The sequence below is a fragment of the Pieris rapae genome, chromosome 2, assembly GCF_905147795.1.
Source record: "Pieris rapae chromosome 2, ilPieRapa1.1, whole genome shotgun sequence".
Lineage (NCBI taxonomy): Eukaryota > Metazoa > Arthropoda > Insecta > Lepidoptera > Pieridae > Pieris > Pieris rapae.
Window position 1 is genome coordinate 7,105,814 of NC_059510.1, and position 271,047 is coordinate 7,376,860.

A 271,047-nucleotide genomic window follows, 5' to 3' on the forward strand; every position below is an offset into this window, starting at 1 on the left:
CTGGTTCCACCATCTTTAATGATCCTGGCGACCTAAGCTATATAGAGATATCTATCAAGCAAAAGTCCTTACGCAGTCGTTCTCCGTCACTCTCACAGTCTGATCAGATGGAAGGACAGCAAGGCAGACATGTTTGAGTGGCTAACCGAGGTACGATGCCGCGATGGTGGGAAATACCGCCAAAGTACCACGATTTTTTTTTCTCAGAATCTAACGCCTTAACCCGTGAGGAATAATTATGTATAATAACCACCTCTTCTGAGTACTTGGTTACCCAATGCATTTAGTGTTGGACGGGATTGACGGAGATTTTTTTACAGTAGGTACAGGGAGCAAACGGGCAGGAGGCTCATGTTAATGATGTTAGGAATGTTAAGTGACCGCCGTTCATGGACAATCAAGGCCTAAGGGCTCGCTAGGTTGTTACTTGTTACCGACCGTTTGTCCACCGGGACTGATGTCCCTCTCGGTGATCCGAGAACGAGATGACTGCGGAAAATTGATTGCCAGTTCTTTTATTCCGTTCTACACCGTTGATTTGAGAATTGGCAGTAAATGTAAAATTAAATGAATAAATGTTTTTTGACCCTAGAACTGAGCCACTGATAATATATCGGCGTGGTGGACACACGATGTCATTTTGTCAGACCGAAATAATCTCGTTCTCGGAGACGGCGGCGGTGGACAAACGGCCTAAGTCTAATTTGTTCGATGTTTGGTACCCTTGACACAACTGTATGTAAAATTAATGAGTTATTTAATTACAAAATAGAAAATTCTTGCTTAAAAAACTAGTAATATTTGGAACTAAAAGGGACCAATAATAAGAATGTTTGTGTGGTCCATTTTATCAATTCGTTCTTCCAAAAACTGATATTTTTGGCTTAACTTACTTAGCTTATATACAAAAACATTAACAACGGGATCAGTGTTTTTTTATTCGTAAAAATAAGTTAAAGTGAATAAACAACGATCAGATGTTTATATTGATAAAACATAAAGCGAAGTTTCAATATTCAAACCGAGAGGCTCTCAAGTTGTCGATAAAAGATCAAAGTTGTGCTCATGCATGAAACTTACTCAATTTTAGTAGCAAATAACATCTTGGAGCTGTGTCAGGAGTTTAAAAACTTGTTAATGGATTTGTATTAAATTTGCATGTACTTTATTTAATGAGATTATGCGTATTGTTTACTTATTATATATATTAGCTTTTACTTATGATATTATAGGTATAGTAGTGATAGATAGATATCAAATGCTTACGATATCTATGGCTTTAAAACCGATTTATTTTAATTTTATATCTATATTTTTTTTGGCGACTCTATTTTGCTTCGTTCGGGCGTCATAACAGCTCGTACTACACAACATTAATGAATTACATCACAGGCCTAATGGGATATTTTTTCTGCTACTCTTTAATACATATTTTATAAGGCACTGATGTAAGTCACATGATGTGCTTACAAAATCTAAACAACTCTATTTTCACTGCAAATCGAACCAAGAACCATAGCGTAAGTAATGTGCGTTAACCGCATTGCCATGTAAGCGACTAATTTATAATACCAAATACCAATAGGTAAGTGAAACGTCAAATTATTCAGCATTTCGCGCCAATTGGAATGTCAGTCAACATTGAAAGTTCTATAGTCACTGGAGAGTGCTACAGACTAAAGGCTTTTATGCTAATTGTTGATTCTGTCCATGATTAAATTCTCTTATTATTATTTTTATTTTGTGCCCTACTTCTTTATCGACATAGATAATCCAATTTGCACATATTAGTAAATAGTGAGTTATATCGTTGTACAAAAAGTAAATAAAGCAAAGCTAAAAGTATTTGTGTACCTATATAATACTGTATTACCTGTACTATATACAATTAAATAAAAACTTATAGGAGTCTAGGAGAGACTTGTCAAGTGTGTATCTTTTTTTAGTATTTGAAGAAAAATGCAATTATCCAAAATCACCTGCACATCTTACACCTCATTGTTTTTTTATATTATATTTTATTAACCCCAATCTATAACTAAAAGTTCGACGTGATTTTTTTCAGACATCTCCCAATAAATTTAATTGATATTGATTTTGTGCCAGATAGATGCCGAAATAAGCTGCAATGTATCCGAATATCGTTTCGCAAAATTGAGCAGCTAATGAACGCGAATGGAAGCAAAAGCCCTACACATTTAGTAGGAAAGCGTATTCAAATGACATAGCGATCAAAACATCTCTGTCGTCCGCATAACATTTGGCTTTGATATAAGGGTGATATCCTATATCCAGATTTAGGACATCCTAATTATCGAAACTATTATAAATGTTTAGTCGCTTTGTAAGTGCGTTAACTTGCATTGTGTAGGTATAGAAAAGGTATAAAATACTCTTTGTTAAGTTAAGACAATAATTTCGATATGATGTTTTAGAGGGACCGATTTAAATAAAATGTGTACATGTAACATTGTCAAATTCAGGATGAATTTATCTATGTTTTACGATTTTAGTCCTTATGTACAAAAAATCATGTTATGTGTCATGTTATATCTATTAATTAATCTCACAAATTTGAATAATGAACATAGAAACGATTATTTTATGAGGATTAAACGCATCGAAAAAATAATCTTATAATATTTATTAAGAAAATAGACAAAACTCAATTTGATAAAATTTGTAGGTGCTTAAATTGTATAATAGTAATTCTATACTGAGGCATATTTTTACATTTATTAAAATATTAACTATTATTATGTATTACGAATTACGTTTATATGTTATCTTTTGACTCTTATGTGTTAGGAAAATTATTTCCTTTCCTCTTGGTTATATTTTATAGATTTAGCTTTAACTGTAATAGAAGCTTTAACAAGGCAAATGCTGACGTCGACATGCACTTTGCACTGCATACTGGCCATTGCACATGTCAATGTTTGGAACATAATTCGAATATCTCAATGGTAACTCTAGCTTCTAATATTTTTATTTTTAAATGTGTGAATCCAAAATGTAAACCTAAAATAATATTATTTATGTAAATATATGTGTCGTTTTCAGAATTTTAGTTTAGGAGTTCCATCTAGGAATTACTCACATTATTGAAAGTATATTTACCTTATTTTACATTCATTTGTATCATTTAAAGTTTATTTTTACCTAAGTAGGTAACTGATTCGGCCAAAAATTTAAGTTATCCATCCAAAAACAATTCCTTTATTAAAACACGCACTTAAACTTACTTTAAATTACATAATTTTTGCGAAATGTTTAATGTCATAAATGTACCATTATAACATATTTAACTGACCACAAACACAAATTCAATTTATTTCCACGACACAAAATGGCGATCATATCTGGTGGACTTAAACCGCATATATGTAATTAGCTCGTACTTGATAATTAATTTTAATTCTATAATATATATAAATTCGAGTGTCCGATCCAGTTAATATTTTATAGATTGAAGTTAAGGCTTTTAGGACTTTTAAATAATAATAATATTATCAGTGGACATTCACATAAGTGCTCGTAGTTGATAGAAACTGATTCCATAGACAATTTCCAGTTTGAATTCCACGAAAAGCCTCCAAATTTTATCCCAGGGATTTTTTTGTGGTACGTAGGCACAGAAGAGTACTTGTACTTGCTTCAATAATGATAATGAAACATTGTATTTACCATCAAGTTTATCGTGAACAAATATTCTTTAAATGAATCGAATATAAAAGTCAAGCTCGATAAAAATATTTGCTCAGCAGAACCAATTATTTTAATTAATTTTAATGCCTACTGAGTCGCTAAATATAGGAAGGTAGGTACACAACAATAAAAACAATTCCTCCAAAGACACTTGACGCTTTTATAGGACCTAAGCTCGCATAAGCACTTTTTTATCCACTTACGCTGACGAATAAACGCAAAAAATTGCGACAATAATAGTTTATAAAAAAACTAATAATAGTTAATTCATTGTTTATCAAATTATCGTCAACAAAGTGCCTAAGTTTTCATGAGCAATTTACGTTTCTGTCACACACAAGAATAAATTGAAATATTAAGCCTGAGGCCATTAACTCTAGACAACTTGGAAACAATGTTTCTTCAAATGTTTCAGCCCCTGTATTTTACAAAGCGTCGCAATGCGTAAGTTGTATCTTAGCTAGTGATTTATAAAAATTGGCTCAGCGTTTAAGCAGTAATATAAAATATAGATTATAAGGGTATAATTTTCGATACATTTATTTATTTGAACAAACAAACATATGTCGATCCTTTACCTATGATTACCAACATTGGTGTTTGTATGATTTTGGCTTTATTGTAGGAATTGCCCCCTGACACTTCGAAGCGGCTGCCCTAGCCAGGATCTATTGGCATAGGGCAGATAGTAGGAGTAGGGCGTTTGATCACCTATTAGGATTGTAGGAGACGGGTGGCCCAAGTTGCCGCCATTCAGAAATGGATGTATGAGTAACAATTACATCTATACAGAATGTGGAGAGGGTTCGGGTAACCCAGAAGGCGATACTTAACGCAAAAAAGGCCTAGAAGACGACGACGCGATTACGCACGTATTCCACTGTGACCGTCGCACCGGAAGGAACTCGGAAATTGGTAAAAGATTAAGGGAAACTGTTATCACGCTTCTCGTCCATACCGAGCAGATGGGGCTGTTGGGTTTTAGTAGGGAGGGTGCATTTCACCACACCGATCGACCCCACACTCCTCGCGTCACTTTTGAACGTTGCCCTGGAGCGGGGGTCGATACAGTGTTTCCCAAAAAAGGTATTGTGACTACTCTAGAGTGGCCACGACCCACCGAATGACTACGTGTTTAACCTACCTTAACATAAATCGGACATTATAAATAGATGTTATAGCTTATAATATTCAAAATATATATATTCAAACAAAGGTAAGAAAAGTCTAGTTTGTATTGAAATATGATAGGAAATTCTGTAATAATTTGAAATAACTTGTTATCTAAAATGCCTAAGAATTAACTTAGCGCAGTCTTACTATAGTCAGTAGGCAATGTCGAAATGACGGTAACACTATTTAAAGTTAAAAGTTGGCGTACTGCAGCGGAGAGGCGTATCTTAATGTCACATAATTGAATAGATTATGGAAATAGTTGAGATGCATAATTAAAGTTCAGGACAGTTTGAAATTAGTTCACTTTACCAACTACGTATAAGAGAGGAGTTAAAAGTTTTGTGAGGAAAATTAAGAATGTTCGGTATTGTGTAACCTTAAAATAGTTTAAGAAAAATCCACATCTACCAGTCTGGGTATGTATCTATTTAGCTGGTTGGTACCTGTTTTGGTATTTTAGTTGAAGAGAGCATTACATAATATGAATATTATTAATTATTTGTTAGTTATTGACGTTACTGCGTATTCTCATTGTCAATGAAATTTGAATATGGGAACAAATATACTTTTGTGTTGAGGCAGTCGTTGGACGTAATAAATTTTAAAATATATTTTCCAGAAAAACACTAACCGCTTTGCAAGTTTAATATTGATGACGATAAGGTACTTTGGTGTGATAAGTTTTATTCTGATATTGTCACAGAGACATGGATGTAACTTTTTTAATCTTAATCTTTCAAGGACTTACTTGTCGACAATCTTGACGATTATTTGATGTTGTCTATGGTTTTTGATAAAATTGATTTTTTTTCAGTTTTATTACAACATGGGGTTATTCTTTAGTTTCTTAGTCGACAGTAGTCGTAGTTACTGCGAGCAACATGGGTAAAAGAAATATTAACACTCAAAACCTTCATTTGTGTTCAAATTTTTTAAATTGGTTAATGTATATAAATGGTCATTCGTATATAAATCGGACACATAGATTAAGACTTACTGTCAGTTTATTGTTACAGAAAATCCCAAATTTCACCACTCCCAGGCAGAAACTAAAAACAATGTAGGAAAAGTAATGAAACGGATCAAGAAAGAAATGACTCCAGCACATTAACTCGTCATCATTGTTACTTTTAATGCTGCAATATATCTTGACTTAACTATTAATTTAAATATACTATTTAAATAATAAATAATAAATATTTTAAATTTATCCTTAAGCAGCTGAAATTGTGAACAACATACTCTAAACACTTGAAGCTTTAAGTCGAATTGAAAGTTCGCCACTTAAATACAGAGATGTTTTGACGAAAGTGACCTCGCGAGCTTTTTGACAATCTTGAGAAGGAATTTACGTAATTTGACAGTAATTAGCTTAAATTATTATTTAATTAGAAATCTTATTAATTGCAAGGCGTTTTTGATGTTCTTTTCTATTGAGGTCAAAGTTGTTAATTTTTAATTAAGATTACGGTAGGAGTATTGAACAGTATCCTTTATTCATACCTTCATATTTTTACCTTAAAAAGTGAGATATGAGTTTTGTTTGCAAAGTCAGATTTCGTGACTTCAAACAATATAGCGATTTAGTTATTGGCTTATTTGTAGGCTACAAAATATGTACGTATGAATTCTTTAAGTGCGCGGAACGATTATTATAATAACATTAATTGATGATAATTCTTCTTAAACGAAGACTTGGAGGCGAATTTCAATTCAGTAATAGTTATTACGTTAGAATTAAATGGTCTCGCTTATTTAATTTATTATTCACGCTACGGACTGGATTTCTTTAGTACTTTCAAAGAAGTGAATTAAGAATATTACATTTCGTAGTCTAGTGAACTATGATTAATGGTTAGTTCAAGTCAAAATTTATGAACGTTATTAGGATTATGAGGATTAAATAATAACTTCGTAATATTATAGTGTTCAATATATATTGTGTTTTACGCGGTGCAGATTAGTTCTAACGACGTCGATGTATAATTTATTCTAGATGTAAGTAATATTAACGACATATCTTTCACAGCTAAAATTATATAACAAAACTAAATTCAACGTTTATATAGACTATAGTCAATACAGATTCTTTGTTGCAACCGAATTTTTACGACTACTGACTATACGGTTTTAAGAACCTCATTGGAGTTTGTTGAAGTAATCCAAACCGAGCCATCACTGTAGTAAAGTAATATATAATGTATTACCAATATTGTAGTATTCACACGTCCTGTTATTTATCGTTGACAAAGGTCGGCTTCCATCAAGTTCAGGGACAAACTGTTCATTTTATGAGCTATAAATCAGCCATTCAGTCCAGCGATAATATAGTACACAGAGTAACTTAAAAAAAAACAAAGATAGGTATATTGTAAATACAGTAATGCATTTATGGAACAATACAGTACTTCGAATGAAATTTAAAAAAGTATGTAAATTTAAAATATATTTAAAAAAGTTAAATATTATTTAAAAAAAAGCATGTATAATAGAAACATGGGCTATTTACATGTACGGCATATGTGTACGTGCTAATAAGCACGTGACGTTTGTAATATGAAACCAAAATATAATGTTCCGTAAAAGCAAAGTAGCGAAATGTAGTGTAAGCAGTAAGACATATTGCAAATGCACCATCTATCAATGTGTTTGTATACAGCTAAATGGTTGCACAAATATAGTCTCTGTTTACGAAAACAGCGTGTAATTTACAATATTTTTCAAACAAACAAACAAAAATATATTTTTTCATATAGGTAAACAAGTACAATTATGAACGTCAAAAAAATTAAATGAATTGTGAATTTACATTTGCTGCCAGTTCTCAAATCAAGGGCGTAGAACGGAAGAGAAGAACTGGCAATAAACTCTCCGCCACTCTTTTTAATCGCCAAGTTTCACACGTTTGTAAAGAGCTACAACCATTACACCATGTTCCATATGATATCTTGAGTAATCAAGAATAATAAAATAATGTTCTCATGGGCATTCATAATAAGAAGAAGTCTTCCTAAGTAATTTATAAAGGTTGATTAGAAATACACGAATCACTATTTAATTACAAATAATTTAGCTTCATAGTCACAATTCAAAGCCATTATCGAGTGTTGATAAAGTAAGGCATAACGACCTATGATAAAATCATATTTATATTTCTTTTATTCTAGTATTTAAAATAATTCCCGCTATCGCTACCCTTGTGAGTGTGTGCATACCGGAAGTAGTCGCGCGATGTCAACCGGATGTCCGTTTCGCACGACGCGCCGCCATTACTTGTGCCAACTTCTGTTTAGCATTATTTTAATTTTAAATTTATCATAAACTTTTACTTGCGGTAAATTTTATAATTTTTAATTGCATAATTCATCCGATAATATGCGTTAAAAATATGTTATATTTATTAAACCAGCATTATTAGCGTCAAAATTATTAATTAGGATTACATACAATTATATTTTAAGATCTGATTGAATTCGTAATCTTGATTTAATCAGGATTAATTTGACTCAATTTACTTCTCTTTTTTTTTCAACAGAGCAATGTCAAAGATCTGCAATCTACTATATAAAAATAAGTCGGGTTTTCCTTCCTGACAATATAACTTCAGGACGCACTAACTGTGTCTAACTAACTAGTTGTCAAACTAACTAATTGTCTTATTAACTAATTAACTATTTATCTATTTATCTAATTACTATCGACCCGCCCCGGCTTCGCACGGGTGCAATGCTGATACTAAACTGACACTACAGAAAATCTGTGAACGTTGTATTTAAAAATGTGGGTTATCCATAAGAGATAGACATATATACCATCCCGGACTTAGTACATTATTTTGATAAAACTCGTAGGGTTGAGCCTGCGTTTGCAATGTAAGCGGAAAAAATGTAATTATTTACGCATCACATTAGAAACCTCAAAAATACTTCTCTACTATTTAATGGATGTTATTATACATATAAACATTCCTCTTGAATCACTCTATCTATTAAAAACCGCATCAAAATCCGTGGCGTAGTTTCAAAGATTTAAGCACACAACGGGACATAGGAAAGCGACTTTGTTTTATGTAGTGATTAGTGAAACCTATTGTGGATACATCTAATGTGTTTATTTTATGCTTTATTTTTATTGAATAAATAAATCACTTCAAGAGGATTAAACGAAGGTAAACGAAGATACTCGAAAGTAATCGAAAAATAAAGAAGTGCCGGGGCAGGTCGCTAGTTTTATATAAAAAGAGAACTTGTAGAAAATAAACCCACACGTATTCAGTTAAGCAAAGGAAATAGTTTTATTTCAGTCGTTATAAAAGTCAACGGATCCTAATGTTTGCAGAGTGAAAAACTGTAACACTCTATTTTTAAAAGCCTTTGTATCGTATTGTAACAAAAAGTCGAGCTTTGTCGTCCGTGCCTTAGTTTATGCTCTCGTTGTTAGCTTTAGCTCTCACGGGAATATTTTCATCTTGACTAGACATTGTTGACCTATAACGTATTAACTTTATCTTCAAATCGTGGCCATATAATCATGTCGTTATAATCGTTCGATTTAGGCTTTTCAAATTTACACTTGCTCACAATGACTTATTTACGCTAGTGGCGAGTGGAATCAGTACAATGAAATAATGGCTTAAAAGCCTTGTTAAAAATAATACATATAACAAACGCAGATAATTGTTTGCCTCGTTGCCCCGCCATTACAAAACGACAATTGAATATAAATAATGTATAAAAATATATTTATTATGTAAGTCTCTTTGCCGAAAGTAGTAGTTAAATATAGTATAGTATCTATCATACAATTTATTTTTGATTATCTATAGCCTAGATTCTTTGTTTATGAGTATTGTAAGTATCGTCGCGCCAAAATATTTCGACTTTGTGGGACCCTGCAGTCAGTGAGTTGATGGATTCTGTCACTCCTATCAAAGGCCGGATCTTCAGCCAACTCCTGTAGTGTTGTTAACGCCATTTCCGTGGTGAATGGTGTTTCAAGGGACTCTGTCACTCGGGAAAGCCAGCGCGCTTCTATGCAGCTGTAAAATGAATATTATTTTGCTTAAAACTCTCTATTGATATTATTATTATATATTCTAAGGCACGTTTTGTGACCAGTATTTTACACATAATCAAGAATGTGCTTTTCTTGTAAATATGCTTGGACTTGGAGACAACTCTTGTAATAATTCGTCTCTAGTAATACACGTCCATACTTTTAATGTGACACTAGTAATACACGTCCATACTTACGCCGGGCAAGGATCGGCTGGTACCAAAATGTTTATTGGGAGTCCTGGACAGAAGCTTGGTGGCTGAGGGTGGATGGTGTAGGTTTTGAGGCGGGATGCACTCTTATCACCTTTTTTGATCATGTATCTCTCCTAAAATAATTATTAATCTGTATTATCACTTAACATCAGGTGAGCCTCCTGCCCGTTTGCCCCCTGTTTTATAAAATAATTACGAAAATATTTTTAACTGATTTTAGACAATGGTACGAACTGCTCTGCAAATTCCCCTAAGATCTTAATTATGTAGAATTTAGTAGACGTTCGTTTCTTATTTTAAAAACTAACCTCAAATAAAAGTCGAACCTAAGACGGTATATATTTTGAACATAAGAAAACTTACATAATAATACGTAATTTGTATTTTCTCCTTAATTTTCTCGGCTATTAGACGAAAGGTCAAATCCAATCTGTGTAGTGAAGGCTCCTTGTCGCCAAGTAGATTGACAAATGGCTCCAGGCTGCATTCTAGCATACTGGAAACAATTAAATTTTTCAAATTATTCAATATTTTAAATACAAGTCAGTTTTGTTCCATAAAGAAAAAGAAAACGCTTTCTATAGAAAATATTTTCGTAATTTGTAATTAGAATCAACTATGAATAAGGACAAAGAATGAAATTCTTCACTCCATTGTAAAATAAATTATTTATCGAAACGATAAAGGTTTTAGAAGTCAATTAAAAATGAAAGAGTTAGTCGGAAATATTTGACGTTATATATGTTAAGGAATGTTCGGATTATCAGGAAGAGTTATGATCGAGTCAATTGACCGATTGAATTTCTATTGTTGCTTTGGTTTGGTTAACCATTGAGATTTCTTCTATTACTTTTACGAATCAGAATTTATTTTGATTCGATTTGTTTTGTTAGTACGAATATTGTTACCGCCAATCAGAGCAGAGCAAATGCCTAGTGTGCCTATGCGAGTCGAGGCATTTGCTATATAAAATAAATAAATAAAAATAAAACAGCCTTTTAATTCTTACAGCTTATAAAACCAGAAGTTGGATTAAGTGAGTTTACTTACATACATTTGTTAGTTTGTTAGTAATTTAATTTGTATCCTAAATTTAATTGTGTTAGTTTTTCCTTAACCCTACTTTCAAACTATTATTCTTCACTCTGTAAGAACTCCTCTATAGATGAAGGCCTCATCCAAAGATAGCCAAACCTCTCTTGATTACTTGAATCCAGTTGGAACCAGCTGCTTTTTTGATGTCGTGTTCCCGGCTATCCACAGATCTACGTCTTTTTCTTTTTCCCAGTGGACCCGCCTATGTGGTCACCGTTTTTGTCCATCTCTTGTCACGTAGCCGCGCCACATATCCAGCCCATCTCCATCTCAGTGACTGAGCGTATTCTGATCCATCTCTTACCTTGGTTATATTTCTAATTTTGGTGTGCCTTATATTTTGAATCCTTCTAATATTCAGCATACTACGTTCTATACCCCGCTGACATGCAATTATTTTCTCTTTCGTTTTTTTGTTAAATTTCCATGTTTGGCAGGCACATAAGGCACGGTATTAGTTTAAGTTTAGTACTTTAATTTTAACTTTGGTCGGCATGCTGATTTTAAAGATGTCCTTCATTGCCCAGTATTTGTTCCAGGTAAGCTATCCTGCTTTCTTTTTCTAGATCGTTATTATTGTGGTGTAAGCTAATTTGTTTGCCCAGGTGTATGTAGCTGTTTGTATACATGAGAGGCTCGCACGAAACGAACGTAGGCACGTTTAATATTCTCTTTTCACTCCTAGTCATCAACATTGTTTAAGTTCATTTCTAAACCTTCTATGTAAGCCTACTAAACTATATATGAATATAAAGTAAATTAAATATTGTACGATTATTATTCGAGTTTTTGTACTCGCACCTACATGAGCTCGCAAATTCTGATTAACATAGTAACATATTAACATGTACTCTTCGACAAAATCTTTTAAGCATCATCGAAATAGTGTCCAATGAAGAGTAGGTACTGAATACTACTAATAAATCAAATAATCAGGCAAGTATAGTGTAAGTGTGTGTAAAGACAACACGAGTGAACATTATTTTTAAACCTCCAGTGGAATTAAGAAGACCGTCTAGGTGAAAGCTGAAAATAAAGTAAATGCAGCTATAGACGCAGCGAACGTAATTTAGCCAAGTTAATCCCATAAATCTAAGGAAACTCTTTTAACTCAAACTTACTGCGGACATAATGGATCTGTTTACTGTTTAAAAGTAGAGGGTTAAAAGATTAATAACAAATATTAAATTATACTATATTCTAGCTTTCCAATACTATATCCAATCAAAATTTACTTAATCATATTTATTAACGTCAATATAATATAAAAACGAAGATGTAAATTTGCTACCAGTTCCCAAATCCAGGGCGTAGAAGCTAAAACAACTGACAAAGAACTCTTCGTAACTCTTTTAAATCGCTTAGTTTAGGTGAACAAGGAAATTCTAAGGAACTGCAACAATTACGCCATTACTTTGTGTTTACTTTGACAAATTGAAACAAAACAAATAATAAATTAACAAACGTTTACTGTCAGCAGGAAAATATGTTTTAAATGCTGTTAGCTAAGAAGCTCAACGAATAAATGAGTTAAAAATAAATTTCATTTATATTTATACTTGGATAGCATACACGCATATATTATCATAGTAAACCTCCTATTTGCAATCGGTTATCAATGACATAGGTTCCGACACCCAAAACATTTCCTTACATCTTCCAGAAGCCAAATTAATCCAGTTACAATTGGATTCAATTAATGAGACGAGAATAATTAATTTATATATATAGTGACGTCACTAATGGGCTCTTAATGCGATCATGCATAATGCTGACGCCACGTTTACCTACTATGATTTGTTGATGATATTGTTAATGTGGAGTGCTTGGCAAGCTGTTTGTTTACCATCAATAATACAGGCAATTATTGCACGTATAAAAAATTTAATGCCTTGCGTGACTCAACAACAAACAAGTGTTATTTGTAGAAGATCTAGTTTTGTTTTTACTATTTTCAGAATATTTTATTATACTGCCATCACGACTACGTTGCATCAGATCTGCGCTATGGTATCCTTTTATGGAGAAAATCTAGGTAGATGTGAATAAAGTTTTTATTACTCAGAAAAAATCTATTACACTTTGGATCTCTTGTAAGCTGTAGACCAAAGTGTTACAAACTCGGTATTTTGACAGTACAAAGATAACTGGCCTGGATATACCGAGGGATCCAACACGGCTGGATGGATCCCTGCATGCTTCACCACAATGTATCAAAAAATTGTTACACCATGAGTTTATAACTATTTAATCTCCTTCCAAGAAGTTATGGATCACTGCCGTGTAATTCGTTCAAGGGGAAGGTGATTTAATTTTTAAAGCTGCCTTTATAACGTGGGCGAGTATTAAGACCATAAGTTTGACATTAATTATAAAAAACATAAGTTATTATTATGACATATTATATGACATTGTAAAATTAATATGACATTTGCACGTCTATTTAAATAATTCTAATTGTACGGATTTTTGTTGATTTGATCTTTGACGGTAACACAATGGCAAATAAATGATTTATTATTATTATTATCGTTAATCGTATCTCTTAGTGACTTTTTCTCGATGAAAATAAAAATTCCAACTGCATAGATAGGGTTCGTTTTGATGACCCAAAGAATAGCACGATTAAAAAACGTACTGTTAATATTACCTTCGCGATACAAACAAAATGTAAAATGTTTAGGAATTAGTAAAATTACAATTACTTACTTAAATATCTCCCGTACACTTTCCATGGTGTTCTTTACAAGGTCTTCCTTTTCTTTGTTTATATTTCTCTTTTCTTCTGTTTTAAGTTTCTGCTCTGCCAACTTTTTTCTTAGTATATCTAGTTTGTGTTGTCTTTTTTCTTCCATCATTTCGTTCCAATCTCTTCTGTCCTCTGTTTAATATGTTTAGTTGAATATTTGATTTTCTTTTTAAAATGATTCAGACGTTAATGTAATTATCAATATCTTCTTATGTAAAAAATGGTAAAAGTAGACATATAAAAAAAATCGTACCAATATCCCTTTGTATGTTCTTAAGATCTCGACTTAGTACTTCATTCTCAGCGCAAAAGTCAGTAAGAAGTTTGTATATCGAAAAATTTTCTTGTTCTACTCTATTGAATTCATCTATTATTTTGTTTATGTCTTCCTGTTTCGTATAATCCTAAAAAATTATAACGTTACGTTAGTTCAAGTAGCGATAAATATTTATTAGAAAAATCTTGTAACTTTATTTTTGTACATATCATTGATTTCCAGCTAGAAATATGGATTTTTCTTCTTTACAGTGCTTTGGAATTCTATGGAACATGGTGTAATGGTTGCAGCTTCTTACAAACGTTGTGTTAAAGAAAAAACTATGCGATTAAAAAGAGTGGCGGAGAGTTTATTGCCAGTTCTTCTCTTCCGTTCTACGCCCTTTATTTGAGAACTGGCAGTATACGTTTGTAAAGTAAAATAAAAACAAAAAAGAAATATGTATTCTTTTTTGACGTTCTTAAGTGTACATTATGTTACCTACATGAATAAATGACTTTTGTGTTTTATAGAAAAAATAAAACTTTACCGTTATTTCATCAATAAATTTAACGTGTTCATCGAATTCTTTTTTCAAATCTGCCTCTTCCTTTTCTTTCATTCTTTCTTCTCTCTCCTCTTGCTTCCGATTAATCCGCATCACTCCTTTTCGCGCCAAAAAATTATAGAGCTTCATCTCATGATCAAAAGCTTTTTGTAGGTCACGCATTTCCTGAAACATAGGTAGGTACAAACATAAAGGTAGTTTTCTTCAATTTAATAAAAAAAACATATACTATAGTAAAATTTAATGTGAGTATCGCTGCAATTTCTGAATTTCTTTACTAAAAGTTGTAAGTGTGCCATGATAAGCAACTAATGTTGATGACTCATATCGGTTGTCATCAGACATGATTAATGATATACAGGAAATAATTTAAATATTCAAAAACAAAATACGTGAGGCACGCTATAGTATGTAATTGCATTAGATTGAAGTTTTAAATTGAGCTATCTACTAACTTTTTGTCGAAGCAGTTGGCAGAACTGCAATTATAAATGCGTTGTACCAGATTGTTTGCTGTTTTCAAATGTTAATGGTTCACCTATTTCGTGGTATAAATGCCACTTTAAACTTCGTTAATTAAGTAACAAAGATTCAGTTGTCATTGTTACATGAGGATAAATAAATCATTTTCATCATCACCTTTAAATTTATTTATTAATTATCAATATTAATTTATCACATTGTTTCATGATCAATTTTTAAATCTAATAGGCAAGTAGGCGATCAGCCTCCAGTGCCTGACACACGTCGTCGACTTTTTGGGTCTAAGACATGTCGGTTTCCTCACGATGTTTTCCTTCACCGTTCGAGAAAATGTTAAATGCGCACTTAGAAAGAAAGTCCATTGGTACACAGCCGGGGATCAAACCTACGACCTCAGGTATGAGAGTCGCACGCTGGAGCCACTAGGCCATCACTGCTTTTTTTAAATTTATCACATTATCCAAATGTATGAGATGAGAACTTGCTTTTTAAATAAAATATCGTATTCATCAGTCAGAACAATCATATTGAGATTTTTTGGGTTTAATTGTATATTTATATTTTACCTTGATGTATAAGTTTCATGAAGTCTATAAAAATGTGGAACTTCATTCGATAATAAAGCCTTCACATACCTGAACTTGAACCATTTGATCTAGATTCCCCTTCTCCTGCACAGAGCGTAGCTTCGCGCACCACTCATCTCTTTGGTCGTACGCAAGAGTTGAGGACTCGAAAAGATCAGTGAGGAATTTCTTGCCTCGTTTAAGAGCATTTAACATTTTTGTCCATGCTTCATTGAATATTGCTCTGCAAATAATTTATTTGGAGTAAAATAAGATAATCAATTTTGTATGAATACCCCATCCTTGGTTGAAAATGGAGTTCTTCACTCTAAAGTGGTTTATTAAATCAACTGTTAATGTTTGATGGTATCGAACACTAGGCATTATTTGAGAAAATTATAAACACTGATATATATTTTTATGAGGAAATTGATGTTTTAGTAAAAATACTTTATGAATATAATTACCGGTCTTTAAGCATGTGCTCGATCTCTTCTCGAATCTTCTTATTCTCACTCTGGATGGCGTTAAACCTTAATGTAGCTGCTTCTAGTCTATTCTCAGTCGATGCCAGTCGGTTCTCGCAAAGAAGACGACGTTCTTTCATCTGTAAAAGTATTCAAAAAATCCTGTTTCAGTTAAAATACCACGCCTACCTATGTGATATAGTGGCTAGAACCGCAATACTCTTCTTCATATTAAAGTTTTGTGGCACATACAATTTCGTAACTCTCTTCCCGATATTGAAACAGATACTTTCTGAGCGTCGTAGCATTTTTGTTTCGTTATTACTTTGAACTATACTGACAAGTTCTTAGATAAAATCAAACACAAATTACGAATTTCTGATTATAATGAATGATTATCAACCAATGTTGATGTTCATAGACCACTATACAGGCTAGTTTTATGATGACACGATATTACGGGAACTAGTAAAACCAGGTTTTATATCCAATATATCCGTTACTGTTACTAGTCGTTCCGTATTTTAAGACGTAGCGTTATGGTTAGAAAGTTATCCGAAGAATTGATAGTGTATGAATAATTCAAAGTATAGCCTTTATGGTGTCTGTCTTGCCACACCAGGCTTCGAAATTATTTCACGTAAATAAGAAAAAAAGTAAGAAACCAAAAGAAAAAAACCAAAAAAAAGAAAGAAAAAAGCTTAACCCCTTAATTGCACTAAAACTTCACTGAAACATGTGTAACCATTAGATGGACCAAATACATAGTAATAAAATAGATTTTACGATATTATAATAAGCTATATTAAATTCGATTAAACGTATACAGTGGTTAGCGCAGTAGGTAATTAACGTGTTTATGTATTGTGTCTAAACCAAACTAGCAGTCAGTTACAGTTGTTAAATACGTGATTTATCTTAATTTGACCATGAGTTGGAATAGGCTTTCTAGGTATTTTGCTATTGGATATCCATATTTCACTTCAGTTTACTATTAACGTAAAAGTTACTTCTATTTTAGCAACACATTACACTCATCTGTATTAATCATTCGAAATATGGATTCTGGATTTAATATTATTAATAAATATATTTACTAATATTAATACTAAATTAGTTCAAACAAGATTTCAATTACATAACGTCATATTTAAAATAGCTTCCTTGGTAAAAATAAGCAATTAATAGATATTAATCCAAACTTTCATATTTTATAAGTAAACTTACTTGTCCATTATTGGCGTTAACTATTTTCTTGAATCGTAGCAGTTGTTTCTTTTTACGAAGCAACAATTCGTTGACTTGCGTCATAAGAAATATTCCTTCTGAAAGTTTAGAAGAAATATTATAACGATATAACCCCCAAGCATTTTCATGTTTTAACTATTAACTACCTATTTGTCAAAGGATAAATTACCAAAATCGTGAGAGCTAATTAAAATGTACTCATTAATTGGAAGAAAAAACCTAAAAAATGTTTTTCATTTTTAACACCTTTTTTTAAGTTACCTAAACAAAATAAGGTGTAAATAATTGACTCAAAAATGTTGTAATAAACCCGACTAATTTTTACGCATTCTCTCGTGAATGTCTGGCCTTCACCTAAAAGTGCTTTAATGAACGCTATTCCTCAGGGATAAGTTCTGGGCTAGTGGGCTAATGGAAATGCAGACGTGCATCCAAATAAACGCTTATATTTGTTGGTAGCCTATTCCGGATTCATTTGGAATTTTTAATGGCACCTGAAGGGCAGATATCCTTACTACCACAAACTTTATAGCGAAAAAGAAAATGTTCTAGTTAATAAATATGCCAGCATAGTTTTCAAACCCGTTAGGCGGAAAATTCTAGTCTAATTCACGGTTTTTTTGTGTGCTATTGCTTGCGCAAATCCATGACGTATGTCCGGGACAAAAGGGCTTTAAAAAATCTTTTAAAAAAATGGAATGAACTAATCGGGCTATACATACCATCACATTTTTGCTGGGTTTCTGTGTGAAGTAAGATTGCCCTTTCTAAGTTGTTCTTCATTCTTTTATCATTCTTTTTATGGGCGCCAGATTTTGCAATCTGAAATGTATTACGTATCTTATATGGCTTTTTATAACCCATTTATAAACTATCAAGACAAATTAAGAGTGATCTTTTAAATAATTCAGATAACTTTAAAGTAATTGATTCTTTGAATTAAAACTTAAAAGTATTACAGAATGTAGGATACTATTCAATAGTATCCTACATTTAAGATGATTTTGTGATGTGTGACATGATTAGTCCTGTGTGTGGGTAACAAATACTATCTTAAGTCACGACAATATATATGACGAATCAAATATAAACAGATTCAGTAGAAGGGTATTTCATTTTAGAGTATCGATTTGTGTTTAATCTATATTTAATATTAGTTCTTTATAAAATGTTTAATGTCGCCAGATATACCTTTAAGTCCGTACGTAAGTTATTATAGTCTTTTTTTAGGATCCGTAGTAACTGATCTTGTCTTCGGAACTTCGGGTGAACACCCATGATTCGGTGTTGTCTGTCCACTTGAATCATCCGCACCTGAATAATAATAATTTGTACACCTAATCGTATGAATTTACATAGTATCAGATTTTAATCTTTTCAGACAAACTTTATGAGATTACTATAACAATTTAATAAAAAGAAAAAAATAACCAGGTATTTTTTCTATAACATTATTCGAAATTTATGTGAAATAATTTTTAATTAATCAATTTTTCACATATCATTGATTCACCCAAGAGCAACTCAATTACAATACTTACCTTTCCGTTTGTCATTAATATTACGTAACACACAAAGTAATCTATTTACTTAAATATAGAATACTACCAGAAAAATTTAACCTGTCTTTGTAAGCGCAAGTGTTCGTCTTCCATTTTCTTTATTACTTCTAAATCGTTACTATGTTCAAATATTACTTCCATTTTGATTAGTGTAAAATATAAAAATTGGGTTGTCGGTATGAACCTACTCGATTTAACGTCTGGTCAGTAAAATCCTAATATCGAATACTAAGTTGAACTGAGTCCAGTTGGTCGCGTATTTTAGTTATTCAATCGAATTGTACTATTTCTAGCAAATCAACGATACTCTTTATGTAAGTACAGAAGATTGTCTTTAATGGTAATATTAGTCGCTGATGCAAATCTATATAAGGCTTTGATTTTAATCAATTATGTATTTCCTACCACGAACTATTTCATGGTTCAATTTCCATAAACTTCCTCTCTTTAATAACAAGAGTTCTGTATAAAAGAAATGAACCAAATCGTCAATGATAGCTAAATAGCTAAGAAATAAATGTCTTATAAAAACATATATACACAATTTTGTGTTTTTAATGTCAATGAAATATTATGATAATTGATAATGTGATGTGAATAATTTTAAAAAGCGTTTCTGGCAATTGTATTTTACAGTTATAAATAGAGGATTAAGGTTTTCATTGTGACTACTGAAAACTGTTCCAATAAAAAACATTTGAAAACATTGAGCATTAATTATAAAAATCAGAAAATAAAACGGATATAAAATGTAAATATTTAACTAAAAATTAACTAAGAATTTAAATTAATTAGCAGTCATAATTGCTAATGAAAAGTTTATTCTCATTATGCTTTTTATAACTTAAAAGTCTGGCGTAAAATTAAATGCTTGAAGCGGACAATGGCAGGTTATTGCACCAAAAATTATTGTTACGGGTTGATAGGTGAAACCTTAGAGATTTATGATGATGATGCACATAGTCTTATGCCCCATATTTACTAGCCTATGAACTAAGTTATGTCACAACATAACCTGTAATTGTAACAGTATTTAAATTTAATTTAGTAGTAATAATATTAATATAATAATAATAATATAGCCTTTATGAAATAATATTATTTTATATTTTATGCAAATAATTTATTGAAATCTCTAATGACGAATTGTAAATTAAAATGCTACGTGTTTTTATTATCGATGAAATAAATTTAAAAAAAAATTATAATTTGTAAAAACATACATATTATTTGTATTTAACGATAGTTTAATTACTAATATAGCTTCCTTTCCCTCCCTCTAAGTATCGGAAATCTAAAGTTTCAGATTTGTATAGATGAATAAAACTTAAAAATTAGTTTACCAAAGAAGTTTCACTTCTGACATGTGTACTTTGTAAGCACGAACTTTTTTTGACGACATACGGCTTCTATAACACATAGGGAGTCTAAGTAAGAAATGGTACCCCTTCAAATGTCTATCAATTTAAGTGCATTCAGATATGCAAAGAAGGCAATTCACTCCATTCAAAGCATGAAACGTCATTAGGATTCACTACACAGTTTGTTAATACACCGAAATGTAATTAGTAATATGAATAAAAACACTGATATTGTTTATATTTTTTTTTATTTAAAGTAAAAAATATAACCAACAAACGATTATTATTTTAATCTATTTACCGTTGAGAAATTTACATAGTATGGATTAGTTTATTAATGTGTGTCGTGAATGTTTGGACACCATTGAGTTGAATCCAATGACGGAAGTGCCGCAGATTGAATGAGAGTACGTTTCAGTTTTCGTTGTGCAGGCTAATAAATATATGCAAGTTCTATAAGAACAACTCTATATTTCTACAAATATTAATAAAAAAATCAATAGTCTAAAATAAATTATCTAATTCAAAACAAGACAACACATAATATCTAGTTGTTAAATAAATTTGACAACCACCATCTGTATTTTTCGCTATTAAAAATTAACATTGTATTTGAGCCATAAAATAACTCACTAACCTAATTCAGGCTGTATAATTACGAATAAAAGCAACGATTTGACGTAATAATTGTGCCTTATCACGATAAATTTACACAGCTAATTACTTATAGAAGTACGCTCAAGAAAATTACGTTTATTTTTAGTATTATTTATGCTTTGTGACTATTTATGTCCTTTCAACTGATGTATTTGCTAATTAGTCGTAAACAACCCAGTTATTTTCGCTCTTAAATACTAAAACGACCTTGTTACCGAAATATTCGTCTTAAAAATTGTAACTCTGTATAATAAAGACTTACTTACATACGTAGTTGTTATAATTGTATACGTGTTTTATGTGAAACTTAAATGAGTGTTAATAAATAATCAATGATTAAATTGTCTTTTTTAATATTTAATATTATTATTATTATGTTTTTACATTATTGTAGTAGACTTCCGCCCAAACCTAATAACTTATCTCAATCCATTTTTGACCATCCGAGATAGACAACTGAATCCCAAATTTGTTTTAAATGTGCCAATCGACGGATTATTATAGCCATCGTCGATACAAGATATCGATGGTAGGTAGGATCGCTGTATGTGGATAAACCTTTGTATGAAAATGACAGTTCAATTGTGCCAATAACCTATCTTAAGATTTTGAATTACACCCGTTTTTTAAATAATTAAAAAGCTATTTGATTTGTTTTAAGCATAGACGTGTATATTTTAACATTATTTCTGCGGTTTTATTTACTTTATTTGGTTTATATTGATTATCAAATATGTGTGTAAAGTGCGAAGTGATTGCATTCTATCCGTCACCAAAATGGATTTTCTTCGTAGGGTTTGGTTATTGGGATGCAGATAGGAGATCGATCGACTGTCACGGTCTGATCTCAGATTATTTTCTATCTGAGATTGGGGATTGATTATTGGGTTCGAGCGTTAAACAGTCAGGTATCGATCTATTCGGTCAACTAGCATTAATAACATCTTTTATACCTGGGTAATAATTTCTGGATTCGATAAAAATACTAATATATTGATCATTGTTGTTTGGTAAACACTAATGGTTTTTCAAGATTCCAGCCTTTGATCGCGGTGGAATTTTATACACTTGTAATGTATGTGATAAGAACTTTTATAAAAGCTTATTTTTAAAATAGTAAGTATTATTACGTCCCGGTGTAATAGTCAGCCGCTTTTTTCTTTCCAATCCTCTCAATATTTTCCCGCCATTCCTTTGAACAAGTTGTGTCGCTACAAATTTTATTTTGCTCTACATAGAGCAACTTAAAGTGAATTTGTTCGAAGTGTTGTAAGTTTTTGTTTTCTGCATACTTTATTCCGTTTGGCTTTGTTCTTATTAATGTGATTTGTAAAAATGAGAAAGCTCTCTTCTTATATAATTTTCCTTTGTGACTTCATCTAAAATAAAGTTTACATAGGGTTAAAAATAAAGAATAATTTTTTTTTTTTATTATGATAGAGAAATACACAAGATAGACAGGTATCACTTATTCCACTTCATTAATTGTTTTCCTATTTCTATTATGATGATCTATTAATAACTACTCTGAAGTTTTAAATAACTCGAAAATATTACCTCAGACGAAAATTACAGACAAATTAAATATTTATGGAACCAGTAAAACGCTGAGGGAACGGATTGTCCAGACTGATTCATTCACACAAATACAATATTAGCATATAATGTATTTCTCAACAGTCAGAGACATTTATATCTCTATTGCGTGACTTTTAAATGTAAAGGTGACGCTGTCAAAGTTTTATTTGCCTAATTATTAGCTCATGGCACTGTTACAAAAGCTGCGAAGCAATCTTACCGGTCGGGAAAGACTAATCGGTTTTCCTGTACAATTGTGGCAAAAGCAATGCCACCATATAATGTCCTGACTTTAGGAATATTTATATAAAAAAAAGGCAAAAGTAAATTTATTTTGTCATTATGAAGGTAAAGAAAAAATAAATCCAAAACTTATCTTCATAAAACTTTTAAAACTCGATTTAAATATAGTTGACCGTCTGAGTTGGTGTAATTGTTCAAGTTGCAAAGTTAGACTCAAAGTGTAAGTTGCCAACTGACACTAAGATAACGACGGGGCGTTGTTCGTTTGACACTGAGCTGGGAGCAGTGTTGCTACGCTAAACAACTTTGATATCGCATACTAACTTATTAACGGTCTCCGTAGCCGATTGGTCCAGAACTGGTTTATTTAATTCACAGAGGATGTCCTGAAGCTACCCAGAAGGGCAACGAAATATCTATTTTTATACCCACTGGTTAAGTTTATTCATATTGGGTAAGGTTAAAAGAAGTACTAAATTGAAATCTCAAATAGTGCTTGATTTACCACCTTGTTTGGACGTATAGTTAAAAAAGAGGTAACTTCTAGAATATTAAAAACAAAGTATAGAGGTTTTTTAATTAAGCTTTAAAAAATCTACTTTCCTAGGAAGCGCTTGCATGCAGCGTATTATCATATTTAAATTAAAATTATAATCAAAAGGAATATTATAATTTAGATTAATCAACTTCAAAGAAAATTTTCTGTGAAAGGGATAATTAATAGTATATTAGCAACTCGCCTCAGATTCACAAGCAAAATATACATAATATAAACTTATCACATTTGTATTCACAAAATGAAAAAGTTTGTTACATTATTATCCTTCGTACTAACTTCATACGAATTTATAATTTATTTATCACATTTTAAATGAATACAATTAAAATATATATTGTGTCAAGGCCTCGAATTGGTTAGTAAAGTACTAAATATAACCAGGGTTCCCAGCAAAACAATAATTAAAGTAGTTACATACAAATATTATCTAAAACGACGAAAAAAATATGCAGAAGCATATCTATGTCCTTATTGGGGTGATATGAAACATCCTTTGTTAACTTAACTATGAGAATAATAGACCATAGACTAACTATAAAATCTGTTCGCGTCAAGTTTTTGTTCAATATTTTTCTCTAAGTCAAAAAAGTTCACGAAATACGTGCTCGCTGGAAACAATTTCGGCTGGCGGAGGTTTCGTACAGTCAGCAAAAAAACCACACATAACCATTGTTTCGTTTTGATGTTACCGTGACCGCACAGCCCAGTGTATCGTTAGCAAAATAATTAACTTAGTGACTTAACACTGATTTGCTTCATTGCAATAATTTGCCACTGCAGTTTTTTTACGATGTAATTATTTGCAGACTGCTTCTCTATCAAATAATAAGAGTATAAAGATACATGTTTAAAAAAACGCAATAACGACTTCTATTCTAACTCGTTCAAAACGAAAAGATTCAATAATTAATATAAATTCACAAACTATTATACTAATTTATAAACAATATACGAGAAACCAGAATAGTAATATAAATATTTCTTATTTATTACCTATACACGTAAAATTTATCACTTAATATTTAAGTACACTACTGCATTGCAAACCCTACTTGTTTTCGCCTCATAAGTTTGACGGATGTTTATTTTATATTATTTACGGTAGCAAAAACGCACTAATAACACTTTTTACCCAGTATACTCAAAAATAAGAATTGTATAGAAATAAAATGGAAATATTTTTAAACAGCCTATATAAGTTCTCGTTACGCACGATAACGATGCTACGATGCGTCTACGGGGAAAATATGTGCTACGGATAGGCTACAGTAGGCTCTACGGTTCGGTAAGTGCTACGGTAGACGCGTAGCTAATATTACTAGTAGAATAATATTACTAGACGGATCACTACATCGCAACGGCTTTCAAATATTTATAGTATTATTAGGCGTAGTAGTATGGAAGTAAGTGATCTGAAAAGACTACTAAGATTTAAGTACATGGAAACGTTAAAAAAATCAAATGTTATTGAAGCGATTTACATATTTTTATCTATCCTTTTTAAGGTAAACATATATAATTATGTATCAATTTATATAAAAAATTGATATGAAAAAATTTTGAAGTTTAAGTTGTTTTACGGAGTTGCAACTAATAGAGTCGAAATAGAGGCAATACAAAGTGAATGCAGCCTGCAAGCCTAATTCGTCACGTCGATTGGCGGTAAGTTTTCGTCACCGGAGGGAGGGACGGGTCCACGCAGGCGCCATTTCCCGCCATTTTCTCATTATTGGGTTGCCACCCTTAAGAATTTGCCTTTGTTATCTATCTTTTATTTATTTTTTATTTTACCTTTCGCATAATTTTAAAAAGTTTCAAAGGATTTCCAACACTGTATATTAAATTTAAATTTCGATTTTAGATGTAAAACCATCGTGTATAGACCGACATAACATAAAAATACCATGAATTCGTTGTTAAAAATTGGCGAAGAGTTTCTTGCCAGTTTTTGTTGCCCGCTCTACACCCTTAACTTGCGAACTGGTAGTAAATGTAAATATATAATCAATTAAAGTCTTCTCTGTTAGTACACTGATCATCTAATTTCCCTAAAAATATCTATGAATGGTTCCCGACTATATGACTACCATGGACAGTTGTGGTGAAATGATATGACGTCGGGTGAGGTAAGTCCTTGCTATATTTACACTAATGAAAGAGCAGAGGTATTATAATGAGTAAGAAAACATATTAAGATCCTCATAAATACTAAAGGCAGGCGAATTCATTTTACGAATAGGGTGTCCCAATTTTCGCGATAGCAACCTAGACGTCCCGTCTCCCAATCCACTGATCCCGTACTTTCAGTAGTAAACGTGCTACCGTCGCGAGATCACGGCTTTACCACGCTCCATACGTTATTAAAATCAAAATAAATTAAAAAATACGTGATTGTGGCCATGCTTGTGTTGTTTTGTGTGTGTATTCGAACACTAACACTGCAAAAACATGTGAGTATTTGATAGATTAAAAAAATATAACACACATTTTAGAAGAATTTAAATTGATTTCCGTATATATTAAAAATGCATTACTTTTTACTGGGTATTTGGAATCCGAATTTTAGTGTGGACTTTAAGTGTATATATGATTTTGTTTAATGAGTATACACAATACAATTCCAGTATGAAGGATTCATAACCTCCAATCTGGTAGACACATTTTGTAAGTAAGTTATCCAATTAGAAAAAAATTCAATAACGATTCTTGTTGAAGTAATGGCTACAGACAGGGTAATTCTATTAAAAATTATCTTCTATAGGAACTTGATAATTTAGTTGAAGAATGGGCAGTTTAATATTTAACAACATAATTATAAAAACTATATCGGTTATGAGTTTTACTTCTGTAGTTTTAAGTGTGTAATGATATTTTAATTTTTTTTGTTCTATCTTTTATTTATTGCAATATATTATTTGTGTTTACGATTACAATAAAAAGCATCAATATTATAATACGCAAAAGCGATACAAAAAATGTCTCACTATAAGTTATCAGGTTGAAAATCTTAATAAAACCCCTATGAGTGACATTCCTTTTCGTATGGAAATTAGAGCATGAAAGTACGTTGTGTATTCCCAATCCATAAATATTTAATCGTTAATATCATTAAAAACAAATGCCTAAGTGGATTAGAACCTTAAATGTTTACTACTAGACGAAATCGACTTTTTATATAATACATAATTTCGTTTGAGCGGATCTCAACTTCAAATGTCGACAGTTGTTTATAGCAAAATATTTCGGTAACAATTTCACTATTTAAAATCTGATCTTACATCTTTAAACGAGCAATCCTTGTATATATATAATTAGAATATCGGAATAGGCTCCAACGATTTTCATGAAATTTAGTATATGGGTTTCGGGGGCGATTAATCGATCTAGCTGGGAATCATTTCTAGAAAATGTCATTTTATTCTGTCGGTAAGATCGAAATAAAAATTACAGTAAAACACAATTTATAAAAAAAATACCGAGGAAAGCTCGGTCATCCAGGTACTGTACTTTATTAGAAATAGCAACAACAATGAAATTTATAGTATTTACAATTTAAATAAATTTGCTGTGTACGATTGACGCCGGCAGTATTTCCTCGCTGTGTTGCGATACTTATTCGTTGAGCGAGGAAAGCAAGAGGTCTGTCACCAGTACTATCTACCAGGCGCCAACTTAAATCTTTAATTAGAGCCTGCGCCCAAAACTCTTCAAAAGGGATAAAATCGAAGTTGGAAAGAAGACACTTATATTTGACCCGTTAATTATTTTCCGCTCTTGCGCTATTGCTCTGCGGATGCCTCAACTTTTTTGCTTGTCCGAGGGATGTGAGATGGGGCAAACGTGTCCACACAAGTACCAAATCCATACCAAAGCCCGTCTCATCTTCCAAGGGATCAACGAAAATTAAATTAAAAATAAATAAAATCTTCTTAATTCCAAATTTAAATCTCTTAGGTATGTTTAAAATGCTAACAACCTGGTACGAGGGAACATACTACCAATACAATTGGGTTAAATGGTTTAAAGTGACTCTTACTGTCAGTCTGAATAGCCGATCTGAGAGTAATAATTTCCGATAATCATAATATCGTTACGTTTAATATACACATAAAAACCTTCGGCCTTCTGCAAGTAGAATAATACTACTTGCACTGGGTTTTAGCGTCGTATAAGTGGATAGAAATTTTAATTTGGTAATAAGCAATTATACTCAACATTCGGTTAGTTTTATTAATAATATTGCTTTATGCTATATGGGTAATGATTCTTTCATTAGTTGTTAATTTTAAATGTAGCTCCTATCGAAATTCGTATTAGTAATTCAGACACCGATACTTTTTTTATTTTATCCTCGTAAGACACCGATATATTGACATATTTATATGAAAAATAGTACTCAACTAAAGAAAGACAGTATGCTTACAGTAGTAGTAGTAATAATCTAAAAATAACTGTTTTATACTATATTACATATATTTGTTTAAGTTATTGGAAAGGCTTGTTAGATTGAACGCGCTTATCTCAAGAATTACTAGTTTGAATTGATTCAATTTAGTTTTTTTGTGCTATATCACGTCAAGATCAAATTAACGCGGGTTATAACTTGTTTATAATCTATGATTATTGTTCCTAATGCTCAAATTAATAGACAAGATCTTCGGTAGTAGAGTTATTACTTACGAAGTTTTTATATTTGTTTCATAACTATGAGAAAACTAATTATCAGTTGTATATGTAATAAATGATAATAATTAATAATTATAAAATAAATACTATAGGTAACAATTTTTGTTTTTATTTTAACATAAAAATTGATTGATATTTTTAATTAAGAGCTAATGGAATAATTTCATCATGCAAATTTTAATGATAGCGACGAAACATTCATTAGAATTAAATCCATTACCGGATAGCAAATTATACTTGACCTTTCGTGAGCTATCTTTAACTAAATTGATTTTAATATAGTAGCTGCCGCCAGCAGTTCTGTCAATGTATTGTTACAGATGTGATTATTTTAAATAAACTATCGTCTGAAAGGCTTAATCGGTCAATATATAAATACTGTTGGTTACGAATCAAAGAAAGAATTGTCACTCCTAAATAGACGCAAATGTGCGTCTTTCCACTTATAAAAATAATATTATTATTTTTGTTTCGGTACGACACCAAGTTTTTTTTATTATTACATATTTTAGTAAATATGTGGTATTAATAATAATTGCATTATCGTACAACTATTAATGCAATTGCAATCTTACGTAGGAGAAAGGAAGTTGATTCGTCGTGTTTCGTGCTGGTCAAAAGGGCAGACCCGTTGCTTTACAATCCGGAATCAAACGTAGAAACTCTTTAATGTGATGCTGTGTAGAAATTTTATTTATTTCGAGTTACGTTCGCTTGTGGTGAATAGTGATATTGTTGATTGAGCTATTACACTCGGTATGTTTGCAAGAGCAAATTGCATGTGAAAGCATGATTGTACTAATTCCTACAAGCTCTTAGTATTAATAATATCCCGTCGGCGTTGACACGGAATATACATATGCAAATTCTGTGTACATCTCTGGTGTTCAAAAATGACGTTTTGCCAATTGTAAGCTTTGCGCTCTAGTAAAGTAAATAAATGGTTTTGCAATCCAAAGGTTTTGCCTAAACAAAAAGGAGGTGATTGCAAGGGCCAGTAGGTGTTTACTTTACTTTTTACATATTTCTATTTTTTATTATTAAAGCAGTGTTGGCCTAGTGGCTTCAGCATGCGACTCTCATACCTGAGGTCGTAGGTTCTATCCCCGGCTGTGCACAAATGGACTTTCTTTCTATATGCGCATGTAACATTTGCTTGAACGGTGAAGGATAACATCGTGAGGAAACCGACATGTCTTAGACCCGAAAAGTTGACGACGTGTGTCAGGCACTGGAGGCTGATCACCTTCTATATATTTATTTGTATCACCACGCCTTTTTACTGTAGGGGTAGGTAGAGGTCACTGATCTCCACGTGCTACGATCCTGACTTAGCTCCCTCGCTTTATCCTCATGACATTCACCAGGTATACTCGAAGGTTCTAGGTACTTCTAATAAGTCTAGACTTTCTAAATTTGATCCAGATCCAGTAGGAAAAGGCCTACCCTAACCGATTCCACCATTCACTGTTGCCTTGTACACAACTCCTCATTCATCAGTTCTACATGGCAAAACCAACTAAGCATTCACTTTCGTATCCTTGTCATTATGTCCGCGTTTAACCCACACTGCCTGTGTATAATATGCCACCGTTAAATATCACTACATAACAATGTATTTTGTACAATTATAAATTGTCGAATAATTGAAAACAAGTGTCGACAGTTGGTACCAACTAGCTGTTATTTTCATACAAATTTAGTTTTCGACTTTCTACATACACTACTGTTAAGCTGTCTAGACCCCCAGCTGTGCTATTTGACAAAATTAAAAATATTTCAGATTATTTATAACTTACTATGGAAGCTATACTATTGTTTTTTTATTCTGTTAAGTAAGTCTTGACTACAAAAAATTAAAAGTAAGAATTCATTCGTCGCACCAGTTCATGGCTTTGTCATCGTCAATTTGACTAATCTACGTATATGACTGACTGTATTATGTCGTATGGCCGACGTATAAAAATCAATATTTTTAATTTTGGATATTTTTTGTGAAATAACATAATAATATAGAAGTTGTTTACTCTTTTATGATTTTTAAAGGTATGTTTAATAAGGCTTAATAATAAATAATAATATTATTTTATTTTTATATTGTCTTATAGCCATCTGTTAAATAACTTATTTAACGTCAGAAACTTTAGAATCTATCGAAAACCAACTGTCAGACTGTTTTAAAATATCGCGGGATAAATTATAATATAACGGCATATGAATGTCTATAAGATTAAAAGTGACATAAACATATACATAGCGCATAAGGTTTAACACAAACTATTATAAATATATATCAAAAAGTAAACAAATGAGTGTGTCACCAAGTTCAAGTTAGTAATTTTTTTATGATTTCTACTTAATACGTTATTGTCAGAAAAAATGTCCTTACATTTTATAATAACTCTACGTAGACAAAAATTTCTCTTAGCGACGACTTATTTAATATTACCAAATAATTTGATATGGATAGTGTATATTGTATAAATATGTCGTAACTTATGCTTAAAGGAGTTTAGATTACGATGGTTTACATTTAAGCTTGTATAGCTTCTTCTAAAGCATATACAAGCGAACGATTAATAATTTAAAGCAATTTATTAATAAACATTGTCTGGTTTAAATGCTTACAACATGCTGTTCCTCAATAAGCCTCAAATCAATATGTAACACGTGTGTAATACAGCCATGTAGTGAAGTGTACACAAGTGTAAATTGGACGGGCTCCGTCTGGATTCTAGAACTATTCATTCGTCAGTATCTGTAGATAAAGGAATTCCAGAGAACTAGCAGGTATTTGTTATATAATTATATAGGATATGCATTTGTTGTATATTGTAGCAAGCATGTTTAATAGCAAAAGCTAAGATGTTACATCCATCATTGTCAGCATCTATTCTGATTTTATTTTTAAACCATAATAATTCCATAAATTTTAACCAGAAATAAAGTTTATTAAGGTCCTTAAAGAAAAGATCGTACCAATTCTTAAAAGGCCGGCAACGCACTCGCGAGCCCTCTGGCATTGATAGTGTTCATGGGCGGCGGTATCACTTAACATCACAAGCCTCCTGCCCGTTTGCCGCCTGTTCTATAAAAAAAAGGTTTAATGTTTTAATAAGTTTACTTGCACTTACGGCCACGGTGAAATTTTCTAGGTTTCTTAAAGCTATGTCTTAGAAATCTCAATATAAATTTTGTTGCTGCTTTGCTATCGCTAACAGTGTGTATATAAATAAATTTCAATTTAAATTCTGTTAACTTGTCTTTGGTGGTGATGGATTCCTGTTTCCTTCGAGTGCACTTGATCCCGATCATTCTCTTCTATGGGAAGTAAAGAATATGTGAAAATGCAATTGTGGGTTATATTAAACCTAGCTGAACTGGCAATCGTCGTTTTGCCATGTATATCATTTATGGTTATTGTACCGGAATTTTTTGTAGATATTTATAAGATATACAATTACTTAGAACATTTTATGGTTCTATCTTTAATAGTTTAGGCAGGGTACGCAAAATAGTAACTTTTTTGGTTGATTTTTTACACCTTGTGTCCAAAAAACCCTCATATCTTACGGAACCCTATTTTTGTTATGTATATATAAGTATAATGTAGCTTTCGAATGGTGAAAGAATTTTTAAAATCGGTTCAGTAGTTTATGAGCCTATTCATTACAAACACAAACAAACAAACAAACAAAGTTTTCCTCTTTATAATATTAGTGTAGAAAAACAACTACGAAATCGGTACGCATTTTGCGCGCTTAAACTCATTCCATAGATAACTAATTCCATGCGCTATCACGTCACGCCAGCCACCTGTACATGTCAAAAGCAAACTGACAATCCTCACCCCTTTTCACTGTCAGCGATCACAACTAACATACAAATAATTACCAGTCTAAACTGAAACGATTAACTATCCCTCCGATATGGATATAAATAGAAATGTTTCGACATCTGTACCACATTAATTAACTGTTCTTATAAACTTGCTAATTGCTTAATTATGTAGCATATTATGTAAATATCAGACTAAAAAGTAAATCCTGATAATGTTCTGCCCACATACATTTCCTCCTTTATTCGTATTTCGTGCCTAAATAAGATAAATCTGATGAGACCTTGTAAATATAATGAGTGGTATACGACCGGCGGATAAGACGGTTTCGCGATAGCAATAAATAATTACCGCGTCACGGCAAACTTACCTTTACGTGCGTAATTTACGAACGTGTGAATACTCTTATCTGTGTAATGAAACGTGAGCTTGCTACCACAGAGTAAGAAAACTTCATGGTGTGAACTATGGTAATGTAATAAAGGATTGCTCGAACGATAATATTGTCTATTTGCGCCCTCGCTCGTTCGGTAAGGAAACATCGTGAGGAAACCACATATCTCAAATCCAAAATTTGTCGACATGTGTCAAGCAGAAAGCTGATAACCTACTTGTCTTTGAATTGAGAATGATCAAATATAAAAGTCTATGGCCAAGGACCATATAGGGATGTAGCGTCTCTGAATTATTTATTATTATATCTGTTTAGTGAAAAATCTATTTTCGAGTTTGCGAATATGAACAAGATTTTAATGATTGCTTGGTAACTACATTATGACATCAGTGTCGATTTCAAAAGAACCTAAATCATTTATTTAAATAATTGAGACTATATTATTATGCATATCATATAATTAATTTTAAGACGTAGAAATTAAAATACGTACGTACAATGCTGATGAATAGTTTAATAATTAAATTAATTATTGTATAATCAACAAGAATAATTGTACCTATCTTTGCAAATTGATAGGATGTTCTAGGCAAATGATGACTATAATTTGTATTACATTCAGGTTCATTACGGGACATTGGCAATTATGCCTTGGCTGAATCGGCAATTATTTAGATTTGTCTTTGACTTATTATTGAAATAAAATTATTTTTACAAAACATATTTTTGTATTCTCCTATATTTCTCTAATCTGTATGTAGTGTTATTGGCCGTTAAATATCCTTAAAAAAGTTATTATAAATTTACAGTACTTATTAGTCTTAAGATAGATCGCAATGTAAAATTTTGTCTTTGTGCACAAACCATTGGTAAAATTATTAAAAGCAGGTTTGCGTGTTGATATGATTTTTATCAAACTTACGGGGTCAAAGTCGAAAACTTCTTTGGTTTCAAACTTTTAGCAGATTCGTGTAACTATAAACTGTTGATTGCAGTTTTGTAAGTTTTACTACTGCGTAAAAAAAGTATTAAACTTAAGATATTCATGAAATTTTAACGATCCTTAACGTTTTTATTTCGTAATTTATGTTCAGTTAATTAAGAATTACAATAAAAAAGTTAATTACTATAGAGCAATGTTGGCCTAATGGCTTCAGCGTGCGACTCTCGACCTGAGGTCGTAGGTTCGATCCCCGGCCGGCCCAATGGACTTTCTTTCTATGTGCGCATTTAACATTTGCTCGTATGGTGAAGGAAAACATCGTGAGGAAACCGACATGTCTTAGACCCAAAAAGTCGACGATATGAGTCAGGCACTGGAGGCTGATCACCTACTTGCCTTTTAGATTTAAAAATGATCATGAAACGGATTCAAAAATCTGAGGCCAAGACCTGAAGAGGTGGTAGCGCCACTGAGTTTTTTTAAATTAAAATTGTGTTTGTCTTTCTTAGTTTAATATAACTATAAATCTAACCCATATGTTGCTCTTCCAGTAAAATATATCTTCTATCGTTCTAGTAAGTGTAGCTAAAGTCTCTTAGGTCGTATTACTAACAAAATGAGGTCTATAAAGTCATACAAAGTAAGGGTATAATAAGCCTTAAGTATGAGATCAAAGATGAGGTTCCTAAACAAATAAACTTATATGACTATGACGTAACTTGAGATAAATTATCAAAATTTAACCATTTTTTGTTTAAGAACCTTACAAAGTTCGACCCTTGTAACACTCAACTTGTTAAACTTTTGGGATATGTGGAGAATGCTAGTGCAGCACCCAGATATCGATATTTTAGATCAAACAAGAGAAATTATTCCAAGCGATTTAAGTTCAAAGAGGCGAGGTTAAAAGTTTACAACTCACAAAGTTTTTTGCAGAATTGAAAAATTCACGATGTTCGTCTTAGAATTTTAATGATTTACTTCATTTCAGAGATAAAGACTTCGGACTTTGTTCTATATTTTATTCCTTTCAACTTTCAACTTTCGTTTTTACGTTTACAAGAATTTTGTTAAAAAATAATTTCCAATTTGGGTTGATGGACATTAATATGCATATAACAATTAAATATTTATTTAACGTACACAATATAATACTTAAATAATATAATGTTAAAAGAACTTTATTTCTCATTACAAAAAAAATATATTTTATTTACATGAGAAACTTAATAATAATGGGTATATACAAGCGAGATACACGTCGCCATGAGCCGTCTTAATTTTAGTCCACTGCGTTCATTCTAACACGCATCTTTACTGCCTTTTTGAATTTGTAAAACACTCTATTTACTCTTTCATTAAATATTATAAAAATTTTGTTTATGGCATGAAATTATGTTTTGCATAGTCAAAAAAAGGTGAGCAGTGTTAGCCTGTAGTATCTTCAGCGTGCACTCTCATCTCTAAGGCCGTAGGTTTGATTCCCGGCTCAGCACAAATGCACTTTCTATGTGCATATTTAATATTCGAAGGACAGTGATGGAAAACATCGTGAGGAAATAAGTACTTACTAGAATAACAAATCAAATAGATACAGACATCTGAGGCCTAGGTAGGTTGTAGCACCACTGATTTAAAAAAAAAAGGAAAATACCAAAACATTATGTAATCTGAGAGGGTTGTGTTTATCGATGTCAATTGAACATCACTAAACACCGGTACCCGTACCTAGTACTTACTCCCAATTACCTGTAATAACTTTGATGTTTCAACTTGGGTAATATACCTAATCTAATGTGCTATAATTTACCCAGGTTTAATATCCTCACATCATATTAATTTGGACAAAACATTTTATGGTTATGTTTCTTTATGTTTGTTCTGTATCTTTGTTTTTATAGCGAATCCTAAGTGAGATTTATTCCTTCTTTTTTACACTTGTACTTAGTATAATTTTACAGGGTTATAGCTAGCAATTGGGGTTATACGAGGCTTTTTAAGTATTCTATATAATTTATAAGGCTTAGAGTGCATTGTTTTTATGTTAAAATCTATAAACATTGCAAGTATACAATTTACAATAATTATTTATAGACACGATTTAGAATCACTATATTTATAAAATAGTCTTGTTATTTGGTAGAAAACTTGGTAGAAAGGTAGCTTAGAACCTAGAATCGTAATATGATACTGTCTCTGTGGGACGTGACGTGAACAAAAAATCTAAAAATTGTAGCCTGATAATAAAACAAAAAAAGTCGTTTATCACAAGGTGCTTCACTAAGGAGTGTATCGCATACACCAATTTAACTAGCTAATAAAGGATCATTAAAATGTTTACAATTTACAATTTTATATAATAATAAAATACAAAATCTGCTCATTTACTGTCCAAGGTGGAACCAAGTTCGCCGGGTCAGCTAGTTTTATATAAAGTATAATTACACAGGAGATTATTCGAGTATTTCTTAGATTTATGAGCGCCGCCTTCGACAAAATTCTATAATAAAGACTCATTGACATTTAGATATCAACATTTATTTATTAATATTGGTAACTATGGTCAGTTATAGATGACAATATTAAAACAAAATGTATAACAAGAAAGTAACGAACGCTCAGCATCAAAAGGCAAAACAACATCACACAAAATTATAGTAAAAACAAAACACTATTGTTATATACTAATCACATAATTTTAATACATCACATCGATCTTGAAAATATAAGCTACATATATATCCCATAATATATGTAGCTTATATTTTCAAGATCGATGTGAAGTGAAGTGATTAGTAACGATAGCAGCAGTATCTCATGCACTTAGACTAATCCAGATTTATTCACCCTGGACCGCGGTCATCCATTTTAGGCTGCTCCCTAAGGGATGAGCGCCACACTCAAGCTATGGCCGAGATACAAATAAATCACAGAATCATAATATTTCCATTCAAATATCACACACATGCACTTGAAACAGGTTGTACATGAACAGTTGGTACATGAGATCAGTATGCAACGTCAATTAATAATCAAAATATAAATTGTTCTGAATTGATATTTTTAAGATACCTAAACAGAAACATGTAGAACTTACTTTATAACTTATGTAAAGAGTCAGTGTGTATGAGTATGAATTGCATTTAGATTCGGTTAATTCAAATTATCTATAGCTTATCTTGTAATACACGACGATCTTTATGACCACTGACCCGGTCGCTCAGGTCATTATTTTGTATCTTTATATTTAAGCCCGGTCCGTCCCGGATAAACCAATCCGTTTTTTTTTGCTATAATTCGAAACATTGATCTTTTGACGGATCCCCAGATTAAAAATAACGATATACGATCAAAGATATAAGATCAAAGATATAATATATATATAAGCTATATATGTTCTTTTTTACATATACCTGTTGACCCAGACAGTTTCTTCGACACATCATTTAAAATTAACAAAACAAGTTAAGCGTGAGCAAAACTCGAAACTTATTTATTAAATGGCCCCAAAGTTTTCACTTTGAAAAAGTTTCACAAAAACGGGCACAAACAAAGTTGGCGTATATGAAACATTCCTACTTTAACGGTTTTAAACAGAGCGGCTGTTTACATTTTTTTGTTCTTGTTTATTCCGTTTCAAATTGTGAACTGTGCGCGCTGAAAGAATTTGCTTTTATATTAATGTTCAGTGTTTTATACGTACTGAGAAATGCCGAGGAATTTTTCATGCAATCAACTTATTCGCGGCTATTGTCTTGCTTTTGCTTGATCCTTCTGTAATGGCATTTAAAACGCAAATACACTTCGATTGAATATATATGGAATTCAAAAGTAATTTAACTTTAGAATACAACATTTATTTTTCCGATCAACTTTTAAGATTATTAACATTACACCACTTACAATCTTATAAAAATAGTACCAACATTCTATTTCTTGAGGCAAAATAGTTTACCTTTATCTCTTCTTGTCAGAAGGAGGCTTATTTTAAAATAAAGGGGAGTTTTAGACTGTTTGTAAGTAATAAAGTGTATTTCTTTTAACGAAGTATTAAAGGCTTTATGTTATATTGAGAGATTGGATTATTTTGGATATATTTACTTTATTTCCACTATTATTTCGTGTGCTTTACGGTTCCCTCGACTAAAGATGTCATATGAATGATTGCACCAATTGTAGGCAGCTTAGTTCCAAATATATTTCCTAAAGCTCCTACCTAGTGACTTGTATTTCAAGTACGTTGCAAGATTACCAAAACATTTCTACGTATATTCACAAACTTGCCTTTTATACCATAAAGTTTAGACGAGTAAACGTTCTTAAATCTATTAAAATATTCATAACTTACCTACACCTTATATACGAGGATATATATATGAGGATGCAAAACTTCGTGTTTTTTTTAATATACTCGTATTTAGACATAGACATTTTATTTATTACAAACAAAACACACACACATAAATACACAACACAGCAGTAATCAAAGAGAAAAACTTAAATAAAAGATATAAAGAGAGGTATATTATTTTTTCCCTTTCCCCTTCGGTCCGTCTCAAGCATATATTGCGTGTGTGCTGTGGCTGTAAATGGCCCTGGCTCAGCATTATGCTGAGGAGCAGAGTGTTCCACAGCGCTGGTCATTCTGCCAGAGACCACATCAGCTAGTTTGCGCCTCAGTCGTATTTCAACTATCGCTTTCGATGAATCTTAAACTATATTAAAACCGATTCCTCTGTTTCTATAAACAATTGTATAAATACCATGTATTAGGGACGCCTTCCTCCACAATTAAAAAAGAACTACATTAAAAATAACAAGTGTTAAAAAAAAGTTTACATTTATTTAGCTTATTGCAAATCCGAGGGGCGCAGTGTTGATGTCAACAGTACCCCGTCTCTCGGGAATTCAGTGATCAGTCGCTATGGAACGTTTCTTGGAAGCAAACCGCGCATTGCAAGAATTTTACAAAAATAGTAATTCTGCGTCTGTAGCGCGTAGAAATACAGTATTATAAGTATAGTTTTCGCCACTTAAATTATGCGCCACACATTCTTCATATTCGAAAATGGGTCAGGAGTTTGAAGAGACCGGTACCAATGATCTAAAGCTGCATCCCTACAAAATTTAATTGTGTAAAAGTGCAAGAATTAAAGCCCCAATATGACAGTCAGGCTTGACATCGTTAATCAGGTTTGTTTACCAACATGTTGTTTTCGAATGAAGTTCATATTCATCTTAATAGACACCTAAATAAGCAGAATTGCCAATAGACTAGAGTGAGTGTGTGGGCTACGATGTCAGCGCGAAGAATTATCGGCCATTACTTTTTTGAAGACGAAAGGGATTGCACAGTTAAAGTCAATTCAGAGCGTTATGTGAAAATGTTAGACTAGTCCTTGGTGTCTAAACTTCAAAGGTTTCCTGTTTATAACCAAAGAACATGGGCCCAGGAGGACGGAGCAACGTCACACACATCCTATACGTCTCTGCCACGAGTTCGTAAATCTCAGGCTCATTGATCTCCAGAAGAGTTGATAAAAATTAGCCTCCACGCAGTCCTGATTGACCTATTGAGTTTTTCTAATGGGGTTATCATAAATCTAAAGTCTACGCATATATGACTTCTCTGGCGCAATTGATAAAAAATATCCGTCACGAATAGCAGCCATCATTGAGTTCACCTGCCATAAGTATAGTTATTGTTCGATTAAATGAGATGCCACGAACGCGAGGGTCTAAATTTGGCTGTATTAATTAAGAAATAAAATACCAAAATATGTTCTTAAAAACAACTGTGTTCGTAGTATTTCAGAGAATATATAATAAGTATAATAGAAATATGTAGAAGCCTCTGAAGATCTGGATAGGATTTGGATATTTCAGAACCATTATTATTTCAAGTTTCCCTTCACCTTTTGTTTTAAAAAAGTATGAATGGAACTGATATAAATGAGGCCCATTGGGTGCTTGACGTTTTTACGAGTTCAATACATCTTTCTAATATAAAACTAGCCAGCCAAGTTTACTAGATAACAACAGTTGTTGTAACAACAGTGTTCCAGAAAGAAACAAAACAGAACATTTTAAGGGCAGTAGGCTAGAAAGAAGCAATAAATCAAAGTCTTGTCGTAGAGGGCGATCGTTTTTTTTAATTATAAAACTGTGGGGAAAGTTTTAATAATGTCCCCAACGAAGACTAAAACTTCTACGTACCGACTGTACTTTTCTAATTAAAATTGTTTCATAGCACTGAAAATAATTAAAAATATCACTAAACGAGAATATTTTTATGAGTCTTATGAGTATTTAGTGCTTTATGAAAATAGAGTTTTTTTTAAAGCTCGTAAAAGTAGTGCCAATTATTGTAAGAAAGTTTGAAGATTACTTACAATTATAGAAATTGTTGCTTATGAGTTAAACCAAGAAATCCTTGAAATGTAAATAGCTGTAATGTTCTAGTGAATTTAGCCTGCGAATCTCATCTTTAAGGTCGTGCTCGCTTATTAAATTTATTAGAAATATATTTATTCACACTTCGTTGCAAAGAAACACAAATAACACAATACATAAAAATTACAGGGGATGCAACGGGCGGCCTTATCGCTAACAAGCGATCTCTTCCAGGCAACTCTAGTTGCTAGTTGCCTAGCTAAAATAATCAATAACCACGATACAGATACAGAAATATAAAGCGCAGACCTTAAGGGTTGTATCGCCACCGTAAGAAACTTTGAATTAGTAAGCTTCAACGTGACCAATTCGCCACACCATACAATTTTAAGAAATACGTAGTCTTAATATCCGCATCCCTGAATAATTTCAAAGGCTCGGCAACATGGTGTCGTTCATGTGTTTATATAGGTATATCACCGTATTATATACTAGTTTATCGCTAACCTGAATGTTTTGTTTCTTTGTTTTTCAGCTAAATGTTATACTAAAATACCACAGTAAAAATACTTAGACATGAAGCGGGCGCCATGGCTATTTTCTCTTTGTAAAATAGTTGTGAATTATCTACATAGGCCACTCGGGCATCTCGTCAAATTTGAAGCACGCTCGTCTGTTTACAACAAAGCTCCCATTCAAATATAAAACAGAAATAGACCGCAACACTAAATGTTATTCGGGCTATTTTCAGTACTCGATGGCCTCAACTTTTTTAGCTCTGCAATTACGTAAATGGTATATTATGCATTTCCATGGACTTGGGGTAGCCTTGTCTGCGTAAAATATTTGTTTAAGATCTCTCATAGCTGCAGATGGTAAGTTTTAAGAAACCCATCTTAAATAGAAGACGTTACTCCAACATTCATTTGAAAACACCCAAATATACAATATTCTCAACATGTAAGTGAGGTAATAATAAAATTGATTAAAAACGAATAACAGCAATCGATTTTTATGCTTGAAAAAAAAGCAATTCTACTATCAGAAAACTAATACATATTGAAAATGTTTTTATATTTCCTTGCAGTATCATGGTGCTATTACAGCAGTAATATCAGTTAGTATAGGAAATTAAATTATAGTTAATTATGACAAAATAAATAATTAACTATAACTTATAAACGACCCTTTAGTAAAAACACAAATATTAATTTTTAACGATATTTAAAGAGTTTGCCCCTTTAACGTTGAAAGAAATACATACATTTTAATAAATCTCAATTGATGTCGGTATTCTACATATGAAATTGAATAGAATCTAGTACTTAGTAATTTATGACAAAAAAAAGTTAATAATATATAAAAAAGTTAGTAAGTCAAAATTAAAGTTCGTTTTTTAAAGTTTGTCTTTGGCTGTAATATACAAAAGCCAAAGCATGATTAATTAAAAATATGGCTATAGTTCGCTTCGACAGTTATAGTTTTATCTTAGATACTTTCATTACACTAATTAAATTATATGGAGGAGTTGTTTACTAATTGGAATTGCTTTAATCAGTTGATAGTCGGTTTAAATCTATTTGCCAACTTTAACTGGGAAGTGTAAAAAAGAAATAAAATCTTACAGATACGGATTCAACAGTTGACGTAAACTAAAAATGTTATAATTTCTATATTATTCACTACATTACTTTTTAAAGAACAACGTATTGTGTCATATTTAACATTAAAAATTATTTATTACTTGTTTGATAAGTTTTTTAATAAAAGATTATTCATAATGATTCTACTTATTTTTACCTAATTATTACGTAGTATCTTACTCCTATGATACTAAAAAAAGATTCCCTGTGCTTCCTTTTTATATCGACGTTAAAAAGGTTTTCACAGTTTTAAGGACGTCATTAGTTAGTATTGTGACATAATTTTTATTATATAGCAACCGCAAAAAATGCTGATTCTACTATTAAAATATTATAAATAAAAGAGGTTTAAGTATAGTATGAAGCGAATCCAACCCTGTTCAAATAAACTTGGAAGCCATTCTTTCTTAGAGTGAATTTCAATAGAAGTCAGTACAGTGTCGGCCGCGGTAATTAATAAGGAAGTTTGGACTAGTTTCAGCTTGGGAATTCTAGATATTTGCATTGGGATTTCAAGTGGTTAGTATTGTGAGAATTGTAAGAATACTTAAGGATATATTGTATGAGGCGTCTGATAATATTGGTTTAAAGAATTTCAGGTACAATATTAATAAAACTAACAGACTTTTACGGTTTCTGACGTGGAATTAAAAGAAATCGAATACGTTATCTATTATTATTATATATATTTGTAAATGTGTAATGTATTGCAGATAAAGTTTAAACAGGTAATTGTTTACCTTGAAACTAACGCGACTCCAGGTTTAATCTGTGAGGATATTGTTTGTACCAAGGATTTTTGATTTAGAACATTTATTTTACTCTTTCTCTTTCCACCTATATTAATGCTATAAGAAATAACTAGGACATATTAAGGTACGAGGACGATTCTTTAGTAAGCCAGTCAGGTTAATGTTTTATTTTCTAAGGTGAATATATTGGCGGCGGTTTTATGCCCTTTATTTATTAGTTCTGAAATAAAAGCAACTTAATTAAATTAGAAGCACAAACAAAAATATAAACGGCATAAATTAATGTCTCATTTTCAAATAAAAATATAACAATCCATCCACATGACTATTTAATGTTAAGACTAGTTTTTATTGTATAAATTTCTTTTTTCGTAACATGTTAATTATCTTCCACGCTGGTAATTGCGCATATTTTCTAGTAAAACATTTTTTCAACAGCTGTCAACTGTCATTTCGCCGCGGATACGGCGGGAGCAGAGAACCACTAAATGTCAGAGTTTATTTTTATTTCCATTATTTATGGATGCATTATGAAAGAGTTTTTATGGACTTTGATTAACTGGTTATTGCTCTATGCCTTTATGAACTAAGCCTATTGACATTTAACTAAGTAAGTTTTAAACTTAGAATTCGAATATTTGGAAGGCTAAGCGACATGTTTATAATATATAAATAATTTAATATATAATAAATTTATTGATTATAATAATAAAATAAATTTATTGATTATTGATTTAGGTGAACTTTTCAAAAAAGTTAACCTTTCTTATCATCTTTTAAATTTTCTTTAGTTCATATGTTGTTGTATACTTGTCTATGCACGACCTATATATGTACTAACATAAGATGAAACATAACTTGTAAATAAAGTCCTTTTTCTTCCATCTATTAAAAAAAATTCGTACATTGATTATGCTGTAAGTATGTAACAACTTGCCATTTTTGGTATATTTACGATTAATAATGTATGAACATTTATTAAATCAAGCACATAAAATGTGTAGTATTCACAGGGATTTCGAAAATCCATCATCTTTTCAACGCGCGACATATTTTTTTTGATTATTCCATTTATAAGAATAATATTGTGTTTGAGGAAATTCATTGCTTAAGAATTTTGGGGAAATCTCGCGGTAGCTTTGAAATTTGAGTTATCCTATTAAATATTTGTATTATCTGCTCAGCTCTCATATTTTATTTATTACGCCGAGTTTTTCTGTAACTTTAAGAGTGTATCTAACTTTGTTTTTAGTACTACTTTTTGTTGTTTGATTTCAATTTATCTTCCCAATAACTATCATAGTGATAAAGAATATTATAATAGGCTTCTCATATTATCCGTTGTTTTGAAACATTATTAGTAGATAACTTGTCTACAGTGAAATTCAAACATTGTTTAAGCTGTTATTTTAAAAGTTATAAAGTATTAATAACCTAAATTAACCACGAATATCTGCGTAAATTCTTTGTATGAAAAATATTAGTTTAGCTCGTAGACCGTTGAGTGCTTAAAGAGTTTTCATACAAAATTATCACATAGACTTTGCATTTGAATTAAAAATACGAAACCAACATAAAGCAATACTTGAAAGTATTGAACGAAACATTTTGTGTATGTCTACAAATAAAGATTAGGGTGATACACCCAGAAGAATAATTAAAATATTATGAGGTATATTCCTGGTACATAGGTGAATGAAGAATGAGGAATGAATGAACGTTGAACGACCACAGGTTACGATTGACTGACTCGAGTTAATTGACTTTCGTTTCAACTGCGCTGTAATCTATTTTGTAATAATTTTGCTTAAATTTTGTTTGGTTTAAGTTACATAATCGAACTTCCAAAGTTTTTAGTAGGTGGTAATTTTAAGATACTTGTATCACAATTTTTATGCACCATGGTGGGTGAGTATTAAAATAAAAGTCCTATATAAATACTTGGTACATATATTTAAAACAAAAATAAGGTGGCTTATACCTAACTAATATTTTATAACAAAATAACTAAATTCTGACAAAGTTAACAATATCGGGAGAATTATTTTACGATCTGCGAGGGAAACCGCCGGCAGAAATTAGCAATATTTTTATCTTGCATACAGCATAAAGGTTGCCATATAAAGGGCTTATGTGAGTACGGTTAGCGACAAAAGAACGTAAGTGGTATTTGTTGTACCATTCCCCATTGTTGCCAGCTTTTTATTTAACGCATCGGGGTTTTTCTGCTGATTTTCCCCCTTTTATATTGCGAATGTTTTTAGATTATCGTGAAATGAGACTTATGATGTGAAAAGGTATTATATTATTTGTTAAAGCTTCAAATGTTTACAATATAAATAGACAAGATAATTGATTAGGAAGTTCTGTAAAATTAATTGATTTACAGGGTCTCATTTTATGACTGAGTTCTTGTATAATCAAATAGTTTTTCTGGAGATTAAAAACTATGTAGTGAGTTTTTTGCCAGTTCTTCTCATCCTTTCTACGACCTTGGTTTGAGTACTGGCAGTCAATTATGTAAATTTAACTTTTTATTATTTTAGTATATTTATATCATTTAGTAGCTTATTGTATACATAAGTGTACGTCAGTAATATTGTAACTTTAAATATATATAATAGAAGGCTTAAGGTTAAAAATATATTTCAAAAATGAAAAGCGACTAAGTTCAGAAAGTTTTCTGCACTTTTCCTAGAACATTTATAGTTCGAGAGCACAGATTATATTTGAAGGGTTGTGACGTCACCGATAAGGGCGGAACATTAATTCGTCTCCGAAATAAACGCCAGCCCATTACTCTTTCCCGCCATTTATCTGTGTCCGCTTTTGTCGTTCTGCTTGAAAAATGTCCACTTTAAAGTTCAAGTTTGTAATAAAACTATTTGAATTGTGACAGAAGGGTTAAGTTTTATGTTCGCGATTAGTCCGCGATACCATTTTGACATCTTTGATAACAATTTATTTTCAATTATTGTGACTATATTTATATACATCCTATATACAAAAGACCCGCTATTGCTAAATTATGAGGAAGATTCAATTTTTATGAATGCTCGCCCACATGCAAGAAGTTGGGTTCGTTTAGATTTGCCAGCTTGAAGTCCTGACTTCAACACAAATTGATCATTCTGTTGAAAATGACAGTTCGTGTCGAAAAATTGTCAAACAAATTTAGTTTAACATACACCACTCAAGGCATCAGGCTTCAGGCAGCTAAAAATAGTCATTATAGTCAGAGTATATAGGAATTTCTCACAACGTTATTAAGAACAAAGATGTGATTTTCAAACTTTATTTAATTAATCAAAGAAATTGTTGTCTTAATTATCGACCACTTTTTATTGTTTTTAGATTTAAGAAATGAATAAAGAAATTATAAAAGTATTCCCAGAATACACTTTACACGTATTAATTTACACGATTAGTATACAGACTGTGTAAGACAATTATATTTTATTTAATAACTGAAATCGAACTTTGAACGTAAATTTTCTTAAGTACCCATTATTTTGTTCAACAGTTTATATATTGTATTAATTATTAATAAGATTACTTTTGAACTATAATGACACAACAGTGTTGTCAGCATACAACACTGTTGCGTCATTATATCGTCATGTCAAAAAGGTAATTTTGGCTTAGTTCTCTTTCCACACATTTTCTAAAAGCGCGACGGTCAAACAGCTGTACTTAGCCGTACTAGTCGTTGATTACATTATCTCTAATGGTACAACGTAATGCATCATTTAAGGTACTATACAACTGATCTACCAAATGCCTATTTGTTAACAACTGTTTCAGAGTATAAGAGAGTGACATATCTTTTTTTTATCTCTCAGGATCTGATATATGTTAGGAATTCAAAGAAACCGTAAGGTCTGTTTCGTAATCATTTCATACATCAATCCTCTTTGCCCGTAACACGCAGTTGACTTTTTTGGCTCTTATGTAAACCGGTTTCCAATGAATGAGAGGAGTGTTAAATCACATAGACCGTCGGTTGGTACACAGCCGGGGTTCCAACCCGGACCCGGACGCGGACCTCAGAGATGAGGGTCAGATGCTCAAGCTACTTTTAAAGAAGGTGTGGTTAACATCCCTTATTTTGGACGCATAGACCGCTGCTTCCCGCATGGATACTTTTAAGGTGGCGAGGATTTAATGGGCGACGCACCCATTAAATTCTCGCCAGCTTAATACACCATCTCGCATCTTCTTTGATTTTTATGACTGCCTCGCAGAAATTGTAAAAAAAAACCAGGCCAACACTCTTCTTAAAATTTAATAATCAAAGTACCACATCACTTTCGTAGGTTTAGAACAGCTTTTGTCTCGCCCCTTCTCTTCACTCACTTTTCGTCTCGTTTCTGAATTTCTATATCAAAAAAATCTATTTACTTGACAAAGCATATAACATATGTTAATCACTGATAATATCTTCAAAACTATTATAGTTGAATAGTTTTGAGTTTATCCATCTCAAACATTGAATGAGCAGTGTTAGCATAAGGGGAGGGATAATTCGAGACTCTATTACTGAGTATTACTCCCATATGTCAAAACCGTATTGGATTTCGACGTGTTTGTGTTTCGCCTCTGTCAAATTTCGTTTCCGCTGAAACATATTAGAATTTTAGTTACGACTGTACATTTTTTTTATAAGTAAACATTTAGTGTGCGATTCTTATATGGGCTGTACATGAATAAATTTGTTGTAATTAATAAAAAATAAAAAATAAATAAATAGCAGGCCTCTCTTTATGACGTACTTACGTACACACTTTCGATTACATGTGTCAAGCACTGAAGGCTGAGTACTGAAAGTATTATGAATGAGACCTAATAAAGTACCTTCCCCATGCCAAAGGTTACACAACTTAATATATATTTGTCTTTCTTTTGTTATAATAGTGTACACATCTCAATACAATGTGAAGCACCCTGTTTAAGCATTATGAATAGTAAATAGGCGTTAGCTTGCCACACGCGCGTTATTTAAACACTGCTAAGTTGCCAGGTGTATACAGGCTGTGTCATTAAATATTATTATTAAAAAAAGGATAATTTAAATCCAGTCTTAATTCATCAAACAATTTTTTGATTCATTTAAAAATCTGAGGGATCGTGTGATTTTTATGACAGAGATTTGTCTTACTGCCCAAATTAATTAATGAGTCATAAATTTCAATAAGTTCAATTATATCTGTAACCGCTATAGGCCACTAGTAGATGAGTAGGTGAAATAAAGAAGATAATTCAATGTTTAAATTATATTGAACTTTGAAAGGTCCAGAGGTCGGCAACCAGGTTGGGTGAAGTGAAAACGGTCGTCGACTCTCCGACTCTCCGTCGACTGGCCGAAGCACTAAGAATTCATTAAAAACGTTTCATCTAAATTTAGATGAAATTCTGTGAGCATTTATGGCAAATGATGAGTTTTACCTATAGTTTCAAATTGTTTGCCGAATGCTCAAGTGTTATTGAGCGTAGCGTCACGATTCCCCTTGGAGATTTAGACAATTCACTCAGGTAACTCCCCCTATATAATATTTCTCATACAAACACAAGTGCTCGTATTTACCTCGCATACATTAGAATATATTATCAGAACAAACTTACACGTTAACTACTGTCACAAGTAAACACTAACTTAATTCTAGTGCCAAAGATCGGTAGGAGAGTGAATATTTAAGTTTTAATAAATTGGAAAATGTAATTTAATTTTATATTGCTTTAGGCTAATGAGCCTACGGGTCTATTTAACGCCCGAACCCAATAATTAATTTACAATCTCAGATTGAATACATTTTGAGATCAGACCGAGACAGTCGATTGATCTCCTATCTGCATCCCAATAACGAAACCGTACGAAGACAATCCATTTTTGGCGACAGATGTGCTTGTAACATTAAATTTTTCAAATTATCGTTCTTTTAACAATATATCCGTGTGCCGAGCTGCCAATGCAAATAAATAAACATTATTCTTTAACAATTATGCTTCTGAAGCCAGAGGCATATTATATATTTTTACAGATATGTCATCCTAAAACTACTACTTAGTGCTACGTGTATTATGACAATCTTAATTAAGGTGAATGTAATATCCCAATTCAATTTAGATCTTCTGATAGTACCTATATATCAATTGTCTGAATGATGGGCTGCTATAGATCTATATAATTATGTAATACGATTAGTTCATCAGACGTACATTAATTATAATAGTGTTAATTAATTTAATTTAGTACCTGCTAACGGCGAGTTGGTTGCTATGTGATTGAAAGTTGATATTATTAACTTTATACAAATGTTGAAAGTTTTATTTTGTTATACAAATAAAAATAAAAAAAATAAAGTACGCATTTTATAATACGAACACTAACCAGACTATTCTATTCTAATAACTAATTTGTTAACTTAGTTGTTTAGCTTCATCAGTCCAAATCCAGTCGTTGCCAAGGGTTACCGCAGATCTCTGCGTCAGTTTATATGACCTTTTGTCAGGCGTCACCCCCCTATTCTTTACCAGATTATCGTTTGACTACGCTACGACTTTAATGAAACAATAATCAAGGTGCAATGGGTCTAGCCTTGACAATCAAGAACCAGCAGATCCAACAAATCAAACTCGATGAAAATTATATAACTAATTAACGTATAATACTTTCTCCATAATCGCGGAAAGTACATAATAACTTCCCAATAAGGGACAATGATAAAGTTTAAACTCGAGCCATTCATGTAACATAAATCTGGCACACGACCAACTTTTGTGAATACACTGTTTTTGAAACTGCTAATTATAACGAGAACTGAAGGGCGTTTGTTATAAATTTTACTAACATTGTGAATACTAAGTCTTAATAGGGCATTATATTTTTATAATTTACTTCAAACGTTTAATATTTGGCTTAACAGACTATAGATATTTGTTATAGTTATGTTTGTTTTATAATGTTTAGGATATTTAAACATTAACGAATAATAAAGGCCTATGATATAATTAGATAAACATATATCGTGTTGCATCTGTTATACTTGAAATGTCGTAGACCAATGATCATAGAACAAAACACGGCATCGTCTAAACTCTAAACTACTGTTTTACATTACTACTTCTGGAAGTGAAATGGAGGGAATGATCAAAGCAGCAATAGTGTTTCTAGTACAGGAATTCTTTTCAATAATAATATAATTCAAACATAAGTCTAGGTAAAATTTTAAAATAGGACAGACAGAAATGGCAGATTTTTTGTAGATTTTTCTATATTATTTAAATAAAGTTTAAGGCTTCACATGGAATTACAATTCAGTAAATTGCTAGACGTCATAATAGTTTTAAGTGTTTGTTGTCAAATGATTAACCACTTTTCTATTTCATTTATTTACGATAAACAAGTTATAAAGTAATTTCGTGAAAATCATCGTGAAAAATTTAGTGAAAAGCTCAAATTCTAAAATAAAAATGTGCTTTGATACAGTTTATTTATTTATTTAATTATAAGTATCATATACTTAAACCACTACGCTCAGAGTTAGAACGGTGAACCAAATTGTGGTCGAAGTGGAATTGAAGCTACCCTTTTTGTCTTTAGTAAAACTAACGAAAAAACCCCGCAAGGTCGACTAAGCCTTCAATTCGACGAAATAAAAAACTCGTTACCCAAAATTATTTTACGCATCGCTTGACGAAAACATTTCGATGAAAAATTGCCTCCAATAGAGGTGCCTTACCAAAATTACGTAATAACATACAAACATGATACAAAATATAATATAAACACTAAAATAGGTCGGTTTAAGTGCAGTAAAAATGTTAATGGTTTTTATAACACCATTTGAACAAAAAAAAATTATTAGCTTTAATGTATTCGAATTACACAAAAGTACTCAATGGATTTCGTCTCTTATTTCTATTTAGATTATATTATGGAGTAAATTTAGGTCTATAATGTGTCTGTTAGTCTGTCGGTGCAAAGAAAGGCAGTATGTCAGTGTAATATCAGGTGACACGCGATGCAATGCGAAAATCGGCTAATTAGGCCATTATGGTCTGTTCATACTAATCCTATCTATTGTAATGCGTACAATAAACCTTAACTTATGCTTGTCACGAAATTGTCCACGTTATCAACAATAAATAAATTATTATTTTGCGTTAACCTATGTTTTGGGTTTGTCGTTCTGCATTAAAAACATTTGTTATTATTTTGATTCTAGACAGTTTATTTTCGTAGGAAGCTCTTCGAGAATGTAATACAAGGGACATTTAAAATTCTATGTGTTATAAAATTCTATATAGTATTGTAGTTCGCATACAATATTCAAGTCGAGGCAGGCGGATAAGCAAACAATGTCATATTTCATAATCCGTCTTGATACGTGCTCTCTACATGAGGAATGTCTTCAATGCTCGAGTTGCCATTTTTAAATAATTACCCGTGACTTAGGGCCGTAACAGCAGCGAGTATATTTTTTTTTACAAAAATAATTTTTCAGTCTTTTTAGTTTATGGACATGTAATTTATGATTTTAACGCTATTTAACTGTTTTAATTACCAGAATCCTATAAACTGCATTGATTGTAAATACAGTACAATATGTTTGTAGAGACGAAAACAACTATTTTTGAAGTGTCACACCACTGTTCTACGAGGAAAGTCTTAGAAAATTCCATCTTTAATCCTTTGTTCTCGTTTATCGAAGACAATATTTTTCCGATAAAGGTCAATAGTTAACGGTTACTGACAGTCCCATTTTTATTTGCACAACATTTGTTTCACACAATATATTTATGGGAGTGAGATTCACCTAACATTGTAAACATAATATTTGTCTTTGTAAAATTGTGGAGGACTTAATAATTTTAAAAAGATAAGATCTTTATCCAGTTTTAAGCCTTAAGAATCTCATTAACGTAGTTTTGATACATAAATATTTGTTTTTAGTTTGGCAAGTAACAACGGCTTAAAAACATATATCACACGATTGAAATACTGATAAACTTTAGAAATTCCAAAACAAATTCGTCAGATTTTAGTACATACATTTCACCGTGTAAAATTGTGGTAACACTTAACTCCAGATAAATATTGACTTAAAAAAACTATTTGATTTAGTTATTTAACCTTTAAATAAAAAAAATATATCTACCAACAGTAAATTTCACGAAAATAACTTCATGATAAGATTTTACATTTCATGACGTAAGTCACGTAATAGCTAATAAAAATTCAGATTCTTCCCCCTCATTTAAAAGGTTTTATGGCGAAATATGATATACCATATCTGGCAACCCTACATAATTCCAACCCACAGATGTGGAGAAAATTGGACGGATTAGTGTGTGTGATGAATGTGTGTTGTATGTGTTGCTTTTCATTACTTGCTTATGAAAGTTTTTGCAAGAACTAATACTTAAATGACAGCTTTAGCTGGAGAAATATTGCAAACGATGATTTTTGATTATTATGAAAATTGTGACTATATTTGTTATAGACATTAAAACTACTCGGCTCATATTTTTAATGCCAAAGGCATGTTATTGTAGCGCAATGTACCTATAAATGTTCTGTTAGTCGTTATAATATATTAAATATATATAAAAAAACTTCTTTGTAACTCAGAATATAAAGACCAAAAAGTCGTGGGTTAAACGCAACTACAGGTTAGATAGGGTCATCAGCTGCAAAAAAATATTCTACGGGATGTCTTTCAGCTGAATCCGTGCAGAGTTATTATTAATTAAATTCCACTAGATTCGTACTAACAACTTAGTTGTTTGTTTATTCGTTCTAGTAAGATATAAGAGAGAGACTCATGGCCATGTGTAATAAAATTCAGTGCGCCAAAATTTGTCCAGTTTTCGGCAGAGTATTTTTTTTCACAGCGGGGTCCGAGTAAACAAAAACTTACGATTTAAGAACATTTTATATAGTAAAACTCAATAATATCTTCAATACACCCAATAAACAACTATAAATAGCATGTCTAACGCAAGGACTCGTAAATTTTCTTATAAAAACGCAAAATAAATTATAACTCTGCAGGGGTTGAGCTGAAGGACCTCCCGCAAAACAATTTTTTGCAGGTGGTGACCCTATCTAACCTCTGGTTGCATTAGATCCAGGACTTTTTGGTCATCCTGTATACCTACTTATTACCTGTGTATTAAGATGCCAAAGAGGTTTCGTGTCATTACTCATAAGTCATTTCTTCTCTGGATGAATAATTAATATGTCAACATTGAGATGATTAACAGCTGATTGAAAAGGAGAACGCTAAGATCTGATTGGCAGGTAACCAACATCTCTCGTGCGCATGGATTGAAATAGAAATTTTCTGATATTTAAAGAGGAGTGCGTGTTTCAGACTAGATAAAATGCGGTTCAAAATCTTTGATAATATTAAAAAGTACATTACACCAATAAATTAATTAGACTGCGTGACTTTTTTTACTTACACAACGTCCACGTTATAAACGGTATTTGTGTTTTTATATTTATGAGGATTCTAGAATAGTACATATTACCTATGGCGTTCTAACACTAATTGGAATCAATCATGAGTTGATTAAGTTTAAGTGATGTTTATTTTTTATTTAACAAGTCAGTAATAAAGATGTTTTTTTACTAATCAGTGACGCTAAAACTTTTTAGGTTTAAGCCTCAAATTTCTGTATCTCTTTCGTGATCATTCGCCGTGGTTTCCTTCACCGTACAAGTGCCCTGTACGACAAAAAGTCCTTGGTTCAGAGCCGGGAATTGAGACTATGACCTCAAAAATGAAAATTGCACGCTTCAGGCTTTAGGTCAAAACAATAGAGTAGAGCCTCTAACCCATGCGCAAAATGTAAATATTCGAAAATAGAATACACACGTATTATTATTTTCAAATCGATATTTATAGATTTTTTTTAAATTTCTATGTGTCACTTTACATTACTGAACATTGTAGTAAAGATAAAATTCAAGTTGTTTTAAGCAATACGATTCTTGAATTTGAACGGAAATTCATTTAAAAGCAGAACGGAATATAATATAACCATATCCACGCATACGCTGCATGGTAGAAAAAATAATTAATCTATGGGTCTTTGTGCTAGGTAAGGGGTTATACTCATTGTGTGCCTCCGAGCAGTAATTAACAGCAGGTCTCAATTGACATTAATATCACTATTGTCTCCCCCTACTTCTGTTTGTCATAGGTTTTTCATAATTCACATGCTTAGTCAATAAGAAAATAGTCGGGATTTGTCATTTGAAACTAATCAGTTACTAGAGTATTCTACAGTACTTTTTAATGCTGCAATGCCATTTTTTCAGTAAAAAAATATTTGCATTTTATTTAAGCTAATTGTACCAACCGGTAAAAAATATAACCATATTGTAGTTCTTTAACAATAATGATAGTTTCTTGGGTATCGTCAGTTGTTTTTGTAACCACCGGAATCTACACTCGTAGATTCCGGTATATCGTGACTTAGTAGTTAATAAGTTTAAGCCTTTGGTGTGGCAATGAAATTTGATTAGCTTGCCCTTGACTTTACTTATCCTTAAATTTGAATTAAAATGACGCAGAAGTATATCCGCATCATTCATAGGACCGGGGCAAGGCCAATGTTACGGGACATCCAATGATATTAGACAATAATTTAATTTTATTATTGAAGTTTATATATATTTATGATTAAATAATGTGATTTTTACTTACATGGAATGCTTGTCGTATAATTTGAATGTGCCATATATAATACGATTGACACTTAAGACTGTTTCTTTTTTTAATTTTTTTGTACTGGCCAGTTGTAATTTTAACATGCCATAGATAATCCATCTCCTTTCCTGAAATAACACAGATGTTTGAGCATTAAAATATACATTAACATACACAGCATTCCATACAATCCGTCGTAACCTTAAAAACAAAACAATGTAGATTTCTGGAAATGTAAGCAATTAATTACGTCAAGATTCCCCCGGGAGTAATTTATAAGGGGTTAAATATTTGATTCTCCCGAATAACAGGTAAGGTTGCAATTAGACAATCCACCTGGAGGCCTACGGTAATTCTCTAATCCTTTGAGTTATTGTAGCATAACTCCTTTGTTTTTTTTTTAAATAAATGATGGTTAAATAACATTTAAACAAGAATAGTGTAAATTTAGATGGGGATAAATTAAATTACTTATGTTTTTGTATACTATAAAATACTACTTTTAATTGCAGTACAAATGTTGAATTTCCGTAATGTATTTATTTAGGATTAGGATATTATTATTATGCTAAGGTATCCTCCTTTGTTTTTAAAAATAAGTGATGGTTAAATAACACATTTAAACAAGAATAGAGTAAATTTAGGTAGGGCTAAATTAAATTACTTATGTTTCTGTATACTATAAAATGCCTACTTTTAATTACAGTACAAATGTTGATATGCCGTAATGTATTTATTTAGGATTAGAATCTTGTTATTATTATGCTAAGGTATCCTCCTTTGTTTCTAAAAATAAATTATGGTTAAATAACACATTTAAACAAGAACAAAGTAGATTTAGGTAGGGGTAAATAAAATTACTGATGTTTTTGTATATGTACTATAAAACGCCTACTTTTAATTACAGTACAAATGTTGAATTTCCGTAATGTATTTATTTAGGATTAGGATCTTGTTAGTATTTTGCATTCGCTAAATAAGATAAAGAAGAAACCGGCCTGCCTCAAACGGGAAACCGTGAGCTGTAAAACTTTTAAAAACGACCTAACATACCTATATATCGATATTAGTGAAAAAGCGTTATTATTAGCACTGGCCTTTATGTAATATAAAAGTTGGACATTTACTGTCGCTGACTTTTTTGTAGGCATTATCTAGATCAACTTTTCTTTAGGAGTCTAGTCTTATCGTTAGGGCAGCGTTCTTATGAAACGGTTTCGTTCGAACGTTTCTTCTCCGTCTTAATTTGCAAATACCACGTATTTGCAAATTAATTTTAATTAATAAAATAAAATTGATTTCGTAGTATTTTCATTTTCCAGGTAATATCTAATTGTTAGATTAAAAATTATCTAAATATTAAATTAATGTTATTTATTTATTAATTAATTGAAGGTAAACCTTTGACAGTTACAAAACACTCGAAACACGTTACCTATTGGTAAAAGAAAAAATAGTTTCTGTAGACCAAAGATTACCTGCAGCAACCTCACAAACTTTACTTATATGATATGATTTATTTAATTTCCTTTGTAAAATATTGTCTTTATTGATGGTCCGAGAGTATACGAACCATTAATAGAAGATAAATTGGTCAATATTTATAATAACAGTATATCAATTCACCTTCAATATAGGCTAATAATGTGAATAGTTCAGTATCAAAAGCATTGATTAAGCTGTTTAGTAGTTAAGAGTAATTTTGTGGCCTACGAAACCCATTTTGGCCAGCTGAGCTATTTTGAAGTGTGTTGAAAGGACTAGTGCCAAACCATAATAAAGCACTCCATATTTAATGTTTAAAAACTTTGATAAATAAGTTTTGTTGATAATGTTAAATTTACACAAGCATATATTTAGTATATACTAAATATATTTGTGTTAGATTAGTTTAATACATTATGTTTTATAAATAATTCTAATATAATAACTACCCTTAAAATGTAAGAACTAAAATATATTATTAAAGGAGTCTCTTTAGGCAAGGTTCTGATGATGAGCTGCCAGCTCATCGGTCTCCAGTGATGTCGACTAAGCTTTTTGATACTTCATATTATGACATGACATGACATGGACATATTATAATTTATTACAAACAAAACACAAACACATAAATACACAAAATAACAATAATCTAAGAGAAAAAAAAAATGAATAAAAGATATAATGAGAGGTATATTTTTTTTCCTTTTCCCATGAAAATGAAAATGAAAAATGAAATGTTCCACAGCGCTGGTCATTCTGGCCAACCAGCTACTTTGCGCTTCAGCCGCAAAAAAAGTTAATGTTTAATTAATAATTAAAAATATGAATATGCAAGTTCAATAAGTACAGGACATTCGTATTCCTACATTTGCAGCAAAAACTAAAATAGTTCTCGTTATTAAAAAGAAAAAGCTAAAACCTAGTACGTAATAAAAGCTGTAAATGTGTATATTCCGAGCGAATAGTCCGGCCGCAATATATTGCATAGTGCGATCATTGTTCAGATTCCAATATTTATCGAATTCTCGTAGAACTCCACGAACTTCGTTATTAACACTGTGTCAACCTTTAATGTAAAAAGCACTTATCGTATTACACCTACTCGAGAAAGAATTACTATGAGGATTTATTTGCTTTTTATATGTATAATGTACACGAAATTTATGTATAAAAGCATTCTCGGGGCGTTTCCAAGTCTTAGCTGAGTTTTCGTTCTTCTGAGAAACGGTTTCTTTTTCCTCATAAAATACCAGTTTACCGTTCGAGCGAAAGTTAAATGCGTTCTTCTAGCTGAAGAAAGGTGCGTTAAGACTGAAATGAATGAGTGATAATTTTAGTTACTGTACTATAAAAATACCACCACTTTGTTCCATATCTCTGAAAGTGGAAGATAAAGTTTTACAACATAACATATTATATATGGCTAGCTCGTAGCCCGGGCTAAAGACAGAATGAGGTCTGACAAACTTGATCATGACCTCTCGAAGAACTTGGCTGTTGGCTTCAACCCAACAGACATTCCTGTACCTCACCACTTAGTTCGCAACCGATACAGACTCTTATGATAATGCTTAACATAAGTCACTTAACGTTCAGAGTATATAAATGTAAATCCGTACGATGCTACGCCGATTAAATAAATATATGCTTTACTTTTTATCAACAGTTGAGAAAATTGTACAATCACTACAACCTTTTATAGGCCTCAGATTTATGTATCTGTTTCATGATAATTTGTCAATCTAATAGGCAAGTAGGTGATCAGCCACCTGTGCCTGACAAACGTTACCTTTTTGGGTCTAAGCCAAGACAGGTTTCTCATGATCAGTTCCGTTCGAATGAATGTTAAATCCGCATATAGAAATGAAGTCATTGGTATACAGCCGGGGATCGAACCTACGACCTCTTGGATGAGAGTCACATGCTGAAGCCACTAGGCCAACACTGCTCTCAAATATAAGTTTATTATTCTTTATATACCAAACATAATATGTGTAGGTGTTGGAATGTATAATAGATATATTCAATCGAGGCCGGTCTAAGCTGTGGTCAAAGGCTATGTGTTTATTAGTTTATGTTGTTTCGGTTATATAGTTTATTAATAGAAAATTATTGTATTTAATAATTATTTAAGAATGAATTATGTTTTTTTTTCTTTAAGTTGGTTTTGTTAAAGTATGTTATTGGTTTATTATATATATATATATATATTTAAAGGTGTTATATTAAGTATATCAGAAAGTACATGTTTTAATTTTCAGTTATTTAAAAATAACGTTCAGGTAAAATTTATGTTTTCTATTAAAATTTACCATCTACAGTGTGGTATTAAATAAGTTGACATTATTGTAATGGCGCACTAACCGGCCGCTTATAAATGACTTAACAGAAATAAGTTTAAAACAAAACGGAACGAGTGAGTTATCTCTTAAAATGTAATTAATAATCGGGAATCGCTCGAGGCCGAGTTGAACGATAGTGATCCGTCAATTTGATCGTTTCGTTCATTCGTTCACTCCCTTTATTCGACTAACTTTGATTGCTTTATTGAAGATTCAATGTTTTTTGATGTCAATCTGCTGCTGAAAGCGGTATTTTTACTTATCGTCGCTTATGTCTACATTTTAGATCTTTTAAACAAACTTAGCTTACAACTTTAAAAAGGCCGCAGGCCTTCGCGCAGTATGAATAGTATGCAAACAGTGCGAGTGGCAGTGACAACGGTTGTTTTGAAAGTTTGCCTATTTCTAACAGAATAATTAAAAAAATATAGGACAATTAACAGAATAGCCAGTAACCTACATTTTATATACAATACAAAAAGCGTTTTATCTAAAGAATCCCATAAATTAAACTAAATTCGAGATAATGTGAACTAAATGTGAGATAAATCGGTATGGTTGAAGTTATTATGGCCACACTCATATGCACATTATCATACTAATTGCGTCTAACTATAAGTGCACTTCTGTAGGGTGGCGTACAGTTCCGATAAAACAGTAGGACATCAATATAGATAACAGGCAATGGCGATCACACTGATCTTGTCAAAAACAGTAAGTATAGAAATAAGCAGTGGACATGTTACAGGAATATTTACAGCACTTTATTGCATTAACACATTTGCTACTGTGTACCATCATAGAGAAGTAATAATATAGATAATCGCGTTTTTTAAAGGATGGACAGTTTTTTAGGTTTTAGTCTATCACTGTTAATATTGCAACATTCAGATGAAAATAGTATATATAACGACATTTTGTTCCTATACCATACTTTTAATGTTAGCTTTGTGTTTGTTTAGTAAATCTAAATACGTCGTAAAAATGGCATTACTTAAACATTGTATCTCACAGAACCCTTTCTGGAATGCGTTACTGTTTATATCTAATCTGTGCTTACAGCAGGAAGCTTGCTATCTCGGGGTTAGCAATAATCTTCTACATAATACTAGCTTATTCTCTACCCAGATATTATTTATAGAAAGCTTTATTACAATCGTGTACATACGTGTATAGTGTATTGTAGAATAGTTTTATTCATAAGGTATTTTCTGGTTTTAAATAGCTAACAATAATTAAACAATGTAACACTATTTTTTGCAAATCGAATCTTAAAATTAACACAAATGTTTGAAAAACGCTGGCAATATACAAAAGAACATCATACTTATCCGTGTACAGAAAAATTTGGTCAAGTATCTGTCACAAATAGCTTTAGTATGTGTAAGAGTGTATTGTGACCACCGGCAAAATGAAATCATGCTAAAATATATATTGCTTTTGACTTGTATCTATATATGTTGTGGAGTTTAACGGTTATCTAGTGTACATGTAAGGGTTAACAATTTCACCGGCGGATTTTTAGCTCTATGGGACGCCGGTTTCCTCGCGATATATTCTATGGGTAGTCTATGGGTACACAGCCGGGTTTTGAACCTGTGCCTCCAGTGACGAGGGGCTGACGCCACTAGGCCAACACACTTTTGATATATAACTTCTAATGGCTTTTGTAAGATAACTATATCCATGTAAGAATACAGAAAAGAACATTTTACTGGGGTAATAGATTACCAGATCAAAATAAAAATTGACAAGTCTGTTTTGCCTTTTTGGCGGGAAATTGACGACAGCACGCAATGTCAAGTTATCGAACCAAAATGTACCTCATAAATCGACCGTTAGTGATGAGTCTATTCTAGTTTTATTAAAATGTGCTGGAGCGGAAAATACTGACTATTTATTATACTTTTAAGTAGCCGAGAAGCAACCTGCAGTTAAAATAATGTTCATTTCTCGTTACATACAATGTATAATATATTATGAAATAACATTATCCTAAGACACATAGATATTGAAATACATAGCTAACACAATATTACTGAGAACTCGTATTGGCTTCACCATAAACAATATATGCTTACAAATGATAAAATGCGTGGCAACTGATAAATCTATTTCAAAATGTATTTCAAGATTCAATTTAAATAATACCAGTGACATTTGCGCATTTCATTTTTATATAGTATTGAAAAAAAACAACTAACAAATGCACTTCTTCAAGTTAATGCTTCAAGAGACGTTACTTTTGATAAAGTGAAAATTTCGTTGAGTTTTAGCCATTAGAGCGTCTTTTATTCAACTTATTGACAGTTTTGAGCTTGTTAAACCCTTAATAAACGATGTGAAAGATGACAGGCTCGCACTTTAAGAGCTATTTCCATTTTGCTAAGACATTTCAAAAGAAACGATTTAAAGATTTATTAATAGAGTAATAAAGTTAATGTATCTACAATTTTCTTACGTAGAATAACGACTTAGTAAGTTTATATTATTGACCTGCGGTAGTACTTATTTAAGTATTTCAATGGTACTCTTTATATACCTAAACGTTAACGCACTAACACTGTATCATTCTTCTTAATTCTTCTTTTTCATTCAAAAAAATTATGATTTTTTTAAAATTATTTACGGCTGCATTAGGAAACCCATGACTTTATAATGAGGCAAGGCAGTATATAGAACCTATTCAGAGCAATTATCGACACGTCTATTTTAGTTTTCATGGGTCTTTAGGCAAATAAAAGGCGAGGGTTTATTTGTATGCTAAACTTTGTCACGGATGGTTTGACACGATTTAGCGCCCGACGTGATGGATTTAAATTTGTGTCACTGAATTAAAATGGAGGACGGAAAAGGATATTAAAATATTGGATTTGCAAATTTATTTTGAGCTTCTTTTTTTTAATTATGTTTGAAACGTATAAAAAACCTTGACAAAACAGCAAGAAACATGCAAAAAGATCACATGGCGTTTTCTACTGAGGAGGAAATGCATATTACCCACAAGTATAAGGTTGTAAGGGACTTATCTCACAAATGACCATCTCCGAAAGCCGTATGAGCAATATCCACAGAAATGTCCTCTGAAGAATGTCTGTCTTCGAATTCTGTTCCAAAGAGTGGTCAAAGTCAAAACTTCTACAAAGCGTTTAAATGCGCTGTGGAGCTTACAGGAGATGATCTAAAGCTTAAAGTTAAGTTAAAGCTGAGAATTCTGAATATATACAATATACATACATTAAAATAAATGGCGTATGTTTTACACTGGATCGGAGATTTTAATATACATGTACTGATAGCATTTCTATTAATTTTTTTGTATTAATTTGTGTTCAAAAACATAGTTATATAGTGATTACAAAAAATCAGCGTTATACCAAACTAAAACTTGAGAAAATTATAAATAAACCAGTTACATCAAAAACATCCCAACATATAATTATTGCATCTATCGCAGATAAGCCGACATTAAATAAGATTTCGCAGGATCCCTCCCAAATAGGGTATATTCTGCAGAGTCATTAAGGGAGCCATGGGAGTGTATGGGTAATCGTAACATTAGTTTGGATCGATGACAAGGATCTTGAGGATTTAAGAAAATTAAATCTTATTTTATGGATCAGTGTGTTGTTTTTTTATACAATAGGGGCAAACGGCCAGGAGGATCACCTGATGTTAAGTGATACCGCCGCGGCCGCCCATGGAAACTATCAATGCCAGAGGGCTCGCGAGTGCGTTGCCGTTTATTTTGATTATATAATGTTTATTGTAATTTCTTAACTCTTTATGTTTTTGTGTAAAATAAATAAAACTGCTTTATAATCTCGTAATCGACAACAAGTCCGTAAAAACAGGTCACCATAAAGGTGAATAATTCTTGTTGGGATCTCGTAATTCGTATAACCCGGATTTGTTCGGACACAAATGTCCATATTAAGTTTATACTATCTCTCACTTGATCGTCTTTAATGTCTGTCTTATAGAATAGTAGGAGCTGTGTTAGTTAAGTGACTATATCTTTGAGCGTAGGATACATTCGATTCATGGCATTCCACTAACAGTGTTTTGTTTCTGTGTGCTTTTACAGTTGCTCGGTGAATGATATTTCCGACGGATTACATTTTTCTCTATAAAACTATAAAAACATCAGGAGAAATCTGAGGTCAAAACCCATATAGTTGTAGAACTACTAGGATGTTATTATTATAAATTAGTTCCTGACACCCTATTTTCTAAAATATTTAATTGTGAACCTTGTAAACATTAGTATAGTCTTTCTATTTAAAAATAAATATTCCTTATGTGTTATTTTAATATAGGTTTTCTATAATTATGAGTTTTGGTTACATTTGTTCTACTAACTGAATATCTGATTTTTAGCGTAACTGAATAATATTTTCTGTTTTACAATAATTGTAAAAGTATGCAAACCACATCAGTTGCATTCTCACTTTGTTTACTTTTAGTTTTTACCCTTCTACACACGATAAAATTCAAGCGGTTTAGAAAAATATTACTACCGCAAATTATAGGTACGAAATAATAGCCCAGAGATTCCCTAATAAAATAATAATCCATTAAAACTAAAGTATCCATCTCGTGAAAAACGTAAAATCTATTATGAGCTTGTTATAAGAATCAGTATGCATCCCTCGCACCCCTAACACTGTGTGCTGGGTACATAATACCACATCGTTCTCGGTACTGGGCCACATTAATATCTGTCGATAAAATAATAGTTGAACCAACTGCAGTGTATTTTCTCAACTTCCTTGTCAGTGAAAAACGGCTTTGATTTGTAACCAACTGCTTCTGACTATACGTATAAAACCTTTATATTGAACAGGATTCTTTTTAATACTGCTTCTTTTTACAATTTATCTCACATTTAAACAGAATTATCCACACGTATAGGTCATTAAATTAAAGCATCTAACAATCACAGCCTTGACGCGGGGACTGCCTACATCAGATATTTCTGCTATTAAAAGGCATAGGTTGCACAACTGCCTCTGGCGCTCAACTCAGGGGACTGATGACCTGAGCTTTTTAATGATCGGAATGTCAGTAATAATAATCTAATGGCACCACCCTCTAGGCCAACACGCCTTCGATTCGAGTGTTGGGTTAATTGATTATATCACTTTGTGTCCGTCGTGATAGACTTGCATTGCTTGCAAAAATTGTTGCTCAACGTGGCACAAAATCACAATAACTATATCCAAAAACTGCATACTTAAACAATACAGTATTTTAAAACAACAATAAAAATAGCCACGCATAATTAATACAAATCTTGCAAATCACAATTTTCCTCTAATTCCTATAATCCTGAATCTCCTATATCAATCAGCTATCAAGATCAAACCAAATAAGTGAAACGTAAACGAAAAAATCCCATCAGTATGTATGTAACATCGCGGTCGGTGAGACCCACTCGCATTAATAAATGTCAGTGTGTGAGTCGGGAAAACAATATAGTTTTTGTTCGCACCCGCGCCCAATAAAATAATATTGGTCGGCGTTTTATGGGTCAAAATACTCGAAAATCGATTTAGCATAGAATACAATATTCGATATTATATGAATTCTATGTTTTATATTGAATTGTAGACGGATTAGATCAGATGTGCGTTACCAACAAATACCTGGAATATATTCGATTGAAATATGTATATGCTTATAAAACTTTGTATAACAACATATACCTTAAATTTTATACCATATATTTTAACCTACTGTGCTAAAAAAAGAAAACAGATTGAGGAATATGTTTTTAACAGAAATCTAAATAATTCATATTTTTACTTTTAAGCTATTATTTACAAAAAAAAATCTTAAACCACCATCACCAAACAAAACATACATTAATAAGGAATAATAATAAAATAAAATTATCATGAATGAATGAAATTCGAATTTAGAACTGAAAAAACTATCAGCTAAATAAATCTCTTTGGCGCAGTCAACTGGCCAATATATTTAGTTTAAATTTATATTCTCAATTCTAGGTTATATATTAAATAAATTTTTCAAATGTGCTATGTCAAATACATTAAATTATACATATATAGCTAGATACGAATATGATTTACGAGAGCCCTTCATTATGAGAATAATGGTATTGTGAAACTATTTATATGAAAAATATTGACTCGCGTATTTTACACTACGCGAATTTTGTCGTAATTAAAACCCACATTCCATTGTGAATTTTATAAATTTAATTGGATTGCATTTAACAATCACTTTTCACACAATCATATTCACTCACGAGAATAGTTGAATTCCTAAAAAAATATAACCGATTTTAAAATGTTGTAAATAATATAATCACGTGATACGCAAAGATATATGTTGTCAGTGTTAATTTATTTAGGGTTTAAACATGGGGTACGAAGATTAGAATTTTTTTTTTAAGGTCATTTCACTTTAACCGCCGTAGTAAACCTTCTGTATCTAAGACGCAACAAGCTTCAAAATGTTTTCCATTAAAGTTAAGTATATGGTGAAACATTGCGGCACATGGACTCGAACGCATGATCTCAAGGTTGACAGTCGCGTGCTGTACCAGGCTAATCCTATTTTCTTTTGTTTCTGAGATAAAAGTATTTATTACAATATGGAAGAATACATTGATTGCAGTGCTATATTCATATTATCCCTTATATTCCTTTTATCGTGGTATAAAAGTTATTTTTAAAATTTACCATGGAGAGTGTTCAGAGGAGTTGTTCGGATTAATACCTGCAGCTGAGTTTCATTATCAGACGTCGATGCAGAATACGAAATTCTTCCTGTATCACCTGGACGTCCACTGCGCGTTTATCAAGGCAGTTTTTCCGCGCACCACCACTTTGTGGAACCAGCTGCCCACTGAAGTATTTACGAACTAATTCGATTTAGGGTCCTTCAAGAAAAGAGCGTACCAATTTTTAAAAGGCCGGCAACGCACTCGCGAGCCCTCTGGCATTGAGAGTTTAGTTGAGCGGTATTTTTTTTTTAACTTGGGTAAATGCATTGCGCATACCCTTCCGCGGCGCGACTGCTTTGTGCGGAAGGGTTATGTGGGACTTGTTACTGTGCATACCCACAAAAACCCCAAGGCACCACCAACAATCGCCTTATGCGGGATGCGGTAACAGCAGAGCCTTATCCGCTTTTATATGGGCGGCGGTATCACTTAACATCAGGTGAGCCTCCTGCCCGTTTGCCCCCTGTTCTATAAAAAAAATGTGAGAATAAAATTAGTGTCTAACTACTACGAAGAAAGGTTGCAAAATTAAATCTCGATTTAATTTAATGCTTTCCTCCGCGTTATAACACATTTTGTGAAATCTAAAACAACATTAATGGGCCCCTTCACAAGCCCCAGTTACTGTTAATAAATATTATTACATTTATATAGGACTTCCTTATAATATTATATTCATGGACCACATTATGATTTAAATGGACGTTTCTCGGGCATTGCCTAACAAAGGTCCTATTATATACGTTAATTGCAACCCTTACATAATCATGGGCTAATTTGGGGCCCCATAAGTCGAATTGTGTTTAACATTCTGAGTTGGCATTTAATCCAATATTAAGGGGTGTTGTACATATTTTAAAAAAACATATTTAAATATACAAATATCAAAAATAAACGTTCTACATTTAGAGATTTTTGAAGTTTTACGTCGTTTGGGGCGCTAGGGAAAAATTATGAGAGTAAATTTTTACGATGTGCGCGCACACCATCACAAAAAAACGACACCCTGAAGTTAGCTATATTTCAAGAAAAATACTATATAATAAACTAAAATGTTGACAAAATTTTCATCTTGTCAATATTATAGTTTTTTCTATTCTTAGTGTGTTAGTACTACAAACTTAGAATAATACGAAAGATAAGAATTTTGAAAATATTTCTATCTTTTTACGCCAAAAAAGTATAACTTCAAATGATTGTACACAAAAAATTTGTGTGTAGTTTTTTTTAATGGAATACAAAGTATCCAGTATAGTTTGTCTTTAAGTAATAACTATTAAACGGTACTGATATTACTTAAGTAATTCTAGTAATTCACTAAAACTATAGAATTATTTAAATCAACATTTTGATTTATCACTAAGAAACACTCCTTCACTCTATCTTCGATTAAGAATACTCGTCATCAATGTATTTACAAAGCACTTAAAACTCAATAGTTACTGGATGTAACATAAGAGCCCCACACAATCTCAAACCATCCCTTATTTTATGCCTTTTTACGTCATTATATCCTTTTCCCCGTTTGCGGATGTTACAGGCGAAAATTGAAATGTTCGTGCCTTTAATACAAATTAGGCTAAATAGCAAAGGAATATTTAATTTTCTTTATTCTCGAAACGGGAAACTTATAATTAGTCTATTCAAATTAAAATGGCCACGTTTTTCCGTGAAAGAGTTAAAAGAATCACTAATTAATGAATAAAAGTTTACGTTTTTGTTGGGTATATTTATACGTATCTTTTTTATAATTTCGCCGCATATAACTTCTTGTAAACGATCTTCTTAATACTATGTAATCCATATACACATAAAATACAAAATCTATATACATATAATTATTTTAACCTTTATTTATAGTCTTTTGTTATTTTAAATAACAAAAAAAAGAATTTATTCGTTAATGTACTGACAAGGAAGTTAATCATTAATAAATGAATGAATATAAAAAAATAATATAGATTGCTTAGTTAAGTTACGTACTCCTTAGGGATAGGTACGTGATGATTGGCCAAAAAATTTTAATACCTAGGCCGCTTTTGCCATCAATAAATGTTACATAAAATTTTGTCACATTCTGAGTATAAATCTATGAAGTTGCATATAATGTACACTTTTATACCCTATCTTATATAATTAAATGCATTTGTACGCCCACCGTATGTAATCTGAGTTAATGATAAGCAACAAACCAAATCAATATGCAACCTGTTAATGAAAGTAATTTATGAATACTTTGTTAATACTTTAAAATATTGATTACCAGACAATGAAGCCACGTTTGGAAATATTTGAAAGTATACACAATTGTTATGGAAATACGGTTCTCATATTTTAATTTTTATACCGAAACCATCTTCTGAATAAATAATTTTAAATTGAGCTATGAGAAGTGTGCCGCAATTTAAAAATTTATCCCGAGCTTTTTATGAAGTCATAAACTTTTGTGGGACAATAGGGATGTTACCATACAGACAAACGTCGATATTTAAGACAATTCGACAGTAACAATATATTTTTTTTATAGAACAGGGTGCAAACGGGCATGATACATGTTAAGTGATACCGCCGTCCATGGACACTCTCGTTGCCTGATTAATTTAATGTAATTATAAGGGCCTGTTTCACAATGTATGGATAAAGTACCAAATAGCTATGCAACACATAAATTATTCGAAAGATAAAAGTTCCGAATAAGATACTTCGCATTTCATGACGAATAGCGCTATCTGACAGTCGTGAAACACAAAAATACTATTTATCCTACTAATAAGTAATAAATAGCTTATTTGGAACTTATCCGGACATTCTGAAACAGACCCTAAGAGTATTCAAAATATTAAGTTACTCATGCACATACATCGTAGTTCTAATTAAAATTGTGAATCAATCAAATTTAATATCAATTGAAAACAAAGTGTAATAATCGCATAAATAGAATATTAAGCTTTATACTGTTTTGTTTTAGCGACGTTTAACTTCTGTCAGCGTAAACAAAATAATTGAGCAACGAATGATAACACTCAACGCTCAAGTATTCATTTCGTTAGCCAAACATCATAATAGGCTCGTTATTTTCGGCAATTAAAAGGCGTTAACGATCTTCAACATTTGTAAAGGTGAGAAGCGTGTGAAGTGGAAGAACCGCTCTCTACTTGAGAGAGTCGGTGTTCTGCGTTGCAAGTAAATTAGGCTTATAATTTAGATAAAACGTAGGCTTTTCGAGTAAATTTTTGAGTAGATATAAAAATTAGGTTATTTAACGTTTATTTTTTAAGTTAGAAAAATAGTGCGTGCGTACAAAGTACACATGTCACAAGTTAAACGTCTTTGTAAATTAATTATTACTAAGGTAAAAGATCCAATAGAGGATCATTTACCTGTATATGATCACTCCATATATTAGTATATCTATATTCACACTGTATACGTGCTATTGATAATTTAAATAAATAAAAATAGGAAAATTTCACTACATGTATAAAGGACAGTGTCAAATGCTAAAAGAAAACACACTCTTTAAACTAACCCAAAAAGACCATATACTATATCTATATATTGTTTCATATTGCTTACTCTACCTTGCTGTATCATATCGATAAACATGTCGCCTCACTTACCGCAACTTTGTAAATAATATGGAAGTGGCTCCTCGGGAAATTCAAGGCTAGAAACTTTTTAACAACATGTGCACATAAACATTCCTAACACAATATTATCTATTCCATTTTGTAGTAAACTATATTCGGTGTTCAAGATATTCAAATTATTTCATAGTGTTTTGAATTATACCAATAATCCATTTTCACCTTTGGCTACTCAATAGAATTTACATACAATCTAAATAATTATATCCAATAACGCTCCGAATAAAATGCATATAAATGAATTCATAATGGTTTAATCTCTCACTAGGAATCCACCCATAGAATCTTATAGAAAATGCACATGAGATGACTCTGATAATTTAAACTTTAATCTCCCAGGTCAAAGATTCGTCTGAAACCAATGGAACTTTGTCTATGTGCATTTAACAATTTCTCGTTCGGTGAAAGCAAACATCGTGAGGAAACCGAGCCCTTATACCCAAAAAGTCAAAGGCGTGTGACAGAAGACTGATCACCTACTTGCCTATTAAACAAATGATCACAAAACACTTACAGAAAGGCCAACATCTCAATCTTATTTGATCTACGAAATAGAACGTTTTTCACATAAGACAAAGTATTCAAAATAATCCCAATGTTTGTGTGTGTAAAGGTTTTTATGTTATTTAATAACATCGATTAAATCATCCACTTCTGTGTAACAAGTTTTGCAGCCATTGGTATAATTTATTGCTTTAAATTATGCAGACTGATCGAGTATTAATGATTCTGTTATTTTTATTGTGCAATATAACAAATTGCATTTCGAATTGTTTTTTAGCAAAGGTAGCTTTAATAGAAAAATTATCAACTATATTTTTTCTGCTTTTTGCTAGAAAGAATTCTAGTGAATGGAAGACTACTTATATCATTGTTCAATACTGGAATTTCAATACATTTTGTTTAAATACATTTTTCATATTTTTAGTTTTTATTTTAAAATCAAATGACACTAAGCCGTGCCAAAGTATACGAGAGAAAAATGTGTCTAGAAGTGAATACAACCGTATTTAGTTGCGAAGAAAGCGAGGGCTTACAAGAATATCTTATTACAAAGTGCATAGTTCATTGATAATGCGTGTGACATAATAAAGACGGGTTACCTCCGAAAGCGAACATTGCTAAAATATTACACAATTGTTATTGTTCGCTTGGGTGAGTCGACCAAAACAAACAATTGGGCCTTTTTAGCACTTTGCCCAGTTCCACACACTGGTGGAATCGTACCTTAAGTATTGTCAAGCACAACTTTTCTCTAGAACCCAATTATAAATCTCTCATATTAAGGCAGCATCCGTAAGAAACGTTTTCGTTTGATTTTCGTTTTCGTCGTCTTACTTTGCAAATCCTTCCATGAAAAGTCTTTAAAGTTTTCAAGTTAATATAAATTACGCGATTTTATCTATATCTTTATATTTACAAAATCTGTCTAGTAGATCCAGAGCCATACTATCTAATAACGTCACAAACTTTACCTCTTATTATTATATTTAAAGAAGCGTTTTGGAAGGACATTTCCAATGAAATTCAGGACAAACGCAAGGAAGATGATTTGTCTGAACATTCGTCTAAAGTAGAACAACAGAATTTATAATAGCTTTTCGTGATTATAACGCGTGTTCCGATCTGAAATAGCACTGTGAATGCTTTGATTGACATGTTCATTGAAAATACACACCTTATTTATAACTTTTCAGTTCGCGATGTTATGACGTAGGCGTTGTAAAACGACCACTAAGCGACCAGCCAGCGAGTATTTTTACTCAGTTGCAGTTAAAATATAATAAAAAACACAATGGCGCTACAGCCCCTGATCTTGCTCTCAGATTTCTGTATCTATTTTGTCTTAATATACAAGACAACAGCCGGTGTTTTTTAGCTGCCGAAATACATAAAATATTATAAGTAGGCTTAATTTCTATCTCGAATAGTGGTTTTGCCCAAAAGAAAAAAAATACAAGAAGCTCTGAAAAAATTTGACATTGACATTACTTTGCATTAGCAATATCGATCAGTCTAACTGAAACCCGAATCACAGCCCAAAGGCCCTAGTGGCTTAGGTCGAGAAGTTGCTATCCTTAGCGGGCGGAATAAATTTCTTAGCCTGTTTCAGGGTAAGCATCGGAGGCACCAAATGTAACGAGACAGATCGTAGATGTTAAATATTAAGTAATTAATATAAAGTTAAAGCGAAATACCAGTTGGTATATCAGACGAATAAAAAACGAATTTGCTATATATGCAATATTTTAGCAGCAGGTGTGTGTGGTGTAACGACAGTATTATATCTACCTCAATGTTTCAAGCGAAGAATAAAACGTACTTTGGCTGAAACTGCGTAGACACAGCTGTTTTGTACTATCAAAATATTGGTCTAGATATGTTGCGGAGTAAGGGACCTTATATTATATTTTGTAATGTGTAAGTGAACAATGATCTTAATTTTTGTACCATTTAGTTTTTACAAGTTTTATAAAATCGAGAAAAATCCCTTGGAAAATGGGACGGGATGTATGGGACAGTATGGGATTCTTGATTTAAGTTGGTGCCTGGTAGATAGTACCGTTAACCCCAAAGATGGTGCTTTCCTGGCTTAACGGATACGTATCGTAATGCAGCAAGGAAATGCTGCCAGTGTTAATGGTAAACTGCCACAGGGACCAAAATTTTTAAATTTGTTCAGATTTTCTTTATAATAATTTTTATTATTACTTCGTCGATTAAGAAAATTGTAAATATAGTATATAAAATGATTATCAAATATAATAAAAATAGTGAACTACAACATAAAATATAAATTTTCACTAGTGTTCACAGATAAAAGATTTAGTATCAACTCTTATATTTTAAGATACATTTCATACGTAAAAAAATAGTTCACCGAAACCTAGTTAAAAACCGTTAGGAGTGTACCTAGGGACCTAAGAAAGACAGGTTTACTATCAACAAGGGTATGGGCAATATTTGGCCTTTGACCTAACAGGAATTTTAAGGATCTAGCCGGTCGGGTCCTCATTACCCACCAGAAGGGATTTTATTGAAAATGAAAAATGAAAAATTATTACACAATATACCTTATACTTTAGAAGAAAAGTTTCAAACATGAATTCAACTAAAACTTAGCTGTAATTTCAGAGGCCAACTTGTTTTAATCAAATAAAACGTTTTCACGTAACATTTCAATGAATTCCATACAATAAAAAAATTCTTCTTGGTAATTAGACAAAATTTGTCGAAAGTTTTCCTAATCATTGAATTTTATTAGATTTAAGTCTATTCGGTGAATTAGCAAGTATAATGAGACAGATCGAAGTCTCCTTGATCAATTGTATCCTAATTCCCCGGATTACATTGATGGGTTTTGAGAGAATTGTGAATTTAATCTATTTAGCCACAGAGTAATGTATGGGTATAAAAAGGAATGAATGAAATTATTGTTAATGGGCTTTTAGTTATTTTCGGGATACTCGAGACTTAAATGATAAATTATTTTAATGCATTCATAAAAAAAACAACTAATAGTGATTAAATTTAAACCATGTATGGTTTAGACGGATGTTTATTGATTCGAAAATGATGAATTCTTTTTTAATTATAAATTTATAACATTCGTTTGTAGGCAATAAATAAATACCAATTTGTATTAATATGAACTGCCATGATTATTCTGTGGCGTATTGATGCTCGAAATGTCACTCGACGGTTTTTGTGTTAATTTCGAAGATTTCGTTGTACTTAGACTGATTAATAGAAACCAAAGTATTTCCTCCAAATCAAATTTAACTTCAATTCGGAAGTTTTTTAAGGATTCCAAAATTAAATTTCTGTATTTATTAATTGAACGGGCATTTTTGTTAGCGAACGAATCTTAATTATTTTGATATATATAAGTATATAAATACTAGTTTCGCTAGTTTGCAAAAGAACATGCCTTGTGAAATGGACTGTGGAAGATATTCAACCATCAAGGTGTTAACATCAGTCCTGTTCTGTATAAGAAATGAAATATGTATAATGCAACTGTCAATACCAATAGCTACATTCTACTGCTTAGTACTTAAAAGTAGATAAATTTTAGTTAAAACCATTTGCCGTTGTTTAATACACAGAGATATTTTTAAATTTCTTTTATCATGTACAAAAAATTACTTTCCACAGTATAAAGTAAAGGCAGTGGTTATTTATAACGTTATTGGGAGCCATTTATCGGCTGACCAACACTCGGCACTGTCAACCGCAGAGTAAAGACAAATGATGCTGTGCCATAGATTTAATGCCGACTCTACGTTCCTTGGTTTATTGCTTTCGAACCGTATGTTGTGGGTAACAACTATCAGAGGAAATCTATCTATGGTCTATACCATAGATATATTTTTTATCAGCGTTGAATCGACGTCTTTATAATATATATACAACACATAATAAATAAACAACGCAACTAATACTTGCTAGTACGCTGAAGGAAAATATCGTGAGGAAGAAAACGTATATATTCTGAAGTCTCGACCCTAATTTCAGACAACGTATTAATTAACTTTCATTAAAAAAATCATTACGGGCGTTGTCAGGTGGAGACATAGTATGTGGTCATAATGCGTGTCTTTAGAGATAACCTGCCATTGCCTTAAGCTGTGTCGGACATCAGATTTCGGCTGTCAGCTGTCACCGATTCCGCCAATATCCCTGCTTGATTGCAAGTAGTCTGGTTGAGCGATATTGGTCCAAATATATATTTGTCTATATAAACTGTTGTGATTGATTGTTATATAATAATAATAATTATATCAATTTGAATAAATTGATTTTGAATACACCTTCTTACGAGTGTCAACACCCAACTGGTTTTAACTCAAATTATGCGTTTATTTAGAACAAGAGTAAAATCATTGTTTTTGTAGTTTTTCCAGTCTATGTCTGGCATATCAGACATAGTATTTATGAAGCACTAAATTAATGTAAACATGTAGGCAAGAATTGGCAAGCTTAAGTGATATCTTAGCATAAGCAGAATGAATGGCGTAGGGTATCTCTGTTTATAAATGACACTGTAACTAGGATAATAACAATACAACCTAAATCTAAAAAAACACCAAAATCAAATTTTATACGTTTGAAAATGTTCTTTATTTAATTAAATATATAATTAGTAGATGATATTCAGAAACTGTTATATGATGTTACTAGAACATATAAATTGATAAGCGGTATTTAGCGAGGTTGACCACAGCGACAATTCATCTCGTTAAAATTCCGCAGACATTAAAATACCCGCAATACTGTTTAATTTAACGGCCAGGGTTGCCACAAATCGGTTTCCGAATTATTATCCTTCGTTCACATGCGCGTGGCTCAGTAGATCTACATGGTCAGCCGACGAAGCCTTTATGGATAGCATTTCTATTATATATTATATTTTGAGGCGAGGGATATACTGTTGTATTGTTTTAAAATATATCGTTTCCTACTCTATATAAATTAATTTCACAGAAAGAGATGAGAAAGATAATTTTAGTCAAAGCGTGTTTACACTTCCACAATCGTTTTATCGATATTGGCACCCGGTTGTACATCTACTATACTAGTCGTTAATGCTACGAGTGGTTCTTTTCAGTGACGTCTGTCATAATATACTATACTTATCTGAGCAATCTAGCAAAATTTATGATTTCACCCGCTCATATCACTCCGCTTTCCGCAAACTTACATACTTGCAGGCATTTTGAACGGTGCGTAGTATATGAAATACAATTAGACCGAATATTTACCAAGTGGAAAGAGTAGCCCCATACCAAAAGGAGCAACGTGTATGCCAACCTACTCACCAGGGTCTTTTTGTAAACGTTTTTGACATTCATAAGCATTCCTTAAGTCGCATCTAAATTGAATAAATAAATTTTGATTTGATTTGATTTAAGTACTTTTAGTCTATTATTTTTAATCATGTTGGTATTTGATTTGTTTTACACCTACACCTAACCTTATTTGTTACAGATTAAAGTGGAAAATAAAATTATATAGTTCTCACGCAAAATAAATCATGTAGCTATCATTTTCAGTAATATCATAGAGTAGCAAGTATAGCATAGCTATTCGAAAGTTAGTTAAATTTAGCTCTTGGGAATGGTTTTTATTTTGAACATGGTAATTATAATATTATATCGAGCGCGCGCGCTAAGAAGCGTAATGGTCTCGACTCAAGGAAGCCAAACGACTAAGTAAGGCAACAAACGTATGCTTGAAGTTCGAGTGACATAAGAGGGATAATACAATGTATCGCGGAACCAAAATGAAGTATAAGTATACTTTTTGCTCAAATGCTTTATATTTAAATATATAAAATCACTATTAACAGCTCTCGGCCGAACTAATGTGCTGTAATCGTAACGATTGATTATTTGTTTTATTTCTATAGAGCAATTTATATTGTATTGTGTTTTTAATCATAGCTAAACATTGAAATTATAGTGAGATACACACAGCTTTATTGTTTTTAATTCAATCATCACATAATCAGATAAAATAAATTTACGATTAGTGATTTTGGTTATAGTCCGCTCTTCACTGCGCGAAAACTTGAAATTTATAAAACAAGCGATTTCTACAATGATTAGCTTTTGTCGGATAAACTTATTTAATAGTATATAAAAACTATTTGTTTTTAATAAAAATCCTACACTTCACAAAAATGTAAAGCATGCAAAAAATTTAATATAATAGAATAATATTTAAACTCCTCTAAAACATATTAAAATGTGTGTGAAAGGCTATATACCGTTAAAAATATAATTGAGCCTGGTGGTACATAGGTAATGCACTTGACATTGAGAGTGGCCACGGGCGGCGGTATTTACGAGATGATCTTCCAGCCTTTTTGGCCCCTATTCTATATTAAAAAAAAAATTTATTTCTACTACATTTATATAATTTTGTACACATAAATATGTATACATTAAACAACACAAAAAATAAAACAAAATAAAAATTACTAATTATATCCCTTATATCCTAAATCTAGCAGAATCTTTTCAATTAAGAACATCCATAAAATTCGTAATTTGACTGAAGAGCTTCAATCTGCGCCAATCGCTCTATATTAAGCTTCCACGGAATACTTATCATTTTTAATAATGCCCTTTATAAGGGACTTCTCAATAGGGTTGTCCAATTTTTGATGAGTAAATTTTTTATATATAATTAAATGCTTCAAATCAAATCTTATATAAAAAAATCTGAACAAATGTAAGAAGTTTTATATCATCTATTCTTTATTACATAAATCTATTAAAAACGATTCGTGGATGCTTCATTTTAATAAAATATGTGGTATTAATAAACATTATTTTTATATGGAAATAGTATAGGTTACCTTTATTAAATGTTTCCCGGTAATTTCCTACGTTTGATTTCCAAAATATAATGTTTTAAATATGTAAATGTTCATACACAATTAACCTTATATATGTATATCATCTTTACATACATATAAATAAAAATTGCTGTTCGTATGCCTCGCTAAAACTCAAGAATGGTTGGACGGTTGGCTAATTATGATATGGAATATTTGTGGAAGTTCAATGAAGGTTTATATGGCGGGAAACATCAATACTTAAGACAATAATTGTAATTTCCAAAAAAAAACTTTTCCTAGTTTGATGAATATTTGATTGTAAAAAAATTGAAAAATTTATGATTACCAAGTGGCAATTGAAAAATTTCCACTTGGTAATCATTTTCTAATTGTTGCCTCATCAGAAACTTGTGTTTCATAGTAGAAGTATTAACTAGTAGTAGTAAGAGGTCAAATCTCTTTGGTCTGTTTGAAAAATATTGAATTAAATTATGACATGAATGTGTGATGATACGAATTTCACCAGTACTTATTAATAAAACATATGAATAGCGCCAAAGCTGCTTGGAGCATAATTTAAACTTGAAATATGTCATTAACTATAGAAGTGGCGCACATCAAAGCGCATTATACCTCTTATTACACAACTTATTTTTTAGTTATACAAAGAGCATGATAGGAACATAACCTGTATCATAATAAACCAAAAAAACATGGCTCTTGTGAAAGTTAGTTAAAAACGATGTAGTACTACCGTTTTTCACGCAAATGTTTAATTATTTCTTGCAAATAAAAAATTTAGTTTTATACTATTTATTATTTATATATATTTTTCTTTAAGAAAAAATAAACTTTTTTTTCTATTTTTTTTGTGTTTATTTCCCAATTATTTTACAAGAACCCTTCCACAGGTGAAGGCCTCCTCCACGCAACTCCAAGTATATCAACAACCCAAGGTTTTGGGTGAGTTGCAACCAGCTCGAGCCAGCCGGTTTTGCAAAGTCCTTCGCCCATCTCGTGGTCTTCCTCTGTTTCGTTTCCAAATAGGGCCACCCTACCGGGTCACCCTTATGGTTCATCGACCGTCAGAGAGTCCTGCTACATGCCCTTTTTATTTATTACTCGTAATTTAATCATAAAAAAATTCTACATGCCCTCTTCATGTATTACTCATAATTTGATCGTGAAAAAAGACGATCTGAAGCGAAAAACACAATAAATTATATAAATCAGACATCGGTTTTTGACCGTGTCTGGGCTTAATCCCCAAAGACTAAACATGAAAACCACGCTTGAAATTTCGGCTGCCTGTCAACGCTGGCTTTTTCAACATTTTCTTTGTAGTCATACCTTTTGGAGATCTATTTTAAAACATGTTTGTGCCATACATATAAATAAACTTTAACTAGCAGGCGTACTTAGAAAAATATAGTAAGTATCTATCTATCGCTATCTCCCATCATTATCTATCCACTAAGGCAAGTTTATATTAGATCGTAGAGGCCTTAGCCTTTTATATTTTCTGAGAATTGAACTTGAATTTACAGTGTGTTATAATGAAGGGGTAATATGGTACCGGTAGGTAGAAGACGTTCTGGAAATTCATAAAAGTAAGTTAAAATTTTTCGGTTTCGAGATAAACGATTTTTTACAAAATTCAAACAAAAATGCTCTGCCACTCTTTATCGTGCCAAGACTAAAAATGAAGGACTCTTTTTCAGTCTGTTTTTGGATAGTATTCCTGGATAGATGTGAAAACAAAGTGTAATTAGTTTTAATCAATAAAAGGATATTTCTATAGTGTGAAATTGTATAGTGTTGAATAAATAAAATAGTTCTGATTTTGCTTAATATAAATAGAACAATTGTCGAGTTAAAAACTTCCACTTATCGATCGAAGTCGATTTAATAATATTTCATACACTTATTTATTGTCTATGCATCGATAGCGCCTGCTGCTGTCCCAGTAAAACATCATTAGTTGTCAATCATTATCCAAATTCTCGTTGCTAGTAAATAAATGTTATCTACACTATTATTATAAAAGCAATATTTAATTATATATTTTTTGTTTGCATTTGCTTCAAAACTACAGGACTTTTTGCAAAAACATTTTTTACCCTACGGTATTCCTTATGAACGTAGACAATGGAATATATAAAAAGTTAGGGTTTAACTAAATTAAATTATTCCTAAATCACATACGCTGCGAAAACCATTGGCCATACTAAAGATTTAGAGAAATCGATATCTACAAATAATGCCGCTACACCATATTAGACCAGTGTCGATAATTTTTGAAACCAAAAAAAATTACAGTAGGATGAAACCCATTAGAAATGCAGGGGAATATGATCAAAATGAAAGGAAAAATAAATTACGGTCGATCCGAGTTCGGGAAGTGGGAGGGGGGTGACTTTTAAGGGGGAAAAATTGTTTATCTTGATTTCTGGCGAAACTACCAGTCCTATGGAAAAAAGTTAAATGGCAAAGTTGTAGGTCATAAAAAGATCTACAACTTTGGTATTTACAATTTTTTCACATAACCTCAAAATTTAGGTGAAAAATTCAAAAAACCAAGTTTTTAGTTTTTTATTTATATCTTTTTTAAAAAGTTTTTTTTTTCTACGAAATTTGGTGAAAACTCACCTTATTATGTCCCAAATATACTGTAATTTATTTGATTAAAAATATTTATTTTTTCGCCTCATTTTAACTTAATATCAAAAAAGCACCCTAATTTTCAATCGAAAATTCTGACGTCAAAATTTCAGCTTTTTTCAAAAAGTTTGGGGGCTTTTTGTTCGTTGAAATATCTACTTTCTGATGGTGTAAAAAAAAATATACATTACTGTAGGAAATATTATTAGAAAATGCAAAAAATTGAAAAAACCTCAAATTCGCAAATTTTCTTTTAATTATGTACAATTTTGAGGTATTTATTAAAATTTACACTTTAATTACTCAGAAAACGTAAGATTTCATGCTTCATTGATAAACGAAAAAATTGCAAATTAAAATATACTTCTATAATTAACAAACAAATAAGTTAATAAAGTTAATATTTAATAAGACATATACAATATTTTGAAAAAGTTGTAGAATCTTCTGTAAATAATATTTGTAGATGCCTATTTATTGCTGTTTTAAGATAATTTATATACCTGAGTGACCTTCGGTGAATTTTAGCCCAGTGTAAGTTATTTCATTGAGAAGTGGGGCTGGACCTAGGAGGGTCTGGGCCTTACTACATACCTGCTATTTCGTAGCAGCTGTAAAAACCGTTAGCCAGTATTCGAGATACAGAGTAGTGTACAACATCGTTTTTAAAAATACACCTGCAGGCTGAGTTACTCTAAGTGATTTGTGAGAAATTTACTTTATTCAAAGAAAAATTCAAAATTCACCGAAGGTCACTCAGGTATATAAATTATCTTAAAACAGCAATAAATAGGCATCTACAAATATTATTTACAGAAGATTCTACAACTTTTTCAAAATATTGTATATGTCTTATTAAATATTAACTTTATTAACTTATTTGTTTGTTAATTATAGAAGTATATTTTAATTTGCAATTTTTTCGTTTATCAATGAAGCATGAAATCTTACGTTTTCTGAGTAATTAAAGTGTAAATTTTAATAAATACCTCAAAATTGTACATAATTAAAAGAAAATTTGCGAATTTGAGGTTTTTTCAATTTTTTGCATTTTCTAATAATATTTCCTATAGTAATGTATATTTTTTTTACACCATCAGAAAGTAGATATTTCAACGAACAAAAAGCCCCCAAACTTTTTGAAAAAAGCTGAAATTTTGACGTCAGAATTTTCGATTGAAAATTAGGGTGCTTTTTTGATATTAAGTTAAAATGAGGCGAAAAAATAAATATTTTTAATCAAATAAATTACAGTATATTTGGGACATAATAAGGTAAGTTTTCACCAAATTTCGTAGAAAAAAAAAACTTTTTAAAAAAGATATAAATAAAAAACTAAAAACTTGGTTTTTTGAATTTTTCACCTAAATTTTGAGGTTATGTAAAAAAATTGTAAATACCAAAGTTGTAGATCTTTTTATGACCTACAACTTTGCCATTTAACTTTTTTCCATAGGACTGGTAGTTTCGCCAGAAATCAAGATAAACAATTTTTCCCCCTTAAAAGTCACCCCCCTCCCACTTCCCGAACTCGGATCGACCGTAATTTATTTTTCCTTTCATTTTGATCATATTCCCCTGCATTTCTAATGGGTTTCATCCTACTGTAATTTTTTTTCGTTTTTTACTATTTTTGAAGGCTTCGGCACTGGTCTATATGTCTAACAAACAGAATGGCATAAACTTCTTAACGTGGGAAATCCCAATATAAAGACGTCTACATTCAAAAAGGGTTTCTCGTGATAAAAGGTATATATAAAATTCAAGGATGGCGTCAGGCCTCACTTTTTCGATACTAATAACTGACAGCCCTATCTCCAACACAGTCTGACAGTTGGCTTAAGACACGTGCGCTAAGCGATTTATCATTTTTATTACGTGACTAAGCTTTCTGGACCTAACGAGGTTAAGTTTTATATCTCAGAAGTATTATATTAGACGCCTCGTGGAATATTTACTGCGCTAGTGTGAATAGAACGATTCAATATCACTTTTATTACACTAATAACGAAATGAGTATCCGTATAATAGGTGTACTTTCAAAAAATCAGTTCACGATAAAATAATTATATATTCCACAATATTCATTTTTTTTAACATTAAACTTTTATTTAGTTTCGGTTAAAAAAAATGAGATGAATTATATGAAGACACATAATGTAAATTAGCGGTCTTACTGCTAAAAGTTTCTTCCAGACCACCCAAACAAATGAAAATTAAAACATTAGTAAAGTACTCAATATAAAAATATCAAAGGTATAGTACAATGTCGTCTTCTTGAATGTAAATTTGGTCTGCAGGGCATTCCACAATTGTTAGTATGTAAATTATGGGCTTAACTTATAGATAAACCTTAAATAAACAGCATACCCCTCGTACTCCTCCCCCCACTTTACACCATACATCTGAATAAAGTATTGCTTAGTTAAATGTATTGGTAAATAGTAATGGATTTTTTAATTTCGTAAATTTTTGAACCTTTTTTTATTATGTAGTCCATTAGCTCTGGTATTAATATTTTTAGTATAATTCGTTTTCGTTGTGTAAATTATACATGTTATGTTAAAAATTCTACTTTACTTACGAAATCGGTTATTATTTGTCATTTCCTCGTCAAACTGTTTGGAGCCCATAATACAGAAAATAAATATGATGAATAGTTAGTCCACTGGGTGAGTATTTCGTCAAAGTGTTACACGATATTTCCATTAGAGAAAAACAAAAGAATGTATGGAAAGTATAGGAAATTGTTAAGATTGGCTCTTATGAAGGAATTCCTTCCGATTAGTCAGTCAATTTGTTACGGCCGACCGACTCTGCCTGCGTACTGATGTGTGGTACAAGTTAAAAACTTTATGTATTGTCTTGCCAGAATCTTATGCATCCAAATAAAATATTTTTTGACGCGATAAGGTCTTATATATCGAAACGACATGACAGAATGTCACATACCGTTCGAGCCGAGCATAACATGTCTCATTGATTTGGCATGTGATACATTTATCTTAAGTTGTCAATCGCACATTGTTACTTTTAACTCGAAATGACAAGTTCAAATATATGTTAATCGAAAAACAATAAAGTTCAATTAAGTCCCTTTTTATTATACAAAATAATGATATTGTGGTGATAATGATTCAAATCGATAGATAAAAGTGTGTTTTTTTTGATGTTATTATATTTAGTCAGAAAGCCGACTTTACAGAGAACCAAACATTTTTTATTATGTGACTGGGAGCAAAAGATACCATTCCAAATCGAATCTACTTTCTTTTACGCAATACAATAAATTTTGTAAAATGATAAGTAGAAATGAGGGTTTTTAATTTTCGCTAGAAGCCTATACATTGGAGCACCCGAACAGAAATATAATTTCGATTGTAGTTGCTGGGTCAAATCAAGGTCGAGTATCATTACAGTTAACTGTCAAAGTCAGTAACAACACTCGACTAAGTTTCCTTTATGCTGGGATATGGGGCAAACTCGGAATGTCGATTTTACTCAGAATAATTCAGGTTTCGTGCAAATAATACGTGAAGATTGTGTCCAAAATGAAACGGCTCTTGTCTTGTTATACAGCTTATGTATTACGATAAAACTATACTTTTATTATAAGGATTGTATTTTGTTTTTCTCATTCTTTGTAATGTACCCATAACAAGATAAATATATTACTTCAAAACAGTGATATGTGACGAAATATTATATTATTAATAAGCCTATTTCAATTCTATGATTATACTAATGTCTATATACTTAGTGTGTATTGATATTTAAATAGTTAATCGGTTCCCCAGTGAACTGGAATAATTATATTCCAGTTTCAATCGAAGCGGGCGATAATCTAAATTAAATACGATTAATGTTTCAAGCTCTATTTGTTGTTCTGTTAGATAAATTAGAATATTATGTTATGTTATATGTAAAAAGGAAGACAAATTACTGTTAGGACCAATAAATAATAAAATTTAAAACTTTATTCTACGTTTAATTCAAAAATCCAAATGAATATAATGAATTATTGAATATCAGTGTTTGTACTCGCTACGCACCTATTAACTCGCTTAGATTTTAGATAATAGCGTATTATCTATGTTATAAAATATTATATTCTTTGTTTATAATTAAATTAAAAATAGAAGAAAAAATAAAAGTGTCTATACTAGAAATTTCGGGATTGGGCGCTAATAAAAAACGAGAAAAACATACTTTAACAGATTACTTTTGATCAAGATAGTAAGAGATAACAGTCTATGTAACTTTATTTAAATAGAATTTTACTTTCAAGTGTCTTATAACTCTATCCGACGAAGACGAGTGAGTGAGAGAACAGTTTTTTGTTTGTTCTTTTATTTACTGTAAGAGTGAGACAGAAACACGAACTTTCCTTCTCTATGACATATCTAATATTAAAATCCAATACATTTTGAACAGTGTATAAATACTTATTTTATTTATATGTTTTTGTGGTGCCCAATATATTTCTTTGAAAGTTTCTTCTGGCCCAAAACAAAATTCGTAGTAAGAATCTTTAAGGTACCATTCCTAATTAGCTAACTATTAGAGGCGAAGCGCGTGATTGGTTCGGTAAATGCTTATCAGCGGCCACCCTAATCTAATTATAGATTCGCCTGATGCTCTCTAATCTAGGTGTAATACCTTGTAACCTGTAATAGCTATATAATATGGCGTGTATTAGTAAAATAACTTTTAGTTTATTTTACAAAAGACACTTGAACTGGGGAAATTCGTGCCCTATGTATTTATTACACAGTGTAAATATCACGTCATCAAGATAATTTGACAAACATAATATGCAGTAATTTTAAGAGCTACATTATATTGTTTTTACATTTGTATAATATATATCGGCTACAGCTATAGCAAAGTGGGACTGTGAGAATAAAATTTAAGTATTGGTATATATTATAAAAAGTTTCTATGTAAAACATTTTATCGTAGAAGTGGAAAGGATCGTTACTCTTCACTTAGGGCATTATTGAGATAATATTTGATTGAATTATCTTGCTGATCGATAGTATGACCTAAACTGTTAAGAAAAAAGTACGTAAATGTTACTAATCAAGATTTAGATGTCCATGCTATATTTTGTCTAGAAGTGGATTACGGCTTTAATTTCGACTGAAGTTCCAAGTTTAGCAATCAGTTGGCAATTTGTCTTCTGGCGAATACGTCCTCATGTATATCCTTCGATACATTACACTTAATTTATGTTACTTTGCGGCTTACACAATGTATAACTTACAATATTCTTGTACGATAAAAAAATATTATTAACATGTCTGTGATACATTTGTTTTTCGTTCTACGTATAACGAATAATTCTTAGTTTGTGATTTAAAAAAATGTTTTTATCCTTGTTCCCAATCTACGGAATACGCTGGCCAAGTTTCCACAGGTTTGCGCTAAACCGAAGATCTCTTCTTCTTATTCGGTACACTCTTGACAGAGCGATCGTTGATGGTAATAGAAGGGGCAGATGTGATGCGCTTCACGACGTTCCGCCATCGTCGACGGAAGATCTAAAATAACTTATTTAGCATTTTTATAAGCTAATATAGCAACAAAACCTCACGGGAAAAACGGGGAAATAAAAGCTGCAAAGCGAATATACAGAAACTCGTGAAGATTTGAATTCCTTGGTGACTTGATAGAAAATAGATTTCGACTCGTGAGTTTTGACAAGTTGCGAGCGGGAAATGTTGAAAATTCAATCCGGTAAACTTCCATTGTGCCGTGATGATATGAAAAGCGAGGATAACATCGAGTTATATGCAAAACGGTAATGCTGTATATTATATAATAAGCATAATATACATTTTGAACGTAATGTGTAGCAAAATTTGTTATAGCAGCCCTTAGTTACTCTCGTATTTCTATTAGTATAATCTTAGATTGGTACTAACAAAATATATACTATTATTATAATATTATAACCGAAGAGTCTCGGCAAAAATAGATAGACGTAACAAGTATTAAAGATATTTTAGATTAAATATTAGTTTCAGTGATTTTAATTTAACTCTAATAATCGTTTCGCAATAATCGATTTTGTTCTAATTTCCGCGTATCTCTGCCCAGTGTAGAGTAATTTTCGACACGAGTAAAGATGAAATGTTGCGCCGTTTCGACATGATTAGATTCCAAGAATTTAACGATGTTTGAATGATGGATGGGGTATTTGAAATTAAGCTTTTCGTCGCTTAAAACTTTAAGATTATCGACAGCTTTTGTACAGGCTTTACTCTGTTTTGGTACCATTCCTCCGGTGAATGAGTCGTAATAGCGGGGGAAACTAATTTATTATTTAATACATATTTATAATCACGATCTGTTCTTGATTAGATACTTTATGAAAATCTTTTATTAGATTTAATATAATAATTTTATAATACATATTAATTATTGTCATGATTCTTAATTACTCACGAGCTGAAGAGGTAAGTAAGTAAGTAACACTCGTAAGCATTTGCCATAAAAGGCGATCGTTGAAGGCTGTACGTGCATCAATTTTTTAATAAAGGCGAATATTTTTTTAGTATCATTTTTATAACAGATGCTAGTTTATCAACTCTAAACGCTAAATTATCATGAAGCGAAATTCATATAAGAGAATCAAATTTAGGATCGCATTTAAACAGCCCATAATTTTATAATTTCTTAAATAAGTTAGTTTAAATTTGCCAATTGTATTTTTTTCAGTTGAAACTTTATTTTTGTTGATTTCAAAATCGAAAAATGTTGCATCCCTACTAATTTATGCTACTTGATTTAATTTATAATGTTTCGAAGTTTAATTAAATAAATAACAACATTTAAAGGATCTAGTTTATATTTTATGTCATGCAAGAAAATATAAAGAAATGATTACCACATCCATTGGTTTGTATGGTCGGTTAGATATTGGAACAAGGCCGGTTCATCTTCTATCGGTTAATAACGGAATGTCGTGTTTATTAACGGCCCAATAGCTTACGATATTTACTGCTTAGCTAACCACTTTATACTAAAGTAAGAGAGTTAGCTGATTTAAATAATTCTAATAATTTTAACTACCGTTGTAAATTGGTTAGATTATGTTTTGTCACGTTTAATTATTTTCAAAGTAACTCAGAAGTAACGTTGAAGACGAAACATTTGATTGATTCGATTGAATCATCGTAAAATATTTGTTTACGTGTAAAAATACCGTCAGAATAATTACTGTCACTTTTAATAAATCATGAAATGCTGCTATCACAAATAAGGAATACAAAAAAATGGTTTTATGTATAAAACATCAGTTCTGTAGATCAAAATATCGATTTCAGTTCTGTTAGACAACAATGTAAACACCATCACGTACATACCCACACTTTTACATCATCACACAACACAACTAATTTAGGCTTAGTTAAATTAATTAAATCACAATCTGTCAAATGTATTAAATAATTTTTGTTTGTTCCCTTTTATAAATCTTTTTGTTGTTAAATGTATCATGTATTCCATCTTTGGCTATATTCTCAGTGTATTTGTTTGTAATTATATATAATTTTTTGTTAGCTGTAGGAGTACTAAATAAATAAATAAATCCTTTGCATCAAGCGTGAACTGCTGTCGTTACATATAATGGTAAAGGATATAAGACATAAATGACATAAGCTTTCTATTGGGCACATGATCATATTGATCCATACAAATTTGATTTGTTTTAGTAGATCATGGTGTAATTTTGAGAATCACTCACTACAAAATACGACTTCCAGTTGGCTCCCTGACTCCGCTGGGTCTGCCCAAAAAGTGACTGAGCCTCCGAAATAAGGTTTCAACGCCACACTTTTTTATTATCTTGTGCCACCTCCTACCAATTGTTGGCGTTCAGCTGCAGAAGGGGAACTCTCTTCCAATAGTTCTAGACTCTAAAAAAAACCCCGTTGTTCTCAAGTCTAAGTAGCGCACATTCGCTCATGGCCCTAAAAGTATCTCAATAGAATTAGTCTCTAAATATAAACTGTAGTTAGAAAAAGTCTATGAATTATATTTAATTATCTATAATAATTAATTTTCTTACATTTCAACTGCGTGATGTATATATGATAAGAATCGTAGTTTATGAAAAGTGATCTCTATTTACTTTCAAGTACTTTGATCTTTTGATGTAAAAAGTACAGTAAGCATTCTTGCAAAAAATTCATACGAGGGATACATAATTCGTCAAAGGCTGGCCCAGACTTTCGGGTACAAAGAGAAATATTTAGATAGTTGAAACATCGCGAATTTTGCAAAACTGATATTACATATGAGCAGTGTTGGTCTAGTGGCTTCAACGTGTAAATCACATCCCTGAGGATCGATCGATCGAGATTCGATCCCCGGCTGTTCACATTTTTTTCTTTATATGGGCGCATTAAACATTCTCTCACACACGTGAAAGAAAATATCGTGTTGACTTGTATGGGTCTTAGACCCAAAAAGTCGTCGGCGTGTGTGAAGAGAAATCTGAAGCCCAACCTAAAGAGGTTGTTGCACCACTGATTTTTTTTAATATCACACGTACATATGACATAGTATTGTTACAGGAATAATTATAATTTTTTTCAATATATATTTATATTATTTTTAGAACAAATACTAAATCGATTCAAGTTTTACATTCTTAACCTAGGTTTTATAAATGCAGTCACTATTTGCAGCCAAAGTGACATCTGATACGAGGTGTATCTTCGCAGAGTTTTAGTAGGGTAGACCAGCCTAGACTTTATTTCTATATCAGTAGGCGGATATAAAAAAAAAACAGTATAAATCGTGGTCGTTTTAACTGGTACAAAAGAAAACGTTGTATTTACAAAATAATACTTAGTAAGATAATTAACTAATCATATATTAAATACAAAGCAGTTAATTAAGTTTCTGTACGAAGTGTCATGCACAGGTTTCACTACAGTGTAATCACTTGCAAGAACACTACAGCTTAAGACATTATTAATTTATGTTATCTTGTGATTTTTACTTTGTAAACGACTTTATCTAGGAAAATTTTGGAAGAGAAATAATAAAGGTAGGTAGGATAAATTACAGGGAAAAAATATAAGTTGATATACTGTAAGAGATAAGAGTTAAAAGATAGGATTGAAATATAAAACATTTAAATTTTACACTAAGTTCAATTACCTTCAGAGGTAATTGCAACAACAAATAGGTATTAGGTAATTTGTAATAATTGTATAATGTTCCATACGTAATGGGATTTTCTCTAATGAAAACTCGGAAATACGTAAATATTTCTAGCCCAAAGGTAGCTCTAAATATAGCTGCCAACATTAAGTGAAAAACTCTAATTAACAAATAGCTCTGCGGTGAAGGTGGATGTGGAAATTCCTAAAACTGTATCAGAACGGAATGCCGATTTGCTTTTTACATCATGACTTTGAATTTAATTTATTTACATTAGTTTAGTGAGAACACCTACAACTAATAACATTGCAAGAAAATAGTTACTCATTATATTTCCGAATCAATCGACATCAAGAGCTTACCAATTCTAAAAAGGGTAGGGCTATCCATGTGAGCTTCCTGCGCGTACACACCTTATTACATATAATTTAAACTTTTTTCTGCGGCGTAAAAGGGACGACGAAACGAACGAAACGCCAACTTCCACCTAGTGGTCAAATCCTATCAACGTTAAAAAAGATACCTAGATACATTAATAAGATTAATGGACTCGAGATCCATATTGGTTGTAATGCCACTGAATCAATATCATTGTTCTACTAAAGAAGGTTTATTTACGATAAAAGTTAATGTAACTGTTTCATAATGACGTTAAGAAACAATAATGTTAAAATAGTTTACTAGATTTGTTTTAATACCTGATTATGCATGTGTAGAGACTAAAATGACTTGCATATTATTGAGTCTGATTTATTTATGTAGGTGGAAGGCTGTACTGGCTCTGAGCAATGCCTGCGAACATCAAGCCACGGAGGCGTTAAAATTTCGCGCAGTTTTTAAAGGCTAACCTAAACGAGTGTATGCGTTTCGGGTCGAGGAAATAAGAACATTTTACCATCATCGCATTTTGCTTATCATACTGCTACTATCATTTGGAATATATTATATCGTTACTACAACTTTATAAGTACTGTGTACATGTGTCTGCCCGGCCAGTAGTGAGATCCCTGACTTACTGCGATTGATTTTCTTATTAAAATAACCATATTATCTTGTCTTAATCAAAGAGAAAAGAGAAAAAGTACACGAATCAATGGGTAAATCTGCAAAGGGAACCCGTTGGCCCGTTGACTAATTAATTGCTCGAGTGAATGACAGCCCTCGGATAGTGATGGGACAATTTAACGATAGTTTTTAGAGTTTCGAAAATTTAAGACAAAATTTAAATTGAATCTTTTAAAGATTTAATTTTCTTGCATATGAACGATTCATAAGCAATTTCATTAAACAGTTAGTAAAACCGATAATACATTCGCCTTCTAGTAGTATGGGCGCCCCTTTCATTAAGATCAGGTGAACCTCCGTTCCGTATGCCCCATTATCTATAAATAACTGTTAAATATATAGTTGGTTACATAGTAATGAGTATATAGTCATTTCTTAAATAAAAGATTATAGGCTTTTATTTGCTTTTAATATTGTCAATTTTAGAAAAAAGTATTCATTATTTTATCAAAAACTGTGAATTAAGTTTTTTAGTACTTGTCTAATAGAACTGACTTGATAATATATTAATCCAGAAAATATAAAGTACCAACCGAATAGAACTTCTTTAATCTATGCTTGTGTTGTTTTGTTCAGCAACAGTATAAATATTTTTTTTTATTTTTATTATTAACACTTCGATACACTATAGTTTCGAGCGATCTGTTTCCCTCAGATAGGATTTAGTAAAACATAATATATGTCTAAGTGGTTGACTTACTAAATTTGACTCATAGAATAAAACATAATACTAAATCAAGAAACCTAATAAAATTTTACTTCCGCAAATGTTTCATTTTGATGGTGTCTCAGTTGGCTTTAATTCGAGCTGTGAGAACGGTCACCTGATATTGAAAGTTTAAACCACCTGTGCCATTTGGCAGGTCGACTTGTTTTGTTTAAGCTATGTAGTTTTGTAACTTTCCAATTGTTTCTAAGTTCCAGCGATAATTGTTTGTGCTGGGTTAAATCCACAATGTTAGTTTTGTTTTTACATATCATTAAAAAATTGTTTGGTGAAACTTTTTAATATTGATTATGATTTGTATTTTATTGATGAACAAAGCATACACAAATGATTTCGTTAATCAAACGCATTCTTTTCAGTTATTATAGTTATAAATTAATAAGTCAAATTTATTGTTATGAATCTAGGACTGCAGCTACGTGAAATTAAGTAGCATTATTAGGAAATACTCAGTAAATCATGTTCATTTCCATCATTCAAAAAGCGGTGTGGACCCCGAGTGGAGTGCTAACTTGTCTACTAAAAAAATTTTTTTGCCGCGCACCACCACTATGTAAATTCAGCTGCCTACAAACGAGCGTAAAAATTCTTAAAAGGCCGGCCAACAAACCGAGCTTTTGATGTGAAACATCTATAGCCGCACGTAAAACCGATTTCTGGCGTGGCGACGCATGCCGTGGCGACGCGTCGCCACGCTGTATTATATACAGTCTAAATGCAGTAGTAAATTTCATATTAAAAATATTTAATAAAAATAATGTTTATTTAACAAATAGTCATCGTTATCTAGAAAAAGAATCGTAATATTTTATTTTATCATTATGATATCTATACATATTTAGTTCCTATCACAGTCTGTTCTTTTCTGCATATTACTTTTACAAAATAATGTCGATGTTTCACATCAGCCAGGCGTCCAGTGACGGCTCACATTTTTTTGGTAATATCAGTGTTCATGGGCAGTGGTATATACTAGTAAAAACAAAAAAAAACGTAATACATACAGAATTCTGTGCTACGGCGAAAGGTAAGCACCACGCAATAACAAAAACTCCAACGAATTTCCATATGAAGACAAAGTTAATTATTTGAACATAAATATCTATGCGGATAAAAATTATGGTTTAAAAGCTATATAAGTGATCTTGAGATATTGCAAAAGTGTTACTTGGCAAGAAACACAATCACTAAATGTTGTAGCAACGAAATGCGCTACGTGTCAAGTGTATAGTGATCGATAAAGATGGGATCTCTAGTGTGCCGAGACAGCCTTTGTTAGTGCGTCTACGTTTCAGAAAATATTTACTTTAAGTTTGCTCAAACTGTTTTTGTTTCTGTAGAATATGGGTTATTTATTTTAGTTAACTTTAAATTAAATTGAGAACTTTATAATCCTTTCAATATTATAAATAATACAAAACAGTGGATTGTGAAAGAGTTTTCACAATGAATTTGTATAAAAATACTACTCAACCTCGTCCAAAAAAAGAAATTCAGTCAGAAATTAGAGTGAACATTTTCAATAACTATCGATAGTTGTAAACCAACCCAGCACATCACTAGTGAGCAGGTGGCCGACTTTCTTTTAATTGGACTGAATGCCAGCACGTGGCGAACAAGTAGTGTTTACACCGTTTTACCGAAACGTCCGAATGATTGACGCTTCGTTTCTGCTGGAAAATGGATGGCCTGAGAAAATAGTCCTGTCGTCTAATAGCTTGTCTTTTAGGGTGCTTATAAAGTAACAATGAAAGAAAATGTTTGGGTCTTGTTGAAATAGTTATCAATTAATATAATTCTTTAAAATGAAACCCGTACATTTGTTACAATAAATATCTTATTTATTGAAGAAATTGATTCGTTCATGTAACGAGTCACTGACGTGGTTTATTAGTTAAAATAGCCAGGCTCCGGCGAAACAAACATTGTTTCGAGAATGTTCGAGTTCTAGCTGGAAAAGAATACAACGTGCTTATTAAATAGCCAATGAAATTTATTATAATCAGCAAAAGTTTAAATATTTACATGGGATATTATTTATATAGTTTAAAAAGAAACTTGCTTTAATAAATTAATCGTATATTTTCTAGACATTCCGTATCTATGAATAAAATACTTTACCCGTCTTCATAGGAATATGAAAAGAATATCTTTTCAGTGAATATACTACATAGAAATAAACTATGTCTTTGAAAGGTATTTCCACGATGTATTATAGTATAGTTTATATGTACATTTGTGATATATATTCTATAGTAAACTTATATATTCTCTATATATAAGTTTACCGGATTAAAGTGTTGATTATTATTTTAAAATATTACAAACATTAAAAATCAACGGGAATAAAATGCGTCTTTTAGTTCGCGAATTCAATATTAATGGTTTTTGAAATTATTTGTTGCATATTTATTAATATAAGTATCTATTTTAAAACTCTGAGCTGAGCCTGATGTGAACTAAGGTTCAATAGTGATAAAAACAATCACGCATTATTTTAATAATAAAATAAAAGTTATACTTCTTATCAAGATAAAAATCTTTACTTCTTTCGTCTTGTTCGACGTTTTAAAAAAAACGACACTAGCAATAGAAAAAACTAAAATGTTGACTAAATAGCTAACGTAAGAGTGTCGGTTTTCTTGTAACAGTGTTTGCGCGAATCGTAAAAATTTACTCACATACTTTTTCCCTAACACGCCAAAAGAAGTATAACTTCAAATAATCGTTTTTGATCCACACGCCAGCGATACATGGTAGTCTGTGAAACAACATTCAAATTCTTGTAACATCCAGAATGTGAAATTCCATTCGTACCTCAAAGTCCGTACTTTGCAGTTTTTGCCGCTCACCGCTGTATTGAACCAGGTTAAAGAAAAACTTACCGATTCTGAAAAGGCCAGCACACACTCGCCTAGCTGGCCCTGTGGGTGTCCATGGGCGGTGGTTTTTACTCAACTCTTGATGAAAAGGTTATATAGATATAAAAACATCGCGGTTGAACGCGCGTGTACTTTGTAAAACAATCGTTGATAAAGTTTAACTTAGACTATTATAGAAAATCCACATATATAAGAATTATTACCGAACTCTGAATCCGTCACCCAATTCATGTTCACTATGCAGCCAGTGAATGCGCAGTTATTTAATTAGAAGCTTTTCGAGCAACTGAAAATCCTTTTATTTCTTTTCAAGTGCCGTGTCAAGGCTGCGTGACAGCTGACGGCTCGTTTCATGAATATGAGAGAATAATTAAGATTCTCAAAAAGCATGTTACTGCTAAGCAACATAGGGCATTACGTAATTTGCCTGTGAGGATGTGAGAGAACAAAATATAGATTTATTTTATTATAATTCTAACATTATTCTATATTATTTCTGAGCACATTTTATTCATTAATTAATCTGTAGCATTAATTAGGATCAGGTAACATGCATTATTGTTATATTATTCTGTAATTTGTTGTTTTAACGTTACTGATAAGGAATTAAATGATCTTGTTGATGTAATATAATACATAATCGTAAGTTGTGATCATGTAATTTTAGAAATTATGAATATTTCATAGTATTGTATAGAAGTAATTGCGATATAAAGTTATATAATCTTTATAATCTATGCTTTAATCACGTCAAAGTGGTATTTTGATCAAATAGTTTATATAAAAGCTTTTCTATTTTCTCGTTTAACTGTAACATACTTGAGCCTCATTTGAATGAAATTGAAAATATACGACTCTAGAAACATGCTCTTCATAAAGGCTTAGAAAAACTTTAATACTATATCTCCTAGAATAATTTTTATTAAACAAGTATTTCTATACCAGATATAAGTTTGTTTTATTGACATATTTGTGTCAAAATTAATGATAAATAAAGTTATACTAAAAATAAAAAGATAATTTTATTTAAATTTTTACGCGCTAATAGAAAAATTAATAAGCTTTGAAACAAAACACACAAAACAATACGACCGCTGTCAAACATAAATTCAGAGAATAACGACAGTAACAAAATATAATGTTTGAATAAAAAAGTTTATTGGAATACGTGTAACATTTACCATTGATAAGTGATATAAAATATTCTTCACGCGTAAATTTTATTTTATTTTTGCACCGTTTTTTTGTCGGTTCATTATATCCAGAACATATTAGTTCTTCATTAGTTGTATTGGTTGTATAAAAAGTGGCAATAATGAAAGGCTAATATATTTAATATAGTAATTATAGATTGTGGTCTAGAAAACTTCAGTCACGATCGATGTGCGTTATAATTTCATCATATTTAATAATACATTAATAAAATCATCATTACCTTAAAGCTTCGTAATACACAAGACAAAAATAACATCATCCTCCAGAAAAACCCAACATTTTAAAGTTCTCAATTTTTTATATCGTAATCAATTGTTTTCTATTCTTAGGTGTCTGACACACGCTGTCGACTTTTTGGGACTATGGCATGCCGGTTCTCTCACAATGTTTCTCCCTCACCATACGATCGAGTGTTAAACACCCACAGAGACAGAAATCCATTGGTATACATCCGGGGTTCGAATCTACTACACCAGAGATGAGTGTTGGACGCCTAACACTGCTAATAATGTTATTTATATAATAACAAATTAAATTGCTAAGCACGAGATATAAACTAGTCGTAAAAATAAATAAATTGTTACATTATTCATCCATCATAATAGCAATAAGCAAATAGAGATTCGAATCTGATTTGTAATTGTTTCAAAACGTACAACAGTTCTCAGACTCATACTTGATATCACTCATCTTTTATTTGTCAATCTCAACGTGATTTTTGCGAGCTTTATATATACTGACGCAATTTTCTGATATCGTATTGTGAGATTACCGAAGTGTTCGTTTGCGATTGGGCTGACGGGGCAACACTGATGCATGTTTACGCGTATTGACCTACAGATGACCAATCACAATTGAAAGGAGCGCATAGTCGCCTCGTTCTGTCATGCTGCAAATTAGACTTATAGTCAGTGCCGGATTAGCCACGTAGCAAGAGTAGCAAATGCTAGGGGCCCGCGGATTTAGGGGCCCCGCGCTCACTTCCAGTTAAAAATCAAAAACTATTTGTCACGTTAAATCATAAAAATAAGTAGGTATTTTACAAACTTTTTACCGTAATGTTCTATAATTTAATTATAATTGATATATTTAGTCTAGTATCTATAACACGTCTACCGGCCAGATTTTATTTTTTTATAAGAATGTCTAAAATCACCTCACTTTGTGGATTACAGATCATGATCTGATTAAGTCTAATTGAAAGTATTACTATTTCCATATTTACCGATATTAAATCCAAAAATATTTATTTGTTTTATTTAATACCCAAAACTTGATCAAATTTGCTAGGCCCCGCGTTGGCTTAATCCGGCACTGCTTATAGTTCGTAATATAAAATGTGAGAAACAAAAGTATAAGATGTAAAATTACAAGAAATATCTAGTCTTTAATCACGACTTAAAATCACTGAAGTATATTTAGGAATGATTCCTTATCAAGCCGGCGTTGATTAAAAGTCTATTTGATACGCTGTTTCTGCGTCTTTTGTAATTTTTGATCTGTAGCTGTAATTATTAAAAGGGGATCTAAAAACGAGCAACAATATTTACTTCTCGACGATTGTTTGACGTGACGAAGAAAATTCTTTCATAAAGTGTTTCTGTTATCATATTTTTTTTATTCATTACCGACAGCTATATGTGAGGGTGACAAATAACAGTACCTGGATGGCCGATAGCCGACTTTGCTCGGCATTTTTATTTTTTTAAATTGTGTTTTTTGGAAATTATATTTTAGTACCTTAAGTACTAGTAGTTATCTATCAAACAGAACCCAGATAGTCAAAATAGGTAATGCTCAAAGCTCAGAAATACCAGTAACATGCGGCGTCCCACAAGGGTCTATACTAGGTCCACTGTTATTTTTAATATATATTAATAACATTCACGAGCTCGGTTTACATGGCCAAATCACTCTCTACGCTGATGACACCTGCTTATTTTATTTCGGTATAAATATCCAGACTATGGTTGCTCGAGCTCAGTCAGACCTAAATTCTCTATATTCTTGGTTTCAACAAAATCTGCTAACCATAAATATCTCAAAAACATCTTATGTAATATTCAGAGCAGAAAATAAAATCATTCCTATGTTTCAACCGTTAAAAGTTCAAGACGTTGAAATCACTAACAAAAAATGGGAAAAATATCTGGGTCTTAGAATAGATACATATTTAAAGTGGAACTTTCATATATCACACATAATTACCAAACTTATTATGCCACCTGTTCAGACACACTGGCCCCTTCCAATCTTCATGGAACTAACAAGAGAGCTGGTGCGGCTTGTGATGCGGCTGAAAAAGCTAAAGTCTGCAAATACAGGGGTCTAGGCTCTGAATATGATTTTGTCCCATTCGGTGTCGAGACCCTTGGTCCGTGGGGTCCTAGCGCATTAAAGCTTTTTAGGGAATTATCAAAAAGGTTAGTCGACCACAGGAGAACGAAGAGCTGGCAGCTACCTCGCACAAAGAATTAGTCTAGCTATTCAAAGAGGGAACGCTGCTAGTTTCTTCGGAACCTTGCCTAAAGGGACTCCTTTTAATAATATTTTTTAATAATTAAATTTTAAGGTTAGTTATTAGATATATTTTTAGTTTGTAATTGTATATTAATATAAGTTATAATTATTTAGACATAATTACCAAACTAAAATCACTTATAGGCAGATTTTGGTCAATATCAAAATGTATTCCTCAATCCGTACGTCATTTAATTTATAATTGTTTAGTCAAGCCACATTTCATATATCTAATTGAAATATGGGGTACGGCATGTAAAAACATAATTTCTAACTTACAAACACTACAAAATAAATTAATAAAATCATTATGTAGATACAATTTTTTAACACCGACTAATAAAATCTACCAAGAAACCAAAATTATGACAATTAAACAACTGTATGTATATAGCACCTGTATCTTAATAAAAATTTTTTTAAATAACTCAATCCATAGTTGCTTGTCGTTTAAAAAAATCAAACACACAACGACACGCAATACTCGTCGAGCGAGTTTGCTTATCTTACCGAAGCCGCGTAAAAATTATTTGAAGAAATCTATTAGGTATGAAGGTGTGCAATTATTTAACCAATTACCATCTCAAATTCGTAATATTGGAGTGTTTGACAAATTCAAAAAGGCATTAAAGATGCATGTTAGAATGAACATAGCTGACTAAAATTGTTACGGCTAATGGCGACGTGTATCTCGCTCGTATATAATATATACATATTAATATTAAGTTTCTCATGTAAATAAAATATTTCTGTTTTGTAATGAGAAATAAAGTTCTTTAAACATTAAGTACGAATTACATACTAATACATGAAAATCGTTGGAGCCGATCCCGAGATTCCAATAATATATATATATATATACTAGCGGATCCGAACGACGTTGTCCTGTCTATACGTCTTTAATTTGAAAATTTCAAACTTTTTTTTATAAGCTAATACATTCTGGACCATTTTGATGAAAATTATTATTCAAATGTTATGACAATATCTAACGATCCAGCACATGGTCTACAATAACACAATGATAACAAAACTTTTTTTTAATTTGATCGCAGCGCTAACTGTCGGGACAGACTAAAATTAAAATTCGAATATTATTTAAGATTTGACAGTGCGATGGTAGCGCCGTCTGTCGGATCCAATGTTAAACATTCCAAAATCAACAACTACTAATTAATTTAAAAAAAACATTGTCCAGCGGACAAAATTGTGAATCTTAACCATTCTCGAATCTCCACGAACGCACACAAAAAATTTCATCAAAATTGGTCCAGTCGTTTAGGAGGAGTTCAGTCACATACACACGCACACAAGAAATATATATATTAAGATATATATATATATATACAAGAATTGCTCGATTTTGATAACTTAACTTTAATCGTCTGAATTTCAAAATAACAAAAAAAAACATTTTTTTTATGATTTTACTATATGATATGTACAATACATTACTAATATATTTTTTCTCATTGCAGGTAATAATTTAAACCGTCAATCAAGAAAATAACCGTATTTCACTACCGGAAACGCGTATACATGACGATGCATTAAGCGACCAGCTACGGTCGTGGCGACACGAAAATGACTAGAAATTAAAAATGTGATTAAAAAATAAACAAACATGTTCGCGAAAACGGATCGATTCTGGGATCGGAGAAAGTTTAGAAATTCACGATGATGCCGCGTTATCGATTTTTCGATTCGATAAAATAAATCGATTCCTCTCGACTTATCGCTTAGTTATTGTGTTGCAATTATGTTAAATTCTAAAGCAATATTAGGTTAATTTGTAAATAAGTGTAAATATTTCGGACACCATTCCGTTCCTAGGCATAACGGGGCCAAAATCACGTAGCTAGAATCAAAATGCTACCAAATATAACGTTTGGTAGAACGATGAGTTGGAATGAAACGAACTCAACACATTTAATACCAAGTTACTTGAGCCAAGAGGAGTTCTTTGCGTTGCAAAACGGATCGGATCTAAATTCGACGATAAACGACACGCATTTTGTGCTGAAGACTTGGTATCCGAGTGGATATTCACCGGCGCATATAATAATCGCGTCGGTGGTTGTAACGGTTCTTATGATTATGGTGGTAGTAGGGAACATGTTGGTGATTATTGCAATAGTGACTGAAAAGGCGCTGAAGAACATACAAAACTGGTTCATAGCGTCACTGGCTGTGTCAGACTTCTTTCTGGGTTTAGTGATAATGCCATTTTCGCTCGCGAATGAGCTTATGGGTTACTGGATTTTTGGGTTTTGGTGGTGCGAGATACATTCCGCGATGGATGTGTTGTTGTGCACCGCGTCTATTATGAATTTGTGCCTCATATCATTGGACCGCTACTGGAGTATAACACAGGTGAGTTTTGTGTATATTGATACTAGCATAAAACATATTTTAAGATAAAAAATCTATTAGCGTTCACGTCCAAGGAAAGTCAATTGGTACACTGCCGCGGATCGAACCTATGACCTCAGGGATGTGAGTCGCTCGCTGAAGCTACTAGGCCAATTTTCCTCTTTTTTATTTTGTATAATGAAAGCAAAATCCAGTCAGGCTGGGATTTGAACACACGAAATTAGAGATGGGAGTCGCTCACACAATAGTGTTATTTTTTTATAGAACAGGGGGCAAACGGGCAGGAGGCTCACCTGATGTTAAGTGATACCGCCGCCCATGAACACTCTCAATGCCAGAGGGTTCGCGAGTGCGTTGCCGGCCTTTTAAGAATGCATATTTATTGTGTATTTATGTACAATAAATATACATAGTGCGATACAAATAATTATGTAATTGGTTGGTAACTGATCAAATTATCAAAAGCAATACATAAACAACTCTCACATTCGATAACCAATCATTATCCGAAATGCAACCGAAATTTTAAATTACTAAAGTCTACGTGAGGCCGATGAATAATGGACGAAAACTTTGAAGCAATTTCCGCGATACCTGTACAACAGTGTACTCAATCACAGTTGAGATATATCTTCATAAATTTATTCTCTTTTATGAGGAAAGTTTTTAGTACGTACATAGGCTTGTATAAGTTTCGATTTAATTATGGACTTTTATAGGCATCTAGCCTAGCGATATGACATCAGAAAAAAGCAATGTAAATTAAATACATCAATAATAAAGTTTATGGTTTTGATCGATGTGACATATTTACAGTGTGTTTTTGTGTAAAGAAAAAGGTGCATATTTAATTACATTTCCTCACTGTACCATCGCGTTAAGACTGTGGTAATCACGTCTATGCCAGTAAAATACGTATCCACCACACCCGTTTACGCAGGAATGACTTTTACTTCGGAATTATCATTGATTTATAGAGACGGTATAATAAATAGGCTTATGGTTCAGTCGCTAACTTATAAATCATACAACATAATGTTTTTATTTTGAAACCCTAAACCCTTCGAATGGGGCAAGAGATAGACACACTTTTGCGTCTGCTTTTTTTTTGTATACAACCACTTACTACTTTCATTATTTATATAAATTAACTAAAGAACTGTCATAATGTACAATTTTTATATATTGTACCCTCCAGCGGTGCAACATTCCTGGTCCTCACAAATCTATATCTATTTTAGTTTATCTCTTCCTGTATCTAACAGATGCCTTCATGTCTGTCAAGCATGAATTATTTCTTGATGAGTTTGTTCTGTAATATTTTTGACTAAGTTAAATTTATATTTATGCACTTATGGTTTAAATACTTCATTACTCTTGAAGTTATACGGTATTGTAACATTCCATACATATGGTGCTACAACCTTTTAGGTGTGAACTTTTCTATATCTGATAGGCAATTTCACCTACTTGATAACCATCAACCCTCTGTGCCAACAAACCGTAAAATTTTTGGGTCTAACGCATGCCGGTATCCTCACGTTTTCTTTTACCGCACGAGAGACTGTTTAGAACTCATGGGTAGAGACTTCATTGGGGCACAACCAGCGATCAATCCCCAGACATGAGAGTCGCACTTTAAAACCACTAGGCCGAATGTATTGCATCAAAAATACATAAAATGATTTTTGTGAAAGGGTAAAAATGACTTATGTTTCTTGAATGTTGACCTACTGCCAGTACAATAGACTGTGCGCAGCTACCGAGGCGAGCTGAACCTGATTGAAAGCGATGTTCTTTGATTTGTTTTTCTTTGAATTGTAAGGCAATCCCAGTTTTATCAGACTTTAATACGGAAGATGTAACATTTGAATAACACCGTTTCATCAATACAGTCAGTTAAATTTGACAACTTACAATAGGAATATATTGTATAAGAAAAAACTAAATAAACATTTTTAGCTGAACCCGCAAATTAATTCTGGTAGTTGTAGAAGTACGTTTTAATATTGTAAAGGCCAAACATTTTCGTTACCCAGTTCATTTTATATTAACAAAAGTTCATTTTATATTAAAGATCTAACGATTTCGAAACTGTGTAATAAATATTTAACAGTGTTAGTTCAAGAACATCATTGGATTGGACTAGCATATATACACTACGGAGTGTAACATGCGTTTTTACCGCATTATTATTTTATTCGAAGGATTCAATTACAAGTGGAAAGGAAAACAATCCGGCAGTGTTCCAGTGCCTGGTTAGTTGTGAGGGTTTGATGGACTAATGCTGGGGTCGTTCACTATAACTATCTCAAATCTGGCTAGACGATTACGGCAGATGTCTATTTGACAATAGACAGCTGCCGTCGCCGTAAACCATGATGGAAAAGCTAGCTGCTAAACATTCAAGGCTGACCAACCGCTCTAGGCCACTGCTTCTTCACGACATCTCTATACCACTTGCTTGAATATATTACCAATTTTTGACGTACATACACATACTTCGATCGAGCCAGCTGCACTCACGAAAAAACATGACTCATGCAGCGTTACCCCTCGGCGCGTCGTTACCTCTGATGCGTTACCATTTAAAGCTTGAAGTGCAAGCGTATTTATGCGTACAAATAAATGTTACTTGATCATTGAAATTGTGAATTCCTGCTTCTCTGTATCGATACAAAATATCTATAAAACAAATTAAAAAAAAATTCTTTTGAAAAATGCAACCATTATATCAGTATTTTCTTATGATGTCACGTTCAACTATCGTCAGTAAACCGACTTTACAGACAAGCGGTTTTTTTGACAGTTCATGTTTCTGGTTAATACAAAAAGAAATATTTAGAGTTTATGTTAATATTTTAATCTATTATTATTATGTTGTGTTTTTCTATGTGTATGTATTGTTTGTATGTGATAAAAATGTAAATAATAGCTACATTAGAGTAATCAATAATGGTAACTTATAAACATTGAACTGAAGTAGTTTTTCATCTCCTCTAAATTGTTTATTTCTAGATACTTTCGAAAAGTCTTTCGGAACAAATCGATCATCTTTAAAATTGCTCTGAAAGTTCCATACACTGACAAGTAAAGGGACTTAACAAATAATATAACGAACATTAGGTGTGAAAATTATTGTAGAACATTAGCTGTGAAGATTGGATGAGGGAGTCGTAATTAAGAAATGGCTGTGTAATTACGCAATAGAGTCGAATTATTGAGTAAAACGATTCCTCTTCTTCAAAGGTGACGTCTAAAGAAAAGAGGATCTTATTAAGACCTCGTAGTCTTGCGTTTATAGTATATCTACTTTTGGTTTCAAATCAACTCATTGGTGACTTGCAACTCCCACTCTCTGCTCACTCTTTGAGTGATAACACCCCAATCATTTAAGACGTCTCTTGGTCTAGTTTCATAGTCTATCTCAAACTCTTACATAGACGCTGATACATTCCCAGATAGAGGATATCTGATATGAGAGATTGATTGGAAGCTAAGTGACAAAATCAGATTTTTATTATTAATATATTTTGATAGACTATTTGATCGGTGGGTAGACTCATTCATTGATATTTCAATAGTCCTCTATCGCAAGCTAAAAAGCATTTTATTTAGATAAATTGATAACACCTAAGCTAAATAGGTCAGTTAGTAGAGCCCAGATTCCATTACGGAGGATCGCATTCAGAATATTAATTTAATTTATATCGGCGCCCGGGGGTTTTATTAATGATCGGTGTTTAGCCAGTTTTACATTATTAATCATCCCCTTTACAAACATTTTCTCCTTTCGATAGTTTAATAGACCCGTTGTAAGCAAAACAACAAAGTGGACGTTATAATTAAAACTTTAAAAAATTTAGTTTTAATTTATTAAAATTTGAAAATAATATTTAAAATGTTAATTTAAAATATTTTGATCATCTTGATCGTCGAGTTAGGTAGAATATTAAAAAAGTTCAAATTATTTTCATTAGATTACGATGAGTCTCGGTTATATATTAAAACTTTGTGACTGTTATTAACTTTTACTTGTACTTATAATTCTAAACTAAGCACCTCTGTAAATACTTCATCGACCTACACGTTGTGAAATATTTAATATTATATAAAAACTCAAAAAAGTATTTTACAAAGAAAAAAAGAATATAAAAGTTACTTAGTCTTCCAACACTGTTTAAGCAGAAGTTATTTTAAGATTATTATTATTACACATTTCTATGCTATGAATGGTCTTGTTTATTATTAACTTCTAAAGGTCCATATCTACTCACCTGGAGTTACAATCTACTACTAAAATTTAGTTTTAGGTGAAACCTAGTAAAACTGCTAACGATTTGACAGTTTAAAAACTAATGTATCGATGTTTATAATCCCAAATCAGATTATCGATGTTATATATGTAATTAATAAATAGATTTAAAACTGTTGTAGACCAATTAAATTGTTAGTAAGTAGATTGTATTATGTACTCGCGAGCCCTCTGGCATTGAGAGTGTCCATGGGCGGCGGTATCACTTAACATCAGGTGAGCCTCCTGCCCGTTTGCCCCCTGTTCTATAAAAAAAATTTAAACTTCAAAAATATCCAATGAAAAGGCAATATCTGTAAAATAATAGATTGATAGCATCAACTGTATATCGCGCCTATGACTATCAATCTTTATATGAAAACGTTTTATTAACTTAAGGCGAGTTCAATCCTTGTGATAGATGGTTTACGCAGGTGTTCTTAACTGAACCTTATAAAGGGAAAATTTTATGAAAAAGAAAAATAATTTCGGAGACAAAATTATATTAAACTTTTGTTTACATCTTAAGTTTAATTATTTTGGATATCTGTTGTAAACTTAGAGGCACTATAAAATCCTTGGAGATTTCAATTGAATAAATAAATTATTATCCAATTGAACTATTTGTAGGAAGACGATCTCAGGGTTCAATGACTGACATCATACCTAGAAATCCGCTATCAAAGTTATTGAGAACGTTTATGTATAAACTTACTTGTTTATATATACAAGTGCTTGACCTTAGCCACTGGTGCCTTCGGGATAGGAAGCGGTTAGACTGATTGAAGAACCTCTATTTAGGTCCATGAAAGAGCAGCACCTGCCTTCCTCCTAAGTTTAAACAATCATTCTAAATCTAATTAGTATTATATGAGTAAAAATAAATAATATTTAATCTCAAATGGGAGGAGGTGAATATAAGGGAAATAGTCTGTGTCATATATTTTTCTATTGACACATGTTTTAAATTTGTTTTTAAACACAGTTAAGAAAAAGTTAATTCGTAAAAAATCTATTGAATATTTATGTTAACGAATCGATGGCAAATACTAGCCTTTACACATAATACAAATATGTGTTTTATTACAAGTGAAATAAATTGAATTTAGGTCACACTTAATAATTCCCTTCTGCGTCCATTCAGTTGTCATTTACTCACATTTGATAGGTAATTTTGGATTTTAATGCATTACAATCCAAGCCAAACAATCATTTTATTAAAAATACTAAGTTACTTAAACTACTAATAAATTCTATAGCTATTATAGCTAATCTATAAAAAAAACATTCGTCTTTCAGTCTTCCCAAACTAATCACTATAGCCAGTTCTGGTGGAGAACTAAGGGAACAATCAAGTAGCGAAGTCATAAGCGGAATTGGTGACTACTGGCGATAGTCACCAACAGACAGCAGGGCTGCGGATTTTTTTTTTAATAGAACCGGGGCAAACGGGCAGGAGGCTCACCTGTTAAGTGATACCGCCGCCCATGGACACTCTCAATGCCATATATATATATAAATAAAAATATAAATACTTTGCAAGCCCATACAGCCTAAGCAACGCCGAAAGCAGGCTCTCGCAGTATGTTCTATTAAAGATTATTTACACAGTAGTTCCGTATTATAAATACAAACATTTTGTAGCCGCTTGCATACTAAAATAAATTTTGTATGTAACGGGTGTAAGATGACTTATAATATTAGCGTCTTTAAATGTTTGTATAGTTAATGTTAAAAGCGTTTTTAAGGTTAACAATGTTCTAAGTCAACAAAGTACGTAGAGAAATGCCCAGGAAAATTCTGTCTTGGGCATTTCGCTAATTCTGCTTTTAAGGTAGGCTTTTCCATATTTGGTATACACAAAAAAGTTTTACAGTCTCAGGTAAATATATATTAGTAGCCTAAATATTAATGTTTGTGTATACGTCCTATAATACTGTACAACATTTTTGTTGTGTAATATAAATATTTTTTTTCACACCTCGGGTTATGTATTATTGCATATTTATTAGAGATCTAATATAACTCTGGTCAGTTAATAAAGATGAAGCTTGCAAATGGTAAAATAAGTTTTGAAATCGGTCCATTAGTTTTTGTATGAAACGTTACAAATACCTACATAAAAAAGACAAATAAGTGTAAAAGAGACAAATTTGATAAGATAGACAAAATTGGTTTTTATCATTAAACCAATAAGATTGTATCTTTAATGCGCAGATAACCGCTAAAGAGCCTACGTTGCAAGTGATACATTTTCGTGTTAGTGACGTGCCGCAAATGAATGAAATTCAGTTGTAAATGTCGAAACTATATATTCAAACCACTGTGGTGGTTTTAGTTACTACTTGTTTCATTTATTGTTAATATCCAAAATTCATAAGTGATTTGTCCTTACTGCAAAGGTTTTGTCAATGAAAAACTAATTTTTACAAGTTCTTAAGAATAGATTACAGCCACGGAGATAACATGAACCGATATTTTGTATTTCCGCCATCGGAAAGCAAAAATTTAAAATATCTCGTTAAAGTAAGGAATGCCTTTAAAGGCGGACTTCGTTTGTTCGTCTTCAATTTTTAATTATAAAATCCAATTAAAACCTAAGGAATTATCATTTTACAATTACTTATATGAGTTATAAGTATGTTTTAGCTGTATATTTAAAATCAATTTTGCCATATCTTTTAAAAATCGAATACCAATGGTAACACTCCGAGGGCGTGTGCGAAAACCAAAATCCGCATATACGCATTGTTCAAATGCAATGTGAAATTAATGAAATGTTCAAATACGAATGTAACGATCGGTTGGATAAGCGTTCCAAATTCAAACTAGCTAATATTGAAAATAATTGAAATGGCTAGTATTTGTTGATAAACTGAATGAATGATTGAACGAATGAATGGAAGTGTGATTCCGGAATTCGAATGTGTGTGAACATAATCGATCACTTGTATAAGTTTCAATGTTGTAAATACCACAACTAATTTAAAATAAAATAGAATTAAGGTAATGAGATCAAGGCTTATTGATAAAAGGCGGATAAGCTCTTCCAATAAATGACAGTATTTACGAAGAAAAAACTTATTTATTATAACTTTATCTCAAATAATTAGATAAGGCATTAATCACCATCAATAATTATTCGGACACCTTTAGACAGGTTATCTTACAATGATTTATGGCAAGGCCTTTATGTTCAATATAATCTTTGTAATGTTGAATAGACTGGACCCATGAAATTTTCGTAAAGCGAACAATCGATTTTGTACTATCAATAGAAAAATACTATTTATTGGGTGACACATTACCCGGATTAACTTTACTATATAATACATTTCATTATATATAATATTTAATCAAAGTATTTTATGTATGATTGTTTAAATGGACATTTTTAATAATAATATTTGCCACATGCGACTTCTCAACTGTAGTAATATATCACAATGTGACGATTATTCAAAATATTACAGAATTTTAATCAGTGACATTTACAAATATATTTACAGCAATAAACACCGGTAAAAGGAGATTGTCATCGCCCCTTGTATAGTTAGTGACCGGAAATGGCCGGCCTCGATACAAGCAGAAATAATGCAAATCACTATACAACCATAAAGAAACGAACGAACGAACGAATGAACGTTGCATTTTTATAAAAGTAAATACGCGTTTATTTGTAGTTTAAGATAAGTTCTATTATATCAGAAATACCATGTATTTCTGCTGTATAACGCCATACAGGGGCAAACGGGCAGAGTGCTACATGATGTTATGTTAAATCACAAATCGCATTTCCAGTAGGCTAATAATTGCCGGTCTTTTGTGAGTTGATTTTTTAAGACTCCTCAGTATCGAGTCGGTTCGAAAATACTTCAACAAAACAACGGAACAAGCTAAATATGATACATATTATTTTGAAAGATACCAGCTCAATCTAGGTATCTTACCTACTCTTATATTCTTAAGAGTACATGATATAATAATCAAATATTTTAAGTACACTTGTAGAGTAATAAATTATCGTTGCCTGGTATAAAGAGCGAAGCCACCAAAGATCTGAAAGCGAAAGAAGCATTTTATGAAATTAAAATTAATCAGTAGCGTAACAGCCTTTTTAGGTCATCATTATTTGTCAATCTAACAAACGAGTAGGTGATCAGACTTCAGAGCTTGACACAATATGTTCGTTTTTTGGAACTAAAGCCAGCCGGTTTCCTCACGATGTTTTCCTGCACCGTTAGAGCGAATGATAAATACGCACTTAGAAAGAAATTTCATTGTGCACACCCAAAGTCGAACCTACGACCTCAGGACTGAGAATCGCATGTATTTTATCGCCGAATGAAAATAAGGTTCCTCCATAGTAACTTATTTCATCAATGCGTCGTAGTTGCTAATGTATGGCACGGGCAGGTTTTCTATTTTTGTTCGACATTCTAGTTCATAATATTTCTTTAAATTCAATATTGTCAAAAGTCAAAAGTCAAAATTTATTTATTCATATTATACGTAACATAATGTACACTTATGAACGTCAAAAAAAAGAAATATTAAATGAATCTAATTTTACATTTACTGCCAGTTCTCAAATCAAGGGCGTAGAACGGAAGAGAAGAACTGGAAAAAATCTCTCCGCCACTCTTTTTAATCGCCAAGTTTTATTTTACACAATGTTTGTAATTAGCTGCAACCAGTACACCATGTTCCATATGACATATTGAGTAATAAAGAATAAAAAAATTAATTAAAAACAAAGATTTGTCCTATGTCAGCAGGAGGCATGGTGAAATAGGATCACGCACTTACATACTCGTGAGAACAACACGCAAATACGTATATTGAAACCGACATTCTAGCATTTTTAACCAGGCTTAATGGTTTTACGTATAAGGTGCGAATGGAGGCGTTGAGGTCTTTACGCTCACTACACTAGTTAGCTCTGCGCTTGAGTAACTAACAAAGGGCAATCACTATAGGAATAGTGCTCTTATTACGTCACACTTTCGACACGAACGAACATGGAGGCCGGTGAATTTGCAGCAACGCGTTGTAATATTACAATGTACACAATTTATGTAATTTACTTCAATGAAACTTTCTTGTCTTTTGTTTTTAATTAATAGAACAGGTCTCAATTATTTTTAGTAACAGTTAGATAAAGAAAAAAGGCTGAAGGAATATATTTTCTTCTTTTTATAAAATTGCTTCAAATCACGATTATATATGTAATTTCAATCAAACTTAATTTCCTATAACCTCTAGATGGGGCAAAGGGCATTCATAGTAAGTCTTCGTCGCTATCAGTCTTGAGTCTCGTACTTCACCTCGCTCCAAGTCTTTCTCTGCTTGGGACAGGGACGCCCAAAGAAAGGGGACTTTGCAGGCCCTAATTAAGCGCCTGCTTGAGAATATAATTGGAATGTCATCGTAGTGTATGGCCCGCCCATTCACTTGATCTGTCTCTCGTTAGATATCTTTCTGGTCCACTAGATTCCTAGAACATGGCGAAGACAGACAGACTTAGGGCCGTTAGCGACCTTCCACGTTTCACACCCATAGAGTACAGATTTGAAGTTAGATCCGAATATTTTAATTTTATATATTATATAGATGATGAATGTAAGCAAAAGTTGCTTGGGCCTAGATCTTCTATATTTTATTTGAATCCAAAGGATACACTAATATATACTTTCAATAATATTTATGTTGATATATGATACGTTTTACAAATAACCTTACAATATAACCAATGGGCTAGGCAACTACATAAATGGTTCAAATTACTGTTTTCAGCTATAAACATTTAATAATAGCTGTAAACGTGCCTACACATATTAATTATCGAAAACAATATGCGATGATTAAAATGTAATAACAGATTGTGTGGATATCAAATTTTATTACAGGTTTCGAATGGCTAGGGTCATTTGAAGTACGATCAAATATCAGTTACATACCGAAAATGTTCTTATAGATACTCACAATGCCAAAAGTAAGGGTGTTCCAACATTTAAAAAATTACGCTGTTATCTTGAAGGACAATAAGTCGAATTGGTTTGAATTACTTCAATGGGTAGCTGGTTCACCGCTACTTAGAGCACAGTCGATAAACACCCTGAGTTTTCGAACTATGGACGTCAAGTCATGCTGGTGGAATTTCATATTAATTTTTACGATACAGCGGGAATATTTCTATTTTACATGTCTAAAAATATCTTGAAACATGTGCTTCATAGTCTTAAAATATTGCATTAAACACAAATTGGATACTTAAAAGCTTAATTACTTTTAAACTTTACGTTCCTACGGGAGGTGTAAAAAGTGTGCTGTTTCTGGCTTCGTAACCCTTTAAAACTAATAACCAAAAATCCAGGGATAAATGTTTTGGGTAGCAGGTTCACGTACTTTTCTTAAAATGTAAAAATGTTGCTTCAATGTGTACGAGTCACCATGAGTACCAATAAGAATAATACTATTTTACGTTTGTAAATGCACGAATAGAATAAGAAAATATTTTTATTTGACATAGACTGATATCATCCACAATGTAATGGAACATTTTATATTATTTTTAAACTTTGCTCAACTACATTCTTTGTGTACACTATAGTTGCTCGGGCAAATGTTTGCTTTTTATAGTAGCAGATTATCGTGTAAACAAATCCGCATCTAATCCTTTTTATCTATTTTCGAAATCACTGACTATTTTGTTGTTAGAGGTGCATAATACTATTAGTAAATCATGTTTTTTTTATTTTTATAAATATACAACCGATGTACAGCTTGCTAGTCAGTTGAATGTGAAATGTGTGTTTAAAATGTATTCGTATTGAATCTCAGGAGTAACTGTATGGTACATGTAATGTATGTTAGAGCATGCTGCACTAGGTGACTAAATATTTGAGAGGTAAGTAGCTAACAACCCTACGTACGGATCCCTACAGACGTATTCTAACACATAAATAGTGAATATATAAATGTATAGATAAGTACGGGATGCCCGCATCAAGAGACCATAGTTAACAGACGGAGCCCTACATGTAGGACCAAAGGTTCGAGAAAGTGGGATTATCTCAAAGCTACCAGGCAGGCTCACCACGATAATTAAGGGCTTGAAGGAGTCTTCGCCGTCGTCCACTGAGAAGAATCGAGAAATGGATAAGATAAATAACCTACCTGATACCTATACCCAAAGAATAAATTTACGTGTTCCAGAATGTAACATACATATTGCCTCGTGTGAAGTCTAGACGCGCGAAATCCCACCAATCCTACTTGGATCCATTATGCCTGGCCGAGATCCCTCAATCTGCTCAATCCGAATGTAAATGTATTTAAATCACCCATTATGATTACATTCAGATACGGAATTAGATGTGGAAATGGAATAAGGAATCGATCTGAAACCACATTTACTGTATACATCCGGTTTTATGTATAAGCCAGTTATTGGGGTGCGTGGAGGTATTTTGTAAAGAATAGAATCTAATTGTCTCTTTCTGTCAAACGATGTTTACTCTGTGATGAAAAGAGAAATATATAATTATGCAATTAGACTGTTTTGTTTCTTATTTAATGAGTATGTAAGTTTTCACGTTGTTACGAAGGTTTAGTTTATTATCGAGTTTTTATCTGTATCTGTATTATATAAAATATTAAATGAATAAATAAATCAGTGGCGCTATAACCTCTTTAGGTCTTGGCCTCAGATTTCTGAATCTGTTTCATGATGTTTTTTAAATGTAATAGGCATGTAGGTGATCAGTGCCTGACACACGTCGTCGACTTTTGGGTCAGACATGTCGGTATTCTCACGATGTTTTCTGCACCGTTCGAGCAAATGTTAAATGTGCACATAGAAAGTTCATTGGTGAATAGCCGGGGATCGAACTTAGGACTTCAGGTATGAGAGTCGCAAGCTGAAGCCACTAGGCCAACACTGCTCTATATAAAATAATAAGTTGTATATTTCCAACGAGTCACAGGAAATATATTTAATAATACCTAGGTTACACTGAAAATGTTTAGCGACTGAAAAACGGCTTTATGTAGAAAGTTGCAAATACCTTTATTGTTTTTCTGTCGCATTCGATGGAACCACTGAGAAAGTATCAAGAGTTTTAGATTTGCCGCTCATCATATAACAATTGACAAATGAATGCAATATACTAATTAGGTTGCCAAAGAGTTCTAACATTGAAATTTAAAAAAAGTTTTCATTAGCAATGTTTCTTACTGGCCAGTGCTAAAAATTTTCTGTGTTACACGCGTAATAGTTATTAACAGTGACTGCGTTCTTATTGGTAACAAGATAGAGCTTTTTAAAAGATGTAAGTTTTTGATAGTAAGATAGGCTGAAACGACAAATTAATATATTAACACGGTATCGAAAAAACTTAAAAAATTACGTAATTAGTCTTGAAACTTCCATAGGGAGGTATCAACTTTAAATTATATTTCATATTTCACGATTTAACATTCAAATCACGTCACCTAAGTTACAAGAACATAGAATGTGCTCTTAAAATAAGCCTTACATAATTTTATGCGAAAGAAAATATATGTGGCGTGCGCGAGAAATATTAAGGAGGCACTCTGTCAACGTACTTTCCGAATGAGATAATTATGTATTCTGTAGATCTGTTTGTGTTACTTAGCTCGGGGAACAATCTCTAAAGGAGAAGGCACACCAAGAGTAAAGATTTGAAATGGAATCGAAAATACAAAAGCAGTAAATTCGTATTGGGAATATATTAAGAATTAAATATAAATTTAGAAATAAAGTTAGTAAGTTATTTGTATTATTATGTAGTTTAATATTGTGTTTACTATATTCCTAGCCTACACAACCCACAAATGTGTATGAAATAAGATTATCCAAAAGATCGCCTCATCGTATCTTTAAGATGAGACAGTCTTTTGGATGTTGGTACCACCACAGCTAACTTATAACACACACACATAGAACAGTGTTAATAAACTGTGTTCGTTTTTGCTGCATACCACCCCTATATGAAACCACCCTCTGAAGTATTTTATTTTCGGACCAATTCGATTCAGATTCCTAAAAGAGCGAACCAATTCTTAATCGCACTTTTGAGTCTTTTGTTTGGGTATGGGTCCATTGCACTTAACATCATTTGAACCTCGTTCCCGCTTGCCATTTGTTCCTTAAAAGCTTGAAACAGCTAAATGGTAAAGTTTATTTTAATTCTTATACTCAATAATTAATCCATATGTACACAAACACAAATCGTCCGCTTGATAACTTTACAGCTAGGAACTCAATCATTCAAGTTGGCAAACGTCAACATTCGTCCACAAATCATTTATTCAGTGCAACCGCATGGCTCGGTCGCTTTGATAATTTCCACTAGTTATTACGGCCAGTCTAGTATACGATGATTGTATTTGAATAAAATACTAGTAAACTAAAAACGTGATTTTTTCATATCTATCGAAGCAGCCATACTACTGATAACTATGACACATGCATAATACCTCCACAGATTTTAATAACATTTTACTATAGTGTTTAAATAACATATTAATTTTTATTTATTTTAAAATCTAATACAAATCTTGTAACGTTATTATAAAATATTTAGCAAAACTACGGTTTATAATATCCAGGCCCGAAATATTTATATTAATAATAATAATAATGGCATGGTTTGTATGAGTTTATACGCAACATATAAATTTACTATTTGTACAAGGATAAGGATAATTAGTCGATTAATAATTAAATCGACTTTCTTATCATTATGTAGAACAGAAAGTAAAAGAAGTGAATCTAGTAATTTTAAATTGGAGATAAATGTAAATATAAATAAATATGTGCAATTTATTATATAATTATTTATTGAAATATTCTTAATTATAATATAAGAAAAAAAATATATTATCCTATTGTGACATCAGCTTTATTTTCATACTGAAAGCATTACGAGTCGCGTTAAGAATAATAATTAGTCTGATTTTAATTCATTTAAAATATTGATAAGAAGTTTTTGGCAAGATTAATTTAACGTAGACATTTAAGTACCCTACTTATCAGACATGACTTTTTCCAAACAGTTTGAAATTCCTCGATAATAACACATGATAAAGTATAAATAAAATCTAAGATTAGACACAATAGTTGAATTAAATATTTAGGTCTGAGCTTCATGTTTCAGATCAGTCTTCTGTATCTGATACACGCTGTGACAGACAACATCGTGCCTTAAGGTGTGTACTGACCAACGTTACCTTTAGAAACAAAAATTCGATGGCGTGTTTCAGGTACAGAAGGCTGATCACCTACTGGCAATCAGATTAACAAATGATCATAAACAGATATAGAAGAAACAGATATAGAAACCTGAGGCCCAGAACTAAAAAACTGCTTCTTTTAAACATAAATAACTAAAGCACAGTACAAAAACAAGAATTAAGGACTAAATAACTGTAGAAAAATGACTAAAGGACTAATAAAATGTAGCTTCATAGCATATTAAATGGATAAAACTTAAGGCTTGATAACTTAACAATTGAAATAATGGTTTCCAAGTTGTGTGCAGCAAGAAAAGAGTGTCTTTAAGATATAAACACGGCGTCAAATAACATAGAAATACTCCGATGGGAGGGAGTCTTGCATATCTCTCTCTCTTTAGCAAATTTTGATTATCAAACGCCCGAATGACAATGGTGTTTTAGTAAAACAACCATGGTCTAAGAAAGTCAGAACAGAGGACAAACGGGCAGGAGGCTCACCTGATGTTAAGTGATACCGCCGCCCATGGACACTCACGATGCTAGAAGGCTCTGCGTTGACGGCCTTTGTATTTCTAGTATTCGTGTACACTACGGTAATATCAGATTAAAATATAATCCTTGTAATTCAATCTACCTTTGGAAGTAGCGATCTAAATTAATTCAAAGACACAAAGCTCCACTCAAGCAAAGACCTCACGGCACAAGCCACTGGGCTTTGGCTTACTAAGATTACGATCGTGTACATACGGATATATCGTTCAAAACTATTTTCAAACTAGAATCTAGATATAATCCAATATCTATCTCCGAATTGATTTCATATACTATGAATGGAAAAGATTTGAGAGCTGTTTCTGTCTAGGATAGAGTATATCAACAATATATTTAATGTTATGTGAATGCGTTGTTTACTTATTTGTTAGTGACTTTGATTGATAAACGGTCACTCTAACTTGCCTATAATAGACCCCATTTACTTTATTGTAGGAAATAATAAATGATATCGTCAATAGTTTTCGCAGCGCATGTCCAATGGGCATTTTTACATGTTCGTAATAACAGGAATATTTGAAATTCAATGGATAATTTACAATACAGCTGAAGTTATATTAAGAAACTAGTGTTGCTTTTATATTGTTCCTGGAAATAAAATGCTACATTCGACGTGACTACAAAAATTACACTTTGTTTGTACAATAATATGTTTATACATTAACAAAAACTACGGGTGCTAATTAATTTTATAAAACTACTCTTTATAGTTCTCAATTGTATAAACTTTATAAATTTAAATACATTAAAACTTTGATAGCAATGTAATTGAGTAAAATGATCCGTCTGTCAAAACCTAAGCATGTACATTGTAATTTGCAAATAATTATTCAGAGTTAATTGAATTGTTTGTAAGGGCCATCGCAGACAGTCGTAAAGTATTATCTGATATACCGAACTTGATAGATTTTAAAGCTTTTATAGAGATGCTTTATGTAATCAAATACAATGTTCTGCAGAAGGAGAAATAATGTACGAAAAAGCCATAAGTGTCATATATTATACAAACGGTTCTATTTTTTTTTAAATCTGCTGTCTATACTAATTATGTGTTTAGAAAACATTTTCCAACGAATAACTCACGTCATTATAAGTTAAGTAAAAATAAACGATAATTTAAGTGTTGAGCTGGTTATATTGTGCAACCACTTTTATAAATATTACATGAAATTTGAAATTTTGTTTATCGGTTCTCAGCGGCCTTATGAAACTTGTGTTCGGCGAGCATTAATCAGCATTTCTATCAAACATTTGGAACTGTCAAAAACTCATCGCATTTAATCAGTACAAGTTTGAGACTCGAAATTAAACTTATTGTTATTTCACTCTGTTCGATATTCAATTGTTTCTGATAACTCAGTTACGGAGTGATATAATCTGGCGACTTGGTTCATAAGCTGGTTGAATACCGAGTACCAATTAATATCCTGAAATAGTTCTTATTACTAAAGAAAAAGCCATGTTAATAATTGGCATCCATATCCATATTATATCTATTTACAACACCTTACATATACAACTTTAAGAGATTTTTAAAAGGAGCATGATGTAAGGTTGCAAGTGACAAGGGTTATAAAAAAAGAGTGACAGAGATTTCTTTGCCCGTTCTTGTCGCCTTTTCTACACTCTTGATTGCAGAAGGAGATGTATATGAAGTATTAATTATTTTACTGATGTTCATAAAAGCAGTGTATGCCTAATGGCTACAGCGTGTGACTCTCATACATAAGGCCGTATGTACTTTCTTTCTGTGTGCATTTAAAATTCGCTCGAACGGTGAAGGAAAACGTCGTGAAGAAGACAAAATGTCTTAGACACAGTTAAAAGTTAAAGTGTTAACCGTGTGAGGCTAACACTTTAACCTACTTGCCTTTTAGATTGAAAAATGATCAAGAAACAGATTCAGAAATCTGCGGCCCAGACCTAAGGAGGTTAAAACCTCAAGTACAAGTAGCACCACTGATTTATATTATAAGTGTATATATTAATACGTTCTTCGTGTCTGTATGACACGCATTATTACACAACTGCACACAGTATGCCCCACTGGGAAAACTTGCAGTGTAGTCTATTGAAGACTTCAGTAGTTGAGATTAACTCTTACTACTTTCGAAATTCGGATTTCCCTTTAATATCTTTTACGTGGGTTTAGATTTTGTAGATTTGCCTCAATGAAGCTAAATAACGTGCTTTGGGCTATCATTTAACTTAATCTTAAATAACAGGGGCAGGTAAACGGCCTAGAGGCTTACATGATATTTAGTGGTACGTCACCCATAGACAATCACATTACTACAAGACTCGCAAGCACCACTTATTCATTCATATTGAAAAGCTTTCTTATCTACCAATAAAATGATAATTATAGAACTTGCAAAAATACATTGACGTTTTTAAAACTTTTCATCAGTTATTTTTAGCAACGTACAACACACTGGTTCATATGGAAACATCCGACATTTTTAGGATAAAAGCTAATCTCCATGCAAAGGTATATTGACTTGTTTATCAAATAGCGTACGGTTTAAATAAATATGAGTACATATAGAAGTATTAAAATGTTACATTTGTAGTTTAGAAGTTTTGTAAGTTTTTGTGAGAAATAAATAAATATATTTTATTATTATATTATATATTGTACTGTTTTGTCGCGAAGAAAAGTCTTAGTTTTTGTTTTGATAGCATAGTTTTTGTTGGAATAGATCCCTTTTTACACTTTCTGGTCATATTATTTTATGCATTTTTATAAGACAAGAACGGTAAAAGCTTTCGTAACATCGATTTTGTAGTTTCTTGTTTTGTTTTGTTTTTTGTTTCACAATATACAATTTAGATTTATTATATTTATATTTTTCGATTACTCGTTGCCGTAGCTTCCTTTAGTAGGTACCATTGAGCATTTCAAAACCTCTAAATACAGAACTTAAACTTAAACATAAAGCATGGTGCCATCTACATATTCCCTTTGGTCCTTTCCATACAGTTGTCTTTAAAGTCCTACTTTTCGTCTTGCTTTAATATTAAGGATTCATTTACTGCTTAGTTATATATAAACATAATTGTTGAAGCTGTATATGCTCTCTAGATGCGTTGCCAGTGGCTACAACAGTGGTTATTAAAACAATAATAGTTCAGAAATTAACGTAAAACGCAGAAACCACGTCGAAATTAATATTACGGTAAGAACGGAAAGCAAGCTAATACTGTTTCGTTGATTGCAACAGTTTATCATCGAAATTAATGCGATTAAGCGGAATGCTAATGAACGAATGAACGAACAATGGAACGGAAGGAACTGAATGATTGTGAACTAAGTTTTAGAATGCTGAACTGCTGATTGAGTTATGATGGTACCATTGAATCAGAGTTCCAAAATTTGTAACAATTGATACAGGTATGTAAGTCGAACTGACATGCTAAGAATAACCTATTCTACTAACATTTCATAAGCAATCGGTATACATAGGAAAAATATTTTTATAAATATTTTGCTAAATTTTATTAAATTATTTCATTTGACTGACTTTTAGTAACTTATATGTTAAAACGCCGAGACGTCTAGTTTTCTATTAAAATATAATTAAATAAGACACAAATTGTGTAATAGGGTGGTGGTGCTTAGGCGGTGGATTGTAGTAGTACATATGTAAGAAAGATCGTTACGCGAAAAAACAAAATTGCCCATATAATATTTAATACAGACGTAATATATAGTAGCTATTGACTAAACAGAATACAAAATACCATCCGTATCACCTTGACGTCCGTTGTTCCTCAACTAAGCGATTCTTAAGGCAATTTCTGCCACGCACCACCACGATCCGACCATCTGCCCACTGAAGTATTTCCGAACCAATTCGTCTTAGTGTCCTTCAAGAAAAAAGCGTACCGATTCTAAAAACGCCGGCAGCGCGCTTGCGAGCCTTCTGGCAGTGCGCGTGTCCATGGGCGGCGGCGTCACCTAGCATCAGGTGAACCTCCTGCTCGTCTGTCTCCTGTAACATAAAAAAAATCTTATGGTGGAACTTATTAATATTGGTATTGGTAATCTTCTACAATAGGCCTGGTGGCTTTTACGTGTAACTCTGATCCCTGTCGTAGCTTCGTTCTCCTGCTGTGGACTTTCTATATACGCATTTAAATCACGCTTGTCTCAAAATCAGCATGCTTTTGACACAAAAGTCGGCGGCGTGCGTCTGATCACCTTGATTAGAAAAAACAAATGACATCGAAACCGAGAAGGCTTTAGAGCCTGTTTTTCTATGTTAATGATAATTTCGTACGCACTATAGGGGATTCATTTGCATAGAGTATATAAGATAACGAGAAAGATAACAATCCCAATTGGATTTATAATAAATTATACTGTATGACACTTAAATCTTGCAGAATAATATTAAACTTGGGATAAGATCTAGAGAAGTCTACGCGGGATTAGAATGGAATTTAATACTCTAAAGTGACCGTGTTGCAATACCATCATTCCTACATAAATAGTAGCTTCATTGCAAAGTAATATAATACATTTCTAATAATTTAGTACAAGTTTTTTTCTAAATAGTTTTTCCGATTTATACAAAATTTAAACGAAAAAGTAAGAGTATACACCACCAATTTACAGAATATTCATTATATTATAGTGATAGTTAGCGTATATATACGTTATATGAACAATAATATTATTTTCAATGACATTAATATTTCAGCATGATTTTGACATTCATATATATAACTATGTCTTGTTATCACGACAAAATTACATTTTAACTATAACAATTTTAGACAACGTATAAACATAAAGTTGGCGAAAGGCCCCTTCGACCAGTTCTGATTGTTATTTTTAACATATCGGTATATTTAACTGCTTAGTCTTAGGTATTATTTTCCCAAATGTCAACAGAAATCTCGAAACACAAGCGCCTTTTAGTATCAGTCTAAAAATGCATCAATAAAAGACGTTTCAATTTACGCTTTTAATTTCATCAAAGAGGAAGATCACTTGACACAAAGCAGGTAGGAGTCGAGTGTAACACGAGATACTGGAGGAAAAGCATTGCAAATTGAAACATTATCGTAGCAAGATACGGTTCACAATTGAATGATTATTGACACTGTACATTACACCGCAGTGTGCTTCTTATTAATTTCTAAGTTTCTGTATAGTATTTATAATATTTACGAAAATTCTTAGACAAATTATTTACAGTATTCAGTCAACGCCATATCTCTCACGAGCCCGTATAATGTGTATTTTTCATACTTCTGTATACATACCCGGTAATTAAAGAAAAGTTATTAAATTGTTTTTTAGTTGCTTTACATACATGCACTGCCCAACTAAAATATGAAAACTGCCTAAAAAGAAACTAAACCAAGGAAAATACAGTTAATGTCAATCAAAAAAATATGTAATCATATTGACGTAAAATGCCAGTTGACAATGTTTCGGCCAATAGCTTCCTAAATGCTAATCGGTGTACCTTTTTTTTAACTAATTAATCAATTTCCATTTGCGTCGCTTGATCTGCTGGCTAATCAGGGTTCCTAGGCAGCGCTCCCAAAGTTGCTCGTTAGAGATCTTCTCGGGTCTATAGATGCCGAGAATACGGCAAAGACAGCGGTTGACGAAGACCTGGAGACGGAACGGGATCTCTTTAGTGACCTGGACTTGATCCGAATATTTTAACCTTGATTCGACGTGTACACAACGTCAGTTATAAAATATGGCACTGGCAATATAGGGCTTCCAATTACGCGTCGGTGTAATGGGCAGCTTGTTTGGGGTAGAATATAATAGAGGTACATGTTTTAGCAAATCAAATTTTGTCGCTTACCGAATACAGCACACGACTTTGATTTATTTTTTATCTGATTGGGAAAATGAAAGTGGTTTCTCTGTTATTCCTTACATTTGCGAAATTAGATGATTTTTATGTAATATGTAATGTTTTGAAAAGAAACACTCATTTTGTTCTGTAATGTAACTGTTTTTACCTATAGCGAATTTATTAGTAATTTTGCTCGTTGTTCTAGGATGTTACAAATAATATGTTATTATTATTATTTTACATTTTTATAGAACGGGCTCACCTGATGTTAAGTGATATCGCCGCCTATGGACACTCTCAATGCCAGAGGGTTCGCGAGTGCGTTGCCGGCCCTTTAAGAATTAAAAGTTAAAAACAATACTTGCACAATTTTACTAAAGGATCGTAGTATGTAGCAGCAAGTGAATTATGAACAGTAACAGTTACCGTATAAACACCAAATAAAACTATAAACACGACTTTGGTTTCTGAGTAACATAATTTGAAGTTTAAAAGATAGACCCTTATAATATGACCTATAAAAATGACGCTCTAATCTTTATCATAGACCATTATGATGAAGATTCATTACTTTACAGAAAGTTCCTATAGTAAGACAATTAATTGAAAACATTTTAATATCTATCAAGTTAAATTATCTGTTAAGAAATAATGACAAATATTCGAATTTTCAAGAAAAATATTTTCCACGTATACGTTGGTATTAAAGTGAGTCGACAACAAAATAAAGTTCTGTTCACAGCGAATTTTCAAAGTTAAATTCAATATGACGTATCAGCGAACTCTTGGGATAAGGTAGTGTGAAATCAGCTTTTGGTACTACTATTTGTTCGAGAAAGCTCAATATTAGTAGTTTTTCCTTTTATCATATATGAACAATTATTGTGAGGGAAGTTGGCCTAGTGTTATCAAAGTGCGACTCTCACCCTTGGGGTCGAAGGTTTGATTCCTGGCTTTGTATCAAAATATTTTATGTCCATGTACACTCACTTGTACGGCGAAGGAAAACATCGTGAAGAAACCGGGCACGCCTTAGACTCAAAAATTCAACATTGAAACAACACAGGAGACCCACTGGCCCATTAGAATTGATCATGGAACAGATACATAATATTGAGACCCAGAACTGAAAAAATGTTCCATAGGCATTAAAAAGTATTTATATAGTTGGTACTATGTCTTCCTAATTGATGATAGGTTTGAGGTTTATCCATAAATTTTATAAATGCACTTGATGTGCGATAGCTTCAATTCTTCTGCTTTCTTGTATCGCTTGGTTTGATACGGTCTTGTTGTAAATATTTCCAAAATCCCAATAAAATGTTATTTCGTGAATGCTGTGAACCTTTTAAATTAAGAATATATTAACGACCACCGAATCATAATTATTATTAAACATTAATATCAATAGACAATTAAATCAAAAATGTATATTTACAAAATATTCCAAATCCGTGTTATTTGCGTTTTATTAGACCATGATTTGAAACGGCTGATTGTCATGGTTGTTAAACACACTCGCGTGATATTTCCAATAAATCTATTTAAAAATTTGCGTATTCAAATTTTATCTTTATTTATCTTCCTTATTGCCCGTTCTTCTGATCCGTTCTACGCCCTTGATTTGAGAACTGGCAGATAATGTAAAATTAGAAGCATTTAATGTCTATTTCTTTATTTTTTATTCATAAGTGTACATTATGTTACCTATATGACTAAATGATTTTTGACTTTGGACTATATAAGTTTTATTGTTTTGTTAAAAAATACATTAACAAAAATTTTCTATGATATGTCGGTCGGTCGAACAGATCTTTGTCAAATCAGATCGTAATTTATAAGGACACATAGAAAATCATATTTGATGTTCTTATATTATTTTGACATGTGTTCCATATTTGAAAATTTACCTGTAATCGAATTGGTTTCGAGGTGTAAAAGTAGGGACTGTTCTAGGTAACATGCATGGAAGCATAAATTGCAGTGTGCCCGCTTATACTCTCGGCACAAACTGTTCAGAAATTCAATAACTCACTCAAGAATTATGCAGATGCATTGTAAACTGGCGGATGTTATTAAAAAATAATAATGTTCTGTTCCTTCCTGACAACTACACGGGTAAATAAAACTGAAACATAATCCTACAATTGCGAAACTGAATTTTCTCTTGGTACTGTGTATTTATTTAAAACGTGGATCGGATTTTAGGGATAGATATAGAAATATTTTTAAATTTATGAGTATTTTTAAAAATATATTTCTTTGTATGAGGAACATTTATTGTTTTAATGCACTTACTGAGTTAGGGTATATCAAAATCGGTTTTTTGTTAACGAATTCCTACTTAAGACTCTAATGTTACTAATACATTATATCTAGGTCCATATTTTAATTCGATTCTTGTCGTACCCGTGAAATATGTCAAACTGACAAATAAAAAGCTTTTGACAGTTCTAGCAAGAAGATTAACTTTGATTGACGTTTTTTATAAATAGCCCCAAAGTTGTACTTTTCTATTATATTCAAAGAAAATAATACTTCAATCGCTCCACTCCATAGTTGGCCTTATTTAAAATTATAATTTTAATTATTGTTACGTATTCATGAAATGTGTTCAAGATTTTTATTTACTCAAATTAAATGGTAAAAAGTTTATGTCTCAAATAAGAAATATTGCTTTTTTACGTGCCTACAAATTCCTATCGCCATAATTTTTAATTACAATTCTGTCAGGAACTTCATTTCTAAATTGCTTCATGAACTGGACTTATTATGAAACGGCTGGTTACATCATCATCATTAGATTAATCTATAATTATTTACATTAATTTTGTTATATTTAAAATAATTTCTTGTTCACACATTTTACTAAAATGTCTTATGTCAAAACAAATATTTTAACGCGAATTTATAAGCACGAAATTTTTTTAAAAGTATATTACTATCTTCCTAGCGTTGAATAACTATGTTTTCTTTATATAGTATTTTTTCAAAAATACGTTATTATTGTAGAAGTAAATATAACAGTTAATTTTAAACGTCTAAAAAAAATATTTTAGTAATTCTGTATTTTATCTAAAATTTTCTCTTAAAAAAATTGTTTGTTTTAAGTAATCTGTTAAAGATTTTATAACCAGCTAGCAAAATACTTTAATTAAATATTAACAATACTTTTATCGTATATAACTACGTATATCTTTTTTAATAATCTATTCAAAATATTATTTAAGCTATCTTTGCACTACTCCTCAAAGTTATTAATAAAAAGAATCAGAGTTACATAGTTGTTATTTCGATAGATAAAAAAATATGACTACTATATAAGCTGTTTTTTGAACGTTATGGTTATAATTGCCTTTATTACCCAAATCCTTGATATCTTAAAGAATTGCTTATTGGCGACGAATGTCTCCTGTGTCCTCCAGAGGTTACATATTATTATTCAATAACACGAGACAAGGTCATTCAGCAATTACTTACCTTACATATACCTAAAATATATTTCACCTACTCTGATTTAATTAATATTAATCTAAACAAACAGTTGTTAAGGTATTAGGGTAGGTGGACTCAATTTCCGCAACTAGACTCAAATTTGGTCCATTTTGCGTAAAGCCTTGGGTACTTTAGCCAGCCTAGCTCCTTCCAGAAGCACAGATGTCTCCTGGACACTTCACAGGCTTCACAGAGTGACCACACTGTTCCGAGTATTGACCAAACTGTGGTTATAGTTATAAAAAATCCGTTCATAATAAATTTTAATTTATTTTTATAAAAATTACATTATACCTTTGCAAAATCAGACTTTTTTCATACTTCAAAAATAAATATAGGGAGTAATAAAAATGGCGTTATAATTCTATATGGATGAGACTACATCCGTTTCTTCGATCATTTAATTTTATTGACAAGTTTTCTGTGTCTGACAGCTGTCATCGATTTTTGGCTTTGAGATATTAGCTCACTATATTTGCTTTCACCATAGAAACAGGTGCTTTTTGCCCACATAGGAAGAAAACTTCCATTGGTGCACAGTCGTGTTTCAAACGCACTTCAGGGATGAGCGTTGCATATTTAAGCCACTAGGCAGATACTGCTCTAACTATAGGCGATATTATTTTAACGGTGAAAGAATGTGTCAAATGGTTCTTGTAGTTTCTGAGTAAATGCATTAGATACAAGATATGTAGCATTGTCTTTTATTAACATAGCTTTTACAAATTTAAAGAAAACACTTTGCCTCTTTTTCGTAAATAATTATAAGTTTACAAATAAGACATAGCTTCAATCCGGTAAAAACGTGTTGTCTTTACAAGATGTGTTTTCCTCTTTACCATAATAGTATAGATAAAACAAACTCGCATGCCATAAGATTTATTTAGGTCATTGGTTCATAAATTCCCGTGAAGCAGGTGTTATAATATCATTCAGGAAAGTTTTAAACTACATTTTATCTCAGTTTCAACTGAAAGATAACTTTGAAATAGTGGAATAACATGTCTATTCTTGCGTTAGATGTTATCAGTTTAGATCTACAACGGCGTAACCGCAACGAAAAATGTATGTCAATGATTATTTCATCAATTTTTATTTATTATTTAACAGAGGGTCTCATAGCATAGTAGTTTTGTTAAGGGGGTAAATCCGGGGAAAAGTGCTGACGATAATTTAAATAGATTTTTTGAAACAAGACAAATATTAGGTTGAACGGGTTGGGGACTGAGTTGAAAGAAAAAAAAATTTAAGCAGAAAAAAAAAATTGTACCCGTACAACGCATTGACTTATGTATTTTTATTGTTTTATTAATGAAAAAGATAGTAAATGAGCAGGTTCATGCGATGCTTGTGATACTGCCCAGTCGGCCATGGTTATTCAGAAGGCCAGAAGGTTCTTGAAGAAAATTTTATTCATTTGTGTCTCTACATAATTAAATGAAACTTACATACACAATTCGTTCTATTTTCAAAAAGATTCAACCAATTAAAGCAGAATAAATAAAGGTAAGCACATAAGAGCGGGAGCTGTTTAATAAAGATTCAAACAAAGCTTTTAAAAAATAAGTAAAGCTGTGTGCTCACGAGAGAACACCGTGTGCAAATAACAATTAATAAAAGCTGTGTTCACAATATCTTTTTCAAATACGTCCTCGAATTGGTAAGGAACGTTGGTAAATATCGCATCAATGGGATGGATTCAAAAATAAAGGCCCTGTACAAGCTGTAATTATATATTTTAAAGGTTTATTTTCATATCAAATCACAAATCATTTATTCATATAGGTAGCATAATGTACACTTATGAACGTAAAAAAAAAGAAATAATCATTAAATGCTTCTAATTTTACATTTACTGCCAGTTCTCAGATCAAGGGCGTAGAACGGAAGAGAAGAACTGGCAATAAACTCTCCGCCCCTCTTTTTAATCGCCAAGTTTTTTCTGTTGTGTATGTTCCATATGACATCTTGAGTGATAAAGAATAATAAAATAAATTAAAGACAAAGATTTGTAACATATTAGCAGGAGGCACGGTGAAATAGAAGCACGCACTTACATACTCGTGAGAACAACACGCAGATACGTAGTAGAAACAACTAATATCACCGCATACACGAATTCAAGTACGACCAGTCATTAGTTTTTTTCAGTTTTTCCAACTCAGTGGCGCAAGTGGTTTAACCAGGCTAGAGGAAAAAGAATCAAATTATAAAGATTTTTTTTAATAATAAATTTTGCATCTTTTTAATTTCATATAGAGATATCAGTTACAAAACGAAGAAATAGTTGTACAATTTGGGCCCCGACTTATTCACGTCCAGGGCCCTGACTTAGCTCAATACGTGACGTCATATCCCACACTGGAAACGCTTGGGAAATCTTCACACGAGCTGCGGTGTATCTTTTACTCCTTTTCTATAGCATTCTTCACTTATTTATTGGAATGCAAGTGAATTTCCAATTGATTCTGGAATCGGTTCCGCGTTCCAATTTAAATTCTGTTTGTTTTCCGAATAGTGGTTGATTTAAATATATAGATTTTTATATTTCGCTGATGTGTCTCTGACGGCTTTTACAATAGCTGATGAATCGTTGATAAATCGTTTATAACGATAATACATATCATCATAAAAGAAAAAATACGGGAATTTAATTCTAAAGTAAAATCATTCTTATACTTGTATGTGCTCTAAATTAATGTCATGTTTTCCTTTAAGTGCTTGTCACATTAAAAATTGTATTTGGGTTTGTTTTTAACAATGTATCAGTGCCGAGCGTTGGCAATATTATCAATAAAAAAATGCTTTTTGAAATACTATTACGATTGAGTCAAAACTACTTCATTTAAATAGTATAATTTACAATGTATATTAAATTAGATTAATTATAAATTACTTTAATGTACAATACCAAGGAGACGACGAAAATACTATTCACATAATTATAGCTCAACGAAGACGCAAGACAGATAAAACTTTAATACCCAAATGGTAGTCGCACGCCATAACTCAAATTTAACAACAATCTTGATACTGGAATGGGCCGTAACATTAAACGTAAACATCTTACATTGTAACAAGATTTAATATTAGCATTCAACTTTTAGAATCTAATAAGGTTATAAATATTCATAATTATTTTTTTTATTTTTCTTAGTAAAATTGATTACCCGTCAAGATTTTGCATGATGATTGTTCGAAGTACATAATTTTTGTTTTATGAAATTTGATGAGAGTGATCCAAAATATTTTTACTCGGCCGATCGTTACATTTCTTTAGTAAGTCACTGCTGAGATTTACTTGGGGTAGGTTAGACGTATTTTATTTATGTCAGAGAGTTAATTGAATCTCTAGACAGTTAATTAAATATTGATATTCAATGAAAGGTATGTACCAATTCTTAAAACGTGAGCCTCTTTGTAAACTTCCTTTTAAACTAAATATCCTTTTTATTGTATATGATAAACTTTATAAACTAAATAAACATTTAGTTCTATAAAAAGTCTTTAATTTAAATTGTATGTCTATTTCTAATAGATAACTTACATACTTAATTATGTTTCGTTGTGTACCAATTACCAGGCACCTGCATCCCGTCCTTAATTCATATTATACATTTTCTATTATAAATTATAACTTACATACATTATTATGTATAGCTTCAGTCTAGATCCCAAAATACACATGGAATGCACTCTCGCGTGTCATGAGCCCGATACATTATATTGCCCATAAAACTAAGAACACGATATTTATTGCATAAACTTTATTGTGAATATAAATTGTTGGTTTGTGACTTTAAGCGATGCCGTTTTAGAAATATCTGTTATTATGCAATTCGGAACATACGAAAACATTAAAACAATAAAGGTGAAATTGAATAAATGAATTTTGATTTGTTTGATTAAAATATTTTGAAAATTAGCTTAGAGAAAATGTGGACCTTTGGTTGAATTGGTTTAGCAAACTTCAGGTTAATTTTAGTTCCCTCGTCAATTTCGACATTCAATAACGAACATATAGGCCCATTTTAACCCAACCTCGTATATAAAAGATAGTGTGGTTTAATTAGTTTTTAAGATTGTTACGCAAATGCTTTATATTGGAAGGACATCACTGAATTCATTTATTCTAAGGTATTTTCTTCCGAGTAAGAAAAACAACAATGTTATTTTTACAAGCCCTAGCTATTGAGTAAGCAAAAATGTCGTTATTTACAGGCGGTAGATTACCTGAAAAAGCGGACACCTGCGCGTGCGGCGCTCATGATCGCAGCAGTATGGCTCATGAGCGCCCTTGTGTGTATACCGCCATTACTGGGGTGGAGAGTTAGCAGACCTCCTGAGCAGTTTCCACAGTGCAAGGTAAGATAGCTTGTGATTATATTATATAACTTTTATAATAATTTACAAACTTTCGTAATCGATAGTTGACGCGAACTATGTATTATTATTTGTTTGCCTTATACGAGTAACTAGTGTATATTTCTACGTTCTACAGATATAAGGGTCCCAAAGGGCCGTAGTTTGAACATTGCTACGTAATACGTAATAGAATTTGATATGTGAATCAGATTTATTATTCGACTTATAAATTCTATCGACAATAACTTTTTTCGCCTGTATGTGCAATCATCTTACACCAGCACATCGATCAACTAAACGAATGTCCCAGTTTCGTTTAGGTTGAGGTAATAAAGTCCACAGATCCATTAAAAATTACGTCATACATACAAGTCCCGAATTGGATGACCTGAAACTAAACCAAAGTAGCAGTAATACCAAAAGTCCTAACAATGCCAGAAAACTCAGTTTTTTCCCAAGCTAAACAATAAAAATTACCGCAAAGTACATTTCTCAGTTTCTTAACTGGAGCATGACCATACGTTCATAAATTTAAGTGAAATAAATTGTTTTCGGGAAATTTTTGAGTTGAGGAAATGGTAACATAAATTATTTTCAAGTTGACCGTTGACCTGTATTTCAGTGGATATAATTTTGAAGGTTGTATGAATATTTTTGCAAATCATTAAAGTTCAAAAAGTTTTTTAATAGTGCACTCATTAAACAACATTTGCAAGATTGTTCTTATATGTATAAATTCGCAAAAAATGTTTGCAAATTTATATAGTCTTTCCAACATATTATATTATAAACAAATTAAATTAAAATAAATTAGACTCTATTATAACTTTAATAATTAAACTAAATGTTTTGTTGGACTTCTATAAAATATATCTGTTGTTTAATAAACTTTATTTCTCATTACAAAAAAATATTTTATTTACATGAGAATCCTCATATTAATATATATATATACGAGCGAGATACACGTCGCCATTAGCCGACTCAATTTTAGTCAACTGTGTTCACTCTAATATTCATCTTTACTGCCTTTTCGAATTTGTCAAACACACCAATATTGCGAATTTTAGATGGTAATTGATTAAATAATTGCACACACTCATACCTAATAGAAATAATTTGTACGCTGCTTCGGCAATATAAGCAAACTCGCTCGACGTGTATTGTGTGTAGTTGTGTATGTATTTGATTTTTTTACTTCAAATATATTTTTAGTTAGGCAAACCTAAAGAATACAACTATACCAGAAGACAAAGCATGCCTGTGAAACAAATAAGAATAAAGGAGAAACAATTATTATTCATAATTAATATTAACAATTTATTTTATGAAGTAAAATATTTTCCTGGTTTGATAGACATTATGATGGTGTCGGCATAATCTGCTAATAATAGGTAGCAAAATCTCGAAACTTGAAGACATAGGAACTATCGTATCGATCTATTGTTTACCAGTCAAATGTAGTATATTTATACTATATACGCAATAAATGTGAATATGGTATAGGATTATATTAACGTTATAAAATGTCAATTTATTATAATACCTAATGTAATATGTACGCCATTTTCATTACACAATCTTACCTGAAAATCAAAATATAAAGTACTTTTTTACTGTACGGCCGCATTTACTTCTTTACAATTTTGAAGAAAAATGTGTTAGGTAATAGAAGCCTGCCTTATTTTACATTCGTGTGTACTTCTGAGTTCTCACGTACTAAGTCCCCAGACACCATAATAAAGTTAGGACTTAACTGAAATAAATAAATAGACTACACAACCTCACCTCATATTCGTTGATTATTTTTAAATTCACATGGAGCTTGTTTCCGAAATCAATGATTCCCGAAATCGGCCTACGACGTGTGACTTACACTACTTACTACGCTTTGTGCCAACGAAGCCAGAGCAGTTCTTATTAATATTCCCATACTGGTGTTATATAAATCTAAACAATATTGTACAATTGAGGCGTACAATTGCGTCGCTCGCGCAACGATCAATCAAAGCAATGCGCTCATTTATCAAGTCTTGTCAAATTACGACGCCGCAAAAAATAGACCGGTTCAATATCTTGTTATATCGGCCTGATGTCGAAATGATACATGTGTTTTCTCTGTTTTATACGAAGGGTTTTGTTTGAAATATATATGGGGAAATGTATATAGCAGCTACTTTCATTTCAGTGAGTAATGACAAAAAGATCCATTCAATAAATTAATGTTAAATAAATGTGGTACCCATGTGAACCTCCTTCGATGTTATGCATCTTGATTTGTGTCTATTAAATTGGCGGAGTTTGAATGGTTAAAATTCCCAATTATAGTATTTATTTGATTTTGTCATAGATATCCAACAATAATTATAACTTGTATACTAACTTACATGCTACCTTGAACTACTAACAAATTTTATTACCATTTAAACTTGACTATGTTAGTGCAAACTTGACAATAATGCGTATATTAGAACAATAATGTCAATTTCAGGTACATTTACATATTTGTATAAACATTTGGAGATAATATACATACATATTTTACAATTACTTACAAATATTTTTGTACGCAGTCTGTGCGTAGTTCTCTCTATACTAAAATATTTTCTATACAAACATATATTTTTCCTATTCTTGACTATGTCTGACTCTCAAGGATAAGTATCCTCCTTAAAAATTATTTATGAATTTTTGGGTAATAAATCAAACCAATTTTGATACACAAACGTACCTAAAAAATAAAAATATATCTATTAATATTTTAATTTCGTTCAGCTTTTAGGCAAAATGCGCATCACTTAAATCCAAAAAGCGAAAAATGGATAATCTGTAGTGAGCATTAAATTTATTATTCACTAGTGTTGACTTGCGAGTTTCATTTAAAAACCTTATAATTTTGGCGCCAGCTAGATACTACCTTCTGTCTACCATCCCGGAAATATTATTGTTTCCCCGATAATAAATCAAGAACCTTTAATCACGCTATGACCCTTAACCCGACTGATAAAGAGACGTTACATTGCCACATTTGCACCGAATAATTCATACACTAATTATAAATTGAAGGATTACACACAGTATGTGTATCTTTACAAATACATTACATACAAACCCACTAACTACGTCTTTTTATTAGTGTGGAAATAAAAGGCGAATTTTTGCACAATTCCGTTGAGGTGGATTTGGTGACGTCACTCTCCCTTATCCCTGGGCGGCGCATACCGCCCGCATTCCACATTTTATTACACTACGGTACAAGGCATAGACGCTTAGGTCCTTCAACCAAGAGCCACTATATCGGGGAGTCTTAAACTTATCCAAATGTTTTATACTGATAAAAAGATTTAAGCAAATCAAGAGATGTTTTATAAACGTCTTCGGCATGGCTACGCTGTTTCTAGGTCGGCTCCAACGCGGCGTTTAATTTTTGGTCAATTGCATGACAGTACGTGTCGCGCCTCTATGATCGGACTATAGGTTCTGTTGATCAATCAGAATGATGCGATACATATAATGGCTTTTTTAACATTTCATCTACAGTATTGGTTATATGATATGCTCCACAAGTTGACTAATACAATACAAACGGGAATAATTGTTACTTAGGTAAAGAAAAATTGATTATAATTTTTAAGAAGTTTTCATAACCAGCCGTGAGCGGTAAAAGCGGTAGTTAAGAATAAAATCGCTACCACGTATACCTTAATGTATCAAAATACTTAACTATAAGGAGTATTCCCGTGGCGTGGTGTAATATTGAGCGAGGCGGTTGTTGCACCCGGTCGCCGGTTCCATTCCCGATTCACACATTTGCATATTATAATGTAGTGCAATGAAGCTTTTCGTTCACTATTCTCGCGGAAATCTTAAGCTCAATCTTTTATTAGCATAGATATCAAATAGTAATTGTCAGACCGAGATTTCTTCTATTCTTCTTTTGTTCTAGACTGTACGTGTCTTAATTTTATTTATTTATAATTATTTCCTCGCATTCTCTTTATAACAATTAAAAAAGCTAAGGTATAATAATTGAATTTTGTAGTGTGTGATCGATTTTAGTATTTTAATATAATAATAATAAGTTTCGGTGTTGAAACAATTCCGATGTCTACGGCAACTGGAAATCAATGAAATGAAGAAAGTTAAACCATACTTGTCTTGTTCTACTGTCTCCTTAGTAAATATTTCTTTGTCCTTGGCGCGACAGACAGTCCCTTGTTCAGAACCTGTTTAAGCGCAGTGAATTCAGTCACTCATGTAGTTGTGGAATGCCTGGCTATGACTTCCCAACGAGTAGTAATCCTCGCAGTAGTAAAGCCGCATCGAGAAGCCTGCGAAGGGCCCAGGAAACTTCGGAACTTCTGAAAGGAGCTAGGCTAGTATAAGAAGCAGGACTTGGAATTTAAGTTAATTAAAACCAATGCTTATAATATGTTCCAATTTTAAAAACGTCATTAAATTGACCAACAACAATGAATTCATTCAAATACTTCTGCAATTAGAAAGATTCCAGAAATCCATAAGAATCTCCAATACAAGAGACTAAAATACAAAGTCACATTGTATAAGCTTTCCGACAAAATTACGATAATTACAATAAAATTCGCCGAGTAAGCATTATCCTTAGATTAGGGAGTAATTAATGTTGTTTTGATTTGGCTGGTGCTTATGAAATATTTTTGTTTTGGTTTTTTAATTTTTTCATTACGCTAACTTCTGTTTCAGTCATAGTTAGGCTAAGAATTGGGTCATTTAAGTTTTCGTTAGCCTGCAAATAATTACCCGAGGAAATGGAAAATTAATTTAAAAAATTGGCGCTGCAATCCTTGGCCTAAGAATCCCGTATCTGTCTAAACTTTTTGAATATAAGGCGCGGCGGTTTGCCCACGATGCTCCGACATATTTACGAGTGTTGAATATACATATATCGAAAATTCAATTGTTTAGTAATGAACAAAAGAGAATAATTGTGAAATATATTTGTTCTCAATTATTTTTTCATTAATAATTGAAATAATTTAAAAGAATAAACCATCATTTTGATAATTCGTAATTTTAATTAGTCGACATCACAGGAGAACGAAGAGCTGGCAGCTACCTCGCACAAAGAATTAGTCTAGCTATTCAAAGGGGGAACGCTGCCAGTATCTTCGGAACTAAAGGGACTCCTGTTAATTATATTTTTTAATAATTAAATTTTAAGGTTAGTTATTAGATATATTTTTATGTATTATGTTATTTGTTTTGAATTGTATGTAAATAAATTATTGTTAACTATTCGTAATAAAAGCCTTTCAGATTATATTTCTATGATCTTATTCTTGATTGATATGTGTGTGCCCTTTTTGGGCCAAGGGCTCCTCCAAAAGTGTACCGTCATTTCAGTCGATATTGTGGCTAATCTGGCATGTACCACCGGCTGTTTCCTAAATTTGGTCAATCCACTTTCTTAATTGCCTTCCTTTTTACGTTAATTGTACCTAAGACACCAATTATACTAATATTAATACTGGCTCTACGTTTCTATATTTTGACAAATATGGACTCTTAAAAATAATATTCATGAAGAAGGTAAAATAATATTTATCTATCTTCTATCTATCTAGCTAAAGTTTTTATGAATATATTCTCTGAAATACATACTAAATTTCTCACCAATTAAAGTTAATAGTACAGGTCATAATCAAATAAAAGTTTCGTCAAGTAATCAATAATTCTAAATTACTACACAACACTACTAACAATACAACTTACCCATTATTATGATATTATGTTAATGTTTGTATGATATGACATTATAAAATTAATATAACATTTGCATGCCTATTTATACGTAGCGGATTGTGCGTATTTTTATAATTAATGTTAAAAAATTTAAAAAATCTGATGTACCACTATCATAGCAACTAAAGAATTTCATTTCATTAAGTCATATTTAATTTTTTTGTTAAGATTGCAACCTATTGGAATAATAATTGTTTATTATCTCTAAATTTGTCTCTACTGTTTAAGATCTTTTGTCCGTGGTAATGGAGGCCTAAGGCCTGTAACACAGGTACTTTTACCTTTAGCAGGCATCTCTCTCACACCAACAAGCATTGCCCTCAATAGAAGAAAGACAATGATTTATTATTTATATATTGTTTAACGAGTATCCTACTTCATTTTGTACGGGTTTGAAATTATTATAAAGTTTAAGTTTTGTTGTAGGATTTAATTATAGATAATTTTACGAAGCGAGCGTTGATAAAGTTGAACTTATCGTATTCCACATCCTACATTTATTAAGAATCTTCATGGGCCATGTTTGGCTTATAGTGCGTTGATATTTGGGTCACTATGTTCTATATAAGAGACAACAAATTGGCAAGTATTAGCAATGAATAATTCAATTACTATCAATGTCATTCATCAAGGCTTCCTTTTTTCCTGTCCAGTTTTCCTTATGGCACGTGTATGATACGATTTTACGGCTTTACGCGCAGTTAGGGGAAAATCACCTTTATCTCCCATGTATCTTATTATTCTGTGACTAATTAACTAATTAGGGTCCTTCAAGAAAAGAGCGTACCAATTCTTAAAAGGCCGGCAACGCACTCGCGAGCCCTCTGGCATTGAGAGTGTCCATGGGCGGGCGGTATCACTTAACATCAGGTGAGCCTACTGCCCGTTTGCCCCCTGTTCTATATATAAAAAAAAATAGTTCACTTTTATAAATTGTTTCCTTTTTGTAAACTAGGTTAGGTTAAATTAATTAATAGTTAAGACTATATGATAGGCTAGATGATAGTTCTATGATGTCTTAGTGAAGGCACATGAATAAAAAAAGACTTTTATAAATTTTTCTTAAACAGTACTAAATACACAATTGCGTAATAGTAACGGTAAAGAACACAGAGTTATCTATTGTAAAATTAATTTGAAAGATTTTTGAAAGTAAGAGAGATTCCTAGATTCGTTCTTTCGAAATATTTGCAATACGGAAGAATAATAGTTTTTTTATAGAACAAGGGGAAAACGGGCAGGAGGCTCACCTGATGTTAAGTAATACCGCCGCCCATGGACACTCTCAATGCCAGAGGGCTCGCGAGTGCGTTGCCGGCCTAAATCTAAGTTACTAAATCTCTGTTATAAATAATATCTGTTATTAAAGGTTTGTTTAGCTACAAATGGCTGTTAAATCTCCTTATCACTCTTATGTCACTTTACGCATAAGCATACGTGACAAAACCCATTTCGCCTAATTATAGAATTTTCTCAGCTTCCTCTTAAGAGAACAAACTGCCTTGTTAGTGTCGGCATTTTATACTTAAGTCAAACTTGAAATCATAGTTTTATATCCGTTTTTTATTACAAACACACGCTTCAGCAGTAAATCTGAAGACAAAAGAATAGCATTATCGCGATTCGAAACTCTTCAAGTTAACTCTTATCTTGTCTCGTGATAAAGTTCGGTGATTTATTTTACTGTCATTTCGTGGATATAGCCACAGAACAGTTGAAACAGTGGGATAGTTTGAACTGTTAAAATAGTGATCAATGATCTTTTATACAGAGAGGTTTACTTTCTTAAATACATCTTTTTTAAGTAACATCGATTTTTTTATTATCCGTATAATTGTATGTATTAACATTTTGGCTTATGGCTTCTTGATCTTTCATCTCACAGCCTTAAGATTGTGGATTCAAATCACTAAGAGAATGTCCAATAGACTTTTCTTCCTATGCGTGTAATTAACGCTCGCTTATACGGTAAAGAAAACATTGACAGGAAATGACTTAGATCTGAAAATCGACGGTGTGTATGAGGCATCTAAGGCCGATCACCAAATAATTTGTTTAGAATATTTATTACGAAACAGTTGCAGAAATCTAAGGCCAAGACTTACAGGTTGTAATGCCACTGTATCTACGGATATTTTAAAGCTAGATAAGGAAGATTAAATACAATCTTGGTTAAGTTTAATATAGTCCTTATATTAACTAACCCTTCTATCAAAAACTGTATGATGAAAAGCCAAAATAGCAATATGATAATTTACACTGTTCCATGAACCCTGTGTGCTATCACAAATAAAAATTTTGTGATCCAAACCCTACTAAATAGAGCCATTCCTGAAATGTAACTATTTCATTGTAATGGCTATAATCTTTTTTTTTTAAACACATGCGTGAACCCTTTTTATGTAGAAGAGGGTGTTGCAGATTTTCAACAAATATGAAGTCATAGTTCCAAGTATGACCTGGAGCAACGACCGACTGGAGACCGTAACAGTATATAGGACATGTTAACAAAGCAACACCTGGTACGGTTCTGCGAAAAAAAAATATCTAAAGGAGGCTAACAAAAAAAAGGGTCTCGCAAGCAATTGCGCCCCGGCTCGCCCATGAATATTGTTAATAATAAGAGCCATGTATCTCGCGAGACGCGTAACACGTCATTCGTTAATAAATTTATTGTAACTTTTGAGTAAAAATGTCAGAGAGAGAAAAGGCCATGGCCTTAACGGCAGGGGAGTAGACAGTATTATTATTAAAAAATACGTAAATAGCTAACAGGGAAAAACTGGATATGTTGATCAAGAATTAGAGGATTGGAAAAATATGAAGGGTTCTACCCTAAAAGGAGTTTACCTTAATTTTTAAAACTAAAATATGGATTAATTAACCTTTAATGTATGTCAATATTACAAAAAAAGATTTAATAATGTTTACTACCAATTTCCAAATCAAGGGCGTAGAGAGGCGAGAAGAATAATAGAAGAAAATACAATAGAAGGAATTATCACTTATTGAGTTTATGGCGGGTAACTTTACAAAAGTCTATATTCATGAGGTTAGTCTCTCTTTCTCCGGTTGTTACCCCTCTCTTATTACAGTGTATAATTTCGCCGACGATGTATCTTTCACTTGACGGTCTTTTGCCTTCTCTGTTACCAACCACGATTAGTTTCTCCATGTTCTCATGTCCTCTGTCCATAATATAAAATATGAGATAATTCGTATTTGGCATATGTTAGATATATAAGTCCCTAGTTTCCAGTACAGTTTAGTTATTTACCATTCAATAACGATATCCTAAAAACACGTGTTTCGTATACAAATGTTAGATTTGCATATTTCATAATTACTTTCTGTAAAAAGATAAACTGCAGCTACTCGACCACGAAAGAAGATTTAATGAATTACGCCTACTAATTTTTAAGATCATTGTGAAAAGAGCCGAAGATTGTTAGGTTAAGTAAAAATCAACATAATGTATTAGAACGCGTTACAAATCAACAAGACAGGTATCTACTTAAGTCGATACTCAAAACATTGCGGAATCTGGGCCATCTTAGTGATGGGTGTGTTTCGATAAATCTTATAAGAGTCGGAAGAAATATCTCTCTCAATGTTGTAAATTATTTTCTATAACTTTTGGAGTACAATATATCACTATATCAAAGCTACTTGTTTTGCTAAAATTATTTGACGTAATTTCTAGGCAGACTTCTAAAGTAGGTTTCCATTTTAAACATTTACGAGATTGTGTTCGCTAACTGTATCGGTGCCTTTCAGTGTTTGTTTAACAAACAACAATATTATCTACGCTTTTATAAAGAGGTTAAGTTTGAGAGGTTATGTTATAGATAGTTAGCTTTAATTATCTCTGATTATTAAATGTTTTTACTTTTATTGTCTCTAGTTATTTCGCATCACTAGCTGGTTATTTATAAATCCGTCGAAATTGCGCCTCGGCTTACGGAATCGAGGAATTATTTAATGGGCTCGTCTGATCTGTCTTCGATACTGGGCCATTTCACTTCACGTGTCTTTTACACAAAGCTTGGGCCAAATGATTCGTGTGTAATGCGAATTTGGTAAATTAAATCTTATCCTCTCTTATAAGGAAGTTTTTAAGCACAGAGCAGATTTATGGTCAGTCTTTACCATAATATTGGGTAATGGATAAGTACTTTCGTCTCTAACTTTTAATTATTTTATCTAGCTTCAGTTTAATTTTGTCGACTTTTGTTTTCTTATAAAGTGCACAGTCAAAACTTATAAGTCATCCATTTGTAAATTTATAAGTATTCCATCTAAAACCCGGCACAAATTTGAAATGGTTAGATAAACACCGCCTCGAAACCTGCTGCTATACCAAATTATTGAAAGAAGCAGTAAAAAGTGTAATATTAAATAAAACCACATAATGAAAATTATGCAGCTGGTTGTGAAACAAAAAAGTAAATTGGTTGTGGGTATACAAATAACATCAAATCAAAGTCATCTCAAACTCTACCTTTTATTCTCCTTTAAGAAGCAACATATCGCTGGTATGTTAAAACAGTAACATGCCTAGACAACATGCAGAAATAATTAACCAATGATCTTCATACATATATTAGAAATACAGTAATACTGATTAGAGAAATTCTTCAATTGACATTTGTCTTACAGGCAAGTTACTTATTACCCTAACACTATTAGTGCCAACATATGTTGATTAGTGTGTCAAAGTCACTATTTATATTTTCTATTTGCTAGTGCTAATTCGAATAGTAAAGGTATTCGAATTAGCACTAGCAAATAGCTGAGCAAACAAAAATACGAACGCAAAGGATTTGTCTGGTTAAATATATATGTTTAATATGGAAATGTAGCATACATTACATAATCTTCATGAACTATCTATCTATCTTACATGCGCATACCCCGCACTAAAAGCAACAGGGGTATGGTTGACTCATCCCAGTCACTCAGCTACAGAGAATAGGTGAGCTGTCCTAACCCATTACCATTATTACCACCTTGGGTAGAACCAACACGACCGCATAAAAGAGGCGTTCGCTCCTGCATTTAACTCAGCAAATAGTGGACTAAATAGCTTACAGGAATCCATTTCCGCCATCCCGTCTCTTATAAGCGTTCTTATACTGCGCCCTCTTTTTCTGGATACTCCTCTAGCATTATTTGTTCACAGAAGAAAACCATTCTATGTATTTTCACCTAAGCTTATAAAAATATCGTAATATTTTCTTTCACTAAACTTTCCGTCGTACTTTAATACGAAACTCCTTTACTCAAGACATTTTATAGACAGGTAATCTTAAATTAATAAGGATAGCAGCAAAATCGCTAGAAAGCTGTAGATTGCCTATCTTTAGGGCATAAAGACTGATATTATACATGTAATGATAAAGGAAAATAAACTGCGCCCGCTTTTTAATTTAATAAAAAAATATATTGTACTGTTTTATTATTGAAAAAATTCAAATACAATTTTTAAAATCACAAATTGTTTACTTAACATTTCACAAATGTAGTAGTTGGATTTATAATCAGGTTTATGCGTTTAATAATACATACAGATTTAACGAATTTTATGTTGATCATGTATTGTGTTCTAATACATTATCTAGTAACATATATATATAATACAAATTTGGTAGTGTAATCAGCTGTAATGTATGTTAACAAATAATTTTATTATTGTTTAACATAATCATAAAAGCATAGTTGTAGTCTTAGCATAATCCAAATACGTAATTCGGCGAATATTCTTCGATGATAGATCATGTTGTAATCCAATGCACTAATCCTCTTATAATAGTGTTATTAGATGAGTGAAGCGTAAATCCATGGTAAGAAAACATAGACGGCTTTGAACACGTATGGCATTAACCTAATAATATTTCATAAACATAGGCTTAATCATAATTTAATCAAACATGTAACAAGTAACGAATATTATGATAGTATCTATATATATGGGCATATGATGTAATTAAAGAATAGACCTCGGAAACGATCATCATTTTTTAGCTAAATATACAACCTGTGCAAAAAAAAATTATAAAAACAGATGCAATCATAAAATTAATATTTTCATATAAACGTTAAAGGATTTTATATATTTTTCCATTTAGTACAAATCTAAAAATAGCTTTAGGATGCTTTTAAAAGTTTGAAAACTCGTAACTTCGTCAATTAGAGAATAAATTATAAAACAACTCTTATTGGACTTCTAGTTTCAGCTCCTTTAGTCGTTTTTAGATAAATAATTAACTTTATATTCTCACTAATTATGAAGGTAAATAAAATACATTTTCTCGAGAATTACTTAGTTCAGAAGAAGAATTTCTCTTAAGCTAATAAGCTTTATCCTCCTAGATATTTTAAAACACTGTAACATTCTTACGTAATATGGACGAGTTTTATTCATATTTACTAAGAAACTAAGCTAAAGCCACTATCATATACTGAAATAAGAGTCTACGTCGTAGAAGTCAGCTCGTAGATAAAGCTACAAAATAATTTGCTACGATATAATAATGGTTTTGAATAGTTAATGTATAAGGATCGGTAAATAAATAAAAATCTTTCATTTTAAATCTGCTAAATAATGCTTGTAAACTCTATAAAAACCTAATGATGCTATTTGCTGTAAGTGTTACTATTAATTAGGAAGAGATTGTTAACGTCACCTATAAAATTAAACGTCATAAAATTGGGATGCTAGGGAACGGGCAGGTATTACAACATAATGAGGCAGAATCGAACAATGGGCCGACGTAACGTCTAATGCTGTTAGGAAATTAAATCTTACGCCTTCGCGGGACTTAACATTTTAATTTTCCTCAATTACACCGAAATGTAAAAAATAACCTAAGGAGTAACGACTGAAATGCCTAAGCCTATTGCAAGAGCGATTAATTATTTGGTATTAATTCGAGAGTCCTTTTTTTAAAGGCATATTGAAATTATATAATTCTGTCTTACTCTAAAGCGTACCGCCACTAAGACGGTGTCTTGACGGTTGCAGCCTTATCAGAGAGATATGAATACGCAGTATGCGTTCTGTCCTACTCTAACCCACCTGCGCTACGGCACCGATCACGCCAGACTGATGTGAGACGCAGTATGGGTTCTGTCCCGCTCTAATGCGTATTGGCCGCACCTATATTCATCATCATCGATTATTAGGTTTATTTTCGTTGCGGAATTCTTTCTGAAATCTCTGCAATATTAAAAAAAAAAATTAATTATAATACACTTAATGATACAAATTGTAAGTGAATATTAATTTTCGTTGAAACCCAGTTTAAGCATGAGCTACCTGTATGTTTTGTTGTACTTAGTGACAAAGGTCTTATTACACATAATTTAATTAAGTATGTTACATAATCAAATTTGTACAAGACCTAACATTTAGTTTATTTAAACACACTCACTCATGCACACATGCGTCACGTATGCTCTTAAAAATAAAAATAAATAATTGCTTCTTGTTGTCATAGAAGAGCTGGGAACCCTGACACAGGTATTTTTTACTTAAAAGAGAATCTAAATGTTACATGTTATAATTTACTGTGCATAAACCCACTTTTTTGTAACAGCGTATTACAGTAAGAATATTACAAGGGCATTAGAAAAACGGAATCTTTAGTCACCTTCGAAACGTTTGCTTTATTTAAAGAGGTTTTTACATCCATACCTAAAATTTCGCGATTGTTTAAACAATCCCTCTGTGTAACAAGCAGCCGTTTTAAATGTATTCTCATAAGAAGCGAGTGGTTCTTTTATTAAATGATCTGAGAAAAAGTGCTACGTCTCTCTTCTGCTTGCGGGGTTTTCATATAGCTGTCTTATTTGCTCTGTGTACTTTATAGGTTTCTGGACGAGGTCGTCTAGGTTTTTGTCTCGGATTGCAACTAGGCTTGAAATATGAGTATTAACACTAATGACTGAGTATTGCTAGACTGCTAGATGCTACAATCAATTCACCAGGGTTTGAGGTAATGCGCTCAAAAACTGGTAAATAAACTTCCTTTTCTAAGGGTTTAAGAGAACCACCCTTTAGCCAAGGGTAATCTATCATATCGAAACCGAAATCTAATGAAACGTGAATGCACGGGAAAAATTAAATATTCAAATTGTGAAAACAGTGTCGATATTAATTACCTTTGTTGAATCATGCAAGTTTTATATTTGTTTATGCATATGAAATAATTGTAAATATATGACTTAAATGCATTGTAAAATTAGAAAAATGTGCTACTTAAAACTTTTACATATACATATATCTATCCGTCGATGCCATTATTACGTTATACAATGCTATCATATGACAGCAACCAGATAAAAAAAAGAATTACACGAAATATATATGATTCCCAAAATATTTAATAATGTGCAGATTAGGAAGAAATTTTTGCTGTTTAGTTTCAATCTACTTATTGTTTCTTAATTAGTTTTTGCCGCGCACCACCACTGTGGAACCAGGTGCCCACAGAAGTATTTCAGAACCAATTCGACTTAGGGTCCTTCAAGAAAAGGGCGTAAAAATTCCGACAATGCACTCGCGAGCCCTCTGGCATTGAGAGTGTCCATGGGGGTGGTATCACATAACATCAGGTGAGCCCAGAACAGGGGGCATAAAAAAAACTTAATTTTAAAAAGATGTATACCAAAAATATAATTCCACTTTCTACGAGTATTAACAACAAAGGCGTTACGACTCCCACGTGCTATCCAGGGAATATAAATTGTCAAAGTGTGACATATGTCACTTTTTGTACAGGAAAAAGCAAAGTCAATCTGCCGGCATAGAAATTACCATTTTTATCGAAATTCAAATAAAAACAAAGGAATGATGGAATTTTTAACAAGTCACGGTGACTATTTGAATAAACGCGTATATTGATGAAGTATCAAAACATATATTTTTAGGCAATTTAGATGTGAATTTTTTTTTTTGTAAAATAAATATGTAATTCAACTCCTTTAACGGATATAAGCCCTCGTTTATGTAAATAACATATATTATTGCTAAACGATTTGTAGAACGCGCGTAAACAACATTATAATGTAATAATACATGCCACAAGCTAATACTTAAAACCCTATATATAATTAGATATAATTTATTATATGGCTTAACTGTCAGCTGCCACTGTCATTATGTGTCCTAAGAGATCACAAATTAACCACGTCAAAGTCAAATCAGTTTAAAATCTATCTAATATCTGTTCTTTAATATTCCATTTGCCATTGTGGCTAAATCAATAAATTAGGGACTATTTAATGGTATGCTGAGTGAAATAGTAATAATTTACAGAGTTTATAAAAAACAGTTTATATTAGTGTTCTTGGTCAATGTTTTACAAGTCATTGTAAAACATTGATTCAAAACTGATGCCGATGAAAAAATAATAATAATCTATACGGAAAAGCAATTTATATTTTGTATTCAGGCTTTTTCTTATTTATTACTTGACATCTGAGAAAAGTTCTTAGGAGGAGAAAATATGGAGATAGGCTAAGTAAAAAAATTAGTAAGGCGAAACAAAGTTCGTAGGGGTAGCTAGTTTGAAATAAAAATTATGCAGAAAAATTATGATTAGCTTGCAATGGCAACTTTCCTGGCCTTTTTGCCTTTTCAATTAATTGTATCGATACAAATTTCAGCTTAGATTTCAAGATCGCTCTCTCTCTATCATTGGAGTTTTACTCATGTGTGTGTGTTAGAGAGATTTAATTCTGATTTTTTTTTTATTTAAATATAAGCCTCAGATGAAAATGAAAATTACAAGCACCTGTAACCAACTTAAAGGAAAAATCCAAAAGAAATATAAAATTAGTATAACTTTTACACACAAACCCAAACAATTTGGTTAAATAATAATAATAATAATATATTTATTTTATTTCTCACAAAAACATATACAATAATTGTCATTCTTCTTTGGAGCACTGCTATTGCTTAAGTGAGACTGATGCCTGTTAAAGGTTGTGCACCTGTGTTACAGGTCATCAGGCCTCCACCACTTCGGATCGATAAAATGATAATATGTAAAGAATAGACAATTACATTAATTATAAGGAAACCACATGGAGTATGAAATTTTTGAAAATCAAATCCTTCTGTAACGTAAAAAGGATTTTTTTTTGCCTTGGAATATTTTTTCTACCATATTATTACACTTTTAAGTTAAGTTTGATTTATGTAAAACCATGGGTGTAAATCTAAGTATGCACAAACGTAACTCTTCAAGCCTTAACATAAATGTCCGGACATATTATCACGATGGAAATGTCATGTTCGACCGGAAATGCGGCCGCAGCTATATCCGGTCCGCTTCCGTTTTTCATGCAATTATGCAAAATAGCTTCCTTTTGTTTCGTAACTAAATTTAACGGATTTAACAGTCATTTGGGCAAATTCATTTCATGCTATGTGTATGGGTAAAGATAAAATTAAGTCTATATATTTTATGCATTATAATTAACCGTTAAGATAAATAAGAAAAATAAGCCATAAAATTTTAGAAACAGTTAGTTACAATATTTTGTTACATTCTAACGGAATATAATTCAATAATTTAGTTCCGAAAGTATGACCGACGTTCTATTATAAATGGCTTCATTTCGGGAAGCTTAAGAAGACTCAAACTTCAAAAGATTTTGTCGTCAAAACGACACATTTTGATCTCAAAAGAATACAAAAGAGTTCGGAAATACCTTTATTTCATATTGAAGCGTCGCCTACATTATTTAAAATAACATTTCAAAATATGTAGCGAAGTAAAGTATAGTTTATGTGTCTATTTTATGTTTAAAATGTTTTCAATCTCTGCTCGTTCAAAAGGGAGGTGTATGGGCTAAGGTACACGATTGCTTAACATTGTTTATTTATCAGGCACCAAAGTAGATTTATTATTTTTTAAATGATGTGTCTATTATCACTAATAAAAACTAAAATAAAAATAATTAAAACTTAATTCATATTTAAACTTCACCAATGTTTTATTTATAGTTCAATTTAATTAATAGATTTATGTCCGAACCCTTTTATAAATAACAGATAAAATGACATTAGATGTGCTTGTAACAGGTAGCTATATAGCTGGCAATTATATATGTTGAACAGGAAAATAATATTTCCACCCTTTAGAATTTTTTATCGTTTTTATTTGACTTCCACCTTGATCCCATTACTATTAAGCTTTGAAGACTCGAATATGGATTATTGAAAACTAATATTTTCTCTCCTTAAGTACTTAACTTGAGCCATACACCGCACTCTATTATTCTACCCTTCGATATTGTATTAATATATATCGGCGCCATCTGTGAGCGGCCCGACAACGCCGCTTTAACCCAAGGTTGGTTCAAATTATTCACTTATTTTATTACATTTAGTGCTTATATTTTTTCATGGCTTGAAAAGGTTCAAAGGCTCTTTGATTAAGGTAAATATATTCCAAAAATAGATAACAAGTTTAAGTATTAGAAAATACAGAGAGCATTTTCGGTTTGATATAGAATTTAAAAAGATATTTGTATTATTAAATATACGAAATACGAATATAAATAGACGAAAAGCGATGCATAGACAAAACCACATCATATTTTTGTTTTTTAATAATTGTGTTATTATGTCTTAAAAGTATTTTTGTTTATTGTAGAAGAAAACGATTTTGACTTTTGTGAAAAAATAAATATTCTGTTGCGTTCCTTGTATCTGTCACTTAAATTAAAAAAATTGTTTGTTTTAAATCATTATATGTAAATCTTTAATTATTGTTTAATTATATATTCTATAGTATACATGTATATTTCTTCCATTCCATTCTTTTATCTATGTATTATTATAAAAAACTAGAAATATTATAATTATGGAAATATCATAATCGGGTGTTCCCCCGATATGTAATAGTGTGTATAACTAATTAGTAGACAGTTTATTAAAATATAATAATATAATGTTAGTTAATTACACCCACACTTCAGTCAAATCAAGTCTAGATTTTAAAACAAGTCACGTAGCTTTAAAACATTGTCATACTTTGATGTAACACTTGTTACTTTGTATATAATTTGAGTGATCAGCGTTCGGGGTTGCCAGAAATTGTGGTGTAAGTTTAAGTATTTGTTACAATGTTGGTCTGTCGTGTAGTTTCGAAACAGTTTTAAGTCGTTTATTTACCAAGAGAGTTTTAGTAAACTAGATGAAGATTGTATAATAATTACTAGTTGCATGGAATTGTAGATATACTTATAGGTAATATATAGAAAAATAAATTAAATATTTCTCAAGAAGTCCAATGGTTTTGGGTAAATTCACTTATACAGAAATACAAGGAAACTCTTTAAGTTTAAATTATTATAAGCGTACAGTTGAATCATGCGTATGTGTTTTATTTATCTAATAGAAATTTACACTTTTTCTTACGAATACGAACAAATGAGGATAATCACGTAAACATAGTTTTTTATGGAATTAATAAAAGTTGTAAACCTAAATTGAATTCGCTAGACCCTTGACACACTAAAATATCTATGTCCGAACAGTGTCTCTATCGCTTTTTATGTAAAAGAGTAATGTATTGTTTTTGTCGTAAATCTGAGTGACGTGGCATCCAGCCAAAATCGTGTTGAGGTAAACACACACAAATTTTATGTTAGCCTTGCTTTAAAGGAGAATAAAAGTCCTCCGGAGCTTTAAGCTCAATAAAAAGTGAATAGGTCTGCATAAAGCTTTCTTTTCAGTATTCTAAAATTTATAGTTTCTTGGCGAAGCTTTATGTAAAGCAGAGTCGATTGTTAACAATAATAAAACATTTATTTTTTTATCGATATATGTTATGAAGAAGTAAAGTTTGTTAGTTGGGAATAGGGTGGATCTGATTTTGAAGATTTTTTTTACCAATAAAAAGCCTCTTTATTTGTGAGTGTTATAAAGTTTACTGAAACTTTATAGAGCTGTCTGTTTGTTTTGTATAAAAATTAGTCCAAACTCGAAAACTACTTCACAGAATTTGTTGCGGTTTTCACCAATATGTAGAATCAGTCATGGGGAAGGTTTCAATGTATATTTTTTTATGGTTTACCAAGTACAATTTCCCATGCGAGTAGCTCAGTTGGGACGTATAAATAAAATATGAAGGAAATATAAATGAAGCTACTTTTGATAAAAAAAATTGTAAAAATATATAATAAGCGTATCGACACAATGAGTTTACATATAATCTTAATATATATATTTCTTGTGTGCGTGTGTATGTGACTGAACTTCTCCTAAACGACTGGACCGATTTAGACGAAATTTTTTGTGTGTGTTCAAGGGGATCTGGGAATGGTTTAGATTCACAATTTTGTCCGCTGGACAATGTTTTTTTAATTAATTTTCAATTTATTAGTTGTTGTTGATTTTGGAATGTTTTACATTGGATCCGACAGACGGCGCTACCATCGCAGTGTCAAATTTTAAATAATATTCGAATATTAATTTTAGTCTGTCCGAAATTTAAAAAAAGTTTTGTTATCATTGTGTTATATCGTGTGTGACCATGTGCTGGTTAGATATTGTCATAACATTTGAATAATAATTTTCATCAAAATGGCTTATTAAAAATTGAAATTTTGAAATTAAAGACGTGTAGACAGGACAACGTCTGTCGGATCCGCTAGTATTATATAATATCATATTGTGTGACTTCCCGGTGAAATATATATATGTCTTTATTACGGAAACGGAACTATGATTGACTTCAAACGAGTCTCATTCAATATGGAAAACAAATATACCACCAATATGTGAACTTGTATAATATTCAAGAGGGCGCCATTGCAGGCTTGACATTTCCGGTTCGCGCCGGAAACTGTCATATCGGATTAATTACTAATGCATACACGTCGCCTTGATTCCCTGGGCTTTGTATCATTTTTTTTCATACACATTTTGCGCTTCTATAAAAGAGATACGTTTGATTACGTCGTTACATATGAAATTGACGTTTGTCGTATTTGCCACTTGAAACTTAAACATCTCTTTTTTGTTTCCAAATTCAGTCCCCAAGCAAAAAACGTGGAATGTCTAACCAACTCTAACATTACTGATTAAATTTTATCGAAATTTGAGTAACTTAAGGTAAAAAAATAAAATCTGTTGAGGTTTTAGTAAAGGGATCAATTAACTACCTATAATGTAGAAAAAGTGCATAGATAGCAATGGTAAATAAAAAAATATTATAAGTAAGTATTGAATATTTAAGTATAAGTAGGTATTTATTATTATTTTACATATTTTTAAAAATACTTTTTGTTACTCCCATACAAATGCCAATTTCATATGTAAGGACCTAATACATATTTCATTGAAATATTTTGTAGTTTTGTATCATTACAAGTAATTGTATGCTAAAATAAAGTCTGAGCAGTTTTGGAATAGTGGGTTCAGCGACTCTTATCCTCGAGATCGTAGGTTTGAACCCTGGCTGCGCACTTACGGACTCTTTATCTATGTGTGCGTAAAACGCTTGCACTGTGAAGGAAAAAATCGTAAGGAAACCTCACATGTCAAACCTTGACGGTGTGTGTTATATTCATACATCACATATTGCCTATTAAATAAAGGAATCTGAGATCAAAGCCCAAATATAATCTACTCTAATAAATATCCCAATACATTAAGTTTTATCATTTGAGAATTATTTTCAGACATTTGTGTGCCTCACAGTATGGGTGGGACCTCATTGAGTACTCTAAATTAAAAAAAACAAGTAGGAACAACTATTACACTCTGTAGAACTCTGTACTCTTGTAAAAAAAAACACAAATTCATACAACCAAATTAGATTAAAATACTTTTTATTTTGTACTGTAACTCTGTATTTGAGTTTACTTGATTTCCCAATTGGGGGCATCAAAGTTGGAATAAGCAGTCAGTTATTATAAAAATGAATATATAATAATAACAAAGTGCCAAAAATGCCAGTCGGTGCATAGTTTTAACGAGGTGCAAAGTTGTTAGCCTGCGGATAGGTTTAAACTACATTCAAATGATGCCTTGGAAACAATTACTTGGCACGCTCTAATGTATACGAGTGCTTGTGTGAAAAGCGGAAGCGGAAACGACAGTCAATGATTTAATTTTTGGTTAACCACGGGTTCATTTTTAAGTTTTATGTTCCAGTAGTATAGTAAATTGTATAAACTCACGTTTTTCCTATTAACTTATTTTAATTTTTAAAATACAGTAATTGTATAACTATTTATCACATTAACCTGAAATATATTTCCTACTAATAAACTTAAAACAAGTATTATAACTTTTAAATTATCTTTTTTATTTTTGTTTACCAACGCTCTGAACACTGATACATCGGTACCTACTAGTAAAATAAAATACAAATTTTAATATGACAAACATAGCGTACAAGAGATAATAAAAATAAGTTTAACAAAACAATAAGATAATTTTATTGATTTTAAAGTATGAGGACAGCAACTCAATCTGGACATCGACGAGTTTAGGTTTCGTTCTCGGGCGCGTTCTCCGGAAAGGAGGGACAAATGGAATGATGGGATGCCCGGGACATCTATAGGGTACACAAAATTTAAGTTTTGTTAAAAGTTTTTTTTTTACTTGGGGAAATTGTTAAAAGTTTGGGGCAAGCATAGGTTGTTAAGTATCTTAATTGCGAACGATACATCAATTAATTTTCTGCGATTCTCTACAAACAAATCCTAATGGTTGGCCTGGTTTCGTACGTTTTAACTACATCTGTAATTTTATTTTTTTTAATGTATTATGCTTTTGCACTTTACACTTAGTATTTATTTTTCTCTAGAGGTCGTTAGGCCGCCCGTTGCCTACTTAATTTAACTTAATACCGAGTATGTCATGAAACAAAGTGTTAATTATTAAATATCATATGACAATCATAAAGTGCGCTAGCCTGGTTTCGTATGTTGCCAACTTTTTTTTCAAGATGCCACTGGAGTAGATAATTAAATGTTACTTTGCCTGAATAAAAAGTGTATTCGATGTTTTTAATCAAATTCTTAATACCAAATAAGTATTGATTTCCCTTGTACCACACAGCACCTAATACAGATAGTTACGTCGCTTCATTCGTTGGAATAGACTCAGTCGTAACAAACACCTTGCTCTAATGATTATGCACAACTTATTTTATCCAGAAAATACTCTTATGTATTATGATATGAACGATGTCTTAATAAGGTATTTATGAAGTGCTACTGGTTTATATGAAGGTATGATTCTGAAGGAAACGTTCTCTAGTCTTTCTATGTACAGTCAACTCAACTTCAAGTCAACTTGTGAGATTTGACCAATCGGCAAAACAATGGCTAGGCAAAAAATTTCCACTTTACCTGAAAATACAAATAAACAATATTATTGTTGTGTGCCAATTCTGAAAACCAGAGCATAACTAACTGAACAGCGGTGTCGAAGCTATTTATATTTTCCATAAGAAAAACTTATAAAAGGCCAGAAGAAAAACCGATCGGTCTCATGCGTTTAATATCGCAATTTTCCCCTGACGTCTCATTACGGCGCGTGTGATGAAATGGCGGAGTTTTGACAAACTTTTACGTAATACAAAAACTTAGGAAATAGAATTATGGCTCGCCAGACCAATAACGCTGAAGTGTAACTGAATTTATGAAGCTTCGGGGCTGAGTCACGTATTAGTTCGTTTAATTTGTTTAGCCTGCAGATTTTAGGCTTGATTGCCGGAACAAAATCAGTTTGTACGGGGCGGAAAGTGTCTTGATTACAAAAAAAATAACATCATTAAAAACATACATAATTAGCAGTATAATTATTGCAATAAGAAATTCAGAAATTTTAGATTAGAACCATTGACATTTGTATGTTTGTCTTGCTGTAACTCGACAACGGCTAGACCGATTTGGGTAATTATGATGTTGAAATTTTTATTGAAGTTCGGGGAAGGTCTAATGGCGTTTCAATTTTCCCATGAAAACTGTTCCTGGAAAGAATAAGATGTCTTTGTTGTGTTGAAATAAATAAAATGTTTTGTTTTATTAAATAAATTATTTTATAACCGTTGTTTTATTCTTTCAACCAAGAAATAAATTAAAGCCACTCATAGTTATGTACTTTTTAGAATGTTTCTAACGGAATGTCTCTTCAGTACTAATCTAATAAGAAGACAGGTTTTGACACGAATATATGTTTTTTTTATTCTCTTTTCGTGAAGGACCCTGAGTCGAATTGGTTTTGGAAATACTTAATACGTAATATGAAGTCCACCGGTTTAGAGTATAAATAAAAAATTAACTGAAATATTTTCTGGTAAATATTTTATGTAATCAAAAAAAATATACTTTGAACTGTATATAACTTTCATTCATAAAAGATTTTCGACTTTGAACTCACAAAAGTTAAAAGAAAATCAGCCCATTGAATTGAGAAATGAATGCGGGGAAATTAATTTGGTGAAAATAAAACGTAGAGTTGACGTCTTGTGCCTTTGTGTGTGGATCGGTGATACGGACTTTTTAATCATGAAAGAACGTATTTTTAGGTAAATGTTAAAGTGATTTTGTAAAAAAATATCCTCAGTAATTTGTCTCTTCATAATCTAGGCTTAAGAGGACTCTAATATCTAAAAAAACGCTGAATTAATTATTCAAGATAAGTTAATTATTAATTGTCTATCTAGACGTTTTTGCACTCTTCATTTGTTTTTTCATCTGATAGTAAAACTGTAAATGTCTGAATTATAATATATAGCTGCCTCTGTGATCTTAATTTTACCTTAGTATTATTGATGTGAAACATCTATAGCCGCACGTAAAACCGATTTCTGGCGTGGCGACGCATGCCGTGGCGACGCGTCACCACGCTATATGATATACAACAGTCTAAATGCAGTAGAAATTTTACATTAAAAATATTTATTGAATAAACATGATGAAAATAATGTTTATTCAACAAATAGTCATCGTTATCTGGATAAATATCGTAATATTATATTTTATCATTATGACTTATGTCTGTTCTTTTCTGCATATTACTTTTACAAAATAATGTCGATGTTTCACATCTGCCAGGCGTGCCGTGACGGCTCACATTTTTTTATTATTATTACTACGCCTACCTTTCACTTCAATCCAACATACGGAAAAAACCTAAGTACATAAACAAGAAAAACTTTTTTTGAATCGTACTTTAAAGGCCTTAAAGAAATAAATCAAAATTACTAGAATTGGTTGAGCCGTCTTACCAAACACTTTTATTTATATAGATTTGTACTTTCAATATTTATATATTTTGATAAGATTCGCAGGCACATTTATCTGATTTTGACATTAAAAAAAATGTAAAAAATGTAAGAATGCGTCCATGGACAATTTTCTAAATTACGTAATTCATTCTTCCTAATTTCTCCTCATAAAAAGACAATATTAAGAAAGATTTCTATTTCCTATAAGAAGTGTGAATGGGATGTTAACCCAAAAGCGAAACTTTATACAAGTGTTTCTCATAGCGAACTTGTCAAGAGCAAGTATCCAAACGTTTGGTAAGGAGTAAGAGCATTATAATGTAACAGTTGGAAGGTTTTGATAGCCCTAAGCAAGTGGGTGCCTCAAGAGATAGGATGCCGCGAAATGTGGTTTAACTTGGAAGTTTATCTTCAGTAATATAAAAGTAAATGATATATATCTAAATAATATATAAATATAATAATATGTAAATGATATAGTATGCGGTGATATTAGTTGTTTATACTACGTATTGCGTGTTGTTCTCACGAGTATGTAAGGGCGTGCTCCTATTTTACAATGCCTCCTGCTGATAGAGGACAAAGCTTTGTTTTTAATTTATTTTATTATTTTTTATTACTCAAGATGTCATATGGAACATGTAGTAATGGTTGCAGCTCCTTACAAACATTGTATAAAAAAAACTTGGTGAATAAAAAGCGTGGCGGAGAGTTTATTGCCAGTTCTTCTCTTCCGTTCTACGCTCTTGATATTTTGAGAACGTAAAATTAGTATCATTTAGACATAGACATAGACATATCATTTATTACAAACAAAACACACACACACATAAATACACAACACAGCAGTAATCAAAGAGAAAATATTAAATAAAAGATATAAAGAGAGGTAAATTATTTTTTCCTTTTCCCCATTTAATGTATTTTTCTTTTTATGATGTTCATAAGTGTATATTATGTTACCTTTATGAATAAATGATTTTTGATTCTTTAAGATTTATTTTTATTTAGCAATGTCGGGTTGGGTTTTATTTATTTGAATAGCAAGAAGTTTTTGCTAATTGTATAATAATTATTTTTATTCTTAAAAGATTAGCGATTGCACCTTAAAACAGCTGTAAAGAAAATATATCGTTCTTTAGTACATTTCTGAAGTACCGCAAGTAAAATTAATGAGGCACATTTGCCTTTGATTTTTTTTAAGTGATTTCTTGAATGAAGTAAATTAGGTTCGATTTTTTAAATGTTTTTGATGAATTTCTATAGGGTTAAAGAGGTAGGTACTACCACACATTATCACGAAAGAGAGATTTTAATTACAATTCACAAAAGATTTATTTATATATATATATAAATTGTATTTAAATATTCATTATTTAAGTGATCGTTAAGAATGAAATTATGTAAGCTACATATTAAACCTTGTGGTACACCCAATATTTAAAAATTTAATGATAATATGCTATTAATGTCAGAGTCTTTAAGGTCAAAATTAACGACCCGTTAACTGCATCACACTTTATGACTGTCAGGAGTCATTAATTGTGGTTTAATAGGGGTATTAAAATTAGAACTCGCGTAGTTACATTTTATATAAGACTTTCGGGGTAAGAATTTTATTGTTGAAAAGCAGGGTTCAGAGTTGTGAGTGAGTTTCCTTTATATTATAGCGTTTTTTTTTCAATTATTGAACAATGTGGCATTTTGTTATACTATATTTTTCTTTATATAATAGGAGACAAACGGGCAGGAGTCTCACGTGATGTTAAGTGATACTTGCAAGTGCGTTGCCGGCCTTTTAATTTGTTTTTTAAATTCAATAGCTATGTAATACAATGTAACCTAGGCTCTCTTTAAGTAAATACATATTACTCGAACTGGGGACCCAGCGGGTATAAATTGAGATGTAAGCTGTCCTATCTTTTAAGTTAGATCAAACTGCACACGGTGTGCAAATTTGATTGATATAAATTCAAACAACGTGACACGTAATTTATATATATTTAAATCAAATTTTCAAGGTCTACATAGCTCTCTAGAACCCAATCATATTTCTCATATCGTTCAGCGTTCGTAAGAAACTTTTTCGTTGGACAATTTTTCTCCAACGAAAAAGTCTTTTCATACGTCGTGTTAATATATGACACTCACAAATTACTTGGCTTTAATTCGTTAAAATAATTTTCAAAACCGCTTCAATAGACCAGGCACGTCCGTAGGAAGGGAATTTACTTATAATGTTTTTTTTTTTAATTTATTGCGGTTAAATTCGGCATGTAGACTAAAACATTTGAGCAAAATATATTTCATCTATGACATTAAAAAAGTAGTATCTATTCATGTATGAAACATTAATCAATCAAAAAAAACATACTATCATTTAAAATCTATACAGAAACAGCCTTATTAAATATTATATCACTACATGTTATGTTATAACAATAGCGTATACCAGTTTTGTTTTCAATAACCGTTCGGAACAAATAAAATTATTCATAAACTATACAATGCGGGGCCTCGCTCAAAACAATCAATCATATATATTTAGCTTAACTTACGCACTGTGCTTGTAAGAGCAATTGTTTTACGATTCGTAACTACTTATAAATAATTATTCTGACGCAAATTAAGTTCGGTGATGCTTGGGATGTTCAAATAGGTATATGTTAAATGAAACACTTGTTTTAAGCTGGGTGTCTACTAGCTTTAATCGTTTGAAAAATAAGTTTATCATCATAAAATTTAAGAGCCGGACTCTTGTCTGAGGATTATCGCCACTCAGTGCGGTTCCGAGTCTTCAACTCCTGGTACGTCACGACCTCAGCTTCCTCAATCTGATCTATGTAAGCCAATTGGTCTTCCTCGTCCTCTCCTTCTATCTTCCCCTCCAAGACAGTCCTAAAGAAGTTGTCGTGTCACACCAGGTGTGTCCAATCATCTTCCCTCAACTAACTTAAAATTTGGTCTTGTGGGGCTGCGACGCTAACAAAAAACTAACTTGGCTTATTTAAGGGTTCTTAAATCTAAGTGACTCTTCAATACGAGTGTAGTAGACCTCTTTGGGCAATATCGGAAACAAGAATGTTATATTACAACTTATGTGTGTTGGAAAAAGTTATGGGCTCATTTTGGCTTAAAGTGCGGTGATAGCTGACAATTGGTTTACGCTTCTAATTATTTACTTATATATGTGACTTAACTAATGTTGTGTTGATATGAAGATTTTCATCAATAATGGTTCAATAATAATTCCTATATATATTCAATGAGAAACATCTAAAACTGTTGCAACCATGCCGTGGAGACCAGCGGGTAAACCGTCTATATGCAGTCTGAGGCAACGATTACTGAAGTCATGGACTAAAATAATTTCCGCAATTTGAAATATATTTTTAAAATATTTCATCATTTTCTGTGTGAAATTCGCCGCGTATGCCGTGTTGTAATCTGTTCTTTTATGCATATTACTTGCACCAAGTAATTTTAATGTTCCAAATCTGTCAGGCGTCCTATGACGACGCTCAATTATTGTTTGTGGAGTAGTATACATTTTTGTAACCGCGTAAAAGTTTCCAATAAATTAATAAAAACATAACTTAACTTAACTTAAAAAACATTTTTGATCAAATGATGACCAAAACAACGATCGTATACACAATATATTCATATGCACACAGATTATATCTGCATAGGCTTAAATTCTATATTTAAAAAAATGAATTAATATACAAACTTTTTAAGGTATTGTAATAATATTTACTTCAATAACAAATACATAACCAATTTGTACAGTGAGTAAGCTACTTCGCAATTCTATTTGGAAACAAATTCTTTTCGCAAACACTCTAGTCACTCAACATATTGCCCTCGCTAACTTTCTCATGCGAGTTTGCTTGGATGTCAGGCATGAGTGATAAGGTTATGGAATAAAGCTCATGTGATACAAATGATAATTCCATTACACATACGTAATGTTTTTTTTATTTCTTTAACGGAATCACAGATGGTAACAACATCGATGACTAATCAAAATAAAAATTAATTTATTTATGTAGATAACATAATGTACACTTGTGAACAAAAATAATATAAATATACATTGAATGCTTCTAATTTTACATTTGCACAGTTCTCAAATCAAGGATGTAGAACGGAAGAGAAGAAATGGCAATAAACTCTCAGCCACTCTTTTTAATCGTCAAGCTTTTTTTTCTTTTACACAACGTTAGTAAGGAGCTGCAACCAAAGATTTGTCCTCTATCAGCAGGAGGCATGGAGAAATAGGAGCACGCACTTATATTCTCGTGGGAACAACACGCACAATCAGTATTACTAATAACGCATATAAGGGACCATAAATACTATAGACTACTATTTAAAAATCGTCAAATCTGCTCCCCTTATTTCTCTTCTAACCGTGTTTCTCATGTCTTTAATGTCCCATTCTCATGCTCAAGAGAAATAGGTCACATGTTTGTGTTTATTTTATAGAAATAACAAAAGATTTCGTTTGAAGTTTATGCTCAAGTCGTGTACAAGTTGTATCTCAATTTACTATATTATAACAATTTATAGAATCATGCTCGATAAAAGTCAATGCGTGATAACTTAGCAATGTCGATACAATAGCCTATATCTACAAGCTATGAAAAAGAAAACGCGGCTAGAATATAAACCCGGCTAAGGTGGAGTCAATATCTTGGCTAAATAGGTGTCACGTGATCGTTTCCAACAAATCGTTTCGCTCTATACTACCTGATGCTCCGTTTGCTCTCGCTTCTACTGTCAAAGGACAGTAACGCGACTGTTTTATAGCTAAGACAGTATTAAGCTTGATAGTATTGCAATCTAAAAACTACTTTGGTGAAAAAATTCAAAATCATTTATTCATTTTGGTAACATAATGTACACTTATAAACGTCAAAAAAAGATCATGTTGCAAACCCTAAGTATATATAACTATGTGATAAACAGATATATAATTTATAACATCGTATAACTCTCATTGAAAATGTAAGTTTCGCAGTTTTTATTTAGCCTTGTCATAAAAATTATGTTCATTTTGTCTAGTCTAGTCAACTAGATCGTGTAAATACGGCAAAATTTTAGCTATAACTTATACCCCAAGGGTCGTACTGGACCCCCGTTGTGAATACTGAATACTTAATTCTTATAACATTTTCACATATAGCTTTTTTCAATAAGTAGGAAAACGTGATATTATCGTCTATAACGCGCTATTTTTATCTCTATCGATTCTGTAGTATCTGAAGCAAATAATGATTTGGGTTATGAACCTTAAACGATATCTTTTATATCAATTTTGTTCACAGTGTATATGTTTGCTACGGTTTTTCGCAGAGAATATGAATGTACCATTGAGTCGTAGTCTGGGAAATATCAAAAAAGGTTTTATTTAAACTTAAGCTCACCCTTCCCTCGGAGCAATAACATGAAATACTAAATTCTCATTTCGTAAAAAGATGTCCTTACGGAATTTAATGTTGTTTTCGTATAATTCATAGGCTCAAGAGACTATACTTTATTGTTAGTAGATTTCATTGAAACGATAATACTTTTAAGATTTCTCAAACTCATTCACCGGCATATTTATCGCAAAATTGAGATGCTATTGTTACCAAAACATCTGCCCCTGTATGTTCAAGAGGTCATTAGTACGAGGGTAATCAATAATACGGTAAGAATATAAAGCAAAAGACGAAACGTTCAATTGTGATTGGTTAACAGCATCTGTAGTCCAATGCGCGGCATGCGGCATAATATTAAGCCAGTACCACAATCGAATGCAACATTTCGTCTTGCGTTTTACATTATACCAAGAGTGAAAAAGTTTACGATTAAAACTTCTGCTACAAATGCATAAAAAGTTAAGTAATTTGCTTTAGATAATAAAAGACGTATTAGGAGTTGCAGCTTCTGCCATTGCTATAATAAGGACGCGATTATATAATAAGTCTTTGTAAACCTCGACTCTCTGACCAGTATTACCTTTAAGCTTAGCAAAGAGGCGCTCTAAATTTCCATACAATATTTGAAACAAATGTAAGTGCAACACATTAAGGGCCCTTTTCTCGGATCCGAGTGGAGCAGGGCCATTGTAGCGGTGCCGCCTACTCGGCTCCCTGCGAGCGTCCCGTTCATTTTTTTAAAACCATTACCATCCCTAGCACTTGAATCCGAGTATTCGCCACCTGACGTGCCGTATACCAACCACTCGGATCCGAAGTGCAACAAATTAAGTACCATAAATTTTTGGTTTTCGGTTTGTATCCATTGTGTAAGCAATCAATGTGTTAATACTTTATAAAAATCATGGGTTACAGGGTAATGCTGGTAGTCGAAGTGTACGTAAACCGACCTCGACCGCTTATATAGCCAATGGCCCAAGCCCCATTAATACGTTGCTGACAGTGTATTCCAGTAAAACTGTATATAGAGTAAATAAATGTAAATACTTGTGGCCATCGTAAAAGGATTGTTATGAAACGTACGCATTGCGGGGGGTAGGTACTATTTGGGAACACGCCAATACCTACTTTTATCTCGGCCATATATAAGCTTTATCTATGGAAATAATGTGATTTGTGGTGGAATTAAATTAAATTCTCTACTTGATTCGTACTTAGAAGATTGAATCAAATATATGCAGCACACATTTTAACACAGAATATTTTACTCATATTATGGTTATTATGCAGCAACCTTCTTTGATATTTATGTAATTGCTTAAGCAGTATTCGATTAGATTTAGTTCACATAGTTTATTCCAAAACAAAGTTCTCATATGCTCCCTGGTACATTAGCTATAATGACCCCCATCGGGACCTTAATATAGAGGACGTCTAATATACGTATATCTACAATACTTAAAACGACTGTTGGAGCCCACGAACATGGTCTCCACCATCACGTGATCGTCGAAGCCTCTTCTCTGACGCCACGGGCCTAGTGAAAAGGTCAATAGCATTTGAACTAGTGAATTAGTGTTAGTGAGCTAGTGAGTTAGAATTAAATCTCTAGTCTCTTGTCTCAATCGCTCTCTCCCTTTTCTTCGACAAAAACACTACATATTCGTGACGATCCATAAAATTTAAAGTTTCACTTTAAAAATTCCTGGAAATCAACACCAATGGCTTGGGGTTTAGCGTACCCGCAGACTACAGACTTTTTATCGGCCGATAGTTTAGTCGAGTTGGCCTGTTCGTGCGCACACTGTACCAACAAAACAGTTCGGTTGGTCGCGAGTGCGCAGACTAGCCAACAAATGGTTTGGCTGATTGATTAATTTACTAGAGTTGGTGAAGAGACCAGTCGAAAAAAATATTATAATTGCCTTATACTTGATACAAATGAGAAAAAAAATAAAGAAGCGGAATCGAGAGTATTGGGTACATCCCATCTACAATAACAGATTATTTTAAGGGAAGTTTTACACAATTCATTCTAAATTACTAGACTTCCCGGAAAAGTTTTTCTCCTTTTATCGAATGAGCATAACCAGTTTCAATGAACTCATTAAATTAATTGGACCTTCAATATCAAAGCAGTCGAGTCGGCCGATGAAACAATCGCCAAGTATGCGGGCGGGGAAGAGCGTCATACTGATCAAGCGGTCGGGCGATAGTTCGCCGATGGTTTAGTTTGAAGGCAGTCGTGAAGCCCATCAAACTTTTTTATCGGCCGATACTGAATCACTGTAATGTGCGCATCTGCATACATATTCATACTGATTAAGAAGCCGACCAAACTATCGGCCGATAAAAAGTCTGTAGACTGCGGGGACTCTTAATAAACAAATGCAATTGTTGATAGCATTGTGAAGCCACTTTAAAAAAATCTGTATAATACACATGCAAAACAAATTATTCAAGGCGTGTTATTTTATCAAGTAATACAGAATTTAAATTTTACTACGTAAGAAAAATAATTGCTAACATTTTATTATGTATGTTAAACTCATGTATTTGGGATGGCCTTTCCTATGACGTCACAAGCACAAGCCATTTGGATAAGTAAAATAAACAAACAGGGGAAATGTTTTTCGGTCCAACAACGCAAAATGTCGATTTCCACCTGTCAACGGCCTCACAATTTGCATAGCTTTACATATGGATTATACAAATTTTTGTAACCATTTCATATAAATCAACACAGAATGTGAACGTTTTTATGGTTTGTTGTTAGTGGTTTTCAACCCTGATGTCGTGGATTCTAATGCAGACGATGGATGAATGGATTGTACTGTCTACGTTTAATATGGTCGTATAGAAAATACATATCATATTATACAATATGTTGTGATTCGATGTCTCTGGAGTCTGTCTGATAACGATATATTTTCAATATTAAGAGGCTGAAATCCATACACATAAGCCCATTTATTTCCAATACAACAATGTTAACAATATACAGGGCGTCCCACGGCTATGCCACACGGAGGGAAAGTACCTTAAATATTAATGTTAGGATATTTTACTGAAAGAAGACATCGTTTAATTTTTAATAATAAGTAGAACTGCATTCACAGATTTTTTTAAAATCGCCTACCTCAACCGGGAATCGAACCCGCCAAATGTGACAGTAAAATTACATGTATTTTATAATAGCGTTTGAAAGGGCTTCTCACAAGCATTATTTTTTCCTTAATAACCTAGCATATTAAATGAAACTAAAAACATAAAATTTTACATTTTATTTAAAATTTTGTTCAGAGAAATTTCCTCTGACTTAGCCATGCTTCCAACAATTAACATTATCATTTCAAAGATCTACAAGACATTTCATTAGCTTTGCGGTGGTACCGCGAAAGATATCCCGATAGACACACACAATCTCGATTTGTGTTGAAAAGATTGGTGGATAATTTAAAAAATTTAGGACGTTTTGATCATCGCTTACAGCAACCACATCAGCAGATAATGCCGTCAGCGATGATGAACTCAACATTCGAAGAGAAAGTGGAAGAGTTCAGTGAGGGATGGTGAAGAAGAAATTGGAATTTCAAAGAGTAGAATACATCGCGTGCTGAAAAAATACAACTGCCAACATATCGAGAGACTCATCCTTGAGGATCAAAATTTTTTGAACACCATTATTTGGTCAGACGAGCAAACTTTAGTAACAACGGCATGTACAACCGGCGTAATAATCGCATTTGGTCCCGACAGAATCCCTTACGAATCCGCGAGACTAATGATCAAGTGCGTTTTTCTTTCAACGGTTGGTGTGGGATTGTAAGTAACCGGGTTCTCTTAATACTTTTTACGAAGGAACTCTGAATATGGAAAGATGTCTAGAAATACTTGAGATTTTAAGAAATGAGATTAATAATAATATTTCTGACTCAGTTCGACAAAATCTCATATTCCAGCAAAATGGGGCTCCGGCTGATAACAGTAGGAGAACAGATGAGTTTCTTAATGAACATATTCCTTCCTGGATCGGCACTTTTGGTCAAATTAGATGGCCACCAGATCTAACCCCACTTGATTTTTTTTATGGGGTTATGTAAAAGATTTAGTTTACAGGAACCGGTACGACAGTGTGCAGGAGTTACAAAATGAACTTTTTATTTTATGTATTTTTTTAATTTTATGTTTTTAGTTTCATTTAATATGCTAGGTTATTAAGGAAAAAATAATGCTTATGAGTAGCCCTTTCAAACGCTATTATAAAATACATGTAATTTTACTGTCACATTTGGCGGGTTCGATTCCCGATTTTTAAAAAATCTGTGAATGCAGTTCTACTTATTATTAAAAATTAAACGATGTCTTCTTTCAGTAAAATATCCTATCATTAATATTTAAGGTACTTGCCCTCCGTGTGGCATCGCCGTGGGACGCCCTGTATATTCAAAATTTATTATATTTTTATTTTGTTAGTCGTTATCCCTAGCTTTTTTTATTACTTTGGATCAGAACCCCTTCACATGCCTCCTACAGTTCTTTCCAATTTTCTCTATCTATAGCTTTCTTTCTAAATTCGCTTTCTGCGAACGTTTCTATTTCTTCTAACCACCTCTTTCTAGGGCACTCTGTACTCTTTGCTCCTTTCGACACAATTGTCTTTAAAGTTCATATTTTATCTGTGCATCTAGCTATATACCTATTATAGTTGTTTGTATACATGAATATAGATTTAAACATTCCTTTATATATGAATATATTTTGTATGTATTTTAATACCATCTCAAGACTATTTTTAACATTATCAATATTATAAAACACTTTTATAAGTAAGATTCAACTCGCAAAGGACTAGATAATAACCAGATAATGCCGCGAAGCGTCGAAGCGTATTATTCCAACTTTGTTTTAGTTTGATATATTTCGATTGTTCACACTGCAATTCAGATGTTTCCTGTTAAGTCTAGTAGCTTATTTAAATTGTATTTATACCGTTATTATATGTGTCGATGATAGAAAACTTCTATAATATAAAGAAAATATTGAATAGGGGTGTTCATTAAATATATTAAATATGACGCAATAATTGAATGTTTTGTTTCGTTCATATACGAGCCAAATATCGGTCAAGGTATTGCTGTAACTAACCTAAATAGCTTTGTAAATTCTCAATCTGGTTTCACTCTTTTCGTACCCAGTGGTTGTGTTTAACATGGACACTTCCTATAGAAATCATAGTAGATATGATATACTCGTATATAAAAAAGTGCTTGCCTACAAAGTACACAAATCAGAAGTGAAACGACTTTGAAAATTAATTATTACTAAGGCACCAATAGATGATCCCGTACCAGTATATGATCACTCCATGTATTTGTATATCTAGATTCACACTGTTTACATACTGTATACTTGCTTACGATATGCACGAGACGTTAAAGTTCTAATATGCCTTATTTTTGTCTACTAAACCAATAGCGTGTTTTTTACTACGTTCGCCCTTTCTCACTCTCATTCGCTGTTTTCATTTTCTTTGACAAAAATGACGCACATCTTTGTGACGCTAATATTATTATTATTGAGTTTCTACCGTAAAAACTTACCCTCCTGTGATTAAAGAAGTTTCACTTCAAGAAATATATTATATCAAGCAAATATATTTTATTACCACAAGAACTTAACTTTAACCCATTTTTAAGAACATATTAAGACACAATCCATAAAAGTAACAAAAGAGAAATGATTGCGTTTTAACAATTATTATATCTTAATAGCTATGCATGCCAGTATTAATGTTATCTTTGAAAAGAGGTTGTATACCATTATCACTATTTATTAAGCCATTTTGAATGTTTTTAACAAGTCAATAAAGTTATGTTAAATAAGTGAGATGTATACTAAATAATTTATAAGTTAATTAAGAAGCTGATGAACATTTGCTGTACGTATAGTGCCTTTTAGAAGTCCTATTCGTTTTTTTTTATTGGAAAATCCTTTTCCTCTTAGTGGTATTCACAAAACCTTTATTATACACAAAACACTAAACAGAGGCGATTAGAATTAAATGACCAGCAATAAAGTTATTGTATCGACAAAATCGCTTGACTAGACGCTTACACCATCTGTCTAAACATCTTTGTATGAAACTTGTAGCCGAAACTGAAGGGACCGAAGGCCATTATACAAAACGGATTACCCCATTCGACGGCTAGAGATTAATTCCACGAAGTTTATTTTAGCTATAGGAATTATCGATGTAAATAAACAATGGCTTAGTAAACAAAGGATACTCATTCATTATTGTATAATTATATTATTGCTTAGAAATTTCTACATAGTTCGAATAACAGTTTAATTTGTAATATGCTACCTATACCTGCTGCCTAGCTTCACGGCGACAGATCTTCAGATTGTGTGTCTAATAGGCTATTAGAGGTCCTATTTAATAAAAAATAATCGTATATATAATATCGTACAGTGTCACAGATAAGTGCGCTTTTAATAAATAAGAACAACTACATGTCTGTTATGATTGTAAAAGACATTTAATTATTTTAGAAATTTGTCTTTCTTCAGCGCGTGATCAATAGTGTTGTTGTTTTAAACGCGTGAAGTTTGTCACTCATCCATGAATCGAACGACCCAACTGAAGTTAGCTGCATTAAAACTAAGATTTAAATTTTAAATTCAACTCGATTGTATTACAAAAGTCGAGCGAATTCTGAGATAAAAGAAAGATCTGTAGAGCACATAAGATTTGATTAAGACCTTCTTACCTAAAAAATACAACTATCAATTTAAAAAGTCTTATGACTCAAGAGGAAACCGTTTGATGGTTATTGAACAAACATATCATGACGCGTCATGTCGCGTGTGTCCCGAAGCGCGTCACAATCAACGGAAGTCACTGTCAATATTTCTCTCTTCGGTCGTCGAGGAAGAATACGAAATTCCCCTCCACTCAACGTCTGTTGTTCCACAACTGAACGTAATTTGATTTGGTAAATGCCGCACACCACCACTGTGTGGAACCAGCATCTCACTGAGGATTACCGAACTAATTCAATTCATGGTCCTTCAACCAATTCTGAAAAGACCGGCAACACACTCGCGAGCCCTCTGGCATTGAGAGTGTCCCTGGGCGAATATCACTTATCATCAGATGAGACACCTGCTCGTTTTGTTTCTAAAAAAATAATTTGCTACACTCGTAGTTATTATTGGTCTGTGATCGAACTAGAACCATTCACCAATCACTAGCCAACGCCAAAAAAGTGCGCCATAATTTCTTCTTTGTATTTACATTCTTTGCAAGACGTTGCACCTTCGAAAACTTCCATATAAAAATAGACTTTCATATTTGAGTAATGAATTATATTGAAAGAGGCAAGGTACAAATTTTATTGAAAACCCGTCATTCAATCAAATATGTATTTCGTGTTTCATATTATTACGTGTTATTTCAATGTGTCCACGGATTGTTATTGATAAATTCATGCTATTAATTCGTGGTCACTTGCAATATTGCTGTTTTCAATTTATAAAATACTTTTTGCATTTGTTTACATTTGCAAATATCTTAATCAACCCGCATTCTATTTCGATTCTGTCCGAGTCACGATGGTGACTTGTCAAAATTCGGTATAAGGCAAATGACAATCAATTTATTAGCTAAGTAATAAAAAGTATGGAAGTAAATATATATATATATATATTATATCTTTATTAAATAATATCAGCTCCTATACTGTAAGAAATATAAAAATCAATATGTATTTTTGTAAATATTTTCATCCATTAGTGTTTATTGTCGTGTTAGTTTTTCTGTGTATGTATTGTTTCGTATGTGATATAACTGTAAATAGTTGCCGCTTTAGAGTAATATTTAATGGCAGCTAATTGTATTAAAAAAAAAATAAAGACATTTATTTTACAGCAGATGGAGACAAGTATGTTATTCATTAACGTACCACTGTAATATGTAAATTTTAGACATATCTTAAGCATTGTCGAATGTCAAATGTCAAACCATAAAGTAATTGACCCTATTGTTTATTAGTCAAGTGTACACCACTTTATAGTACGTGAAATAAGTTTGTATTTCCTTTGTTAAAATAAAAGTTGCCTTAGCACTTATACTACTTCAAACTTGGAAGTATACACTAGTATCTTAAGAAATCTCTATTTCATTAGCCCTCATTCTCGGAAACGCAAACTTGGCTATTTAGCTTTAAAGCACAATAAATTGTGTTTTTCGTAAACTAGCTTCCACATAGAGAAATTACAACAACAATTTATAAATGTCGCGTACACTGCACTTAATCAAGTGAGTGTCTTACCACAGTTCACTTACCAATTAATAGTGGTGAATTTATTTAATATATTTTATGGTTTGGTAATCGAATAAATTGTAATATTATTCATAACTAGGTAGCACGGTTATGACTGAAGTGCTGTCTATTTTTATCTTAGCATAAACTCAATACTACAAGGGGAGACAAAATAGTACTTAAGTTAATAGGGTACAATTAAACTTTCATTTTGTTAAGAAATTGCTTAATTTTTGTTGTAGTAAATATTCTACAACAAAACATGCGAAAGAGCATGTTTAGATATAGCATTTAAAATTATAAATCAATAATTATAAGCATAAGATGGGATGAACTGGATGGGCTCAACCTGTGTTAAGTGATACCACCTCATGGACCATCTCATCACTCTCAATGTCTTCTGGCTTTCCCCTGGATCGCGAGTGACTTGCCATCCTTTTAAGAATTTGTACGCTCTCTTCTTAAAGGACCCTAACTCCAATTAATTGGTTCGGAAATACATTAGTGGGCAAATGATTTCACATTGTGGTTGTACGCGGAAAACACTGCCTTAAAAACGCTTAGTTGTGCAAGGACGGAGGTGATACGGGTGGAATATCGTATTCTGCCGATAATACTATTATATAATAAAACGGGAAAAGAATGAATTTAAGAAAATGGAGCTAATACAATATTTTCCATCCCACATATGAGAAAATTACGTTTAAAACTTTTTAAGTTCCACAACTACGTGTTCAATGTACTATGATTTACCCTTGGAAGTTTTAGCTCAAAATACAACTTAAATTGTGATTAGAAAAGTTCGCCTTTGTTTGGATTTAATAAAGAGAAATTGCTCTGTGATTAAAGAAAACATCGTAAAAATTACGAACCTATGAAACTATTTAGTGGACACTTTAGGCGTGAATAATAAAAAATGGGTAATAAATTTGTATTAATGAAAAATAACGAGTGCATATCCCTCAGTCCTCGTTCAGACACTGTGCACCAATATGCTCAATTAATGTATAGTACGGTAAAGGAAAACATCATGAGAAAACCACTATTTCCCCCAAAAATTTATGTCATGTGTCTAGCTCAGAACGGTTCTATTTTCCTCAAAGAAAATTCATCACTTTATTATATAATTTGAGCGACCATGTATAGGTACAATGTGTTTATGTGTAAATAATTATTTTATGTTTAAAAATGCTTTTCACATTGAAAACCTCCTTTGTATCAAGTCGGGTTAAAACAAAACAGACATTGTCCAAATATGGGAATGTGATGATGAAATAATTTTGTATTCTAATTACGAAATATTAGTTTACAACATTTAACAATAGCTATTAATGTTTTAAAGTAATAACCTTCTCTGCTAAAAGCTCACATAATAATACTTAAAATATGCAGCTTAACTTCAAAATATTCTGCCGCTGAATTTCACTAAAACGACATTCGCATAAATTGAAATAATTTTCGTTTCGTCATATTTTAGTAAAACTAGAATACGTAGGAAGCAGGGACGCATTGGTGTTATTAAATTTTGGAGCCTCTTTCCACTTCTTGTGAACACAATTTAAATTTGGTAATTGAAACTTTAGAAGCTTTAAATTCAATAGCCCTTACATTGTTTTGAAATATTATAATAAGTTGACAATAATACCCCATATACATATTATATTAGGTCAAGTTTAAAGAAAAGCCATGCCACACGTATTCTTTTACAAAAGTCGGGAACCCACTCACAAGCTCTCTGGCATTGAGTGTCTATCGGTGGCTGTAATATTAAACACCATGTAATCATCCAGCCCGTTTGCCCCTCTTTCTATAAAATAGACATTCAATTAAAGTAAATTTAAACAATGCTTATAATACCTAACCAAATATATAGGATAATAATATTTTTTTAATGTTGGTCATACATAACGTTACCTAAAGATTATGGATGATTAAAAAAGGGCCTCCACCTTAAATTTTGAGCCATCCCTGTGACAAAACAAGTAAATCTATTTGTAAGCTGTGCTTGCGTCATTCATTCCCTAGTGTTCATTAATCTTAACACAATGTTACGCAGAGTGGCGCCCAATGATTGACACGAAAACCACTATTAGTACTTACCAAAAAGTTTAATATTCACTCTAATTATTAATGGAACTTAATGATATAATGTTAATTCCGTACCTTGTACATATTCAAAATAACCTTTCTAATAAACAAATAACACTTAAAAATTCTTCTTTACTTTGGTAATGCTGCTTTAAATTCAATGGGAAGACGTTAATATAAAATATCTGTGGCGTTCGTTTTGATTGTCCAAATTTCGACTAGTAATTATAGCAAGTCAAATCTAAGACCCAAAATTTTGGTATCCTAGATATAGAAACCAAACGTACGTATTTCCCTAATGTGTCAACCAGATGATAAACCATGTGTGTGACAGAGAGACAATGGTTTCTCATGTATGGAGTTCACAATCGTTCTTTCTCTTTCAATTTGGCTCACAATGCTCATTGTGGTCAAATAAAATATAGCAATTTTTTCTTGACATTTCAACGGAAATAAGCTTTATTCAAAGCCGTCAGCGTCTTAGCGAGTTGTATTTTTAAATTTAAAACCTTACTCGGTTTCAGCAATCTTCTCATAATAAATTCGTTTAAAGCCACGGAAATACGGTATGACATTGGGAAGAAAGCAGTTTTTACATTATTTTTAAAACCTTTATTAGATTTATTGTCATCTTTTTTTCAGGCAATCAAGTACATACATAATATTTTACATCATAAAAAATTATATATATCATGTGACCTATTTTGATCAAAATTAATTTTGAGTTTATATTGTAAAACTATACTTCTGTTGTATGCCCATTAATTTACACGCCAGATAATAAACTTGCTTTTATTAAAATATTACTACTTTGACTAATTATTAAGTGCTATAAAGTGTACTGATTATATCTTATTTGTTGTTTGTTTACAGGTAAACATCATGATAATATACAAAATCGTATTGTAAGTAACAAAATTTTATGACGCGGTCTGTGCCGGCTTGAAGATTTTTTTAACTTTTGTAAATAAATATGGTTCTGACTGGTTGACTGATTTAAACAGAGTTTTTATCAATCCTTATCTAAATGGCTAAAGTAATGAATCACCTTTATAAATTAATTTAACGTCATTCTATCTAATTTTTCTATTAAACATTAATTTTATAGTAATTACGCTAAAGTTTCTATTTGAGTTTCCTATTCCCATTCCTATATGATATATTAAATAATATGATATGTTTCCATTACAAAAATATAATATTACAAGTATTCGTTTTATAAAACGTTTCGTAAACTTAAAAATAATAAAAATATAATATTAAATGTAAATTGCATGCTCCAGTATGTGCTTGAACATTAATAACGTGGATGAGCGGGGCGTTTTTGCGTACCAACCACGTCCTATGCGGCCAAGGCGTGTGTATGGTATATTGGATAAGCGAAAACGATTTAATATTAAAGTTAAAAGAACTTAATTTTTAACTTATATTTTACTCATATACCTTAATACCTTTTACAATTCTCGATATTATTCTAGATTTATTAACGAGTCAGCTATACATTTTTAATTTTAATGAATCTGTAGCAATAATTATATTTAACATATACAATAAGGTAAATAAATACAGAATTCCAAGCAAATTATCGGTCCTTTTAATAGAATTTAAAAAGTTCAAAAGCGCATTATCATTATTCTTTTATTGGCTTAAATCAAAGGAATTTCAATATGACAGTCCATTCGGCATCAGTACAGTTATTTCTGCAACATTACCCACTAAGACTTAATAACTAATGCAAACAACAACTTTGAGTACAGTGGCTTAAACTTAAACTATTTGGAATCAAACTTGCACCATAACAGCGAAAATTAATTATTTTTCCCTTGGGTGAGTAATTAGTTATTTGTCTAGAATGCAAGTGCACCCGTTCACTTAGGCTTTATCTGACAACCTAGAGGATTAGAAAGCCACGTTTGATTAATTATAGCTAGCATTATAGCGGTGGAAGATTTTAAATCCACGAAAATGTTCATAGCATTTTCTGTTTAATGTGGGTATTACATAAAAAAACAACTGCAACCTTGGGCACCTTAGTCTCCATTTCCAAAAGATTGCTGCAGTTTTTCTTACCTCGCCACGCTTAACAACATCAACGCTCTCTCGTCTTTGTCCATGTTTCGGCCATTTTGGAGCCAACAAGTACCGCTAAGGGGAAGCTATCAGATGGGTTGTCTTTGTGTTTCAGGGGGCTTATATGAAAATTTAATTAATATTCAATATTTTCATTATATTTTTTACGTTTTTATCGTTAATAGGTTCCTAAAAAGGAAAAATATGATATGTATCATTTATGTTTCATTAATTTAACGATAATTTTTATTAAAAACAAAAGTGGTTACGAAACCGTGTTTCGTTTTTTTTGTTTATTTTGTATATGCTACTAATATTTAACTTAGCGCTTGATTGATAGTACTGGTGACCCCATAGCTGCTGCTATCCCCGCTTAACAAATCAGTATCAATATCCATACAGCGAAAATGTTGTTAGTATTAAATGTACCTACACTGCCACTTTTAAATTTATTTTACTATTCTATTTATCAATTTTTAATTATTATTATTACTTTGTTATATGTCGATTAAGTATTAACTCCAAATAAAATTACTAACCTTAGCCAGATTATTACTTTAATTTAAGGTCACAAAGAAAAACAATGTTTGATTGATCTATTAGCTGTATATGGAACGAAAGGAAGCTGTTTTGGATGTTGTTATCACTACAACTAGGACATAAGTTTACATGTACTAACTACTTTTATTTTTATATTCATTATGTAAGTAGATAAAGCAAAGTTTGGTAGACTTCAAACTACTATTCAGGTGTCAAACAAGCAACCACCGGTTCTGAAAGTTCTTAAAATAGCAGGCAACACACTCAAGCTCTCTTAAGCCAGCCTTTCATTCTACAAAGTCATAGCCTCCACCTCTTATTTGCTTTTGAGAATTTAAGGGTTAAATTCTAAAACACCTTATTTAGTATCGTATGTAAAAACCTCACTCCAACATAGACTAACAAAGTTACGTATTTCTGCTTAAATTTACTGAATATCTCGTGAATTTGTAAGGAAATTGTTTGTTCTGTGACCTTTTTAGGGAAATGGGGGAAATGGCCGAATGAATTATATTGGGGGAATCTTGGCACAGTATTACACTTTTGAATCAAGAAAATGTATGAAGAATTGAATTTGAACATTTCTTGTAGAAAAATGGATAAGATTTGGGTGAAAAGTTTTTTAACTATTATTATACCCCATTAATATGTCCCATTTTTAATTGAAGATAAATATAAATTTTTTTATACAATCTTTATACATATAATTAGATGAATTGTTCAAACATTTGTAAACATTAATAGTGATTAACACAACTTTACAATTTAGATTTTCAATAAGATCATTTGATGGTATTTGTGTAACTTTAATATCCTAGACCTAATTTATTCTCTTAATAGAGTATAAATTATTGTATCTTATATTCTTATTTTTACAAAATAAATATATTTAAGGCTAACCTGGAGGTTATGAATTTCAATAGCTAGATGAATCAAATTTAGTTTCACTATGATTGGTCAAAGCGACACGATGGATCGTATATGGTAATCACAATTAAACAAAAATTTATCATCGTTTCGTGTTTTGTTTTACAACTGCACCTTCCATTTTGTAATTCCTTCAACAATAAATTGCTTATGCATAATGTGGTCTCTATGTATATTATACTTTTGCGTTGGAACCTAACTGTTGACTGTTATTTATTTATTAATTAACACTTCGTTGCATTACAATATAAAAATTGAACATAGTTAAATGAAAAAGAGAGCCACTGGCTTTATCGCTTTCGAGCGATCTCTTCGAGGCAAGCACTGTGAGTAAAGAAAAATGTATTACATTACATAAGGTAGACAAGTAGTGCAAAAAAACATATTACATATTTATTAAGAATAAACAGGAACAAAAATAAACAAAATAAACTAAACTCATACTGGATCCGTGAAAAACAAAAAGTAAAAAGTGCATATGAATCACGAAAATCTAAATCAAGATCAGTCTCAAATCAGTTAGTAGTTGGTAAGAAAGTTATATACTGATACGATGTGGACAGGTAATGTTTGGACTTATTAATTGAAATAAAACCGATGAGCTTCATCTCTCTTAACCTATATAAAAAGATGTATGAAGTTTATGATATTATTTACTGATAAATATTTTAAAAGTAGGAACTAATATCACCAAAAATGTTTTTTTTAATTAAAAAATGGCGTAAGAAAGTGTATTGCTACAAACCAATTAAGTAGAAGAATATTCTGTTTATTTTAGTTTCAACTTGAAAAGGAAACAGTTGGAAAATATTTTCCGTAGAGTGTTTTAATCCAAGCATTATACAGCAATTTACATTTCTGTAATTGTTGTTTTCATATTCAATAGATTTAATGTATATTTTTTGCTTCAAACAATTTTTATTTATTGATTTTTTTATATTCGTATATTGCCATTATATTTGAAACATTTGCAGTTCTGTACAAGTGTCGTAAAACCTTTATTAATTTTAATATGAAGTTAGCCGGAATCAGTAGGCAATACACTATGTCATAAAACTATACAAAGCTTGCTTGATTTATTTATTTAAGTAATTCATAAATAGTCATATATACTTATATAAAGATGCTTCGTCTTATTTTAGATTGACAAGTGACGTTTGAAATATAATTATGTGTAATCTGTCATTAATGTTTAACAAAAAAAACAATGAAACGTCGAACGAGCCTTATTTTCATTTCAATTGCATTATGGACACTGCACATAGACTACAAAAGATATCTAGCCCAATAACCTATGCCATACATAGGTTATTGGGCTACATGTCTGTAGTATGTAATAAAAGTTCTTTTTTAATATACAACTTTCAATATTCATTTGATTTCGAAAGGATATTCGAGCCAGCTCTTATCCTACTAAAATCACGAGGACTCAATCTCATTAGTACACGGGTCTTAATTAGAAAAATAATGAAACCAAACGACATCCTTAATGAAACTTTGAATTTATTTTACATCAGTGCACAAGAAAATGTAATTATTCCTTGTTTCCGTCTCGATCGTCAATATAAAAAGTCCAAACTGGTAACCGAGGCCTTCATCACTCGGCTTTTGTTTCAAAATATTTAACGAAGTTATTTGATGAAATTGACATTTGGTGAGGTCGGTCACGTGACAAATTTTATACAAATATCCTAATAGACTGATAGACTACTTGTAAAGGCGGATCGTGAATTTGTCGGGCTCTGGGCTGTGAAGGGGATTTCCCCGTAACAGATGTACACGCAAAAAATACACCGAATGAAAACAAGCGACGGGGAATTCCCTATTACGTTCAATAGACGCAGCGTACATGAGTTGATTGTTATCTTTTATGTTTTTTTTTAGTTAAAAATATCGCCTGGGGTACATAGGAGTACTGGGCTACATAGGCCTGGGTTCAAATAGATAGAGATTGCCCCTGCCTACATGAGTATTAGGAAAAACAAATGTTCGCGAAATAGATCCGACTTATAGATTAGGACCGGACTTAAAATGTTTTAACGCCAGGTACACTCTTTAGCTTAAGACTTTTACAATGACCATTAAGACTTCACAAATATGTATGTGTCAAAAACTGACAAGGTTTTATTCTTACGTATGTGATTTTCACATCATTCTGCACTCTGTTATAAAAGTCAGTCATTCGTATCTATCGTAGAGATTTATTACTTTATTAAGAAGCTTGAAGTATTTCCGTAGTCTTTTAAAATATCTAAAACAATTTAAAATATCTTTTTAATTTTATCATAAGGTAGATGACGTGGGGTATAAGAAATTTATATAGATTAAATGCTTTACGGTTCAACACTCACTGTTCACTCACAACGATGTACGCGCAAAACGAACGAGACCAAATTTAATAGATGCGTGCGAGTGTCACCAAAAATAAAGAAAATAATATGTTTTTATGTAAACAAGACAGTTTAATTAATTAACTCTAAACTAAATATTTATTTATATAGGTAGCTAATAGCAAAAAATAGTTGTAATAAAAATGTATGTTTTTAACAAATAATACCAAAACACCCAACCCAAAATATATATAATAACTATGGGTGTGTATGTTCGTACGTATGTATGCCTGTGTGTGTGTATATGAGAAACTAATTACCGCAATGCCTATTTCTTTTTTTATTGGTCCAACCTATATAGACCTTAGACGAACACAAAGAAAACAACATAATTTGAAGAAAATTGAATATTCAAAAATATTGATACTTAAAGTATTGTAAAATTTCCATAATTTCTAATCTTTTTCCCAAGTGCAGATCCTCACCGGAACTCAATCTCGTTAACTCGAGCTTATTCTAATCGCGTTTCGAACGTTAAGATAATCGCGGTTCAAGTTGACGTCAGGTTAAAGTTGCCAAGTTCATTTGAGCGTTATTTTAAAACTCGAATTAGTTTTTACGTGACAAATTTACGTTTTACGATTTAGAGACTCTAGTTTATATCATAATTTTATAATAAATGCTTCGAATAAGTGTATTTAGATATACTTACATTCAGTTTAATGGTATTAGAAGCTAGATCAGGTGACAACTTGGAAAATAAATAAATAAAAAGGTTTCTTAGAGTAGACCGACAGCTAACAGATGTAGCAATTAATACAATAACAAACGGCAGTTTTTTTATTATAAGAATAGCATTATCGTAATAGTTATCTATATCTACTTACAACATTTAATTTTTATTTAATTTTTGTTGTCAAACATTACACATGCCAAATGAAGACAAACAAACAAACAAAATATCTTTATTCATCTAGGTAAACAAGTACACTTATGAACATCAAAAAAATAATTAATTGTAAATTTACTACCAGTTCGCAAGTCAAGGCCGTAGAGCGAGAAAGACAATCAGATACTTACGAAAAAAATAGATTGATGATTGCATTATACATACTTAATTACGTAAGATAGGTCTATAGATATTTCTTAAAATATTAGCCATATAAATAATATGTCTAGGTGTTTTTAAATATTATGTTTCCTTTTCAACACAATACAGACTATGTTATATATATAAGCGGATAAATAAATTTAAATTCATATTACATTTAGTTCGCCTCAACGTAAGGTAATAGGTTTATTCCGCATATGCACGCGTAATGTGTGTGAACGCAAAGTTGTTAAGTCAACAGCGCTGTGTCTAGTGTCGTCTCATTAGGACTTGCTGTCACGCCTCGGGCTTAATGTGGATAGGGATGTGACAAATGTCGATAGTAAAATTTGGGGTTATCGTTACATATGAAGAAATATTAAAGTTTCTTCATATTGTTAGTTTTATTCCAAGTTTTCGTATTGGTCAATGAAAAATTAAATTTTGATTCGAAGTCAGCGTTTCTTTTTAAAATTCTCTATCTTCCCCTTCACCAATAAATAATTACAAACTGGTTACAAAAATGTCTTACCTTATTTAAAACGAGAATTTTATCTAAAATTGAGACATTTACTTCCAGATCATAAGGGATACAATTTTATATGGAAAAGTGTCGTGCGCCAATGTAGTGAAAATCACTACGTCGTAACATTTTATCGATATTAGTTTCACTTCACTACGCCATCACATTCATATTTAGTGTGTTATTCTTTCAAACTTAGCCGATTTCATATACGTACATTGAAAATATAGTTTCATTGCATAAGAAAGAGTGAAATTTTAAAACGTATATTCTAGTGAAACAACAGTCTTCATAATATAATTCAAACATTTTATGTTTCTTGACAAACAATTAGCCCTACTGGTAAGTTTTGTGTGAAATCCGTTTTCATCTGTGTATTTGAATATATATCATAGCAGGAATACTAGAAATCAGATAAAGTAAACTCCACCATACGAATCCACAAACCGTCTAGGTAACTTTTGTTTCTAAGTCGGTAACTGAGAAACCAAAGTTCATTCCATGGTAAGAACGCAGAAGATTGAGAGAAAACCTAGAAAACACTCGCTTATTTTTTTTTTTACATTTTAAGCTTTATTACTACTTCCTTCACACGTAAGGATCTTTATTACAGAAACAATTAAAATCAAAGCAAATTTAAAAAGTTTGGTCCCTGTGACAATGTACCTTTAACGCTGACAGCATTTCCTCGCTGTATTTATTGATTACATTGAAAGTCTATCGATGGTATTCACGTACTGTACTAAAATATTACGCGCCATAATGGGCTATTTTTTCTATTCTTTGAAGAGTTTGAAGTCTTTCATTTTGAACAATAACCTACCGAACAAAGTCAATGCCGAGTTCGCGTTTTGATTATGTCGAATATTATATGAAACGAGCCGAGTAATGTTCTTATTCACTGAGATATTCTTTTTTGGCGAATGGCGGACTATTTTTTATCTTCAGGTAAAAAAGATAAAATGTGAAAGTGATTTTACAAAAGTAAGACATAACTTGCATTGTGTTTATGCGGGTCTGATACATTAACAAAATGTACTTTGAAACATTAAAATGCTTTTATGATAATTTAACATTTTTAAGTTGGATCAAAAAATCCAGTGGCGCCTTTAATAGGTCTGTCAAATTTTTTTATGTGATTCGTGATCATTTGCTTTTTCTAATATTTAAGTAGGTGAGCTTTCTGTGACTGACATAGTGGACTTTTTGAGCCTAACGCTGGCCATAGACGGGCCGCATGTTGCCGCCGAGACCGGCTGCTCTAGAGCGATCTCCGCCCGGGGTTCTGGAGTTTATGTATGTATGTATGTATGTGGGGGACTCCGTTTCCGCAATTAGACTCTTAATTGGTCCGTTGTGCGTGAAGTCCTGGCTAACTAAGCCAGCCTAACTCCTTCCAAAAGCACAGAAGCTTCCTGGGCACTTCGCAGGCTTCTCGGAGCGACCTCATTGTTCCGAGGATTTCTTTACGTTGTTTAGCCACAGCCTCGCATTCCGTTCTGGAGTTTATTAAATTCATATCCGCAATAGACGGACCGATCGAGCAGTTCTTGAGCGGTCGTTGCAGTCGCTCTGCGGTCGACTGCTTAGAGCTGCCGGACCCACCATACACGGACCAATACAAGCTGTTACTTCGACCGCGTGTCACTCCCTCCCCACTCCCCGCTGAGTACTAAATACTAATCCCTTTATCTCGGCAGGCAACCTAGACTAACTAATTCATCAAATGGAGCCACGGACATTCTAAAGTAGACTGCATTATGCGGTCCGTCTATGGCCAGCGTAAGGCATGTTGTTTCCTTACGGAGTTTTCCTTCATTTAACGAGCAAGCGTAAATGTGTACATAGACAGAAATCGGTTGGTTAACAAGGGATCGAACCTACGGCCTGAGAAATGAGAGTCGCATTCTGAAGCCATCAAGCCAACACGGCTCGATGCTTTATGATGATTTTAATTATAATAATGTTTCGCTAAATTTCAATGATAATGATTAATTGCGTTTGATCCCATTTATCCGGTTTTAATTCTGAAAGTTAAATAGTAAAAAGAAAGAGTATAAAATTCTTTAAAACTTCCTAAAGCTAAATTTATATATAGATAAAAGGTTTAGAAGTAAAAGTTTACGCTTGTTACGGTACTAGCAGTTATTTTTAGCAAAAGTATCTCTTTACTTCACACTAGCCGTTTTATTTGTAAAAAATAATTGGTCTTTTAGTACTATTTTGTTTTCATTGTATTGCAAAATGATAAATTGATATAAAATAGAATGGCCAACAGATACACATATCAAAACATACTTTTCACAATAAGGTATAGGTAGGCAGGCAATCCGTCTTCGAGCGGCTTGATCCCTTGGCGTTGCGTAGAGATGTGGGGTCACTCTGCATCTTGGAGATAACCAAAGACGAACTTCGGTTTCATGTAATGTGGCACCTAGGAAGTCAGCAATGAAGAGGTTACTCCAGCGTGCTTATTGATGCGTTGTTTGAAAGGAGGTGACGTAGATTGAGTAGTTCCGTAAAGCATTATACCATATTATTTTGTTGACCATTTTTTAAATGATCCTAATCTTTGGGATCGATTTGCTACAGTTCAAACAATTTGTATGACTCTAATCTTCGGAATTAAAAAAAGTAGTGAAGAGTTTCTTGCCAGTTCTTTTTGCTCGCTCTACACCCTTGACTTGCGAATTGGTAGTAAATGTAAATTTATCTCATGACGTTCACAAGTGTACTTGGTAACCTATATGAATAAAATTATCTTGAGTGTGAATTGAGTTTGCAACAATGTTGATTTAAAACCTACGTTCATGGGCAGTGAGAACCTACTATTTCTTTTGTTAAATTTGATATGTTTGATTGATATTGGGTACCTATGACGCTCGGTATACTCCAGTCAAATTCAATTTTACGCACTTAAACTATTGCAAAGTTTTAGTTGTAAATTGTTTGAATGTTCTTAGTTTCGTTAATTAGAGGAAATATGTTTACTACGTGTTTGCATGATTTGAAATTGATGAGTACGATTCGAGGCGTATAATTACAATATTATAACGTCGAATTCACACGCTTAATGGCCCTAATGATCAATTAATTACTGTTTAAATTCCAACGTGCGATGTAAAAGTAAAACTTGGCCAAAAACTTATGAAAAGTGAGTCTTGAGCCAACTCTGTAATCAACAATAAAGTTTACTATAAAAATTCATTCTTATTATACTGCTTTTGGAGCATGGATGTATGAGTAAACGACTTTCATCCCTGACATTCGAATCAAAATCTCTATGCGCAATTTATAATCGCTTTAGATTAGATTAGAAAAAATAAATGATCATGAAGTACAGAAATCCGAGGTCAATAACTCTATTCTAATGTTATAAAATTAATTCATAATTATTTGGTATACCATACAATCCTTACGTCTGAGCACTGCTAACATTCAATATGTCAAAAGTGATTCTAAATCTTTAGTATATTTTTAGATATAACGTTTTTACTTTTTTTTATAGAACTGGGGTCAAACGGGCAGGAGGCTCACCTGATGTTAAGTGATACCAACGCCCATGGATACTCTCAATGCTAGAGAGCTCGCGAGTGCGTTGCCGGCCTTTTAAGAATTGGTACGCTCTTTTCTTGAAGGACCCTAAGTCGAATTTAAATTGTTGTTGAATTGATTACTTTATGGAAACACTGGCCATTCCAGGTGTTGAAGGTTACCTGCCTGCTCGATAGCCTCCTGTTTCAATGAGAAAGATAATACAGTATCTCGAGTTGAACACACCTGAGGCTGTCCTACTAAGTCATTCTTGTTACTCTTTCGTATGTATTGAATTATAAATATGTAGGTATGTAGGCCCCAGGAGACCCGATAAATCTCGCAGATCCAGGTATCAGAAACTTGTTTCTATTTAGACTCTCGACACGTGTGACAAATTGCTCCACCCTACACATCTCCGGTTTTAATGAGGTGTTATATTTCAAAGGCTTTTTCATAAATGCTTGAATAAGTTATTAAGCTGAAATTTTGTATGTGTGATATCTGTATATATGTTATTAGAACAGTAGTTATTGCAGGGTTACGACACATAGTTGGTTGGAACTCTGACTTTACCTCAGATTTCATTCGCAATGGAATTGCCACTGTCAAGGAAGACATTAAAAGATCAACCGTGCGTTACAAAATGAGACTTCAGCAATACGTCAACCCTCTACCTTACGGCCTCTTAGAAATTACGGGCACTATGTATCGGCTGAAAGGGGCCAAACATGCCGCAGTCTAAGAATCTACGCAGTCTTACGGAGGGAATTAAAAAATGATTGAATTTGCGTTCCCCAATTGCCATAACTTCAAATTAAATCTGATAAAAGCCAAGAGGCTGATTGCAGATTGATTAAAATTAAAAAAAAAAGATTTGATTCGTAACTTCCTCATAAGGTGAAGGAAATCATGTCGTAAGATGTGATCATTTTGATCACATCGTTTAATAAAAATAGTGTATTTAAGCATAAATAACCGCTATACAATGTGCCGTTGTGTTCTACGGCTGTAGGCGAAATCTTTCCTCGAAAAATGTACTTTGAATTATTTCTGTTAGACGGTTATTGCGGACTTTTCTGTACATATTGGTTTCTTCTATAAATTGTAACGTCTTTATATTGTCTATAGTGTACACTATAGTTTTTATCACGCAGCGTACATGATATAGGGAATTTTATTGTTTTTTTTTCACAATTTTGATTACATTACAGATGTATATACCTACACTTTTTTTTCAAATATTTGATAGCTTATGTTAATAAGAATTAATATGTGATCCTAATGATGAATATTTTTTTTAATGGACCCAGTTGAACATATTAAATGTTCAAAAGTTTTTTTTGTAAACAAAAAACAGTCAAATCTTTCCTCTTCAATGGTATAGAAAATTTAACAAACCAATGAATTCGCCTATTTATTGAAAAGTTAAGAAAATATTGTCATTATAAATATTTATTACGCAAAGCCAAATGCCACGTCCATAAAATCAAATTCGCCTTTCCGTGTTTAATTACCATAAGCATCTGAATTTTCGCTTGCAAACTCGTTAAAGACGAAATAAGGCCTAAACAAACTCGCATTAATATTCAATTGACAGCTGAATTTTAATAATGTACCGAATAATTGCGCCAGTTTTAACATTGAGTTAGTAAATATAGGATTTGGCAGAATATAATTAATAAAAATTAGTACTACATAATGAGGATTACATCAAGTTCAAATTTAATATCAATACACGACCTCCGACGGAGTGAAGGCTTCTTCCGAATTCATCCATTTGTTCTTCATCTTCGATAAAAATCTTTTGCCGCCAACTCTTTTCATCTTCCTAGGTTTCTAGTGGAGAATGGAGATCCTCCCTTTTTTTCCTACTTGACAATTCCAATAGTGGTCTTTATGTCCCATGTGTCATTCGGGCAATGTGACCGGCCCACTTTAAATCTTATGAATGTCTGTTATGTATATAAGGATTCGTATTGTGTCTTTTAATTAAATCATAATCGTACAGATATAAACCGCTATAGGTAATTTCATCCAACTGCATTTGCAAAAACACGAGAGCGATAAAAAACAAAATACTAACATTTATTCTATAATATATAGCTACGTTTATTCATTAAAATATAAATTTCTGTGCCTAGAATTCCGAAACCTTGACAGTTTTTATAAAAATTATTGATATTTTGTTATAAGCATAAGTTATCATCCAATTTTCTCTAAAACAGCGTCACAAAAAAACAAAAGCTATTTTTGCACTTACTTTAAAAAATCTAGAGGTGCAATGATTGAAACAACAAATAAGAGTTCGCATAAGTTACAAGTAGTTACAAAGAAAGGTTGAAGTTAAGAAGTTAAGCCTTTCGAGAGAATTTCAGTCATTAACAAATGTTGCGAAGTATTTCGCTCGCTTAGTTCTTGTTGCTACGGTACAAGTTATGAAAGCGAGCTACAAATATGTCAAAAATAACGTAGAGAATACAATTTATTGTACGTATGCTATAGAATTTTAACTGGAACCACTACATCAAATACGGCGTAGAAATATCTTTTATTCATGTAGGTACACTTATGAACGTCAGTAAAAATATAATAATAGAAATTCTTAATTTAAATTTCCCGCCAGATCTTAAAGGGCGTAGAACGAGTGAGAAAGACTGGCAAGAATCTGTCCATCACTCTTTTAAAAAGGTTTTTTTACTAGAGATTTGAAGATATCAGAGAAATTACTTTTTGTTCCGTTTGTGTTAAGATGAGTTGAATTGGAGTATACGCAAGCCAACAGCTGCTACCAACATACAATAATATATGCCAGGGTATAATAAAAATCAGGCCCCTGTGTCGCAGTTTCTAACCTCTCACTTTAACATTTTAACTGCTTCATAAGACATAGGTTAGTGTTCTTCAGTCACATTCATATTTGCATTTTTTTTTTAATAAATAAATTATGTCTGTTTATTATAATCTGTGTCTAAATCACGTATTATCAAAGTACCTTTCCACTCTTATTATTAATCTTGCTATCATAAGAAAAAAGTTATATATTTCACGCAATAATACTACACTTGTGTGTAACCCATTTTGCCTTTTAATAAAATATGTGCCTGATTAAAGGGCTTCAAAATATAAATTTCTACTTTTAAGTTTTATAAAACTGTTTCAACGCGAAGTTTTAAGTTTTTCATGCAAGTTGTATATTAGACAACATTCTGTGCCTGGCACATCGTCAATAAGGTTGACATATTTCCTCATAAAACCTTTAGTTAAGAAAGTGTTAATTTCGCAAATAAATAAGAATCTTTCAGCTGTTTTAGGGCACGGACTCAGAGTCGAAATACGAGAACTATACCGTTCAAAACAAAAGCTGTGATATTTTTTTAAAACTGGAAGTAAATTTAAATTTTACATTAAGTTAACATTAATAAATTATATTAAGATGTTTTATTTAGATTTCATGAGATAGGAGGCAAACGACCCCATGGCTGCAACGCCAGGTCTTGCAAAAGCGTATGCTTTTAAGTAACTTGAAGCCTTTTAAGTATCTGCTAGTAACCTGATTTGCCTTATTTGGTGATTATTTTTTCATGTAAATAAATAAAATAAATAAGTGGCACCACAACCTCCTTTAGGTCTTGGCCTCAGATTTTTGAATCTGTTTCATGATCATTTTTAAATCTAATTAGGCAAGTAGGTGATCAGCCTCCAGTGCCAGACACACGTCGTCGACTTTTTGGGTCAAAGACATGTCGGTTTCCTCACTATGTTTTCCTTCACCGTTCGAGCAAATGTTAAATGCGCACATAGAATAAAAGTCCATTGGTGCACAGCCGGGGATCGAATCAACGACCTCAGGTGTGAGAGTCGCACGCTGAAGCCACTAGGCCAACACTGATTTTTCATGTAAATACTGCTTAAATATACTACCATTTCACACAAAAGCTTCATTAAATTCCTTTGAAACTGCTGTAATTAAATCCTTTCCAGTTTTGTTAGTGAAGTATCTTTACCAAATAGGTAGCGTGCTCAAAGTGAACTAACTTGAGCTAAATAAGATCGTTTAAGCTATTCCATCACTATGCAACAGTTCGATAACGCAAGTTAGCTACGAACTATAGGAATGAGTGTTGGGTTTAAGTTGTAGCTTAGAGCGATTTATTGTTGTTAATATAAGTTGTCTATAATTTATCCTGTATATTCTATGGCAAATTTCGCGCTTTTCTATGACTCTTAGTAACATCTCTCTCTGCTCTAAGATATAATAAAACGACAGTTTGTTGTACGAGATAACTTTTATTACCCAAAAGCAAATCCACTATTGTAACAATTATAATAACTAATCATTTATTCTTAGATTTGCCTTTGTAAAATAAAACTTATAATCATATACTATGCTAAGTATTACATCAGTAACAATTTGTATTAAAAACTTGCGAACTGGTAGTAAATGTAAATTTACAATTTATTAAATTATTTTTCACGTTCATAAGTGTACTTGTTTACACTATATGAATAAAGATATGTTTGTTTGTTTGTTTGTTTGTAAGACAACAATTACTCTGGGGGTTTATGAGTCACATTTAGTAGCAGTGGAGGACTTCCAAATGCAGAGACATTTTATAAGGAGTTGCATGACCGTCTGACTTGTTGTAGGTTTCCCTGTTAATTCATGCTAGCTTCGCATACATTAATTATTATTGAACCAGTTTATAAAAACCAACTATTTAACACCAAAATAACAACCTTTATGCAACGCCCAAGATTATTTTTAATGTACATTGAAAATAGATTTAAACCCCACAAATACCTTTTTACAATATTACGATATTCGCTAGATCGTTTAACTTATCACAGCAATACAAACAGTCGGTGTATAAGCTAGTTTAAATGTCGACTTGTACTGGACTTTACGGCTGACCGACAAAGAGAGACAAACAGACTAAAATTAAATACAGTATACACCTATAGGCGTTCTACAAATAACTGAGCTTTGTAATTTATTAATATTACAATAATTATATGCAGAAAATAAAGACTTTTGCGAGACTTGAGCGTGCGTCTTCTACCCCCTATTGTGCACTCCAATAACAACTATGCTCCAATGGAGATGTCGTATTCATGGGCATACTGTGTAAATGTCGAGTATTATTCAGCATATAGCAATAAGTAATAAAAATAAATTTAAAAAACTCTAGTTTTTAAAACCCGATGAAAACAGGCCCCTTCCAAAATTCCCTTGCTTGGGCTTGCCGGGTTGATGTGCCGCTTTCACCGGGTCAAACGCCGTTGCAGTCCCGTCGCGAGGATGCCAACGCAGGACAGGACCGATTGTCTCAATCACATAAATTGTTACTTTTTTAATATCTGCGTTGAGTCTTCTTTCCGTCCGCTTGATTAGTATACTCTGTTCGTAGCCATTTTGCTCATTCAAGCTTTCTTAGTTTTATAAACGTGGCGATTTCAATAATCGACGGAGTAACGCCCCAAGAGTTTAGTCAGGCGTAGGTACTCTCTTCAACTGTTGCTTTGCAATTATGTGTTTCATTGCAATTAACTAAATCGTGGGAGTTACGCCCGGAGAGTATAGCCAGAAAAAGGCTCTCTCTAGCCAACAACCTTTCATTATTTCGCTTATATTCTATTGTAGTACGCAAGTGGTAAAAGTGGAGTAAAAATTATAAAATACTAGCGGATCCGACAGACGTTGTCCTGTCTACACGTCTTTAATTTCAAAATTTCAATTTTTAATAAGCCATTTTGATGAAAATTATTATTCAAATGTTATGAAAATATCTAACGATCCAGCACATGGTCACACACGATATAACACAATGATAACAAAACTTTTTTAAAATTTCGGGACAGACTAAAATTAAAATTCGAATATTATTTAAAATTTGACACTGCGATGGTAGCGCCGTCTGTCGGATCCAATGTAAAACATTCCAAAATCAACAACAACTAATAAATTGAAAATTAATTAAAAAAACATTGTCCAGCGGACAAAATTGTGAATCTAAACCATTCCCAGATCCCCTTGAACACACACAAAAAATTTCGTCTAAATCGGTCCAGTCGTTTAGGAGGAGTTCAGTCACATACACACGCACACAAGAAATATATATATTAAGATAATTAAAAATCCTCTATTGTTTAAATCACCCCGATGATCTAGGAACCGTACGGTTGATTGGAAAACATTTATTTGGTTGACTAATGATATAAATATACAACATTTAAGTATAATTCAATTCGTATTAGTTTAAAATACCTTTTTCAGCTTTCGATAAAATTGTGTCGATTATCTCTGCAATAGGCAAAATTTACGTTTTGAAAACAATATCTGAACAAAAACGTTACGCATAAGAAATAATTAGGCGTAATACTTTAAGGACTCTTGGTCGTAAGTATTTATCCTTTCAGATTACTTCTAAAGATACTTAAGTACAACTTAACTTTTATTACTTTAAGTAGTTGGATATTTAATGTAGGTTTAAATGTAATGGCATTTACTAAGTGGTTTTTGAAACTAATTTATATTTTATACCTTACTGCATTTAAACAAATAAGACGGTTTACTTTGTAAACTTTAAGTATTGTATTAAGTGATTTACCCTGAAGCCTTATTAAAGTTGATATTTGTAGTTTAGTTAGTTTTTAATTATATAATTTATTTTCATCGCCAATCACTATAGGGTTTTGGTTCGCAGACTGTATAAACTGTTAAAAACTATCTTAATCTCGGAAGGCGCGATTCTTAACTACGTACTTCTCTCACTCCAGTAAGCCTCTGTTCTACTCTTCAGGCGACAACTGCGCGAGGGCCCAAGCCGTGATTCAAATCCAGGAGAAGCCCTTGTGCTAGTCTATTTATTTATTTATTTAGTCGCGGAAAATGCCATACAATTTCTTCCATTGCCATTTGGGCCAAGCTACGTTCGCTGATACCAACGGAGCTGAGCTGTCAAGACCCTTCATGCCAACAGCGTTATGCCATTAAAAATCTATGCATATTTTTTTACTGGGCTATCGGAATCAATGTAGCTTGAAAAGTATTGGAATATTCTAAAAAGATGAAGCCATAACTTAACTAATATTCTTCTACATTATAAATTCCTGTATTTATAAAAACAATTAATTCTAACGGTTGAGTAAACAATTTTTATGAAGAATCATAACTTGGAGAGTGGAGACTTGACACTAAGTATGACCCTTAGTTCTGTGCGCCAGAGTTATTTCACATACAAAGATTTTACGTCGATGGATTATTTATACGTTATTATATCACAGTTTCCTAGAAACTGTACCTACTGTAGATGAGAAATAATTTCCGGTACTGCTGTAAAGGAAGCTACGAAAAATCTAGTGTAGGTTTGGTGTGTATTAAAAAAAATATGAGATATAATATGGAATAGACATAGAAACTTTTAGTTAGAAATCAAATTGAAAAATAATATTATTACTTATTTGATTACACAAATGAGTATATTTATAATTTTATATTATGTTTTGTTTTACTAATAAAAATGTGTACAAGAAAATATAAAAGATGAAAAACGTCACTAGACTCTATGGCAGTAGGTTAGATTAGAGGTTAGGGTAAAATGGAAAAAAATTATATGTAAAGTTCGGTAACCCGCCTTTAGTTTCAGGTTTGAAGGCCTACAAATACAATTCAATTTATTCCTAAAAGTTATTCAAGGTCTGTAGGTTACAGATCAAACGTGATCAAAGTTAGGTCTTATAATATATATATATAAATAATGTAAGGCGTCTATTTGAATTTGTACTTTCCAAACTCCAATAAAGTATGCTGCAAAAGAAGTGGTCATCAATATCGTTAAACTCTATGTATATCTCGGATTCCAAATTTCTAACGAATGCAGCACTGTCTCTAAGGTAAAAACGCGAATCGGCACGAATAAAGATGCCGTGACACGTTAAAGCAACATCTGAAATAAAAGCAATCGGTATCAAAACCAAAATTCAGTTTGATACGAATACTTGAAGAGACTGATAGTTGTTGATCGAAGGGAAAAATTATAATAAATAGTTAGAGAGAGATTTTAAAAGTTACTCATTTAATTAAAGATTTATAATTACTTAGTGTCGTTAAATTATAAGACTTTAAATACGGAAAGCATAAAAGCGACGCTTAAAAAGTTCTGGAAACAACGTAAAAAAACGAAGAAGACTTTTATATACTTTTTACACTTATTTCAATTCAATCACAATACTTTAATTATTTTATCCATTCTCTTATTCAAGAGAAAGACTTTGGCAGGAATTCGGCCAGCCACATTTGACCTCGGCTCAGTAATTCAAGGGACTTAATTTATTTGTGACAACACAGCCCTCGCAGGATTTGAGACCATAATTTATAGCTTTCATTTACCGACGCAGAAAAAATTGCAATGTTTTCTCTCTCAGGATGTAACACGCAGATTCAGAGTCGAGATTTAGCGCTAAGTGTGACTTACGTATGTCAAAAACGCATTGTATTTGAGTCATAGATATGATAAGTATTGACTCTAAATACCTTGATACGGCCCTCTCATGGGCCATGGGAAGGACACATTTGTTCGCCTACTACATTATCTACTTACAAGTACTGAATCTGAACCACGACAAAGGAATCATCCTCCAGAGACAAAAGCCAAGCCGCTATCCCAACACTTCTGTCGACAGAAAATTCTAATATTATGATAACAATTTAAAACATTAGTATTATTTTGACTATGGTTTAAAGTAACAAAGTAGGTCATAAAAATTCAATAATATTGATAACAAAAAGAGAAAAAATGCACTGATGAACAAAAAGTCATCTCGCTCCGATGCACTGATTAACGGATTGGAAAATATTAGTGTCCTTCTCTATCACAATGTATTAAAACACACAACACGTATTGTACAATCATTTGGAAAATGGTGAAAAATTTTCTGCATTTTTGTTTTTAATCTTGTTAGGAATATGGACTTCGTTTTAATTTCAACTAGCGTGGTTTGTTTTCCAAATAAAATAAAAATCGTATACTTAGCAATCTTTCAAAATTACACGTCCTGATAATTATTTGTTGATAGGTTTCTTAATATTGTATATATGTAGCTATTTTACAGATATGTATTTCCTCTCATCGCTTAGAAACGGGAAATGAAAACTTAAACAGGAAAAAGTATTAATGAGCCTAGACCAAAAAGTGCGAACAATGCGAACAATGTTGAATAAAAAATACAAATAATCGATTATGTAAACGTTTATTATATACTAATATTTATGTTTAACAAAATAAGATAAAGGAAATTTTAATGGAATAATTTAACAAAAAATTTGCTCCAGGTGAGGCTCGAACTCACAACCCCGGCATGGCTCACGGCTACTGCCTTATAAGTACCGTGCGCTAACCAATTGCGCCACTGGAGCGACGCGCGGGGATCCAAAATCGTTGAACTATTTCTGCGTACAGAGACATAGTATAAGATTAAACATAGATATTTGGGATCATTGTTTAATGATTAAGAGAAATTAATTATTAATTAGTCTATTTTAACCAAACATTTTTTTCTAATTCGATAATAATATCAGACAAAAAAACGTAATTACAATATATATCTCTAGAATTTATTAACGTAAATAATGGAATAAACAATCTTTAAAGTAAAAAGTTGTTTAATATTTTATAACCTAATTCACACGTACCTAACGCGTACGCTATGAAATTCAAGATGGCCGACACGTCACGGAAACTAAAATATAAAAACATGACGCGTCGGGAAATTTAAAATGTAAACTTGTTTAACGTGTACGTCTACTTTAATATTACGTGATATGCTTTTAATCTCTGAAAATTGAGAATTTATTTTATTTCTAAACGTGGAACATTTTTTTTTTAGATTTTGTTTATTATACTTTACATGTAACAACATGGTACGCCAATAAGGCGGAGTCAGCATAGCCTATGAAAATATTACCATCATCATCTATGATATTTAATTTTGATTCATTAGAAATTACTTTAAGGAAGTATAGGGCATGAAGATTAATTTATGATCTATTGCGTAGTTATTCATACGAAATAACTATGTAAGATTTAGTAAGATGCCGACGTACAGTGCAAGACTTTGGTCATGTCAATTTGATTAGATAAGGAACGTTATTAAATACTCATAAAATCGAATTGATATCCCAACTAACATTTCATTGTGTCAATGGCTTCATAGTATTCACAATTAAAAGATTTTCTTAAATACCAATATGGATATTTATTTTAATAAAATTACCGTGGTCCAAAAAACCACACTTAACATTTTCTTTATACTAAGTTTACTGACTAAAAACCCATTTAAAATATAAATTATTACAATAGGCCTGGCCTCGTAAGTTAAAACAATTCTATGTATTTAACTCACAATTAAATTTATAAAGCTCAATTTGTTGAGTCGCGATACAGGCAGCTCGGTTAATTAGGAAAACGTGAGCGTTTTGCGAATTGTTCTTACATGCCGCTAGCGAAACTTACCTTAAACCGACACTTACACCGAAACGACCCAAAAAGATTTAATTCTTAGTTTTTGTGTAAAATCTCAGTCCTTAATTGACGATGGAGTTAAGAGGTAAACTGACAGGATGGATGCGATATCCATTTCATTTTATTTCATTATATAAATACTAGCGGATCCGACAGACGTTGTCCTGTCTACACGTCTTAAATTTCAAAATTTAAATTTTTAATAAGCCATTTTGATGAAAATTATTATTCAAATGTTATGACAATATCTAACGATCCAGCACATGGTCACACACGATATAACACAATGATAACAAAACTTTTTTTAAATTTCGGGACAGACTAAAATTAAAATTTGAATATTATTTAAAATTTGACACTGCGATGGTAGCGCCGTCTGTCGGATCCAATGTAAAACATTCCAAAATCAACAACAACTAATAAATTGAAAATTAATTAAAAAAACATTGTCCAGCGGACAAAATTGTGAATCTAAACCATTCCCAGATCCCCTTGAACACACACAAAAAATTTCGTCTAAATCGGTCCAGTCGTTTAGGAGGAGTTCAGTCACATACACACGCACACAAGAAATATATATATTAAGATGTTGATGTCACTTCACTTACAATCGCTCTTAGGAATAAACAGAATAGTAAATTATTAGGCGATGATCAAGATCAATTGATCAATTTAAAACCTTGCTCATTCAATAATACTTCAATAACATTTTATTTATTTTTATTATTTTATTTTATTAGTATCACACTTCAAATTTATTCTCAGTATGTTTTTTGAGTTCGAAAATAAATATATAACCTTCTTTTTAGTATCTGAATCTGTTAAGTCAGTTGATTCTAATTACATTACACTACAGTGTGACTGAATCTTCCATAACATAAATAACAATATATGGGCTTAAATAATTTCATAGTCGAGCTGCTTGTTACACAAATGCTGATAACGTTTATTTTCGTTATAATATTGCCAGCACGGTATTCAACAATATTATGATTTAGGGACATTTCCGATAATAACACTGGCCTATTTCTTGTGTTACTGCAGAATAATATACAAACAGATATTCTCCGACTTGCATGATAGTTAAATCGAACAAACTACAAGTATTAACATTTTTACACAGACTTGACTTTGGCGTTATTAGTTTATAAGCTATGTGACATATAATGACCATTTTGGAGGAGAAAATAGAAGGCAGGAGAGGACGAGGAAGACCAAGATTGGCCTACATAGATCAGATTGAGAAAGCTGAGGTCGTGACGTAACAGGAGTTGAAGACACTGACGTGGAACCACACTGAGTGACGATCCTGAGATGAGAGGCCGGCTCTTAAATTTTATGACGATTATGAAACAATAGAAAGAAACCGTTTGCAATATGAATAATAAATATTTGATGGCGACGCCGCGCACCTGTACAAGATATTGAAGTGTATGGGCACATTTATACGTATGTTATAGATCCTTTAAGCACATTTGACATAAATAGTCGATAATTATATTTAATTGTAAGATTTCGAGTCGTGTGAGGTTTTGTCGCTATAGTTGCAATTGTTAATTCAGTACATACAAAGAAAAAAGTGTTTTTCCATCGGAGATTCGAAAATTATTATATTTGAAATGTGTTGTATACCTGTGCTATTGACGATATCTTATTTACAAAATTCTTTATCTACTTTTCGGATTACCTTGGCTTGATACCCCGACACAAAGCTTTGCATATGGTAGCACTAACATACAGTCATCCACTTTTTATTTTATTTATTAACACTTCGTTGTATTACATAAAAGGAAAAAAAATAATAAACATAATTTAATGAAAAGCAAATGGCGGCCTTATCGCTTTAGAGCGATTTCTTTCAGACAACCACTGTGAGTAAAGGAAAAAATGCAAAAATACATATTACAAATACAATAAGAAGGAAAAAACATACTTAACAGTAACAAAAAGAAATAAAAATAAACTAAACTGATATAGGATACATAAAAAAATATATATATTATAGTTAGAGAACGAGAGTATAAGAAGGTTTACCTAATGTTTAGTGCATCTCTAGTTATAGACACAACTGTATCAAATAGCTGCTCACTGCGTTTTAAAAACCTAGTACTCGTTTCTTTTTCCTTAGCAGTATAGGTTCGGTAATGTTTAACGCAAGCTTTTATAGCTATAAATGCGTAACCATTATCTACCCATTCGTACAAAACTTTTGTTCCATTCTCACGCCTCTAACCCTCTTCAACCGGTCCAAGAGACCCAACGTCCGTCCACTAATGAATTTATGTCTTTGAAAGGGTTATTGAAAATTAGGTAGACGTAAAGAATCTCAGTAATGTTAACCCTGCGTGTGCTCTGATTAACAAGGGGTCGTATTGTCCACGGAATTTCATTGTGAGTTTTATAGAAGTTGGCGGGTTAAATTACTTTGGGAGGTATGTTTGTTTATACCAAACCTCTTATGGTTGAATAATTAATTAAACAAAATCTTTGAATAAAAGCAAATGAATGATAACTTAGAGTATAAAGGAACATTATGTCACTGATAAAGAAAATTAAATATTCAGTCATGCATAACATTTCAGGAAGTCTGACTTCAACATATAAATGAAAAGCCGATCATGTTGGCAACAAATCAATGTCATGGCCAGCAAGTAAATGCTATCAATAACCGTATAATAAACAGTATAAACCGCCGAATCCTATATTGAGTTACATTTAGAGTGATTTGCTACACAAATCTGGTACAAATTGTTGCCTACTATTTTGGCGGTAAATAAGTCAACGTCTTAAGACCGCGTGGTTACGAGGGTCCAATGACAGCTTGACCGCTAAGTACCCTCCTTAGATTAATGGGCCTAGCCTATTTGTAACTAGTGTAGCCTTTTGACTCTACCTGTTGGGTTCGATTTCAAATCAATGAGGTACGGATTAGGGGAAAAACAAAAGACGACTCGTTGCCTTCGATTGCATTTGTCAAATGGAAAGATGGATCGTGTGGCGTATTCGGGCTTGGACCAGAGATAGTATTGATCAATCATAATTAAACGTAGTTCGTTTTAAGCATCTTCTAGGCTTATACGAACTGTATGTCACTCAATTAAAGTTTACATTTTTTAAAGAAACTGTTTATTGCCTGGAAGAGATCGCTCGAAAGCGATAGGCCACCAGTTGCCCTCCTTTTTATTCAATTATTTTTAATTGTATTTCTTGCAACAAAATATGAATATAAATAATAAATTCATATGTGGAACCTGCTACCTAATGAAGTATTTCTAAAGTAATTCGTCTACGTTCCTTCAAGAAAAGAGCGTACCAATTCTGAAAAAGCTGGCAACGCACCCGCGAGTTCTCTGGCATTGAGACTGTCCATGAGCGGTTTTATCACTTAATCAGATGAGCCTTCTAACCGTTTGCCTGTAACTATAAAAACGGTATATAATGAATGTTCAAATATCAGTTTCCCTACTAAGCATACCTCCCACATTCAAGTCCAATTATAATTGCTCTAGAATCCTCATTTAAAGCCCTTTCTATTATGAAAATTATCTATGAAACGTAAATAGTTTTTGACAACATTACCCAAACAGGTATGGTTATTAAAGCTTAGTGAAACAGTTGAATTTAAATGTACCGTAGTTTTAACGGTAATTGTTTAGTTTCCTTGGTTGCGTAGAACAATTTGTACTGTTTCTGAAAGGCCACTGAACAATTATGCCTTCGTAAATTTTTGTTTGTTGTACAATGTCAAACTAATTTTCAATGTTTTAAATCATAAATGCATTTGTGAGTATGTCATATAAGTATAAACGCACTCCTCTTGACCCTGCACGATTGGTGCGTGCTTTTTATTTACCTATTTGCTCATGTGATGATGTGGGTCAGGCACAGCAGGCGTCGACGGCATATATTCAATTATTTTTATATCCACCCCATTTCATTTTTTTGTATGGGTGTGTGTGTGTGTTTTTTTTAATTTAAGTCCAAATTACAGTCTAAAATGTTTACGATGACATCGTTTAGCATACCGTGGGTTTAGCATAAGGTGAATTCCAATGATACTTAATATAGATACTTAATTATAACGTCATCTGCTTTTTTATATATAATAGAGCCACTCTTACGATGGCTCTGCGACCGAAAATGTGTCGGGGCCTCCGAAAGGACTTCCCAACAAATTAATGTATGAATTGTAAAACTGTTCTTTTGAAAGTCTAATGTAATAAAATATGCGGAGTTTATTATTTAGTGGTTCAATTTAAATCAGCTAAGTGCTATATCCGTTTTAATCCGGCCTGTAACGTTTTATAAATTTTCATTTTATTTGCTAATTGGTTTGGAAACAAAGGGCGGCTTTTCATATTTTCAATAGTTCTCAATTAATGTTTATTTTTAATAACTACAGTCAATTGTGAAAGTAATACGTAAAGTCTCTCAGTAAATTTATGTCAGTAAATAAAATATACAAATATTGCATACATGTAATTAGCGTTATTATCTTGATGTGTGCATAAGAAGTATCGTCTTGACTGTCCAGACGTAAACGGTATAGATGATGCATGGCTCGTTCTACGGGAGCCTTGGAGCTTGTGCCGCAAATGACGACACGGCACGGCTTACTTTACTTCGTCATCGACGTCCACCGTTCCACAACTGCGCGTTTTTCTAGGCAGTTTTTGCCGCGCACCACCACTTTGTGGAACCAGCTGCCGACTGGAGTATTTCCGAACCAATTCGACTTAGGATCCTTCAAGAAAAGAGAGTACCAATTCTTAAAAGGCCGGCAACGGACTCGCGAGCCCTCTGGCATTGAGCGTGTCCATGGGTTGAGTTTGCCCCCTGTTCTATAAAAAAAAAAATCTGTTCTGTGGCGGTTGATAACCTTGCACTGCCTTATGTCATCCAAAAATTGCTGACAGTGACTGGGTATGGAATGTGAGAAAGTAATGCAAACATGACAGCAGAAATGATTATACGATACAATAAATAATAATATGACGAAACCAACCTATTAAATATAAACCAAAATAATAAAATGGAAAATAATTTAGATATAGCAGTGGCGAAGAAATTAAATTTATACACTCAACTAATCACGACTGAATTTCACTGCATGAAATGAAATGGGAAATTATACTGTGAACCAAAATGTGGATGGCAACAATGTTGTAATTTAACATGATAAGAATAGATTTAATAGCAATAGTAATATTAAAAATGAAAAAATAAGAATTCAGGATAATTTATTGTTGATAAAGTAGTATTGGTGGCTACAGCGTGCGACTCTCATCCCTGAGGTCGTAGGTTCGATCCCCGGCTGTGCACCAATAGTTTTTCTTTGTATGTGCGCATTTAACATTCGCTCAAACGGTGAAGGAAAACTTCGTGACGAAACCGATATATCTTAGACCCAAAAAGTCGACAGCGTGTTGCTGCATCTGCTTGCATATTAGATTGTAAAGGTAGGGTGTATGCCCAGGAAATATTCAACTTAATAAAAACCCAAGAACCATCCGTAAACTACGCGTTTTCATTTTTAATTTTCACAATGTTACTTAACTTACTCTATTTACTAGCACTCTCCACCTCCCATTTTATCCATCCCTTTTCAAACACCACTTCTAGTGTGTTTGGAAAGGGATAGATGGATTTCTAATCCTAGTAAACCTATATCTTTGTCTTATTAATAATAATAATAACACTGAGACTAGTTTTATACTTTTCTTTATATACTTTTTAGTAACGATTTTTAACTAACAATTCTATTTAACCGTTGGATTTGCGGAGTACTCTGATGTATAGATCCTTCTAGACTTAGTTCTGGGTCACCTATGCTTGCTAAAAATAATGTAATTTTTTTTTAAATTCGATCCAAAAGAATATCCAACCTGAAGTCAGAAGCAGAATGTAGTAGTACATAATCGTATTGGCATACGAAATAAGGTTATATGTAGCTTAAGCACTTATCGTGTTTTCATTGAAACGCGTTTTTACCTTTATTTACCTTTGCGAAACGAAATGTATTGACACATCCATTCGATACTATTCACTGAATATCAGTTTCACTAAGATGAATTTAAGTTCTTCCTTTTGAGTACCTTCATTTGTAATGAATGATGATGTAAATAGGTTTAAAAGACAGCCTTTGTAAGTTGAGATAAACATCGAATTGTATTTGAAGGATCTCAAGTATATTCCGTTACTAGTACTAGTTTTCTGTACTTATAAATGAAGCCTAGGTCCTCTGGATAACTAGAGGCGGGTAATGATAAAACCTTAGAAGTTGTAATACAGATCTGCCTCAAAAGGTAACATCTAAGAGAAAAAAGTTACAAAAAAACATATTTTTTTTTTATAGAACAGGGGGCAAACAAGCAGGAGACTCACCTGATGTTAAGTGATACCGCCGCCCATGGACTCTAAACGCCAGAGGGCTCGCGAGTGGCCTTTTAAGAATTGGTATAAATTTAATAATCATCATGTCAAAGCGAATTAATAGGAAACGCAAAAAAATACATTTTTGTTTTCATACGCTGTCATTCAAATTTTACAGCGTGAAACAAGATACTGACTGTCGATTCACATTTACACAATTTCGCTGAAAATGGATTCCATTTGAAATATGTTAAAACGTTCATTCGACGGTTCATGCGTTCGTATGCTGTCAATTTTGTTCGATTTTCGAAATTCACACGATAAAAAACAATCCCACAGCATAAATATTCATCAGAACAATAAAACATAGACGTAGGTCGTTTGATCGGGTTCCCTGAGCGGCACTTTTCAGATAAGGGAAAATGTTGGTAAAAATTTCCCAGCATTTGTATAATATTACCATAGTTTTCGCAGATAAGACGGTGCCCAAAAGGCATATTTATGAACTATGTTTCGTTTTGATATGCAGTTGTTTTTATGGTTGCCATAAAACTGGGTCAACAGCTGATGTTCATAAAAATATGGCAGCCTGGTACATCATTTGTTTTTAATCAAGCACTAAGAAGGTCACTTTCCTTTTCTATTTTTTTGTGGCCTTACAAAACTTGTTTTAAGAAATTCCTAAGCAGGCGAATTCACCAGCTATTATTGCAAAAATATTAGATATAATACATTGGCTCCGGAACGAATCTCTATCGGATTATAAAACAAAAAATAAAGTCTTGTAAAAAATTAACTAAGCATAGGCATTTTCCATTACTCACTTACTTTAAACAACAAATACTGCTTTCCCAAAAAAGTTACTGTTATTTTATTTTATTATATTATTTATTTTATTGTATTTAACTTTTTACCGTGTTATACATAATTAGTCAATTATTTTTTGTCTAGTCACATATCAAACATAGCTGTCGAAACGTTTTTTTTTATTAAAGTATTCTTTCAGCTACTCATTTAACATTATTATTAATTACTCAAGATGTCATATGGATCATGATGTAATGGTTGCAGCTGCTTACAAACGTTGTGTAAAAGAAAAAACTTGGCGATTAAAAAGAGTGGCGGAGAGTTTATTGCCAGTTCTTCTCTTCATTCATTCATTCATTTTCTCAACATTAATAAATGAATGAAAATTTTGAATTTTTAACAATATCCAAACAATTACAATATTCACAAACGAATATACATTCAAACATAAACATAAATCACAGTTTTACCTATTTATAAGAAAAATATAACAAAGCACAAATTCAGATTAAATTCTAAATTATATGTTCTATGATTCATTCATCATTATAATAAATATTTAATATGAGGGAAGTATAACAAAGCCATTATATGTTTCTTGGTTTCGTTTACTATTAGACACAAAAACAATTGCACATCTATTTGGAATACATATGAATATAAATAAGATCTATAGAATATCCGAAACCATACTAGATTTTGTAACAAAGTTCATAGCAGCATAAAACATTGTTTTACAAGGTACTATTAAGTTGTGAATTGTTAATGCCACAGGCCGGCACTCGAGTCGATTTTAAAAAGAAAACTATTAAAGTGTGGGCCTTTTAAAAAATAAACGACCTCAGTTTGCGTTTGAAATACAAACTAAAAGCGTTTTACTTAAGCACGCTTTAATTGAAATGTAAAATAATATGCAAATATTTTAATAGTAACTTTTGCCGGAAGTTAATGGTTTGGCCTTTATTTATTACACTGTGTATACCCTTCAGAGTTAATGTCGATGTGTTCATGCATATATTATGTTATGTGCATTTCATTCTTCTATATCACGAACAATAAACCACAAAAGATGAACTATTGAGACATAATTGATATAGAGTAGATATTTATTTTCATAACGTTCCTGACTTTTTTTTTAGTTTTTCTTACGTTATGACAGTTCTTCAAACTATAATATAAAATATGTAAACTTATCATATCCTGATCAATCGTGACCTGTGTAATTCTTGTATCTCCTGTTCGTTTTGTAAATGTAATTCACTATTTGCTATTCTTGAATCTGTAAGATTAGCTTTTTAGTTTTAGTTAGTTATTAATATTGTTTTTTTTTTCTCTAGATTAAGGTTCTATAGATTAATATAAATATATTTTGTTTTTTATATAACTTCTGGTTAGGCACTTCTTGCACTCATCATTTTTTTATTTATTGTTTTCTTTTCTTACTAGGGTTGCCTGGAAGAGATTGCTTGTTAGCGATAAGGCCGCCCGTTGCATCCCTTGTAATTTATATATATTGTGTTTCCTTCTAGCAACGAAGTGTCAATAAATAAATAAATATAATAAATAAATAAAACGTATACAACATTTTGATCGATTGAAGAAATCGTTAATTCAAAATATTTTTAATTTTTCCAATGCATAACGCGCCGACCTAAAAATATTGTTCGCAGTGTAAGCAAAGATAATAAAGTTCATTTAGACCTTCAAACGTTTGAATCTTTTAAACACGTCATTCGACTAGAATTTCACAAGTGTACACTAACATTAAAGCGTTCACAAGATCTAAAAATATATGCAAAACGTCCCAACCTAATTGTTCGGTCAAGCATAGTTAAACATTTTAATTCGATTTATTATGTGATCATAATCTCTTTGATAAGTCACTAGAATGACCTTCTATAGGAATATAATAATTCACTCAGGTATAATTTATGAATGAATTGATGCTTTTAGGTCAATTTGATTTTTGATAGACGTAACTCCTACCCTAAACGCTGGCAACGCACCCACTAAAAATGGGTGTCTATGGGTTGCGATGACTGCCTTGTGAGGGGGCCCGCAGGCTCGTTATATAAATAAAACTAATTTTCGAAATAATGGGGAGAACGGAACTAACATCAAGTCCGGACCAAATGTAAATCTTAGCTGCACGCGCGAGATGCTCCCACTAGGTAACGGTAGAGGACCTGGCGATAAACCAGTATGGTACCTGGTATATAAAATATTTTTTATATTTTAAATAAAAAAGCCTTTTATTTCTTACAGTAGAACAAGAAGTTGGATTAATTAAGTTTTCTTACATACTAGTGTTAGTTTTGTTAGTAATTAAATTTGTATCCTAAATTTAGTTTGTTAGTTTTTCCTAGTTTTAAACTATTATTCTTCTGTAAAAACTCCTCTATAGGTGAAGGCCTCCTCCAAAGACACCCAGTCTTCTCTCAATTGGGCTACTTGGATCCAGTTGGGACCAGATGTTTTCTTTATTTCGTGGTGGTATAAGCATTCACCTAATCCGGTAATGGGTTAGTTGATATAATCCCTTAAATGTCTGGGGCAGATGGCAACTAGAAATCACTGCTCATTATGATTATAGTAGTCAAGAAAGTGTCTAATAAAGCATAGGACATGACACTTCAAGAGACTGACTGTCAACCTCCAATAATTAAGAGGCACTAAAAATAGAAGAACATAAAACGAATTTTTGCTATAGCTGGAACCATAAAGTACAAAAGAAACGCAGCCAATTTGACTTACGGTAACGGTATCACTTAACATAAGGTGAGCCTCCTGCCCCCAGTTATATAAAAAAAAACATTACAAAGTGAAAGTTTGTTTATCTTTCACTTCTGAGACGGTTTTATCTGCGTTAAAAATTTAGATTCCAAATTATTCGTTTATAGTTTTCTTGTGTACATGATGAGAGTGTGATTAAAAATGTACCAATTACATGTGTTACATATTCATTGCACTCTCTTCGCCCCGCATGCTTCACACCGGTACCCCTCTGACGCAACCACTTAATAAAAGCAGATGGACAACGGAGACCGAGGGCTTTTTGATCGGACACCTAGCATCGGGCCGGTCAAACTTCAAATAGTTATAAGTATAATATAGATAATTGTCGAGCATCTTATATCGGGCCGATTTAATTATCGTATTTAGTTAAGGAACTATTAATTGTAGAATTTAATTAAATAATTTAAATACATTTTGGTTTTTTTTGGGATTCGCCGCTGGCCCTCACTTAATTGGCGCAGTCGGTAGGATCGTCGAGTCAGTGCGCGTACGAAACTATATACTCCGTAGATCGACTACGTAGAGTACGCGGACTAATAGACTTTCAAGTTTAATCGACGATTCGTGAGAACCGAGGACAGCGGACCACACACGGCGCATCCAGAAATCGATGACTCAAGGTGCCACCATCGTCGAAATGCTTATGTAAGTTACACATTTCTTAACGATTGGTTGTTACTTTCCTGTGTGTTCCCAAATCTTCCAAAATTTTCCATCCTAGGAAAAACCGGGGAATCGAAGCCCCAAGAGTTGCCTCTCGCATCGAGCTGAGAGATCGCAACAGACGTTTAGATTTAGATTATTTAAGAGATACTATTTTAGAAGATAATATGGAAGGTGAAGCTTCCCATGATCATGCACAAGATGCATTATTAGATAAGATTTTAAGAGCGTTAAAATTTGTACCTAACTTCGATGGAAGTGCATGTAATTTAACTAGATTCCTAAACCTATGTGACACATTAGTAGTCACTTATGCCAAGCCAAATCCAGGTAACGACGTTACTAATTTAGCATTAATTAATGGTATAATTAATAAAATAACTGGCGCCGCCGCCAGAGCCCTATCAACAAATGGGGCCCCTCAAAATTGGAATGGCATAAGAACCACTCTTATTAATAGCTTCTCAGATCACAGAGATGAGTCTACTCTTTATACGGATTTGTCGCAATTAACACAAGGATCAGATAGCCCACATATATTTTATGAGCGTATCCAAAATTTATTAAGTACCATTATTACATATATAGAAGTACACGATAAATTAGAGACCACCATTCAAGCTAAGCGCACATTATACAATAGCCTTGCTTTAAAAACTTATTTAAAAGGTTTAGAGGAACCTCTGGGCTCACGCATACGATGTATGAGACCAGAAACATTAGAAATCGCGTTGCAATATGCAAAAGAGGAAATTAATATTATTTATCTCCAAAATAAAAATCCTAAGAGACAAAATTTTACACCTCAAATATCTAGCTCGCCTAATCTAAAACCTTTTAAATACGATATTAATCCCCAATATCAAAAACCTTTTAACTTGCCAAGATTGAATAATGGTCAATATTTTAATAATAATTTAAATAAGCCTCACATGTACCAACAGCAAGGTCCTTCAAAGACCCAACAAATGTTTAAAGCTTTGCCAAGGTCGAATATGTCTACGGGATTTAGAATTCCACCCCGTCAACCAATACCTATGAAAAATTACCCTCAACCCATGAGTGGTATTAGTCACCCTACTGCTCGTGTTTTACCACCTACTCAGACTGGACATGACTGGAGGATTCATGGAAATCCACCCCCTAACAATTACTTTAAAACTAGACAGATTAATAATAATGAGTTAAATGACCCTTCTTGCTATTATGACTATGACTATGACTATGACGAATATCCATGTGACTTTCAACAATATGACCCTAACTGCTTACCTTATAACTGTTCAACATCCGACGAATATAATATAACCGAGTTTACTGAACAACCGGAAACCATAAATTCGGAAAATAATGTGCCGGAATCTTCCAAACAGAATTTTCCAAAGGATCGGAAAATAGTTTTCCCCGAATAGAGTTAAATATACAAAATCAAAGACAATTACCATTTATTCAAGTTCTAATTCACCCAGATCTCCCACCATTAAAATTTCTAATTGATACAGGTGCGAATCAATCTTTTATAAGACCCGAAGCTATAGATACTTACTTTCCAAATTTTCCTTTAAACTTCGAACCATTTATTGTTTCAAATGTGCATGCAACTACCAAGAATGATTATACAATATATATACCGTGTTTCAAAGAATTCAAAGACAATGCATGGATAAAATTATTCGTGTATAAATTTCATAATTATTTCGATGGATTAATTGGTTGTGATCTTCTTCAAAAATGGTCGGCAAAAATTGATTTAGAATCAAAAAAATTAATAACAAAATTTGCATCTAACCCCCTTCATATGTATATGTCCGATAGTGTAAACTTATGCGAAGCTATTATTCCAGCTAATTCTTCGAAATTAATACGCGTGCCTACTTCTATATCCAAAGGTGATATATGTATACAAGATCAAACAGTCGGGAAATGTCATATAAATGAATGCATCACTACGGCGAATAATCATCATGCAATTTTAGAAATTTCTAATCCCACCAACAGTGATATTATAATTTCTTTAACGGAACCTATTAAAGCTCATATATTTAATGAGCAAGTGTCATACGATACTTTCAATAACAATGTCCGAGCACGCGACGTCTTATCGCGTTTGCGCATAGATCATTTAAACGCAGAGGAGACAGCTAATATAAAGAATATTTGTAGACAGTATTCAGATATTTTTCACCTGGAAGACGAACCTTTGACCTTCACTAATAAAATCAAACACTGCATTAATACGACTGATGAATTGCCTGTTTATAGTAAAACATATAGATATCCATATATACATCGTGAGGAAGTTCAAAAGCAAATAAAAAACATGTTAGATCAAGGTATTATTAGACCTTCTACCTCCGCATGGAGTGCACCAATATGGATAGTGCCAAAGAAAAGTGACGCATCTGGAAAAGTTAAGTGGCGATTAGTCGTTGACTTTCGGAAGTTAAATGATAAAACGATTGACGACAAGTATCCGATTCCAAATATTACAGACATTCTAGATAAATTAGGTAAATGCCAATATTTCTGTACATTAGATTTGGCTAGTGGCTTTCATCAGGTGGAGATGTCATCCAGGGACATTCACAAAACTGCATTTAGCGTAGAACATGGTCATTACGAATTCCTTCGAATGCCCATGGGTCTGAAAAATTCCCCATCAACTTTTCAACGTGTAATGGACAATGTTCTTCAAGGTCTCGTTAACAAAATATGTGTAATCTACTTAGATGACATTTTAGTGTTTGGTACCTCCCTTCAGGAAATGATGACTAATCTTAAAGAAGTATTTCAACGCTTAAGAGATTCTAACTTTAAAATTCAAATGGACAAGTCCGAATTCCTTAAACGAGAAACCCCTTATTTAGGTCATGTAATTACGACCGAAGGTGTTAAACCTAATTCAGATAAGATCAAGGCCATAGCAAATTATCCCATACCAAAAACAACAAAGCAAATTAAAGGTTTCTTAGGACTATTAGGTTACTATAGGAAATTTATTCCTGATTTCGCAAAAATCACAAAACCTCTTACATCATGTCTAAAAAAAGGTGCAACTATTACCCTATCCCCAGAATATATCAAATGTTTCGAACACTGTAAAACTTTATTAATGAATGATCCTATCCTACAGTACCCCGATTTTACAAAAGATTTCATACTTACGACAGACGCATCAAATGTCGCGTTAGGAGCCGTTTTATCTCAAGGTTCAATAGGTAGCGATAGACCCATAGCGTACGCATCCAGGACTCTTAATACTAGTGAACAAAATTATTCAACAATAGAAAAAGAGTTATTAGCAATTGTTTGGGCTTCCAAGTACTTTAGACCATACCTTTTTGGGCGTAAGTTTCGAATTGTCACCGATCATAAACCTTTACAATGGCTTATGAATTTAAAGGAGCCAAATTCCCGTTTAACACGGTGGAAATTAAAACTAGCAGAATACGATTTTACTGTAATATATAAAAAGGGTAAGTGTAATACGAACGCTGACGCGCTATCACGTATTGAAATACACAACGACGAAGCCATGTCCTTAATTGTTAATACGTCACAGGCCCCTCGCCGTCATAGTACGTCATCGACACTTACAGCAGCGTCACAGAATAGCAGATCTTCCTCATCCACTGTGACAGCACCTGAAACACTCGAATTCCAATCACCAAAAAGTTCGTCGCACACTGAAACCGCTCATACTAGCAATGAAGATCCCATTCTTGAAATTCCTATAAGCGATGACCCTTTAAATAAATTCCGCAGACAGATAATAATTAATATAGTTAACTACTTACCTCGAGTTAAGCCTGTTATTAGTAAACCATTCGAAAAATTCTCGCTCATTTCAGTTCAAGTTCACGTTGACAACCTAGAACAGGGAACTATCGACCTTATTAAAAAATATGTTGATCCAAATACCCGTACAGCTATTTTAGTCCAGCCAATAGATAGAATGCTTCATATTGTTCCTATTATTCAAAGAACGTTTAGAAGTTCCTCTATGAAAATATTACTCGTCAAACGGCAGGTTGAAAATGTATCAGATTATTTAAACCAACAGGATACTATTAGGAAATATCACGAGGGTAAAACTAACCACCGTGGTATCAATGAGACGTATCAATCTTTGTCACAACGTTATTTTTGGCCTAATATGAAATCCGATATAACAGAATATATAAATCGATGTTCAGTATGTAATTGTGCGAAATACGATCGCAACCCAATACAGCAACAGTTTAAAATTGTACCTTCGCCATCAAAACCCTTTGACATGCTACATGCAGATGTATTAACTATAGAACAAGAAAAATATTTAACTTTAATAGACGCATTTTCCAGATATGCACAGGCGTATCGTATAAGTGACTGTACAGCCCCTAATATTGTAAAATCACTGCTATCGTACATCACCCATCACGGTTCACCGATGTCCTTGACTACTGACCAAGGAACCGAGTTTACGAATCAAGTTGTAACCGAATTTTTACGTCTTCACAAAATCCACCATCATAAGATTGCTGCTCACACCCCAAACGAAAACGGCATGATAGAACGTTTCCATAGTACTCTCTTAGAACATCTCCGAATATTAAAATTAAAACATAAAAACGAACCAGCCACTAATTTAGTGCCTTACGCAATTTTAGCCTATAATAGTTCCATACACAGTTTAACCAAATGTAGACCCTATGACTTAATCACTGGACATTATGACCCAAGAGATCCTACTGATTTAAATGTATCCGAACGTCTATTACAACAATATATACAAAACCATCGTAGTAAAATGGACACAGTATACCGTCTTATACATGACTCATCGTTTGCCGAACGCGAAGCGATTATGACACAACGAAATACTCACAGAGAACCCGCAGCACAGTATGAACCCGACCAAGAAATATATGTACGAAATCCAATGGCAGCTAGACAAAAGCTAGCCACGCGCTTTACACAAGACAAAGTCATAGCTAACTTACCTATACATATATATACCTCACGCAGACGCGGACCGGTAGCAAAATCTAGATTAAAGCGACAAAAGACACATAAAGATTCTACTTTGTTACAGGTACCTAATACTGACTCTGACAACCCTAGCCCAAGCGCAAGAAATTCGACTTGACAGCCTTGACAATGGACCTGGTTTATTTCCCTTTAAATTAGGAGATACTAAAATCATTTCCCACTATCATGTTTTCCTTAAAGACATTAACATAGACCTAATAGAACAACAAGTACTTGACTTGCAGACAAAATTGACTGAAACTATTCATAGATTACCGAACGGTTATTCATTACGTTTTAAGAGCCAAACCGACTATATTAATAATAAATTAAATAAAGTTTTGTTACAGTTAAAATCATTCGAACCGGACTCCAGGGTTAAACGAGGCATCATTAATCCATTGGGTACTCTTATCAAATTTATTTCTGGGAATCTCGATCATAATGACGCTCTAAGATATGAGACAGCTATTCATATTTTAAAATCAAATAGTAAAGAATTAAGATCTAGTTTTAATCAACATATTTCACTTTTTAAAGAATATAGCATACAACAAACTGAGGTATTGAATAATTTAACAAATAATCAAATAAAATTAAGCAAAGCCCTTAACTATATGATAAACAGGTCTAACTCGGACAATCAAAGTGTAATCCGATACTCCCACCTGTCGTTAATATTCAACATTATAAGCGATAATGTGCAGGAGTTATATAATGAGATAATGAGAATAGAGAATATATTAGCTTTTAGTCGCACTATGTCATTGCACCATTCTATATTAAACATTAATGATTTAAAAATAATGTTAAGAAAATTAAAAAATCTGTATGGCACAGATCAAATTTTAGATTTAGAGATAAGAAACTTTTATGATGTAATTAGTTTAGGTTCATATTATATAGACAGGAAAATTGTGGTTGTCCTTAGCTTTCCTATTACTTTACCTCCAACTTTCCAACTTTATCAATTGTGTCCTGTACCTAATATACATTCCCAGGTAATCATTCCGTCCTATCCATACGTAGCAACTGATTCTAAAGAATTTGTGTACATAGAGACAGAATGTCCGAAGGTCAACAGGTGGCACATATGTGAGCAAAAACTACGTCATCAGATGAAGACCAAAAAGGACTGCATCTTCGAGATTATTCATACTCAAGAAATAGACAAATCGTGTTCCACAACGCCTATTACTATGCATAAAGAAGCTCTCACGGAACTAGACAGTCAGCATTACATAATCTCATTTCCAAAACCTACAAAAGTTCAACTCGTCTGTTCCCACGAAAAATATGAAATACTTCACGGCAGCTATTTCGCAACAATACCTAAATCGTGTATGTTGAAGTCCTCAGAAATTACGGCCACCAACATCGACGACCGAATCAAGGGAAGCGGTGTCGAAATCATTAATTTTCCTCGAATGGATAACATCATTCAACAAAATCAACCAGGTGTCCAGCTAAATTCAATCGATCTCACGAAGTTACACAATATGCAAAATGGAATGACAATGAAAGCACCTGAGGAAACATACGATTCATCAAACATAATATACCACACAACGATTCCTTTGTACTTCATTATGACCACACTCATGGGCGCAGCTGCACTTTTCTTCGTATTCCGATATCGGCGAAATACATCTTCGGAACAGATTTCAGAAACGGATAATAAGAACATGTCTGCGCAAGAACTTCGAGCCGCAACTTTTGCTATAGACATTAATAGCAAATAGTTGCTCATCTTACGGGGGAGATGTTACATATTCATTGCACTCTCTTCGCCCCGCATGCTTCACACCGGTACCCCTCTGACGCAACCACTTAATAAAAGCAGATGGACAACGGAGACCGAGGGCTTTTTGATCGGACACCTAGCATCGGGCCGGTCAAACTTCAAATAGTTATAAGTATAATATAGATAATTGTCGAGCATCTTATATCGGGCCGATTTAATTATCGTATTTAGTTAAGGAACTATTAATTGTAGAATTTAATTAAATAATTTAAATACATTTTGGTTTTTTTTGGGATTCGCCGCTGGCCCTCACTTAATTCATGTGTCAATAAATGCGTTTTCATATTTATATTTGAACACGTTTGTAATGCAAACATAGCAGTTAGATTATTAATGAAAAGTAAATAGTTATAGATTTTTTCTAGAACAGGGGCAAAAAGGGCAGGAGGCTCATCTGAAATTAAGTGATATCACAACCGGGGTGATGACACCCCCAATGAATGCTAGCGAGTGCGTTACCGGCCTTTTAAGAATTTATTTGCTCTATTTTGAAGGACTCTAAGTTGAATTGATTCGGAAATAGTATAGTAATTAGTAGTGATTTTGCATTACAGTTTATAACTTCTTTACAGTGAGGTACATTTTAGTAGAATATATGAACGTAAGCCGTAAATACTGGAACGCAGACAATCGTGGTTTTCATCGCTCGCAGGCTCTTGAGAGCTTTTGGAATAGCTCTTAGGCACACTTCAGATCGTCTAGCCCTTGCGTTTGTTCTCTACCGAAATATAGCCATTTTCTTCTACATTTTATAAAAAAAACATTATAAACGTATATTTTAAAGAAACAGTGTATTGATATACCCCGAAGTTTTTAGTGAATACTAGAGGCCCGATTGACTTTGTAGCTGTATCTGTGTCAAAATTTGACACATTTTCAACACAAATTGCTGAAGACAATTTTTTGTTTTTTCTTAACTCACAGTGGTTGCCTGGAAGAGATCGGTCGTAAGCGATAAGGCCGCCAGTTGCTGTTCTTTTCATATAATTATGTTCAATTTTTATATTGTAATGTAACGAAGTATTAATAAATAAATAAACAATAACAAAACCAATTTTATATTAATAAGACATCAAATGGCCAACTAGATATTTTTTAAGTTCTTATTTATGTATTCCACCAAATAAAAGGTTTAAAACTTTCCAGAACTTACACAAATATTTCAAGATTAAAATTAACCAAATCAGTCCAGCTATTCTCGAGTATTACAGAGTCAAACGAACAGCAATTCATTTTTATATATAGAGATTGAGCTACAACATCTGCTAGATGCAGATGCAGATACATTTAAAATAAGCCGAATGCCAATATTCACATAAAATATTGACGTAATACTGTTCTCAAAACGAAAACATTTTATACTATTTAAACTTAATATAAACACGTTATTTTACAAACAGCATAACGTATTATTATATTATATAGTTATCTTTAAAATTATTATCTATTAATATTTAATGAATTAATAATTAAATTTTATTTTACTCACAGTGTTTTTGTTATTATATTTTTTTTATAGAACAGGGGGCAAACGGGCAGGAAGCTCACCTGATGTTAAGTGCTACCGCCGCCCATGCACACTCTCGATGCCAGAGGGCTCGCGAGTGCGTTGCCGGTTTTTTAAAAATTATAATTTATACTTTACATTTAAAACTGAAACACTGTTTATAAGTTATATTTGTTTCAAGTAGACTGATTTTACTCTTTCTGTAAAGTTTTGTCAACGCTGTGACAGAGAATAACTAAAAAAAAGCTTCTGATTAAATAACCTTTAAAACGTTAGTATTAATAAATTTAAAAATATATCATTCACTGCTAAACATGTTTAGAGTAAAGTCCTCTAAAGTAGTAGTTGATCGTCGTTTTGGCGCAAATCCAAGAGTCTACGCTACAGGTAGGCAGTTTGTAACTCGTTATTGCACACTGAGCATTCTAAAAAAGAATATATTTTCCTATACAAATAAATACTAATAAAATAAAAATATACAAACTATTATCTTGTCTTTTATTAACATAACTTTTACACATTTAAAGAAAATTAGTGGGTTAAATTTAAAATTATGTCTAAATAATTATAAGTTTAAATACAATAATATATAACTATAATCCGTAAAAAAGTGTTTTTCTTTAAATACAAATAATTAATTTATTATATTCTGTTAAATTGAAAGTCATATGTAATTTATTAAAAAATGGGTTTTTAAAGTGTGTAAATCTTCGTAATGTAAAGCTTTGGAAATCATATTTTTTTTATTTAATGTCTAGTTACAAGTTTAAATACAATTTAAACGTTTGATGTGTGTTTTTTCTTTAAGCTGTAAATGGTCAAACAAGTAAAATCAGTATTCTTCTTTCTACTTTCCGAGTGGCTCTTGGCGTTGCGTAGAGACGTGGAGTCACACTGCTACATTTACCACGAAGACTGTTCAGAGGAGTTGTTTGGATTAATAAAAGAGCGTACCAATTCTATTCAATTCTCTAAAAGTTAATTAATTCTTATACAATGCTTAATACTTGACATCAGATGAGCAGTTTTTTTCCACGTTACAGGAGGCAAACAGACAGGATGTCTAAAGTAAAAAAAAAATATTTTATTCACATGTTGTCTATGCATGTCTTTTCTAGTTGTTGTACCTATTACGAATGAAATATTAGATAGCCTCGTTATAATACTTTCTTAAAAAGTGTGTTTGAGAACTTTATTTCTCATTACAATAAATATTTTTTTTACTTGTGAAACTTTATATACGCGAACGAGATACACGTCGCTATCAGCCGTCCCAAATTCAGCCTTTTTTATAAGTTATGGTGAAGTATGATTGATTAATCACACTTCACTATAACTAATGTTTTAATGCTTACTTTCAATCTCCGCCTTCACTTTCATTTTACCTTTTTAATAATATAATAATCTTATTCTACATACAGAAGCGCGTAGTTAGTTAGTTCTATACTTATGTCCTATATTTATTTTAATAATACGCCCAATCTTAACATTTACATCCATTTTTCAAAACTGAATAAGGGCCATTATAAGCACAGTCTGCTTTTCCAATTGTCTCTTTTTTAATGATCCAGTAATTTTTCCTTTGTTCTACAAACTATCAAATATTTATGTAATACCCTTCATATAAGATGAATAAAACCGAAATTTTCAAATACATAACTGCACAGGGCTTTTTGGCAGACACAATATGAAATAAAATGTTAAGCTTACACATAAACCCAATTTTCAGCTGTATAAACAATCAATACAATTTATTTCTGCGCTACTTGGAGCAAAATGTAGTTTTCCTTTAACCAACACGAATGTTACTTTATTAAACTTTACGCTGTTCCAATAAAGCACAATTCTGTTAACTCAATACAAAATAAAGAATATCCTGTTGAATAAGAACTTTTTGACGAGTTTCTTGGCAAAACGCCGCCGAAAGTTGGCAACACTGGTTTTATTCATGCACTCATGCGGTCTGTTATGACACACTGTTTAAAATTCCACCAACATGCCGTACAATTCTGTGTTGTTGCCAGATTCAAGGAGCGCTCTCCCGAGTAACTTGCAACAATGATGATATGAGTTCGCTTTTTGTTATTGAGAAGTTTTGAACAAATTTTCGTTGAATTACTGTTTATAATTATAATTTGGCATGACATTTGGTAGATGACTTTTGACATCTTCGTATTCTTTCGTACTGTTTACTTATATGTGTACGTTAGTTTGAGTAAGCATAGAAAAAAATTCACGGTATTTCTGCGTCAGTTTTGGTTATAATTTTTTTAATAAGGTAAGTATCACGATCTTCCTATTGTAACAAAAAATGCCGATTTCCTGAAGATGTTTTCCTCCACCATCCACATATATAAATTAGTACACACACACACTAACGAGAGACGCGTGCTACGCTCAAGTCTTCTCAATAAACCACATTGTCTTTGATTTTATACGTAATTGTATTTTATTATCACTAGAAAAATGTTGCACCTTAAAATAATATTTTTTAAAAGCACTACGACACTTTAAATGCAAAAGCGTACTAAGCTTTTGCTTTTAAAGGAACTCGGAGCTCTAACAAACATTCGCACAAAGTGCATCTTATATGCAATTACAATTGGAATAAAATGTCTGAGGATTGCGGCAAGACACAATCGGCTTAGCTTGGCTTAGCCGCAAAGGATCTAGCCGTGGCTCCATGTCACTTTCTATTGAATTTTTAAGCTTTTTAAAACGAACTAAAGCTTTTGTGTCCGGCTAATCTAGACTGCATGGAAGTTTGAATAGAAAAATATAGATGGTTTAACAGTAAATGGATTATAGATGCTTATGTGAAAGTAGAACGTGATGCATATACGCCCGTTTTTCTTTAAATGTATGACCCTCTAACTGGAAAGTCTTGCCCTTAGTCGGCTATGTCATATTTTTTTCTATATGCGCAAGTAATATCGTGGGGAAAAAGCATATTAAACACAAAAATCTGATCAGACCTAGAAGGCTTAACACCTTGATCTTAAAACAAAATTATAAATATATAAATATTTTTAATTATTTTGCTTATTTTAATTTTACTAACATAGTTATGAGTATTACTCTACTAACAATATATGTACTTATCTGAATAAAATGATTTATTTACTTTATTTATAACATTCAGTAATGAACTTTTATGATAGAAGTCAGTATAAAAATGTTACAGAATAATAAATGTTCCCATTTGTATCAGTAATAATTTTTGTTCGAATCTAAAATACCGTTCGTCATTCTTTGTTATTCAATGATTTTTTTTTAACAACCACTGGGAATTAATTAGTAGTGTAGTGTAGAAGGTAATTATTCCGTAAATATATCACTCTGCACTCACCTATTCCACCTGTAATTCCGTCTACTAAGGCCAAGCAATTAAGACCAACGGAATTACTGATTCTAATATATTCTTTAAATTGCGTTTGCAGTTTACACGGCAAAGAAATACCGCCCTTTGTAATTTACCACGGTTCAGCGTGTGTTTTTTACTCCAATTAAATATGCATATGGAATAGGGAATTTTGAAAATGTTTACTCACTTAAACTGAAGAGATTTAAAAGGAAAAAGCGAGGGTCAAGTTTGTATGGTATAAATATTAATTAAAATATCAAATGAGTAAAATGTATGTTCTTGATTTGATTTGATTTGATTACTAAGACACAGAGATCGACTTATTAAATATTGAGATGAAAATCTTTTGTACAAGTATACTTGTGTGTATTTATTAATTCCTAGAACTAATTTAATCGCATGTAGAGTTAACTTGGCAAAGCAGGTGGTGTCATAAACAACAGCTAGTCAAGGTTAATTTATTAAAATGATGAATTACAAAGTTTGCTAAAATAAGGCGAATTATACGTGAGCGCTTTATGTATTTCTGCCAAAATGAGCTAGGGACAGACCAGGGTCGAGTGTTAGCCCGTCGGCTGAGCACCAATTAATTATTGTCAGTATATTAGCACTTAATAGACAATTAATAATAAAAATCAACGTTAACAAAAGTTATATCTTAAGACATGTATTAGGCATAGGCTTCGCCTACTTGCCCTATAAAAAAAATCAGTTACAGACAACTAAGGCCGAGACTGAGGGAATAATTACTACTCATCTGCTTGTTTAACCACAGACTAACTTTCTGTTTAAAGCGCAGGTGTACAAAAAGCCTTGTCTACATGTTTGATGGTTGTATTCGTGCTCAGGTGGAGGCTTTATAAAATGAGCGGCGACACTCTTGCATAATAAAATCTAACATTGTTTCGCTTTGAACATTACTATTTTTGCATTTATTATATTCAAAATACGTTTTTTATAACATTTTGCTCTTTACATTATTTTTTGGCTACATGTTAAAATGTGTGTATATATTTACACTAACAAATCCTCATTTATTTACATTTTTTTTTATTACAGCACGTAAATATTTCATACTAATTAGGCTAATAATGAAGGACCTGGTAAACGATGTCGTGTTAAATGGTTAGATTGAAAACGTATTGATTCACACCATGACAGCACCAGAATAGTCGATAGATGATTGACGCAGAGCTGTCATGCAAATACTGAGAAACTGCGAATCGACTAACAGACCTCGTTATGTGTAGGTACTGGACAATTATATATAAATATATACAAGCAATGCTACTGATTTTGTGGTATTCAATCAAATCATAAGACGTTTATTCAATTCAATGTCAAAAAAAAAATTCTAAATTCGCGAAAGAGTAAATTGGTAAACCTATTCAGACGTACTAGATACAATGTTTTTAAAATTAAAGTTATATTTTCTAGATGCTTCGTTACTAACCACGACATGAGCTGCCGACTAAAGAGAGAGAGAGAAAGCTATATTTTACTCAGTTTTCTTTTACTTCCTTTCAGATTACTACACATACACATTCATAATCTAATCAATATACAGATTATACTTTTCTTACACATTTTTCAATTCGTAATATCATTTACGTAGAATGTCGTATATAGGTAAATTTAAAAATACTTTACAGGAATTGAATAATTCTTGAATTTAAGTAAGGAATGAAAGAGTTTTTAACCAGTCCCGGAATTTTTCGGCTTGATATTATATAATTGATAAATTGTTCAAAATAAAAACCAAAATTCAAAATGCAAACGTCTACAATATTGGAGAAAAGATATATTAGTAGAACTTATCGTGAGAAAAGCAAGAGAGTTGTGGAAGAAGAAGAGAGAAGAGGACGGAAGGACAGGAAGTGTTACTTAGCTTCAGATGTGCTTCTTGCCTGTTAATAGGTTGTGTCTGTCATAAATCATAGCATTGATAGAGGTATATTAAATCTTTTGATCAGAAAGTGTGATAACAGTTGAAACCATTAATACTAGAGCTACAGGTGGCTGGCGACTGTCCAACATAGACAACAACCCTGATAAACACATACGAATGCTGACAACGGTTTTAAACCATAATAATTACTTTTAATGTCTATTTATTTACGATTCGATGCAATAAAGAAATACAGTTCAATTAAAATAGTTAAATTAGAAGAAGGACAACCGGTGGCCTGATAGCTTTCGTGTGAAATCTTCCAGGCAACCAGTGATACAAATATTAAAATAGATGTGCTGAGCGCAAGAAGTGCAAAGACATATAAGATTTACAGTTACTTAGACAGAAAGATTGGGACAAAACATGTAAAAAAGAAAAGGCTAAATGAAGTATGATAATTTCAGTTCTCAGTTAATTTTTTGCTTCGCTTTAGATTTATAATCAAACTTAATTTTATTAAAATAAAATCCACAATATTTTAAAATGTTATTATTTTTGTTTTATTATACTTACTAGAATCTGGATGATAGTAATTATAAGACGTAAAGTAATTGTGTAAGGTTATATTAAATAAATCTCTATTTAAGGTATTGTGATAGAAATCTGTTTGTTTGCCCCCTGTTCTATAAAAAAAAAGACGAACTTTTATGGAATAATATTTATAGAAACATTCCCTATGTTAACAACTTTTTTGGTGCACAGGACGAGATAAATCTTAAATAACAGATAAACATTTACAAATTGGATCTTCTACTTATTTATTAGTTCGTGATAGTAAAAATAATAATTTATCTAACCGAATGTAACCTGTATTTCTCAACATGAAATGCAAAAAAATACCTTAAATATATATCAATCACATTTATCAAGCTTTACCAAGCTTAGTGCTGTTTAAAGAACATTGTGCTATAAATAAGACTTATACACGATGTTGCTTAAAAAGGGAATGCTACCTTAAAGCAAGATAGAACCACTAAGACGAAATAAGAAAAGGAATATTGGAAAATCTCTCGCCAGTGCCGTTGCTACACACATGTGGTGCGCATTGTAACATCTTAGGGCCCCTGCGGTGATTTATATATATAGTCGTACCTAGTACGTGTTATGTTTAACGTTGCATTTCGATAGTCACGTTATATTATTGAATAGCTTTGGTGTAGTGCTTTGGGGCAAATGTGACCATTTTTACATAATATTTTCAAAAGAGAAAAAGCATTAACAACTATTCAATGCTTAACTATTAATACCTAATTTGGCTGTGTTGTGTGATAGTTTATAAGTGATGTTATGTACGTGAAGGTATGTATGTGGGGTGGGTAATGCACTTGATTTAGTGCTAGGGATATTCCTTTTAAGTATATTCCGCTATAGCTTAAACAAGTAAATGAGAAGACAATAGAGGCCAGGCTTTGCGATACAAAACTGAGATTTGTTCATAGTTGGTGTTGATGTGGAACGTGAAATAAAGCACCATTAAAAGTACCTAATATTGAACTTGAAGTACTTAGATTACGTTTTTAAAAAAGGTAGATTATCGGAAAATTGTGCATTCTTCGTAATTGACTTTGTGTTCTTATAATTTATATGAAAAATATATTTAAATTTCTAAATAAGTTTATGGTTAATAATACAGATAACTTTTCAAGACCGATTTCACAATTATACCATTACAATATCGCACGCTACATTGTCGCAGTAGTATCTTAATATAACACCAGGCTAACACTGTGCGAATGTAAAATTATCGGAGTAATATAGGTAAGCTATATCCCTACATCGCGGGGCCTCAATGTGGTAAATCCAAGTCTGGTCCACGATGTACATAATCGGCTCAATTCTGGGGCTTAGGAAAGTCGATAAAATATGTGCTTTATTACGCGGTTGGTTTCTGCTATCGGAATTTCTTCGTAAATAAAAATACTCCGAGCTCTTGTTATCATAACAAACTTTCAAGTTATTATGATCAGATCTGATTATAGTAATCTATTTTATACAACCTTGGTAAAACTATAGGTATAGATTATTTATGTTGAAGTACTTTTATGTGGAAATAACTCGGAATAAAAAGATAGACAGACAACTATACCTTGTTTGATATAGGAGGTCTATTACGAAAAATTTCGTCAAATCTACGATTCCGATACGAAATACATCTGCAATTTTCGGATGCGAAGTACTTTCCTAAAAGACTTTAATACGAAGGTCGTTATGCTTTCGTTTCGGCCTGAAAATTTAACGTTTGTTATTCGAAATAGACCTCCTCTACTGTTGAACTGGTGTGTATCATTAAGAAATATCCACTTAAAAAAAAAACTTATTGCTTCATTGATCTTCGATGCCTGGGCCTAAGATATCTGTATCTATTTCTTGATCATTCATTTTGCTAATAGTTAATAAGTTCGTCTTGGGTCTAAGGCCCATTTGTTACAATGTTTGCTTACACTGTCCCAACAAATGTTAAATGCGTACTTAGACAGATAATGCCGTGTGCTAATAATCAATTTCTTTAATTTAGTTAAATATAATCCAATTATAAAACTTTATCTATACCATTTATTCCATCCATATCAAGGATGGTATTCTATTCATTTGTGAACGACACAGAGCTTATAATTTACAGAAGTTATAATAACCTTGTCTAAGCAGATTCACTGTGAAAACACTAAACTAATCGCGCTTCTTAATCTTTAACTCGTTTAAGTCCGATAAAAACAGTGTTTTATTTAAATGAAGAGTAATTACGTGGCAGGTAGGAGGCATAACTATTTTAATCTTGGGCTATCCGATTCAGTTATTACCCCCGCGAGGCTCGTTTGAAATGATATACCGCCTCCGACTTATACCTCAGGCGTACGCCAATTTATTTCACTTTTATACTTGTAAAATCTATAAGATAATACAAAAGTATGTTTTTTTCGGAACAACCGTGGCATATGGTAAGGTAAGAAAGAAAGATGTTTATTTCCCTAGTTCTTATATTACATTATGTTCTTATATACATTCTACTTACAACTAATTATAATCTATGGGGACACGGAGCGACATATTTCTGGTAAAAGCGTTTGTTAAAAGGCAGTTTTGCCGCACACCAGACTAACCATCTGCCCACTAAAGTATGTACGAACTAATTCGACTTAGAGTTTTCCAAGCAAAAAGAGTACCAATTTTTAAAACGAGTGCGTAACAAACTTTTCAGTTTAAAAAATGAAAAACATTTAAGTTTTCATCGGTAGGAACGTTATGTATCTCTCATGAAAAAGACTTTATAACCAACATATATTTCCTTTTTGAGTTATGATTACATAATCTAAAATTTCATAAATTAGCTTATCTTTTTATAAAACTCGCTTATTACTTCCGACGGTTAAATAATTGTAAAATAAAAGAATAAAATATATATAGTAATTTGTTTTTTCGCCTTGAATTAAACAAAATTTTACAAAAATACGAGATTGCCTTCGTTATAAAAATGACATCTTGATAAGGTTAATAAGGTTTTGTACGAACAATCCTTGACTGCAGCCAATCTGCAATGAAACAATGCGTTAGATGATATGATGTTGCACAAAGCTCACAGATAATTTGATTTTACTTCTATATTTTGCAGTATAGCAGAAAATATACCAGACCGCCATAGTACAATATCTCTATTTTGTATGCAATATTAGTAATATGAATATTGTTATTAGCTGATCTTTTCGTCATTATTTTCTTTGATTATTTTTTTAATACTTATGTTTTTGACTTCGTAAAGAATCTTTTGGAAATTTAGAAATTACTAAACCTGGTTTTAATCTTTACATAGGTACATGTTTTCATTCTACTTTTTAAATACTTGTCAAGTTGCAAGTAGGTACAGTAGACAGTTAGTGCTTTTCTCTGAACTTTTTCTCTGACAATTAGCTATTTTCCAACCGTTGTCTCTGGCTTTTGTTTGACGGGTGTTTTACGATATCGTTACATTTGAAAAGAGGTTTTAGTAATACATTACATCTGTGTTGGTTAATAGTACAGAATAAAAAAAATAAAAACAAAAGACGGTGCGTTTGACTGCGATCCATGACGCATCATGTCACCTGTCCACGCGTATTTAACAAGGCAAGCTGTTGACCAATCACAATCAAACGAAACGCTTTATCATTTCGTCTGTCTGTTTGTTATTGGTTATAATTTTTAGGAATAGATAGGAAATTTAAATTACCATTAATATCCAGAAATTCGCTTCATGTCCTCTGATGTACTGCCATAATATAATGCAAAAGTTCCTATCAGGGAGTCGGATAAAAGTCAATCTTACTTCCTCATGCAGCCAATCCGAATGATAGTATTAAGAAACAATAACAAGAATGCATCCACGTTACGTCGCTGTCTCGCTTTAGTTTAACGAATAAACTTCCATCTCCGTTGAGAAATTAGTTTCTTCCGCTGCGTATTATACCCGCTCTGAGTAACAGAAGACAGCGGTAATTTTAAACTCAATTTAGAAATATAGTTATAGTATAGCAAGATGAGTGTTTTTGTAAATGTAATTCTAAAAACTCTTTTAATACGGGATATAAATGACAGCAGACAATACCGTGGTGATATTTAAATATTAACAAAAAATTAACCTTGTCACTCGGTGTAGTGACATGTATAAATGTTTTTTGACAGAATGACAACGCACTTTTTGAATTTCGAAAAATCTATATTGCAGAGTCGAAAATAATATACATTTTCACATTTTCTTCTGGCTACAATAACACTAATGACTTGCCTAATATCTAATTTTATAATAAATGTCTCGACGTAGCAAACAACATTATAAGCAATAAGAAAATATATCTTAGCAAATGAGTAAATGGCTTGAAAATTTTTAACAAACTACATTATTATTTATTAATATATAGTGAATCCGATCATATTGATTGTTTTGCATTAAAATATCTTAAAACCCGCTTGGCGCCTGTAACTAACACTCCAACCCCTGTATTATCCCGTCATACCGTTCAGCAAGTTATGAAAGGTAACTTTTGTTATTCTGAGTATCCTTTCAAACGAAGACACGTACATTGTTGATGACATCTAGCAAATGTATAGACTTCGAATGAGACCCCCGAGATGTTGCCTGCTCCGTGACTCGACGATTAGGTCTTTTGTTCTGGTAGAAATAATATTCTTTTTCTTATTTAAAATACATAATAAAATAAAAATATGCTATTGTAGCTGCAACCCTATCCTGTGCCTCAGATAACTGCCGTTTCTTTGATCAATTTATTTCAAATACTAGTCGTTACTATACAACCGAGTGTTAGATGGACACATAGATAATGTGTCCATTGGTGCCGGGACTGAACCTACAACTTAAGGCGTAAAGAGTTGCATAGGGCAACACTGCGTATAAAAATATGTTATTAAAACCAAATATTGCATACATTTTCTTTATCACATACGTTGTATCGCGTCAGTTTTTCGATATTAAATAGAGAATAAATGAATACTCTCTATGGGGTGTGATTTAGAAGCAAGACTGTCAAAATCAGTACATTTTTGGCAAACAGTATGTCTCGTTTTTGCCCTTAAACTGTTTCGGTTAGTTTATAATAGAGAAACTAAAATTGATTAAAAATAGTTTTTAGTCTTCCTTACTTTGATTATTTTAAGTAACTCACTAAGAAGTGCATAATTCATACAATAATATACATACATATGGCTATAAACGTTTCATTTTACGATACGAAATCATTTTTGAGTTTATTTCAATATTTATATTTGACTGAGCTCGCCTAATTATTCCCGATTTTATTATATATAATATGATTTGATACGTTTACTAGTAGGTACTGCACTTTTCGAAAATATCGATCGTGTTTGATAAATGATATTATTTCACTATGATAATTAAATGATAATCAACACCATATGACAACGTCACTAAGTGACGACACAGGTCGTTAATCTCATGACATGTTGGTAACTAGGTATTTTTAATCATATTAAGTAATTATAATATCAAACCAATCTCTACTGGAATATTTAAAGAAATAAAATTAAAGAATTATGGTATGTTTACTCAATTTCAACTAAAATAATGATTTCCAAACCAAAATGTGTGTTTTGGCCTAAAATGGATGTAGTCAATATTAATATTCATTTAATCACTTAAATAACCGAGATAAACCTTTATATACCCGTTATGTGAGGTCCGTACATCAAATAATTCAACTTTTGGCTTTCACTTTGTATATACAGCTTTCCTCTTATTAGAATGTATTCAAAGATATGAAAGTTATATGTTAATCCCATTATATCGGGATGAAATGGCTCGCTAGAGCTTTATATTATTTTAATCAAATTTCATAAAGTTTTGTTTAGGGTTTGTGTTAAGTGAATGGGTCACTGGTGCTATATTACATGATTAAAATTATGAATTGAAGATCATTTAAGATGTAAATTTTAAATTTGAACAAGAATTTTAAATTTCGAACTGAGATTTTTAGTAGACCGATTTTTGTCCTACAAAAAAATCTTATTGACTTGGCCACGGCTAATGTATATCGATGAATTAAATGAGATATTTAAATAAAAAATCAATTTCTTCGGAGTATAGCGAGTTCTAGCAGCTACTTGCTAATCCAAAACACCTGTGCTTTGAAAAAGGTCAGAATGTAAAACAAAAGATAAATAGTTCTTCTTTTGCTTCTTGTTTTAACACACTTATCCCTGGAAGCTCACTGCCATTTTAACTTCTACTAAACCAGAGAAATCTGAAATTCGCACCCGACTCTAAGTAGAACCTTAAGTTGACCATGCTTACCAGCAGTGACTAGAAACCGTAGTGGGAAAATAATATCTACATACGTTGTCAGGAAATCTCTAAATTGTTGGATTTATTAATAATAAATTTTAATATTTTAAATAGATATTTCAAACACTCTGAAAAATGAAAAAATGAAATTTACCTATTTTAGTAATAAAATATCCTATTTAGCGGAGAGTATTAAATTTGTTTAAATGTATATAAAATATGTGTGTATCTGAATAAAGGCTATTATTATTATTATTAAATAAAACCAGTAAGTTTATCTTTGCTTGCATGGAGGCAGTCTTTGATACATTGTTAATTGTGTTCTCGTAGTCAAACCTAGTCTTTAACTACTAAGTAACGGAGGTAACCTGCACTCATATATCCAACTAAAAGGGCTGTTATAACAAGTACTTTTAGCGGAACAAGTTGAAACCGCGCGCTACTAATGACCACATTCACAGACATCTCAAAGACTTACATATATCGTCACAGATAAACAATGTTTTGCGGGAAATAGATATAACTCTTATTATTGCTTCTAAAACTGAAAACGACTAATGTTTAATCCATGCGTTCCGTTGCCTGTTTGAACTTCGTGAGATTTTTGTATCTTAATATGTTGTAAATAAAATATGAGGCCTTTCGATATATACCTAGGTAACACTGAATATATTTAGAAAATAAAAACCCACTTCATGTAAAAAGTTGCCAATACTTTTATTGATTTTTAAGTAATCTCCGTTTCTCTCTACTCATCGCTGCATTCGATGAAACCACTATGAAATCCATGAGCAGGCCCATTTTTCCTTCTATGGAATTTTCGCACGCTTTCCCGCATATTCAGGACTCGTACAGCGAATACCTACCCAGGGCGCCAGTTCAGGACTGTATATATACTATATACTGCCAAAGTCAAATATACAACAGTCCGTTTTGCGTGATGCGCTGACGCATTGTAATGGCGAAGGAGGATCCTGCTTCGAGGGCGCTGCTGTCGATTTTTTTCCAGGCAGGCAATCAGCGAGTCAACTTTCCTTGACTTCTTCCTTTCTTTACCTTAGTTGGTCGATCCTCAAAGGAAACACCCACTGAGCTGATTGTCTTCTGTCTTCCTGACGCCTTAATGTTATATTTCTTGAACTTGACAGCCTAAGCTTGCCCGTATCTGCTGATATGTCACTCTTTTATGTGTGCTCTATCGTTATCTTCAGTAATCTCTGTTAAAGGACGTCCCTCACGTGGATCATCATTGAGATTGCTACGTCCACGCTTAAACTCGTTCAACCAATTGTAAATAGTGGCACCAGATGGAGCTTCATTAAAAAACGCTAATCGCAGCCTCTCATAGCTTTGTTATTGAATAAGCCCATAAAAAAAGTCGTAATAAATGATTGACCAAACATTTTCTTGCGTTAGGTTAATTTTCACGGGTAACAAGAGTTTTAGGATTTACCGCCAATTCACAAAAACAAATGACAAATTAATGCAATGTACTACATTACGTTACCAAATAGTTCTAAAATTGAAATTCCCAAAAAAGTTTTTATTAACAATATTTCTAACTGGCCAGTTCTCAACATTTTCAGTGTTACCCACTTGTAGTATTATTTGTATTTGAATGAAATAAATACGTGGACCTATCCTCGTATTATCCACACGTAACAAAAATATTTTATTTTTTAGGTATATTTAATAACTTCTTAGGCGTAAGTTAATAAGATTTACGCATTCATTATTATTAGTATTGTTTCTTGTACCCGTAACAGGTCGCTGCTTCAAGAATCTAATCTAAACGAGTTTAGAAGCGTTCAACGAAAATTCGTTCAACAAACCTATTTTATTACATACAACTAGTTTTTTATTCGTTTTAATTACTCTTTGTTTCTCTGCACTAATGACCACATTTACATACGTCACATTCATTATAGGGTTGCGCAGTGAGAATGAGGCGTGACGTCATGAGTGCCTTTGACCCCATAAAATAAAACTAGATCTGCGATTTTTTACTGTTTTTAAACCAAGAAAAATCATTTTGAGAACAGCATATAGTTAGTACACCATATAGGTAAGAGAGGCGCATTTCCTTTTTTATTATCTTTTCACTTAAAATTGGGTGCAAAATTTTTATTTAGGTCTGGCTTAAAGATGTCGGAAAGGGTCCACTTTCCGACATCTTTAAGCCAGACCTACAGACACTATTGCAAATGTCAAACTATTATGATTTTCATGAACCTTAGCACTTCGTGATTAATTGGCTTGGAGGCTTCAGCGTGCGACTATCATCCTTGAGATCGTAGGTTCGTTCCCCGGCTGTACAATTGACTTTTCGTGTTCCTGTCTACGTGCGCATTTAACACACGCACGTACAATGAATGAAAACATTGTGAGGAAACCGGCATGTCTTAGATCCAACAAGTCCGCGTATCTGGGAGGGAAAGAGGATAACTCTGCGAAACAGATACAGCAACCCGAAGCCAAGACCTAAAAACTTTCTCTTTAACTACAGAATTCCACAATCAAGAATAATAAATGAGAACCAAAAAGATTAATCATTACATCATCTTCCCAAGAGAATTTAGTTTATAAATAAATTCTTTTGAACTTAAATACTTTAAATATTCTAAAAATATTCGAATAATCTAATTTAATTCGTTTTCTTTCACCAATTTCCTGATTATATCAAATTTATGTGCAGACACGGATTCAATTTAATCAGATCGACCGTGGCTTGAGGAAAATATTTTTAAAACTTAACGCCTATAGCAAGCTTAATCGATTCATTTTGGAGCAAGACTACGTGAATCTAGAAGTCATTGCAATTCAGCTTAAATAATGTATATAAATATAATAAATATGCTATGTTCAAGTCATGTGTTATGCTAATGGAAAGTTGCAAGTACTTATGGCACGGTTTTACCCAGTTTAAGAACCCACTGCGAACTTAAAAGCTAAACGCATAGCATTTAAGTTGTATTTTATGTGTTGTAAACCTCCATACTAACTATATTATCTATATACAAATGTTCTAATAATAGAATTCTATAGAAAAGACTATAATCTATGGACCTCGTTTATAAACAAATAACATAATATATTAGACTAAGGAATTCAAATTAAAAAAAAAAATTTTTCACAAAATTGAAAAGGACAGCCGAAACCTCAGCGAATAAGACAATTCTTTCTCAAAATTTTCCGGATTCTTCGTTAAATATGAATTGCAATTGATATTCTTACAAATACTCTATTTGTAAAGAAATCATTAGGCTCAATATAATACACAATATATTTACAAAGGGATTTAGATAGCTCAAGCATTCTCGCGAATAAACGTCCATAAGGAGGCTTAAATAAAGCTTGAATTGAGAGAAGATAAGTGAATAGTTATTGATTGCTATCTAAAATATTGAAGAATTTAATTTAAACAATGGGCTATTTGAAGTTTTAAAAAAATCAGATTATTTATTAGGGACCTGCACAAAAGAATAAACTTTCATATTATATTTCAAAATTCCGTCAAAACGCTTGATTAGCGTTCCCCCCGGGTTTTTTTACAAATTATTGATAACTTACAAGATATGTTTTAATACAGATTACTATTAATAAAACTTTATTATTTATACTTTACTATCTTAACTATGATTACATCTGTACTCAGAGAAAGCATTTTGATGAAGGAATCAATTTTAAATTTCTGTGACGATTTATAATGAAAAAATCATGCAATTGTATTCCACTTTAAGCAAATTTATTTAAAGCATTTTATTCAATTTTATTAAACGCGAATAGTTTGAACGTATAAACAAGTTGTAAAACAAGATAAACGGCGATAAGCAGAATAAAATTTTCAATATTGTAATTGAAACATACTGATTCAGTTGTTCGATCAAGCTATAAACAATGAAACTTATACATGGAACCTTTTTAAATAATACGTTTAAGGTATATTTGAAGCGCGATGTGAATTAGCTTCGATTAGAAATAATACCGATGCGACGCGGGGCCACCAGATAAAAAGGGTACCACTACCAAATAACTAATAAAGAACGAAAAATCCCTAGTATTGTGTTAGTACGTACGTACGCATATTAGGTACAATTTACTAGTTCAATAATACTTAAAATACAACGCTTATCACTTTTCTCCTGAACACCCTGATAGTGAGGGTAGCTTTCGCTGTTTGCGAAATATGAATTGCCATTACCAAAGCTTTTAGTGACGGGACAAATATTATGCAGCACTCGGACCCTACGCTTTGAATAACATCAGTATGGTCATTAAAATAAGCACCTATACTTGAAAACCTTGATGCAGTAATGCAGTAAATATTAACTAGTTTAACCGTGAATAGACTTTTAGCTCCAAACGCCGCTTAAAAAGAGATTTTAGATTGTACTTCTATGGATGTCTTTCATCTTCTTTATAGATAAAACTTGTGTGAGTTTGTAATGAAACTGGGGCAATCTTAATGCATTTTCGTTAAACTGGATTTGGGAAAAGTTCTACTAGACAATTAGAAAAATTGACTTAGTGTTTCGAGAGTTATTTAAATACGATTGACAATTTAGAAGCTTCAAAACTTTTTTTTTTAGAAACAAAACGGGCAGGATTTGATTCAGGATTTTCAGGACTTGATTTTAAGTGATACCGCCGCCCATGGACACTCTCGATGCCAGAAGGCTCGCGAGTGCGTTACCAGCCTTTTAAGAATTAGTACGCTCTTTTCTTGAAGGACCCTATGTCGAATTGGTTCAGAAATACTTCAGTGGGCAGCTGGTTCCACAAAGTGGTGGTGAGCGGCAAAAACTGCCTAGACAAACGCGCAGTTGTGGAACGGTGGACGTCGAGGTGATACGGGTGGAATTTCGCATTCTGCCTTGACGTCCGATGATGAAACTCAGCTGCCGAACTTAATCCTAATCCGAACAACTCCGATCTCTGGATATAATAGTGTAGCTATAGCATAATTCATTTATTATTGTATATATCTTTAATAATGTATCATACATATATTGTTACTAAAATTATGAATGGTGATTATGAAACATTATTATTTTCTCATTTCGTTACTTTTAGAATATTTTCGTTGATAATTCGTTATTCCTAATATTTTTCAGACTTATTTTAACGTCTTCATTTCTATTTGCTATAAAATACGTATGAATAGAAAAGGTCTTTCTAAGGAAGCTTCCAATATAAAATGAACTCGTAGTGAGAAGCAATAACACACAATAATAGATATTAATAAAACCGTGTTATCTGTCGTGTCCTTCGGATATTTCGCGCTCAATATTTCTTTTTTCACGAAGTTAGTCGATAAGGGAATAGTTTATAGCATTATATACTTGTATATTTTTGTTATACCAAGTTGGATCCCAACTCTGTGGGAGACATCATGTAACACAGGAAAAAATTGTTCTACAACCAAACTATTTAATCATGTTTGCAAAAAATTCCAGAGCCTACTACTATCAAAAGGAAGGTGATTACATTTGATATGCCTCGGAACGAGAATTTTTTAGTTATTCTCTAACTGACATGTATATGATTCATATCATATCATACATTTTTTTTACAAATTAGCTGTCACGCGAACTTTCTTTCGCCTTAATATGGCTGCCTTTTTACTAGCTCCATACCATCATATGAAAAACTATTATGACACTTTTCTGGAGTAAAAACCCTAAATATAAAAAAAACGAAACTTATTAAATATAAAAAATACTAAACTTTTCATTTTATTTTCTCAATTTTCACCTTCTACAGACTTCAAGGAATAATTTTGAATTGGTTACGCCATCTTCCAGTTTCGAGCTTAGCAACATGCCATTCACTGTTATCTATATAGATAGTGAAATTGTTATTTTGACATTTTGCATGCTAGTTTGACATTTCGATTATTATCATGTACTACAGTCATGGCGAAGAAACACTTTTCTTTAATTACATAAATAAACGTTTAAGGGTAAACAAAGCATTTTAATAATAACTTGTTGTTACTAGTTACATCAATCCTGGTTACGAGAGACATGATTGAAAGACAATATTAACAGTTAAATTTCATTTCATTACAACAAAAGCCAAATACTTTAAATTCACTATGTTTGTTGCATACATGCCACCAATAAATTGAATGAAGTATGTCTCATATCGTATTACGTTCACAACAAATAAATAGCCTGAACAGTGAATCAATTAAAACGGAGAACAATTAAATGTACGTACATTTCGACAATGTTTGAACATTTTTCGTAACAAGAAGATTTTTAACTCGCTTCGAGCTTTAAATCAGGTGATATTTTTTAAAATTTCATCCTCCGACATGCCACGTATAATTGAAAGTTGAATTAACAACGTTTTTCGGCTTTATTTCAGCCTTTTGAATACAAATAACCGATAAATGCTTGATTAATACGCGGCTACGTGGTCCGCACGTAGCATTACGTTGAAAAAACCTGGACTAAATTATTTATAGTTTTAAATTGACTCCGCATTTTTCAACATACTTCTAAATTGAAAATATCTATCTTTTTTACTAGAATTCTGATTTTTATTTATTATTTGAGGCTTTTTTGCAAAAATCTGATAAATTATTAGAATAATTTTGGCATTAAACTTTTATAGTCATACAGTATAGTCATTTAAATAACAAGGAGGTCAATGCGATCTAGCGATCTGTTCCAGGCACTGTATAGAAAAAAAATAAAAACGGTATTACAAAGAAATTTCCTGAACCTTCTTTATTATATAAGTACGTAAGTTCCAATAGTGATTTTATATTAAAAATCTAATCAAATTAATGTTTTCTCTAATCATACACTGCGTATTGTCTAAGTAATTTGGAACCCAAATTACTTGCAGATATGATGGAAAATTCAAAGCCAAAAATTGGATTTTACGAAACAATGAAGATCTGTGACCTGTTTACACTCAGGCTCATTCATACATATTTTATTCTGTGCTATTAGTATAATACAGATATAATTTACTTAGCATTAGAAGTAGATATTATAACACAATTTTTTTTAATATTTTTTTGTTTTTTATTTCATTAGCAGTGATTACCATATTTCCTCTTCAGTGTCCTTAATGCAACTAGTATTACTTGGAACTAATCTAAAAACTGATTTTTGAGTCGACATTACTAATGTATTGTCTCTATCAAAAGCGACACCATGCAAGTTCTTCATATCTAAGATTTTGATCAATATACCGTTTTGGTAAATATATAAACCAACATTAGAACAGATATACACATCTCCATAAGTGTCTTCAGAAATCTGTCGTACGGTTATCGACTCATTGATAATATTAGCAATTCCTGTAGCAGCATTATATTTATAAAGTCCAGTCTTATTCGAAAATATTATTTCATTAACATTACTAACATAAAAGTAATCAATTTGAAATTTTTCGAACTCTTTCACTTTAGCAAATTTATCGTCCACTCTCATAAACAGTTGTTGATCTGGATAGTTTATATAAAACAGGTTTCGCTTATAAAAGAGGCTCCATATGTTTTTTCCCTTTTGTTTATAGAAATCAGCAATGGTTGTAACCATATTGAACTTATATATACCATCACTTCCACCCAGGTATATTTCATCATTCTTTTGATCTATAGCCACAGCGCAGCCATCTGCAATTCCCGCAATAACCGAGTAATCTCTTGTATCAATATTGTAATACGCCAGTTGGAAATTGACGTCAGAATATGTATCTAAAACTGAAAAACTAAAAAAAAGTGTATTGCTGCGTCTATGGACGTTGAGATTAAATGCCCGTCCAACGTGTGACCAGAGAACTTCTTTGTTGTACCATTTACTCTCAAATTTTATTCTATTACATTCTTTGTCGGACAAAGATTCGCTTGAATATGACAAAAGTAATAAAAATGATATCAGTTGCAGTTCTGAAAATAAATAACTTTGGTTTAAATCCTTTATAAAAAATATGATATTTGTACGGGAGTGGTCTGGAATTACACGCTCCAAGTAGTTTTTTAGACCAGCGCAGGATAACCGGTAATTTAAAATGTTAACAGCCAACCTTTAGCAATAACTATGGCACCAAAACAAGAAGATAAACAGACAAAGTAAAAGATAATATTATGTGTATACTAAATAGTCAAATCGCGAGGTCGCGCTGGAGCGTTTTTAAAAAAAGAATAAATTTTATTTCAATTAATATTTTATTGTACCGGTTACAATGGCAATTCGCTTAAGACTAACTTAATATCTATTATTCGAGACTGGGAGCTAGACAGTCCGTCAGCACTTTTGTAGGAATGCGCATGAGAATACGCGTGGGTGTTTCTCGTTAGAGATTATGAAATATGTCTTGTGGCTGTGTAACCAAATATTAGAACCCTGACCTTAAGTATTATGATTGCATATATTCAAAATGTTTTTCAGCTATAGAATTAATTAATTATTTTAACTCTTGCATATAAATTCTCAAAATGTATGAACTGAATTAAAATCAATTAGCCCATTCGTATTAAAAAATAATTAATCCTTCAAAAGCACATACCCATGACATTCATGTTTCATATGACTTAATTGAAATAATAATTGAGATGAAAATTAATCAATTATAAACAGATGTTTTCAGTCACGCGAACTGTATTGGTGTGATTATCACTGATGTTCATTTGACGATTAAATTATAATGTATTGGTTTCATAAATATTTTGGTAACAAAATGATAACAATCTACATTGTGCATTATAATGACGTCCCGTGGGGGCCTATTGTGATTTGATATTATATGGATTTTTATTTTATTCGGTTAATAAATTAAATAACACTTACGCTTAGTGAAAGCAATAACTGTATTCATTACATTAAAAAAATTACATTCACTAGAATAACAGCATTATGTCATATAAAGTAGGTTTGCACTCTGCTAACTGATTACATAATCTTTTAGTCTGTCATCTTCACCGCCAACAGTATAATCATACCAACAAGTTTTACTTTTATTGCTGGGAAGTAATCTATATATTGTTTCTTCGTCTGAATAAATTATATTATCTCTTTCATCAAAAGTTAAACCAAATGCTCTTTCAATATCAGCTACTTTCTTTACTATATGATAAGGTTTATCTTCGAGATATACTCCATCTGCAGCACAAATATATACATCTCCGAACGTATCATCTGCTATCTGCCTGACGATAATATTATCACTCAGAACTATTGGATGCTTAGTTAGTTTTTCAACTTTATACAATGCAGTTTTATTTGCAAAATAAACTTCACCCATTTTTGATTTAAAGAAAATATCTACTTCAATATTTACAGCTTCTGCTACCTCAACAAAACGATCATTATAGTAGACATATAGTTTTTGTGATGGGTACTCTATAAAGTAGAAGTTTCTTCGTATAAACAGTCCCCAAATGGATTTACCTTTCTCTGAGAAGAACTTTGCTGTTTTAGTTGGGAAATCGTATTTGTATATGCCATCATGCCCCCCAAAATATAAATCGTCATTGCCAGCGTCATACGCAATAGCATAGCCTCCTGGAACCCCTTTAATCATAGAACATTCTGGAATTTTGTCATCTTTTATTATGCTGAGATCACACGCTTTAATTTCGAAGTCAACTCCTCTTTTATTTTGCACCGTCTGACTAAAGAAAAGCGTCCTCGAATATTTATGCATAACTAAATTGTAGGGTCGTCCCAAGTTTTTTATGAGAATCTGTCGATCATAATACACTTGATGGAAAACGACGCCGTCGCAAGTTACTGTTTCATTAACGTTATTTTTTTCTGCCGAGTTGAGCGCAACGAACAGTAGTAGCAATAACATTTTATAGCGTTTAATTTACTTTTATATAGGGAGCAGAAGTTTTTTGGAATCCCTGTTTATGTTTCGCGAGGAAATTAGAATGTCGAGCGGAATTCGTTTTACGCGGTCCTCTGTTTCGCGTCACATTTCTTCATTTGTGCTGAAATAAAATGCAAAAGTTATATGGCTAGCAGTGCTAAGACCATTAAATTTTAATAGGGGTAGTTTTAAAGAGTTCGTTTTACATCTTTTTTATGTCTTTATTTTACGATATATTTTAATTTTTAATCCATAGAGAATTCACTGGGACATAACTTTATCTAGCGAGTCTTATTTGAAATACTATATTAATTATAAAATCCTTCACCAAATACAAAATGTTTTATAGAAATAGACCTAAACAAAAATGTTACTCTAGTATTTAATACTTCTATTTGGATAAATTATCTCTCAAATAAATCGATATTTTAAACTCACGGTAAATAAATTAATCACTGTACATCGGTTAATTACCTTAACAATAAACTACAAATGTATTGCACAGCGTATTAAATCTTGCTTAATGTTAAGAAAATAGGATGATATTCCAATGAAGAATCCAATCCAAAGAATTTATAAATAAACAATAAGTAATTTGTTATTGACGATTACAATGGAGATGAAACACGTGTTTATTTTTATATATCAGTAATTCATGCAAATAGTCAAGGTAACTGATACCCGTTCATTATACATTTATAATGACATACGTTTCAAAAATTCAAACTGTTGATAGATAGTACGGGGCAACACATTTCAGTATTTCCGTATCGATCATATTTGAAGATTGTAAGATCAGTTCTGTGTCTAATAACGCACAAAACTATACACAATTGTATAAAAATGTACTTAACCAAATAATTAAAGTAGGCTGTTGATAACTTTTACTTTATCTGCATATATCTAGTATTCCAATCTCGATAAATAAGAAATCCTGTTCATTATTTAAGTTTATATTCTACTCGAAAAATTCCTTAGCCAAAATATTTATTATGAACCACAATATTATCTTTTCACTTAATGGAAACTGGGTTAAGGCAAAAACTCAGTTATAAACCTTTTGATGACACTATAAACATTTATACAAATTGTAGCTGGTCGTAAGTATAAACACACTCAACTAAAGACACGTCTGTATTGTAAATCTAATATATAAAATTCTTGTGTTTGTAATTAAAATCCTCCGAAATGGCTCAACCGATTTTTGTGAAATTTTCTGTGCATATCGGTTAGGTCTTCGAATCGGAGAACATCTATTTTTCATCCCCCTAAATGTTTATGGTGGTTCACTACAAAATTTTCATTTTTTAAAAATACATGCAATTCTTGATTTACCTCTACGATCTCAACCCCTATTTTTATTTGTTAATTAAAAATTGATGACTTGAACTCAAAGGGTTATGTAGAAGAATTCACCGAAAATCCTAAAAAGTTTTAATTACAGAAAACCGAACAGTCTCTGGGGTAGCTTAGCAAAATGTTCCATGTTGGTATGTACTAAGAAGGTAGACTAAGCAAAATCACATAACAGAGAAACGTATGTTTTATGTATAGACTGTAAGGTAATCTACAGAGGGTTTTTACTTTTATGTTTGCTAAGATTCATCAGAGTGATGAACACAATATAAACTAGTTCAAGCTTAGAAATTAAGGATTTATAAATACGTAAGCCTCCCTTGATATTCCTTTAATCTCGTATATGCGCAACAAATTTTATCGTTAAAATGTATATATTGAGACAGCCCCGACGTCGCGGTGCGAAGCAAAGGACGGTAGTACTTATAAAAAACATTTTCACCTAAATATTTAGCCACCTGGGTAATAGCGAAACTTTTCCCTCCATTTCGTAAATTGCCCGCCAAAATAAAGTGTCTCTTAGCACTTCTTTGTTTAAGTTTAAGAGAAAAGAGGCTTCATTACAAAGGATCTTGAAACTTGTCTCAATATAAGAGTTTTAGAAGAAACGCTTTGAAGCAAAAAATATAAATTACTCGTTTGACCCGCGCGACTTTGTCCGCCTAGAATTCGAATAAAATACTGTCGGTATGTTTTTTTAAGTCATTTTGTTAAATCAGATTTGGTAATTACCATAATTGGTTTGATTGATTTTAATTTTTGCGCATTAAAGCAATAAGACTTAGGGTCCTTCAAGAAAAGAGCGTACAAATTCTTAAAAGGCCGGCAACCCACTCGCGAGCCCCCTAGCATCGAGAGTTCCCATGGGCGGCGGTATCACTTAACATCAGGTGAGCCTCCTGCCCGTTTGCCCCCTGTTCATTAAAAAAAAAGAAGAATGCGATTCTATTTTACGATTTTAAAATATATAATCGAACAATATTGCCACAAGAGTATATGTATACGTTCTAAGCAGAGCAGGGATAGGAATAAACTAAAATTTCCTCAGCTGATTACCATACTGCACTCAAACGCTTCCGAAATCACTTTCGCATTTTACCGGTGGCATTTCATTAAAATTTTGTATTGCGAAATAACAAATATACACAAACTCAGGATTATTGTATTGGGGAGTTTTTTTGTCAATCCTTATATGAAACTTAATTCCATAATTGGTCCAGTAGTTTTTAGTAAAACATTACAAACATACGAACAGATAGATGATTAGAGCTTGAATTAGGTATACAAGATACCAGAAAATTTGCGAATTTTCAATATTTACCTACTAAAATATTAAAAATCCAATTTTACGTTAATGTTAAGGGCACTGACTTAATTCAAAAATATAAATTTAAATGTTTCCCTTACATAATTGGTGCCAGTTTCCCGGCAATTGTCCAAATCAAATAGAAACTGAACAATGGAAACGAAGGAAATGTGTTTGCTCCGTCTCTCATTTCCTCTCTTTAAATATTTTTAAAGGGACCTTTTTTGTGTTTTGTGACAACCCTAGAGTTGTGCCACAGAATATCTCGCGAGAGATACGTAAGCCGTATTTTATAGAGACATACTAATCATACTGACATTAAATTGGGTGTATTGTTTTAACGTTAGATTCTGTAAATAGTGTGATAGTGGGGACATTATACAGTGTTTTCTTGGATCGCGTAGGATTATTAGTATTCTATCACTAATACATGGAATTGAATTTCGAACCAAAGAAGGAGCTTATAGCTCATAACATCACAAAGGTGTATCGTCTTAAATATAGGGAAACTGTAGGTTCAAAAACGAGAAGGTGGAAAATTAAATTAACCTTCCCTATAAAATCCCTTGATCCATGCCTCATTCGATTCAAACAAAACTTGTATAGAATTAACATCAAAGTCAACCCATTACTGAAACTGACAGTGTTTCAATGACAGCGGCTATTTTCCAGTAATTTAAAAATACCCGTGCGCCCTTTAAGCTTAATCCTTGAATGGTTTACATGTTTGTCACAACGCGCACGTCCAGTCCTTCCAGTAAATCTTATTCAATGGCGATACGTTTTGTCAGAACGTACGAATGAATGTGAATATCCTACATTTGTTGGCAAATGTCGGACCTTACGCCTTCCAGACATTTTTTCTAAGAGAGTTTAGTGACGTTTTTTCTGAAACAAATTTGCTTTGGTATTTTTATACTTTTTGCTAGCAACATATACATATGAAATCAGTATATTAAAAAAGTTAATCCTCAGAAATATAAATGCAGAGTAGTAGCTCATAAGTCTATATTTTTTAGATATTGGTTTTCACTATGCAATTAGATAGTTAAGTAAACTACTAACGTAATACGAGACATTTCTTAACCAAAGACAATTAGTATTTTTTTTATTAATTTATTTACACTTCGTTGCTAGAAAGAAACACAAATAACACAATATATATATAAATTACAAGGGATGCAAAGGGCGGCTTTATCGCTAACAAGCGATCTCTTCCAGGCAACCTTTTTTTGCTTTGTTTTACATGATATTTATTAGTAGTTTAATTATATTTGTATTATATTAGTAGTTTAATAATATTACACAAATTTACGGTTGTGTTAAAATTATGATATTTATATTTTAATTTATCAGTGAACGAATCAAAATAATAAAAAGCGAGTCAAATAAAAATTGTATAATTAAAATAAAAAAAAACATCCATTGGATTAAAAATATTTTAAAATGAAAAGCCTTCTATATTTATCGACTTTAAATGAATTATGCGTTTTAATTAACACCATTTTTTTTTGGCACTTTAAAAATCTCACTTGTAATTCATGACGTCACACTCGCTTTTACGAAAACAAGAATTGGAGAGCGTCTGTCAACGAGCTGATTCATAATGTATTAATTATCTGTGCTACAAACACAGATTATGCAAACTGAATTTACAATTTACCCCTTTGCTGCATGAACTCGAAATGGGTCATGCCAATCTTTCTGTCATTATATTATATTGTAATCAAAAATAGTTGCATATTATTTTTCTCGAATCACTAATATTTGTATGTAATTCATTTTATAATTAGGTACTTATTGTGATATTGTTATAATAAAACTGCCCCGATTGTGTGGTTTTGTTTGTCGCGAGTCATAGATAAAATAGTAATATCCAATTAAATAAAAATTACTTTATACTGGTAACATACATTAGAAAGCGACTTTAAAAAATGTTTTGTTACACCTTTTTGATATTGAATTGGTAATATTTGCTACTTATCTAGGCTACAATTTTTTTTATTAATTGACTTGTCTCTGAAAATAGTACTTTTCACACCGGTGATAAATACTAAACTTATTAAACGACCAAAAAAAGTTGACGACTCCAAAATGCTTTGTAACAATTTGCCTATACTTACTCTGGATTTTATGCGCATGACGGAGATCCCGAGTTTAATCGGTATAACGTTACTTTCGGAAATAGATGCACTTCCTTTTCTACTAAAAAGTATCTGAAACACACGCAGTGCTCCATAAGGCATTACGGAGTGACAGAGTTTAAATATTAACATTATTTTTGATATTTTATAGTTTCTTGGCCTAATAAAATCTTAAAGGATGCTTCAATCAATATTACGAAAACTTTTTAATATTATAGTAAAGTATTTTAGTAGATTTATAATGTTTTGTAGAGGGTTTTGTGAAAGTAAAGTCCGTATTTCTCAGCAGCACAGTGCCAAATAAATTGTTATAGAATGCTAGGGAGGCTCTGTTTTTATCGATACATCAAATTTATTATTTAAGAACAAAATATGTTGGTCACTTTTAAATAAATTGAATAAGATTTAAGAAATGTTTTTTACACTTTAATACAACTATTATTTAATTATAATTCTATGTTATAATATTTTTTTCCAACCCACAAATATACAGTATTTCCAATTTTCGAAACCTACACATTTATTATAATAATTATTATTAATTAAAGTTGATAAATAGAAAATTGTGGCCCTGTGGGCCTTCATTGCTGGTATTTGGCCTGACCTCGCTGTATTATTATTTATATAATTTTATAGATTTTGTATGAAGTCTCGTTAATGAGGACTGTATTTGACACATACTGCCATAAGTATAACAAAGTATTACATTACAAACTGCCTAAAATTTTAGTATGTTTAGATCTGCGTGACAGTGTTGGGTCAAAATTCAAATGTAGGTTACATTTGTATCAAACGTGGACCGTAAATTTTTAGTATACTTTTTTACATTTTTACATTTTAGTGATTATCATGTACTTAATCGATCACTTATGGTTACCTGCCAACCTACGGCTACCACAACCAAAGAAATTATTGTCTGTAAATAACTTGATTGGTAACAACTCTTAAAAGTGTAATTGAAAAAATCTCCGATACGACAGACCAACACTAAACTACTAAAAGCAAAAAGGTTGCCGATGTAACGTGATGCATGGCGTCAATTTTTAACACTCACTTATCCTAATGTACTTGCTATTATTATTCGTATTTCGAAAAAAACATTAAATTTAATTATGTAAAATGTTTCGTTTGATATTTGAATAATAATCGTTGTATCTATTCAAAGTTTGTCTTTGGTTTAATTTCCACATAACAAGATATCTATGGTCAATGAGAGACTAGTGAAATTCCCTTCTATACAAATAATAATTACAAAAAATACAGCAGAATTAATGTAACACAATTATTTAATGTATCGATACTGTTTGATTCTGAATCTATAAAATCCTGTTCATTGTTATAAAACAGTACAGAGTACTTAACACAACACAACATTACTACTTATTTTACAAACTGAACAGTTGGAACATATTATCGCTTCAATGTTTCTGAGTATTTTCTTTCTTCGTGAACTTATATACAATAAAATCTAGTTTTGCTAATGACAACAACGTAATAACAGTATTTAAAAATAAAATAAATCAGTAGCGCTACAACCTCTTTAGGTCTTGGCCTCAGATTTCTGAATCTGTTTCATGATCATTTTTAAATCTAATAGACAAGTAGGTGATCAGCCTCCAGTGCCTGACACACGTCGTCGACTTTTTGGGTCTAAGACATGTCGGTTTCGTCACGATGTTTTCCTTCACCGTACGTGCAAATGTTAAATGCGCACATAAAAAGAAATTCCATTGGTGCACAGCCGGGGATCGAACCGACGACCTCAGGGATGAGAGTCGCACGCTGAAGCCACTAGGCCAACGCTGCTCCGGTTTGTATCCGGTTCTATTGACCATCTAAATAAAACCGGAAGCAAATAGTCTCTTAGTATCCATAAATACGTAATTTAATAAAATATCCCAGTAACAAGGGAAAATGTATCGAATGTTATGACAATTGTGTTACGCGGTTTACCCAAGTAATTGCGATCTGTTTTCATAGGAAATGGGATTTCGGGGTAATCTTGTCGGAAAATTAAATAAAGTTAATAAGGCTTCTTGTATTTCTACCTTAAAGTTATGCTTTGGAAACTGGTGGTATTATTATTTATACTTAATGCGTAATTTTGTTTTAAGCACTTTCAAAAGAAAACATAAACACTGTCTATATTATCATATTCAATTCAGATAAGTACAAAGTACAAGTACTTTGTATTGTTCTTAAAAACAAATTATTCGGCTTAGCCCAGCGTTTTAGGGCGACATCCGAAGTCTTGAGAAACCAATAATTGTGTAGCCGTACTTTTCAAAAATACACAATATGTTTGCTTCACCACTCCGGACTTTAAAGAGTAAAGTAATTTATAATTATAAAAATAGGTAAAAATAAAAATTGACGCAATAATAAAATACAATCATTTATTTATTGATTAATACGTATTAGCAGTACAGGTAACATTAGTTATTGTACATGCAATGGGCGACCTTATTCTTAAAAAGCGATCGTTTCCAGGTAAAAAAAATATTAAAAAAAATTAAACAAACAAATAGAATGTGAAATAATAAAGAAATTAGTTACTATACTAACAATAAAAATAACATAAAGCTAAGGAACACAGCTTGATGAAAATGGTATATATGCATTATATTCAATTTAATTTGTCACAAAAAATATTACCTTCATTTCATTTCAAAATAGCCGGTTTCTTTAACCCAGGTGCATTCACGTCTTTCGCGTAATTGAAAAATAACACCTCTGCGTGGTTTACGAACCCTTAATAAGAAAATTACTTTACAATTAATTACATAGATATAAAGATTTAACAGGTACCATTAATATAATTTTTTTGTTAACTGTATTCGTATACACTATAGTGTTACCTAAAAATAATTGTATACAATCATCTATTACTACATCTATAATTATTAACAAAAGTAGTGAATTGTTGTTATAAGAATGGGTTCATATACCTGCTTGTTAGTTGATGTACTAAACTTCTAAAAGCACAAGACACTGGTATAACAGACGGACGTGGAAAACTGAGGGCCGAACCTCTAAGTTCAAATAAGATTAAATATATATCATTAGCGTTTAGAAGAATAATTTATGTGTAGTACCCAAAGACAATATTAAAAATAATCAATTTTTAAAACACTTAAATGTTTAGAATTTGAAACAATACCTAACATTTGAATGTATTTGCAACGTTCGAAAAAATAAAATTACTTAATGTAACTAGAATATAGTTACAAATGCTATTTACATAAGTTATATAAATTAAAAGTTATTTAATACCCCCGACGACAATCAGTGGCGCTGCAACCTCTATAGGTCTGGGCATCAGATTTCTTATTTTCTTTATCTAATTTAAGAAATTCTTCTATCTAATTCATGATCATTTCTAATAGGCAAGTAGGTGATGACCCTCCTGTGCCACGCACTCCATCGACTTTTAGCTCTAAGATATGTTGGTTTCCTCACGACGTTTTCCTTCACCATTCAAACGAATGTTAAATGCGCTCATAGAAAGAAAGTACATAGGTACGCAACCAGACATCGAACCTACGTCCACAGGGATAAAAGTCGCACGCTGAGGCCACTAAGCCAACAACCTGCGATGACAATAGAGTCGGGGAATTACCTAAAGAATATATATACTCGTAGGAATATTCAAAGGTTTGATATGTATTTTTATTCATAAAATAACCTAAAGTAAAACATCTCTTACAAATAACCATTACTTTCCGTTTCGTTCTTATCCAGTAAATTTATATCTATTACAAAAGAAATTTATTAAATTACTTTACGTATTCTGTTTACATTCAATTTTAGATTGCGGCGATCTTTATCAAGTAATTAGCTGTGTGAAAGAAATTGTCTTTTGATATCATGAATGGAAATTTATGTGATACAGAGGGGAATGATGTCGTGAAAAAGTGTTTCGATGTACTATATGTTAAAAATTGTACGAGATATAAAAAATTTATAACAAATTCCACTATATTTTTATATACTGTGCTATGATTATTATACAAATTTATTTTCATAGATTTTTTTTAAAGGGGGTAAATAATAGCGGCAAAATTATTCTAGCACAAACTCATGCATTATTAATTAACTTTAAAATTTATTAGTATAGTATCCAGAATTTTCAAATTTCCTTAACTATAGTTACTTAACATCAGGTGAGCCTCCTGCCCGTTTGCCCCTGTTCTATAAAAATAATAATAATAAGAAAATTAAAAGATATTTAAAAAAAATGGTCCCCGTGGCAGTGTACCTTTTACGCTGCCAGCATTTCCTCGTTGTATTTGCGATAAGTATTCGTTGAGCGGTGAAATATTACTATTAAATGAAATTTAAATCTCTATAATAACTAGTCAGATTACTGTGTTCTAGATTTTCGTTCTACACAATGTTACACTCGCGCAAGATGCTAAGTTAATCTAAGTTTGATTAAATAAGTTGAGGAATCATTGATAGCGAACAGCATTACACACTAAGTTACTTGCACATCTATTTCTAGTGTAAATGTAAACTAAGTTGTTATGTTTCGATATAAATGTTGTAATACATTGTTCGCAATACTATATTAACTGTTACTATATTAATATGTTACGTTAAGAAGAGATTTAAGTGTTAGCCTGTTAAGCCTTGAACCTGGTCATGCTCGAAGATTTTACTTTCAAATATTACTCAGAAATAAATTATGAATAATCAATTGTTTATACCGTAGAGGTCTACACTTTTAAAGGGATCCTGACGTAATCATGTTTAAGCTTGGCGAATCCAAATTTTGTAATTAGACTAAAGTCCCATGGGGGCATTGACCTTGGTTTGGACACTGCTAGCTCTAAGAGCCGGATATACACGGACGTGCGCGTTTCCTTCATTATAGGTCTACATACACATACATATTAAATACAGTACGATAATATTGTTTTGATATTGAAATATGTTTTAAAGTTAAAATGTCAATGACTGACAATTAAATATAGAATTTAAGAAGCTTTTAAGAAATAAAACACTTAATACGAAAGTGTGTGTTTGTCATTTGCGTTGTTGTGAATCTTCATTCACAACAACTTTTGGGTTTAGAGAGGGGTACATCTAGTACTCAACTTTTAAAATAATGTAAATAAAGTAAGAATTATCACATTTAAGCTCAGATCCTATGAAACCTATTATAGTATATATATGAAAACTATGAGAAAGAAAATTTGAGGAGTTTAATTGAATTAGTACCTTAATCCCAGTGGAGAATTGAGAAACTTATGAAGTTTTATATAATTTTAAGGTTTTTAATTTAACTTCGCTCAGTTAATTTAATTGGGAGCCAGTGGAGTGCATAATATCGCTTTGTGCCAGTCCTTAAGTCTGTCTGTCCACTCTTATTTGGTTGACCTGGATTCTATAGTTATATAAAGATTGGGGAACACCGGGTGCTGGCTCATGTATTATAGAAATCTAGTGAAATAAATATTTTAACATTTACTGGAGGGACAGTATATATTATAGTAAATTGTAATAATATAATATCTATCAATGTGTTATCATAATTATTTACTACATACACACTATAGTGCGTGTGGCTTCCCGAGACAAATGAACGCTACTTTCGGCTGTGAAATCGCCAGAATTAGCTCGAGAAAATCCCTGTCCATGGCGGCTTTCCAGCGATGCGGCGAGCTGACGGGCTAATTACCAATGGGCATATCCAGATTGGCCAAAAATCCCGCTTCTCATATAAGAGCTATATCCGTCTGTATAATATTTTAAAAAGTGAAAGATATTTAAAAAAGACGTAACCTAGTGCATTCATTTTTTATGAAACATATTTTATAACTAGGTACGTATCGCTCTGCAAAAATATTATATATACAGCTCCATAAAAATTCAGAAAACTAGTTCATGGTGTACCACAACCATTACCCCCGTTTTTTATTCAGCGCAAATATAACAAAGAAAGGAGAATGCTTAATCCGTAACTAACAGAGAGTTTACGTTGCTATAAAAACGTTTCGTTACAAATAAAACGGTATTACTGCTGTCCACTTTTATTTCTGTCATTTACTATTACGGTTATAGTCTGTGGAGGATGCTTTCTTAAGTCGCATATTAGTTTTTCGGTAGAACATAGCAGGAGTTGGGTCAAATATTGTTAACAACACTTTTAAAACGATTTCTTAAGTCCTTTGCTAAGTCACGGCGTTGATTGACGGAACGGATTTATATGTCATTAAGTATGGGTCAATCGTAAATTACTTAAATGTAATAAAAATAGAACAACATAGATAATAATTTTTAATATTAGGTTTTCGTAAAGCTAGCATACAATTAGAAGAAGATTCATTTTCCAAGTTTAGAATATAATTAACCTAATTTTTAATCACGAGCTCACTCATAATACATAATTACCACTGTGTCATTAATGAGTAACGTTAATAAATTAATGTTTGATGTTTATTGTAGGTAAAAGCAGTTAATTGACTTTTAATGAGAACTGACAAAGGTAATTCTTGAATAACGTTTTCATACCATCCCGTCATTCAAACGGAAATATTAAGAGTTTTATCAGCCATGCATAATTAATAATGATCTTCATTTTAAATTAAATCTATAAATTTATGCTAGAAGTGACATCGAGCAAAATTTGTCGATAATTGTCAGTAAATGCCTAATTGTCCGTGCAATATTTTTTGAACTTGATTCATTCCAATGCCTAGGCTTGCCCGTATCTGCCCTATCTATCTCTATCATGCCTCGCATAGCACTAATGTTATTTTTACAGTGGTCGCTGTTAAAGGACGTCCCTCACGCGGATAATCATGGGATTGTTACTTTCACGCTTAAATAAAGACAAATCGCAGCCTATCATAGTTTTGTTGAGTAAGCCTAAAACGAAAGTCATAATAAATCATTGACCGAAAATTTACCTGCGTCATTTTCACGTGTAACTAGAATTTTAAGTTTGCCGCCAATTCACAAAAACAAATGAGAAATGAATGAAATATACTAAACTGATATACCAAAGAGTTCTAAAATTGAAATTCAAAAAAAGTTATGATTTTTCTAACTGGCCTGGTTGGATAATGAGGATCATAATCAAGAATGTGGCGAAAAGTCGTTGATTTAAAAAATATTTACACTAACACGGATCGATGCGGTATGAATTTCAAACTAAAAATCACGGTTTACCACAGAATTATAATATCCAAAAATCTCTACACTTGCATAGCTAACATGGCGTATAGCTCCAAGATCCTGAATTTGATATCCAGTGAAAGAATATACTGTCTGGTAGTAATAGGAAAATCAAAAAACTGCCGTTAATATAAATTTATAAAAACTTTTTCTTATGGGTCTAACTAGCTATTAACACAGGTTCTATAATTAATATATCTGATTCGCACCGCAATTACTTCTATGCGTTTAACTGCTCTACAGAGACCTAAATAGAACACGTAGTAAAACTACCAAAAACCTTCTTTTCCCTCCCACGAGACGCAACGGAATTGCTTCAATCTCGTCTATTCCCGGGAGCCTAAGTTTAATTCAGACCAGAGTGAGTTAATGAGTTATAACGCACTTGCACGCTTCTTGTAATTAACATGTAAATACACAATTACTTTGGTTCAAAGTTACCTCCCTGTGGGAATGTACTTGTACTTAGTAGTTCACTTTAACCGTTGTCATTAGGGCCATTTTAAGTGGTTATAGTACGAACTGTTAAGTACGAAGTTGGAAGAGAGCAAGCAAAGTTTTATATTTGTTGTTATATTTGTCTCTGTTTTCTTTTTATTACATTTTCCGTATAATAGGGTTGTGTATTACTTTAATATACAACGTAGCTCTACGGCGTAGCTGCTGTTCATGTTAAAACAAAGTTGAAATTGGAATTTTATTTATTTATACTATCTCGCCTTTTTCCCGAATGGGTAGGCAGAGACCACAGATATCCACTTGCTTCGGTTATAAAATACCTCTCTCGCTTCATCCACTATAATCATCATTCATGCTCGTCGGTTATGGGTACTTATAAGTTGTCCCTTGTCCTTCTAGATTTGGTCCAGGTCACCATCCACATTTTTTTTGTATTGTATTCTTCTTATTAAGCGCTTCTCATTTATCCGTTTTACATGGCCAAACCACCTGCCAACATTGGAATTGAAATAATGTATTTAATTTCACATATAATTTATTGATTGTTTATTCACGAGGCACGCTTGCTTTACGTTCGCGGTGCCTACAATCAGTCCGTGTGTGTAGCACATAGAATAGTTAAAATACGTCTTTTGTTTTTAAATGTGTGACGTCACCTGGGTAACCTTAGGTTTTCATAGACAAAGGTGTTCCTTATAAGCTCTGTAGAAGGAGCAGGAGGTTGACTGTTAAAATAAATAAATAAGCATTTATAACGTAAATGCCTTCACATATTAAGAACAAGTCTTATGTTGTTCTTCTTTTTTAAATTTTATTATTGATGGATAATTTATTAAAGCAATTTTAGTAAGAAAAATACGTATAAGAATACGCATAACTTATACAAAGGATATAGTATACAATCCAATGCACTTGAAACAGTTCACACGTGTTATTTAGAAAAATTACCCTTAATGATGGCCCTTTTCACGCGAAACATGTCAAGGGTTTTTGTTCTTCAACCCTATTACAGAGTAATGTACGTTTTTGAGTAGCTGCTATTTGGGGGACGGCTTCTGCTTTAAAATTTGGGAGCTTTCGCTACATTCCTGTTTATATATGTATTTGTTAAAACGCAACTACTAATAAAACATTGGTCAGGTATATTTAAACTTGTTAAACTATAAAATATTTGAAAGTTTTAATATTAATACCATGTAACATTTTCTACTCTGTGTTATGTTTGTGTGTTTGGTCTTGACCTCAGATTTGTGCCATTGACAATTTTTATTTAAGATAAGGCTTCTGTGCCAGCAGCTATTAGTAATTTGTCGGTTTAATACATTCAAAAGCAAGTGCTATTCAAAGAAGAAGAAGAAATAATCATACATTCAATGTTACATACAGGTAATTATTTAGCAACAACTTATCATAGTATAGACTCATAAAAAATGTAGATTACATACTTTACTTTTAGCATTTTCTTTACTTAAGTCACGTTAATACATTAAATTAGACATCTTGTAGCCTTATCGTTAAGAATGTTGCCTTAATCGTCAAGAGTCCGTCTCTGTACTTTCAACGTCATTTCCAGAGCAATTTCGAGTATACAGAGGTCACGTTTTCACTTACTGCCCTGCGTTTGGATCATTGACGTAATGGAAAAATCCATATACAAAATTTCACTCCTCCATTAACAAACAGAAATGGACTTTAACACACTGTAATGGGGTCCAATTTGAGTTTGAGTATCTTTGCATTGTGTAGCAGTGATCAAGGGTCATGCCATTTGCAGTACATGTTCTTCCGAGAATTCTATTGTTATAAAATAATATATGTACAATAGTTAAGAACTACCTTACTTAGTTAAGTTTAAACGAGGCAGACGGTCTTTAGATTTTTTTACTACAACTTAAATGATATGAACTTTGCTGATGTCAAAAATGATAATTATTTTTAAATTAGTCTTAAAATACATATATTTGTGGTACAGACTGAGGACCATGCTTACCAGCATTATGCATAATAATAATAAGCCTTTATTGCTGTATAATACTTACCTAGTACATAGAAATGTGAAATACTGTGAAAACTAATAATTATTCAGCAAACTGGTTAATTTCTACATTGGCCTACTGTAAGAGCTTCCACTCTTGACTCCACTCTATCCGCATAGGGCCAGCTATACTAATATCAGCCTCCCATCTTTGTATTTGTCTTCCTCGATTTCTTTTGTCACAGCGAGGAAGCCATTCCGTCGCTTCGACCATTATGTATAATGCAGTATAAAATTATAAAATATGTGATTCCGCCTCGATTTTCCCCAAAACCTTGTAACTTTGAGAGGTTTGAGCGTCGTGTCGTAACATGGATTTAATGTCGTGTAACAAAGACGTCTAGAATGGCCCGTATCTGAAATGAGCACTCGAAGGGTCGCCTCTTAACAATGAACACCGCAATTCCGTTTAATTAAAATTCGTTCAAATATTGAGAATAGATTTTTAACGAATCCTAAAACTTTTGATTAAATGACAGAACGGTCGGCCGTTTAAGTGAATCGTATTAGCGTTTTTGTGTTGAATAGAAATAAATTTAAAATAAAATAATTGTTTTATCAAAAGCAAAATTCGTTTATTCAGTTTAGATGCGTCTTAGAGCATGCTTATGAACGTCAAAAACGTTTACAAAATTTGGGAAAGGGCAAAACTACGCCATCTGTTGCCAAAACTACCAAGAGGCCTTGTTCTTAGAAGAACGGGTAAGAAACTCAGCAAGTTTTACCCTCCCTCTACATTACAGTAATTCAAAGGAAAATGTCATAAACCACAACATCATTAAAGTTACATAAGTAAGAAATAAAATAAAAATCTGTTTGTTCTGTGATTTACCACATTCACCATTACATACATATTCACAACACTTCCATAACAAAACAAATTATAACAATATAATTAGAACTATTGGCAAGCGTTTTTATCTTCTCTGGTAGTCATTAACTGTGTAGTAACCTTTACACATGAATATTTTTTTAAATTATTTGACATGTTTTAGTGTCAACGTTGATACTTATGCTTTATATTGGAAAAATTGTATTTATATTTTCTTTAGGAATGTATAATCCTAAGAGCTGAATTGGTTTGTTGATATGCTGCTTTAACAATACGTTTAATATATGAATAGTTCATATTCCTTCTGGTATTTATTGTTATTCCTTCGTTACAGGTGTCTGATGACATCGGCTATGTGATATATTCTGCACTGGGCAGCTTTTATATCCCGTCCTGCATCATGGTGTTCGTGTACATCAGGATATACTATGCTGCCAAAGCTAGGGCGAGAAGAGGCATCAGGAAGAATCCAAGGCCAAGATCTGTGAGTTATATAATAAACGTAAAAATATTTGTTAAGATCGGTTGCGAAACTATTTTGCGACGTGTATGACCCACGTTCAAAGGATGACTGTCTCGTCCTAATGTTCAAATCCCCCTGAATCCTTGTGATGGTGTACCTCATATGATTTTGAAACTCATCTTGAGTTTAAAAACTATAAAAAACTTTTGTTTTATGATACTTTAGTGTGAATGTACTTAAATGGGATACGGCAATTAATCGCTTAACATCTGTGAAACCATGTTGTATTACCATAAATAAAGGATATTATATTAATAATAACTATACTTATTATTTATTTTATTTTTCAGAATGACCAGCAAACAAGTTTCTCAAACGCGCCAAAGGGGTCGAACCCAATGCCTTCTTCGTCTTTAACGATGCCTGCGGGAGTGGACGGTAGTCATTCCAATAATAATAGGTGTGTATAGTGTATACTGTATATGTCTCTTAGCCAACTAATACGGGACGAAAGAATAATCAGCTACACACGATATGTGTATATCGTTGTCATGGTCATTAATAAACATATCACTATTAGGAGTCGCTAATATATGTAGTTTTATTTTAATGACAATATTAGATTATTAAAAAAATAATTGAATTTGATAATAACAATAAATACACTATAATATAATAATTTACTAAATGCTAATTAGGACTGTTCCAGTATTACGTAAGCACTTAAGGGGGCGGAGGGGGGTCTCTGATTTTCATATTTGGTGACAGTAATTATTTCCTTTTTTATACATATTACACACACATTATCCATGCTTGAAAAGGAAATGCATTTCGAGGATTCTTAAAAAAAGTTAATACGTTTATGTACTATTATTTATGAGAGCTTTACTTGCTGACGAGAGAAGGGGGGGGATAAATTGCAGTTAATCTGCTTGCGTTATACTTGAACCGCCTCCAAGTTGGAATTTATATATATAATCAATAATACTAAGTTTATTAAAAGCTTGAGGGCTTAAAAATGTTCATTTAAATTAGCAATTTAAACGTAAGCTTGTAATGAAAGGACCGCGATCGATGTACTTTTATAACCTAGACGTAATAGGCAAAGGCAGACTCAGTAATACTAACCATGTAGCGCGTAGACTTTAATGGACTTCAAATACAATTTAATCAAACAAACGAATATCTCTTCTAAATGTTCCAGGGAAACACAAATATCGACAATAGAAACGCAGCAAGTTCCCATACCTACGGTGACATGCGATTTTGCATCAGACATATCCACTAGTGAGGCTGCAGACCAGGCACCAACTCCTGATGATAGGAAGGATACACTCAAGGTTAAAAATATTAATTGTATTGTACTAAATAAGAATCAATATATCGAGTACTTTATCAGTACTTTTTGCGTCATATATCACTTTATATTTAAGATATGTCATCGCAGACGAAATAAAGTCGCGTTTCCTTTGGCCAAAACATGGCTTTATAGCTTTTGTTATAGACTTTCAGGCACCCTCTGCAAAAAAATTATTTTAGAATAAAAACATATGAATGTTTGAAAAACATCTGCGTATACCATTTTAAATATTAAATATAATAACAAAATATTCATTTATTTGTGATCTGGGTATCATTTGATATACCGATAACAAAAGGCACTGCCGTATGTTCATCTCACAGTCACATCTTTGATCTATTTAGATGTCAAACTTAATGGAGATTTTTTGCTTGTCATCTTTTATTGCAATTAATGCTACAACTTCTCACAAACTGAAGCTCTCAATAATTGGCTAATACCTTTAAAAATATTTTAGAGGTGTATTGGCTTAGACCCAACGTACGTGTGTTAACACGTACGTGGTTTAATACTTATCTCACGTTCATTCCCGATACTTTTTAAATTATTACACAGAAAATTGTGCTCGTAAATAAAATAGTTTTATTCTTTAGAAAATTAATATAGGATAACAAAAGACGCTGTTCTATATGATATACACCAATTACCTTTGTTATGAGAGAAATAGGAACCCTGACAAATAATTTTAACTACTTAAAATAAATAAACACATTTTTTTAAATTAATTTTCCTAAAAATTATAACTTAAAACGAGCTATACGATGATGATGACTTCTACAATACTTCAGATTCTCGCGTAGTTCCTTATATTCGTCAAGTCATTCCGTTACACGCTACCTTTAATCAATAATCGTCTTCCACGACGCTTAAATATATTGATATTAAGATAAATACATGAAAACACAATATACTATGGTATACGGTTCAAAATATGTCTTTAAGTTTGAATCACTATTCAAAGTGCTAAAAACAATTCACTTTGTACTTACAGCAATAATGCAACGAAAAGAATTCTTTGAGTGACATTGAGTAAACGTTTCTTAAGTGGGCATTAACTGCTATGATTCCTACCTAAAGAACTTCAGAACGGCCATTTAAAAAATCGCAACTATATCCGTATACATGAAACATCTATTTTGTCCTAGACGTCATTGAATAAAGATTAATTAATGAAAGTTTTAATCAGTGTACTTAGGATTTAGATTCAAACAAAAATTATATTATTAAATACTTACTTACTAACGTAAGCAAAAATAAGCATCCTTCTCCTCTTATATACGTCGTGAACTAATTTTAGATGCCTGAGACATATTTTTTTTTCATCCAAGCTGCACCATTTTTTAGTCTTATTGGATTTTTGATGAGCATGTACTAAATGGAAAAAGTAACCAGTTGAACATGTTTGAAAATCAGCCTTACAAATTACATTTCCATGGAATACATATAAATTTTATATAAACAATACTTAGATAACGTGGGTGTTTATTTGCTTGAATAGGTTCCACACTGAACATAGTTTATACATAAATAGCATTAACCAAACTGAATAGTAAAATTAAGCCTGATTTAATTAAGTCGAGATCTGTTCAATTAAATGTATTCAAAATCCATCAAGTTTTTTGATCATTATTAGCAGACGTACTTAAAAGAAAGTGGTAATTCAATTTTGTTTTTTGCCGCGAAATCCATTAAAGGTTGGGAGTGCAATTTGTCTGTTCTCTCCGTTTTAAAAGCTTTACTCGTTGAAAGCTTAAAAAAGGCTTAATCTAAGAGAAATACTAACTGCTGGCCGGAATACGGATTGTATTGGGATCTACCTGAATCGTGTTCCAGAAAGTTATGAATATTTTTACTTTATACTATGCGCTTAATTTTCAATTTGCAAGACATTCTCATAAACGAGATATTCTGTAGTCACCGATGTATACCACAGAACAATTGTGTTGCAGTTTAAAAAAACTAATATATGAAAGTTTTGTGTAAACGTTTATTTAATAAGGCTCACATAAATTCGTTTAGAGCCTACTAGCCCACTATTAAGAAGAATAATCGTAAGGAAATATATAATTATATAATATAATTATTTCTTAAACACTATAAAAGGCGGACAGACTAACTCGTATTTGTTGAAGTAGGTACTCACCATCATACAAATTTTGCAGCAATCGTTCTAAAGTACGACGAGTGTCTGACGAGAATAAGATTTCTAAAATTCTTTTTTAATTCCAAAATTTTTTCCAGGTGGTTACATCAGCTCAAGTAACGAGAAATCCATTAGCCGCGTGTGCCTATAGACACTCAACTCTTTCCGTAAACGGTGAGCTTGCTTTACAATCTCAACGATGCCGAGCTCCCAGCGTCGCCATAGACACCGACATGGTCTCCGAACTGGAGCCTTCGTCATCGGACTCAGGAGTTGCCACACGCTGTGCAGTGGTCAAACCACTCAAACTTCGAATATGCCAGCCTATTTTTGGTAAAAAGTCTGACCGAAAACAAGAAAAGACGCTACCCTCAAAGTCAGAACTGGAGCCAGCGTTGCCTAAACAGCATAAACCAAGAGATCCTGAAAGGGAAAAGAGACGATTAGCGAGGAAAAAAGAAAAGCGAGCCACGTTGATTCTAGGTCTAATCATGGGCAGTTTCATCGCTTGTTGGCTGCCGTTTTTCTTTTTGTATATTTTGAAGGCTGCGTGTAGATGGTGTGTTATTCCCGGCAGTGCGTTCGCGATCGCCTTCTGGTTAGGTTATATGAACTCAGTATTAAATCCTGTTATCTATACGATATTTAATAAGGATTTCCGAAGGGCGTTCAGGCGGATACTGTTCAAGTGATGTTTGGCCTACCTGTGCTGTTACCAATGCGTGGCCAACAGGATTTTGTTGGCCCAGCAGAGGGCAGCACCAGGTCTTTACAATATGCGTTAATTCCTACTTGACAAAGCTAAAATTAATTTCACGAACCATTCAACTGTTAATATTGTATTATATTGATTTCTTGGTAAGTGTAATTATATTTATTTCTCTATAAAGATTTGAATAAGTACTGTTAAAAGGAATTGAATATGACTTTGTTTAGATTCAGTAGGAAATGTTTTAATTTTTATTATTACCAAAACATCTGTAATTACTACATTAGAAACTAAATTCAATTGTTGATTTAAACTATTGAAAAAAGTCGGCGAAGTTGGAAATTTAGTCTATACTAAAGTAAAACTCAAGAAATGTCGGCCCGAAATGAGTTTAATTAAAATATTTATACTGAAAAGTAAACATTGCTTCAATATTGTAAATTTTCGATAAATATTAATTTTAATTAATATTATTGTTCGAAGTTATTTTATATTGTTATCTGTTAGTTTAGGTAGATTAATTTAGTTGATTTCAACTACTGTGATCGATTTTTCCTACATATTTATAATTATGTATAGTAGTTATCATATTGTAAAGACCAGTTTTAGAAGTAGAAAGTTTTAAAAATAGAACCTTTTTTCATTATCTTAAAAATTATAAATTCATGTCTTAATATGTAAATGTCAATCAAATTTAAAAGAACTATTCAAATCTACATAGATCGTTACCATGAGGGATGAATAAGACTATCTGGTCGAAAGATGAATACGACTATCTGGTCCTTAGCCTGCCTATTAGAGAAATAAAAAAAAAGTACGGAAAACTGAATTTAGTTGCGTTGTTTATACAATAATTTACATGTTTTTGACTTTTAAATCAATTTTGATTGACGTTTAAGTATTGGGACATTAAACAGTGCCCTACTGATTGAATAATGACTGTGCCTCCGTGCCTATCAATGCACTTTACATAAACGCACCTTCATTAAGTACTTATGTAACAAAAAATTACAAAATTATATACGCAAGTACATTAAATGAATTTTTCGGGTTTAAACTTTAATTGCGTTAATTACCTCTGTATAGCTCACACGTAATCAAGCGAATAAAATAATGTTAATTAATTTAAAACGACGCGTGAAAATCGACGATTTAAATCCAATTAAGCATTTTTTTATTCATAAAATGTCCATTGAAACTGCTTTGAAATCTAGTTCAAAATTTAATAAGATCTAAATAACAATTTTAAGTATGCCATAAAATAAATAACTACTATTATCTTTTATTGATAATCAAAGATAAAAGTTGTTACTTATTTATTCTGGCAAAATTGGTGAATAGTAATTTATCAAATTATAATGTTCATCGCCAATTTAATTATCAAAAAAAAAAATACATCAATTTTGATATTTTAATGACATTGACAATCGCTGAAATGTTTGCGCTTACTCAATAATTAGTATTTTAGAACAGAACATAATAATTTATTAATATAACCTGTTTTAATTTGTTGAATTCTCCCATGTATATTGTAGATGGCGCTGGTCGCAAAAAATCGTGATTTACCTAGATATAAGATTTAATATAATCTTGTAATGATACCAAAAGAACACCAAAATCTTTGTAAATTTTCTAATCTTATGAACTAGTAATAATGTTCAATATCTAAAGTATACGCCTAGTATATATAATTAGCAGAATTAATGTATATAAAAAGCTACTTATAATATTTTGCTTGGAATAATAGAATTTTAACCCACGGTTTTATTTAACTGAACCTACCTATGACTGACAGTAGTTTTCTGTAATTTGTAAATAATTTATAATTAGTGAAAAAACAACGACTATTTAATTCTAAATTAATAATTATAGATTCTTATAGATCTTTAACGATAGATATTCATAGTATAGGCGTGAGAAGCAATAGAATTTTCATTTAACTTACTTGAAATTTTTCATGTTGTCTTCCAATGAGTGTGTGATCATAAATCATTCCTTATTTTAAAAACACCAAATTTTGTGAATCGCACATAAGTATTATTATTTATTAAGATTCGAAACAGATATCTAGGATTACATAATATAGCACTGAGCCCTTGCTTATTGTGACTATCCTATAATCAGAAGGAATGTCTAAAATTGTGTTTTAGCCATTTCTTCCAAATGCAATAATTATTAGCTAAAACGTTTGTTTGTATCAAAGTTTTCAAAGATATACAGGTTTTGTACAGAATAAATATACCTACTATTTCTTATAGATTAAAATAGCGAATTTTGAGATATTATCTATAATGTTTATTAGTATAATTATATAGTATATTCCCCTAATAATTAGAGAATGTTCAATAAAATTGTTCTAAATCTTAAATTACTATTTATATAATAATAATGTTACACTATAGTATAATTTGTTGATGATATTTTAAATTTGCGTCTGTTACGTTTCAAATTCTTTGAAAACTTGTAATTAATATACGATTATTCTCTCGAATGTAAAAAAAAGATTATACGAAGTACCAAATATACAATTTTAATCTTTACTTTGGTGTTTTAATTCGTATTAATTTTTTTAAAGTTTTCCTTTTCTAATTTAAAATGTGCAGCTACTACAAAAATACAATTTTAAATCTACGCTACTTTTTATATAATAAATATTATTATACAGAGTAATTTACTGAATAAAAATATTCGTTTAGAAGCGGTGGCGCGGTGTTCTTTATTCTGAACGCAGGAAGTAACCCATAATACTGTGTTCTGAAGAAAAATTCAACGTAAGTGCACTACAGGGTGATAAAAATAAGCAATTTGTGCACAAAGCCACCGCGCTTACACTTTTTAAGAAGCTTTCAAAACTTTTAAACAACTGTTATCAAAGGATGTTTATGTGTAAAACATTGAATACTGGTTTTTTTTTAATTTAAGAGAACAGGTTCTTAATCCGTCGAATTATATTTCCTTACAAAATTTATATTTAAAAACCATAATTTTTTTAAATACAATTATTTTCGCCGGAGGTTTGCACAGAGATATTAAGTTATTATGTTCACGGCGTATCAGTCATTTTTTTTTGTTTTGAATGGAAGCTCGCTGTAGGCCTTAAGGGCCTTTACAGCTCAGCTCAGGCTGTTTTGCCAGCTTATCTCGGCCTGAATGCGCGGTTTTCCCGCTACTCGCACAAGGGCGTCTCCTGTGAGACTCAAACCTCGGCTTGAGCCGCCTGAAGGGCAGGACGGAAGCTCACTGGAGTGAGCGAAGTACGCAGTAAAGGTCCTAGCCCCGGTGAAGGCGGCTTTTTACCCTATCAGATTTTTTTTATTATTATTATTATTGTCGTTAGCTATCGTGATTGAATCACCTTGATCCGTTTATACATAATGAGGCCTCCGTATTCAGTATAATAAACGTTCAGGTATTAATTGGGCTTGCCGAGATTTTGCTGTGCGTCGGGTATGTTTTCCGATACCTGAACTGCCGGTGTTAATGGCAGCACTCGGAAAGAGATCCCTGATGTAGTGTTCAGCGAAGCACCAATAGTATCCAAATATCAGTAGCGTATTTACTAGACGGCTGTGTAGGCTAGAGATTTTTAGAGCGGAAAATTTGCGATCTCATAGAAATCAAAAAGATTTCTGCGTAACGGTTTTCTGATGTTTGACAGATAGAAGTCAACAAACAGGTTTGGCCAACTCCCCAACCAGTAATCAACTTCTGCGCCCTGAGCTTAAAAGAGCAAAATTGCAGAAAGTGTATTTTCCTCTTCCTTCATCCCCAATCAAGCTTTAAATTTTTTGCTCAAACGTCAAACCTAAAAATTATTTTCGTATAAGATATTGTTGAAGTCTAAAAATAATCTAGCACCACCTTGATTTGTAAATTCGCATCTACTAAATGTGTTAATTTTTACAATTAATTTAATTAATTCAAAGAAAACGCATTTCTTATAACCTTGAAATGCTGACCATGCCCCTCTCTTGTCAGTTTTGTTTACTAAACGATACTAACATAGTAAATTATACCGAGGTGTTACTAACTCTAACTTATACATTTAATTAGTAAGTAATGGATAGTTAAGTAATAGATCATTTTGTTTATTAATATTTTATGAACCCAAGTAAACACAGATATAAAGGTAACCTAAGTTCTACTTCAGAACTCAGGGTAACAAAGAGTATATAAGAAATATAAAAGTGAAGTAATCCAATTTAGACACAAAACTATTGGTGCAATATATATGTAACAGGCACATTTTAGTGTTTTCCTTTGGCCTCAAGTATCATAGCGAAACAACATTGTACAAGTTCTACTCGTCTGGAGGGATTTATATATATACTAGCGGATCCGACAGACGTTGTCCTGTCTACACGTCTTTAATTTCAAAATTTCAATTTTTAATAAGCCATTTTGATGAAAATTATTATTCAAATGTTATGACAATATCTAACGATCCAGCACATGGTCACACACGATATAACACAATGATAACAAAACTTTTTTTAAATTTCGGGACAGACTAAAATTAAAATTCGAATATTATTTAAAATTTGACACTGCGATGGTAGCGCCGTCTGTCGGATCCAATGTAAAACATTCCAAAATCAACAACAACTAATAAATTGAAAATTAATTAAAAAAACATTGTCCAGCGGACAAAATTGTGAATCTAAACCATTCCCAGATCCCCTTGAACACACACAAAAAAATTCGTCTACATCGGTCCAGTCGTTTAGGAGGAGTTCAGTCACATACACACGCACACAAGAAATATATATATATATACATATATTAAGATATGTGTATATATATATATATATATAATGGGAATAGTTATAACTTTTTGCCTGTTTCACGTAAAACCTAGGGACACTAAATGCGAGAAAAAATAAAGAAACACATTAAAAACAAAGGGATTAGCTAGTTAAAAACATAATATTTACGTAAATATTAAATCTTAATATTATTATTGATTATGAAAGAAGACAATAAATTATAAATACAATAAAGGATAAAGCAAAGGCAGGAGATTTTAGTCGGAAACGGAACATGTAGTAGGAATTCAGAAAGGATGTGCGGTCATATTGGGTACAAGAATTTGGTGGGTTTTCAGTTATGTTGAAAAAGTCAGTTTCGTATATAACGTATAAATCGTATATATTCAAAGAGTCATAGACAATTCTGAAACGAGGCTTAGGGCTAAGTCCAACTGCCGCACGTCCAAAATGTTCTAGATTTTGACACACAGAGACGAGTACAGTCATAGTTCTCGTCTCGTGTCTGAAAATCACCCTAAGCTCTAAGACTAGCATTAAAGCTAGCATATGTGTACGATCTTTATAGCTTTAACGCTATTATAAATGTAGATCTATAAAGGTCAACTATCTCTCGTATTTCATTCCCTCCATTGTACTGTTAGGCCGTGGAATTAAAATGCCTTTTTAAAAAAAGGATTTAATTGAAATAGAAAAAGCAATACAAAATTGGACGACCGCTCTCTTAGAATTATGCGCGCAGACTCACTGAAGACGCTAACGACCTAGTCCTCTGAGAGTCTGCATTGATGATGCAGATCATTGCTTAGCATTATAACTAACAATCTAGGGGTGTAACATCTCCCCCTTTTAGATAGAGCCTTTGGTGAGAAATTCAAAGGCTCTTTTATATTCTAGTCCTAAGTGGAGCACTTTGGTGAACAATTTCCATTTCAGGAATTTCCCTATCTGTAATTTCTAATTCCTCATTAGGAGGTTCAGTGATGGTCTTATTGAAATTTACTGCATATTGAAGAGGGCGGTTGTTAAAGGTTTTACAAAATTTCTTAATAGCTAAATACAATAAAAATGAAATTAATAAAACAAAAGTTACAATTATTGTCGCTGAATAATGTGTCCCATATTCCACAATATGAGGTTGTTTTGAAGATTCCAACTTACCTAAATCGGCAAGGATTGAGTTTAATTTTAATTTATTTTCTGAATTCAAATCATCTAGATTTATACTATTTAAGTGAACAGGAGATACATTATCAGTCTTATCACTAAGCTTAATTAAATCACAACATGTATCATTTATAAGATTAAAATCAGGGAAGTGATTGATAGGTGAGGAAATATTTAGAATATTATTATACTTTGGTACAAGAGTAGTACTTTTGAAATATCCCACACACGTTTTTGGTATATGAAGTGTTCCAGTGCCTAAAATGTTTGTTTCAAATAACTTGGATCCCGAGCAGTCTATGGATATCTTCTGTGGATCTGACTGTATAAACAACCATTTGTTATTCATTAGCGGTTGCCAAATATCAACCTTTCCAGTTATAATCGTTGAGTCACACTGCAACGGTTTTTCACTTATTACCTTAACTAATAGTTCACTTTCACAAATAGGTTTTGCTTCCGTGGAATATACATTTTCAATGTCACAAATAAAGTTACCGGGATTCACCATTTTACAAACTTCCAGTTTATTAAATACACAGTATTGGGATTTGTCGGTGGTCATTGCTATATATTTATTACTAGGAATAGTTAAAGAGAATGAATTTGGCTCTTTAGGATTATGTGGCGTTGGAAGAGCGATAACATGAAACATTATATATTCCTTAATATTAACAAGTGGTACTTGAAGAACAAATATTATCTTATTATTAATATAATAACAAATTAACTTAGATATACTTAGAATTAGGTGTATAGAGTTAATATCTAAAGCTATTGGCAACTCTAAGTTGCTAGATAGATGCCTATAGTTATCAGCAAGCTCTTCATATAACTGCTTAGATGTTATCACGGCAGGATGGAGTATGTCTTGGCTGCTAAATAAAATAGCGTTGATAACATCCTCCAATTGGAATGATAGAGTGATTATTGATGTCTCTAAAATATTAAATATTTCATTTACATTCAAGAGTATTTTGAATCCGTTTATTTTCTCGTTAATAGTTTTAGTTTTTTTGAGAGAGCTTGTCGATAGCTACACTTAATTTATTTTCATTATCTTTTAATTTATATATAGTATCATTATAGTTTTTTAATACTGATCTACTAACTAAAATATTCTCCTTCACGAGAGAAACTAACCGCTTTTCGTCATGCTGTAAAGATGATATAGCTTCATCATATTTTAAACCATCATTTTCATCCAAAGTACCGAATATACGTTTTAAGATGGTTCCTACACCTCCTATCCAGGCACCACGTTTTACTCTATTGTCGATAAGATGTGAGATAGTAGAAAATTGCCTGTTCATATCTTCGAATCGTGCTGTTAAAGGGAGTAACAAATTTTGACATTCTGACATAACTTCTACGATATGAGTCTTATTACATAGATTTTCAATAACCACTAGAGTATCTTCAATGTTTTGTAAGTGCGGTTTAAAATGTGAAATATCTACTGGCATTATTATTTGCAGTTGAACATTATTAATTTTAAGTTTCCCGAGATAATCATAATAGAGGCCCGAGCTTGAAGTTATTGGGTTGACAAGGTCGCGTTGGGGCTCTCCAAGAGTTGAGCTGTGAAATAATATTTAAAGTAAATAAATGTGTCTATCTATTCTATTCTATTTATAGCGTTATTCTTTAAACATCTATTGCGGCTACTTCGGCCAACTTAACCTGATCAAAATGATGCGTTACATGGCGTCTATTTATCAATAGAGTCAGTGTATTATTTCCATTTATCCTAACTATTTTATATGGTCCCTTCCAGAGGGCTGAGAGTGCTTTTCGCATTCTCAAATGATTTTTGAGATACACATAATCTCCTGGTTTATATTTTACTTGACGGGTATGATTGTCATAGTAAGCTTTTGAATGCTCCTTAGATTTCCTAATAAAACTTAATGCTTTATCTCGTGAATGTTTTAGTCTACTTTGGAGCATGCGCACATACTCTGGATACGTTGCACCTGGTTTTTCTTCATAGACGGAATTCGGAATTACTGGTTTATTTCCAAACATTAATTCGTAAGGAGTATAGTGGGTCGTTGAGTGGACTGATGTATTATAAGTAAGCATGGCCGTATAAACAAAACGCGGCCAATTTGATTGACCCTCGTCTACGAAGGATCTTAGGTACTCCTTAAGAGTTGAATGACTCCTTTCCAGAGCACCCTGAGTTTGTGGATGATAAGGAGAAGACCACAGATTTTTTATTTTTAAGAATTTGCAAGTTTCTTTGAATAATTCTGACGTGAAGTTAGTGCCTTGATCAGTGAGGATTGTTTTCGGAATTCCAAATATTGAAATAAAATGAATTAAGCATTCGCTTGTTTCTTCAGCCGTTGTACTACGGATCGGATAAGCGGAGGAAAACTTAGTGAGATCATCCTGAATAGTCAAAATATATTTGAGTTTCGCCGGACCTGATTCGGGTAAAGGTCCTACAATGTCTAAAGAAATTCTCTGACACGGCTCAGTCGAAGTACTGGTGATCTGCATAGGAGATCGGTTTACTTGTCTAAGTGCTTTATTAACTTGGCACTGAGGGCATTTCTTTACGAAGTGCTCAATATCACTTCGCATATTCTTCCAGTAGAACGTTTCTTGAATGCGCTTCAGCATTCTATTGGAACCAAGATGTCCAGCAATTGGGATATCATGGTTGTCTTTTAATATCTTAGGTATTTCGGAGAGGGATGGATATATAATTCTATCTCTGTAAATATGTATAGTTATCTCAGAGTTATCAAAAAGGAAAAGGAACATGTTATAAATTTTAACAAACTGATGCGTGTCAAAAGGATTTTTGAAATCTGTTATTGCTATATCAGTGACATTATTATTTTCAGGATTTGCCACTAATTCATCCCTTAGAGTTTTAAGACTTTTATAGATATCTACATAAGATGAATTATCGAAATGATGAACCTTGAAGAATAATAAAAAGTAAGTTTTATTATTATGTTTAAAGGATATGCATGAGTTTAAAACTCTTTCTTTGTTAATTATTTCTGAATTTTCAGGTACGGTATTAAGAATACCCTGAACATATGGATTGGATTCATCAAGGTCAATTGAAGTTGGTAATACGATGGTTGTACATTTCGTTTTAGTTATATCGTCATTGTATTCTAAGATTTTTGTAGTGAAAATTTTATCATTCTTACTCATTGTCTTGAGGAAGGTAGAATAGTTGTCGTCGGGTAAACTTAGGCCAGGTGAAAGCCTCAAAGATGGAATTGAACCTTTGACAGCATGATCATCATCATGAGGTGGTTGTATTAACTCCGGTGCAATGTTACCGGTTTCTTCTTCCAAAGGATTTTCAGCAATGGCTGGTGAGACTGAGTCTGTTATGGGGACTAAATCGGGTTCTTGTAAAGGAGAATTAAGTTCAGGTAGCGATTCGATATTTTCGTCGGTTCGAAGCGGATCGGGAGTTGAAATAAGTTCGTCGGGATTAAAAGAAGGTGGTGATGTTAATAAATCCATCAGGTCTCTATCTAACTCTCGAGTCGAAACGTTTTCTATATTTGGGTTTTGATTTAATTACGTTTTCAGGTTGAACAGGATTTACAGGGAATCTAGATAATGCATCAGCGTTAGTATTTATTTTTCCCTTTTTATACTTAATATCGTATTCGAATTCCTCTAACTTTAAACGCCATCTTATAAGGCGTGACCCTGGGTCCTTGCATTTGAATAACCATTCTAATGGTTTGTGATCTGTTAGAACTGTAAATCGATACCCATAAATATAGGGTCTAAATACTTTGGTACCAAAAATTACTGCGAGACATTCCTTCTCTGTTACACTATAATTACTTTCAGCTTTATTAAGTGTACGGGATGCGAAAGCTATGGGTCGATCTTGCCCTATGACGCCTTGAGATAATATTGCTGATATCGCATAGTTAGATGCATCACAGGTAAGAATAAATGGTTGGGAAAAATCAGGATACGCTAGTATAGGGGCTGAAACAAGTTGGTTTTTCAAGGTTTCAAACGACAATTGTTGGGTATGATCCCATATAAAGGGTACATCCTTTTTAAGTAAGTTAGTCAAGGGTTTGGCTAACTTGGAGAAGTTATGTATGAACCGTCTGTAGTATGAGACAAGTCCTAAGAATGATTTAATATCTTTACAGGATTTAGGCGTAGGGAAGTTACTGACAGCCTTGACTTTGTCTGGATTAGGTTGAACACCATTTTGACTGATGATATGCCCTAAGTATGCAACTTCTTTTCTAAGAAATTCGCATTTTGCGGGTTGTATTTTTAAGTTAAAATTACGGATTCTTTGGAATACCGATTTAAGGTTATGGATGTGAGAGGTTAAATCATAGGAGTAGACGACAATATCATCGAGGTAAACGAAACACCTGGAACCTTGGAGACCTGTAAGACAGGTGTTCATGAGTTTTTGGAAGGTTGAGGGGGCATTTTTTAGCCCAAACGGCATTCGATTAAACTGAAAGTGTCCTTGCGGGACTGAAAATGCGGTTTTGGATGCATCTTCAGGAGAAATGCGGATCTGATGGAAGCCAGAAGCTAGGTCCAGAGTGGTAAAATAGTTACTCTTACCTAATTGATCGAGTATTTCCGATATCTGTGGAATTGGGTATGTTTCTCCGATTGTGATATCATTTAATTTTCTATAATCTATAACAATACGCCAACTGCGCTGGCCTTGGGAATCTAGCTTCTTTGGGACTATCCATATTGGAGAACTCCAAGGGGACGAGGAGTGTTCTATAATCTTATCATCTAACATCTTACTAATCTGGGTTTCGACTTCCTTTTTATGGCACTCGGGGAATCTATAGGATTTAGTATGTATTGGGATGTTAGTAGTAGTTTTGATATGGTGTTCTAGGGCTGACGTATGGGTTAATTGATCATCTGGAAGGTGAAAAATATCTGAGTATTGAGAGCAAAGTTCTATAAGGGCAGATCTCTCCTCTTGGTTGAGATGATCAGTTCTTAGGGATTCTATCACTTGTTCTGTTCGATTAAGAGTTCTTTGGTTCACTGCATTTATAGAATAGGACATATGACATAATGGTTCTATATTTAAATTTAAGTTTGGTTTGACATACGCAATGTTTTCTGAAGTGTTAGCTATGGTAAGATTTATTCGATTGTTATCCTTAACCTTGACAATACAATTTGATATAAAAAGATTACAGGATAAATGTTGATCTGTTATTATTCCTTCTTTAAGATTAGTTTCTTTAACTGAACATTCTATAACAGATTCAGAACGAGGAGGAATAATATAAAAAGGTTTGGAAAAATGTAGTTTAACCTTTTCATTACCAATTTTCAATATATCATTGGTATAATCGATCTTGCAGCCGAAATTTGTTAGGAAATCTGTACCTAAGATACCATCATATGGTAGATTAATATTCTTGACAACATGGAATTTAAAAGAAACTGACTTTTCCTTAGATATTTTTAATTTTAATTGGAAATGACCTTCAGTTTGTGTTGGTTCATCTCCAGGATCTATACCTTTAATTTTTATTAATTCCTTATTAAGTTTTCGGTTAATATGAATACTGGATTCCTTTAATAAACATATGGCAGAGCCCGAGTCCACGAGCAAAGATAACGGAATGTCTGAAACTTGAGATTCTACTAATATATGTGGTAATAATCTTTTTGTTGTATCTATGTTGATTTCATAAACTTCTTTATTGGGATTTGGAGGAATTTTGATGGAGAAGTTAGGACGATGCGATTGTTGGGATTGATTATCTGAGTAGTCCCTTGAACTAAGAGAATGGGCACTTATTGGGGGCTGGTTACCCGTGTGGTCCCTTGAATTAATAGAATGGGCGCTTGTTGGGGGCTGGCTACCCGAGTGGTCCCTGTGATTGTGAGAATGGGCACTTGTTGGGGGCTGGTTACCCGTGTGGTCCCTTGAATTAAGAAAATGGGCGCTTATTTGGGGCTGATTACCCGTGTGGTCCCTTGAATTGCGATAATGGGCGCTTGTTGGGGGCTGGTTACCCGAGTGGTCCCTTGAGTTAGAGATAGTTAAATATTGTTTGGTGTCTTTTTTAGTATTCTGTCTCGAAAGACACCGGGACGAGACACTTATTCGTTTAAAGGGGTTTGGTCTACCTCGTCATAACCCGTTTCTTCGTCGGGCTGCTCTACAAAATTAACGCGAGGGGGTTGTCTAAACGATTGGCCATTCTGTTGATTGCGTAGCTTATTGTTGTATTCTCGTCTTCTGCACTGCGATATATCATGACCAGTTAACTTACAATAACGGCAATAAGCAATGTTGTTATTGTTTGGCCCTCTTTGAGAGTTGGCGTTAGGTAAAGGCTTTTGAGAGGGATAGAAATTGTAATTAGGCTTTGAAGGGCCTGATTTAAACCTGATGTTATTGTTACCATTATTATTAGGCTTCTGGTCGGTTTGTGGGCGTCGATATAACGTCAACTGTATACGCTCTTCGGAAATTGCATAATTAATGGCCTCGTTTAATGTTTTGGGTGATTTGCACCTGACTATATTTGAAATACGAGGTTGTAACCCCATAAGGAAATGATGAAGTGATAGGTCTTCCATAGCAGCTGTTCTGCCTGGAAGCTCCTTATTTTTTGAAGTGGATAAAGATATTTCAGTAAGCAATTGCGATAAGTAAGTTTCCATTCTCAATGAGTACTGGCTAACATTCTCTTGAGGACCTTGCCTGCTCTCTTGTAGTTCCATCAAAAGATGTGAATAATGTTTCCTTTCGCTGAATTGAGTTTTTAAGAATTCTTTTAGTTGTTCCCAGGTTGTGAAATCTTTTATAGAGCAGGCAATTTCCGCCTTACCACTTAATTGTGCTAGCACATACTTGAACAAAGTGTCTTTTTGAGCCTCCGATGCTAATTCAAATGCATTGTCACAGTTGACAAGAAATGAGTTAAGAGTTTCGCGATTCCCGTCATATGATTTAATAAATTTAAAAAGGGTGTTTATATCTAATTCAGCCATGGCGAGCGCTGCGGCAGTTTTTCTCGTAACACGAGGAGAGGTAACAGGTGATTTGTCTTTAAGTTCGTTTGTACCTTGCTCGAGTTCGGGAATTTCGATAGTGATTTTGCCTTCTTCAAGTTTTGGCGCCTTTGGCATAATTTTAAATTCGCGACGTAATAAATGAGCAAGTTATAAACGAGAAACAGAAATATTATATATTAATTCAATGTGAATATGAACAGTCTTAACTTATAGATAAACAACGTTATAGATAAACAATGACCAGCGACTTACTGAATTACTGCGTGGGCGACCGATAACAATGAGACGACGTGCAGCAGCATTCCGAATAGATTAGCGACGATTTAATTTCTTTCCAGATGTTTTAATTCACTTGGTTGATATTTCGTTAGACAGTTTAATGAAATAAAAGGTTCTTATATAGATTTCCTTTGAATATGATATTCTGAGAGGAGACACGGAGGAGGGACGGAGACACACACTTTTCACTTTTATTTTGCACTTTTATACACTTTTATGCGTTTTTATTACACTTTTCACAATTGTATATATATAAAACTGACTGACACGGCCAAGAATAAAGAGCGAGTCTGCAGAGCGACGTCAGACACTGGGGATTTTCGTATCCCACCGCTGCCACCAAATGTTAGGCCGTGGAATTAAAATGCCTTTTTAAAAAAAGGATTTAATTGAAATAGAAAAAGCAATACAAAATTGGACGACCGCTCTCTTAGAATTATGCGCGCAGACTCACTGAAGACGCTAACGACCTAGTCCTCTGAGAGTCTGCATTGATGATGCAGATCATTGCTTAGCATTATAACTAACAATCTAGGGGTGTAACAGTACGCAACATTCCCGGGCTTTCTTTCTATCATTGCTTCTATTTTTGCTCATAATATTATTTAGTTTTTCCCGGATCCGATAAGAAACTTTGCTTGTGTACCTTGGGCAAATAAAAAGTTTTTACCGTAATTAAAAGCAACCTGTATGTAGCGCATAGACATGTTTCTCCATCTGTTACACTATTTTCCTTATAGATTTATTCAACATATTCCAAAACGGATTATTTATGTCCACTGAAATCAAACCCTTCAGACAACACAAAAACTTGACGTCTGATTCCTGTAGCCATAGGGGGACACATTTCTGTTCCTGTTTACCTGTTTTTATTTTAAATTAATATTATTTTTAGTACTATGCAAGCTTTGCCGGACATCGAATTCAGACTAAATATTTTCGTATCGTTTAAGTTAAGCTGTAATAAAATAAATAACTTTCGCAGACGAGTTTAAGATCTAGATTAAAACTACTGACTTGATTTTATCTTTTTGATATACTCAACTGCATTAACTCAAGAAGCTTGGTTCTATTTTTAAAATAAAAGTTAAATAAAAATACTATTCGAGATGATTGCCGCGATTTTGCTCGCCTGCAATTCTGTTTTATAGGTATCGTACTTAAGTTTGTCAAACCTTGACATATCTACATAAACTTTCCTTCCACCATTATAGCTGTATAATTAATGAGAGTATATAATGTTTTTTTTTTAAATATTGAGTTTTAGAAAATACTATCTATGATATGAAAAAAATGAAATCTATGATAACAAATATATTGCAGAAAACTTTGCAGACAACGTAAACTTTGGGATTCGAGCGAATAATTTGTTCTGCCAAAACAATAATCATTTTGAATATTTGGACTTTCAAATGTTATTAAGTGTTATTTTGTACAGCCAAATAGCCCCCAATGAGGCATGAAGTAGATGTATTTCAGCGATTAGCCAAGTTTTTTTTAATAGGCAAGTTGTTGTAAAAATGACTTATGACGTCGATTTTTACGATTTACTGCACATTGTAATTGTTTATTATGCATGTAGTGGTTCAGTGAGCGATCAAACACCTGAGGTTACATATTAAGAAAGAAAGAAGAATAACTTTATTACTCATAATTAGAATAAAGATATGGTAAATCACAAAACAGATTTTTATTTTATTTTTTACTAATGTAACTTAAATGACGTTGCTGTTTATGATATTTTCCTTTGAATTATTGTAATGTAGGGGGAGGGTTGCTGAGTTTCTTGCACGTTGGTCTCAGAACAAGGCATACTGGTAGTTTTGCGAACGGATTGCGTAGTTTTGCCCTTTCGCGGATTTTGTAAACGTTGTTGACATTCATAAGCATGCCCTGAGACGCATCTTAATTGAATAAATGAATTTTGATTTGATTTGATTGAATAGATTATTTTGAGATTTTTTATTAATGTTGATAACACTTCGTCGTATATGCCACCAAAATATTAAAAACGTAGGTCAGGTACAGAAGGATGATCACTTACGCCTTACGGCCTAAAAAATTATCAATTCAACAGATGCTTCTTCTTATCTCGACGCCTGGCGTTCACAGCACTTTTTAAAGCATTTTTTGCCGCGCACCACCTATTTTGAAACATTACTTTATCCAAACAAATTTTAGTTCATTAACAATTCGTCTGTAAACCTTGTCAAATTTTGGCTCTATTCATTGCGAGTTGTGCCAAAGTTAATTTCAACTTAAAGTTTTCAGATTTCATTTCATATCCCCGATTGCTTTCAATAAAAACTGGGTCATGTTTTCTTTGAGGATGGCAATCCTGATAAAGTCACAAAGTTTAATGATTTATATATACTTTGATATGTTTTATTATTATATATTAATATGTACTTTGAATTAATAATAATAAAATTAATAAGACGTTTTGATCATCTGCGGATACTACGTGTACCAGTGAAACCGCAAATTAATTAGTAGGTAATTTGTGTACAAACTAAAACAACAAAAAACTTACAACGAAAACCAAAAAAATATCTAATTTCTATTTTGTTAACCATTCATCATTTTATCTTTGCATTTAATGTGAAATACGGTTCTTTGCACAATATTCATCTCAAATCACAGACTATAATTAATAGATACTTCATAATATATGCTGGATAGGTCACTCCTATGGTAACTAAAATGTCATGTGTCTGAAATATATTCTTCTATGGGCGTAAAAACTCTGCAACAAAACCATAGACAAAACTAATCATCTACATATGACAATCTAATATGATGTATTAGACGACCAAAAAAAATTTAAAAAAATCTGTCGAACTTCCCTGGATTATAAAATATAACAAAATTTTCAGTATATAATTAAATCAGGATCCAATATTTAACAACTTAAACTAAACGGATAAAGTTAAATGTGTTTAATGGTATACATATTACCTTTATTAGTGAGTCCATTTGTTTCTTGCATTCCATGTTGTAATTGTTGTATGGACTGTATCGTACCAGATGAAAAGCCAGACGCTGGATAGAAAAATATAACAAACCTGACTTCATCCACTGTCAGGGTATTGTGTGCCAGGTTGGTTCTTGCAGATCGTATTTTGTTACAAATATATGAAATATGTATAAACGTAAATATGTAAAGCCAGTGTTATGCACAAGCTTAGTTTCGCAACATCTTAGGCAGAATTTATATCCCTTTTTACAAAATCACTTAACATCAGGTGAGCCTCCTGCCCGTTTGCTATATCTATAAAAAAATATAAAAAAAACAGTGGCGCTACACCCTCCTAGGTACAATTACTGTATCTGTTTCGTAATAACTTATTTTTCTAAATAGTGAAAAGTGATCAACCTTTAGGGCCTGACTCTCACCGTCGACTTTTGGGTCTGGATGCCGGGTACCTCACATTAAACATTACCGTACAAACGAGTCTTGAATGCGCAGACAAATTCCATCGGTGCACAGCCAGAGGTCGACTACGGCCTCATGCATGAGAGTCATAACTGATTCTAGCCAATCCTGCTCTTTGTTACAAGTTTCCAGACATTTTTTGAGTTTAAACCGAGCACTCAATTAAAAAAAAATCACATTGTTGATAGAAATTAAGACTTGGTGTACCATTTAGAATACAAAGATGTGAGATTTTTATTTTAATAAATATTTACTTTTACAGTTTCTCGCATATCTGCATTGTTCCAAATGTGTCTAAACCCATGCGTAATATTCAGCTGTCCATTTATAGCCAGTCTCTGCGTCGGTTGTCTACCGATATTCTGTCCAGGTATAATAAAATGCTGTTATGTGGAAGATGACGGAGAGCCACCTTACGAGAAAAGTAATAATATAAAATATTAACAGTATCGTCTTTTATTTCTTAAAAGTACTTTAATGGTTAATTAAATTTCGTAACGCCCGTTGCGCGCGGAATAAAATTAATTCACTTTTTTTTTATTTACACCACGAAAGTTATCTAAGATATATTATTGTTAATTAAAATTATATGTATTATAAAAAAGTAAATATATGGAACGACATTATAGAAACACACTGTATTGATGTAACTAAAATTTGTTAGATTCTCCTTCTAAGGTTAAATAAATTCGCATGTACATTTACACAACAATAGGACATTTATGATCTATTAGAAAATGATAAATCGCCATATATAAGAAATATATATTAAAAAGGTCATAATATACAAATACATAGCACATTTGTCTTAAAAATGATCTGCAACACGCGGAAATATTTTTTTTTATATCTTCACACCATTTTCCTGAAGGGGTAGGCAGAGACCACAGATCTCCACTTTCTACCTTACATACCTTACTCGCTTCATCCACTTTCATCACATTTACCTTGCATGTCCGTCGGTTTTGGGTAATTCTAAATTGTCCATTGTCGAAAATATGCCTGTCACATTCCCCACTACCAGGGCCCATTTCAAAGAATATAACTGTACACAAAAGGTTTTACTGCAGAGTTTTATTCTTTTTGCATAATATTAAAAATTATGCAAAAAGAATAAAAATCTAATTATCAATTAAAAACTACAGACAATCGAACTAGGCCGCACATTTTTAACTGAATTGTTTCCTACCGTACTACAAAGGCCAAAACTTCGTACTGTATTTTCAATGTATATTTCATACTTTGTAGATTATTATTATTTACAATTAGCGGCGCGCCCGCATCGAAGTTGGTCGTAAATTCAGTTAAGCACGAACTCGGCGACAACTTGAACGGAACTTAATAAGTCGACAAATCAAAGCTGTGAAGTTTTAATTAATTTAATGTTCCGATATTATTTGCAGTGGTATTTTGTTTTACGATTTGTGAACTGCCCTAAGTCAATGTAGTTTAAACTTTTTATTCATACAAATTGTAGAAAATTTATGATTGACATATCATATTTATATCAGACCTTGGCCTCCTCAAATATCTCCACTCCATCCCACCCACGCAGCCTCAGTCTACCGGGTTTCTTGCCACTAGGTTGTGAGTTCAATAAAGACATTGAGGTTCTTTCAGCCACCATTCGTTGCACCAGTCCCAACCACTAGAGCCTGTTGCATTTTATGAATTAAACTATGTTGGTGTCGCCAAGGATGTATTAGGTCTTCATTGTAGCGAATACGCAAAACATGGTCTTCGCAAACAGGACCAAAAATTATTTAAAAGATACCAGTATTCGTAATTCTAAATATAAGTATAAGTATAATCTAAAAACCCCATAAAAATTCGTTGGCCACCAAAGAGAGCAAAAACAATTCTTTCACATAAATATTAAAAGAGTGAAATTTATATAAATATCTACACGGCGATGCTTTTATGGATCATTTACATCCATTACGCCGAGTAAAAGCTTTACTAAACAAAGCGATTAGTATACAATCGCTGTTAAATATCACTTCTCAATCGTTAAAGGCAGCTTCATTCATTTATACCTAAACATAAGATCGTAAGACAAAATATATTTATGACAGCGCGCCTGTAGGACACGTAAAAGATGACCTCCTAATTCTGCCTTTATTACATTATCTAAAAATCATTTCATCTCTTTCAGCTACATTGTGTTTACGCTGTAATGAAAAAAGATGTATATGAGTACTTATGTGCGAAAAAGGGGTGAAATGTACGGTTATCGTGAAAAATATTTGCATATTTTATAAGGTCATGTACAATCAAAATTCAAGCGACCGAGTAGAAGTGGCAATATTAATATATAGTATTTTTGTTGAGGCGTCAATAGAAAACATGTTACAAGGGCCTGTCATCTTCGATGTACTTATAGATACAACAATTTTAAAGTAATAGTTATTCTCTTTATAATAATGTTCCAGAATGTGCTGTAAAAGCAGTATTGGCTTTAGTGTGCGACTCTGATATCGTAGGTTTAATCCCCGGCTTTTAGCTTTTGTTCGTAGTAGGTAGTAATTAGCTTTACTGTAACTAAATTGATGTAAAATTGCTTTTAATTTAATAAATTCGCTGTAATACAATGTGCAAGTATATCCCAAGTATTTTTGACAATAGGTCCTTTTAGTTTAATAAAACAGCATTCAGAACCATGATTAATAAGTCCGCTCAAAAATGGACTATTAATAGAACTAAGTCTCTCAATGGGAAACTTACCCTGGCATTGAATACACTAGGTTAGGAATGGTCTGTAGTAGGTAGTAATTAGCGCTCTACTGTAACTATTTTGATATAAAATTGCTTTTGATTTGAAAAAGGTAATACAATGCTCAAGTATGCCCTAAGTATTTTTGACACTAGGTCCTTAATAAACTATCATTAATTAGGCTACTCAAAAATAGGCTCCTAATAGATCGAAGTTCAATGTTTTGATATACATATTTAATTTAATAAGTATTTTTATTAAACAAAGGTTTATTTGATATGTGGCAACTATCCGGCTTTTATCCTACGCTTTTGCGGAAAGTTAATGTATTTTCTACATCTCACCAATTACTTATCAGTGTAGAGTGCTGGCAAAGTTTGGCAAAATTTGGAACCCAACGAAAAATTTGTAGATGAAATTAAACAACATTCTATTGGGATTAATTTGTTTTCCATGTTAACACATCGTGTAAAATAGTCACAGTGTAATGACAATAGTAGCTGACTAAAAAACTGTTTTTTATTTTTTTATATATATATAATTCTAGGGCCCTAAAATTATATATTTTATTTTTATTTTATTATGTTCCGGCTTCGTACGGGCTTTCATATAATATGTTGTCAGAAAGTCTTTTAATTTTTCAGGTTACAAGCTAAAGTAACGTTGTTTTCTAAATAATTTTAAAACCCGGTTCGGTTAATCCAGAGTTTACCTCCTCACTAACTTAAAAAATACGCAAGTATTAAAACTAAATTAAATAAAGAAGATTTTAAATAATATACTGGCTACTTGAATACATACTTCTTTATATATATACATCACAAGGTCATTACGTACCATTCTAAGTGAAACATCAATTTTCTTTCCCCCATCGCGCTAATGTAATTACCAACGGTTACTTAGCTAGCTGGTACCGAACAGATTAGTAATTAAGTTAGAATAATATCAATAATTTAATTAAATATGCAAAATGTACCTAAATAAATTACGTTCGTACGATCAATTGAGAAGACTTAACCGCGATTTATCCGCACCAATTGTTTTAAATATTCTGTGGTTATGCTAATAAGACGTCTACATTTATAGCGTAGGGAACATTATTTTAACAGTAACTATGACAGACAGGTAATCCCTAGTGCCTAGAAGTTAGACCGGAAAGGGTTTGCATGATTTAAGGCCCAAAATTCACTATATACTTTGTATAATAGGTATCTGTTGAATGTGTGGACAGTTATACTAAATAGCAATTGGAAACAAACGCTGACCACACTACATCACACTACGCAAAACATAATATGTTTATTATATTATAATCTACTCAAAAAACATACTTTCTTCGCTCAACGCTTCTCCACCTATTTTATCCACTTTCTTAAACACAAAATTTTCATTATCGATTTAAAACATTCACGGACAATCTTTATTTCCTTAACCAGATCTATGCTGAAGCGGAAAATATAATTATTGTGACGAAACTAGCTAGTCAAATCGTGACGGTATTAAAAAAAATAAACTTTATTAATTAATTAAAAATACAATATTTTTTTACGGTGATCGATGTTAAACTCCTATAAAAATAATTTCGTATTCTCACAATTATATCTTACTTATAAACAAATTAATAGTTAATCCGGCTTTGTTGCATATTTGCATTTACGCTTACAGTGCATTCTACGTATGTGGTGTAACTAGCTGCCTACACAGGGAATACTAGAGTGCCCTGTTTTATTTACTATTTTTTTTATAATAACGTGTTTTCTTTCTTTCTTTCTTTTAATATCTAATGTCAAAATGAATCACCGAATCCCTAGTGCTACCGAATACATATATTCAAAAAGACCCACCTTTTTGAACCTCGATATATTTTTGATAACTCGTTTACAACCCACACTACCCACACAACCTTATGCCATATCATTTTCATCTAAAAATAGTGCAACCTATTTCTGCCAGCTAGTATGGTCTCTTCGTCATATAATACAGGTATGTATGATTATGAAGATATTATATGGAAATTGTAGTCGTTTTTACAAGAAACTCCCAAGCGAAATTAAAGAATTATTTAAATTCAAAGCCCTCGTTAAAAGTAAATTAATCAATAAAGCTTTTTATAAATGTGACGAATACTTAAATGATCCTAATCTTTGGGATTGATTTGCTCCAGTTCTAACAATTTGTATTAAAAACTTGGCGATTGAAAAGAGTGACGGAAAGTTTCTTGCCAGTTCTTCTTGTCCGCTTTACGTCCTTGACTTGCGAACTGGTAGTAAATGTAAATTTACAATTACATACTTTTTTTGACGTTCATAAGTGTACTTATTTACCTTTATTAATGAAGAAATTTTTGTTTTGTTTTGTTTATTACTCCGACGCCTTTAAATTAAATGTAAGACGCAATGTGAGAATTATTTGGCATATCTTT

The 271,047-nt window shown here is 32.2% G+C and overlaps 6 protein-coding genes and 1 non-coding gene across 7 annotated transcripts; 3 read left to right on the top strand and 4 right to left on the bottom strand.

The window, feature by feature from the left end:
• Positions 1–9,557: 9,557 nt before the first annotated feature.
• On the bottom strand, positions 9,558–19,318 carry LOC111003220 (outer dynein arm protein 1-like). Its single transcript, XM_045634217.1, has 12 exons — positions 19,209–19,318; positions 18,778–18,900; positions 18,309–18,408; positions 17,566–17,663; positions 16,339–16,478; positions 15,941–16,115; positions 14,805–14,987; positions 14,252–14,402; positions 13,959–14,130; positions 10,518–10,650; positions 10,137–10,267; positions 9,558–9,922 (listed from the first exon to the last, which is right to left on the bottom strand). The coding sequence occupies exons 1-12, from the start codon at positions 19,287–19,289 to the stop codon at positions 9,724–9,726; spliced, it is 1,686 nt and encodes a 561-aa protein (XP_045490173.1). The 5' UTR covers positions 19,290–19,318; the 3' UTR covers positions 9,558–9,723.
• A 6,567-nt stretch (positions 19,319–25,885) lies between these two features.
• LOC123690063 (alpha-2C adrenergic receptor-like) lies at positions 25,886–160,458 on the top strand. The gene is made up of 5 exons (XM_045632691.1): positions 25,886–25,996; positions 97,217–98,111; positions 126,765–126,908; positions 159,880–159,959; positions 160,350–160,458. Exons 2-5 carry the CDS (start codon positions 97,608–97,610, stop codon positions 160,456–160,458), a joined length of 837 nt encoding a protein of 278 aa, XP_045488647.1. The 5' UTR covers positions 25,886–25,996; positions 97,217–97,607.
• A 26,687-nt stretch (positions 160,459–187,145) lies between these two features.
• On the bottom strand, positions 187,146–187,237 carry Trnai-uau. Its single transcript is given in 2 exon segments — positions 187,146–187,181; positions 187,200–187,237. It is a non-coding gene; the product is annotated as a tRNA-Ile (tRNA).
• An 11,241-nt stretch (positions 187,238–198,478) lies between these two features.
• LOC123690592 lies at positions 198,479–206,014 on the top strand. The gene is made up of 2 exons (XM_045634272.1): positions 198,479–198,962; positions 204,995–206,014. Exon 2 carries the CDS (start codon positions 205,112–205,114, stop codon positions 205,733–205,735), a length of 624 nt encoding a protein of 207 aa, XP_045490228.1. The 5' UTR covers positions 198,479–198,962; positions 204,995–205,111; the 3' UTR covers positions 205,736–206,014.
• Positions 206,015–226,464: 20,450 nt separating this feature from the next.
• Positions 226,465–227,948, bottom strand: LOC123690065 (ommochrome-binding protein-like). The gene is made up of 2 exons (XM_045632702.1): positions 227,936–227,948; positions 226,465–227,315 (listed from the first exon to the last, which is right to left on the bottom strand). The coding sequence occupies exons 1-2, from the start codon at positions 227,946–227,948 to the stop codon at positions 226,465–226,467; spliced, it is 864 nt and encodes a 287-aa protein (XP_045488658.1).
• Positions 227,949–228,310: 362 nt separating this feature from the next.
• LOC123690068 (ommochrome-binding protein-like) lies at positions 228,311–229,222 on the bottom strand. Its single transcript, XM_045632703.1, has one exon. It carries the CDS (start codon positions 229,220–229,222, stop codon positions 228,311–228,313), a length of 912 nt encoding a protein of 303 aa, XP_045488659.1.
• A 12,045-nt stretch (positions 229,223–241,267) lies between these two features.
• LOC110992547 (alpha-2 adrenergic receptor) lies at positions 241,268–249,614 on the top strand. The gene is made up of 5 exons (XM_045632707.1): positions 241,268–241,324; positions 244,889–245,038; positions 245,368–245,477; positions 246,222–246,357; positions 248,619–249,614. The coding sequence occupies exons 1-5, from the start codon at positions 241,268–241,270 to the stop codon at positions 249,210–249,212; spliced, it is 1,047 nt and encodes a 348-aa protein (XP_045488663.1). The 3' UTR covers positions 249,213–249,614.
• Positions 249,615–271,047: the final 21,433 nt, after the last annotated feature.

Bases quoted from the DNA above. Each gene is read 5' to 3' on its own strand.
- LOC123690592 (XM_045634272.1), top strand. From the start codon at position 205,112: ATGAAGACCAAAAAGGACTGCATCTTCGAGATTATTCATACTCAAGAA.
- LOC123690063 (XM_045632691.1), top strand. From the start codon at position 97,608: ATGCTACCAAATATAACGTTTGGTAGAACGATGAGTTGGAATGAAACG. The intron at 126,909-159,879 runs GTAAGATAGCTT...CATCGCTTACAG, and splicing joins AGCAGTTTCCACAGTGCAAG to CAACCACATCAGCAGATAAT. The intron at 159,960-160,349 runs GTGAAGAAGAAA...CTCATATTCCAG, and splicing joins GAAGAGTTCAGTGAGGGATG to CAAAATGGGGCTCCGGCTGA.
- LOC111003220 (XM_045634217.1), bottom strand. From the start codon at position 19,289: ATGGAAGTAATATTTGAACATAGTAACGATTTAGAAGTAATAAAGAAA. The intron at 10,651-13,958 runs GTAAGTAATTGT...AATTGTTTCCAG, and splicing joins AGTGTACGGGAGATATTTAA to TATGCTAGAATGCAGCCTGG. The intron at 9,923-10,136 runs GTAAGTATGGAC...TTCATTTTACAG, and splicing joins CCAGCCGATCCTTGCCCGGC to CTGCATAGAAGCGCGCTGGC.
- LOC123690068 (XM_045632703.1), bottom strand. From the start codon at position 229,222: ATGTTATTGCTACTACTGTTCGTTGCGCTCAACTCGGCAGAAAAAAAT.
- LOC110992547 (XM_045632707.1), top strand. From the start codon at position 241,268: ATGGCGTATAGCTCCAAGATCCTGAATTTGATATCCAGTGAAAGAATA. The intron at 245,039-245,367 runs GTGAGTTATATA...TTTATTTTTCAG, and splicing joins AGAATCCAAGGCCAAGATCT to AATGACCAGCAAACAAGTTT. The intron at 246,358-248,618 runs GTTAAAAATATT...AATTTTTTCCAG, and splicing joins ATAGGAAGGATACACTCAAG to GTGGTTACATCAGCTCAAGT.